At 38.0% G+C, this 279,723-nt stretch overlaps 8 protein-coding genes and 1 non-coding gene across 12 annotated transcripts in view; 5 read left to right on the top strand and 4 right to left on the bottom strand.

The window, feature by feature from the left end:
- Window positions 1-13,893: 13,893 nt before the first annotated feature.
- Window positions 13,894-52,232, top strand: prlra (prolactin receptor a). The gene is made up of 9 exons (XM_017715873.2): window positions 13,894-14,051; window positions 33,316-33,413; window positions 34,426-34,558; window positions 36,358-36,527; window positions 39,938-40,104; window positions 42,688-42,829; window positions 44,659-44,755; window positions 45,892-45,961; window positions 47,214-52,232. The coding sequence occupies exons 2-9, from the start codon at window positions 33,338-33,340 to the stop codon at window positions 48,177-48,179; spliced, it is 1,821 nt and encodes a 606-aa protein (XP_017571362.2). The 5' UTR covers window positions 13,894-14,051; window positions 33,316-33,337; the 3' UTR covers window positions 48,180-52,232.
- Window positions 52,233-53,146: 914 nt separating this feature from the next.
- agxt2 (alanine--glyoxylate aminotransferase 2) lies at window positions 53,147-75,118 on the top strand. The gene is made up of 14 exons (XM_017715885.1): window positions 53,147-53,322; window positions 58,042-58,121; window positions 58,271-58,461; window positions 59,394-59,517; window positions 60,026-60,120; window positions 61,529-61,622; window positions 62,444-62,537; window positions 66,637-66,737; window positions 67,958-68,050; window positions 68,661-68,793; window positions 69,969-70,057; window positions 71,206-71,355; window positions 73,812-73,910; window positions 74,365-75,118. The coding sequence occupies exons 1-14, from the start codon at window positions 53,238-53,240 to the stop codon at window positions 74,464-74,466; spliced, it is 1,530 nt and encodes a 509-aa protein (XP_017571374.1). The 5' UTR covers window positions 53,147-53,237; the 3' UTR covers window positions 74,467-75,118.
- A 1,551-nt stretch (window positions 75,119-76,669) lies between these two features.
- dnajc21 (DnaJ heat shock protein family (Hsp40) member C21) lies at window positions 76,670-98,833 on the bottom strand. Of its 2 annotated transcripts, none has more exons than XM_037545759.1 (12): window positions 98,229-98,833; window positions 95,402-95,495; window positions 95,092-95,215; window positions 92,734-92,862; window positions 88,582-88,886; window positions 87,653-87,813; window positions 80,396-80,483; window positions 79,834-80,013; window positions 78,591-78,639; window positions 77,953-78,104; window positions 77,781-77,865; window positions 76,670-77,251 (listed from the first exon to the last, which is right to left on the bottom strand). In XM_037545759.1, the coding sequence occupies exons 1-12, from the start codon at window positions 98,323-98,325 to the stop codon at window positions 77,096-77,098; spliced, it is 1,620 nt and encodes a 539-aa protein (XP_037401656.1). In that variant the 5' UTR covers window positions 98,326-98,833; the 3' UTR covers window positions 76,670-77,095. The 2 variants fall into 2 exon arrangements, with proteins under 2 accessions (XP_037401656.1, XP_017569151.1); XM_017713662.2 differs by having other exon boundaries at window positions 76,670-77,254.
- Window positions 98,834-100,798: 1,965 nt separating this feature from the next.
- On the top strand, window positions 100,799-120,602 carry LOC108436587 (drebrin). Its single transcript, XM_017713165.1, has 12 exons — window positions 100,799-100,999; window positions 108,978-109,033; window positions 109,950-110,062; window positions 111,814-111,888; window positions 112,307-112,450; window positions 112,834-112,911; window positions 115,574-115,725; window positions 117,715-117,769; window positions 117,898-117,972; window positions 119,108-119,228; window positions 119,342-120,381; window positions 120,525-120,602. Exons 1-12 carry the CDS (start codon window positions 100,905-100,907, stop codon window positions 120,600-120,602), a joined length of 2,082 nt encoding a protein of 693 aa, XP_017568654.1. The 5' UTR covers window positions 100,799-100,904.
- Window positions 101,818-101,889, bottom strand: trnam-cau. The gene has a single exon. It is a non-coding gene; the product is annotated as a tRNA-Met (tRNA).
- Window positions 120,603-120,987: 385 nt separating the features above from the next.
- LOC108438209 (DNA ligase 1-like) lies at window positions 120,988-127,264 on the top strand. Its single transcript, XM_017715898.2, has 2 exons — window positions 120,988-122,554; window positions 124,820-127,264. Exons 1-2 carry the CDS (start codon window positions 120,994-120,996, stop codon window positions 125,098-125,100), a joined length of 1,842 nt encoding a protein of 613 aa, XP_017571387.2. The 5' UTR covers window positions 120,988-120,993; the 3' UTR covers window positions 125,101-127,264.
- Window positions 127,265-127,745: 481 nt separating this feature from the next.
- On the bottom strand, window positions 127,746-136,137 carry aurka (aurora kinase A). The gene is made up of 9 exons (XM_017713684.1): window positions 135,932-136,137; window positions 134,895-134,963; window positions 132,361-132,670; window positions 131,659-131,701; window positions 131,258-131,449; window positions 130,594-130,732; window positions 130,083-130,231; window positions 129,422-129,596; window positions 127,746-128,205 (listed from the first exon to the last, which is right to left on the bottom strand). The coding sequence occupies exons 2-9, from the start codon at window positions 134,958-134,960 to the stop codon at window positions 128,029-128,031; spliced, it is 1,251 nt and encodes a 416-aa protein (XP_017569173.1). The 5' UTR covers window positions 134,961-134,963; window positions 135,932-136,137; the 3' UTR covers window positions 127,746-128,028.
- A 26,614-nt stretch (window positions 136,138-162,751) lies between these two features.
- Window positions 162,752-174,640, top strand: arid6 (AT-rich interaction domain 6). Its single transcript, XM_037545840.1, has 6 exons — window positions 162,752-162,869; window positions 167,297-167,459; window positions 167,639-167,691; window positions 168,922-169,019; window positions 171,683-171,836; window positions 172,021-174,640. The coding sequence occupies exons 2-6, from the start codon at window positions 167,303-167,305 to the stop codon at window positions 173,509-173,511; spliced, it is 1,953 nt and encodes a 650-aa protein (XP_037401737.1). The 5' UTR covers window positions 162,752-162,869; window positions 167,297-167,302; the 3' UTR covers window positions 173,512-174,640.
- Window positions 174,641-189,190: 14,550 nt separating this feature from the next.
- The window catches only part of rtkn2b (rhotekin 2b), a 134,095-nt gene continuing 43,562 nt past the window's right edge, over window positions 189,191-279,723 (bottom strand). Inside the window, exons 6-13 of one of the 3 annotated variants that reach the window (XM_017686602.2) lie at window positions 246,163-246,414; window positions 245,765-245,859; window positions 245,115-245,221; window positions 244,186-244,317; window positions 241,949-242,114; window positions 228,958-229,062; window positions 206,860-206,959; window positions 189,191-191,214 (exon numbers count right to left, since the gene is read on the bottom strand). In XM_017686602.2, coding sequence (XP_017542091.1) covers window positions 191,208-191,214; window positions 206,860-206,959; window positions 228,958-229,062; window positions 241,949-242,114; window positions 244,186-244,317; window positions 245,115-245,221; window positions 245,765-245,859; window positions 246,163-246,414 — 964 coding nt within the window. In that variant the 3' untranslated portion in view covers window positions 189,191-191,207. Of the gene's footprint in view, window positions 191,215-206,859; window positions 206,960-227,255; window positions 228,452-228,957; window positions 229,063-241,604; window positions 241,701-241,948; window positions 242,115-244,185; window positions 244,318-245,114; window positions 245,222-245,764; window positions 245,860-246,162; window positions 246,415-279,723 lie in introns of those variants that run through there. The other 2 variants (XM_017686603.2, XM_037545704.1) reach the window with 2 other exon arrangements.

Below are 279,723 nucleotides of genomic sequence, written 5' to 3' on the forward strand. Positions count from 1 at the left end.
CAGCTTGACAACAGCACCGTAAACAGCGCCACAAACAGAGTTACAGGCTCATTACATTTCATTAGCACTGGGAAGGAATTACATAATTATCCTCATTAAACCGGAACGATCAATAAAGCATCCATTCCAGCATATTATAGACAGAATCTATCTCCCACTCAGGGCCATAAGAATATTATATTATATACGGTATTTTTCTGTACATTACATGTATCACAATATTTAGTTCTTCTGAAGTTTGATAAGTTGAAAAACCACTAATTTCTCATTTAAAAAGTACTCAAAAACTATGAAACCAATAATTTCATTAATATCGTCGCTCGCTGTCACTCAAAAACCTTGTACGTCCATTTTTCATATTTCTTTTATTTTTCCCAAATTTGAAAACTCCACCTTTTGACTTGCGCTAAAATTTCACAATGAACAAACCAACACAAATGGTCCAAAAATTCTTGGAAAAAAGTCTTTTTGTATTAACGTCCATTACAAAATTCTGTACATTTACCATTTTGGAAGTTTTGTTCTTACAGCAATGATATACTGCACTGCAACCAAACAGGACTAATTGTGTACTATTTGAAAATAAAAACATACAGTTATACCCAAAAATACGCTCAGCATATTGTGACATAATTTTGAGCAACAGGCTGAGGCTTATTTGCATGAAATTTATTTTAGACAAAAATGCTGAAGTTGATGCCTATGTGTAAATTTATTTCCAGAACAAATTTGGGGGGGATTTTTAGTTACTTTCAGTTACTTGTTTTGAGAAGCCAGCATGCTCGGATCACATGTGATGCTCCCTAGTACATACAGTATGTTTGAAATTCATTGTCTTTGTGCACTCACAAAAACCAACACATTTACATAAATCCACATATTCAGCCTACAGCAGTTTAGCTCCGCCCATTCATGCCACACGCTAGTTATAAGGATCCTTTGGGATTGGCAGCCAGTCAGAACTGAGCTCATTTACATATGTTAGTCATAAAGGCACCTTAACAGAAACAGCCTGTTGTACTCTAAGGGACAAAGAAAGGCTGGAAAATGGTCATGTAAAATAAATGATGACTGGTTTTGGTACATAAAACCCACACAAACTTTATTCAGAATAAAATGAAAGAAAATTTCAGAAAATGGGCCTTTTGGTCTTTTTGGACACTGTGTGATCCCACCCCCCTCTAATGTCTTCACTACTGTTAAAAAATGTCAGAAAGCAATATAAAAAAAAGAAAAAAACTCAAACCTTTAACTGATACTGTACTGGACCCCTCTATTGACCGTTCAGAGGTTAAAGCAGAGGACAGAGCGTGACCTTCATTGTGTCCAGCAGGTCGATGTCTGAATATGAGGGGGCAGTAGGGTTTCTCAGATCACTGCACAGTCCCCTCAGGATATTAATGAATAGTAATGGATATTAAGTGGTGAGGTAAAGCTGGACAACCGGGGTCATATGAGATCAGTTAGCCGCATGAATAACACAGGAAGGTCAAAGAAAAAAATAAGAAAGTGACTTTCTTTTGTCCTTCAAGTCCTAGGCAAAAGACAGGAATGGGGCCCCCAGGATTTTTTTTAATGAATAGGGCTGCTGAGTAGAGCGTGGCAGAAAATATTATGTCGGTAAGTGAAATATAATCTAATTTAAAATCTAGTTGTCATATCTAACATTACTTATTATGAAATAATATAAAACTATTACAAAATTAAAAGATTTAATTTAAAAGATTCATTTAAAAGACCTTAAATCCTTCATTTTCTTGTCCTTGAGGTCCACTGATGTTTGTGTGGGTAAGTATCAAAACTAGTCAAAATGACGTTTTACATGACTATTTTCCAGCCTCTCTTCATCCCTGAAACAGAGGGTTTATATTACTGTGTCTTTAAGACTGGTCAAAGAAAGGTAAGGGAGCTCTGTTCTGATTGGCTGCCTTGTTTTGTGGCTTGTTCAAAAAACAGTCAGGGCTGAAACTAGAGCCATCGTGCTTATGACATAACCGCCTGATCGCGATTATTAGAGCTAACTGCGATGGTTTGCTGTGACCAAAATCATTTTCTAGTTATTTTATTTCTAACCCAACAAGTCCATCTTAATTACTGTTTCCCCGTTTTTAATTCAAATGTAGCTGATTGGCCAAGACACGGCTGATGTGTGAAGCTTGCTTGTTTAGTTTTAGGGCTAAAACTACGAGGCTAAGGCTCGAAACAAACTTTACATAAGGGCACGAACACAAATGGCAGTGCTTGGCCACCTCAAGTGCTCTGTCCTTCTGTGCAAACTCACAGCGCGTTCTTAAGTTACTGTGGAGGTTAAAACACTCAGTACTGAAGGGGGCGATAGAGTACAGATCAGAGAGGGATCTACTGTTATTCCAGCAGCCTCAATGGCTAAACGTAGACAGAAGAGGACAGTGAGCTGCTTTGCCTCTTCTCTTGGGTTGGAAATGCGATAGTTAATCATATTTTATACCGTCTTTGCATGAGACTTCAGTGGTTGCCTGCTCTGGCAGTTGAGAAAGCACGCTGGCGGTACAAGACCACTTGGTCAGGCTTAGCTATCGTTATAGCGCCCCCTGCTGTAATGCTCACAATGCAGCTCGATGCTTGCGTTGCATTTTGAAATGTGTCACGACACATGACGCAACTACACGTGAAACCCTGTGTGTGTGGCTCAAAGCGTCTGCGTTCGAGTCCTTGCGTGGACTATGTTTCGGGCCTAATGCTACTAGCTAACAAATGGAAGCTTACGCAGCTTTCCGTCATGCAAGCAGCATTCAGAAATCACACTCACTTCGACACGCAAACCTGTCAACAAACTATTTTACATGTTATTTGTGAAAGACTTGTCATAAGCAGCATTTGAAACAAGCATGGATTCAGACTTGCGAAGCCACACACAACATCACCGCTGTGGGCACATTTTGGTTTCGAACCAAATAAAAAAAAAAGATTCCAAAAACTTGGAGGAGGCAATTTGTCTGATTTGCAATATAATGGTGACTGTAAAATGTGCTTATACAACAAACCTGAGAACCCATATGTGATCCACCTCACCAGCCAGTTCTCAGAACTTGGGAAGACAAGTCATTAGACTCTTCCAAGAAGCTGGCTGAACATCAAAGCGACAGTACCAGATGGTGCAAGTTCACCAACAGTGTAACACGGATTATAGCCAAGGAAATGCTACTAACACTGAGACTAAACTGACCCGAGAACGACAGTTGAGACCAAAACTGGCCCCAAAGCAACAGTTGAGACCACAACTGACCTAAGAATAACAGCTGAGAGCAAAACTGACCTGAACCAGCTGATCATCACCTAAATTGCTGAATAAAACCAGACAGAATAGCATAGGTTACTGTGACAGTTACAGACATCCATTCATTAGCTCACAGTCAAACAAATAAAATATAAAACACTATATTCTATAATAAAATAATCACCTGTTGAAAATGGATTAAATTCTGCTTTAATCACTGTTCATCAAATAATGCTTTTGATCAGCATCTCAAACATTGTTTAGTCTGGATAAACTCACGCTGTGCAGTGTTGATATACTGAGATGTTTGCTTCACCTGCTTATTACCAGAACTATGGAAAATTACATAGAACATATACAAATATTTTTTTGCCCAAACAAATCAAACGATCTTTTGACTGTATTTAACTGCACTTTCATGAATCAAATCATGTCTATACCTTGGCTGTGTTCAAAATAGCACACTATGTGCTCTAATGCTGTATACTGCACCAGTATATGCTGTACACTGCATGATATTCTTCACTGAACAGTATATGATAACAGCTGTGTGCTGTCCTACAGCAAAGGGCCTCCAACATCAGTACCTCAGGGACTGAGGCAATCAGACTGATCTCAAGACCTGCCCCCTTTTTCTCAGTCCTTTAATCACTGTGCAGCAGTTGTTATCTTCCTTTCGGCTCTTTTGAGCAGCATGTGTGGATATATTTTGGTCAAGAGATGGACCTGCTCAGTTTTGAAAGATACCATGACAGAATGGAGGGTTTGTTTTCTCCAAAATGCCAGCTTTGGAATCTGTAGTAAACCTGTGGGGTTTTCAGAGACACCTATATATCCCTATGTCTGCTAAAAGCAGTCATTTCATTACATTAATTGGTAATATGAGCTAGTTTGACTGAATAATAAGCAGCGTGACTTCACACGTGAGCCTGAGTAGCCAATGCTGAGTGCATTCTTTGTTTGAGACTAGTAAGTTACTTGATGAAAGACTGAATCTGAAGCTATACAATTGTTCAGAGCAAACCAGATGGTTATGTCAGCAGTTATGCCCTCCTAAAATGATCCTGTTGCCTTTTGGGATACAGTACATCACTAAGATAGCTCTGGCTGCATACTGAATTTGGCCAAAGCAGTGTATCACCCAGATATCTGTAGCGAGAAATGTATCTTCATCACATATTGCATACTGTTTTCTACTTTTAAGCACAGTCAGTATGTGATTAATATGTAGTAAACTGTTTCAAAGATAGGCCCAATACCATTTCACCCCTCACCCCTACCACTCAGCCCTTACCCCTCTGTTTTGCATGTTCACGTCTAGGGGTAGAGTGTCCCAATTTTTGTTGAAAAGGAGGGGTAGGGCGAAGTGTTAGGGCTACTTGTTCCTCCAAGTGGAGGTTTTTCAGAGGCACACTCCAAACAGAGTGTTATGAGAAAAATAAGAAAAAAACGGCAAGATGGCTGAGCAAGCGAACAAAGAGAGCCATAACTGTTCAAATTTCTGCTGCTAAAAATTACAATAACCACTTTATTATCTTAGTTTAACGTTGTATCAATGTATTATGGTCCTTTCCTTCATAACAAGCACACAAATCACTAATGATATGCTAATGTCTCTCTAACTAGCTAATTTTTCACTTCCACCTTAAATAGGCCAGCAGTTCTGATGCCTGAGGCACCAGAATGTAACTGCTGTTCCATTAAAAATGGAAATGAAAAAAAATTGAATAAGAATCTGGCGAATAGCTGACTTCAGCTTTATATGGCCAAAGAATCATGGATGGGTGATAATAAATAACTGCCCCCCGAAGGTATATGATAGCATATATGTAACTGAATGTATATGTAGCTGAACTTTACCCTCCTCTGCTTTCACTGCAGACTGGCAGGGTCACCTACAGAGCAGCGCTAGTAGCTTGTTAATGAAGTAATGTTCTTTTTATTTGAGGGTCCCAATTCATAGGGAAGATTTCAACAACTATCTTTTGTAACTCACTTCCAAGGGGTAAGGAGACACTCGAAAACAAGGGCTAGGGGTAAAAGTAAGAAATAGGATTGGGCCATAGAATCTACGACAAAGCACATTAAATCATATCATATCAGCCACATTTTGCTAAGACACTTGGTTTTTTTATATTATTTGTCACCAATCTGTATGTAATTCTATGTTTTGTTTTGTTATATTGCAAAAAATAAATGATACACAGACATTTTGTAGCTTAGATCAAGTATAATCCCTATGATCCCTTCATATCTACAAGTTTACATCAAAAATAATAATAGTAAAATAAAATAAAAAGTGACAGGTCTAAATCCAAACAGAATGTTTGTGCGACTAGAATAAATTGATTATTAATTGGGGCAATACGGGTGTTGGACAAAGCTGATGTTTCTCAGAAAGTGTGGACAGACAGTGGTCATATCCGGCTTCACTGATGAGTTTATACAGGGAGAATACTAAATCACACATCTAATTAACATACAGTGGAAATAACTGCAGACTGACACCAATCAATATACTTACACAATATAAACACAAGTGCAGGTCATTGGGGACACTCATATGTGTGCTAAAGTAGGGGTCAGTGCTGGGACAGTGAAAACAGGAAACCTTAAATCAACCGAAAAATAAATTTGCATAGTACATTATAGCTCCCTGCAGATTATGTACAGATGTTCAAATTATTAAAAAACTACTTGGTCTTGGGTTGAGGTGAAGCTTAAGGTCAGGGTTAATTTAAAATATATTTAGTAAATGTATTTAGTTATGTAAGTTAAAGGAAAATTAAAGATGCAATGTGTAAGATTTAGCCGAATCTATCAGCACAAATGAAATATAGTGTAACAAACTATGCTTTAATTAGTGTATAATAACCTCTAACTATGAATTATTGTGGTTTCCTTAGCTTAGTATGAGCCTTTCATATCTACATAGGGAGCAGGTCCATCTCCAAGGAGGCTGCCATGTTGCGCCGCCATGCTTACACAGTAACCCTGAAAGGAAAAACCAAACACTGGCTATCTGGAGAGAACGCCTTTCACAGTATTACACTTGGTGGTGCTACAACACAACCAGTGGTTGCTGCTGCTGTTGCTGTTGCTGCTGGCTGACCAATTTGTGTTATGAGAAGTTTGAGAAAACCAAATTTTGGCAAATAGATCATCATACTTATCATTTAGCACAAGGAAAAGCAAGGGAGGGTGAATTCTCATCGTTAAAGAAGTGAAAATATGCTGGCATACCGTAAGCTCTACTGTACACTTGGCGAGAGAGGGGTCAGGGAGTGGAGGTATTCAGTTGGTTGCAATCCACAACCTCACCTCTAGATGCCACTAAATCTTACACACTGCACCTTTAAGTATCTATGAACATCATAAAATGTAATATCCAAATAAAATGTTGATCATTCTTAAATGAAATACATCTTTTTAGTTATTTTTGATGCCCATAATCACTTTAGGCAGCCTATACAGTCTTCAAAAAGGAGGTTATTCAAGGGACCTTTAGTGAAGTCAATGGTTCTACATAGAAGAACAGTTTGCATGCTTACATGGTTCTTTGCAGTTAAATGGCTCATCCTCATGACATGACAGAGAAACCTTTGGAAAAGGTTATTTAAAAACCATTAGAAAAATGGTTCTATATAGCACCAGTTCTTCTATTAGTTATAGATTAATAATATCATGTTATTACATCATGGAACCTTATTTTGGTTCTATATATTGAGCTCTATTTTCTAAGAGAGTACATGTAAGTCAACACATTTCATTTGCCAGTTTTGATTTCATTTTAGTAAACAACAATTTGATTTGACAGTTCCAGTCTACTCGTTCTTCTCTATTACATGAGCCAGGATCTGCTGTGGTCAGGCTATAGATTACTCTGTAAGGTGGTACGTGTAATTTAAGCCCAATTTTCACGAAATATATGAATCCTCCACTTCAGTGACTGTAGTTTATGGTCATTACACACAACATTCTCCAGTTACAATGAATGTGACAAGTGACGGTACACAGCCACATGGCTGTAGTCCATCTGTCCCGTTTGTGTTAGTCATCCTCCATCCGTGGTCAGTTTCTGACCAAAGAGTTGCTCTTAGCTGGATGTTTTTGAATAGTGGTCCACTCACTACTGACCGGTTTTGGTTGGAACAATTTTTTAAACATGCGTCAGGCTCACTGGAGTCGCTCAGCACTGAGACCTATGAGGCCCACATGTTTGAGAAAACAGGACATAAACAGTAAATTGATTCAGCAAAAAACATTTTAGGTGATAATGAGTCACTTTGAAACAGAATACTGTAACACTTGAATCTGTTTTGGGCTCAAAACATGATGATGTGGTTTGGGTCAACAGAATTTTGTCAAGGTATATTCAGGTTCAGACGCTGGTGTGGCAGCTCAGACTTAGACAGACAATTCTCATGCTATATTTGGGTTTGTACCAAAGTTTCAGGCCCCATTTGAGCTTTAGCGTCACAGCTGTGCTGTGAATGGTCCACCGCCTCAGTAAAATTTGAACAACAGCAGTCCTGTGGTCAGAAACTGACAAGTGATGAATGTGGTAGAGGAAGGTTTGTCATTTGTGGAGTAACAATCTGTAATTCTATGTCTGTAAAGTGAACCTATAAGCTAGGTGGAGCTTATAAAGTGGCATTAGTCTGGATGTTTGATAATGACCTTAGATGCAGGCCCGGATTAAGCTTCTCTGAGGACCCCAGGTATTAGAGCTATGGTGCTCCATCCCTAGAAACATAACACTCTCCTAATCACACATGCTGTTTTTCCACTGATCTAATCAGCAAAGCAGTATGAGCCCAAAACCTACAAGAATTACACCATTTCATGTTTATAACTTTGGTCATTTCTTTATTGGCACATTGTGCTCCCCAGTTACTTTTTTATTATTTCAATTTGAGAAAAAGCCCTTTTTCCTTAGTCAAAAGCACAGTAGCAATAAAAATAATGCCACAAAAAAGTTACAAGAGACCATGTATTATAATGATTTACAACAGGTAAGTGTGTTCTTAGGCACAACATGTAATGATAAAATCATTGTAACACACAGCTTCTAGTGGCTTATTGCTTTTATAAAATTGTGACTTCATAACATGATAAAATAGACCATTTTTTGTCAATAAATAATTAAAGTGTTTGTTTATAGTAATCGAGATAAATAATAATTCAACTGAGATATATGGTTCATTTGGAGTATGTTGTTGCTGAGCAGTCATGGACTGCTGAAAGAGGACAAGAATGTTCCTTCTTCTTTGTATTTTGCAGTCATTTTAATAGCTTTGTAAGTTTCTATTATATAATAATTCTTTTAAAAAATCATAATATAGCACTGCTGATGCACTTTGTTTTATAAGTAGTTCTTGGTCCCAAATTACCATTGTTAATTTCTATGTGATTTCCATTTTACTGTTATCACCTTTTTCCTACACTGGGGCTGAATCTCACATAGCTCACGACTACCTAAGTATTGTATTATGTAGGGATTTAAAACCCTAATGCTTGCCTACAAAGCCAAAAATGGACCAGCCCCTACCTACTTGATGGCAATGGTGAAATCTCAAGCTGGACCACGAGCCCTTCGAGCTTTGAGTACAGCTCAGCTTGACCCGCCATCCTTCAAGGAACTCCCACTGGCCGTCCATACAGCAGAGCCTCTCACTGTCTTCAAACGCAGACTGAAGACATGTCTCTTTGCACAGCACTTAAATGAGCATTGAATTAAGTAGTGTTTGCAATATATTGTGCTGCACTTAGATATTATATTTTATTGCATTGCACTGTGTATTGTAGTTTACTTTATTGTTGAATGCAGTGTGTATTGTAGTTTACTTTATTGTTGAATGCAGTGTGTACTGTAGTTTACTGGTATTGTATTGTATTGCATTGTACGGCACAGAGTTCTGTGTTCAACTCTGTTCCTTTTTTCTGAGTATCTACAGTGACTTTTGTTTCTAGCAGTATCTGAGCTCAGGACTGAGCTCTTTCTCTCTAACCTATTGGTAATTCGCAAAGATACTTTCTCTAGATAGACAAAGCACTTCTTGTAATTCACTCTGGATAAGCGTCTGCTAAATGCTGTAAATGTAAATGATTAAAATATTGGTTCCTGCACCCAAACAGGGCTTAATATGTCTAACAAATAGTCTTTTCAGATTCAGCCACTTGTGCACAATTCCATACTGGACAAGCACAAATGATCTGGAAGTAGAAGCCAGAATTTCACAATTTACCTAGCACACTATAAAGGTGGGTGCCATTTGAGATTGAGCCTGGATTTATATAGCCGCCTGTGCACATGTTAAATATTTTACAATGTTTTTGAACGCGGCTCAGCTAATCTTCAACCTGTATTCATTTATTTTAAAAAGGTGTTTTTCAGCATACCTTGGAACATGTAAATGATTAAAATAATATTGTACACACCATGGAACATCCTTCTTAGTGTTTTACATATGTAAACATTGTGGCCCACAAAACTAAAGCATAAACAATAATGACAAATCATATCAAATCATTTATAACAGTTATTGAATAATTCATCTTAATATTAATTAAAAGTGAAAATTTAACTTAGCATTCAAGTTGTTAGAAATTGGCTAAACCTGATCCTACCAGGAAAGCGTGGGGGTGGTTTCAGCTTCTCAGTTCTGAGAAAGTTAAAGAACAGGACAAAACGTGCAGCCTGAAAATGTTCAGAACAGAATGACTGACAACATTAAGCAGAAGGTTTTTTAATCAGGAAACTCTTTTAAGGAAAAACAAGAAAAGGTTAAAAGCTAGAAAAGATCAGTTTCATTATGTAGCCTAAAACTGGGTCATTGTTACTGTTTATTCTTGAGTTTTTCCATGATGGAGCAACGTAATGTTAGTACAATGGGGAAGTGCCAGAGTATCCTAGAGATCCCTCGATTTATAACTAGATGGATGGGAATTGGCTGTACAGAGAACACAATAAAGCAGGTGTTATCTCAGCAGGCTTTGCAGTATTTGAGCAGAGAGAGAGACATGCTGGGTGTTTGAACAGTAAGGACAGGTAGTTTAGGCCATTACTGTGGGGCCATAAATTATGAGTCAGTCATACTCATTTTGGTGTATTGTAGTGTTTTCCCTGGGCTGGTCAGTAGGAATGAAAGCAGAGATGCCTCACGTAGCTCTGATGTTACAAGCAGAGAGTTATGCTGCATTTTGATGTTGCAATCATGTAAACATTGCATACCTCATAGCTGCATGGGCAAGACTGACCAACAGCGAAAACTTTGCTAGTATAACTGTGGTGCTCTTACTCATGTTATCCACTATGCTATCCTAATCAACAAAATATGTCATTTGAATGGGTTGTTAAAACATTTGCATACAACTGTCCCACAATATTAGGATCCGTTTGCAATGAAAAAGGAGAATGTTGGCAAAACACATCAACCTTTTTTTGGGCATTGGAAAACTACACACAGGACATAATTTGTACCTGTATGATCATATGCAAAAGCTCAGTCAAATTATGTTTTGCAAAAATAAGTTAACACATCTTAAATATGAACCTTCTGCACATTTTAATTTACAATTTCAGTTTATTCGCAAGGTTTTACACACTGGAGAAAACAAAGCACACACACACATTATCTGAGGTGCTTATCCTTCTGGGTTGCGGGGGTGCTTGAGCCTTCCCCTGTGGTCTTTGGGTGGAAGACAAGAAACGCGCTGGACAGGTTGCCAGTCCATCACAGGGCAAAAATAAGACATAATATTTTAATATTGGCCACATTTGATGTTTTATTTTTCCCAATGTGTTAAATACAGCAAATAAGCAGTTATTTATTAAAATGTGGAGGACTGTGTTCTCTGTAGAGGATATTTAGGGTTCAAGCACGCAGTCAAGAACCCTATTGTTTTTGTCAAGATTTTTCTTATTATTCTTCTTCTGCCCTGAAACGGAACGCACAGCCCAAACCGTAAGTCCTACAGACTTGAAACTTGGTCAATAGGTAATAGTCCCTCCCGCTACTCAGGCGCAAGAAATCAGCCAGACATGGCCATTTTTTTCTAGGTTCCTTGGGTCCAAACAAACCACTTTTGTATTTGGACCATTTAGCTCCGCTTATATTTTTTGCAATACTGCGAAATATGCGAAACCTACTTTTGCAAACTAGTCCACCAATTTTCACCCCATCCTCATGTATTTGGTCTCAAAAAATTCAGAAGAGCCTGAACTTCAATAATTATCAAAAACATTTTGAGTTTTCCATACAACATGGCTGCCATATGCAAATGAACACATCTGGATAAATTCAAATTAATTCAGAATTAATTGAAAAATCTGTAACTCAAGAATCGTTCAGCCAAAAAATTTCAATCTTCATATATACATTCGGCACAAGATTCTGAGGTAGTCCTTCAATTCTTATGCGCATATGTAATTAGGGGCGGGGTTCATGCTACATAGCTGTTTCTCAGCATCTGTACATGCTATCAAGCTCAAACTTTGCATGCAGCATCTACTCCCCATACTATATGTGATATTTTAAGGACAATTTGATACATTGAAATTTGTGCTCGTCATCAGCCAATCAGAATTAAGCAGGGTTTTGACAGGATTAACATTGACCAATCATCATGAAACTTGAATGGTGTCTACAAGTATCCATTTCCTAACAACCAGTCAAGTTTCAAAAGATTTGACTGGGGGTCACTATTCATAAAAATAAACCTATTATTACACTGTAGTACATCATACCAAACAATTTTCCTAATATATGTTTATTAAAATACTTCACTGTTTTTTAGTAATCATTAACTGTTTGAAAAGCATGCTTTTCAAACTAGTCTCTGGATTTTGATCCAAACTTTTCGAATATGGTCTACAATGATTCGGGAGCCTCTGTAGGTAAATAATTATCAAAAACATGTCGAGTTTTTTACTCAGTGTTGTGTGGATAAATCAATTAATTACTGCGGTCATGGTATTTCTAGCTTGATTTGCTGTAACTCAACAGTCATTGGCCAGATCATCTCAAAATTGAAAGATGTTTACGTACTGAGACTCTTAGGGGCTTTGCCACTTTTGGTCCAGATTGGCCTTTAGGGGGCGCTTTAGCACTCAAAAACACCTCAAAATCAATTAAATTGTTATTACAGTGTTATTACAAGGTAGCTCAATAAACAATTGGTGCCATTTTACTCAGTTCCCTCACCTGAACAACTTTCTAATTGCATGTCATGTCAAAAATTGTACTGCTTGTCTGGTATTTTGCCTTATTTGTTCAAAGATTTCACTATACAAAGGCTTATTATACAAAGGTCAAAAGGTCATTCTGACCAAAACCTGGTGAACGTCGATGGTTTTAGTCCTTGATCAATAATGATATCATATTGAGGCCTTTTGACTGATTCTGACCCAGTTTCACTGAGCTGCTCTAAACCTAAAGGGCCCATTATGACTGCATTAGGCCTCTCTATGGCCTACATCAAGTCAATGGGTTAAATACTGAACCAGTCCACTGTGCAAGTGGTACTGTGTGAGAAATTCTGCCAATGGTCATGTAGTTCTGACATCTATGTTGAAAACCTTTGCTCGGCCTTTGAATAAGATCCAAACAGCTTGAGGCCTTTTTATGCCTGCTTGGCTAAACTGCTGAAGGGCTGGTACTGCTTGTATGTGCTTGAACCTGCTCATCGCCGCTTGCGGCTATATTTTAACTTATTTTTTATTTATTTTACAATGAAATCAACACTGATTTGGCTGCAGTAAATCAGAACAGCTGTGATCTTATTTATTACAGTACATGGTCTTGAATATTTTTATTGCCTTTATATAACCAAGTTACAGAAAAGCAAAAAAAATGTTTATTTGTAAATGTTTACATTTGTTTCTTCGACCACAAAAGTAATGAATTGACCAATGGTATCACGGATAAATACTAATACAGTTCTGGTGAAGTAATGATACAGCTATGGTGAAAAAGAAATCACACTTCGTCGGATGTAAAGGATGCTTTTCATTCAATATCTCATTCATCTCATAATTTTCACTGATGTATTTTACTTAGTGCCTTTGATTTTTCAAGGATTGGAAGTAATAGATGTTTGTGAATTTAACAATTGAAAACACAGTCTGAGATTTCTGGATAGTAAATTTATAGCAAATAGTTATGGTAAACTGATGGTATTAAAAAGTATAATATGCATAATATATCATAATATCTGGAGAGTTCTGAAGCTTATTGAATGTCATTTATTGTGCACAAATCAAACTAAAAATGTGAACTATATCAGTGTTGTTATTAAAAACAGTATAACCATTCATTTATCAGTACAATGTCCTTAATTCTACTGAAGAATGAAATCTGTGAAGATTAAAATGCTTTAAATTATGTAAATACCAAATGTCTCAGACTACATCTATAGTTCAGTTTAATCCAGTTCAGCTGAGTTTTATTTGTATGGTGCTTTTATGACTCACTGTCCCAAAGCAGCCTTTCTACAAACATGTATGTGTGTACAGAGGAGATCTGGACAGATAGGAGGAGTCTCTGAGGGAGGCGGAGCTGATAGATGGTGGGCAGGCAGTGTTGTCATGGCAATGCCCCTCCCTCCTCCAGACTGGTTAGTCTGGACGCAGCCAGTGCTCCAGCAGTATGTGTGTGTTTGTGACTGTGTGAGAAGGAGCTGAGTTCCGGAGCTCTAGTGTGTGTTTTACTTCGACAACATCAGGGCTGATTATACACTCCGCAGGTTTAAATGCAGCGCTTCACCTCCTTAGAGGAGACTAAAGTGGGAGCAGGTAAGAATCTGAAGATTATAATACTTTACTGCTTTATGCTAGTACTCTATACTGTCTTGTAATAATACTCTACAATACTTTCAAATAAAAGTCTATTGTTTTATAATAAAACTCTATACTTCCCATAAATAATTACTGCTTTATAACAATACTCTATACTGCCCATAATAAATACTATACTGCCCATAAATATTACTCTGCTGCCTTATAATAATACTCTACTGCTTTATAATGTTACTCTATACTGCCCATAAATAATACTCTGCTGCCTTATAATAATACTCTACTGATTTATAATGTTACTCTATACTGCCCACAATTAATACCATACTGCCCATAAATAATACACTACTACTTTATAATAATACTCTACTGCTTTGTAATAATACTTTAGAATATCCACAAACAATACTCTACAATGCCTTCAAACGATATTGTATTGCTTTTTAATAATTCTATTTACTGCCTTCAAATAATACTCTACTGCTTTGTAATAATACTACATATGGTCCACAAATAATACTCTATGCCGGCTTTTAATTAAACTCTAATGCTGCATAATAATACTCTGTGCTGTCTTCTGATAATATTATACTTCTTTGTAATAATATTCTTTATTGTTCACAAATAATACTCTACTGCTTTATAATAATACTCTAAATGTAAAAAAAGCAGTAGAGTATTTGTATAGTTATTGTAAGTATATGTATACAGTATATGGCTTTATAATTATACTCTATGCTACTTTGTAATAACCCACTCTACTGTCATACAATCTCTATACTGTATTGTCTTATAATAATACTCCATACCCCCTCATTATATTACTTTGTAGATGTCATTATATTGTCATTTTATGTTACTCCTGTGTACAGAACATTACATGTGGTGTGCTCATTTATCTTTCCTGGGTACATTTAGATAGACACTGACTACAGTAATACTGGCTAAACAACCTTTTTTTGAGTGTCACGTCAGCATCAGCATCAGGGCTTGTGCTGCTGTATTCGTGCAGATGAAAATAGATGAGTGTGTTTACACTTCATGGAAATGTATTATTGCTCAACAGGTGTCTTTAATGGCGTGCTGGGCACCAATCGGGGCCTGATTCTGGTACATTGTTAACATAAGATAATTGAAAAGTGTTGTATTACACTGAACAAACAGCGGTTTGGTGTTTGCTTTAACTTGAATTCAATGTTGGTGTTGCAATGTAATGCAAGAAACCAGACATGTGATGTGAATTTGGGTTCTTTATTATGCAACTGTTTGTGCATTTGAGCATTTGAGTTTGGTTTGTTTGTCTTCACAACAGCTTGCCAATTTGGATACTAATTGCTTTGATATTATTTTAGAGAGAAATAGCAAATGAGTACAACTTTACAACAAGTTTTCTTTGCCAGACTTACACTGTGTTATAGAATAGAACACTGTAGATGGTTGAAGGTGAAAAGAAAACATTTAGGATTTTGGTTCAATACAGTTTAACTCTGTCATTTGTCAAAGACTCAGGTTATCTGGGTTAAACAGACTTTCTTTACCTACTGTTAGTCAGTGGGTTAGATGTATTGCAATACCTTGTAGAAAAATACACAGTCAATGCAAAAGTGTGGTCCAATGACACGTTTTGTTGATTTTGTAAGTGAAAATAAGTGAAAACACATCTTCTACAGAGAACACACTTCTGCACATTTCAATGCAAAATCACTGTTTTTAATTATTTTTATTTATTTATTTATTTATTGCTGAATTAACATACTGGATAACAGAAAAAGATCAAATTTGAACTGTGCAAAAGTTAGGGCATGTAGTCTTTTATGCTATTTGCATAGGGTAAAATAGGAAATAATCTATATTTTGCACTAAAAATAACATAATAAAATAATAAATAATATTTAGGTGTGTATTCTGAAGTGGATTTATTGTGGGATGGCTCATTTTCACTTATTAAAAAGGACAAAATATATAATTTGAGGTTGGGTGTCCAAATGTTTCCATACAGATGTATATCACTGCTGTTGAAAGAAAACCTTGTTTCTCTATTTTTGACACAATGTCTTTTGCTCTTTACGTTGTGCGTAAATTTAATGAAGAATGGACCAAAGCAAATGGCCCAGAATAACTTGGAAAAAGGTCTGGGTCCATTGATTTACATTAAAAGTAAAGTAGGTTTTCCCTTCTCCTGTAAAGCTATTATTTTGGACATATGAGGTTTTCCTCCAACAACAGCAGTATATAACTAAATAAACCAAGACGGGTTTTCTTCACTAGGCCGACCAATAGAAGACACTGTTTAAAGTTAACTTAGAGCTCAAAGGTTTAAAACGAAAGGTTATAGTGTAACTGTAAGGTTTTTAAATGGGGGGTGGTGTTGGGATAATGCAGAGAAGCCCACCAAAGAGGGGCTTTGCTGTCTAATTATAACGGCATGCTGGAAAGTGCTGATATAATGAGAGATTATGTAATGAGCTTTTCCAGGCCTAATCCTGCGTGTGGTTGGGCCTGGATTTGGCTTCAACTACATCGGGTGCTTGGCACAATGAAAATGAGCTACTTACCTTCACTAACCTGCTTCGTCTTACATTCTGTAACAGACGAAATGACAGGTTTCTGATTAAGTATAGAGCAAAGTGTTTAATGAATTGTTTAACAGATTCCCTGTAGAGAAATGCACAGATTTCATTACAGTGGTGATAGGAACCAGGGCTCATAATGATTGCCATGCAAATATAATAATTTTATTTACTGCCTGAAACCACCAGTGAGCCTACATGAGTTTTTATATGTAATGTTGATGATGATAGAATTGTGATTTGTCTGGAAAAACAGTTTTCTTTGGGGACTATTTTGCCTTATAGAACGCAGCATGTATCTCTCCCCCATGAGAGAGGTTTTTATAGACTTTCTACAGTGATTTTATAGATTTTCTGAACAGATTTGAACAGACTTTCCATAAGTTTTTCTATGGATGTTTCAATAGACTTCCAATGAATATTTCTATAGACCTTCTATACTTATTGTGTCACTGTGTGAGTTTTTAGATTTTATGTAAATGTTATCTTTCTCTAAATGTTTTCTATCGACTTTCTACAGAGGTTTCTACAAACTTTGTATATATATTTTTATTGACTTTTTGTAAAGGTTTCTGCAAACTTTCTATAGATGTTCTTGACAGAAACGCTGTAGCAATTTCTCTAGACTGTCTGTAAATGGCTTTCTGTAGAGATTTCTATAGACATTCTACATATGTTACTTTAAGTTTTGACCACGCAGGACAGTTTGACATGATAAACGGCTGTGATGACACTGAGAGCTGTCCAGATATCTCTGTGCTTCATACGGTCATTCACCGCAGGTGGATTTTAAAAATATGTTTTAGGTCAAAACTTTGCCTCAAAACTATCATCTCAGGCATCTGGCAGCGTACTCACAAGCACTTTATGTAATAACTTTCAGAGACATTACATACTTCAGACTTTTGGTTCCTATCAACACCACTGCTAAGAGTTCTGAGTACATTTCTCTAGAATGGAACATTTCACATCTAGCATTTAGCTTTCAATGACGTTGTTTGCATCTGAACCATTTAATTATGTAGAAATCTGGAAAAGTTGGTGGGAAGTGGGAAGATTATTTGATTAGGTCTAATTGCACTGAAACAAATGCATTGCAAAGGCAGCAACTGCTTCCTTTTAGCAATCATTGTATTTATTGTATGTGTTATATATGTGTGGATCAATGCACACAACTGATTTCATTCAATTCAAAGCATTATTATTTTCCAAAGTTCTTGAATGTTCTAATCTGAAAAGGGATGAAAGTTCCCTTTTGAGTTTTGTACCATTCCAGCCAACAGGAGGATCATGAAGCTTTACCTGAGATTATCTGGGCCTAAAACAGTGACCTAAATCACTTCGTCATGCTTTATTTTATAATCTGACAAAGTTTCATTATTGATTTGCTAGCGAGAGACATCTGTGTTTGGGATTAGTATTTTTTTATCACTTTACTGTATTTTAAAGGTCAGTTAGACTTTGAATGGGATGTCCTCAGGAATCTGGCTTCATCTGGCATCATGATTACTTGTTCTAAATGTTTCTTTTTATATAATCCATTGTGTTATACAGAATGCACAGCACCATCCTACATACCATGAAGTACCATATACTTTATCTTTGTCTCCACTCACTATCCACTTTATGAGCTCAATGTATCTTATAGGTTCACTATACAGGAGTAGAGCTACAGACTGTAGCTCATTTATTGCTGCCCAATTTATCTGTTTCCTCTACTGCATCCGTCACTGGTCAGTTTCTGACCGCAGAACTTCTGTTGACCAGATATTATTTGGGTGGTGGATCTTTCTCAGCACTGCAGTGACCCTGACATGGTGTGTGGTGCTGTGTGTAACAAATGAGGGCAAGAATGACATTTTATTCACTTTTTATTCAGTTAACACATTTAAATCAAGTAAATTCAAAGCACAACTTTGAATTCAAGACGTTAATTTATTGGGAGCAAAACTGCATTTTTTAACCTAATTTGATCATAAGCCTTGCTGAACCACTGCTAGCACACACAAAGTCTAATATGTGTAATGATGTCCAGAATGCAGGCGTGTCTACATGTCAACATGCTGGTAAAAATCATTTAGATGCTAAGAAAACAGATAGTCGTGGAAAGAGTGAGTTATCTGTCAACAGACAGGCAGAGACAGATGTTGACACCATAAAACATCAGACAACAAGAGTTTATTATAGATCGTTTACTGGAAACAGAGGTTTCTACAGACTGTCTATCGATGTTGTTATAGATTTTCTGTGGAAGGTTTTATTGGCATTCTATGGAGATTTTTATAAACTTTCAACATTGATTTCATAGACTTTCTGCACAGATTTGAAAGGTTTTTAAAGGTTTTTCTATATAAGTTTCTTTAGACTTTCTATTAAAGTTGCTGTAGATTTTCTCTAGAAGTTTCATTAGCCTTAGCCTACGTAAATGTTTATACAGGCTTTCTACACAGGTTTCTATAGACTTCCCATGAAGGTTTTCCATATAGGTTTCTAAACACTTTCTATAACAGTTTCTATAGATTGTCTGTAAATGTTTCCAGAGGCTTTCTGTACAGATTTCAATAGACTTTCTATTAATGTTTCTATTTACTTTACAGCTTTTTAAATACTTCCTAAGGAGGTTTCTATAGACCTTTTATTGCTTTTCTAAAGAGGTTCCCATAGACTTTCTATAGAGGTTACTTTGCATATATCATTTAATTGACTTTTTTATGACTTTCTATAGATGTTTCCTACAGATATCCTATTGTGGTTGCTCTAGACTTTTTATATATTGCTGCTGTTGGAATAAAACCTTGTCTCTCCATTTTTGTAATTTTTCAGTTTTTGACATTATTTGAAAGTCAGGCAAATTGGACATGCTAAATTGCCCCTAGGTGTGAGTGTGTGAGTGGCTGTCTGCACCTGTCTGTCTGCCCTGAGATGGACTGGCGACCTGTCTAGGGTGTATCCTGCCTTCCGCCCGATTACTGCTGGGATAGGCTCCAGCATCCCCCCGCGACCCTGAGGGAGAAGCAGCTTAGAATATGTGTGTGTGTGTGTGTGTGTGTGTGTGTGTGTGTGTGTGTGTGTGTGTGTGTGTATGTGTGTATGTGTGTCGCCTTTTACATTGTGTGTACATTTCCTGATGAATGGACCAAAAGTAATGTCCCAACATTTCTTGGAAGAAAGTCTGGTTCCATTGACTTACATTAAAAGTAAAGTAGTTTTTCCACTTTGGAGATACAAAGTTTTGTTTAGCAATATGTTTCTATAGGTTTTTATTTTGTAAAACACAGTTTGACATTACAGGTGGCTGTGATGATATTGAGGAATGTCTTAATATCCCTTACAAGTGTGTTTAACTCGGTCTTAGGTCATGAATGCTGTTCTGAAACATGTTTTCAGAAGCCTTAACAGCCACAGCTCAGAGGTTTAGAGCAAGACTGCTCACCAGACTGCTAAGACAGAAAAGCTATGCTAAAATTGTACTTTTTAAAATTTTTTTTTAATTTCAAAAGCTTTAATAACTAAAAGCATTTCCAGGATGTTCCATTGCTTTGCAGTGCTGCACTCAGTCAGCCACTGTTCAGCTCTGTGAGCACTTGGTGTTTCCTCAGTGAGATTTCAATGAGAAGGAGCTGCTCTGTTTGCGCCAGTTAAGCACAGTACCTCTAGAAAAGCCTTTAGCAACCTGCACTCACTGTGCAAAGTCCATTAAAACAGCTTACTTGTAAAGTTATGATGGTTGTAAGCCTACAGTGTGTTAAAGGAATCTTTTCAACTGGTTGCTTATTGGACGGGATAATAAAAACTGCCACTATCTTCATAGCCCATTTTCATTGGTTTCAGTCACCTCAGATGTTGGATGCATCTGAAAGGAGGCCTGTAATGCATGACAGTGAAAGTAAATTTGCACAAAGAGATTTCTTGGAAAATCACGGGATACAAGCATATGTGTGGCTGACACTCCAAGTGATAAAAATGTTCACGTTCTAGAAGATTGTGAAGTCAACAGATTTCGGACAATGGAAGAAATTGCACTTTACTACTGCTAATACTAAAAGGGTGAACAATGATCTTACAATCACTATTCCTTACTTTGGAGCACTATAGAACATTATTATAGGGAACAGAAATGGACTCTAATCAATTTCCTTACATTCGAAAATCAAGACCACTACATCGTTACTGTCATGCAAATTATGACATTCATTATTTTTTTTACAGAACTTGAAAGTTCCAGTTAGACTTTGCATTGTGTTTAAAATTTATGCCAAACAGAAATGGTCCAAAATTTACTTTAAAGAATCATGTTACATTATTATTGCTATCAACAAAAAGTCATGTTACTATGAAAAAGTCCCTAATCGCTATTTGTGGCATGCGCTCCACCCCGTCCACACTCATGGCTCCCTGCCATCCTTGCCAAGGTTCGTCACTGCTGGATGTTCGGTCCCCACCTTCCTGCCAGCTCTGCGGCCATCACCGTCTGGGCCCGCAGGCCAGGCACATGCCACACTATTCCTTACACTGGAAAATCAGGAGCACTACAGAGAAAACTACTGTAGGGATTGAAATAGTCCACATTCTCTGTACCCTATGTTGGAAAACCAGAAGCACCACATATAATATTATAGGGAACGGAAATAGTCCCTATTCATTATATCCTACATTGGAAAACCAGGAGCACTGCATAGAAATATAGCACTACATAGGAACCAAAATTGTTCCCATCCACTCTACCCTACATTGGTAGCACCACATAGAATATTATAGGGAACAGAAATGGTCCCTATTAATTATACTCTACATTGTAAATCCAGGAATGCTATATAGAACACTATTACAGAGAACAGAAATGGTCCCTAATCACTATTCCTTATATTGGAAAACAAGAAGCACTATAGAGAACCCTATTATAGGGAACAGAAATAGTCCCGATTTACTGTTACCTATATTTATAAATCCAGGGGAACTATACAGAACACTGTTATAGAGAACAGAAATGGTTCCGAGTCACTACTCCCTACATTGGAAACCCAAGAGCACTATAATAAACACAATTACAGGGGACGGAAAATGGTCCTAATCATTATTCCCTACTTGGGAAAAACAGGAAAAATAGATCACTGTTATACACTAAACATTTCACACTCAGCGCTTTATCAGCTGTACTGGAACACACTGCAATGACGGTAAACCAGTTAATGAAGTCACAGATAGGATTTATGGCTTGTTTCCTCACTGCCTTTAATCTCTTCACTGCTAGTCTTTCTACTGGACTCACTTGAGCAGACAACGGGCTGCAAGTGTGTTTGAGTGTGCGCCCATGCTGGAAATGGGAAGTGACAGGAAGTTAAACACTTTAGTGCGGCTTTTATGTCACTGTGGACGTCAGCTATTAATCTAGTTTATAGTGTAAGTCATTATAATGATGATACATTACACCATGAAACCAGAATCAACCTACAAGTGAAGTACTAAATGGATGAATAAACAAGAAAGTAGTTTGCTCGTTCTTTAGATAATTGTATAGCAAATTAAACGTATCCCCGCATATGAAACATTATGTAAGCATATTTTGCATTCTTAACTGCTTTATGCAACACAAAATTTTGAAGAAGCTTGTCAGCAGCTACATCTTCCACTCAGTGTTCTTTTATATAAACACACCCATCAAATTCCATCGCCACTTACTCAGCTACTCAGAGCTATTGTGAAACCACTTCATTTTGGCCTCCACCTTTTTCATTACCTGCGGGGCACAGAAAAGGAAGTAGAGCTCCAGATGACTTCTCATTTTTCATCCATCTTCTTCTTAATACATTCATACATTCATTCTCAATACACAAATCTAAAGCTTTCAGTAACACTTTCTGTCAACTTGCAGTCGTAAACTGTTATAAATGTGCTTATAACGCTTTGTAACTTGGAAGCAATGCTTTGTTGTCATACATATAAAGTCCAATAATGCCTTGTGAGCATACATATGTGTATATATAGTATCTAATAATGTACTATTGAAGCACAAGCGTCACTATCCATAACAATGCCTTTTAATCAGATCATGACCTGTACATAATTATAAAGCATCCATAACACTTATTAACAATTATATATAAAAAAACATTATAAACAAATACTATTAGTGAGTGCTTTAGGTACAGTGTTTGATATTGTAGGTTATTCGTATTTGGCTGTTTAATGTAACATGTAGTGTTTATGTGTCTATCAGTGTGCACGCCACAATATTCTGTGTATCTCTTATTACTGCAGTATCAGTTGGGCTTCCTGCCCTGAAAGGTTTAGGTACCATTTTTGTATTTTGGTCATATTTGGACATTATAGAATAAATGTTCAAAATAAATAATTGTGTCTGTGATTTTGAAAACAGTTTGGAATGAAATGTTTCCAAAAATGAGTTAATATTACCTTATAATTATTTATTTATATAAAAAATACCATCAAATATCAATCACTTTGCGTGAAGCGTTCAGTGCTGGCTTCTTAAGTGTTTATAATGTTTTTATAATTGTTTATGCATGATATAGGTGCTTTATAATTATATACAGGCCATTATCCATTTACAGGGATTCATAACAGACAGTGTGACACTTGTGTTACTACATATTCAAGTCATCAAAGTCATATGTTTACAAAGCACTATTACCAAGTTACAAAGAGATAGAAGTGCATTTATGATGGGTTATGAATATGGGCCTAAAGTGTTACCAAACTTTCTTTCACTGGTCAGTACTCCTGACCACATTCAGCTTACTTTTGCTAGATCACTAGCTTAGCAACTAAACTACAGACTGAAACTTTCAAAACTTTCAAAAGTCAGAAACAAAGAACACAACACGACACGTTTACTGATATCTCATTTGACCTGTGAGTAGAGAAAGTGCAAATTCCAAATGTTCTGTTCATACCACATTTGGCTTTCTATGTAGATTTTACAATCTATTATGATAGGAGATATTATTTGAATTAAAATCAACTGTACATTTAGCTCATTATGCAACTTCAAGTAATTATATAACAACGTAACAACATTTAACCCCTCCACATGTGGGTCACATTCAATTCCACACTCTCAGATCTGCGGAATGTACACTTCAGTTTTATAGTAGCTACTGAATAACTGAATAATAAGACTGTGGTTTATGGGGTTAATCCCTTTTGGAAGTCCAATTACTTTTTATTTGTTTTTATGTCAAAAAATGCATCAAATATATAAAGGATGGCTTTTCTCTGTATAAGCAAGACTCCACACACAACAATAACTTCAATAAATTTAAATCAAGACAAAAAGCAAGATATATAATTATAAAACACTGATGGTGTACAATCACGCCATTAGTTTTCAGCACTCCAGGACATCATGCTGTATCTGATATCTGGTCAGCTTCTCTCAGAGCCAGCACACTACACCTTGCCTGTGTGTGAGGTGTGAGTTTGAGGGTAGTGTTGCAATGGGAGGTGATGGAGCTGAAAGCTGATCGGTGTAAACTCACCTGTGCAGGTGCTCTACCTGTGGGAGCTTTAGAGCCGCTACATTGTTGGAGGCCAGGTGGGAGCAGCTTAATTACGAGTCAATTTCTGTAGCAGTCGGACGGCATAGTGTTTGTATCAGGTAGCACAGAGAGCGTGAATTAGTCATGAGCTGAGTTCCTGTAAGCATTTATACAGTTATACAGTTACAGGTTTGAGGTCAGCTAGCTTAATAATACAGGGAGATTCACTTGAAAGAGGCCCCAAATATTCTGTAGTAACTCTCGGTAGGATGAAGCAATCTGAACGAAACAAAGTGCAATGTGGTCCTCGGTGTATGGAGCTTCAAACAAGCCAGGATGCCCCTGCATTGGAGCGATGAGGTAGGTGCCGGACAGCCGTCACAACGTTTAACCTCCATTTGCAACTGCAAGAATATGGAGCGCTGCACCAAAATATCCATCCATCCATCCATCCATTTTCTAAGCCGCTTCTCCATCAGGGTCGTGGGGCACCAAAATATGTCTAGCAGAAAACAGAGATCTCTTCCAGCATTGCATGTAATGCAGTTGATTATGTCAAGGCATGTAACATATTTTTTTGGTTCAGAAGCTTCATCCTAATGGGAGTTACAAGAGAATAATTGGAGCCTCTTTCAAGTGAATCTCTCTGTAGTAATGAGCTCTTTTAATAGTAATAACTTATAAAAATAATATCTTTATCCACAACAGAAAATTGTAAACCTACAACGATTTCTCTGGCATTAAGTGTAAAAAACAGTACATAACTTTAGAATAAACACAAATGAACATGAATTGTGTGGATTTGCTCAATTCCTTCAGGATGGATCGATTAGATAAAGAAGGTATTGGACAGTAGCTGTTGATACTGGACTTGCTCAAGGAGAGTTTTAACACTGGTTAAGCTGACACAATCACACCCATACTAACACAATGGATTGTTTACTTATTTATCTTTTTATTTATTCTAACGTTAATGTAACAAACATTTCCTTCTTATAATTTTTGTTAAATCTCTAATACTTTTGCACAGTACAGTATACGCTACCACTTCTACCACGTCTAATAAAGCAGCTAAATGTTCTACAGTGTGTTTGTAAATAAAACAATAAACAATTGTAAATAACAACATATTATCACTGCTGGAACAAAACCTTGTATTTTACTTTTCGTCAGTTCATCAGAATTTTGCTCTTTATGTTCACTGAAAACAGAATTACGCATGAAAGAATAGAAGTGATCCAAACATAAATTTAAATTAATATGCCTATTTAATAAAAGTACAAAAACAAAAGAAAAGACACTTTTACATTTTTAAATATAAAAAATGTAAACAACTAAAATGATAAAATAAATCCATGATTACACATAAAAATATTTAAAGAGTAATGTAAATAAAAATAAATGTGTTAAAACAATTGCTAAACTGTTTAACCCTTTAAAGTGTTATTACACACTTCTATAACTTAAGAATAACCAGTTTGTATTGAAGTCCCTGTAGTTGCTGAGTAATTAGTCTTAGTATGTAATAAGACTGTGATCTTAAGGGGTTAAACAAGGTTCTCCTAAGATATTTTGAATAAGTGCAATTTCATTGTCGCTTTAAAACAACTTAAAATATTAAATAGAATGCTGTTTTATTGATTTTCAAGATTTTCTAGGAAAAATGCCAAATTCCACCCATTATATCTTGTTGTGATATCAGCACTGATCAGCGCTGTGTGTCTGAAAGCACCTTTAGACTAGTTTCAGTCTGTGCTCTTAACAATAGTTTAGAAAAGCAAACTGTCACACCATGATGGAGGAAAAATCTGATCTTCATACAGAGAAAAAAACAACCTAAGAATAGCTCAGCCAGTTTTCACTAAAGTCCCTGTAATTACTGAATAATAAGCCTTAGTATGTCATAAGTCAACTGGTGCAGCCCTACTTTGCTGATTGTAATTGGTCACTGAATGGTGCTGGTTGACCTAGCGATGCTCTACAGAATCCATTGATACTGCAATTTTTATACATGACTCATATGAAGATTCAAAACAGCGGAAAAACAGCAGAATAAATCCTATCCAAGCAAGTCGTCAGTGATGATCAGTTTGCAATGTACTAACTTTAATGAAAATGCTCTTTACAGTTTTTATTTTATCTAGATGACCAGCCATCTCATTATAGAAAAAATAAAAGTACGATACGAAAAAGATGAAAATGTCAGAAAATTTGGAAAAAAGCATTAGCGAAACTAATTTAAAGACAGTGGTAAACTGGCCTTCCTCTGCTAAACTACCTGTAGTTTGCCGTTGACTGTTTTGGGCTGGGCTGGTCTGCGTTATATAATTCCAGATCTGAACAACAAAAGTCAATGTGGGAAACTGCAGGCTTGAATCATCAACTTGCTTCAAACTTGCTTCTAATAGACACTACAGGCCCATACAGGATTCTCTTGATTCTCCCGACTACCCGCTCCAAGCTTTGCAATTTACACAATCATAATTGGTGTAAATAACCTTCTATTATTTGTTAGCTACATTAGCCTCATAGCTCTACTGAACATGCTTCAATTGATTAACTACATGTGGTGGGAGGGGATAATATGCAAATGTATGTATTTATTTTTTCAAACTATCCTTTAAATATCTACGTTTATTGGAAAAACGTAATATAAAACAGAAAGTTAAGGCCAGATGAGCTGAAAGACTTGCTATTAACACCTAAAACAGCACCTTGACCCTTTCCCTCGAACAGTGTATGAGAAAGAAAGAACTGGTCAGACGAGTCTGCTCCAGTTATGTTTATACTAAACCAACTTCTTGGAAAGTCACCTCCAGAAAGATTGTATCTGGAATAACTTCTGTCATTCCCTTCCAGAATTGTCTTCACAGTCTGTTTATTCCAGGGTAACAAAGTCTGAAAGAGAGATCTAACTTTGTCCACCACATGTTTTTGGCGCTTGAAAGTATAATGAGCAAAATAATAGTTTAAACGCATTAATAATTCAGCAAAAGATCAGTAGGGTTTTGTTTAATATGCTCAAAGAAAGCACCAGCTCCATTTGTCTAAAGGCAAAAGGTTGAACACCCCTAGTCAATTTGCATGTTTTGTTGATATTCTAAGTGAAAATAAGTGAACACACCTTGTATAGAGAATACACTTGAATATGGTAATTTTCTTTAAATTGCAGTGCATAATATCTATTTGCTTGCCAAGCTGAACTTTTAATAAGACTTTAAAAGCAACACTTCGACTTAAGGTTTCAAAGTCGACTGACCTATCTAATGCTCTGACCCACAAATGTGTTCTTTAATGTGTTAAAAATGTGTTAGCAACTGTTCGTAGGTTAGACAAGCCTTACAAAGCATTGGAAAAGTCATATTCAAACAAGAGAACTAAGAATGATCTGAAAATTTACAGTTATTCATTTCAAACAATGTATTTTGCATGTTCATTTTGAACTATTTTTTAGCACATTAATAACAGTAAATTATACAGTTCTAGATTAAATGGGACATATTGCAGTTCCAATAGTGGACAAACATCCAGCCGATTCAGTGATGAAAGGCTAAGTTGTTGAACTGGGCTATTCAAACAGTAGCTTGTCTTTCCTTGATGTCAGTCTGAGAGTTTGCTTAAAATTAATGAGAGCAAACAGGGCCATCAACTCAAGATCAAAGACTCTTTTTTGATACACAGCAATGATGGTGATATATTGGATTTGAAACAGCTGTGTGTGTGTGTTTGTGTGTGTGTGTGTGTGTGTGTGTGTGTGTGTGTGTGTGTGTGTGTGTGTGTGTGTGTGTGAGAGAGAGAGCGAGAGAGAGAGAGAAAGGTAAAGTCTAAGACAAGTGCAAAACAAGGATTGAATTTAAAAATATTGTTGTGTCTCGTTCTGTGTAGAGAAAAAGTACCATCTTGAAATTTTTATAATGTCTAACATTGAAACAAACAGAAAAAGTCAGGCATCAGACTGTAAATGTAAATAGAATCTTATTGTAATTACTACGTAATTAATTAGGCATAAGTATGTAATTACATTAAATAGGGTAGGAACATGACAGCAATAATTCTAGAATTCTAAGAGTTAGACACTATCAGATGTTGTAGTTGTAGAAGCCTAAATATGACTGAGGGTGGGTGAGGGTTGGTGTGGGTGGGTGAGGGATAGTAGGTGGGTTAGGTGGTTAATGGGAAAAAGAAAAAAGGTAATGTAATCAATCTTTGCCCTGTATTGTTTTTCTATCCTGTTAACCCAATAAAGAGAATGATCAAAAAAAAAAATTAAAATTTGCTTAATTTAACATGTTAGGGGAAAAAAATAAAATACGAAAGTTGCCCGTGCAGAGGTTCTGGTATGTTGTATGTTTTATGTTCTTCCCCAATATGTCAAACTCAGCAATGCAATAGAAACTGTGCATAAAAATATTTTTAAAACTACATTTTATAACTGTGCTTAAAAATGTTGAGCTGCCTTGAGTTAAATGTGTGCATAATTGCAATACTAAAGAAATACATATCATCGACAGAATTATTGCTGAAAGTAGGTGAACTGAAAGACAAAACTCTATTGATGTAATATATAGTTCTCATTGTGTTATACAGTTTTAAATCATGTAAATTCATCCCTAATGTTTTTTCAACTCATGCAGACATAACTAATGGAAGAAAACCAACACTGTAAAAATGATTCTGTGTTTTAACTTGAAAGAGTTAGTAACCTAGCTGTCTTAAAATCTTTGTCTAAGCTCAAATAGCTCACACTTTCAGGTAAGCAGCTTACTAACTTTTTTTTATTTGAATATTGAATCATTTTCTCAGTGAAGGAACTCAACTGAAACATCCTGTAGAATGGTACAATCAGAGCCATTGTGCCAAAAAGGAAAGGAAGAGAGAGTAGTCGTGGTATCTCTGGCCGTGTTTGGACTTGTCTGGGAGATTGTGCTTGTTTGCCAGTGTTTGCCCTGCTAAGCGGATTACTCCCCTTGAGGTTATGTAAGATAGCTATATGCAGCAGGAGGCCAATCCTCTAATGCCAATAATCAGATCACTGCGACATTTCTGAAATCAAAGCAGCAAAGGGAGGGATAAAAACATCAGGTTAGAGATGGCATGATCAGGAGAGACTGATAGCCAACAGTTAGCCAGAAACCGCTCTACGGCATGTTTACTTTTACAGTTGAGATTACAGCACTAATACGTCAGATTTGTCACATATGCTGAGCTGATAATGATCTGCACTGTAGGTTCTCATCTGAATAACTGGTGATGTTTCTCCACTCAGTAATCTCAGGTTTACAAAACTGATCTTATTGCATTGATGATGTGCGTTAACAAATCTACCACAAAATACTATGTCGCTGTTCTCGGAACAAAACCATGTATCTCCATTTTTGACATTTTTCAGTTTTTGACATAATTTGAAAAAGCCTGTGGCCCATTACACTGTGTGTAAATTTCATGATAAATGGATCAAAAGAAACAGCCCAAAATGACTTAAAAAAAGTCTGGTTCCTTTGATTTGCATTGAAAGTAAAGCATGTTTTTTCCTTCTCCTGTAAGATGCAAGGTTTCTTCTGACAGCAGCAATATGTTAAAATACACTGTTCAATGAATAATTGCTTCTGTAATTAACCTCTTAAAATTCCAGGCTCATTACATACTAAGGCCTATAATTCATTAACTACAGGGACTTTAGTGCAAACTGGTTCAGCTATTCTTAAGTTATTGAAGTATGTAGTAAAATTTTGTGCCTGTCAGTGGGCCCTGGCAATTTTAGGGTTAATAAAAATCACAATAAACAATTCTTTCTCTAAGCAATTTTGTTGTTTTATTTTGTTTAATTGCATTATTAAGATTGAGTCGTTCAGAGTGGTTTCATGAAAAATTGAGTCAGAACTGTTCACACTGGCGGTGACAGGAACCAGACATCAGAAGTGTTCAATGTTATGTAGTCATGGACTAAATTTCAGGGCCAGTTCATTTTAGTCTGTGCTTAGGCTTAATCTGGGTCGGGTAAAGTTAAAGGCATCAAACCGGGGTGAGTTTACCTAGAAATATCGCAACAGACTGAAAATGGATCGCCATCCAAGATTAGACAATTTGGACCTTTTTCATAAACGCATTATCCCAGCACACAGACATAAATGACACTGTAAGATGACGAATGTCGCCTCTCTGTGATGCTGGAAAGTGTCTGACCTCACCCTCCTGACCGCAGCAGCTCCTAATAGCAGATTTGCTATATTCACTAAGCTGACTGAGAGAGAGAGAGAGAGAGAGAGAGAGAGAGAGAGAGAGAGAGAGAGAGAGATACTGATACAACATCTGTATCATGCCAAAATGCCAGCTGATGTAAATGGGCAGTGCGTCCAGTTTGGCCATTCTGATGACATAATCGCTTATGCAACCAAATACACAGCTGGGCCTTCTTTAGAGTTTTAATCAGTGATTTCTCTCTCTCTCTCTCTCTCTCTCTCTCTCTCTCTCTCTCTCTCTCTCTCTCTCTCTCTCTTTGACTCCCTCTGTCTGTCTATGTGTGTATCACCCTCTTTTTCTATCACTTTCTCTCTCCTTTACTTTCTTTCTCTCTTTCCATGACTCTCACTCTCTCACTCTCTGTCACTCATTCCGTTGTTCTCTCCCTGGTTCTGGTCTCTGGTTCTGTCTATTAGTTTCTATTTCTCTCTATTTTTAGTCAAAGTGTCTGAATCAGCATGAAAAATACCAGATCAGCTGGTCTGCCTGGAAAATAGAGAGGCATGTAAAATATGTTTGGTCTGAAGTGATGAAAGATGATCATTTTTTCTCACACTGAAAGGTGATCAACAGTATTTCTCCAGCAGCAGCTCAGAAGCTGTTCCTATTACACACTGTGTGTAGTTTTCAGACTCCACAGTGAGTCAGATAAGGGTGATGAGGGCAGACTGTAGCAATTAGTTTGCAGTCGAAAACACAGCAGAGTCAGATAAGAGACGGCAAACAACACTTTTACTTTCATGCAGGCTTATGAAGCTCATGGATTATTCTACAGTAAACACAGATATTATTCTACAGGTATAGTCTTCTACAGTAAAGCCAGATATTTTTCTACAGCCACATTTTAATACAGTAAACTCAGATAAAACTCTTTGTCTATTTCTCCATCTATCTATCTGTCAATTTATTCATCTGTTGGTCTGTTAGAGGTCCACTCTTGACTCTGCATGAAGCATTGTCATTTCTCTTATCTGATTCCAGGTACACTACAGTAAAATTTGATTTAAAAAGGGATTTTCCACCAGCATAGTTTATGCTTCCTCCTGTTCTATTTTATGAACTGTAATTTTACTCATAATCTATTATTTTTCATTTTAAATGAAAATCAGCATTGTCTTCACTGGGCCTGAGCTGCTGATGTTATGTAAGTGAGTGAAGGCCACACTCCTAGAGCTGCTAATAAGGGCTTGTAAAGCCAAACCTGGAGCTTGCAGCAGAGCAAAGGTTCATTTGGTTCATTCAGATAAAGTACTTCATTGAAATCCTCATAATAAGCTTGGCCCTGGGCCGCTTGGGAAACCGCCTCACTGCCGCCGACAGAAGTCTGCTCAATGATTAACTAATCACAAGTTCACACTCACTGTACATCAACTTCACACAGATTTAGCAATAAACACAAACACATTACTTCAATTATTTCTAGTTATTTGATGTTAAAATAACATCCATGCTTAGTGTAGCAGTCTGAAGTTTCTTGAAAGGTTGTTCAGTTTTATGTAGGTGACTAAAGATGAGTGTGTCCACAGGCATAGGTGAAATACTGGGGCTCTGGAGAGAGGGTGGCTGGGTCAAGGGGGGTGGAATCATGCTGGGGCTCATTACTCTAGGCAAAAGACAGGAATCAGGGAGTATTGGGATTCGCTATGTTTGTGGGGCTGTAAAAATGAATTAAATGACTCACCATTTCATTCAGATCCCAATTGCAGAGAATTAAAAGCAAAGTTTTCAATCAAAACCCTGAATTATAACATTTTGGATTCCTTCCCATAGCAAATACGTGACTGAGAGAAGCAAACTGATCAAAAGTGATGACAATTGAGAAATAGAAAACAATTGCTTTGATAAATAATCTGACAGATTAATTCACTTGGCCACAGTTCTTGTGTGTAACTTGCTTAAATCCATTCTCTGCATCTCATACAAAATACAGCGGCCTGCATCCTAACAAAGACTAAAAAGAAAGATTATAGCACTCCTGTTTTGAGGGAAATGCACTGGCTACACTCTTAAATAAGATGGTTCTTCAAGGGTTCTTTAGCGAAGGAAATTATTCTTTGTAGAAACATGAACACTCAAAGAACCCTTTCCATGATTAAATAGTTCTTTGAATCTGAAGAGGTTCTTCAGATCGGTGGAGAGTATGCTGTAGATGATTCTATATAGAACCTATCTGAAAAGGGTTCTATGTAGCACCAAAGAGGGTTCATGTATTGTTATGATGTTAAGCCTGTAACAATAGAAGAATCCTTTGTGGTGCTATGTAAAACCCTTTTCAAAAATGTTCTATATAGAAACATTAACATGTAAAGAACCCTTTATATGATTAAAGCCAGCATTCTGCTCAACAGTGGTTTGCTCTCATGAGAAAGCTGCCAATGTTCAGCGTTTTCATGACCAGTGCAGTTAAACTGCCAGATGCTTTACAGACCTGCTTTAAAACCTCTTCAACAGACTGTTTTGTGTTTTTATGAAGTGCAATGAAACTTACCCTACCTGAGTTCCTCCTCTTACAGTGTGGTGTTTGGTAACTCAGCTCTGTTTATCAGACTACTGCTTAGCATCACACTGCTGTTTCAATTTCAGCATTTCATGAATTATTTAAAAAAAAATAATGTTTAAAATCTAAGTTAACATATCAAACAGAAAGATCTTTTAGATTTTAGGTATTTTCTTTTTTTAGTTTGTACAAAAATGCAAACAGAATATGATAGTATATGAGCACATGAGGTCTGAACCTCAGGGACCGTCGCCAAGAGTGACAGTGGCAAGGAACACTCCCTAACCAAAATTGGCCTTGTTGGTCCGCTGACAGCCAAGCTGGTGGCCCACTGGCTTTTTGCTCAGTGTTTTCTGGTTAAGCTGAGTCACCTCAAAAAAGCTGTGGAATAAACTGAATGAAAAACTTGTTTTACATTGTTACTGACCCCCTTCCTCTCTTCTCTGTATCTGCAGGACGTCTTTGAAGGACTCAGGCATGATGTGGATTGACTCTGGAACAATGCCACTACTGACCCTCAGTGTCTTCTTCCTCTTACTGTCACCAGCCACCAGTAAGCAGAAAGAAAGCAGGATTAAATAATAATAATAAAAATAATAATAATCTATCTATCTATCTATCTATCTATCTATCTATCTATCTATCTATCTATCTATCTATCTATCTATCTATCTATCTATCCTTCAAAAGGCTAAAATCAGGATATAACTAGTAATTGTCTACAAATATACCGTATATGGGTTTATATATTTGTTTTTCTGTTTGAATGAAAATATTTACACTATAATCATATATACTATTGTTGCCATTGTGGTGAAACCATGGTTGGTTATACATCGCTGTCAAAACCTGTCATCTCTTTTGTCTCTTATGTTGGTGTTTTATTATTTCTTTATTAATTTTTACACAATTTGAAATTGCCAGAAGCCTTTTACATTGTGTCAAAATCAATTAAACATTGAGGATGTATATTTTGCTCTAACAGCACAGACCTTCTATAGTATTACTACAGTCTCCTCTGCTAGAAACCTTAATCTTGTAATAACTGAACTCACTGATGAAATGATGTTGATATATGAACTAAGCAAATCCACAGGATTGTAGAAAAAAATAAAGAGAATAGAATGAAGCTATTCAATCTATTAATTGACCTTTATTTACACTCGTACAACATAGTTGAGAAGTATACAAAACACAAATACTGAAAAGAGTGCATTTAATGTTAGAAAGTGTGATAAGGCACAAGCATACAATTAGAACAGTACAGAAAACAAAAAAATCATTAGTACAAGCAGAACAAATCAAGCAACTGAATAAGATAAAAAGTTACCTAAAAGATTTTAAAGTCGGACATTCAAGTAAGACATTCCCACCTTCCCTGTCCTTCAGAAATACACTGTGCATCAATGTCATAGATGTGATGTGTGAAAGACATTAGAAGTGTAAGAGCTGTGATGTATGTGATAAGCATGATAGATGTTATAGGTGTGATAGATGTGATGTGTGGGGTCAAAGACTGTGCAGTCCACCCTAAACTGTTCTAAACCGACCCTCCTCCCCTGCAGGTACCAGTGCCCCAGGCCGGCCAAGGGTCACCAGCTGCCGTTCACCTGAGAAGGAAACTTTTACCTGCTGGTGGGAGCCGGGAGATGACGGGGGTCTTCCCACCACCTACGCTCTCTACTACTGCCTTGAGGGGTGAGTAGACCTGCCCGTTTGTATTGTTCTTCACTTCTTCATCTTCACCTTCCAGCTAAATTCAGGGAAAAGTCAAATTTACATAAAGCCCTGCCAACTCCGCTGCCCCAAATGTTTAGTTTTGCACTGGAGATGGGGGTTAATGTAAGATAAAGCAAGTTATTAAAGCTTAAAAATATGTTTGGCCTGAAACAGTGAAGTATAAATATGTACAATAACTTTGATATACTGTAACACTGAACAAGCACAGAAAGACGCTGGCGGATCTTAAAAATGAAAGTTGGTTTAATGAGGACAGAACACTTGGGAGAAAGGACAGAGTCAGGGCAAATCCAAAAACAGAATTCAAAGACAGGCAAAAACTCAAAAATCCAGAAAATACAAAAACACAAGCAACCACAGCAAAAGAGCAAATCCAAAAGAGTAATAGTCGAAAAACAGGCGATGGGTTCAGTACAAGTCATGAAGTCAGAAGAGAAACGTTCAGTAAACCAGTAGAGCGGCAATACCTCGCAATGAGCAGAACAAACCAGGATCCTTTTAAAGTCTGAGACAAACAAACACAGGTGTGTTGCATTAGTAATCGAGTGACTGTGAACAGGGCAGAGGCCTGTGATTGGCGTAAGGGGTGGCATCATGATGACAGGAAAATGGAGTCCTGGAGTGTGTTAGGCAAGGGAGGAGAACCCAGAAGCATGACATATACAAATAAAATGAATGAATAATATATCAAATAATGCAAAATAATAAATATACTTTTATATTATACTTATACTTTTCTGGGGCCCCGGTTGGCTTGAAGGTCCTAATTATCTACGCATAACTAGAAGCAGCTCTGGGTATGTCTATATTTCTAGATAATAGTGTCATAGGGTGTCAGAAACCACATAAGCAAGTCTGTTTGAGATTATTTAACAAACACATGACTTAGACCTGCCATTTGTATGATGCTAATTGGTTTACATGAGTTACCATTACTTGTTTACTACATTAGCGTAATAGTTCCAGTACAAAACTAAAGAAGCACATTTCAGACACCAAACAAAGGCTCGTCTTTTGGGGGTCCACGGTGAAAAAATATGAAGATTTGTTTTAAGATCTAAAGAGAGGGGGCATCTCTATCACTCCACTTTTCTTATTCTTCTCTTTTTCAGGCGTGGCGAATGTCAGATTTCTGTCTTTCTTTTGTAAAATAGACTTTCCTTTTTGTCTCTACCACTTTCCTTAATCTCTCTTTTTCTGTTTTATGTTGACTGTACTGTAATCACCCTATTGCTGTTTGGAATGGGCTACAGCTCTCTTTTCCCCTCCTTAAATCCCCTAATTACTCCGTCATTCAAATCCATGGAAAGGGTTTGTGTGAAGTGAAAAGTCACTGGGGTTGTTACAGTAAACATGTCATGTGAGTCGTTTGTCATTTGTCTGTACGGTTTATTATGTGTGTTCTGTTGAGCTGTCAGTTTTTACACACTTTTTTATTGGTCACTTGGGCTCCAAACAGAGTTTTAACACGTGTCATAAATTTTGCTGCACAGACCACATTTTCTTTTTACTCAATATCTGAAATTCAATATATAAATATATATATTTTAAAAAAAAACTGTCCATATTTCTTATTTCTTGTTACTTATTACTTATTATTACTTATTTCTTTATTATTTTTTTTTTACTTTTCAAGACAAGGTGTGTAGAGTCAATGTAACTTTAACGTATAACTGGTCATCCCTAACTAAAGACTGAATGAGTACCAGAGATGGTCTGACCTCAGCTCACTGAGACCATGTGCGTTGTTCTTGCAGTTCTGAGACGGTGTACGAGTGTCCAGATTATAAAACAGCAGGTAAAAACTCCTGCTTCTTCAGCAAGAACGACACGTCGCTGTGGATCAACTACAACATCTCAGTGGTGGCCACTAACGCCGAGGGCAAGAGTGTTTCAGAGCCAGTGGAGGTTGACGTGGTTTACATAGGTGAGCAGTGCATTCATCCTTTTCATTGTCTTCAGTTAAACGCCTTCAGCAATCTCATAAGTACATACCATACATATTGGTCTCATTTTAGTTACTGAATAATTCATTAACAGTGCATCCACCATGAGCCGCACAACATGAACATTCAAAGTTTACTGGGTTCAACTATATTGAAAACATAAAACATAAACAACTACAAAAAACAGAGACAAAGCTTTGTTCCAATACGCTATTTCATGATATTGCTAAACTTAGATAATTGTAAGGTTCAGTGCAAGATTTCTGTGCTGTGTATTTTCTTGACCTTTTATAATGCCATAATAACCACCCTAAAATTATGAGAAGGGTTTCAGCCTGAGTTTTTGAATGTGGTATAGCACAGAGCAGCCAATCAGAATCCTTTACACATATCAGCCCTAAAGGTGGAGTAACAGCAGCAGCCTGTTTATTTCTAGTAGCCCTGTAAACCTTCATACATGAAATTCCTTACATCTGGAAGGAATTCACTGTGAAGAGAGGCGGAAAGAGTTCCATAAAGCTTGTACCTCTTCACAACAGTAGCCAAGGTGTGTGGAGTAGTTTAAACCCAAATTTCAGCTATGTCATTGAAGTAAAGACCCCAGTCCATGAAGTACAACACATTCACAGCCCTGTCCTATTCCACTCCTTGGCCCTTCCACACTGAGCCCTTTTAGATCCAAACAGATGCAATTAGCAACTGATTGATAATGAAGGAACTGGAATTGAGTAAAAAGAAGTTGAAATATGAGTAGAAGTAAAAAGTGGCATCATTTTAAACAGTCAGGAAAGTACAAATCCATCTAAATCTGGTACACAGAACATCAGCTATTTGTGGGCAGAGCATGGATAGGTTAATTTCCTATTGGGTTTCATGAGATTAAAATTTTTGTTTGACCTGGTAACAGCTGGCATGAAACAATGCATTCAGCAGGGCATGGTTAGGTGAATCGCTTTGAGCTCTATGTCTGTCCCTCATGTCCGTATAATAGGGAAACAATCATTTCCACCCCCATAGACTCGTTTATTTTATAAGCCATCTTCTCCCTTTGTGCTGATGTCTGGTGGATGCTGTCAGCTGTGGCATTGATTAGCGTGGACTGACTGAGTGACTGATGCAGTGATTAAAGCTCTGAGCCACCTGTCTGCTCCCACAGCAGGAGAGGCGATGAATTTGAATGAACTCATTTCCCCTGTTCACAACACAAACACCAGCCAGTGGTATTATCCACCCTGAATCATGCATATCAGTTCTTTCTATGTTCCTAAACTCTGAGGGTTGTAATGAGTTCACACAGTTCCTCACTCTCTTAACTATGTTAGTTTCTTAGAGTTACTGAATAATTCATTGTAGTTCTTGAGCATATATCACTCCACTGATGAACAGCCGGCTCACACTGCTCTCTCTCCTCCTGGATGATTTTTATGTTAAATGAGCTGAGTGTTGACCAATCAGATTGTCAGCGTGCCTCCAGAGCCATCAACTGTTTTTAGGGATATTTGGACATTAGGGACTACTGTTTTTTTTTGTTACGCAGTAACACCAGTGACATGACTCCTGAGGGACACAACTTTCATTATATGTTTTAGAAGATATATCTGCCGTTTCTTTTGTATTTGTCCTTTAAGTAATATATTTCATATTCATGTGTAGATTATTGCAGTTAAAATAGCAGAAAAACGTGTTTTTTACCTCAAAATATGGCTTCACACTTTACGCATAACTGTAGGGACGAGCTCTTCTGCGGTGATTGGAATTCTATATAATTGATTTAAAAATTCTATATCCTATATTCTATATAGGTTCAGTACATTGTGTATAAACGTCATGATGAATGGACCAAAAGAAATGGCCAAAAAGGTTCCCAGGTTACCAAAAAAATATGATAACAATTAAAATGAAGACGAAATTCTGAAACTCTGATTTCTAGATCACTATTGACAAATTACATAATGACACTAATTTATATATGTATTAATTTCAACTTAGAATAAAGATTATGTTCTGAAATGCCCAATATCAAAACCATGCATATGTCTTTTACATTATGTAAACCTTATGTAAGCATTTCATGATTAAAGGACTGATAGAAATGCTCTAAAATATTGTTGAGTTAACTTTTAACTTTTAACTTTAAAATTCAGTAATATTTTTGCTTCTCCTGTAAAATTACTATTTTGGATGAATGTAATTTTGAACTGGATAACGATTTAACAGTTTTTCCCCTGTGTGTGTGTGTGTGTGTGCGTGTGTGTGTGTGTGTGTGTTTGTGTTCGTGTGTGTGTGTGTGTGTGTGTGTGTGTGTGTGTGTGTGTGTGTGTGTTTGTGTGCGTGTGCGTGTGTGTGTTTGTGTGCGTGTGCGTGTGTTAACTGGTCTATCTGGCTCCAGCAACCTCAAACTGCTTATTTATGCAAATTATGTTTTTGGTAAGTCAGTCTTCCAGAGTTTTTCCCAGAAGTTCACATGTTTCTGGAATTTTTAAACAGAAATCAGACAGATGGTCTAGATGTCTGTTTCTTGATTACTTTAAACAGTGTTTTTCTTGCACGTTAGCTCTGCTGTGCACAAACATTCAGCTGTTTCATTTCAGTTCAGGTGTATTGTGTAATTCTAAATAAAACATGTATTTTATCAATGACTTTGCTTGTCAACTATATAATAACTATATTATTGCTACATTATAACTTAAGTTTCTTAGATTAGATTTACTGTCATCACAATCATATCACAATTTTTAAAAAGGTGAGAATACTTTATGGAACATTTATAATCCTACATTTTTTTGCAATAATAATAATAATAACAATAATATATAAAATAGTTAAAACAATACTAATAGATAAATAAATATGAACACAAAAATAAAATAATGGTACAGTATAGCAATATTAGCATAATTTTTAGTTTCCTTAAATAACAAGAACACTGCCATGCCACATCATTATTATGGACATTTGTTCACTTTTATTACATAGGAAACAACATCTTTTATGACCACTCACTGACCACTTTATTATAGAATGCCTACGATGTGCTTCTATGGTGGATCATTCTAAGCACAGCAATGACACTGACATGGTAGTGTATGTACTGTTGTTGTGTTGCTGGGGGTTTCACACACTTCATTGTCAGAGCCAGGTGAAGAGTGGACCAGCATTCAAAAATATCCAGTCAACACCGGCTCTGTGGTCAGAAACTGGCCATGATGAAGACCTAGAGGGTAGCTAACAGAACACATCCACCACCTGATGAGCTACAGGCTCTAACTGTGCACCAGCAAGGTGGAGCTACAAGGGTGGGGTTTCTGATCTACTGGCCACTGGGTGTGCCTATTAATTAATAAGGTAAAGTGGAAAACCCTGTTCACCTTTCTCTCCTCTCGTCCTGCAGTCCAGCCCAAAACTCCAGAGAGTGTGATGGTTTCAGTGCTGGAGGATGATCACGGCCCATACCTGCGTGTCTCCTGGGACAAACCACGGTCAGCAGACACTCGTTCTGGCTGGATCACACTCGTCTACCAGCTACGAGTCAAACAGGTCAAAGAAGAGAACTGGGAGGTGAGTAAACAGAAACAACAGAGAGAGGGGAAAAGAGAGCGAGAACATGCCAAGTTAATCCTATAGACAGTTCTGTCTGTTGAGTCTTGGGTCCTTTCAGTGTTTCATCCTCATGTTAGTACATTTTTTCTTTTATTTATGTATTTGGATTTTCACCCAAATTTTTCCACAATATTTTCACGTTCAATTCCGCCTGAGCGCAAAGTCCCTCCCAATCACACAGCTCTACCATGTTGAGTGGGTGCAGACTAACGCATGCTTTCTGCTAGTCATGAGAAGCTCTTCCACATCTTTTCAAACTGCCACAACATCACTGGACAACTCAATGTGCACTAACTGTCAGCTCTGTTACACACACATTGGCTAACATTGTGCTGATTTATAAGGGGAGATGGAGGGGCTTCATCTTGGTTCCTCTCAGTCCCATGTGTCAAATACAAGGCCTGTGGACCAAGTCAGGCCCATGGCACAGTCTTATTTGGGCTGCAAAATCATTTAAAATTTCTGTTAATATTAGCCCATTTCACAATGTGCCACACTGCAATCCCCAGCATGCACTGCAACGTAATATGCACTCCCCAAACAACAATCTATTGGATGGCGGTTACATCAGAATCCCATCACCAGTCATATCGCCAAACACATTTGCTGTGTTTCATCAGCAGTTTAAGCAACACTCACTTAATGTTAGCTGTGTTAGATTTTTTTGTTTTCTGTACATTAAATATTAAGTAATTTAACAACTGAGAACTGAAAATCAGATCTGAGAATTAATTTTAGCCATTTTTGTAGCATTTTTACCAGACATCATTAAAAAAAACAGCTCTCATTATTCCTGCTGACTCGTTCGTAATGAGCTTGTAATGTTTTTGAACATAAAATCTTTTAATACTGTATGTCCCGTGGTCTGTTTCTTGGTGCAAAGATAAAACTGCCAAAACAAGACCCACCTGCGGCCATGCCAATTATTGACTGACCTCTGCATGGCCAGAGCAGGCAGTCAGGCAGAAGGATGCTGGAGGGGCAGATAGTTGACCTGGCAGTGTCTTTTAGTAAAACAATAACCCTGAATGATGAAAAACAGAACAGAACAGACGTCAGTGTTAGACTGGTGGTGCTACAACTGTTAGCAAGACTTAGGAGTCTTAATTTCTGAAAAAAAAAAATTCACAGCTTCAGTATCATTTGATAAGATCTCATTGGATGCGCTAACTATCTTACGTGGCAAGGAATATAAACAAATAGATTCTCAACCAAATTAAGCCTTTCCTCTCACTTGAAGCCCCAAACTGAAGCTCTTTTTTTTTGGAATTATTCTGAGAAGAACTGCTTCACTGGAAAAGACAATTATGCTTAGAACAGTTGAAAGTAACAGAACAATCAGCTACAAGATGGATGAAGACAATCAGATGAATCATGAATCAGCCATTTAGAAGCCTGAAGTTCCAAACAGAAGAAAACACTACCAGATGGTCACCAAGACCATGTGCATATAAAGTATTCATGTAGAACAAGTCTAAATGAAAGATGAAGGGAAAAAAGCTTGATAGCTAACTGACTGTGAATTAATGGAGTACATTCAGGTGTTTTGGGACACTTTAAAAAGCTGCTTATGCCTAAATGCCTTTCTAAATATGCATAAGAATGTTTTGCCAATTAAATGCAATAATAAAATAGTAGCTTTTATATGTGTCCCGTGTGTGTCCCATATACACTATATAGACAAAAGAATTGGGCCACCCCTCCTAATCATGAGTTCAAGTGTTTCAGCCATATTCTTTGATAACAAGCAGATGAAATTAAGCACATAGCCTTGCAGTTTTGATAGACAAACACTGGCAGTAGAATATCTTGTACTGGTGAGCTCAGTGACTTTAAACATGGCACTGTCATAGGATGCCACCTCTGTCCATGAGTCAGTTTATGACGTTTCTGTCCAACTGGATCTGCTCCTGTCAACTGTAAGTGCTATTATTGTGAAATGGAAGCATCTAGGAACAACAGCTCAGCCATGAAGCGGTAGACCACACAAACTCACAGAGTGAGGCTGGCGAGTGCTGAAGTGCACAGTGACTATCCTCATTAAACAATTCCAAATTGCCTCAGGAAGCAATAACTGTACATTAGGAGCGCAGGAGGTGGGGGTGCACAATGCCACTTGATTCTGGAGCAGTGGAAACATATTCTGTGGAGTAATGACTCACGCTTTTCTATCTGTCAGTCTAATGGACAAGTCTGGATTTGGAGAATGCCAGGAGAACGTTACCTGTCTGACAGCATTGTTCCAACTGTAAAGTTTGGTGGAGGAGGGATAATAATATTGAGCTGTTTTTCAGGGGTTAGCCTAGAACCTTTAGTTCCAGTGAAAGGCAATCTTAATACTTCAACTTACCAAGCCATCTTAGACAATTATGTGCTTCCAACTTTGTGGGAACAGTTTGGGGAAGACCCTTTTCTGTTCCAGCATGATTGAGCCCCAGTGCACAAGTGCAAAAATGTAGTACCTCAAAACCAACAACACATTACACAGCATGATCCTGTTGATGAATTTATCCTGAGATATTGTGCCACGTGTTTGTACAGGAATATGACGCTGGCATGCAGAAGTACTACAACGTCTTCAGCCTTCATTCTGGTAAAGAGTACATGGTGCAGGTTCGATGTAAACCGGACCACGGCTTCTGGAGTGAATGGACCACTCCAGCCTACATCCAAATGCCTGACTGTAAGTTAGATCACACACTCCTGAGTGTCTACCAAAAACTTTCACGTAGGTGACGAACGTCGGTGATTAACATATGAGCAGTGCAGTATAGACCTGATTTACTTGTCCTTTTTCAATGCAAGAGGATTTCTACACAATGAAACAAATCCCCCCCCCCCTCTGTTCCTGGCAGCAGTCCATGTTTCCTATCCATTTTCCTTTATTATATAGCAAGTCTAAATAATTACTGGAAATAATGGCTCCTTTTTCTTGGCATGGTTCGATGTGAAATGCTCCATTCTAGAGAAACTTAAGTCAGAAGTCAGAATTTTTCATAGTGGTGGTGATAGGATTCACACATCTGAAGTGTTTAAAGCCTCTAAAAGTCCCCTCATATAAAATGTCTATGAATACACTGTCTAGTGCTTGAGACACTGTTTAATGATAGTTTTGATGAGATATTGGCCTAAAATATATTTTTAAAATGGATTCATAACAGAGAGGTAGATGCAGTCAGCCATAAGGCAAAACAGTCCCAATGAAGACCTATGTTTTCAGGACTCTTTTACAATTAACAGTGTTATAAATGTATAAACATATATAAAAACAAGGACAAATGTAGGTTCACTGGTGGTTTTGTATGGTTAGCAAAATGCCTAAATTTTCACAGCCCCTTGTTCCATCCACTGCCTCTATAAAGTCAGTAAGCTTCTCTCTCTACAGTGAATTATTTCACTTTGAAACACTGTGACTTTGTTTACCTCTCAATGACTGAATTACGCAGATATTTTGAGAAATTGTTGGAATTCGTCTTTAGGTCAAAATATTGAGAAAATAAGTCATTTTTACAACATACTAGATCAAAATATTGAGAAAATAGGTAATGTTTTTACATATTAGTTCCAAACATTGAGAAAATAGAGAATTACTTGATCATAATAATGAATTATTTTGAAACTATTCACATATAAATTGACACACAGCTGCCAGAAAGTGTGTGTTTTGAGAGGGAGACTTTTCACCAGGTAGAATTTCTTTTATTCAGTTTTTTGGGGATTTTTATATATATATTGCATATAAAAAATGTACATACACTGTTAGAAATAAAGGTACCATGCAGGTACATGATTCGCTCATCAAAGTACAAACAATGTAAACATTCCCTCAAAGGTACAACAGTGGTTTTAAGGTCCAAGTGTGTACCTTAAATAAGTTTTTCCTAGTGGAAAAGTATTTATATCTTTTTATAAACTAATGTTTTAAAACAGAACCATTTAATAAAAAGCCTGGAGGCGGGACAGGGTGTGTGGTGTCAATACAATTTAGAAAATATTATTTCAGTGGAATATAGTACAATTATGTTCCCTGAATAAAGGTACAGAGATGTACCCCTGAGGGTACAACCCCAGTGACAAGAAGGGTACTGCCCCAGTGACAGTGTCGTACCTTTTTTTCTGAGAGTGTATACTATATACAATAATCTTATCATGCCTCCAGCCAGAGCCGTTTGTCCTCTGCCTTTAATAAAAGCGTCAGGCTCCTGTCACCCTGGAGCTTAATGCCAAATGCCACACCCGTGGGAGACCCCCTGACAACGGCACACATACAGTGCAGTGTTAAGGCCTGTTTTCACTGAGAAGGAAAACAAACGTATGGCGTACGGTGTATCATACAGAAAGTGATGGATGGAGAAGGACACATTAGATGAACTGATAACACCACCATCAGCTCCACCGCTGCAAAGCAACCGTCAGCTGTCAACATCAGCATAACCGAAACACCCCATCTAAACTGTCATGCTGTGATATTTTACATCGTCCTTTTGACATGTTCATTGTTCTGTCTTGTAGTCATTCCCAGGGAGCGCTCCATGTGGATCATGGTGGCAGTTTTCTCTGCCTTCATCCTCCTTATCTTCGCCTGGACGATGAACGTTAAGCGGAGCAGGTGTGTCTGTGATGTTTATCTTTTCGATGAATCCTGATCATTCCTCCGTGGGAGTTTCCTAGAAACTTAACTTTCATACCTCTCCACTGTCCTGAGCCAAGTATGCCTCTAGGGCAGACAAAAAACAAACAAGCTTTTCTTGATTTATATGTACACTACAATTGTTTTACATTTCTAAAACAATAATAATGAATATAGTCATGTGCAAAAGTCAGATTATGTGAAAAATACTGTAAATGTATTATCGTTATTATAGAGTAAAATACCAGTTTGTTATTTTACAGGATCATACTGTAAAAGAGTGGTGCAGTAGGTTACAGTACCATGCCAAAAATGTACAACTTCCCATAATTTACTGGCAGCAGAGTTTAAAAAAATACAGTAAATCAATGTAATTATAATTTGCTTCCAAGTTACTGTAAATTTCAAAGTTATGTTTTTTACAGTGTGTGCATATCTTAATGCAAAGATAAAAGTGATGGCACATTTTATATTTATATACATTTTAAGAATATTGTACACTCATAATTGGCAACATTTTATTCCTGTACGTTCTAAGTAGCATCAAGTGACGTCTGGAGTTTTAATGCTTTATGATTAATAAGACTTTAACAAATCACTGATATTTCAAGATGCGTTCCATATTCTAAAGTAGAGTTTCAGACATTGTGAGACCAAATAGAGCTGATCAAAATAAATGTAGATAAACTGAACACTTATCATTAATAGGATTTTATGTGATACAAATTGGCTTTTAATTATAATTTAATTTAGGTTTTACTGAACAAAGAGCAAACGTTTAATAAACCCCATGTGTGTTCATTAAAATAAAATCATACCATCTTACCCTAAATATGTGCTGTACAAATGATTGTATTTTAACTTTAAAAACATAAGTTTCCTGGATGCCTTAAAATTTGGAGTTCATCAGTCTTCTAACAGTAAGTTAGTAAAACAATCATCTATGTTTTACATTCTGTTAATTTATTATTTGAAGTTCAGTGAACTCTAAATTTTCTTCTTACATTTGTGTTACATTTTTAACGTTTTAACACTGATTCATTTATTACAGTGTTGCATATTGTTGTAACAGTTGGAATTCACTATAATTCAGTCTTCTTGTTTTTTATGTTTAGTGTGAAACACTATCTGCTGCCTCCCATTCCTGGACCAAAGATCAGAGGATTTGACCAACAGCTGCTCAAGGTAATACAGATAAATAATCAATGCAGAGCAATGATAATTCTCACACGCATTTTGTCCAACTTCATTAAAAAGTTTAATTGTCTTATTTGATGCATTAGAATGAAGATGTATTTGTATTTGCATTTGAGCCTGTCCCCACCTGTCACTGGGCAGAAGACAGGAAACACCCTGGACAGGTCACCAGCCCATCACAGGGCAGAATAAATATAGTTTTTTGCAAACGTTTAAACACCCATGGTCAAAGTACATGTTTTGTTAGCTTTCTAAGTGAAATATAATATCTCATTCTTTAGAGTGAACCATTTCTGCAAATTGTATTTCTATTTGAAACAAAAAAACTTAAAATAGAAACTCAGAACTTTTGCAGAACAGTATTCAGTATGTGTTTTATTTTTTCCCCAATATGTTAAATTCAGCAAATAATTAAGCGAGGATTAAATAAGTAAGCAAGGATTAAAGTCTGCAGAAGTGTGTTCTCTCTAGAGGATGCGTTCACTTGTTTCCACATTTACTGTTGCCAGTGAAGATGTTTAGTATTTCAGATTATCATTAAATCACAAGTGGACGTGTCCAATCACCTGACTGATTAATAGCCACGTTTACATGCAGCCTGATAATTCGTTAATAATCTGACCAATACTTGAATCAATCAGACTAGAATATGTTCTTGTATACACCTCAAGCAGAATAGACTAATCTGATTGAAGCTATTCGGAGTACAATTCCTATCTGATTGAATGAGATGGATAATCCTGTAAATAATCCATTAAATAGAAGAATAATAGCCCTGTAAACACCTGTATCTGAAATCTGAAACTTTCCCAATCGGAAAGTTTAAGTATATTCTGCACATGTGTTTAAGTCAAAGTGAAAGTTTATAACGTTCAACATGGTGGCAGCAGAAACTGGTTTATGCTCCGATCTTTAAAAGATTGCGGTGGGACCGACGTCCACCTTATGTATCTCAGAACATGATGTCTTCCTCTTGCCCTTCTTTAATAAGGACATATGAAGAACATTTTCCTGAGTCTGACTTCATTTTAAAGTAATTGAAACAGAAGCATACCAGCTGAAAACTCAGGCAAACACACTGCTGCTCATCTCACTCTGACTGAACTCATGTGATGCTCATTGTCATAGTACACTAAGCGATGCTCTAGACAAGCACATCATTTTAGATCACATTAAGATTGACTAATTACTGTTGCTTGTGTTTTTACTATTCGCTAATTACTGTTTACTCTCCTCACAGAGCGGAAAGTCTGAAGAGGTGTTCAATGCATTGGTGATCCAGGGTTTCCCCCCAACCACCAACTACGAGGACCTGCTGGTGGAGTATCTGGAGGTTTATGACGATGTGAAGCAGGAGCTGGTTCTGAATGGGAAGAATCTGCCCGAGGGCTTGCTAAAGTCCAAGACCATGTCTTCAGACAACGACTCTGGTCGGGGCAGCTGCGACAGCCGCACACTGTTGATGGAGAAGTGTGCAGAGGGTGTGGAGGAGAGCGGAATGGAGCAGGAGCTAAGCCAGTTTGGAGAGTCCAGCTGGGCTTCTTCTGACAGTGGTGAGGACAGGGAAAACCCTGCTTCTCCAAGGCAGGAGGACAGGAAGGTCCAGACATGGCCTCCTGTGTTCTCCTCTCCTCAGCCACACCATTTCCAGCAACAGCAGCCAGGAGGCACCAGAGCTTCCTACCACAGTGTACCAGAAATTTCCTGCAGATCTCCACCTGGCCATTCATCTGGTGGTCAGCAGAACCGGTTTAGCAAGCCTGGTTTCTATCAGTACACTCAGATGCACAGCATGGATAGCATAGAGCACAAGCACGTAGCACAGGTGCCCCAGTCTCAATCTGCTGAATATGTAGAGGTACAGACAGTCGACCCAGAGAACATTCTGCTTCTCCGGCCTCTAGCGAATGCCGAAGGGCATGACCCAGAACTGTCCGATTTTGCTGGAGAAGACTACAGCAAGGTCCGAGATGTGACCTCTGATAATATTCTGCTACTGCAGAGGGATTTGAGTGGACCACAGTATGTGAGGGATTATTGCCAGGACCAAAGTGGACAGGTTGACCCCTGCTTTATGCAGCTGCAACAGGTGGAACAAACCTGCAAACCTACAAACGTCCATCTTCATCTTCCTTCTCTCATGCTCCAGGATGGCATGAGGTTGGCTGGGAATGGCTATGTGGATTCAACTATTATGATGTCCTAACAGCTAACAGCTAACAACTGTCAGAATGCTGCTATGGCCCAGGCTTGGTTTTGCCTTGGGGTGCCACTGTCATTTGACATCAACAGCAGTTCAGGAAGGGTTTGCTCACAAGCTGATCACCTGAATCAGGTATGCTAGAACATGTCAGGACAGACGACCCCAAGACCAGGATTGAGGACGATGAAAAAGGGGACAAAATGAAACACTGAAACAGAATCCCAGCCAGATACATTTGTCTGAATGTGATGACCTCCTCTTAAGCTCTTTCAAAGCAGTAGTTCTCCTTCCTCAGTGACTCTAAAGACTCTATTAACAAGAGATTTAAGAATACCTGAATGATACCCACTCCTTTTTTTAGTTCTCCTTTTATTTGCTGTGTTTAGGGGTACACGGAGGAAATGAAGCAGTGAAGCACTACTGAAGGTCCTTTTTATGCTCTGTGTCGCATGCTGTAGTCTTAAATCTACAGAAGGAAGCTGCTGATTGTGAATTAATGACTGGTTCTAACATATTTTTAAGACAGAAGGGAAAAAGTAAAAGCTCTTTTTGGTTTCTCTGCCTTTTCTTTAAGGAAAAATGTCTTCGGTGGCAGGTAGGAACTTGTACGTCCTGTTAAGGTATGGATCTAATCTCTTAACCATAGTCTTAATTTCAAATGTATTGCACAATAAGACTAAGCTGGTGTGGAACTGGAGTGATTATTCATTCTGGGAAAACTCAAGGATTAAAAACACATAGCTCTGAGGCACTTAACTAAGCACTGGATTCAAGCTGAAACATTGTTGTTATAAGGCACTGGATCACTGTCTTGGCATACTAGGGTTCAGAAGGCACTGGATTTTAATGGTTGTGGTTGTAACTGAAAGTGTTTTATTTCCATGGACAGTGAAGAACCATTTAGAATCCATTTGGAGGCAAATTGGAATGTACCCCCAACATTTAGCACCATTTTAACTATGCACTAAAATATTAAGATGAAGGGCATATTAATAGTGCTGGATATTCCCACACACCAGCACTGGCAGATTTCATTCATTGTGATTCTTTAAGTTTGTTTGCACCAGCAAACATGTGAAACCCATTTTATGCCACAGATTCATACTGATCTGAGGCAAGATGAAGTCTACGTCGTGCGCTCACACATGTGAAATTACAGCCTACTGTCTTATGGTCAGTCATTTCATACCTCAAGTCAGATCACTGACAATGCACTATGCGCCATGTTATACGCTTAGAAATGTAATTAGCATCATGGCACGGTTAGAGTTAGTGTAATGATTTTTATGAAGCCAAATACTCGTTATCATTTAGAAGTCAGTGGATGTTTTGTAGTGCTACTGTCCATCCTGATTTTGTGATATGAGAACTTTTGCCAAAATGCCAAATGCACTCAGTGACCCAAAGTACACATTGGGGACGTTGTAAGGACGTTCATCAGGCTCTGTTTCTGACTGTAAGAGAGAGCAATTGTGAATTTCAAATTGTCCATAATCATAATGCAAATTGCACACTGACCACTGCCGATTCCAAAAGAAGGTAAATGTTTTTTTTTTTTCATCGAGTTTAATCGAGCAGTCGTGACCACCCTATGTCCTACTACTGATTTTTTTTTCTTATGTCTTTAGTTTCGTAATACTGCACTAAGGCAAAGTTTTGGACATGTCTAGACAAGCCCAAGACCGCTCTTGAAGGATGCAAATTTTAGATCCAGATAAGTTTGTTGGATATGAGCTGGAGCAAACCTCTTAGACCCAGTTCACATCAGACATTAACATGTGTCTTGGGTGATCTAGTCTTAAGCGGAAAGTAAAAAGTAAGCATAGGTGTAAAAGAGGTCTAATGTGATTAGGGTTGCACTGATACTGTACTTGAACTTAGTCGGATTGTCAGTATTGGTCATAGGGATACCAATAACATGAAGCAATTTTTAATTCTCAAAAGCAGTTTGAGTCAATGTTAGTCCAGGTTCTTACCAAGGGAGCGAACAAAAGGTCTTATTTGTGACTCAAAATGCAACTTTAATCAAAATAAACAAAAAGTGGATATTTATGAATATCAGAACTTGTGAGATAGTTATGTTAGACAGAGTCAGTATCGATATCAGTACTCTGTGTCAGCCAATACTTAATGATCAGGTATTGGTATCTGTATCAGAAAAGTAAGAGGGATGTCGGTGCATCCCTAGACCCAGTTACTCAGTCCACCTTCAGAGGACCACATAACATTTATAACGCTCAAGCGCTTAATTGTGTCCCTGACAACAAACACTTTGCAATGGAGAAACATAAAAATAATTTAGAAAAATTAAGAAAAAAATGTGCTGGTTTTTTTGGTATACTCAGCTTTGGCACTTATGAATAATCTAAATACCATATATACTGATTTCTCAAATCCCAGTGGTTAGTATATAACTGGGACACAGATATTAAATACTGAATAAGTTTTGATGTGAAATATTGTCTAGAGAACATTTGCCTTGAAGACACAAGTCTCAGGTGGACTCGCTTTGAATGTATGTATATACTGTAAATAGCCCTGAGGCAGCACTGATTGTGGGCACTATGAGGAACCAAGTCAAAGAGAAACTTTATAACACTCCTTTTAATATTTTCCGATTTTACTACAGTCCGTCATTCGCCGCCACATTTTGAAAGAACATACTATATATCATCACCGTCATAACAAAACCTTGCTGCCATTTACATTGTGTGAATGTATCATAGTGAATGGACCAATAGAAAAGCTCCAGAATTATTTTTCCTCATAGTAAAGTTATGAATACTTATTTTGCGACTCCTACAAAATTACCTTTTCACAAACACAAGGTTTTGTTACATCAGTGATGAGATGTTTTTCCTGTCTTTTTCTTTGTGAATCAGAAATGTTGCTTGTTTTTCCAGGTCAGCTGGAAAACTGGCCCTGGATTTTACTGCAAGTATGTCAAAATAGCTGTCAGTACTACTGTATGCATCCTTTACCTTGAAAATACAGTTTTTTGCACAGCTTTTGGTTATTCTGAACTGTTCTATATTATTGATGTATTATTAATTTCTCTGACCAGCTATGATATTGCCTTACTGTATGTATAAAGTATCTGAGATTATGCTTAAGGTTTTGTCTAAAAAAGATATTTTTCTAAAAGCATTATTTACTACAGACATGTTTATATTTATGTTTAAAACCATAGCCAACATTAATGACCAGAGCCACCTGTGATGTCTGGTGATTATTTAGAACAGGCCAGATAAATCATATATTATTCAGATGTAAACAAACACTGTGTATACTATATATGCATGTATTATATGCTAATGAATAACACTGATTCATGACATTAATGTAGGTGTAAGCACTCAGTTGAATTTATGATTTATGAAAATTGACTGTTTTATCTCACATTTAATATTTATTATCTCTTCGTGCTTCAGATGTTACGAATGCACAGAGAATAATTTATGTTACTCTCTATTAACAAAGAATGGATTTGTGGATGTAGTTTTAATATATTTGCATAGCCTATGTACATGGAAATCTTTTTAACTCTTGGATCTGCTTAACCCCTTAAAATGCTTATTTCATACTATGGCTCATTATTCAGTAACTACAGGGACTTCAGTGCAAACTGGCTGAGCTATTCTTATGTTATGGAAGTGTGTGATAGAGCTCCGGGCCCTGTGGGTGGGCCCTGGCCACTTAAGGCATTGTCTTGTGTTAAAGAAACGGGCAATGTGGAAAAATTGCGGTAATGGTTCACGACCTCTGAAGCATTTGGACTCACAGGATTTATCCCAACACATGGACTTCTTGGACTAAAATCCAGCCAAATTGTGCAAATTCATTCACTGGCTGTGTTTAGAAAGGACATTTTTTTTTCACCCATCTGGGAATTAAAACTCTCTACATTTGTCTTTTTTCTCCTTTTGGACAAACTGATTTGCTGAGATCAACACTGAAGACACTCGAAATCCACTTCTAATGGATGTTTTGTTGGTTAAACTCTTTCTGTATTGCACTGTACATGATGTAATACATATACTGACTCTTGTCACTTTACTGCCTGTGTAATACGTCCTTATAATTTAATACTCATCCAACATTTATTTTTTGAATGGCATAGTGTGATAAAATAAATATACAAAAAAACAAAAAAAAAAAAACAGGGACAGATGGTGTCATTGATGTGAAGCACCATCCTTATGAAGCACTAAAAGCTAACTGAATGCTGAGAGTGCCCCTCCTTAGCACCTTCAGCATGTTAAATGGATCATACTTTGTTTTGATGGTCCCCTATAGATGGTCTACACATACTTCAGTTATTAAGAAATTTTATGGTGATACTTTTGGTGGGTAAGATTTAATAGAATCTGTCACACACAACTTCAGGTTCAGTTGCATTTACCAGAAATGTAGTTGATTGAAGCATCTACAACATCAGTGAGTCGCAAGCCAAGGCCATGAGATGCTTTGCATCCTTAATTAATGAATTGATTGACTGATTGATTGTTTGACTGATTGATTAGAATTTCAGTGTAATATGAGTGTAGTGCAGGCTAAGGCAATAAATGGGAATATTTTACAAGCACATTCTAGGGATTAGGCCCAAAAGTCACATCTCATTCAAAACTAAGTGTTTTTGTAACATATCTACACTTTCTTAGTCAACAGTATAGACCTACTTAAAGCTCTTATTTAGGTGATCAGCAGTCACAACTCCTTCCCAAATACGGTCCTTAAAGGAGCCAAGCACTATTAAACACATCTAAATAAGAAGAAAGGCAAGGAAACAGATCCGATTTGCCTTGTTTTTCAGCGCCTACTTTCCTGCGTTCTGATTGGCTATTATTAGGAGCTGAGCTGCATCAGCATGAACTATTGAACAGTCCTGGGGCGGGAGGCGGAATCCTTTTAGCCAATCACAGCGAGACTTTCCGCAATATGGGCGGGAAAACTAAACGTACTAGAGCAGCTGTTGAGCCAGACTCGCCGACCAAGCACGGTCAGCGTCAACACGCATTTCTGTCCTGCTGAAAGTTACAAAAACGTGTAGCAACACTGAAAATGCATACAGTCTTTTCACGAACGCACCGTCCACATTTTCTCGGGAAAGCAGTCGACTGTGTGGCCAGAGTCCATGTTCCAAGTGGTGAGTGTTTGAGTGTCCAGTCCCTTCACTGTGATCTGAAATCTCGATCTTATCTAAATAACTTCCTCACGTTTTGCATAGTTCGCTTATCATCGCCGATTTGCATGTGCGGTTAAAACTGAGTGATATACCCAATTAAAGGGCTGTTAGACTGAAGGGAAGCGAGCAGGTCGACGCTGACTTCCAGGAGTTTTTGGTAAAAAACAAGAAAAAAAGATTTAAAGGTCAGACAGTAAACCCCCCAGTGACACATACACTTAATGAATACACCTTGGATTAACACCAACAGCGTTAAATTAACACTTACAGTACTACACTGTTAGATTAACTCCAACAGTACTGGATTAACACCAACAGCGTTAAATTAACACTTACAGTACTACACTGTTAGATTAACTCCAACAGTACTGGATTAACACCAACAGCGTTAAATTAACATTTACACTAATACACTGTTAGATTTACTCCAACAGTACTGGATTAACACCAACAGCGTTAAATTAACACTTACACTAATACACTGTTAGATTAACTCCAACAGTACTGCATTAACACCAACAGCGTGAAAATTAACATTTACACTAATACACTGTTAGATTAACTCCAGCAGTACTGGATTAACACCAACAGCGTGAAAATTAACATTTACACTAATACACTGTTAGATTAACTCCAGCAGTACTGGATTAACACCAACAGCGTGAAAATTAACATTTACACTAATACACTGTTAGATTAACTCCAGCAGTACTGGATTAACACCAACAGCGTGAAAATTAACATTTACACTAATACACTGTTAGATTAACTCCAGCAGTACTGGATTAACACCAACAACGTGAAAATTAACATTTACACTAATACACTGTTAGATTAACTCCAGCAGTACTGGATTAACACCAACAGCGTGAAAATTAACATTTACACTAATACACTGTTAGATTAACTCCAGCAGTACTGGATTAACACCAACAGCGTGAAAATTAACATTTACACTAATACACTGTTAGATTAACTCCAGCAGTACTGGATTAACACCAACAGCGTGAAAATTAACATTTACACTAATACACTGTTAGATTAACTCCAGCAGTACTGGATTAACACCAACAACGTGAAAATTAACATTTACACTAATACACTGTTAGATTAACTCCAGCAGTACTGGATTAACACCAACAGCGTTAAATTAACATTTACACTAATACACTGTTAGATTAAATCCAGCAGTACTGGATTAACACCAACAGCGTGAAAATTAACACTTACACTAATACACTGTTAGATTAACTCCAGCAGTACTGGATTAACACCAACAGCGTGAAAATTAACATTTACACTAATACACTGTTAGATTAACTCCAGCAGTACTGGATTAACACCAACAGCGTGAAAATTAACATTTACACTAATACACTGTTAGATTAACTCCAGCAGTACTGGATTAACACCAACAGCGTGAAAATTAACATTTACACTAATACACTGTTAGATTAACTCCAGCAGTACTGGATTAACACCAACAGCGTGAAAATTAACATTTACACTAATACACTGTTAGATTAACTCCAGCAGTACTGGATTAACACCAACAACGTGAAAATTAACATTTACACTAATACACTGTTAGATTAACTCCAGCAGTACTGGATTAACACCAACAGCGTTAAATTAACATTTACACTAATACACTGTTAGATTAACTCCAGCAGTACTGGATTAACACCAACAGCGTGAAAATTAACACTTACACTAATACACTGTTAGATTAACTCCAGCAGTACTGGATTAACACCAACAGCGTGAAAATTAACATTTACACTAATACACTGTTAGATTAACTCCAGCAGTACTGGATTAACACCAACAGCGTGAAAATTAACATTTACACTAATACACTGTTAGATTAACTCCAGCAGTACTGGATTAACACCAACAGCGTTAAATTAACATTTACACTAATACACTGTTAGATTAACTCCAACAGTACTGGATTAACACCAACAGCGTTAAATTAACACTTACACTAATACACTGTTAGATTAACTCCAACAGTACTGGATTAACACCAACAGCGTGAAAATTAACATTTACACTAATACACTGTTAGATTAACTCCAGCAGTACTGGATTAACACCAACAGCGTTAAATTAACATTTACACTAATACACTGTTAGATTAACTCCAACAGTACTGGATTAACACCAACAGCGTTAAATTAACACTTACACTAATACACTGTTAGATTAACTCCAACAGTACTGGATTAACACCAACAGCGTGAAAATTAACATTTACACTAATACACTGTTAGATTAACTCCAGCAGTACTGGATTAACACCAACAGCGTGAAAATTAACATTTACACTAATACACTGTTAGATTAACTCCAGCAGTACTGGATTAACACCAACAGCGTGAAAATTAACATTTACACTAATACACTGTTAGATTAACTCCAGCAGTACTGGATTAACACCAACAGCGTTAAATTAACACTTACACTAATACACTGTTAGATTAACTCCAGCAGTACTGGATTAACACCAACAGCGTTAAATTAACATTTACACTAATACACTGTTAGATTAACTCCAACAGTACTGGATTAACACCAACAGCGTTAAATTAACACTTACATTAATACACTGTTAGATTAACTCCAACAGTACTGGATTAACACCAACAGCGTGAAAATTAACATTTACACTAATACACTGTTAGATTAACTCCAGCAGTACTGGATTAACACCAACAGCGTTAAATTAACACTTACACTAATACACTGTTAGATTAACTCCAACAGTACTGGATTAACACCAACAGCGTGAAAATTAACATTTACACTAATACACTGTTAGATAAACTCCAACAGTACTGGATTAACACCAACAGCGTGAAAATTAACACTTACACTAATACACTGTTAGATTAACTCCAACAGTACTGGAGTAATGCTAACAGTGTTGAATTAACACTTACACTAATACACTGTTAGATTAACTCCAACAGTATTGGATTAACACCAACAGCGTTAAATTAACACTTACAGTACTACACTGTTAGATTAACTCCAACAGTATTGGATTAACACTAACAGTGTTGAATTAATACTTATACTAATTCACTGCTAGATTAACACCCACAGTATTGGGTTAGTACTAACAGTGTTGAATTAACACTAACACTAATAAGTGCACTGTTAGATTAAGAACTATACTAGTGAATTAACACTCACAGTGTTGAATTAACATTTCACTAATGTGTACACTGTTAGATTAACTCCAACAGTATTGGAGTAACACAGTGTTGAATTAACACTTACACTAATACACTGTTAGACTAACTCCAACAGTGTTGGATTGACAATTACACTAATACGTTTACTGTTAGATTAACTTCAACAGTATTAAACATTAACACTAACACGGTTTTGCACCACCTATAGGAACAGTTTCCTAAATAGAAATTAAGCTTTTTTTCCTACTGAGAATTGGTGGAAAAGCAACACGTCTGACCCTTTTAATTATATTAATTGGATTCGCAGTGAGGGCACGATCTGCTTGTCTGTTTGCTGTTCATGATGCATGTGATACATTTACATGAAGTTATTGATTACAGATGTGCGTATGCAGGTCATTTCAGGTCACTGATTCATTCACATTAATGACAGATTTGTGTCATTTACCTAAATGAGTGTGAACCTTCATGTTAGAGAGATCAAATCTGAGCAAAAAATCTGATTTGACCAATAAAGCTTGTAATGTGAGGTTTTTATTGTTCTGCACCAAACAAGATAGGTATGAAAGCACCCTTAGTGTGGAGGTTTTACAAACATAGAAGATTGTGATATGGTGTTCCACATGGCTCTGTTTTAGGGCCCTTAGTGTTCTTTTTTTTCTGTTTCTAGGTGTCATTCACAAACATTTTTTGAGATTTAGTAACACATAAAGAAGAAAAGAAATATAATAAAGAAAGATTATGTTAAAGACAGTAAAAGATTGTATAAAAGTATGAGTGATCAGGAACATTCTCCTGTTTGGTTAAAATAGGAAACATGAAGATTTCATCCTTGACTAAATGTTTTTTCTGTGCAACCAAAAGCTACAGGCAAGGACCCTGGTGTAATCCTTAATGGTACTTTATCATTTCAGACCCATATCAGTTACATTTTGAAGACTACATTTGTAATATATCCTGAATAAATTGCATGCTAATCCTACAAGGTGCTGAGAACTAGTTCATGTTTTCATGTTTAACTTGTGTATTATACTACTGGTTGCCCATTCTGTCTATCTAAATAGACTCCAACTAGTTCAGTAAAAATGTTCAACTATTCCTTATATTGTACTTAGTGTGTCTATGTGTAACTGCAATTACATAGCAACAAATAAAGACAACTCAGATTACTGAAGACAGTATCTGTCCATAGATCAGAATGTTCTGTCCTGAAGTATTACTACACTGGCTTGGTTTAGTATTTTCTTACTCTAACATGCCTAGTTCATGTCCTCAGCTTATCGTCAGGCAGGATAAACACTGAACTGTACACTGAGAATGAGAAATACAGTCAGAAACCATTTCAGAAGCTTCAGACTTTAAGAGTACAGCATAGCAGATTATCAGGAGTCAGTTTTAGCTGATAATAACAGAACAGTCACAACTGAGCCTGACCATTGCGCTTGGATTAGATAACTGTAAATCTGTCTCTGCTCAGGTACCATGTGTCAGAAGGCAGCAGTGAAACACCCATCATCTCAGATGCCCCCATGTGACTATAAGCCTGATTCATACCAGGTAAGGCAGGAGAGGTGCAGTGGCAGGTGCAGCAGTAGCAGCCACATTACTATCAGTGTAACATGTTATAAACCAATTATATGCCAGGAATATGAGTTTTCATGGGTATAGAAATATAAATAATATTGATCATTTTAATTTTCCTGCAGGGAATGTCTAAGGAGCGTTTGCTGGAGATCAGGAAGCAAAACTGTCACCCCATGACTATGAAGGTGACATACTACAGGCAGCCTGTGTTTATTCATCAGGGCCACATGCAGTGGCTGTGGGATGTGGACGGGAAGCGTTATCTTGACCTGTTCGCTGGGGTGGCTACTGTCAGCGTCGGACACTGCCACCCGTAAGGTTAACTACAGTCAGGTTTAATTAGGAATGGAAGGACTGAGCGGATTACAGATGGGAATCAGTTGATTTTCATTGCAAGGCTTTTTAAAAAAGTTTTTTATTTTATAGATTCAAATATTCTCATAAGTAATGTCCAAGACAATGACTGAATAAAATGGCAGAGTATGATGTAGTACCAAAATATTACAGAAGTAATGACATAAAATAAAAATAACTTAAAGGGAAGCTAATTCTGTACTTTATGATAACTCATTCCATGTGTCTGATGATGAAAGCTTGTTTGTGGTAAAACTAATAGAGAATTTGGCCCTTTGCTTCAGTAACAGCCTCTGGGAAGGCTTTACACTAGATTTGGAACATTGTTGTGAGAATTTGCATTCAGCCACAAGAGAATTAGTGAGGTCAGATCTTATCAGTTCCAACTGCAGCTCATCCCAAAGATATTGGATGGAGCTCCAACACTCCAGAGAACACAGTTCCTCTGCTCCACAGCCCAGTGTTGGTGGGCTTTATATACCCCATGCTGATACTTGACCTTGGGATGGTCACCTTAGGCTGTTTTTGTTTGAAAACAAAAATTACTTGAAATGAGAAATTGTACAGGCCTCAAAAGCATTGACCCATCATGTCTTGCTTACTAAAGGACAAAACAGAATGGGCTTAATGGGCACAGTGTCCTAGAGTTCATTAACCCCCTAAATGGCCAGGTTAATTAAATTAAATCAGATAAAACATATTATAGTTGATCCAGTTGTGGCTTTTGCTCTGGTGCACAGACAATCTGTTTGACAGTCTGTTCATTAAACCCCCCCAACACCACCACCCAACACCCCCCAAGTGGAGGGGACATGTCCCCCTTTGTCCCCCAGTGAATTTTCACCCTGTGTTTGTGTGTAGAGCTCTAGTCTATTTATTGTATGTTTTCAGGAGAGTAAATGAAGCAGCAGTGAAGCAGCTGAAGCATCTGTGGCACACCACGGCCATCTACATCCACCCTCAGATTCAGGAATATGCAGAGAAACTCGTCTCCCTTCTGCCTGAACCACTAAAGGTATAAACAGACTTTACTGCACACTCACGTTAAAGTAATAGTCCTGTGAAAATTGGATTTACACAATTTTCCCCTTTTTAAACAAATGTTATCAAAAAGCCAAGAAATGTTTGATGTCTGAAGTTTACAGCTTTAGATGGATGGATGGATGAATGGATGGATGGAGAGATAGATGAATGAACATGAAGACCAGAGGAATATATCACAGTAAAGAAAATCTAATCAGGATAAAGTGCTGTTGTTGAAAATGATCTTAATCATAGAAATGTACTGTACAACTAGTCTGTCTATGGTTTACATACCTGTGAAGATTACATCTAAAATGTTTCAGGGGCATAGGAAAACAGAGCAGTGAAACTGAACTTAAACTGACAATGAAAATAGTCATCTTGACTGAGCTAATGAAGACGCTGACAGAACATTGGTAATTAGCTATAGGAGCTTTGTGTAGCTGGTCTGTTATTTCTTTTTTGTGTGTAGGCTGTGTTTGTACACTCTCTCTTTCCAGGTAGTTTACCTGACAAACAGTGGCTCGGAGGCTAATGACCTGGCTATGCTCATGGCACGACTGCATACAGGCAACTATGATATCATCACACTAAGGTCAGCACAGCCCACTGTAGAAAGTTGAACAAGTTGATTTGAAGTGTTTTTTGAGGTTTGAATTGATGTGAAATATTGCTTGGGGACATTTGAACTTTTCATATTGCTTTGCTTTGTTTTACACAGTGTAACATCTGCAGTCCGTCACCTATAACTATATTCTAAATACATTTCATTACTTAATTTTCATTTTGAAAAGGAAACCTCTTGTAGTTTCACTTTGCTGGTGTAGTTAGAGTACAGTTTGTTTCAGCTTTTCTCTCGTTTTTCATCACTGATCAGTTTCTGATTACAGAGCCACTCTCTGGGTTGGATATTTTGGGTGGTGGTCCACTCTCAACCTAGCAGTGACGTGCATGTGTGTAACAACCCCAGCATCACCGCTGTATCTAATACACTCATTCCAGCACCTGTCACACTTTATTATGACCAACGTAAAAGTCACTTGTTGTCTGGTGGACCCACCATATTATCGTTTTTTTTTTTAAATTAGTACAGCCATAACAATTTATGTAAAAATACCAGATGTTTAAAATATCACAAGTGGCCAGTGTAGGGTTCTCCTTTAGCAGCTGTAGCCAGTCAGCAGCCTGTCCATGTTATCCATCCTCACGCACACATATACAAACACATACACACACAGACACACACACCAACAACAGGCCATGTAGGAGAGCAGAGTGTAGGACACAGCACTTCCACACTTTTATTCTCTGTGGGATCACCCCAACACCACATGTGTAATATAAATGTTTAGGAGCTGTACAGTGTGAAGACACTGAAAATGTGTTATTTTATATGTTCTTCACAGAAAATGAGCGATGGCCAAGAAATCTGATGTTGAAATAATAAATCACATAATTTTTCTCTTTTAGTAAACATTGGAACATTGACTCAAACATCAAGGGTTGAGATGGTTGCAATAGTCATTGTTTTAAAAATGAATGAATCAGATTAGTACCAAGTACTACCATGTCAGTGACCATGCTGTGCGGAGAAGGATCCACCGCCCAGATAATATTTGGTGAACAACTGTTGTGTTGTCAGAAACTGAGCAGTGATGGATGAGGTAGAGATGGGCTGATGAATTTTGGAGCAGCAGATGATTAAAATGGCAGTTCTATTTTTTATGCAGTGATTTTTAGTCACCCTGTTTCTAAGAATAACAAAATTCAGTGTCAATCTTCTGGAAATGAAAAATTTCGTGTGATTGGGTGAGTCCTAACTAGTGGATGATGGTTGGATTTTAAACAATGACTTAACAGAAGGTAACACAACACAAATTGCTCTGTTAACTTCACAAAAAGTATTTGACATTGAATGAACTTGAAATTTTAAGACAATCAGTGTTATAAGTTGAAATGATTAGTGGTTTTACGGTGTGTTTGTGTTGATGTGTGTCATGTAGAGGCTCCTATCATGGTGGCAGTCCTATGACGATGGGTCTGACGTCAAGGACAGATTACAAATACCCTGTGGCCTCTGGTTTTGGCTGCCATAATGTATGTACAGCTTCAAACTCTCAATAGTGCTGTGAGCTATGTCCTGCTGTAATGTAATATTCCACAGGAGAAAACATGAGTAGTGACTGTTTCTTTGTGGGCAACACAATCACTGTCACATTTCATGTAGTCTGAACATTTGTCGGTGGTATTACATGCTGGTGTCACTGTGTCCGTATAGATGATGAACGATTGTGCCATTTTCTAATCCAGTTATCAATTACACTTGATCAGTGAGTCACGTCTACCAATATATAGCTCTGATTTGCAAAAGCAGATACTGTTAACTTGTGCCTAGTTATTAGTGTTTAACATCATTGTGCTAAGATGAGCTCAGCCCTACAGTGCCTTTTGGTTTCCCATTATGCCTTGTGTTTTTGACAGTTAATAAATGCACCACTGTTATTTCCACACTGAAGAAAAGTGATGCATTATAAACACATAAGAATAAGCTTGAACATTGTGTTGATGTAGACTAACTTTTTCATTTTGGAAATATCTTCTTGATTTTTGAAATTATGAAACTGTTTCCGTGATGGAGGCCTGTGTGTATCTTTAATGTAAGATGATATATTATCAAATCTTTAATGTTTCTAATTATTATTGTAAGATTATTAAATAATCTTGCAGTCTCACAATGAGGGATATTAAATGTATTGTTGACGTGTGAGATGATTACATTTGTTGAGATGTCATTTCTTGCAGTTCAGCTCCTGGACACACTCTTTCTTTCCTGTTATTCATCTTTATTCATTTTGAGAGATTTGCAGAGTTACAAAGACAAATATTTCAAATGACAAGACCTGCATGTATGTATTTAGACCATGTGTCCTGATGTGTTCCGGGGTGTGTGGGGAGGGAGCCACTGCAGAGACTCTCCTGTTCAGACCATCAGAGAGTGCAACTGCTCAGCAGGTACACACACACACACACACACACACACACACAGATAAATGCATAAACACCCAGATAAATGCATCTCTCCTTGTACACAGAGCCAGACACAGAGCCAGACATGGACATTTACACTAATCTCTCATATGTATTATAAATGTAAGTCCCTTTATGTAATAATAATATGCCCCATGTGTATCATATATACACTGACGGGCCATAACATTGAAACCAGCTCTTTGTTTGTGCACATATTGTTCATTTTATCAGCTCCACTTACCATGTAAGTGCATTTTGTAGTTCTGCAATTAGACTGTAATCCATATTTTTCTCTGCATACGTTGTTTGCCCCATTTCATCCTGTTCTTCAGTGGTCGCACAGTACAGTCCCACTACTGACCCTCCACACAGTATTCCTGTACAGCATTCTTGTGTACAGCAGTGTGCGGTACGCACGGCCCCTTCCCGTTCCAGCATGCCTGCGCACCAGTGCACAAAGCAAGGTCCATAAAGACATGGGTGAGCAAGTTTGGTGTGGAAGAACTTGACTGGCCTGCACAGAGTCCTGACCTCAACTCGATAGAACACCTTTTGGATGAATTAGACTAGAGACTGTGAGCCAGGCCTTCTTGTCCAACATCAGTGTCCGACCTCACAAATGCGCTTCTGGAAGAACGGTCAAAAATTCCCATAAACACACTCCTATACCTTGTGGAAAGCCTTCCCAGAAGACTGGAAGCTGTTATAGTTGCAAATGGTGGGCCGACATCATATTAAAAAGATTACGAATGGGATGTCACTCATGTGCATATGCTTGTGAAGGCAAACGAACAAACACTTTTGGCAATGTAGTATATGTACAGTAGGTAGTTACATAATAATTCAGTTTCTTTTTGATTTAGGTGTATATTCTCTATCGAGAGGTTCAAGTTTCCACTTGTTTGTGTTTGTTTTACTAAACTAGCTAAACAGTACTAAACTATAAATTTTAAATATAACACAAACACAAACACAAAATAAACACAAACGTGGAATGAATGAAAAATTTACCATCTGTGGTATCTCCTCCTACCATTTAGACCATAAGAGAAAGCAAGTTTAATATAAGAATTATAATACTAATATTGCAATCATACATTAATATTAATATTTCCTGCATACAATTCTGTGGGGCTACTATACTAGGTTTCAGAAATTAAGGATTAACTCTCAGTAGCCATTAAATGGAGTTTCCACCTGTTTTGGAGCTCCTCAGTTAACCTATGAGGGATTTTTGATCTTCAGTGACATTGATGGAATATGTTTCAGAGGAACGGTATGATTTACAAAAGCAAATTGGATTTTCATTTTTGTAGTTGAGTAAGCAAGTCAACATTTATAAACGTGGATTCATTGTGTTTAAATTATATTGTTTATTGTGTCAGTTGTACAGGATTGTATGATTCTCAGCCCTCCCCTTCCTGTGCAGAGTCTACAGTGTCCTAGTTAATCTGATAAAAGAGCTATGGTGGAAAATATTTTTATTTGATTATATTAATTCATAATAAACGCGCGCACACACACACACACACACACACACACACACACATTTTCTAAGCGGCTTCTCCCTCAGGGTCGTAGGGGGCTGCTGGAGCCTATCCCAGCAGTCATCAGGCGGAAGGCAGGATACACCCTGGACAGGTCGCCAGTCCATCACAGGTTAATTCATAATATTTAAGTTGACTTCCGTTCTGCCAGTGGAATGGTTACTGGCCACAGGTTAAAGACGTGTTCAGAATAATGAACAAGGGCTGGATATTGTTCTAAAATGACTGAAGAAGCTGAGTATCAAGAATGAATTTGAAATAACAGTAATACTTGACAGTTTTGAATGCATCACTATACACTTGATAAGTATTATTTATGCTGAAAAAAAATCTTTTTTTTTCTAGTCTATAATATTTTGTTTTATAGTGTATATAGTATTATTAAATAAAGTGAGAATGATCAATATGAAAAGTGATTCCACAGGTTTGAATGGTAGTGTACTGTAAATTATAGTCCATCAATCCCATAGCATATGACTTTTTTTATGACATAAAACATTAACTGTTTTCTGTGAACCCGTTTCTCTTTTAAACCAGCCGCGTGTCAAGTGGTTGCTGTGCCTGGAATCCCAGCTATGCACAAAACTCTGAACACATCATGGCATTATGAGTATTTACACAACGTTAATAAGTCCACAGTGTTCTTCAGGAGAAGATCACTGTACACACATGGTGCTTTGTGCCCCAGTTGCATAATGTACAGTTCATGGTCAACAGTTTACCAAGAAAGTAGCTGGCAGCTGGCAGCTTGACAGAAAAGGACAGTCCTGCTAATGGGGTAGATGATTATTGCTGCAGCAGAATCAAGACATTGTAATCTCCTTTGTTTGACAATTGCCAGCACTATGTTACCAGGACTTCAGCTTCTTTCTGCAAAACCCCTGGATGTCATGCTGCCAAAGGAAATAAGAATTAACTAGACATTTTTTTAATATAATCAAGCTAAACATTTACCCGGAAGCTCTTATCAGATTAACTATGACACGTTTAACTCTCTTTGTGTGACATCTTGTGACTCTGTGTTCAGCTGCTACTGAGCAATGAGGGGTGAAAGCGTGGGGTGGGGTGGGGGGGGAGAATCGCCTGCTGTGAAAACAATTAACACCTATCTAAAAAGACAGCTGTGCTGAGATAAAATGGCCAACACAACTGCTGCTTTCTTCAGAGCAAACAATCACGCACAGATTGCACAATATAAAATAGTCTTTAAACACAACAAGACGTATCTCCAAAATGGTGTTTGTAGGAGATCACAAAAAATGTTCTTTAATTTCAATGTAATATTATGTGAATACATTCTATTTCAAGCAATATAATCAGACAATATAAAGGACAGTTACCGTTTTCAAACATTCTAATCGTAAGAGCTCACTTTCTGCTTTTGATTACAAGGTTCTATCTGGGAAAACATAAAAAAGAAGCAATGACAAACAGTTTACTCATAATTGTTTTAAAACATAAAATGAAGTGCTGTGTCTACATGAATCAGGAAGTTAAATATAATGTTTTCAATGACGTTTTTATGACATTTAATTTTTTTTTTTATGACCTTTATTTCTTGTTTTAAGACTAATCATCTTTTTTTTTTTTCTTCAAAAATGCCATCACATGTTAAGTAGTAAAGGTCAGTGCTAAATATTTTGTCCAGGCAGAGGTCACTTTTAGGTTTTAGGAGCCATTAGTTTAAGTTAGACAGAGACCTGCTACTGTAATAAACTGTCCCAGCAAGAACTTGTGGCAGGTCAATCTAAAGGCAGTATGAGGTTTTGTTTTATATCAGAAATGTGACTCTAATGCACCAGTATACCTTATTTTGGAGAAGAAGGAAAAAAAATTGTATTTATGATGTAAGAAAGGCCCCATCAATCTTGCTTGGGGGCAAAGTTATCAGAATGAAAAGAAAAAGATGGATCAATGTTTATATACAAATTGTGAACAACTAAGAAAGATTTGACAGATTCTTCTATATTTTTAATGCAGAAAACAAATATGGACTTTCAGGCAATAGGTAATAAGTTCATTCAGGATTCAGTTTAAAAAAGCAAGAATTTATACTCCGCTTTGTATCACAAATACAGGAAACTAAGGTTATGATTGGCAGAATAGTCATAGCCTTGGTGCTAACAAAAGTATTAATGGCAACCATGTAAATAAAAACCATGGTGGGGAGTAATACAACCAAGGGAAACGTAGATAAAAAAAGGGCCCAAGAACCGAGCCCTGTGGCACACAGTTATGAAAAAAGTAGTAATGGGAGATGAGTGTGTTATAGTTTGCAAGGTCAAATCCAGCAAAGAGAGAGGACAAAGATAATGAGGGTGACAGAATCAGTGGAGAGAACATGTAAGAGGGCTGTCTCGGTGCTGTGCTGTGTAAAAAAAAAACAGATGGTTTTGAAAAGACTGTTATTGTAGATATTATAGAAATACATTGTATGTCCTTGAATTCACTTCATCCTCTGAATCTGTCTAATTGTAATTCAGTTGTGTGTTAAACAGATCTACAACTTGTTAATCACTCTCTCCTTGCCACAGGTCACTGCCAGGCCAATGACAGGTACATTGAGCAGCTGAAGGAAATGTTTGACACAACTGTCCCCCATCGCATCGCTGCTTTCTTTGGAGAGCCCATCCAGGTTAGCACAGCTCAGAACCTCACTAGCAAAACATACAGTAAGTGGCCAAAAGCAGCCAAAAAACTAAAGAGCTCATGAAAAATGGATTGGGACTGTTTTTGGTACAAAAGTTTATGTAAACCTCTTAAGACCTCTGGGGAAAACAATAAATGAGACTGTAGTCATGTCCCAATTCAGGGGCTTCATTCTTTGAAGGACGCAGTCTGCAGATGCTTCTCTCTGTCTGCTCTTTGCTGCCTAAAACAAAACAAAACATTAGCATACGTTTTGCTTCAGACCACATCGTGTTTTTAAAACATCTGTATTGCTAGCTTTTCGACTCTGTTTAAAAAAAGTGTCTCTTCAGCCGTCGTTTGCTCCTCTGCTGGTGGCACCATGTTCTCAAACCCTCGGCAGAACGCAAAGAACTGCAGGATACATTCGCTGGCAAAGAATCCACCCATTGGATCCTTCCTTGCCTTTCTCAGCTGCATATGAAGGTGCCTTCGAAATGGGACAGACTAGCTTTGCCACTGTGATGTAGTCAGCCTTCAAGTGCAGCCTCCGAAGGATGCAGCCCCTGAATTGGGACACAGCTTATGTAGAATATGGATCCTTAGAAATTCATTATAATAACACTGTCACAGCCAACATGGACACAAATGCCTGAAGTACAGTGGTTTCATAATCAATGCATCGCCAGGACCAAATATGACATGTCATCAGAAATTAATTTAATTAGAAGTCTATCCATCCATCCATCCATTTTCTAAGCCACTTCTCTGTCAGGGTCGCGGGGGGGAGCTGGAGCCTATCCCAGCAGTCTTCGGGCGGAAGGCAGGATACACCCTGGACAGGTCGCCAGTCTAATTAGAAGTCTAGAGTTATTAAAATAGTTACTTTGCATATTACATACTTCATTATACAAATTACATTTAGATTTTTTCTTTCTTCAAAGTGTTGACAAACAACAATAACCTTCCATCAGATATAAATCAAATATAAATAAAGTTTCTCCTATTTCACTTATAAATTGTGATGAAGATGAAAGTGTAAGATCAGCTCATTTCAAAGAGTTACGAGTATAAAATAACTAAACAAAATGTAAGAAAAGGCATTCAAGGAGGACCTAGGAGGGTTAATAATCTTCTTCATAATTAATGGATAACTGGGGAAGAATAAGTGTGGTGTTCCTCAGTGTTGTTCTGATTAGATGTTTCATCTTCTCTTCATCTTGTCAGGGAGTCGGTGGAGCCGTCCAGTACCCCAAAAACTACCTGAAAGAGACGTACAAGCTTGTGCGGGAAAAAGGTGGAATCTGCATTGCAGATGAGGTATGAACACAGACCTGGTCTCAGAAACATCAAAGCATACTCATCACTGCACTTTGGTCTTTAACATTCCCAGCAACACCAACATCTAGTATAAACCATAGAAGAACCTTAAAAGTCTACTTTAAAATAAGGACATTCAAACGCTATGTACATATGTGCCAGTCTCATTGTTTTTGGCTTTTTATGAGTATAGAACCATGCATTTTGGGGTACTGCTCATAAAGTTGGATGCAAAAGTTTGGGCACCTCTGGTGGCGTTCGATGTTTATTCGTTTTTCTAAGTGAAAAGTTAACACATCGACTTCAGAGAACGCAATTTTGCCCATTTTAATGCACAATTACTGTTTATCTGCAGAATTTAACATATTGAAAAATCATCTTTTATTGTACATTTTTTATTTGTATAACAAATAAAATTTAATAAATAGAGATTGAGCACTCAAATTTGCTGAAAAATGCCATATTTAAGTTTACTGTATGTGAACTTATTTTGTTAACTTATTTTGACTTCGAAAATCAACATACCTTGTAACTTGTCCAGAGTTGTTCAAACTATTGGTTACAACTGTGTTTTTTCTGTTAGAAGTATTCTGTTTTTCATATATTTCAGGTCCAGACTGGCTTTGGGCGCACAGGAAGTCACTTTTGGGGCTTTCAGGGTCATGACATCATTCCAGATATGGTTACTATGGCGAAAGGCATAGCTAACGGATTCCCTATGGGAGCTGTGGTCACTACAGAAGGTAATACAGATAGACCTTTTATGCTGCTAGGCAGAGCTTTTTTAAGTTCAAGACAAAGGCTTTATTGTCATTTCAGCTATATATAGTGAAACGAAACAACATTCCTCTAGGACCATGGTGCAACACAGGAACACAAACAATACAGTATACACAGTGCAGACAATATAGTGCAATAACTATGAAAAACAGAATACAGGCAGCACACTGTACTGAGAATATGTTGAGTTGTGGAAAGGAGAACATTTTAGATGCTTTGTAGATACTTCACTTACTTTCAAGTTACATTCAAATAAATATTACTAACTACTTTAAACCTGCTTTAATTCTAACCAAAACCTTAACCCAAACCCAAAACCTAAACCCAATCCTATTAAATAGTTATCTTTAAGTAATGATCACAATTCTTGGTCTTCTGAATTAATCCTTAACATAATATATTTAACTGCGGTGAACTATGGTCTAAAAAGAAAAAACAAAAAAGTGCTTTAGTTAGTTAAATGAGTTAATCCTAGGTTCAGGTTTTTATTGACTGGTGCATGAAGTCATATATTCAGTCATATCATGTGGACAGGTTTGTGTTTCTGGTCAGAAAATTAAGATGTACTAATTAGTGTGACTAAGGACTTGAAACAAACAAGCTGTTGTCTGTAAAGTGCATTACTGATAAGGTATTTTACTCCTGAATACGCTGATAATTTATTGTGATTATCATCTGACCCATTATCATGCAGCCATACTGCTAGAGCTTCTTTTCAACAGGATGAACCAAATAAGTCCGTTTACCAAGAGCTTCATAAACTCTGTTTATGAGTTCATAGTTTAGTTCCTCAGTTCAAACTACAGAACTTCTGCATTAATTTCATAGTATTTACTGAATAGTAAGACTTAATATCAATAACTGAATAACATGCCTACAGTTTAAGGAGTAAAGCCTCAAGATATTGTGCTAAATTACAGTAACAACACAGTTAAAACCAAATCACAGAGTTTATGTGAATAGCTTCAAATGATAAATGTATTGTTTTTAAAACTGCCATAAAATCAGCCAATGGTATTTCTCTCTAGTAAGATAATCTCGAAGATTTTTTTTTCTGCTGGCATCATATTTCTCTTTTGCACCTGTAAAAATAGGCATTTTAAAGTGTCGATCACTTGTGCAACAATGTGTTTTCCAGAAATCGCCAGACCATTTGGAAAGGGGCTCCACTTCAATACATTCGGTGGAAACCCCGTTGCCTGTGCCATAGCGTCCTCTGTGCTGGATGTAAGTACAGATTAATATTCAGTGGCTCTTTTTCTAAGGACCTATACATTAACAACTATAAAGCTGCACTACATAAGTTTTGGGGATTTAGAGACGGATGTTTTCTTCAAGGATATGAGTGAATTATCTACTGTATCCATCATGTCTTCAGCAGTATAGTGTTGATTTTGCATTTGAGCCAGACCTTCTTTCTGTGCTTGTGATGTTACATAAAGACGTAAAGACTCCCACAAATCTCACCCGATGCCTCGGACTTTTAACTTATTTCAGGCTTTAAAGGCTGACTTGCTGCAGTGGATGTTCATATTTTAGATATTTGTTTTTTTTTTTTTAATCTCCTGAATCAGTAATGCTACCACTTGCAATTTTAACTGAGAAAATATTGCATTGTGTAGCTTTAATGTTATGAAAGTTTTTCCTTTTCCAATAAAGTTGTCATTTCAGAGATAAAAGGTCTTGTTATGATAGCTATACTGGCACTTATTGCAAGTTTTTTCCAAATATATTCTGTACTAATCTAATTTACTACAATTTAAACATATTAGCCACCATTAGTATCCAGGTTATTCACCCCACTTGGCTAAAAAAGCATATGATTATACTGTCCAGTTCAGGCCAGCACATTATTTCTTCCTGGAAAACTATTCATAATGTACACACAGAAAAAAATGATTTCATCATGAAAAGATTACATTCCAGGAACCAGCATTGGAACCTGCTCAGGAACCTGCTCAGCATTCATTATAGAGTTTATAGAGATCATTCTGTTAATCTCAGTTTTAATGATAATAAAAATAATAATACTTCCAGTACTACTAATAAAAATGATAGTAATAGGCCAAACCCCATATTCCATAAAGTTCTATGAATAATCTGAACAGTATTTTATTTATTTATGGGCATAATAGTATGGAAAAGTAATTTCATTAACATTACAGTAATACTCATATGCCTTGCAGTATGTTTAACCACATCAATAATGGATGACAGGCCTGCATTATTTTAAGCAAAACTATTTACTACTGTTGGATTACTTTAACACCTTGATTCATTAGAACACCCACAGAAACACTAATTTGGTGCTGTGATTGGTAAAAACACTGGTTCTTTAGTGGTTCATTTGCATATTACATCCTTGTCTGTTTCAGACAATTGCAGAGGACAGGCTTCAGGAAAACTGTGCTATGGTGGGAACATACCTGCTGACTGAACTAGCCAAGCTGAGGGATAAATACGAGATCATCGGGGATGTCAGAGGAAAAGGCCTGCAGATCGGGGTGGAGATGGTTACAGACAAAGTGAGAGAGAGGAATGCTTTATCTTATCTGTATAAACCTGAACTAGTATGAATACCGATGACCGAATAGGTACAGATTAATGCAGTGGTTATGTGGCCAGTCAGCCAAGACATGTTTCTGAAGCTTTTTAAGTTTGCACTGGAGCTTCAAGGCAAATGCATCTTATCAAGCTTATCAATTACCAATTACCATTATATATAACTACATGCTTAAATTATCACACACGGCTCAAGCTGACAAAATGGAAAAAGTATGGACAGAATTTTTATCGATAATCCAGTTGGATCAGCTTGAGCACCATTCAGCTCCAACTGCTGATGTATTTGGTGTGGATGTGTGGGGGTGTGTGTGCTGTGAGGTAATGCTATTAGTACACAAAACCATCTGGCATTAAGTGTGTGTACATCTGCTCTACTGCTGTATGATGTTACAGTTTTTATGACACATAATGCCGGGATACTGAATTATGAAACAATCACATTCTTAATTTGATTAGATATTGTGAAACAAGATTCATGGAACCTCATTGTGAAATGCATATTTAGACTGACTGATTTTGAGACGTATCTAAAAAGCATGGTTTTATGCTTCTGCTGAGTTCACTGGCTAGAAAGCTCACATTGCCACCACACACCAACAGACACTGGCATACCCCACCAAACACTAACTCCAACACACACTAATAAACACCAGTAAACAGCAATACAGCTCACCAAACCCGAACCCATACCAACACCCAGAGACCACCCCACTGAACACCAACACACACCAACATAAACCAGCACACCCCACCAAACACTAACAAATACCAGAAATCAAAATCTGACTCGATGACATGTGCCATAAATTTCATGTGACTGACCATGTTAGTTAACAGTGCTATTTGCCTGATAGTAGTCATGCCAGTAGTCAGGTTTGGGCATGATAACCATGCTCCACATTTGTGAATGAGCAGCAATGTAAAACACAAGTTTAACTGCTTTTTTAAAACTCTAAATATACAAGAAATAATCACTGGAAAAAAAGAAATACTATAATAAAACAAAGAAATTGAGACTGTGAAAGGCTTGTAGGGCCAGGGTCGGGAGCTAGTAGTGTGGGGTGGTGTAGTGCTGAAAACTCAGCAGTCTGAGAGCACAGCTGAGGCTCAGGTGGTTCTCAGCTGATGACTTTCATCCTTGAACCCTTTGGCAAGGCATGAGCTGTGAAGTTGCTTCAACTGAAGCATCACATAAATGACTAAACACAGCATTCTGAGATTCTGGCTGACTGGGAGGAATGCAAAGAGGTTAGATGATTTTTTTGTGACCTTCTGTCTGAACAGTTAATAATTATGAGTGTAGTGTGTGTTTCATCTCTGAGGCAGAACACTGGCATGCAGCGACTGTGTGTGTGTTTGTGTGTGTGTGTGTGAGTTTAATGAGCACAACCATCCTAAACTATGAAACCTCATTAACGGTTAACCAGATGGCAGCAGAGAAGTGCCTTGTCCTGACATTCCTGTTAGAAAGCCTTGCCATAGCTATAGTTTAAACCTCGCTCAGCCCTCATACCTGTAGATTTTCTGTTACTAATTAAGCAGAATTGGTTGAATAAATGTAGACAAACAAAGCAAAATCACAGACAAAAGCATCACTTTCTCACCTTATTTATTACTATCAGATTAAAGGGCCTGTGACCTATGTATTTACTGTATTTGCTGAGGTCCACTTACAATATTTGTGTACTTTATGCACCAGATTCAGTCATAATAAAATTTTACATGACCATTTTCCACCTCTCTTTATCCCTTTAACAGGCTGTCTATAAGACTGATCTGTGTAAATGATCTTGTTTGCTGCCCTGTTATCATTGAAAATCATCTGAAATCCTCAAATCTTAAACGAGAATGTTCAGCAGATTAGCCACGCCCAAACATATAGATGTTAATACGCTATTTTTTGACCACTTCATGTGTCTTTAATGTTAACAATTTAAGTTAAAGTTCTATTTTAGCATCTTAGTTTCCATATATGGACTGTTACAAGGTGTGATTGGTGTGTTTTTATTGTAACCTCTATTGCTTTAAATGTGAGGAAGTTTCTGCTGTTCCTCTTGTCAAATTACATTTTGTTGATTTTCTTAATAAAAATAATTGAACACATCTTCACAGAGAACACACTGCTGTTCATTTTAAAGCACAGTTAATGTTTATTTTCTGAAATTAACATATTTGGAGAAAAAAATAAAATGTAGCTTTTGGCACATTTTCTATTTTAATATTTTTCAGTATGCTAACCTCAGCAAGTGGAACTTGTGCACTAAAATTTGCAGAAAAAATGCCACATTCAAGCTCCTTGTAGAGAATGTGTTATTTTTCAATTATAAGAAATCAGCAAAACATATAATTTGGCCAGGGCTGTGACTGAAGCTATGATTATAAGTGCAAATATGACCCTGACTGTAAATTTTTCCAGGCGAGTTGTAAACCCCTCTCTCCAGAAGCCATGGCTGAAATTTTTGAAGACACCAAGGACATGGGTGTGCTGATTGGCAAAGGAGGGATTTATGGGCAGGTAAACAATTTATAATCAATCAACTTAAAACTACATTTTACACAAGTCATCAAAAGTTCTAGATTATGTAGATTCTAGTACATAAAATGGAACTGAAACTCATCAGATATAGACACTTTTGAAATATAATGCCCTTGTAAAGTAAGAGAAGTGGTTGAAAGGGTGATCAACTTACAAAGTAAGCGTCAAAGGAACTTTTGACAGCATTAGCTATTTTCGTTACACTGGGCTGAAACATTCCTTTGAACTTCAGTGTGAATTGGCGGCTGTATTTAAACGTATTTGTTTTTGTGACATCACAAATACGATTGAAGACGAGTGAAGGGCTGGGGAACGAACAGTTTAAACTTTCACAATGTTTACATACTACGTCAAAATTATCTCAAAAACACAACCATCCACCCTTGTTAACCCTCCTGTCTTCCATATTTTTGTCTCTGTCCTTTCCTCTCAGACGTTCCGGATAAAGCCGCCCATGTGCATCACGAAAGACGATGCAGACTTCTTCCTGGCCGTGTTTGACCAGGCCCTGCAGAACTACATGGACAGAAGATGAGACCACAGATGAATTTTGGGTCTTATAGAAAATGATAATATAGGGAATCAACTGCTAAGCTATATCTTCTCCCAAAACCGGCAGATCAGCACTGGCCCCAACTGTCTGATTCTGTTTCAGGCAGACATTAGAAACATCTGTAGATAATCTATAGGGGACTATCCAAATAAAGTGAGACCCAAGATTTGAGCAATGACTGATTTTTCTCAGAAATGTTGTATTAAGTTTGTCCTCATTAAATCAACTGAACTGGCTTAACTGAAACCTCAGAATTTCCATCAAATATCCATCTTATAAATTGCACTTAATTCTATGAATGTATAACAGGAAGACTTCAGAAGATGTACACACATTCTTTACCTTCTGTTCTTGCTTTTAATGTACAGGACATAGTGGACTATTAATACCCAGAGAAGAATGTTGCAGAGGAGAGGGAGGGGCCATTCAAATGTCTTTAGATGTCTTTCTTTCAATAACTGTATTTGTTTTTTATTAAGCGAGGTCATTTGTGATATGCAGCTAAGGATTTCAAAATGTTAGAACTGGCTTTGCTATGCTACTGCTAACCTCAGTAATTTGTTCAGTGCAAAACCATGTCCGATTTGAAACAGTACTATTAAAGGAGCTATTAAACCACCGTGAACAAATATGACTCAAAGTTTCATGGCAAATTTCCATGGCAAATTTCCCTTTAGGAACGTGTCCAGTGTAATAAAATTGATTGAACACACCTGATCTGGCTCAGGCAGGTTAGGAAAGAGAGTAGTGAAGCTGTGCAGTGTTGTGGGTTTCCAGGAGCAGGATTCAAAAACATCCGTGTATAATGTAAGAATGGTGTATGATGTATGAAAGGTATAGCAATGGTCCTCCTGGAAAGCCCAGTTGCATCTATCATGATTGCCCCGACCCTTACTTTACACTAATGCTTAAAGGGTTAATTAACGATTAAAGGGTTATTTGCATCATGAATGTGCTGTTCAGATTGATGGAGAATGTACAGTAAAAATGATTCTATATACATTTATGGCATTTGGTAGTCACTCTTATCCAGAGCAACTTACAATGTGATCATTTTACACAGGTAGGCAAAAGTAGTGTTAGGAGTCTTGCCCAAGAACTCTTATTGGCTTAGTTGAATGTCCTTATCCAAGTAGGCATTGAACCCCAATCTACAGCATAGAAGGCTAAGGTGTTACCCACTACACAAACACTCAACCACCAAAAACCTGACTAGATTGTAACAACAAAAGAACCTTTTTTTTAAATCACACACTCTTCACCAATCTGAACAACCCTTTTATGATGCAAAAAACCCTTTAATCATGCAAAGAGTTTTTGAGTATTCATGATTATATACACATTTCCTTTACTAAAGAACCCTTGAAGAACCATCATTTTTAAGTGAGTACTATTTGGACAGGAGTAGTTTTACATGGGGAGGTGGGGTAACCAAGTTCCGACAGGGCATCTGTAATGTTTATGACCAATTAACCTGGATAAGAAATCTCAGTATTGAGAGATGGTGGGAGGCTACTCAATCTACATACTGCCTTTACTCAGAAACAAGCAGAACATGTCAAAACATTTCATTTCACCATTATTCTGTTTACTCTAACCATCTGTCTTGCTGTTTTAAGTGCCTGCTTCATTAGCGAGTTGTACGCTTGAGGTAGGACAGTACATATCAGCTTGATTTTAGCCACAGAGAACACAAGTAAACACTTAAAAAGGCCTCCATATTTGCGAAACTCCTTTTCCACAGAATATGATGAGTTTTTTGCACCGGATTAATATGATCCGAGGTTATTTTTACAACCCATTATTGGAAAGGTAAAAGGCAGTGGAATCTTTACTGACCCAGGAGTGCAAGTGGACAGGCTATAAAAATTACTAATGCAGCGCATTCAGATGGGACTAAAATCACTCAGAAATGCTAGTAAAACTACATCTCCTCATGTAAAACTAATCCTGTCCAAGTACTAACAATGGAGTATAGTGTAAAAACAGTGTATAAAAATGGACAATGGTGTAAGAATATGATGAAGACAGTTGGATGTTGCGTTCCTTGGGTTATCTATAACTTTAAAAAGTACAGTATATATTTGAGACATCAGTGGTGGTAAACATGCAAATTCACACAAATGTTTTTTTTTTTTTGGGGGGGGGGGGGGGGGGGGCAGTTATGTAACTGATTGAATTCCTGTCATATACCAACAGCAGCAGCAAAGACAAATTTATTCTCCATTTCTCCTACAGGAAGAGAAGGATAAAATACATAATGCACTCTACATTCACAACAGAGAGCTCTCACAGAGAGAACGTTTTCAGCCACAAATAGTGCATTTAGTGAAGTTCTGATTGATTTTTTTTCTGGATATGTTTCCCTATTCCTGAAAAACAATTCGTAGTAGCATTAGCATGCTGTGGGCTTCCTAGTGTCCACCGTGAATAAGGAGAAACTGCTAACCTGTATACGCACACACTTGCTCAGATTAACTTCGAATGGTAAAACAGTCCAGAGACAGATGCTTTCACAGCACTGACTAAGCAGGTTCTGTATAAACCCCTCCAGTACTTCAGTCTTTATTAATATTACTAATAGTAATAACTCTGCTGGTCACTGCTGTGGTCATCTGTTTTTCCTCTTCTCCCTCTTGCTCTTCACCGTGTTTGCGGCTGTGCTGGACTGCAGGGCGGTGGCATGGCCTGTGTTCTTCAGGTGGTCGAAGAGTTTATTTCTGGAGCTGAATTCATACTGGCAAGTCACACAGCGCAGGTTTGGCTCCTTCTGCACACAAACAAGGCAGAAAATCAACCCAGTGTCTAGAGAAAGAAACACACCACTACTGACTCAGAACCTTTTCCCCCCAGGTTTCCATTTTTATACGCAGTTTAAAAACACCAGTTTCTTTCTACATATTATGAATGAAAGTACCAAAATACATTAAGCAATAACAGATGAGAAGAATATTTCTCCTTGTCCTCTGTTTCAGAGATTTAGGTGGTTTTTAGGTTTTCTTATGACAATGAAAAGTTGGTAGAAAGAACAGCATATGAAGCCAATAAAAGCCAACACAGTATTAAACCTACTGTTTCTAATTCAAACGATTAGTTGATCGATTAAACAGATTTGCCCAGAGTTGATTAGCCAAGACATGTTTGGTGTCAGAAATTTGTTTCTTTAGCTCTGCACTAGAGCTATGAGGCTAATGAAGCTGACAGGTATTGGAAGCTTATACCAATTAGGATCACACAACTGCAAAATGGAATTTTGTTCATATTCGTGCAAACATGCAAATACACATATTACATACCTCTTGGCTTACTTCCCCACCTCCCTGAGGTTTGTTGTTCTTTTTGGAATCTTTTACACCTTTTTTGACCTTTGGCTTCCCTGAACTGAAAAAGACAGTTAAATGAGAACAATGGACAAAGACTATAGCTAAGCAATGATAAAGTGAACAGTGTGGAATTCACATAGGTAACCTTTTGTTGGGTTCAGGTCCACTGTTTTTCATCTCCTCTGTGGGGTCTTCAGAGGCTGGGACATCCTCATTACTACCCTTTTGGGCTGGTGGACTGACGCCCTCCGTGGAGTCTGGAACTTGACTCTCAGGCTTTGGCTCTTCTGGAACATTCTGTGTAATGCATGTGTTACATTAGCATGGATACAAATCAAGTGTAAAATTGTAAATTTGACTGCAATTCTTGAAGAACTGATTCATTGTATTATGAAAGCTTAAATCACAACCCATTGCAGTTTGATTAATTTGAAATGACTGCAAAAATTTTTTTGAAAATAAACTGATTTGATGTGACTTGTATTATTTACACAGCAGTTGAACATACACAACAAAAAACAATATACACAGCCTTTTTGGATTTTTACCTCTGAGAGCAGCCTGAGAAATTTATTTTGGCCAAAAAATGACTACATATTTAATTATTATTATATTTATTATAAAACAGTACATCATTATGATCAATAATAATCAATTAACATTCCAAAATCAATAAAGTTTACCATATTATCGCCACCTACAGATCGATACATGACATTTTTTTACTGTGGTTCTGAAGAGGTTTGCAGTCAAAAGTGCTGACAAACTGTAAAATGTACTTACATTCATGGTTTTCTGTTGTCGCTTTTTTTTCCTTTGTTTTTTGGACAACCTGCAAAGCACAAGACGACACCAATTAGTTGAATCTTTAATAAAAAACAATTAAAACTGTTTAAAATGTCAGTGATTTAATACTCATGAAAAAAAAATTCATATTTATATAAAAGTGTAAAGAACAGACATCACAGGAAAGCTTTATTAGCAATTTAAAAAGATCAGTGAGTCCCCCATCATTGAGCTGTGTTCAGTTATATCTGACACTATTTCTATACTGCAAAGACTACTGGAAAACTAGTAATTGGTAGGCGAGAAGTGTGTTGAGAAATTTTTTAAGTCTATTAAAAAACATCACAGTTGGACATGTTTCCCTTAAACCTAATCCAGCAGACACTGGCCCTAAACTGAGCAGACACCAAATTTGCAGGTAATTAAATTTAGTTCATGCGCTAAATTAAACTGACTTATTGTCCTCTCAGATCTGAAATATAATTAACTGCAGTTCTGCCAATAATCTGCAATTTGTATGAGAAAGGACACATCTTTGCCAGGATGTCAGAGGTAAAAGGCTGTGAAAATCACAAGTGTGAATGAAATGTAGTGGCTTCATAAATGTATTAACACTTACAGTCTTCCTACCAGAGCTGTGCCCTTAAGCAAATAAAATTTATTCACTGAAACCTGCTGCATAGATGCTACAGCAGTGGCTGACAGTATGCTTGCGATCAGAATCAGTGATGTTCGAAAACGAAGCATTCTAAGGTTCAATGCCATTTAGATTATACAAAGTATACAGAGAGCATCCTGAATTTCAACAGCAGTGTATAGAAAGCATATAAGGAGCATAAGCTATTAGAGAAAACTTTGAAACGTTCCAAATCCTAAGGTACCTAGGACACTTCAAGGTATCTATAAGGTTCAATACCATTCAGTCTGTAGAAAACAAATATAGAGCATACTTCATAAAGAAAACATCCCTGTGTTCAGTAATACGTAGTTTAAAGAAAGCTTAGAGAAAGTATACTAGAGTTTGGTAAAAAAAAATCCGTCTAAAGAAAGCACTTTTATTTTTCAAATTAAGAGGTTGTGAACTAATGATAAATAATTTTGGTCAAAATACCACAAACTAAACTTATATTGAAGAGTTTCCAAAATGTTGCCTATCATAATATTTTAATATTAAATATTTTGATTGTGCAGCCCTACTGTGTAATTATCCTGCTCAACAAGGCCTTGCTGCATAACCCACTTCTGTCTAGGTGCATCGTCCCTCTCCTCCTCTTCTTCTTCATCTTCCTCCTCAGCCTCCCCTTCTTCTCCATCTCTGTCTGCTGTAGTCAGATTCAGAGACTCATCTTCCTCCTGTAGCTGTTGCCGGAGCAACGCCACCATCTCCCTGTGCTTCTTTGACTTCTCGTGGTTCTTCATGCTGAGGAGAGATAAACAAGCCGGATGTTTGTACTGAGGCAGACTAAGGACATTTGACACCCATAAAAGAAACATTCACTACTGTGTTAAACTGTTGAAAATGCAGTTGCAGACACATTACTGATAGAAAATTCTGCACCGGTCAGTTCACCAAACAAGTTTCAATGTTAGACATTATAAAAATTACAAGATGGTACTTTTTCTCTCCACAGAATGAGACACAACAATATTTTTAAATTCAATCCTTGTTTTGCACTTGTCTTAGACTTTACCCTTGTCTCTCTCTCTCTCTCTCTCTCTCTCTCACACACACACACACACGCACGCACGCATACACACACACACACATACATACATACATAGAACACTACAAAGTTACTCACGCTTTGTCAGATTTGAAGGATTTGTCACAGGCAGGACAGTAAAGGTCATCATAAAACTCCTCTATCTCATCAGCACCATCAACAGCATCTGACAAACACAAAGTATCTGTTTAAGCACATTGACATTATGACTCATCCAACACATCCCATTGTTCCATGCAGAGGTTTCACAGACTTAAAGGCAATAAAGCACAGGTACTGCTTTGCAGTTGTTTGTTTTATATTATATTCTTCTAAATATTAATATATATTAAATTAATACCAGCAGGCAAATAAGTAATTTCTGAGGATTTTAAAGGTGTTTTGTTCTTTTACCACTCTTCACAAGAACCAAGTTGGCAGTCACCAACAGCTCACATTCATTCTAACAATACAGGCTGAACTGTTAAAAAAACATGCACCTAAACGTCACTTTATGTACAACCCCAATTCCAATGAAGTTGGGACGTTGTGTAAAACATAAATAAAAACTGAATACAATGATTTATTCATACATTCAATTGAATACACTACAAAGACAAGATGTTTAATGTTCAAACGGATAAACTTTATTGTTTTTTGCAAATATTCACTCATTTTGAATTTTATACCTGCAACGTTCCAAAGAAGTTGGGACAGGGGCGTGTTTACCACTGTGTTACATCACCTTTCCTTTTAACAGCACTAAATAAGCATTTGGGAAATGAGGACACTAATTGGTGAAGCTTTGTAGGTGGAATTCTTTCCCATTCTTGCTTGATGTACAACTTCAGTTGCTCAACAGTCCGGGGTCTCCGTCATCATATTTTGCGCTTCATAATGCGTCACGCATTTTCAATGGGAGACAGGTCTGGACTGCAGGCAGGCCAGTCTAGTACCCACACTCTTTTACTACAAAGCCACGCTGTTGTAACACGTGCAGAATGTGGCTTGGCATTGTCTTGCTGAAATAAGCAGGGACGTTGCTTGGATGGCAGCATATGTTGCTCCAAAACCTGTATGTACCTTTCAGCATTAATGGTGCCTTCACAGATGTGCAAGTTACCCATGCCATGGACACTAACACACCCCCACACAATCAGAGATGCTGGCTTTTGAACTTTGCGCTGATAACAATCCAGACAGTCCTTTTCCTCTTTGGCCCGGAGGACACGACGTCCATAAACAAATATGAAATGTGGACTCGTCAGACCACAGGACACTTTGCCACTTTACGTCAGTCCATCTCAGATGAGCTCAGGCCCAGAGAAGCCGGCGGTGTTTCTGGGTGTTGTTGATATATGGCTTTCACTTTGCATGACAGAGTTTTAACTTGCACTTGTAGATGGAGCGACGAACTGTGTTCACTGACAGTAGTTTTCTGAAGTGTTCCTGAGCCTGTGTGGTAATATCCATTACAGAATGATGTCGGTTTTTAATGCAGTGCCGCCTGAGGGATCGAAGGTCACGGGCATTCAGTGTTGGTTTTCTGCCTTGCGGCTTACTTGCAGAGATTTCTCCAGATTCTCTGAATCTTTTGATGATATTATGGACTGTAGATGATGAATTCCCTGAATTCCTTGCAATTGCACGTTGAGAAATGTTGTTCTTAAACTGTTGGACTATTTGCTCACGCAGTTGTTCACAAAGTGATGAACCTCACCCCATCCTTGCTTGTGAATGACTGAGCCTTTCAGGGATGCTCCCTTTATACCCAATCATGACACTCACCTGTTTCCAATTAAACTGTTCACCTGTGGAAAGTTCCAAACAGGTGTTTTTTGAGCATTCCTCAACTTTCCCAGTTTTTGTTGCCCCGTCCAAATTTTTTTGGAACATGTTGCAGGCATCAAATTCAAAATGAGTGAATATTTGCAAAAAACAATAAAGTTTATCCATTTAACATTAAACTTCATGTCTTTGTAGTGTGTTCAATTGAATATAGGTTGAAAAGGATTTGCAAATCATCATACTCTGTTTGAATTTATGTTTTACACCACGTCCCAACTTCATTGGAATTGGGGTTGTATGAGCACAACGCATCACAACATGAATAAGCCTTTACAATGAAAAGAACTGGTAAAAAAAAAAAAAGTTCAGCTAAAAGCCATCAAACCTCAAAGAGTCCTGGAGAGTACTGCTGCTGTGCTGCAATATTTGTTTGACTAATATTTATATTAGCTTTTATTCATAACACATTATATTATCTATTATAAAACTTGAATTCTCTCTGAGGGTAAGAGATGAATTCAAGGAATGACAATAATATCAGCCACGTAAACACCTTCACTAAAGCTATATTTTTAAATTAAAATTTAGATCTGTGTTTTAGTTCTAGTACTCTAAGAGCTCACACTGACATACCTTACACCATCCCAAAAGCACAGAAAAGTTAGAATGCAGATTTTAGGATGTATATTTAGTGATATTTGGGGCCATACTGTATTCTGCTCTAATTAAGCTTGTAGATTTAAAGTATGTCTCATTTTATCTTTGTCTTGTCATATTCTAAACCGATTACATTACCATAGCTTTCCCACAGCGTGAAGCAGAGCAAAACATTCAGTAATACACAATGTCTTAATTCGAGGATTGTGATTCTTCCTACCAGTATTGTGACAGAGATTTAAATTAAGACTATTTTATATAAATTAGACCAACATATACATTTTGTCCTGGCTTAAGACTTGAACTCTGAACATAATGCACCAGGCCAACTGCCAATTGGTTGTGGTTATGATGTCACGTGTGTCACGTGTGTTTGGGTGCTTCTGACTGGTCAAACTCATCTATGGGCAGTTCACAAGCTCTATGTTACTGAGCTAAATATCCCCTCTTAAAACTTAAATTGTTGTTAATAAGGCTATTATTGCAATTTGAAATGATAAGTACATTTGCATCTGCTGATGAATCTCATCACTGTGAGTGTATTGAAAGAGCATTCAAAGAGAACTCAGTCAAAACATGGTGGATGTGTCTTCTGAGGAAGTGAGTGAATTATCCACTAGTGTCATCATATCTTCATCAGAATAATGTTGATTCTGCACTTGAGACCTAAACATCAGCCAGCCCTTTTTTTATTGAGGTGTGTGTAATTTTCTTACATACTGTTGTATGGTGTGATCGGAAAAACTCTCAATGTGACGCCTGTGACTTTAAATGGTTACTTCAAGCTTTACAGAAGGACTTGCATCAGCACATACCATGCTTTAGCCTGTTTCTGTGTCTTGGCTCAGTAATGCTATTCCTTTCAATCAATCAATCAATCAGTCAATAAGCACCCATTTAAAATTGACTGACCATAATTTAAAATCCATAACTCACACAGGCCTTACAGACGCTGTATAGCGCGAGGCATTAGCACATCAGTTAGAGCCTCAGGCTCCAAAGTTAACATCTGCATGTCAGCCTCGCATACCTTACAGTTGTGCGCAAGTGTGTTTGTTTGGGTGTAGTAACTGCGGGTCTGGTCATTGTTGTGGTGCATGTGTGTTTATGTTTTTACATTTCACACTGACCCCATCTTGCCGTGTCCACCTGCTGTTTGTGTGCCATCTCAACTGGAGCATTTAAATTTCCTAGATTCCACACTGAATTAAATGGATAAGGCTAGTGGCAATTGATTCTAATGCAGCAATCAGACTTGAACTGCACAGAATACCTGTAATACTGGCTTTATCACACAGTCCTATTATAAAAACTCAAAAGCATAAGCACTCAACACTATGAGTATAAAAATGTACCAAAGATGTCTCAATTTAAAGCTGATGATTCAACTACATTGACTTCAGAATGTTAAAATTGATTATCATCAGCTATAACGACAGTGAATGGGGTATGTGCTTGTTTTTCTGGCTCTTTTCAAATGGAAACATCAAAGGATGATTGCTGTATTGTTTTGTCTACATTATAATTTTTTGTAAAGACTTCTTACAATCAAATATTTCTCAATTGTACTAAAATAACGAAATCAAATTGAACTGGTGAAATTGGACATTTTCATCCAATTCAACTCTCCAGCCAACAACAAACTCTACAGCAACCAAATCAGTATCGGACAATAAAAACTATGCAGTTTGTGTGCATCTGTTGGAAACTGATTAGGACCAGAACTCCTGCTAGTTACGTGTTTAACTTTCATTCCCCTCAAGGAAGCTGGCTCAGAGGTCTGATCAAATTAAAAACAAAACACTGCATACATCTGGAAAAACCTGAAAAATAGCCTCCAGACATCCGACAAATACTGCTAGCCCAAGTTTTGTTAAAAACAAAAATAAAATTTACATGCATTGTTTATGTTTTCAGTTTTTTTAGGGGTGTATTTTGTGTTTTTGCCTCTTTCTGTTTTTGTTATTGAAATTTTTGTTTTGATACAAACAGCAGATTTGGACATAGGGGTTAAATTTTTCCCATGAAGCCTCCCCCCTACACCCCCACCACAATTTCGCTTTTATTAACCCGAGGTGTCAAGAGCATGTCAACAAGCATTAGCTTAATGGAGCTCATAATTCAAAACTAAATACAGGCTTGCGCAAAGGTTTGAGTACATGATGGTAATTACATGCTTTGCAACTTAAATATGATTCTGTCCTGCCAATTTCAGTGCACAAATTTATGTTCATGTGCTGGGTTTAGCATTTTGGAAAATACTACAAGAAAAAAAAAGTTATAAAAGTTGCCATTTCAGAGATAAGAGCTACTATACGTGTAACACTTTGTATTCATCTGAAACATTTAACAATTAACATTTAACATTTAAACACAATTTGGCAGTGTTTATTTTCCTTTTTTTATTGATTGATTGTCACGTGAAAACACCAGATGTTCTTTACATGTATGTAAATCTCATGGTCAAAGAATCCACAGAAATGGTCCAAAATTACTTGTTTTTTTTTTTTTTAAAGTTACTAATCTAGGGATACAAGGTTTTGTTCTGACAGAGATGGTACTTTAAGTCCCAAGTTTGAGTTTTCTACTGCTTTCTTACAGTAAAAAAAATAAAAAATATACAGTAATGGATGTAGTCATTAATATACATATCCCCCGTAAATCTGCGTAAACGTATATATGGTGTTAATACAAATATGGTCAGTTTTGTGTTTATATAACTCACACTGACCACATCCTGTCATGACAATCTGTTGTTTGTATATGGTCTCAACAAAGTGTTTTCCATTATTCTATTTTACCAAATTGTTCGTGGAATCTTTGCATATCCTTGGAATTCCTCCTCCCTTAAATATGGCCTCAAAACAATATATTTGTGTTGATACAAACAGTGTAAACGTGTTGTTAAACCTCTCAAACATTTCCTGGAAATGGGCAAAAAATAAATAAACACAATTTTGTGTCAAATGTTCCTTTTTTTTTGTCCATTTCCAGTCATTTCTAAATTCTTGGGAAGAAATTTGGACAAACTGCTTCATAGAATAAGCTGAGACTTTTCACATACCAGCAAATTTTAGAGCCTTTGATATAAAAAAATCTGAGTCAGAGTGTGAATGCAGAGTAGAATAGAATTCCTTATGACTGCTGGTGTATTTGAAGTTTGCAGTAGCAACTAACAATTACTTCTGTAATCGTTTAATCCATGGAATGTTATTTGATAAATTAACTATGCACTCTGGGGTTTCCTTTCTCTTTGTCCTGTTACAGCATCACCATCAAAGTTGCGACAAGTGATTTTTTCTTTAATGGTTACCTAAAACAACTAAAGCCATATTGCCTCTTAACTACCTGTATTTAATCAACAAAATATTATTCAATTAATTATTAATTAATTAATTCCCCACCATTTCCACCATTAAAGTTACATCTGCATGACAAGCATTTTCCTCTTTTAAGGTATAATGAAACAGAAGTCCTATCACCCCTTACAATTTCTGTAGAGTAACTGCAAGCTGTCAGTATGACCATGATTATCATATGAACATTAAAGAGCACTACAGAGCACTATGAGAGGACATCAATGTTTTATATATACACACACACACACACATACATATATATATATATATATATATGTAAAATTCAGTAAAATTCATTATATATATATAATGTTGTCAGCAAACAACCAACTTTGTTAATTGTTGCAGCTCTAATTTTAAGTATTCTCAGTATTTTGATTGATATTTTCAATTATTTTCCTCTTAGCACTTCTGACCTGTCCCAGCAACCTTTTAGCCACATTTTCTATTAATTTGTGGCTTCAAACTACACTCACAGACCTATTGCTGCATCGCCAGGCCATCAGCAGATGTTTCTGTTTCTAAGCAAGTTTCTTGCAATGAAAATATCTTCCAGAGAGTAAGCAAGAAAGTGTCTAGAACTGCAAATAACTGATAAATTATTTTAAATTAGATTGTAACATACATTAACCGATTAAACCGGTTTCTGTAAAGGGTTTGTACAAAGCTAATAAATCTGCCACAAAAGTTTCAATTGGACTTAAAGCGACCAAAAAACAAGTTGCACAATGTTACTTCTTGGTTGATTGACTACATCAACATTAGTCACTCAACCAGGACACATTTGGTATCTGAAGTTTGCTTCTTTAGTTTTGCTGAAGCTCCATATGAAACTAATATGGACACCATATAAGCAAGTCTATTAGAGATTACTTCACAACTTAACATGGTTTGAGGTAAGTGTGTGATAATTTAGGCGAGCATACATGATACTAAATTAGCCACGTAGCTCTAATGCAAACTTCAGGTGCTAAACAGGTCCTGGCTGACTGGCTACACTTAAGAGTAAAGGGGAAGTTGTATAAATTGTATAAACTGCTTTAAAGGGCCTCTGCTAAGCCCCACTGAAAAATGGATATGAGGAGTGGCACTTGGCCAAAAGTCCTGGCCTTAGTTTTTGCAGTGAAAACAGGCCAAGGGTCCATTTTGACTGACCAAATGCAAACAGACATACTTCAGTATTTTACTACGTAAGCAGTGTTTGGAACAATGACTGTATACTGCTTCATATCATAAGCTGCGAACTCTACACAGCCTTTTCCATTTGTAGAGCTTGCTCTGTGGAAAATATGCTCAAACTTTTAATTTACAATATAAGCTTATTTCTATGTATTTACATAATTGTTACAATTACATAATTAATTAATTGTACATATAATTAACATTCTATATCAAAAATTCAGTGATGTGCATTTTCAATAGAATTTCTCCACTTGTTTCAATGAACTGAGTTAGAAATAATTAAACAAATAGATGGGGGTTTCATGGCGTAATGACCATTATCACCCTGGAGCTTTAACTATCTCTCTCGTGTGGGTATGTGTGTACTCACCCTCCCCACCTGCGTCCACTCCGTCCTCCATGTCATCAAGCTCCTCTTCAGTGTCTGAAGCGTCTCCAAACTGCTGTCCATACTGAGCCTCCATCTGCTGCAGCTCCTTCTCCAGTTCAGACATGGCCGCCCAACTCTGCTCCTTATAATTCTCTGCTAGCCTAAGGACCACAACCCCCAGCAAAGATCCATATCAACAGATTAATATAAGTAGCGCCTATTATTTGAGGCCTGGACTAAGTGTATAAGGTATGGCTGTCCAATGGAATCAGAAATCAAATTCAAGTTTACGCCTTGTTCGTTTATCAAATATTCAAAATATATCTACACTTTAAATACATCACTTCGTGGATACACAGCAGAGGGGGCTTTAAATATTCAAAAGGAAAATGTCTACATTAAAATGTTAATTTTTTTATCTGGACTAATTGCCAGTCATTTTTCTTTTCGACAGTGCAACACAACGACAGACAATGGGCAACAACTCATTCTGAAAAAGTTAAACAATCAGGACAAGAAGATCCACAGACTGACTGAGCTGAAGCTCTAGCATGTCCATGTGTGTGGAGGGGTTTGAGGATCTGCTTCAGCTCCAAGCATTAATCTGAGATAACAAACTACAGGGGCAACGCCATTAGTGCTTGTGTTTTCGAAACTTACGTTTTTTTTTTTCTTGATCAGTAAAATTCAGTGTGAAAAGGCTTTACGGTTCTTCATCCCAGATGAAACTACAAACTAGCAGTGGACACCTCTGAATAACGAAAAAAAAAAACTTCTACTCTTAAATAAAGAAGCAAAATATTAGAAAAAAAAACATATTTTAAGACTACAGCCCATGACTGAGGTAAAGTAGGATGTACAACACCAACTGTTATGTGTTTTTGGGGGGCAAAACAGGAGATGACAGAGAGGAAAAGAGAAAAACTCACCGGGCCTGCTCTAGTTTTTGTTTCCTCCTTAACTCCTCCATCTTTTTGGCTTTTTCTGCGTTCTGCTCCTCCACCAGCTTTTTGTGTGCCTGCACACGTTTGTCACGTTTGCGCACAAAGGCCACTAGCTGGCGCACCAGCTCATTGCGCTCTTTTCTGGCCTTTTCCCGGGTCTTTTTGTTTTCCTTTTCCATGGCTCTCTTCTCCCAGCGGTTTGAGGCCTGCCGTGTGTCATACTCTTCCTTCCATGCAAAATTTTTCCTCGTGCAGAAACTCTGCCAACAGCCATAGAACAGGTGCACAACCTAAACCGGGGGAAAACAGACAGACACACAAAATGGAAATAGATTACATTACTTTATTAGAAAGCCCTGCACTGTATTTCCACTCACGGTCTTCTTTATGATCTCCATCTATACTATGCTGAAGTATCCAAACGGCCTTTCTAAAGAGTAAGTTCAGCTACGTTAAGGTGCACCACAGGCTGAGATTTTCAACTGCACACAAACAGTGTACTATCTCCATAGAAAAGCCTTGACAGTGGAACATCTACTGGACAGTGGAACTGGACAGTGGAACATCTACACATGATGGCACCATGTCCAATACCAAGCTTCAGTTAAGGAGGCCTAATGTCCCGCAATGCTTTATAATGAACTCACATATTTCACATTTCACAATTTGATTGGATTATTTTGGTCGATACACCAAGCTCAGAATTTTTCTGTTTGAAAATAGCCAAAGACTGCACCATTGATAATTATTATGATAAATTCTAACTTGCAGTTGAAGAAGTGAATAAGTTGAAGTGCACCATTATGCATATTTACTCCCTGTAAGACACCATATTAAAAATGGCAAAATTGTATCACAATACTTCAAGATATTTTCATGATACACAATATGCATCATGATATTTCATTTTTCTTAAACAATTTGGAACAAACAAAATAGAATCTGTAGGGTCACAAAAAATGTGTGATAGTAAATCGCACTAAATCTAATTAAACAGGCCTAAATATGCTCACTTTGTAATGCAACATGCAGTTGGTCAATGTTTTCTTTAAACTGATGACATTCATGCCATGCTCAGAAAATCATATTGTGACATAATTCATCACAATAATGCTAAAATATCATATTGTGCACCCCTACCATAAACATCTCTTTTGTAAACAGCATCCTGAAAAAACTCACACTGAAGACAAGCAGGAGTGAGAGAACATGGAACAGAACAAGAGAGAGCCATTTTCCAATATACTCTGAAAGTTATGCCTGCACACTTCACAAAGCGTGTGAAACAAAACAACTCAACAAAATCAAACTACCACCAAATACACTGTTGTACATGTACTTAAACTGAACTGTGGATGTCTTGAAACCACTAGAGGCCAGTCAGAGGGAAAGAAAGAAGTTTCAGAAAGAACGACAGTGAATTCAGTGCAGTGCACACAAATACAAACCACCTGTTTTGATCAAGAATATGCTCTTTTGCTTCAAAACTGTTTTTGTTTGAGGTATACTGCTGGACCTAGAGTGTGCTACATTAAAAACAAATAAAAAGACAAAAATCCATGCACCCAATACTAGAACTAATCCTTCCATATTCTTTCACAAACAGGAAGGACAGCTGTCCCAGAAGAGCACCTACAGTTAATTTTAACAGTATATTTACACTGATCAGGCATAACATTGATTACATAATATTATCCTTGTTTCTACACTCAATGTCCATTTTATCAGTTCCACTTACTATATAGGTGCACTTTGTAAATTTACAGGGTGAGTCAAAAGTCACAGGACACAGTTTTATCTTATTTTACTATTCCGCCTGAGAACCATGGTCTCGGATTTAGAGGGACTGCAAACCGATCCAGCGAAAGCTGAAGTTCGCGGCCTGATGTCCCCAATAGGACCACATGATCTGCAAACAGCAGCGATGTGACCCTGAGGTCACCAACCCGGACACCCTCCATCCCTTGACTGCGCCTAGAAATTCTATCCATAAAAATTATGAATAGAATCGGTGACAAAGGGCAGCCCTGACAGAGTCCAACTCTCACTGGGAACGAGTCTGACTTACTGCCGGCTATGCGAACCAAACTCCAGCTTTGTTTGTACAGGGCCTGAATGGCTCGTAGCAAAGAGCCATGTACCCCGTACTCCCGAAGCCCCTCCCACAGAATACCCCGGGGAACACAGTCGAATGCCTTCTCCAGATCCACAAAGCACATGTGGACTGGTTGGGCAAACTCCCATGAACCCTCCAGAATCCTGGAGAGGGTGAAGAGTTGGTCCAGTGTTCCACGACCAGGGCGGAACCCGCACTGTTCCTCCTGGATCCGAGGTTCGACTATAAGCCGGACTCTCTTCTCCAGTACCCCTGCATAGACCTTGCCAGGGAGGCTGAGGAGTGTGATTCCCCTGTAGTTGGAACACACCCTCCGGTCCCCTTTTTTAAAAAGAGGCACCACCACCCCAGTCTGCCAATCCAGTGGCACCGCCCCCGATGTCCACGCAATGTTGAAAAGGCGTGTCAGCCAAGACAGCCCCACAACATCCAGAGCCTCTCATCCACCCCTGGAGCCTTGCCACCAAGGAGCTTCTTAACTACCTTAGCGACTTCGGCCTCAGTAATGGACAAGCCTATTCCCATGTCCCCAGACTCAGCCTCCTCACTGGAGAACGTGTCGGTGGGATTGAGAAGGTCCTCAAAGTATTCCTTCCACGGCCCAATGACGTCTTCAGTCGAAGTCAGCAGCACACCATCTCCACTATATACAGTGCTAGTGGCACACTGCTTTCCCCTTCTGAGTCGCCTGACGGTTTGCCAGAATCTTTTCGGAGCCGACTTAAAGTCACTTTCCAAGGCCTCACCGAACTCCTCCCATACACGGGTTTTTGCCTTGGCGACAACTGAAGCCGCAGATCGCTTGGCCTGTCAATACCTGCCAGCTGCCTCTGGTGTCCCACAGGCCAACCATGCCCGGTAGGACTCCTTCTTCAGCTTGACGGCATCTCTCACCTGGGGTGTCCACCACCGGGTTCGAGGATTACCGCCCCGACAGGCACCAACTACCTTACGGCCACAGCTACAGTCAGCCGCTTCAGCAATGGAGGAACGGAACATGGCCCATTCTGAATCAATGTCCCCCACCTCCCCCGATATCTGGTCAAAGTTCTGACGGAGGTGTGATTTGAAGATCAATCTGACAGGTTCTTCTGCTAGACGTTCCCAGCAAACCCTCACTATACGTTTGGACTTGCCTGGTCTGACCGGCATCTTCCCCCACCACCTGATCCAACTCACCACCAGGTGGTGATCAGTTGACAGCTCAGCTCCTCTCTTTACCCGAGTGTCCAAAACACATGGCCACAAGTCCGATGACACGACGACAAAGTCAATCACTGAACTGCGGCCTAGGGTGTCCTGGTGCCATGTGTACTTATGGACATCCTTGTGTTCAAACATGGTGTTCGTGATGGACAAACTGTGGTTTGCACAGAAGTCCAAAAAACTGAACACCACTCGGGTTCAGATCAGAGAGGCCATTCCTCCCAATCACACCCCTCCAGGTCTCACTGTCATTGCCCACGTGAGCGTTGAAGTCCCCCAGTAGGACAATAGAGTCTCCAGGAGGAGCACTTTCAAGCACCCTTCCCAAGGACTCTAAGAAGGCTGGGTACTCTGAACTGCTGTTCGGTGCATAAGCACAGACAACAGTCAGGACCCGTTCCCCAACCCGAAGGCGTAGGGAAGCTACCCTCTCGTCCACCGGAGAAAACCACAACATACAGGCACCGAGTCGAGGGGCTATGAGAAAGCCCACACCTGCCCGCCGCCTCTCACCATGGGCAACTCCAGAAAAGAATAAAGTGAATAAACTGTGCAGCAGCAGATGAGCTATCGTCTCTGACTTTACATCTACAAGGTGGACTAACAAGGCAGGAGTGTTTAATAGAGTGGACAGTGAGTGGACACAGTGTTTAAAAACTCCAGCAGCCCTGCTGTGTCTGATCCACTCAGACCAGCACAACCCACACTAACACACCATCACCACATCAGTGTTACGGCAGCTCTGAGAACGATCCACCACCCTAATAGTCATAATGTTATGCTTGATCAGTGTATGATGTACTACAAGGCATTACCATATCATAGTCACTCTGAGAGTCTCCGAACGTGGGAAAGTCTTCACACTCTTCATCTTCATCTTTACTATGCTCCAATTCTTCCTTTGCAATGGACTCAAACAAGTTCCTGTACACTGCGTAGAAGCCCTACAGACACAGAGAGAGACATTACACCCAACACATAGGTTAAAGGGCAGTTCATATAAAAGCCAAGACATATTTGGTGTCTGAAGTTTACTTTTGCTTCTACACTGGAGCTAAATTAATAATTAAAAAATAAGTCAATAATTGAAGCTTATAGCACACCAATTAGCATCACGCACGGGAAACCACATAAGCAAGTTTATTAGAGATTACTGAACAACTCAATACAGTTTGAGGCAAGTGTGATGGTTGTGCTGTTTGAATAATGCCAAACTGATAAGTAAAGATCTAATTACTTGTCAGCCTCAGTTTCAGTGCAAAAGTAAAGAAGCAAACATCTGTCTTGGCTGATCATAGAGTAAAAAACTATTCCTTTAAACTTCCTTTTAAAACAAAAGGCACAACTTTAATTAGATGAAGCAGAAAAACTCATGGCTGCCTTGACAATTGAAGATAATAAGCAATCGTGAGCTTCTGCTGACTTCAAGTGGCCAAGAGTGGTACTGCAACTGTTTTAAGCATCATATACTTTAAGCTATAACTTCATTTATTCATTTTTCCATACGTTACACAGCAGAATTGTTTAACAAGGTAAAGCATCTCTGGAATCGGATTCTAATGCGGGGATGTCAAACTCAACCACTAAAGAGGCCATGTTAAAAAGAAAAAATGTTTTTATTTCATTTTTAATGAATGTCATGCAATAACCCAAACTGTTGACACTTGTAGTTGCGCACATTACATTGCAGAGCATGCTGGATGCAGCGCATTGTGAATCGGGCTAATATTAATAGAAAATTTAAAAACTTTTGTAGAATAGATAGATTTGCGGATAGATTTTTCTACTTCTCTGTGTTTGGCAATAATAGGAATAATAGGAATGTATATCTCATAACCACCATCATAGCCAGAACTAGACTGATCAGGATGACAGACTGCTAATGCCTGGTTCACACTACACGACTTTCAGTCATCAGGTTTTTGTGCCGTTCACACTACATGACTGGTTGTGCTGTAATCGCGAGTCTTTCAGTTGTTGTGGCTTTCACACTATATGACTGCGGCGACACGGGCTCACGTATTAAACGACTTTCACCCTGGGGAATCGCCGACTCATCTGGCTGCTGTCCAAAAACACAAGAACACATGAAAACTAAACTCTAGTGAGAACTAGCAATACCACGTAGAAGATAGGTCATTTCCAAAATGGACGTCAAAAAAACAAGCAATCCGAGTTGTCACTGCGCTGATTTGTAGTGAGACTTGTAGTGACTCTTGCCAAAGCTCTATCAACTGTTCCTCCATTTCTTGTGTCCAAGTAGAGCGAGAACCTCTTGTAGCCGTTATTCTGTTTGTGTACTCCTTGACCGGCGCGCAGAGAGATCTTCAACGGTGACGCGGTTCTCTCTCTACGCGTTCCCAGTGGCTGTAGCTAGATGCTGCTGTTGACTCACAGTCGCCCATTGGGCTGGATATCAAACATGCTAGACATTTGCCAGGTGTCTGCGATTAGTCGGCGAACACTCGGCGAGCGTCTTTCAGCTGTTCACACTAAACGACTGAGCGAGCGCCAAGTGATCGCCGATTTGCCTCCGACCACAGGTTTCTGTCGGTGATCTACAAAAAAACAGTCGGCGACTGAAAAACCAGGCTAAAATCGTGTAGTGTGAACTAGGCATAACAGGCTATTAAAACTGCAACAGACAAAGTAAAACTGTCAGTTAACTGTCTTAGAATCTTCAAATGTTTATGTGTTGGTAGGTCTGTCATAATTAATATTAAACCCAGTTTAGGAAAACAAATGAGTGGCACAGTCAGCTTGATTTCACATATTGATATGACTATTGAGGCACTAGCGCAAATTACAAAAAGATACTTATGGCAGTTTCTGCATGTAACACAGCAATATTACGGTACATTCATGATTATATGACAAAAATTTAAACAGTTCATGAAATGACTGCAATATACAATGATGAGAGACTGGAAGTCCTTGTCATCCTTCAGCAATTCATGGTTGCTTGGCAACAACTGTCTACACAGATTACATTTCTCAGTGGAAGAACTGTTTACTGTGAGTCGTACTTGTAAGGACTGGTGTATTTAAATGATTTTCTAATGAATCTGCAAGCAAAGTGGTTTTCAACTATCAATATTTTTGATGCTCAGTGGCATATTCTGCTCAAACCTCATTCTCTCACCACTTTTCCTTATGCTCATTCACTCACTCACCTGCTCGTCATCCCCATAACCCGAGTAACAGGTCACAGTGAAGTACTGCAGAAGATCAATACTATCGTCCTGGTACTCTCCACTGACTCCGCCTTTCAGCAACGCCTCCCGGTGGTTATCGTACCTTAGGAGAGGCCACATTAACTCATGTTTACAGGCCTACAGGCCTACATCACCTTCCCTTTGAAAGAATCTAGTAAATTACACAATTAGTAATGTGATCTATATTAGGTTTAGGAAGAAAGGATGGAGTCGCTCTCACATTCTTCAACAACTTCAGCCAATTAAGAAAAGTTGAAGCAGTGCTTACCAGGCTCTCTCTTGTGGGTCACTAAGTACATCATAAGCTGCTTGAATCAGTTTGAATTGCTCTGCAGCTTCTTCTGCATTCTCCAGGTTCTTATCTGGAAGTAGCAATTCACATATTGATTAGCTTCATAAAAATCACTTTTTTTAACAGATCCCATGGCAATTAGTAGTATTATAGTTTGCACCCCTTTTAAAGAAATATATTTTATACTAAGTGTTGGGACACAGCTGTGATGATTTGATTGCATTCAGCCACAAAAGTATTGGTGAGGTCAGGGACTGATGTTGGAAGATCAGTTCTGGACTCCAACTCATCCCAGAGATACTGGCTGGAGCTCCACCACTCCACGGAATGCAGTTCCACTTTATACCCCTCTGACTGACACTCGGCAATGGGCATGGTGAACGTAGGCTCGTGTGTGGCTGCTCCAGAGCGTTCAATTCTATTGGACATAAAAATCTTGGCACCTGCCACTGATAACTGGTTGGTGGCACCTGCCACACAGAAACGGCACATGCCTCTCAAAAACAGGCACATACCAGCAGCTCCTGTGAGTAAAGCAGAGACTTGGGACAGTGGCTACTTGGCTTGGCTCAGCCAACTAGCAGCACACCATAACACCAACATCGGCCATCAGAACCTGGAAAAGGTCATGGAGGAAGGTTGACCTAAAGACTTTGTACAGATTGTCATTTAGTTGGTTCACTGGTTGTGCTCTTGGGTGGATGATTCTATGAGAAATGAGCTGCTTTAGCCAAAGACTATGCAACAATAGCAGTAATGCTATCTTGATGATACACTCTTTGCGGGCTTTTGTCGTGGCACAGAGAAAGGCACAGGCATGTGCCGTTTAGGAGTGGCAATCAATAAGAGTAGCTGTTTATCACACAGTGGACAAAGTTCCAAGGTTTGAAATTAGTTCTTAATTAGCCTGCATGACACAGGTGTGTAAGCTTGAAAGTTTGATCTCAAACATAAGCAATATTGGTCAATAATTTTTCAGTAATTCTTGTGAATGTGTTCCTGTTACTAATTTCAGAGTACCTGAGCTATCCGGAAGTGGGTTGTTGTGTAACATTTACAGTTACAAAGCTACCTCACCACATTTGTAAGTATTGTCCAGTGTTGCTCTAATGGTGTATGATGTATTGAAAGTTTGTGAATTATGTGAGGAATCTTAAAGCAAATGCAATATATAAAAAAAGGAACTGTACTGGTACAGTTATGATACAATGTAAATTTTACCAGTTGTGTGCCTTAAATATGCTTTTCCCAGGTAAAGGTTATATATTTTGTTCATTTGCATAATCTAACATAATCTTTTAAACCAGAAGAATAAAATAAAAAAGCATGGAGACAAGACTGGGTATGTCCAGTCAATATAGTTGCAATAGATTATGCTCCCCAAATAAAGATCTTTAGAGATGAACATAATTTCAGACTTGAGGATAAATTATAAAAAAAGATTAGAAATTGAAAAACTCAATTATCTACAAAACAAACTTAGCAAACAGTTTGAGCTGTGTTAACTGCAAAATTAAGGCCAGACCACACCTGATTTTTCCAATAAACACTAACATTTTACTACTATTAGTTGGCTTTACACCTTTTAGGAATAAACAATGACAAAGTCAAGTACTGTGAATGGAAGAAAGCATTTTGGAAACACACATAGGTATGGCAAACCAACCTAGTGTTTGGGTTTGTTGTTTTTGTTTTTTTCCCTTAAATAATTCTGGGTCAAAGGGCTCTGAAATGAGTAGGAGTAATACCCCCTCCACATTAACTAGCACTACTGACTTTTAAATCGTATATTAAAAGTTTTGGTGGTTGTATTTTTCTGAACTAAACTACCAATAACCCAATCAGGGAGACATTTTTTTGTTTTAACACAGAAAAAGTTTCCTATTTAACAGATGTAATGCTGAGAGCTCTTGACAGTATGGATGAATGTAGGTCAAGAGGGCAATCAAATGGTCACATTTTGTGATAGCTTCCACGACTCACTCACTTATGAACAGCAGGAGGCGCTATTTTCAAAACTTAGCACTTGGTAACATGTGATGAGCAGAAACGGCTATCGCCTGAGTAAATGGCTAGTGCCACTCCTGAAACATGGTAAATAAAAACAAGAACACGAGGCTGCGTTCCTCTTGTCCTGCTTAATAAATACGCCGATGGTCTATACATCGTTTAGATTTAGCATGAATAACACCACAATGAAGTCAGTAATAGGTGTAGTATGAGCACATCTGTAAGACGAGCTGATTTCTTCAACTCGCTGTGCCACAACAAAAGCCCGCAAAGAGTCTATATTCAAGATAGCATTACTGCTATTGTTTCATAGCCTTTGGCTAAAGCAGCTCATTTCTCATAGAATCGTCCACCCAACAGCACAACCAGTGAACGAACAAAACGACAGACAATCAGTACAAAGTCTTTAGGTCAACATTCCTCCATGACCTTTCCCAGGTTCTGATGGCCCTATGGTGGTGTTATTTTCTGCTGCTAGTTAGCTGAGCAGAGTAGCCGCTGTCCCGAGTGGCTGCTTTACTCGGGAGTGCCACTCGTTACCAGTCATCAGTGGCAGGTGCCACTCGTTACCAGTCATCGGTGGCACATTCCAGTACGGGCTATATCCGGACAGCGGAGTTACCACTTCCTACTGCCAGATGCCACATCGGAACTGACCCTCTCTCTATTTTGTTATCCTAACACCTGCCGCGAGGTTTGGTGTCTAAGGTCTTACGTGACCTCTTGTTCATTTTGTGAGTAACCCTGAGGGCTGAGAAAGACGCTCTGTAAACCCCTCATTATTATGACTTACCTGGGTGCCATTTCAGTGCCAGTTTCCTGTAGGCTTTTTTCAGATCGTCATCCGTCGCGTCCCTCTCGACTCCGAGCACCTCGTAGTGGCACTTCATCCTGGTTGCTAGGCTAGTAATAACAAACGGGGACTAGCCCTAAGTAGCTGTACTACCCAAACAACGTAGCCACCCACCCTACTACAGGGAATCTACCCCTCTATAGATCAACTCCCCCAGTAAAATAACTCGCCCTGCTACAGATAAACTACCCCAGTAAAATAACTTGCCCTGCTACAGATAACATACCCCAGTAAAATAACTTGCCCTGCTACAGATAAGCTACCCCTGTACAGCTGAACAGCTCCTGTACAGGTAAACCGCTTCCTTCTCTCAGAGCAGCAGCTTTACTACGCGACTGATACCGGTTAGCCTTTTAGCATCGGATAACCAGGCTAGTTTAGACTCGGACAGTAATTATAAAGCCCTTTTTAAAATGACTATCAACCGCCTAGCTCCCACACAGTCGAACCGCTGTATTAACTGCACACAATAACTTAGTTTATCTGTCTATTTCTCTTGTCCTCCAGCTACAAGCTAACCGCACGCAACAGCAACGTGGTGTCGCCTAAACATGGCGTCATGCCCAAGCTCTGCTCTGATTGGCTTCTCAGTATTACGTTCTCTCTCTTTTTTTAGTATTAATGTTATTTTTATTTATTATTCACTTATTATTAGTTGTTGTATTCATTCTGTTATTTTATACATGTATTCTATTTTATTTCTTGACCTGTCTACATGAACTAAAATTTTATTTCATTAATTTTATTTTTGTTTTAAATATTTTATTCAATTAATCAATTATAAGTCTAGTTAATTTTTCAGTTTGATGAAAAATGTGTGATTTGTAGTTCGCTTCTCTTATTTTTGTTTGTGTTTGTTTTTAACACGCACGTATAGAATTATAACTCACTAGAATTTTAAAACCATTTGTCACTGTGTGTTTGCACACTGTGAAATTAGACCTCTGCATTTAACCCGCCTGTGCAGTGAAACACCCACATACATGCACACTAGTGAACACACATGCTAGGAGAGCAAGTACTCAGAAACTGTTTTTGTTATTTTTTTGATAAAACTTTTCTTCTGTTTAGTATGCTTCCACTTCACATTACACAAATCATGTCTTTTGACTTTGTATGTATAAATATGGACAAAACTGTGACACTTCATGAGCATGAACAAACAAATGGCTAAAAACAAAATTGATAGGGTAAAAAAAAGTATTCACACCCCCTACTAACTAATATTATTAGTACTTTATTGCAAAGCCATTGTTGACAATTACAGCTTCAAGATGTCTAAGACAGGAGGTAATTCGTTTTTTTATGATTGTGGCCCGTTTCTCTTGACAAAACTGTCTTCAGTTCCCCAAACGTTACAGTGGTCCTTCTGATGGACAGTTTCAAATGTGAGACTGACTAGGCCATGGAAGCACTTTCACCTTCAACCTTCATAAGCTGTCCCATACTATGATGCTCCACCTTCAGCTCACTATGAGTGTGGTGTTCTTGAGATCATATGTGCAACATCTTTCTCCAAATATCATGAGCTGAATTATTGTCAAAAAAATGTTATTTTTGCTTTGTCTGACAAAATACATTGTTCCAAAGGAAGTTCTGATTTGTCTAAATGCTTTATATTTACATACTTTTTGCTCATATTCATAAGTATCAACTGGAAAAACAACATGTCTGGAGTCCTGTCTCATTATAAGTGTCATTACTCTTATTGTGTTCATTCTATACAAACTTGTTCAGTGAAATCACGGCAGCTGAGTTGATGCATGACAGTGACCCACAAGAGGATTAATATGGAAAATGATTATTGAATTCAGTATAAATAAACCATATTGAGTCATTCATAAATAAACAAACAAACACTGGCCCAGGGTTAGGATGTAAACAAAAAATTCAGCCAGGGTCAGGAAGAGTATGGGACACTGGAGCCTCCAGCTTTCACACGCTACTGCATAACTGAGCATTTGGTAACTGATACACATTACAGTCTCAGTCGCAACACTTCTACAAACCCCTTCACTGTGCATTTTTAATCCCCATTTTTACCTCATGAAGGGCTTTAATGGACTAATGAGTTTTGCTCAAGGGCGTTAGAGAAGGGAAAAACAAGCTAAATTACTCCAGGAGACGGACTGGGATTATAGAGTTTGTGCTTCCTAGGAAGTTTTAAAATTGGGATAAAGTATCACTTATTACCTCATTCTACCCAACAAGTGAGAAAAGTGAGAACTTCCTTCTCACATTATAATATTTCAGTTCAACTACTGACCCTGTGTTTCATCTTAGGCTACAATCAGTAGCTAAAAGCAGATCAGAAATGCAAAATATTCACAAAAAGAAGAAAGAGGAGGGATCAGAGGCTGACCTTTTAAAACTCCAGAGTGCAATTTTTATCTCAAATCAGTGGGAGTGGCTTCATAAGCCTCTCAACTTCCTGAGAGTTTGGATACAATTCACAAATGCCTGCTATTTTAGGCACAGGAAACGTGGAGCTTTGCTTTATTCAGGTCTGAGTGCATGTCTTTACATGTTTAATGGTCACTCAAGTAGCCTAAACTGGGCTGGGATAAAACTTGCTATTCTTCTTAATTTTCAAACAGCAGACAGTTCAGCATCACCATGAAGTCAAGTAAGGATATTAATCTGGACACCTACAATTTATCTCTGATAACGGCTAAAGAAGATGTGCTGAACCCACGAACATCCACAAACTGGTATGAGAAACTGGTACTCTTTTGGCAATTTTGTGTGTTTATAAGCCAGAAAATAATTATTTAAAGAGAAAATTGAGTTTTGGGGTATTTTTAAATGCATATTTAGTACAATTGTTGTAAATTATTATTATACTCATGTTTCTGAATTTAAACACTATGGCTTCTCTCCATACACATAAAAAACTTTCATATTCAGATTATAGTTTAATTCATGACAAATATCAAATATTAGCCACATACACATACATTGATTGTATATATATATATATATATATATATATATATATATATATATATATAGTCATGGGTGGGTGAACACATATATACCCAATATATGGATCGTATATATGCTGTCTGTCTGATTCATGACTGAAAGATTTTTTAAAGCAAAAAATCTAAATTAAATACACCAGCAACATGTATACAAAAAACCTTTAGCTAGCATACATATGTAAAACCACCCATATAGCAATAATGTTTTCTATTATTTATTGTTAGATATATGTTGCACTTATATGCTTATAGGTATATTGATACATGGCTGAAGTTCATGTTCCATATTTGAAAATTACTAATTTTAAATAAATTGGATTAAGGGGCATCGGGTTAACAGACATCAACAGAGTACACCCATTACTGAAAGATTGCCATGTTCCTGGACGTTGGCTTATACTTATACATATTAAATACAATTATAGCAGTTATTATGTATTAAAACAACATCTTAAAGCTTAATTAAAAGAGAGGTTATGTCTTTTAATATAGGTAAGGTCAGAGGAGTTACTCTGAAGTGTCCAGCATAGAAAAATTAAAAACGTTAGCAGAGGATGGTTTCGATCCATCGACCTCTGGGTTATGGGCCCAGCACGCTTCCGCTGCGCCACTCTGCTACACACAATAAATACGCGGACAATATGGTAGTTAATGTTGTAGTATCTGTACACGCGTAGTTCTTAATTTCTGTCTATGGATTATTTTTTACTGAGTATTATGATTATACTCTGGTAGTTATACAGCTGTATAAGCCAGTATTCATTCTAAAATAGCTCTGTTTTCGGTGAGTTAACGCTAACTAGATGTTAGCTAACTAATCCAGAAATTTGTGAAATACTCTGAAGAGAAGCCACTTAGCCAACTGTGGTGGACCTAACAGTGAGGTATTTTTGGACGAAGCTGAAATTAGCGTCTTATTCGCCAGGTTCTTGTTCGGATTTTCCCGTTCCACCTTAACTAAATGGTGCGGCAGTTACATTCTGGCGCAGAGGCAGAAACGTTTGAACAAGAAGCTGGCGAAGATGGAGCTAACTTCAGCCTCGTTGTTACTGGTAGCTGCTATCACCACCGAATAACACGCTAAACCAATCTTCTTTAATGAAGCTTTAAAGACGTTTTGCCTCGCTTTTCTCACTTTCAACAATTCCAGTTCCATCACAGTGTGTCTGCTTCTAGTATTGAGTATAAACTTTTAGTTTTTGGCTTAGTCATCCAGTCTGACTGACTTCAAATACTGGAAATGCTTAACTGGTTCTTTGCATGGTGAAGTGCTTATTCAGACTGATGAACTGTGTTGTTTGTGGTTCTATACAGAACCGTTTTGAAAATGGCTCTCTATAGCACCAAAAATAGTTCTCTTGTTACAAGCTTGACATTGTAACAACTGAAGAACCCTTTTGGCACTAGAACCATATACAACACAATTTCCATCAATCTGAAGAACCATCATGTAAACATGAAATGGTTCTTTGTAGAACTCATGGTTCAAATAGAACCTTTCCCTTCACTAAATAACCTTTGAAGAACCATGTTTTTCAAAGTGTAGGTTTAGCACCTTTTCTTTTGGCTGGTCTTTCATTAAGGGATGTTTGGCTTGCACATTGCAACATTTCTGTATAATTAACTGGCTTCGATTTAAACAGAGCCACTCAGAGTAGTTTGATGTGAAATGGTCTGTTCTAGAGAAATTTATCGAGTCAGAAATGCTCACAGTGGTGGTGATAGGAACCAGACATGCAGTGTTTGTCTCTGAAAGCTCTCTAGCAGAAAGTTATTACAATGAATACACTGCCTGATACCTGAGACATTAGTGTTGCAGTATGATTAAGACCTGAAACACATTTTTAAAAGCCATTAAGGGCAGACAGATACATGCAAAGTTGTAACTGTTTCATGTAGTAACTTTCTGTGATGGTGTTTTTAGAGGCCCTTAGACTTCTGGGTCCTATCACCTTCACTGTGAACAATTCTGACTTGAGACGTTTCGAGAACAGCATGTTGACCATCAAACCACTTTGAATTCCTTTGTTTACATTTGAACAAAGTAATCATGCAGAGATTAAAAAAACGGTGGAATTCCCCTTTAAACAAGAGCCGTGACTAAAGTGGACAGACTGAGCGCTTCCTGTTTGTACTACAGCGCATTGTTGATTGTTGGAGAAAACATATTGAAAAGAGAGAATGCTACAAACGGAAGCGCATTTTAAAAGAAAGAATGTCGTTGCATGTCAACAAAACTCCCTGTATGCGTGTGTGTGTGTGTGTATGTGGGTGTGTGGGTGTGTGTGAGAGGGCACTTGTTTCCTTCTTGGGTCAGTGTGTAGGGAATGGACAGGAAATGGTCCTAAGTGGTGTAATTTGTCCCCACCTCAAACATTTGTGTCTGTTTCTAACAAACTGTACTGATGCTCTGCTGTTTCTTCTCCTGTTGTAAATTACCACTGCATTAGCTCTCCTGAAAACCTCTACTTTAGGCACCAGAGAAAATTAGATTTAAAAAACTACTGTCACTGCTGTTAGACTAAAACCTCATATCTCAATTTTGTTGTTTTTCAGTTTTTGACATAATTTGTAAATAACTTCTGTCCTTCGTAGTGTGTGAAAATTTCAAGATGAATGGACCAAAAGACACGGCCCAGAATTACTTGGAAAAAAGTCTGGTTCCATTGAACTGCATTAAAAGTAAACTATGTTATTTCCTGTAAAGTGACAATTTAGGAGATACAAGATTCTGGTCCAACAGCAGCAAAATATATCTTAGCAAGGGAAAACATCCATAAATGTTGTAAAGATATCTAATATTTTTCAGTTTAACACTATATTTTCGCTTGTTTTTTCTCCTGACTCTTTCAATTTTAACAAAAAACGTACATAGTGCAGCTTTTAATAACATAGTATTCTTAAACACTGTTATCGTGAGAAATGTTAGACGTACAAACTACATTCAAGATGTTTTCACTTAAGATATTATTTTTTACAGTGTATCTGGTCAGTAAGCATTTGCTCAAAAAACACTAATATTAGGGTAAATATAATTAAGCATTTTTTGCGTAAGCAGTAGAGGAGATATTTTGTATCTGCTTTGAATATGGTGTAAATGTACTGTTTTATGTACAGACTGTACTTACTGTAAAGAAAGAAAAAAACATGATTTACATTTTTGCCATGATTTTGTCATCACTTTGACACCAGAATAAACAGTAAACAGACTCAAACCTGTCAATACAGAACAGAAATTAAATGTAAATGTAATTTATTATGTATAATGTGATGATGTCATTACATTTAAATAGTATAATGACAAAAATGACAATAATAATCTAGATTTCTAAGGGTTAAACATTAGTACTTCAGTCCAGAATAAGTAAAGCACTATGTTTTAGAGCTACTTGAACATTGTTCCAGAGTTTTGCATTGACAATAGTTTTGAGAATAATAACAGTAATCAGAAACACTGTAAACGGTTGGTGGTCTTTAGGGACAGAGCTGTATTCACTGCGCTTATCAAAGGCTGGCAGTAAACAGTGCAGTTCGGTGGGAGCAGACTACAATCAGCTCTCATTCCCCAATCTTCCTGTCTTTTTGTCTTCCGCCACCACTCCCTCTCTTTCTGCATCTCCAGAGTGAGTGTCTTTGTTCTCATCTGTTCAGTTTCAGACTGTTACAAAGGTACAAATATTATCTGTGTTTCAGCCTCAACAGCTTTAAAGAGAAAGTGAAGATTTAAATGGCCCCCTACCCCCCTTACCCCAGATGTAGTTGTTTAGTCAAGACATGTTTGGTGTCTGAAGTTTCCTTTTTGGGTTTTGCACTTGAGCTATGAGGCTAATGTAGCTCACAAGTAATGGAAGCTTATAGCCAGCAATTAGCGTCATAAAACCTGCATGCCTTAATCAACACACATTAACTTTAAGGCAGTGCTGGGTGACTGTGATAAATATTTGTCTGAATCATTCACAGCATTACAGTATCAGGTTGTACTAAAAACGTAGCTTTACAGGTGAAGGAAAAGCATACTTTACATTTAATGTAAGTCAGTGGAACCAGACGTTTTCCAAGTAAATGTTGGCCATTTCATTTGACCCACAGAACAGGAAATTTATGCACAGTGTAAAGGCCTTGATACTTTGAAATTATGTCAAAAACTGAAAAATTACAAAATGTTTTTTATTTTGTATTATTATTTTTAATCTATATATGGGCTGCAGTTTTGCACTAAATCCAGTTAAACTTGGCTAGTTTTGCTCTCTTTATAATGAAATATGCAGTTAGTCAGTGTTCTACTAGTATGATGAGATCATGTTCAGAATAGTTACTGTATTGTTTTGGGACATAATTTATCACGATAATGCCCAGATGGTTTCACACTGCCTTGTGTCTACTCCTCTGTCCTGAGTGATGTGCTGCTGTTTTGTGTTGTTCCATGAGGCCTGAAGAATGACATTTCCTTCCAATGCATACAAGCTATGTTGAGGAATGACAATAAAGACCACTTAACTTGAGACTTGACTCGAGCTTGGACAGTTTTCTTCAGATTTTTTTTTTCTTCTTAAAATTATGCTCAAAAGAATCTTATACAATAATGTAATGGTAGCCAGAAAGAAAGCATATTTACAGAAATAAAACTAATTTAATTTGTATATATTTTAAACATTTCAAATCAATCTGGAGCAATAAATAAACTAATAAATGAGATATATATATATATATATATATATATATATATTGCAATTGTACTCATGTATACCATGAGTGAATAACACAGAGAATTGAAAAACAAACTGCTTGGCAAGATCACTATTTCTTTGCTATTATATTAGAATGTCCAGCAAGTATCATTTACTGACATATCATTAAAGCTGGAAAGGAGTATCCATCCATCCATCCATCCATCCATCCATCCATCCATCCATCCATCCATCCATCCATCCATCCATCCATCCATTCATCCATCCATCCATTTTCTAAGCCACTTCTTCCTCAGGGTTGCAGGGGGGGTGCTGGAGCCTATCCCAGCGGTCATCAGGCGGAAGGCGAAAAAAGTAACACAGTATGTTAATATCACAGTGTAGTATAGACAAAATATCACCCAGGACTACGTCAAACCTCACTGAGTAGAGATAGACTTGTTAATGCAGTATCTGGTGCTGTATGACACCCTGTTATCTATAAACAGGGGCTAAAACACATAAACAAGTCTATTTGAGGTTATTTATCGGAGCTGTTTGAGAACAGTTTACAATGATTTAAGCATGCAGCTAGCACAATGCCAACTGGTATGGCATTCTCTTCCATTACTTCTTAGCTATGTTAGCCTCGTAGCTTCAGATACATGTCTTGGCTGAACCACTACGTTTGGAAAAAAGAGTAAATTAGATTTTCACTTTAAGTGCTGCAAGGGATTAAAGGCCTGTGTGACTATTCTGCTCTTTCTTGACTGATTATGAGAACACACGGACATATTTGAACTAATCCACTGAGCATGTTCCTGAGGTTATGTCAGCTAAACGTCTGGTGGGCTTTTGTAATCTTGATGAACTTTCTAGAGGGTTCATTCTTACTACTGAATAGGTTGAAGTAGTGTACAGAATGGCTTCTTTGTTTTGGGTGTGAGCAGATTACAGAATACCCAGAGGAGTAGAGCAGCGCAATACGTGTTTTCACACACACACACACACACACACACACACATTTTACGCATTGTCAGTGTTATATATCATATGTATTACAATTTTTGCAAGTATATGTAATAATAGTAAGGCTCTTTTGTACGGTGACCGAAAAGATCCAGCGTACATTGGAAAACCTGCTGTAAACACATAAATGTGATGTAAATTCACAAAACACTTCAATCAAATTAGCTACACCTAATCTCCATTTCACAAACTTGCTGCAAAAACAGAAAACACATGTACGTAATAACACAGGAGAAAGGGTTCTGGAAGACTCTCAAAGGGAATGAAACACCTGTGATAGGAAATCACTGAGAGAAGTTGGTACACTGTAAGGAATAAAGGTTCTGTGCCGATACCTTTTTTTTGGTTATTAATGTACAAACAATGTAAATTGACCCTCAATCTGGTTTTAAGGTCCAGTTGTACACCTTAACCAAGTTTTTCCAGGTTAAAAGTACATATTTGTACCTTTTCATATCCTAATGTTTTATAACAGAACAGTAAAATAAAAAGCCTGGAGACGAGGCGGGGTGTGTGGAGTCAATACAACTTAGAAAATATGATTTCAGTGGATTATGGTTCAGTTATGGTCCCTGACTAAAGGTACTGAGATGTACCCTTGAGGGTACCACCCCAGTCACAAGAGGGATACAGCCCCAGTGACAGTTACGTACCTTTTTGTCGGAGAATGTAAGATCACGAAGACTTATGTCCTAGTAAGTTCAAGATTAACCTTACTGGCTGGTTAGCTATCTGACATTTCATATGTATACTACTGTAGTTTCAGTAGTGATATCTAGTAGTGACATTGCTGTTTGAACTTTTATAATTACACTCTACAGCTAATTCTCATTACAATACGGTGATATTAGTCATCTTTTCAAATTAAAGGCTGCATAGATTGTGGTTGGTACAATATAGTGCCTAGGTGTCCAAAGTCTGGCCCCAAGGCCAAATGCAGCCTGTAGTTTTTAACTGCCCATGGTTTTTGTTTTACAGTGTGTTATAAGCAGTCTGCCAGCCAGTACACTGCAGTTCTTCCTTTCACCTGATAGTGGCAGCAGCACTGTAAAATCACAAAGTAATGCACAGCAACAAAGTAAGATAAAGTTTAAGAGCCTTTCTTCTCTGAACAGACCTGCAGCTACATTTACTGAACCACATTTAGTCAAGACTGCAGCCATGTAGCATATACCTAACATTTTTATTGAGATCCAAAGCAAATGCAAGTGTGTCATATTTCAAATGAATTCAATATTAATAGACATGACACAAAGCATGAGCATTCCACTAAATATTCAGGAGAGAAACTAAAGCAGCTGCAGCTACCCAAGTCTCACAGCACCAACGTCTAATCGGAGTTAGCTTACAGTTCCTATTCTATAAGCTGTTATTTGGATCATTTTGAATCATTTGTGAATAATATTTCAGCCCTCAGATATTTTTACTCCTATGATCTGGTCCTCTTTGAAAAAAAATTGAACACCCCTGGTATAGTGGGTAATATCTTTGCCCTCAGTGCCGCAGATGGGGGTTTAATAACCCCAGACAAGAACCCTATGCTATACCAATGGGAGCACTCAGACAGCCCCAGACTCCCAGCAATCATATTTTATGTTGCATTGAAAAGTGTATCTTACAATTTGACCAGTGTGTCCACCAAATACTGTAACTATAAAACATGTGTATTGTTAGAATGTTCTAATCCTAATTTTAACCTATGAAAACTGATTTTGCTCTTTCAGTTTTACAAAATGTAGCTTTTGTAGAATATACAATTAATTAAATAAACATTCATTAAAAATAATACCTAATGTTCAAAGCCAGCACCCTTTCTTAAAAGTCCTGTTAGCTAAAGTTTCTGAAGTACTGTAATAAATGAGCAGTCTTTAAGTTGATGTTCCAGTACGGCAGAGTTCAGTCTTGATCCTGAAGTGCAGAACTGCATTTTTGCACAGAAAGAACTGCCCGTTAAATACAGAGTTTACAGCTGCTGTTAATGTTTTGCCTCTCTGTGTTTCTGTTAACAGGGCACTGTTTGCTTACGATGGTGTGACAAACCGGCTCAAACTGGCAGACTCTGGAGGTAAGAAAATACACATGAGCACAAAAAGTGTTTGTAAGTGTGCGCTTATCAGTGCTGTATATATATGCACTATGGCCAAAAGTATGTGGACACCCCTTCTAATTAATGAGTTCGGGAGTTCCAGCCAGACCCATTGCTAACAGGTGTATAAAATCAACCACATAGCCATGCAGTCTGGCAACACTGGCAGTACAATGAGTCATACTGAACAGCTCAGAGACTTGAAACGTGGCACTGATATAGAATACCACAAGTTTCCACAAGTAAGTTTATGAAATTCTGGCCCTGCTAGATCTGCCCCGGTCAACTGTAAGTGGCACTACTGTGAAATGAGCATACAAGAGCAAAAACAGCTCATGGTTTTGCAATGGGATATACACATGTGATGGTCAGGTGTACACATACTTTTGGCCACATTCTGTAAGTTTAATCCTCTAAAGAACACATTCCACACATTTTTATGCACAATTACTGTTAATTTGCAAATGGTGGCCTGTGCAAAAGTTATGGCACATTTAAGTTTTATCTGTAGTTTTCTCCCAATACTTTTAATGCACAAAATGAACAGAATATAGCATATTTTTGTTGGTTTTCTGTAGTGTTGACTTGTTTTCACTTAGAAAATCAACATAATTTGACCATGGGTGTTCAAACACTTGCATATGGTTGTATTTATATTAATGTTATATAAAGTGTTTACTGACCAAAACACATTTACAGACGAGATAAATGGTTTGATACAGTTGGCTTAGGTGCCTAAGATTTTTGGGCAGTAGCCAGTGGTAACCAAAACACATAGCTTAGTTGTTTGTATGTGCCATATCTTGACCAACCATACTGGGTAGCAAGTATCCGTTCATTTAACTGTGTTCAAATATATCCTCTCTGTCCACACAATAAGTTTTGCTTTTTTCAGTGGGTGGTGTATCTGAACTGGTCAATAAGCTCCACCCTAGACGACCCCTCTACGGGCTCTGCAGAGTGGACCGGCCAAACACTGCCCAGACCCATATCGTCATGATTATCTGGGTAATTTACACAATCTGTCTGTACATTTATCTATTGAACTGTGCCCAATGTTCATTATTTCATCTCTTCACGTATTGATTACTGTAATTTCTCTTCATCTGGGACTTTGTCAGTCAACCTCTGTCCTGCAGCTGATCCGAAATGCATTATCTTGTCCCCTTAGACATGTGGAACTCATCTCTTTCATACATGAAAATGACACACACCCCACATTTATTTTAAATGTATAATATCAAAATCCTATTAGATGTCAAATGCAGACAGAACCTTCTAATCCCAAGCATTTACTTTCTGCTTGGAATTATAAGGTTCTATCTGACAAAATGTGAAAAGAAGATTTTTATGGAACAGTTTACTCACAATTTGTGTTAAAACATAAAATTTGTATTCTAACAGAGTGTCTACACATATGAGAAAGTTCAATTTAATGCTTACTATGACATTTGTGTGACATTTATTTTAGTATTTTTTTATAACATGTATGCATTGTTTCAGAACTGATCATATTATTCTTATTCAAAGAAACATTGACTGATAGGATAAGTACAAAAAGTCAGTGCTAAAATTTTGTCCAGTGCAGAGGTCAGTTTTAGGTAGGAGCCATTAGTTTAAGTTTGCTTTTGGTTAGATAGCAACCAGCTACTATAATAAACTATCCCAGCAAGTCTAGCAGGTCAGTCTGAAGGCAGTATGAGGTCAGAAATGTGACTCTAATGAGCCAAAATTTCTTATTTTGAGAGAAAGAAGAAAACAAAAGATGGATGAATGAATGAAATTAATGTTTATTTTGTAATTAAGACCCCATCAATTCAAATGATTACAATTTAATTAGCTTTAAGGCATAATATTTATAAATTTAAGGCAGTAAGAGTTTTTAAAGAACTGCAGGAAGACAAGTAGAGTTTCAGCACATTGTTTTCTCGTTTCGTAAAATTTTATAAACTTTTCCTGCAGTTACTGAGCAGAGCTGTGACATGTCATAGAAGCAGAACCTGATTGGCCCATTAGTGTGTATTCAAAGTGCTGATTGGCTCAAAGGTATAACCTTATAGAACTAAGTTAGAGTTTGACTTTGGAGATAGAACTTTTGTTTTCTAAAGAGTCCAAAATGCACACAGCTCAAAAAAGACCTCACATAATGTTAAGAAGTTGTCACAGAATAAGAATAATGTAAATAACTAAATTTTTTCACCTTGTAATTCCAAACGGAAAATCTAAGCTTCTGAATGGTACCAGAAAAGGGCAAAGTATCTCTCTTGTCTTGGTCTCCCACCACTGGTTCCTGTCCAGTATGAAATACAACCTATAGTTTTATTATTTGTATTGAAAGCTCTCCATTGTGAGGCTCCACATTATATTACTGATCTCATTTGTCGATTTTGTACTTCAAGAGTTTTAAAATCATCAAATCAGTTGCTTCAACAAAATGTTCCATGGTCTTGGTTGAAGGAGTTTGAGGTTTCTCTGAGGCAGCCCCCAATTTATGGACACCCTTTTTTTATAAGATCATCTCCCACACAAAACACTTTCAAATCAAATTTAAGTTAACTTTTTCCCAGGCGTCTGAGCTTTCTTAAGCCCTACAGGGCTGTGTTTTGTTACTCTGCTATGTCTTGACTTGACAATTTTGGCAACTTTCTGTTGCTGCCACAACAAGAAGTCCCCAAAACACAGCAAGATAAACACAATGTTAATAATTCTGATACTGTATACAGTGTTTCACCCCCATTCTCTTTGTGTTTGTGTTTCAGGTGGGAAAAGATGTGGATGACTATCGTAGAGCTCAGTGTGCCGTTCATGTTCCTGCTATCAAAGCCTTTTTTAAGGTCAAACACACAAAAGGCATTGTGTAAACATTGTTAAAGCTCACTGCCCAGTCCATATATTTAAAGCCAAGCTGCAAAAGGAGCCCATTTTGAATTCATCACAATTATGTGGTTACAACCACAAACATATTTCCTTATGATCACTCATTCAGCCTGCAGCAGATTAGCTCCATCCCATTGCCATTGATGTGAAATGGACTGTTGTTACTGCAGATGGTCTGAAGCAGAGTTATTGGAGTGGAAGGTGTGGAGAAATTATTGAACATTGTGCTGTTCCTGGCTGTCAGGAAATAAATACATCCCTGCAGGCTTCCAAATGATCCACACATATGAAAGGAGTGGTTAAAGTGGTCCTTTCCCCCCACAACATACAAAGTCTCTCTCTCTCTCTCTCTCTCTCTCTCTCTGTCTCTTGCAGGAGGTGCATTTCTTTCTCCCTGCTTCTTCTGTGGAGGACGTTACAGAGGAGAGGATTTTTTCAGTGGCCTCTAAGGTCGCAGAGGTGATGGAAAGAGAGAGAGTGAGACGAGGTTTACGACAGGAGGACAGAGAGGAGACTGTAGTGAGAGAACTGTGATTCTGATCTTATGAAGTCAATTAATTGAATTAATGCTAATCAGTTGATTAGTTAAAGCAGTATCTCCAATTGTAGTGAGTGTTACTAATGTAATGTAATGAATTTCCATCTTTAGTTTTGCAATGGAGATGCTAATGTAGCTAACAAGTAATGGAAGCTTACGTTCACTAATTAGTATCATGCAAACTGCAGGCCTAAATCATCACACTTGTGTGGAGTAGTTTCTAATAGATGTTCTTATGTGGATTATCCACTGATAAGCATTGATAAAAGTATTTTGAACATAACAAACAGCAGTAGGCAGTCATCTTGAAGCATGAGTTTGTGTGTATTTTTATCTTGTTTACTACATCCTCCTCTTTTGACAGGGAACTAATTATAAGAGGACCATAGCAGCAGCAGAAATACGCAAAACGCACCGAGAGAACTTCTGGGCTCAAGCTGAGGTGAATATCCAGTCATTTACATTAATACTGAATAACACTGAAATCAGTTGGTATGGTTGTCTCACTATTACTGATACGCACGCACGCACGCGCACGCACGCGCACACACACGCGCACACGCGCGCACGCACACGCACACGCACACGCACACGCACACGCACACACACACACACACACACACACCCCATCATCTAAACTGCTTATCTTTGTGGGTCGCGGTGGGGTGCTGGAGCCTATCCCAGCTGTCATTGGGTGGAAAGCACGATACACCCTGGACAGGTCGCCAGTCCATTGCAGGGCAAGTAGAAATACAGTACCAGTTAAAAGTTTGGACCCTCCTGATTGTATGTATGTATGTAATCTGAAAGACATTCTGAATATAGGGCTTATGTTTACAGTAAATGCTTGAAATTTCCTTCTTTGACAAATAATTTGTGTTTAAGTTTTCTGAAATGTTCCACCAACACATTTCTCAGATAGTATTTAGTATTATATATAAATGTTATGCTTTATATACACTATATCACCAAAAGTATTCACTCATCCATCCAAGTAATTGAATTCAGACTGCTTCTACAAACATTTGTGAAAGAATGGGTTGGTCTCAGGAGCTCAGTGAATTCCAGTGTAGTACCATGAAAGTATGCCACCTCTGCAACAAGTCCAGTCGTGAAATCTCCTCGCTACTAAATATTCCACAGTTAACTGACAGTGCTATTATAACAAAGGAGGCCACATAAAATGACAGCGAGGTCAGTAGATGCTGAGGCCCATAGTGTGCAGAGGTTGGCAATTTTCTGCAAAGTCCGTCGCTACAGACCTCCAAACTTCATGTGGCCTTCAGATTAGTTCAAGAACAGCATAGAGAGCTTCATGGAATGGGTTTCCATGATGGAGCAGCTGCATCCAAGCCTTAGATCACCAAGAGCAATGAAAAGCGTCGAATGCAGTGGTGCAAAGCGCTGCCGCTGGACTGGAGCAGTGGAGATGTGTTCTCTGAAGTGATGAATCACGCTTCTCCGTCTGGCAATCTGATGGATGAGTCTGGGATTTTATAGAAATAAAACTTGGATATAATTTAAAGTAGTCAGTGTACAGCTTGTATAGCTGTATAGATTTACTGTCCTCTGAAAATAACTCCACACACAGCCATTAATGTCTAAATAGCTGGCAACACAAGTGAGTCCACCTCACAGTGAACTTTAAGTTATATCCAAGTTTTATTTCTCTAGTGTTGTCCCATGAAAATATATAATTAAATATTTACAAAATTGTGAAGGGTGTAGTCACTTTTGTGATATCACAAAAGTGACTACACCCTTCCCTTTTCTGCAAATATATATATAAAATATATATAAAATATAAATAAATATTTTAAACAAGCTCTACTATGGAGTGGTCCAGCTCCCTGCGACCCAGATGTATAAGCATCTTAAAAGACCTCTGTGTGTGTATTTTAAGCAATATTGACAGTATAATAACAATTAAATAAATAAGAATTAATATAAAACTTGTGACATTTATACTGCCTCCAAAACAACATACTACCCTATTGATTAGTATGTCAAAACTAGTGTGCCACCATTAGAAGGCCATTCATTAATTTAGCATATATAGTATATATATGCACCGCGGCACGGTGGCGTGGTGGGTAGCGCTGTCGCCTCACAGTGAGGAGGGCCTGGGTTCGATTCCCCGGCTGGGCGACCGGGGTCCTCTCTGTGTGGAGTTTGCATGTTCTCCCCGTGTCTGCGTGGGTTTCCTCCGGGTTCTCCGGTTTCCTCCCACAGTCCAAAGACATGCAGTCAGGCCAATTGGACATGCTAAATTGCCCCTAGGTGTGAGTGTGTGAGTGACTGTCTGTGTCTGTCTGTCTGCCCTGCGATGGACTGGCGACCTGTCCAGGGTGTATCCTGCCTTCTGCCAATGACCGCTGGGATAGGCTCCAGCACCCCCCCGCGACCCTGACAGAGAAGCGGCTTAGAAAATGGATGGATGGATGGATGGAGTATAGTACTTTGCATTATTAGCAGCCTTAGAGCTGTAAAATATTAAAGCCCAGTAATTATAATCCTAATTACTCTGTAAAACGTCAGAATGTATCAAAATATTTGTCCTTGTTAATGTGTTTGAGCCAGTTGTTTGGCAGTGGGCTAATATTTCTAACTCCAGTAATTCCATATATGGTATTAAAAAGCTTTAATGTCTGTTTTTCTAAGAGATGGAAAACAGTTAAATTAAAGAAAGACCCTTCTATAAGTAGGTGTGTTGGATAGTGTAAATAAGTTTATCTAATTTTTATCTAATATCTCTTTATCTAATTATTACTTTTTTGAAAAAAAAAGACATTCTGAACATAAACATTTTTTTATTAAAAGCAATGGCTATGAATCATTGCTGTTGGAAAAAGAACCTCTAGATTCAAGATAATATTCTAGGAAATTCTTCATGAAATTCCCACACTTTGTAAAGAGTAGCTGAAATTTTCAAATTCCGTAAAAAAGTTTAAAAAAAAAAAAGAAGAAGAAGAAGAAGAAGGTTTTGTATATGATTGTATATAAAGCCATTTTACCTCAGATTGAGAGTTTTGGATTATCATCCACTGTCAAAGGTGATTCTGGAAATCCTTTGTAGTTCCAGGAATTGTGTGTGTTTCTCACAGAGAGAGGAAGAGGAGCGTAAAGAGGAAGAGCGCCGGAGGGCGGCAGAAGACAGGAGACGGAGGGAGCGAGAGAGAGTGCAGCAGGAAAAAAGGGAGGCGGAGGAGAGGGAGAGAAGAATGAATGAGAAACTGAAGAAGATACAAGAGCAAAGGTTCAGCACAAATCACTTTACCATAAACACATTGGCTTTAGACTGGAGACAAAAAACATGCTAAAATATGGTGTTTGTGTGCTGCTGTGACTCAAACAGTAAAGCCTGAAATCCTGTGAAACCTAAAAAGTTCAGGTAATTTCTACAGGAATTTTTCATACCACATTATACATTGTTATGTATAAATGTCACATGCACAGGCTCAGAAAGAAGGTCCGACTCGATGTTTACTACCCAAATGTAAAATCAACATTACACTGTTGAAGATATGACAGTAGTAAGTTAAGATTAAGTGATACTTTTTTGATCCCACAACCGGGGAAATTCCACCTCTGCATTTAACCACCACATACACACTAGTGAACACACACACTAGGGGGCAGTGAGCACACTTGCCTGGAGTGGTGGGCAGCCCTATCCACAGCGCCCGGGGAGCAGTTGGGGGTTAGGTGTCTTGCTCAAGGACACCTCAGTCATGGACTGTTGGCCCTGGGGATCGAACCGGCAACCTTCCGGTCACAAGGCCAGCTCCCTAACCTCCAGCCTTTTTACTTCTCAGTACTTCTCATATCCCACGACTGCCGCATAGCAGTAGATCATTTACTCACATCCTTCACCAAGTTAGACTGAGTTCTCTTTGAATATTTATTCAGCGCACCCTCAAACATCAGCTTCATCCACTCAGGGAAGGAGGTGGAAGCACAACCTACGTTTTAAAGTGTTCTTCCTCAGGTTTTGTGCCTTTACACATTTCCCCTAATGAGGGCTCCATATCTCCAAAATTTATATAGTGTAGCTTTAAACCATTAAAACCCTTAAAGTCTTTAAAACCCCAAACCTGAAATGTCAGATTAAAATCACTTAAAATTATTTTATTAAAATGTTTATGCCTTTTTACGTCTCAGTTCTTGTCATATCTCTCAAAATCAACCTCATGTAATTCACTGTGACACTACAAAAAAATATCCTAAAAAGAGATAAAATGATGAATACAGTATTTCACTGTGAAAATGTGTGCTAAATCCTGGCAACAATTAGCAGTGCAGACGGAACCAAATTCAAAACCAGTATTTCTACAAAGAAGATGTTCTTTTTTCTCCTTTTAGCCTCCGAGTTAAACAGTGGTAACAATTTACACCAAGAGTAAATTAATTAACCGTACTTTAGAGAGAAATAAGCATTACTAAATGTAAAATGTAAAATATGATCATCAACTGACAATTGCAGTGGTAACCAGCACATTTTTTTGAGATATTATTAAACAGTTTATTATTGTGTTACAGTATATCATATCTCTTTCATAAAGTATAGACTGGTTGTGTAATGTTTATTGAACAATGCATTGAAGAAGTGGTTCTTATGAAATATGTGCCAAATAACATTAAATAATTATTAATAATGACAAAGTAACACCTTCAACAAGAATTGTGTATGTAATATGATATATAATATTTAAACCAATATGTTAGAATGGTAGAGCAAGTATTGCACTGAAAACTCTCTCTGCCAGTTTAGATAATCTTAAGATTTGTTTGGGAAACTGGGCACTTATTACTAGGAACAGTGATAACACCTGAAGATGCGGGGCTATTTGATGGTTTAACTCTAATGCTTGTCCTAATATCTTTTAGTGTTTAAGGTATAAAGGAATTATTACTTTATCACATTTATTAGATATTATCATATATAGACTTCAATAAATTGTTTATTAGTGCTCAGTTCTTTCGGTCCCGATTGTTGGGTCACATTAAGGAACACATTAATAAGCTACTTAATAAAATCTAAAACTACATGCTCGCTATCATTACTGTCACTAATTGATTCGTTGAGATATTACTTAACCATTTAGTAATGTTTATAAACTACTTAATAAAATGTGAAATAATGTATCATTAGTTAATGACTAGTTGAGACATTAGTAATGCTTATTAATCTCTTATGTACTTATGTTTCAACAACAGTCTAACTGCAGGTGTCTTCTGATTTCAGGCAGTTACAGGCTCAAGCAGAAGCAGAGAAACACAAACAGGAGCATCTCAAATGGGTAACTGTGTTTACTTTAAACTTGAAAGAGCAAATTCAGCACTTGAAAGCAGCACTGAATAAATAAATGTTGGTGAGTATTTGTTTATGCTGTGTTTCCTTGTATATTTTTGTATATGTGTGTGGCAGGCTCAGCAGCAGCAGCAGTTTGAGGAGGACATGAGGTGTCGAATCTCACACTCCGAATCAGTGGAGAAAGCAGCCGTGAGTTTTATCTGAAATACAGTACTGTGTGAAAGTCAGAGACCCCCTTCATTTATTTAATTCCTAGACAATATGACCATTAAGTATAAGCTACTTATTTTTCAGGAGATAATTCTTAGATTAGATGTAACATAATCCATGTGCATAAGGGAGAAGAACACCCAAAGGAAATATGTAAACAAAAGATGAGTTTCCAAAACTGGAGATAAAAATCATTAAAAACTCCAGAGAAATTGGCCTCCTAACAATCACCTAAAAGACCTGGTAGACACAAAAACTGTCCCCATCAGATAAACAGCGCTTAAAGCTTTCATCTTTGAGAAACAGGAGAAAATCAAGCTGCTTCAGATCTGAAAACATCCACAGGTGTTTCTGTGCATCCTTCCACTGTGAGAAGACAACTCAGCGCTATGGGTCTGAAAGGATGTGTAGCTGTCAACAAGAGCTCACTGAGAAAAGGAGACAGACACATCAAACAAACAAGCTGAACAATGGACCGACCACCAGTCCACCAGTCCTGAGTCCAGACCTCAACATCACTGAATGTGTTGGCATTACTTGAATTGTGAGAAAAGGAAAAACTTCTAAGACTGAATTTTGGAGGTGTGGAAAAATATCCCTGCAGATTTCTGGAAGCAGGTCTCCTGAAATTAATGGATGCTGTAATAAAGGCCCAATGACCGCTGGGATAGGCTCCAGCACCCCTCAGCGACCCTGAGGGAGAAGCGGCTTAGAAAATGTCTGTGTGTGTGTGTGTAATAAAGGCAAAAAGTGGACACACTAAAAACTGAAAAAAGTGTTATATTTAGTTGTTAAAGCTTCTGTGTAATGTTTTCTCTGTGTAATGAGAAACTTAACAGATACATGAATAGTCTGTAATAGTCTACTAGGGTCAATTATGGCTTTTTTGGCAGGAGATGAGATCGATCTATGGATGGTCTCTGACTTATACATAGTTTAGTACATAATATTGAATTCTTTTTGAAAATCACTAATCAGTCTTACCTGATATGTACATATGAAAATGAAATATTATAAGATATTAAGTCAGAATTATGAGAAATGTCCTCATAATTGACATTAAAACTAAATAACTTCCATTCTGAGGTGCTGTAATGCTGATTTTGTCCTGCAGGAGGCAGCTGCTCTGGTGTCTCAGCGCAAAGGCAATCCGAGAGAGTTTTTCAGACAGCTCTCGCTGTCCTCATCTTCATCCTCCAACACCCAACAAATCCCACCCGACTCACCACGTACAGGTGGGTGAGAGAGAGAGAGAGAGAGAAACAGAAAGAGAAAGGAGGAGAAAAAGAAAGTTTTGACTTCTGATTTAGACTTACTAAATGCAGACTTTGATCATTCTTTTTTTCAGTGAGGAGTTCTAATTGGAAGGTCCATCGCAGTTTGACTGACGCCTTTATCTTCGTTAAATCGTCTTCCTCCTCCCCCTCTTCTCCCTGTAGCCCTAATCCACTCTCTCCTATCTTTCCTTCAACTCCAACACCGCAGAGCCCCACAGCACTCGCTCACAACACACACATCCAACCCCAGCACACACACTCTCCAACGGCAGTCTCTCCCTCCATATCTCCATTTACCTCAACCCAGAGTCCAACTATGGTCTCCTTACCATCTCCTGTTGGCCAGGCAATGGTCTCTCCATCACCCCCTAATGGACAAACAGTGGAATCTCAATTGCCCCCTAGTGGTCAAATAGTAGTAGAGATTCCTGAATCAGTCATCATTCTTCAGCCGTCTTCACCAATAAACACACAAATGTCATTGACTGAAATAGTTCAAAGCTTGGATTTTTACCCTCGTCCACCCCCACCCACCGCAGACTTTGAAGCTCAAAGTCTGGACCAATCAGAAAGCGATATTTTGGTACACCCTCAGCCCCATTCATCTAACTCCATCGCCCAGAATTCTGCTTGTAATGCAGATCAGTCGGACACCCAGATCACAGCTCAAGTCCAGGCTGGTATCAGTTCCACTCAGCCCCCTTCACGACCTTTACCTGCACTGCCAACACAAGAGTTCAGCAGCCAGGAACCCATAGCTTCCACAGAAGCAGAGGGAGAAAGAGAGAAAGATGATGGAGAGAAGGAACAGAGTGAGGTAATGGATGCAGAGGAGGATGAGGAAAGAACAAGAGGCAGGAGGAGAGGAGAAAATGAGGAGAAAGAAAAAGTCCTGGAGACTTGGGTGACTGCTCAGGCATCTATGATATCCATCCCTGAGGAAGAGGGGGATGATGGAGAAATGAGAGAGGAGGAAGAAGAGAAAAATGTGAAAGAAAGACATGAAGGAGCGATAAGAGAGGATGAGGAAGAGGAAAAAGTGGGAGAGGGGATGGATGGAGAGATGAGAGAGGAGGAAGAAAATGAAAAAGTGGGCGAGAGGAAGGATGGAGTGATGAGAGAGGAGGAAAAAGAAGATGAAAAAGTGAAAGAGAGGAAGAGTGGAGAGACAGAGGTGGAAGAAAGGGAAAAGGTGAGAGAGAGGAAGGATGGAGACATAAGAGAGGAGGAAAAAGAAGAAAACATGAGAGAAAGACATGGAGAGATGAGAGAGGAGGAACAAGAGGAAACAGCGAGAGAGAGGAAGGATGGAGAGATAAGAGAGGAGAATAGAGAGGAAAAAGTGCGAGAGAGGAATAAAGCAGAGATGAGAGAGGTGGAGGAAGAGGAAAAAGCGAGAGAGGAGAAAGATGGAGAGATAAGACAGGAGAACGGAGAGGAAAAAGTACAAGAGAGGAATGTAGCAGAGATGAGAGAGGTGGAGGAAGAGGAAAAAGCGAGAGAGGAGAAAGATGGAGAGATGAGAGAGGTGGAGAAAGAGGAAAAAGCTAGAGAGAAGAAGGATGGAGAGATGAGAGAGGAGGAAGAAGAGGAAACAGCGAGAGAGACGAAGGATGGAGAGATAAGAGAGGAGAATGGAGAGGAAAAAGTGCAAGAGAGGAATGAAGCAGAGATGAGAGAGGTGGAGGAAGAGGAAAAAGTGAGAGAGGAGAAAGATGGAGAGATGAGAGAGGAGGAAGAAGAGGAAACAACGAGAGAGAGGAAGGATGGAGAGATGGGAGAGGAGGAAGAAGAGGAAACAGTGAGAGAGAGGAAGGACAGAGATGTAATTGAAGAGGAAAACAAAGCCGAGAAGGTTGAGACCCAAATGGTAGGAGTGAGGGATGGAAGGGAAAAGGAAGAAGAAAAACTGGAGGAAAAAGAAAAAGACCTTGAGCCTCAAACTGCCTCTCAGCCTTCTATGATGTCTGTTGATGGGGTTGATGGACACAATGCAAGACACGAGAATAAAGAAGAAAAGGAGAGTGATGTGGGAGAGGGGAAGGGTAGAGCGAGAAAAGAGACAGAAGATAAAGCAGCGGAGGAGAAGAGAAAAGATGAGATGAATGAAGGGAAGGAAAGAGAAGAAGGACAAGAAGAGGCACCTAGTGTGAATGAAACAACAGATGGAGAGATGAGAGAAGGTGTGAGGGATGAGAGAGAGAAACAGGATGGAGAACAAGTGCAGATCATGGGGGAGGAGATATCAGCAAGGACAGAAGGAAATAAAGATGTAGACGAAGAGAGGGAGCGCAAAGAAGAAAGCCAAGGAAAGATGAAGAAAGAGGGAGTGACAGAACTTGAGAAAAGTGCTGAAAGAGAGGCTGCAAATGATGAAGTGAAGAACAAGGTGAACAACAAAGCAAAGAACATAGAGCTCAATGAGGATGAAAGAGAGACAATAGTGGATGCAGACAGGCAGATGGAGGAAGAGAAAGAGGCAGAAAGGAAGAAGGGGGAAGAGCAGTTAGACTGTACAGAGATTGAGAAAAGTGTTGAAAGAGAGGATGCAACAATAGAGGAGAAGAACAAGATGAAGAACACTGAGCAGAGAGACGAGAGAGAAATGGATGAAGACAAACAGGTGGAGGAAGTTAAGGCAGCAGGTGGAAAGGAGGAAAAACAAGAGGGAGATGCAATAGAAGAAAGTAAACCTAGAAAGCAAAACGAGAAATTGAAACAAACTGAGGAAGAGAGGAAAGAAGAGATCAACACCTGTGGCCACTCCCACGCCATCCAAGACACTGTCCCAGGCACTTCTGGTGGTGAGTTTTCTGAAGAAACGAATACTAAAGATACCAATGAGGATTTTGCCTCAGCTGGAAATTCTATCCAAAATGAAGATGCAGAAGGTTTGACCACTGAGGCTGAACTATATCCAACTGTTTCCGACCACCTGACCACAGCTTTTGTGGAAAACATGGTTGTAAACATTGTGGAATCCCTTGCTACTTCCATTGACCCATCAATTACCGTTTCTGGTGACAAATATCCAGACTCTGAAGACCTTCTATGCAGCTCCTCTGTGGACTCGGTCCATGAGATGGTTGCAGAAACTGAAGAGGCATGTGAAGAAGTGAAAGAGGAGGAAGAAGGCGAATCAGCAGAGGAAGAAAATGAAATGGATGAGATGGATTGTGGATCACCAGAATGGCACACTGCTGAACTCAAAACCCGTCCCATTTATGCAGATATGATTGAACAGCTGGACCACGAAGATGTCAGTGGTGAACCTGAGAACACAGGTAATGTTACTGAATTTGACTGATTTACATTTACTGTCTACTTTATGAGGTCCGCCTACATTATGGGTCAACTAAACTATATAGGTGTGCAGTTGCAGACTGTAGCCCATCTGTTATCATGGAAGATCTATCAGCTGCCCTCTACCTTATGAAAAAGATCTATAGTCATTTTTACATGATACATATTAATATCTTACTGACAGGAATTACAGTAATTACCATACCATACCAGGATTAAACATTATTATAAAACAGACAGTTCCGGTACTAAAATCTGATTGGCCGTGCAGCATTCATAACTTTTGTAAAATACATGATATAAATGCAGAGCCGGTTTATGAGGAGCTGGCCTCTTCTTGTTTCCCCCATTATATCAAAAACGTGACTGTAGAATGTCAGAGGTTGCCCACGAGTGAGTCCTCAATGAATGGGATTTAATGTAAAAGGATAAAAATGAAAAATTTCCAAACACTCGCCCAGAATTTCCAAAAAAAATCAGACAAACAAAGAAAACGTACCTCTACATTTCCTTATTTTTACAGCAAACTGGTTTGGGCAGCAGAATGCTGGCTTTACTGCTACTGAGTGCTGATTGGTTGGTGAGCAGAGCAGCTCATTGGCTGTTTGCACTCCCTGACATCATGAGTGTACATGAGGCACTGTTTTAAACTTAGTTATATAACTCAAAGTTAAAAGCTCTTGAAAAAATAACAGCTGTGTTAAACTGTTTTATGCTGTTGTGTTGTTAGGTAGTGATTGTATTCTTTTACAGTAAAAACATTTAAGCGTTTATAAACTATGATTTTGCTCAAATGCTCCATATTAATCTCTGTTCACCTCTTCAGTCGAACACGTCAGAACCCGTCAGACAGTCTCAGTTCAGTTAAAAAGAAAACGAGAGAACGAATTTGAAAAAACGTACCCACGAAGAAAACGTTCGCACGATTAAAACAAAACGAGGCAACGATTAAAAAAATCGTGACCACGAATAAGAGAAAACGTGTGTACGACCTGCAAAACGTTCACTCGAATATATATAATTTATCATTATACATATATTTACCTCCGTCCCCTCCGGGGCTCTGTACTCGTATATTCATTGTTACATGAAAAAAGTGAAAGGGTTCATGAAATGACCACAGTATACACTGATAGGTGACCAAACTTTTTTTTGTCCTAATTTAGCAGTCCATGGTTGCTTTGCAATGATTCCATACTCTAAAGAAACTACATTTCTTTGCAGAGTACTTGTTTTTGTCGATTATTATAAATAATAAATTATTTTCAAAAAATGTGCTTTATCACGTTTTTATGTTGCCTGCCATTTTATAAAAGCAATAAGACTGTGTGTCTCTATGACTTTATCACTCAGCATCACATCGTGTCTAACAGCATCCTTCCCTGTGATAAAATTGCAGCAACACACAACCTATAAAATGGTACTACAGGAACATTATACTGATGTGAAAATATTAGATTATGATAAAAATAATTAAAATCTTAGTTTCTTATATTATTGCTATAAATCTTTTTTGTAAAGGTCCATTTCTGCCCAATGAACCTTTGTACAGTGCACTGACATAGTAGTGTGTGTGGTACTGGTACGTGTGGACTGCTACCCAAAAATATCCAGTCATGAGCGGCTCTGCGGTCAGAAATTGACCACCAATGAAGGGCTTGAGGGTGGCTAACACAAACTGTACATAATCAGATGGGCTACAGTCTCTGTACAGCAGCCAGCTGGAGCTACAAGTGAGGGGTTTCTGTTAAGGTGTACATTTAAAAATGGTAAGAGTGGCTCACAGTCAGACTTGAAACTGTAAAAAACAGCTTGGGCTACAATAGCAGGTCACCAGCAAAGCCAGCAAATGTTGTGCTTTGGATGTTTGACCATGCTAGGTGACCAGCGTAAAACCAGCACTCTTAAAAAAGGTAGGTCTTCAAGGGTTCTTTAATAAAGACAATGGTTAAGCATCCAAAGCACAACATCTGCACATCTGCTACTGTGAGAATGTCAAGCTTGTAACAATAGATGAAAAGCTATATGCAAAACATTCTCCATCTGTCTGAAGAACCATTTCATGATGCAAAGAACCTTTTAAGCAAACGGTTGTATTCATGGTTGAACCATTGTCTTGACTAAAGAACCTTTGAGGAACCATCTGTTTTAAGAGTGCAGTTTAGACCAGCACAGACTTTTTTAGCAGGGTTTATAATGGGTATTTAAGCATTAAACAATGGTGTAATGTTGTTTTTTTACCCCAGATTTGATCACAAGCTCCGATTCGAACCAGCTGACAGTTCAAGATGTGAGTGATGTTGAGGACGGACAAGAAGGTTTTTCACTGTCAGCTGAAGATCAAGCCAGTTATGAAGAGGCCCGGGAACCTGAGTTTGACTCAGACAGTGTTGAAGAAGCAACAGAACAAGCATTTCTTCCAGCCAATGATATTAACACTAAAGTGATGAACACAGTAACTATCACAGATACAGCCAATAAAGACAAAGCCAAAGAGGCACTGGTTCATATAGGCTTAGACCAATGAAGACCGAAATGAGCTACATACTGTATATGACATGGACTGGTTTAGGGTTAATGATATAATGAATAACATATTTTAAAAGAGTTCAGCAAAACGTTAAATATACACAGGTTTTTCTTTTTCCAGAAGTTGCTGGTCAAGCAACTTTTACATGTTCGTTTTATACACATGCTATGGGGCAAATGTAGACCTGGCAAACAAGCAGAGGTGGGTAGTGTAGTGTATTCAGAACTCAAGTAAAAGTATTTATACTTGGGTAAAACATGGCAGAAGTAAAACTACCTTCCCAGAAAACAAGTACAAAAGTATCAGGTGAAATCGTAACTTCTACAAGTGGAGTGGAACTTCCTAGTAAATCCAGCACGACAGGTTTGTACAGCTCAATTCTACTGTTTCTGATTCATACGGCCTAAAAATGCTGAAGCTGCAAAGTCAGAGCTGTGACAAATCACAAGCAGTACAGATGCCATTACCAATCAAATATAATGAAATTAAACCAAAAACGTAACTAGTAGATGCATATAAATGGCAGAAATGTAGAAAAGTAGATTCCTTCACTCACTGATATGCTAGAGTACAAGTGTTATGACTTGAAGATATTCTAGTACAAATCCATTAGTACGACTAAGTGTACACACTTAAAGATGGTTCTTTAATAAAGAAAATGGTTCTACATAGAACCAGGTACACTTAAAATACCCTTTGCATGATTCATTGGGTCTTTGCATTGGGAAAGATTCCTTCAGATTGATTCTATATAGCATTTAAAAGGGTTCTTCTTTTGTCAAGCTCATAACAAGAATCCTTTGTTGCTATAACCCTTTTCTAAATGTTTCTATATAGAACCATCTACAGCACATTCTCCATCAATCTGAAGAATGCCTTCATGATCTAAATCTTTTAGTCATGCAAAGGGTTCTTTGAGTATTCATGGTTCTACATAGAACCATTTTCTTTACTAAAGAACCCTAGATTAACCATCTTTTATCAAGAGTGTACTTGGTTACTATTCACCTCTACTAACAAACAAGTAGCTACAAATAATTATCACAACAAAAACTGCTTTTACAAGGTCTTGAACAGACTTGCTTTTGTGGTTTCTGACACTGTTTAAAGAAACGGGCCGAAGTGTCACAGCTAAATGCAATGCAGTAAGACCATCAGAAATAACCACAGTCAAGCCCAAACCTTTGCCATCTGACTGGTCTTGGCTGACAAACTACTTCAGAGTAAAGGGAACAATTGTAGAAATTAGATTTTTGCCAAGCAATTCTTTTAACACTTGGGTAGACAGGCTTTTTCGTTACTGGTTTTCATTAACCCTAGTGTGGTGTTCAGGTCTGTGGGACCCATTTCCAATGTTCACCAAAAGAAAAAGAAAGTGATTTGTTATTTCAGTCTCAGATTCCTTGGCCTTTGTTAAATTTCTGTGAACATAAAATAACATTTTCAGTGACTTCACACTATTCACCCCAACACGTATATATTACCCATATGGTTTTCCTCAAACATAGCCTGTTGTGTGTGTTTGAGGGTGGACAACATGGACAGGCTGCTGACTGGCTACAGCTGCTAAAGGAGAACCCTACACTGGCCATGATCTTTTAAACATCTGGTATATGAATTATGGCTGTATTGGTTTAAAAAAAAAAAAAAAAAATCATGTTTTGGGTCCAGCAGACCATGGAGTAATAAAAAAAAAAACAAAACAAAAAAAAAAAAACAAACCGAACACCATACAAGGGTTAATGTGACCTGTGCCACATGGTATATGAAAGCAAACTTGAACTTGACAGCATTACTTGGGTTACACAGTGACTAGAGACTTAGAAGGCAGAGTGTAGATACTGTTGTCGGAACACAACCTTGTATGGCCAAAATGGTAACTTTACAGAAGGAAAAACCTTCTTTGCTATTAATGCAAGTTGATGGAACCAGACTCTCACCATGTCATTTTTGGCCATCATGAAATTTACAAGTGTTAAAAGCACAGGCATTTTCAAATGACGTCAAACTGAAAAATGACAAATTGAAATACGAAGTTTTGTCCCATCAGCAGCAACATTAAAGTTGTGCACTAAAACACTCATGCTTTATCTGGTGACAATACAGTGAACATTATAAAGGCACATTTTCATGCAAAATAAAGTATCACTCAGGACCGAAACCCTTCCATGTCTTCACTACAAACTAACTGCTGGTACTGCTAAGCAAAAATAGGGTACAAATCTTTCACAAATCAAAAAAAGTAGATAAAGTGAATGAACAGCATAAATTTTCAGAAATGCAACAGAGAAACATTGAGGATACTTGCAAAGCATTTTATTTTATTTATATTAAGAGTGGCAATAAAGTTTGAATCATAAAGCCAAAAAAAAAAAAAAAAAAAAAAAAAAAAAAAAAAAAAAAAAAAAACACACAAACAAAAAACAAAAACAAAACCCCCCCCCCCCCCCCCCAAAAGCACTGCCCAAGCAGACCACATTCACATATTGCACTTATCTGGGGGAAAGAACACTGAATATTTGGAAAGGCTCCACAATGCCATCCATTTCCTTTACAATAAAGTTAGCAGAGATTTAACTGTGCAAAACACAGTAAGACATGTAGCCAAGTGTTGAAATGATCTCACTGATTGTAGTCAATGATCAACATACAAAAAAGTTTATTGCTTCAAGTAATAACAGGTAAAATATTACATTTACATTTCATAATTGTGAACAGTTACATATTTACAAAATGAGAGGGGAAACACTAAAACAAGACTGGCACAAGGAGGAAGAAAACGCAGATGATATTCCCAAAAGCACGTAAGGGGAGGAGAAAAGGCAGCCAGGCTCAGGATTCCTGCCGAAGGTCAACATTCACCCACAGTTTCAGTTTTCGCTCAGCAGCTGCAATCTCAAGCAGCAAACAACGCCACCCACCTCACTATTCAGTCGTAAGAGCTGGTGTAAAAGTAGTTGGCATTTTGGTGGAATATTCCACAACCCAGTAGTGACTCAGTACTCCCTGGATGGGAAGCCTGTGCATGGGGTTGTGTTTCAGTAGCTTATTGATCAAATCTCTGCTCCCTTCACTCACATGGGCTGGATAGGTGAACTCAACCTGTACAGGCACAGAAAGAGAGACTGCTGAGCATTCTTTCAAAACTCAGAAAGCAATGAAAGATTTGGAAAGGAGCATTAAAATGTTGAGCAGTGGATCTCAAAAGGGGGAAGCAATGAACGAAAGTGCAGAATTGTGGGATTTTTTTTATGGGTTCTGGGGTTTCCATACCAAAAATTAAACAGATACAACATTTATTGTAATCTGTTTAGCACTTTACTCCATGTTTTTAGAACATGACTGTTAGAGGTTTAGTACTGCATTATTCATTTTACAAAAAAAAAAAAAAAAAAAAAAAAAAAAAAAAAAAAAAAAAAAAAAAAAAAAAAAAACCTACAAACCCAGCTACAAAAAGTCCACAAACCCAGCTACAAAAAAGTTGGGACAGTGATGTTATATTAGCATTTCATATAGTAAATTCTCTGACTTGTGTTACATTAAACAATATTTAATGCTTTATATTACAGCTTCATTGCTTTGTCAATAAACATTCATTTTAAATATGAAGCCTATAACCTTCCAAAAATGTTGGGACAAGAGGATGTTTACCACTTTTTTTTTTTTAATAACACTTCATCTTTTGGGGACAAGACATTGATCCAATTTTAAATTCTTCTATTAGTCTTCGGCTGTGCAACCATACAGAGCTTTTGCTCTTGTATACTGAGCTGAAGAAAAACAGACGACTCTGGACTGCAGGCAGGCCAGTCAAGCACCAGTGTTCTCCGATTACACAGCCAAACCGTTTTAATACATGCAAAAGGTTTCCTGATATCGTCTTGTAAGATTTAGGTTTACCATGAGTCAGTACAACTTCACTTTCCCCAATCAGCATTTCTACAAGTTTAAATTTAGGAGGTAGGGTTTGGAAAAGCCACATCCCAATATAAGTGCCCTAAAATGACTGTATAAATAACTACTCAATTTAAGAAGATTTTAATCCTCACAAACAAGCAAGGTCTGAATACTTTTTACTGTGGGAACACAGCTTGAACATAATTTGCTAGAATGGTCCCTATAGAAACTACACTGCAAAAACCATTCTGAATTCATTATTGTGAAGTCATGTAAACCAGCACATCTTACATATATCCACCCACTGCACTTACAGGAGTTTACCTTTGCCCATTCCAATAAACATCAAAAAAAAAAAAAAAAAAAAAAAAAAAGTGGTGTAATGTAAGCTAGAAAGCTTTACAGTCTCTGACACACTTACCCTAGAGATCTTTCGATAGGTTTCTTCATGGCTCTTTGTTTCAAAGGGTGGACGTCCAACCAGAAACTCATAGCAGAGCACTCCTAAACTCCAGAGATCTACCCTCTCATCATGGGTTTTCCCCTCTATCATCTCTGGAGGAAGGTAGTCCAGGGTGCCGCACAGCGTCGACCTCCTAGAAAATTAAACCACCAAAACATTAACTTTTCAGTTTGGTCTCCCCCCCCCCCCCCAAAAAAAATAAAAAATAAAAAAAAAAGCAGCAAAAGGCAGCACAGAGGAACTACAGGACCTACAGCACCAGGGAACCACTGCTTCATTTAATTCCAATTCTGCCAAATTATTGCAACAGGCAGAGGCAGCCACAAATACGACAAGTTCTACCCGTAACACAGTAAGGATGAGTTTCAAGCATGCCTGCAATCTAAATCCCATTCAAATGAATCATTGTCCCTCTTGTCCCGGTGTTTATCATTCATGATATTGAGCAATTATGAGATCTGTGGCTAGTTACAGAATGTCTGATGACTCAGAGGAAAGACAACCCTACTAACCATCCTCTTGTGCACACATTGATCTAAATGCTGAAATAGTCTACTTGCTGGTAATTGAACTATAGAGAGTCTTAAGCTTATCTTTATGTAATGCAAATTAGGTATACCTGGAGGAGGGTGTGTGGACAGACCACCCAAAGTCAGCAATCTTCAGCTCACCATTGGCACCCAGCAATAGATTCTCAGGTTTAATGTCTCTGTGGATCACTTTCTTTGAGTGGCAATAGTTCAAGGCATCAGCCAGCTCCATTATGTACTGCACCAAAAAAAAAAAGTTTAGATTAAAATATTAAAAGGAAAATAAACTAAGTTAATATGAAAGACTGTTGAGCATCATCTATGAGGAACACAGCAAGGCAACACTAATGGCGTGCCATGTCTTGAAAAGGAAAATCTAATCAACATGTTTCACTTTCACTGTTGAGTATTTAATTTTTAAATATCTGCCCATATTGAATTTGATGCCAATAACATTCCAAAAAAAGGTGGTGGTGTTTAATCACCTCTTCATTTAACACGAAGTGTTTAGGAACCACATGCTGTAGTTTTGAAAGTGAAATGAAAAAAATCATTTTGCAGTCTGATGAGAGAGAGAGAGAGTAATGAAAACTAGCTCACAGTGGCGCTGCGTGGGTCATCAAATGTCCCGCAGCGCTGCAGTTCTCCGTACAGTTCCCCTTTGGGGGCAAACTCCAGGATGAGATACACCCGTGCTGAGTCGTGGAAGTAGCCATACAAACGCAGGATGTTAGGATGCCTGCTTGGGCCAACAGCATGAAGGAAATGTTGGGAGAAAAGGAAGACAAAAATCAAGTTTCCTTTGGTACAAGTCACTACAGACACGAGTCTTACTTCCTGTTACATATCCAGCCTAAAAGGTCTTTTATTCAGAGCACTCTCTGCCAGATCTTAAGGCTAACATTTACAAAAGAATAAAGAGGTCATACGACATCCATCATGTAATACTTACCAGATTACTGATTAAAAGCAAAATTTTATGTATTGCATTTTCTGATCGATTTAACAGAGGGCTCAGAATCTTGGCAGAATTCTGCCACTGCCTGGCCAGAACTGTTTTTAAATCTTTATTGACCCTTTACCTGTAATGTCTGCAAATTTTGCATGGCAATCATACAAAACGAAGCAAAATAAAATTAAATAAAACCTACCCTACAGTTAAGGCAAATACAATTTACAAGTTTGCATGAGTCAACATAGACCTAACTAAACATTGATACTCCTGCACGATATGTTATTTAATGCACATGTCTAAGCAGCAGACCTGAGATGAGACTGTATCTCCACCTCTCGCCGGAGCTGGTGCTCCACACCAGCTTTCTCCAACTGCTTTTTAAACAGTACTTTCAGGGCCAGGATAAACTTAGTCTGTCGCTCCCTGGCAAGGTACACACTGCCAAACTTGCCCTTGCCCAGTGCCCGGCCGATATCAAAGTTCTCCAAACTCCAAGGCTTCCTGAAGCAAAATGAACAAAGTTTAAACGAGGATAAGAAGATCAGACAAATGCTTTCAAATCAAGCCATTCCAGCAAGTTCAACATTTGAGATGTTAAACAAGGACGTGACGTTTAATGTCGCAATTCTACCCCTCAGTACTACAGATTCATGTGTTAGCTGTGACTTTTCCCTATAACAAACAATGCATTCGTATTCAGAACTACTTACTTTCCAGCACTGGATGCAACAGTGATTCCACTGGCAGGTTTTTCTAAGACAGTTAAAACACACAAACATTAAAAACATAAAATGACCAATTCAAGTTACATAAACAGAAACCAAGAATCCTAAAACTGCAGCATTACACCATCAAAGGGTTATAAAGTGCATATACATTAAAGTCAATATAAACAGGGAATCACAGTGCATTTTTGTTCTTGCACAATAATGAAATTTGACAGGTTTGAGATAACTGAAGATTTTTGCTTGATAATAGGTGGTACAGTGGCAGATGAAACTACCAATATTTGTCCCTTCCATACTGGTGCATGGTGAAAAACTGGATCAATTGACTTTAAAACAGAATTTACAAGATAAACAAGCAATTACAGCTTAAATGAAAGGTTAAATGTGCTTAAACAGATTTACATTACCTAATCCCTTGTCTTTAATGGGACTTAATGTTCAAATATCCATTATACAAATCTGTTCTATTCAAGCTAAAATAAACCAGGACACTAATGCAACTACTGAAATAGATAAACTACATTAATCCATTATGGATGGCACACCTTTGATCACCCAAAACAGCATGCAATGGATGAGAATCAAAAGTGGCAGCAAGCTATGTGTTATACTATAAAGTATACAGTAATGCATGAACGAGGCATGTCTCTGCAAATTAGGCTGTGCATGTTAAGAGATGCTTACGGTTTGGCTTCTCCTGTGTGCTGGGTTCAGCAGCTTTGACTGGCTCACTGGTAGCACAGGGTTTTGGCTGGCTCTGTGGCTGAGCCTGAGCTGGAGTTGTAGGCTGAGCCTGAGCTGGGCTGATATTCTGATTTCCACTAGAAGCATTTTTCATAGGAGGCCCGTTGACCACTGGCTTATGCTGACTCCGCGGCCGCTGCACACGCTGTGGCCCTTGTGATGCAGTGAGAACGTGCGTGTGACTTGGCGTAGGCACTGGCTTGTGGCAAACCTGTGCCACAGGAACCCTTTTTGGTCCCTCACTTAAAACCTTTACAAGGAAAGGGAAAGAGACTTCTCTTTAGAAACATACACAATCATGCAAGTTAACAGGCAGAGATTCAGATATTCAGGGTAAACAATTCTTTTAATACCACCTAGAAGTTTACTGATGGTTACTTCCTTAACAGCCCTTAGTCATAATCTAAAAATTTCAGACACACACTGATCAGGCATAACATTATGACCACCTCCTTGTTTCTATGCTCTGTCCATTTCATCAGCTCCACTTACTATATAGGCTCACTTTGCAGTTCAGCAATTACACACAGTCAGGATCCCCATGGACCCTCACTGAGCAGGTACTATTTGGGTGGTGGATTATTTTCAGCACTGCAGCATCCTGTGACCACCAATAAATGACTAAAGAATGATTAGCTAATACTGTACAGCAAGAGATGAGCCATCATCTCTAGCTTTACATGTACCGGGTGGACCAACAACGCAAGTGCATATAACAGAGTGGACAGTGTTTAAAAACTCCAGCAGCACTGCTGTGTCTGATCCATTCATACCAGCACAACACACACGAACACACCACCACATCAGTGTCACTGCAGTGCTGAGAATGACCCACCACCTAAATTGCAACCGCTCTGTGAGGGTTTATGGGGGTCTTGACCACTGAAGAACAGGGTAAAAAGGGGGCTAACAAAGTATGCAGAGAAAGAGATGGACTACGGTCTGTAACTGTAGAACTACAAAGTGCACCTATTTAGTAAATTGAGCTGATAAAATAGACAATGAGTGTAAAAACAAGGAAAGTGGTCATAAAATGATGCCTGATCGGCAAGTTCTACTACAGGAACACTCGACAAAAAGACAAAACATAACTAATACTACATCTACGGTAAACATGCCTGTTCACTTCTTGCAGCAAAAACCATTTTCCAAAATAAGACTTCCTGGTTTAAAGAAGGCCTGGGCGATACCTAAAAATAATAAGCACGATATTACCTAGCTAAAAATCCCAATCGACAAAAGCCTGAACCCACACACTTCAACACAAGCCCCAGGCTCTCAATGTTTTGCAAGGCGCTTATGGGTAAATTAGTCCTCTAATCTTAGTTTTCTTTGAGATTAGTTTTTCTGTGATTACGGCCTTTTACACATCGCCATCAGGTTACTTTCCGTTACATCGCCTAGGCCCAATTTAAAGATTAGGAAGCCATATGATTGTGCATCAAAGCATATTTTGTAAACTGCCAAGTGTTTTAGGGTGGATATTTAGTTGTGGGCTGTTATATACATTATATTAATTTAATTGACCTGAATTACTCCTACAAAAGCCTGATTTTGAATCCATTTTTAAACTGGACCTCAACCAGTTCACCCGGAAGTGCTGTCACACTGTTACACAAATGGCCACTTGTGGCAGAAGAGGTAGAGGGCTCAGTGAGAAGTGGATTATTCAAACAGAACACAATCACCCTCTGCAGATTAGCCTCAGCAAACTAATTAGTCAGCCATGCAAACATTACACCACAAAACTTTTGATGTTTGAGTATAATGCATGAGCATTTGCTTTGTCTGGCTATAGTACACCAATGAGACAGCTAGGAGAGAAAAATCAAACACGGTTTTAAAAATGTTAAGCATTTTAAAGTAGTTTATTGCTATAGCTTGTACAGCTTTGATCTCCATCATTCTGGGGTTTGAAGAGAGAAATGCATTTGATCGCAGTGATCACTGGTCAAGTTCTACTCCTGATGTACACACTGGTGTCCATCCCTCAGAGGGCTCTTCTAACAGCCTTTTACTTCAGCTTATAAAGTAATGGAACCCTTAAGACGGCACTGGGGATTACCGCAAGAGGAAATGTAGAGGCTTCGTTAAAACCAGTAATGAAACTGGGGAACAGCAAAAGTTTAACAAAATGAGGTTTGTGCTTAGATCACTTATGTTAGCAACCACCACAGATGTGTTTATTTTGACCTAGGTAAGCAGCTAGCAATCAAGATTTGTTGACCATCAAAGCTTATCTCTAGTGTTTATGTAATGCAGCAAGAACACACAATGAAAAACACAAAAGCGACACAAATGTAAATTCTGTCCAGCCAATTGGGCTGAGGGGTGCAATACGGCACCACAGAACACTGCATTTAAAAAATAAATGCTAGTAGGTCATAATGCCCCTTTAAGCCCATTTGATGTCAACTACCGACACATTTCATGAAGTATTGTAATGCTGGACTACACTTTACTGCAGCATTTACCTTTTCAGTGTCTGCTTTCCAAATGATCTGGTCTTTAAAGGATCTGATTTTAGAAGCAGCGTCCATATCCTAAAAGAGAACAAGCATAAAAGGCGTGTTATAAAACGCTTCATTAAAAATCGAATTAAGGTCACTAAAATGAGTTTAACCCACACTGAACTCCATTAACTAGTTAACTCACCTAACACTACCTAAACGTATCTTGTGTACCGAGATATTGCATACCCAGAGTTATATAACATACATTTTAACAAAAAAGGTTCTTCAAGGGTCAATAGATCTATTTAGAAACATTAAGCTACATGCTTAAATAGTTAACCGCATGGCAAAGCAGTTCTTCAGATTGATGGAGAGTGTGCTGTATATGGTTCTTTAAAAGGACCAAAACGGACTCTTCTATTTCTACAATACCAACCTTTTGCTTCTATACAGAACCATATACAACACATTCTCCATCAGTCTGAAAGAACCACTCATCTTTAAGTGTGCTGTTAGCTACATTACTAAAGCTAGATAAATCAACATTAACCATTATTTATAGCTAAGCTATCGCTAGATATCCAAGATCAACCTTACGTCTAGATCGTAACTGTATTTGTAACCATGTATTTGGAGGTAGAAGGCCAACTTCTGTCGCCTTTATCCCTCAACAGCTAACTTTAGACAACAGTCAGCCTATAAAGATCTTATTTAAAGCCAGATTCAACTTTAGTCTATATTTAGAACTAAACAGGGCCTTATACGAGTCTACAAGTACATATTTACCGGGAATATCGACCATTTTCACGCTCTTACTGCTCTGTTAGCTAGCTAGCTTTAGCTAAAAAGAAAAGCGAGCATGTTAGCCGGAAAGCTAACCTCGCTTTAGCCATAATAATGTTAGCGTTTTTATCCATTGACTGCTAAACGAACATAGCTAATAATCTGAAAAGACAAATTTAAATGAACAAGAAACATAACAGTACTTTTCGTAGAGAATATCATTGAATAAAGCAGAAACCCAGCTAGTTTATCCTCAAGAGCGTCAAATCACTCACTAAGCTCCACCGCAGTGTGTCTCCGCTACCGCAGAAGCGGCTAATCCTCGATCCAGAAATTAAAATAAACTGAAACAAAAGGCCCAGACTGCCTTCCAGCAGAGATAAGTTCTATTTAAAAACCAGTTACTTGGCGTAAGAGCGGACTAACGTAAGAGAACCGAGTTTATAATGCTGCTAAGCAAACCTTCCACGTCTCTCTACCACCAAACTCACTCAGTAAAGCTGTTTAGTTTCAAATATCCCCCTTTTAAATGCATTTAACGCATCGCCGTGTCTGATTGGTCGGTTCGACTCCAGTCGTTGCCTCCGATTGGCTGTGCGCTATTCCCTGGCATGACGAAAACGCGTTTAATACCTCGTTGCATTTGATTGGTCGAACGACATCCTGGCAAGACGAGAAAAAAGAAAAGTGTCCAGATAATTTTAAAAAATATTTACCACAATAATACTAAAACTCTGAAAAATACGGAGATGTAAATTGAAAAACCGAAAGCTGAAAATTCTGAAAAATGTAAAAGTGTTAAAAACTGTGAAACTACTCAAGATCACGTGACACAAGCAACCGTTGCTGGAAACAGCACGACAAAATAAAAGCCAGCGAGGCGGCCCAATTCAAATTAAAAGACAACGAACTCATCGATGTTGAAAGTTCTGGGTGAGTCGCTGGATTTGTAGGTTTTTGTTTGTTATTTAAAATCGTACTTTTGTCTGATAATCTGATAATTGTATAATTAGGGTGGATAATCTGCCAATTATAAGTTATGAGTTTCAAAAATTTACATCGCTAATCTTGCTTTTTTTTAAAAAATTTGCAGCATAAGTTGTTTTTAGTGGAGAGCATGTGAGCTTATTTATTGTTCATTACATCATTTTTATTTATGTGTATTTCTCCAAATGTCTTCTCGTTCTTCTTCTGTGTTAGTTTGTCTTTTTATCAATTAAAATGGATTCCCATTTGAGCTGAAGTCCTAGCCAGGTGCTGACCATCTATAAAAAGGAATTCTTTTATTCACACGGCACGGTCCATTATTGGTCCACGTGTGTATAAGCAAGACTGGACATTGTGTGTAATGTGGATTTGTGGAACCAAATAACGATCAAATAATGCCCACCGAGTAAACTAAGTTTTTACAATACATGTGGTTTTTTTCTTCGCTAAGTGGATCGGTCCTCCAGTCACAGTCTGTTAGGCTGCAGCAGTGATTTATTGTCCTGTAGCGCCATCTGGTGTCAAACTTTGGGAAGACAAATGAATGTGTTTCTGTCATTCATCTGGGCCTCAATAAACGTGGCTGTGCACCCGTACGGAAGAAAAATACATGGACATGTTTTTTTTTTTTCTATTTGAAATCTATTCTGGAATACGTTCCCAGCACTAAAATGCCCTTTCAGAATATATTACCATATCAACCAAATATATTTTAAACTGCATTTGTTATGAAAATTACACATGGAAATGCACCATATAAAAATAAATATATTTATCAAATACATTTAAAATGCATGAAAATAGCTAAAATACTGTCTACTGCACTGTACTGTTTGGATGCCTTTTTAAATGAATTTGAATTCCAGTATTTTACTTTTAAAAACCAGCAAATGAACCGTTAACATGGCAAAGCAAGTGCTGTAAGTATTGCTACTCTGTTATAAATGCAGTTATGATTTGATATCTTGTTTATTTGGTGCATGATTTTACTATGAGAAGTGCTGTTCGCTAAACACTACGGCAGAAAGGCGCATACAAAACCTGGATCTTGAGGGGAGGTCGCCAGTAGTCACAGGCTTTACCCTAACGGTGACTATAACCCACAACACCAAACATCCAGATACAATAAACCACCTTTAAAACATCTCTACACTAACAAACAACGTTTAACCAGCATTAAAGTTAAATAAATAAAATTGGTTAAACTCAGAAAAGAAACAGAATTTGTGCTTTAAACTGCAGGAAATGCAGTATTTGAGTGTAATTCATATACTTCGACTGGGGGTCCTCAAACTTTTGCATTTCACTTTACTTACTTCTGCACTAGCTTTAAAAGTTCTTTGTCAATACACACAAACACTTCGGGCTGATTAAATGGTAATCACCACTTACTCTGTTTTTCTTTCTCATGTAAAACAAAAGGTAAACATGTTTGAGGGGGAAAAACCTTCCCTTGAAATTAAAGAGGACTTAGTTGATGTCAGTGTTTGTCTATTTGATTGCATTTCCGTTGGTCCAGAGATTTTTTTGTCTGTTTAAAATGCTCTCTGTGTTGTGCTGAAGCAGACTGTAAACACAGTCAAATGCTTTTATCCCTCAGTACAAACGGATTCTCTGCAGGAAAGCGTTTAAGAGTTTGAGCTGAACCTGTGGTCTAAATTTACATCATCATTACTGATTATTTAGCAGTGATAGTAGCTAGATACATGGACGGACTGTTGTTGATAAACATGTTAAATATGTGGGTTTCAACCACTGATGAATTAGTAATTTATAGTGATGCAAAATTACTTATTTTATTGATCTTGTTGAATTATTGCTGCACTATAATATGCAATTACTTTATATGTTTATATGGTGAATTTAACATGCTGGAAAAATCTGTAAATTATAGCCTTTGCAACAGTTGTGGAAATTTTTTTTCCAAATTGAAAAAAAACAAACAAAAAACAACTGAGCTTTAAAATGTCTAGAAAAATATCATATTTAAGTGCGTTCTCTGAAGAGGACGTGTTAACATTTTTACTTAGAAGAACAACAAAACATGTCTTCTGACCAGTTCTGCATACAACGGTAAACACTGGTAAATACTCTTTTCACATTATGTTTGTGCGAGATTTACCCTGAAAGTATGACTAGCAGTGTTTTCACATTTAGTTCGTTTTAAAAGAACCGAACCGAGTTCAAATGACCTCAGTTCTTTAAGTGAACTATAAAGAGGATTCAGTTTTCTTTCTGGTCCTTTAAGTTCTCAGACCACTTGTTGTTCTGACCACAGCTCCATTAGAACTCGGACCCCTTTCACAGCACTCGCCAAGTGGGCCGCATTCTCTGATAAATCCGACCTCGCAGGTGACGAGAAGAACCACCAGACCATGGTGGGCTCCCTTTTCGGCTGTGCTCCTCACTGAAGCTCCACCCGGCGAAGTTTCATTCATTCAGCGTTCAGTGTGAAAGCAGCTGAAAATTGCATTGCGTGCTTTTTGACTTAAAAGCTGGCAAGAAGACACATCTGCAAGTAAGTCTAATAGCCTAGCCTTTCTCCAAAATACAATTCCTTGTTTTATTCATTATTATTATTGTTATTATTATTACTATTATTATTATTATTATTATTATTATTATTATTATTATTATTTAATAAGATCATTATTATTAAATGATTGTGTTTTTTAAAATAGAACATTTTTACTTCTTCTCCTGCCTGTTGTTTTCTAATGCTTGTTTTCTTTTTCTTTGAGGCGTAACGTATTAAAGGTGCTTTACCTATTTAAAATGTGTACACACATTTTATTATTTAGCATTTTTAATCAGATAGTTATATGCAAAGGTTTATGCATCCTGTGTTGAACTTGGCCTTTGCTAAAGTTAAGGCACATTTTATATTTATTTCTTCACTCATTCATTTATTTATTAATTTATAAAATATGTCAACACTGAAAATATACAGAAGTTGTACATAAAATTTACAGTAAATGCCATATTTTTGTGATCCATGTAATTCAACCAGGGGTGATCAAACTTTTGCAGTTGACATTATGTACTGCTGCATTGGCTGTAACAGTTTAAGTGTCACTGTCTATAAACACTGAAGACGGATTAAATGGTTCAGTTGGGTGTTTGTTGCATATTCCTCAGCCTGTTTTCATCATGTGTGCTCCATTACCAACACTTCTTATGAAATTAAAGACAAGTTACCGTCAGGGTTGGTGTGTTTTATTTGCATTTCTGAATGTGTTAGCTGGTGAGAGGAAGCTGCAGGTGTCGAGCAGGTTAGAGAAGGGTGCTGTGAAAACAGAGCAGCTTTCACACCAGACACACCTCTGTCTGCTATGTCTGGAAAGATTGTTGTGGTCCACACACAAGCATAGACACACAGTGAGAAGTGGAACATTTTCATTAGTTTCCTGACAGGTGAGTGCAGCGATGGTTTCTGCCACACCTACATCCTGATGCTCATTTGTGTGGGCTGCAACCATGACAACGGAGCTCTGAATGGTCAGCCTCATATTTTAATGTATCCATACAATGCTGAAAATCAAACAGCCTCTGATTTTAGAAACGTACGTAGTGTTGCAGTCTGTCAGTTCCGGACTTCATGTAAAAGACAGCATTGATATACGTGCATTTTTCCCCATAAGAATCAGACTCTGTAGGCCAGACTGAATTTACAGTGACTCTTTCAGTAAAGGGCCCTGCTGTAGATCTGATGGGGCCTCATCTGACTGAAACGCATTGTGTGAATGAAGTGTCTAGAACTTCCAAATGGCCTAGGGCCCATGTGTAAAACACAAGAACTGTGAGCCAGATCAGGCCCACGGCACAATCCAATATGGCCCTCGAAATTATTTTCTATTAATATCAGCCCATATTACAATGAGCTGCACTACAGTTAGCACCATGCACTGCAATGTAATGTGTGCTCTCACCCCATTCCCAACAACGATCTATGGGACAGTGCCACAAAAACAAACAAAAAAAAGATGGCAGGTGTCTGGTTCAAGTGAATGGACAGTTAAAAAAAAAACTACTGTACACTGGGGACAAGAGGTTTAACAGTTCTACAATACTTACTACAATACTTGTTTAAATACAGACAAGACAACTGAACTATAAATGAACGAAAAAATACAGACATTTATTTATAAATTGTAATTTTACACAAATCATTAGGCCTAGAAAGAACTGATTAATTATTATGAATAGCAAGTGTACTACCACAGCTGTTTCTTGATGTAAGTGGTAAGTGGTTACTTGGGGCCCCCACGCCACTAGGGAGCACCGCATGGGTATGTAAGATTTATCTATTTTATCCTATTTAATACTAATTTAATGAATCATTTATCATTTAGCGCAATGTTTCTCATGATTAAAGTTAAAGTTCTTAATCTTACTATGACCAGGCAGGTAGGGGTCATTCAAATGATGCTGCTTCGGGCCTCCACAGGTTCAGAAACATCCCTGGCTAATACTGCAGCCACTGGCACAAATTCGGGCGGGCATTGGGGGGACGTGTCCCTTTCACTTTTTGAAATTGTGTGACAGAAATTTTGTGGAGTAGCAGGATGATTGTCAAAAAAGGTACACAGTTTATATTATTGGTAATATTTTCCACTATATGTTATAATACTGACACATGAATCATTAGATAACAAGAGAATATGGTAACTCTGTGTACTTTGTTTTCCTATTTTACTGTTTGAAATCCACAAATCTTATGTGGTGTGATTAGAGATGGCATATCAGCAATAATGGGTATCAATACGGGGCCATTATCAATGGAAAATGTTGTAGAAATTGCAGCTGGGTAGTTCATCCTGTGGGGTAACAGTGTTTTTGAGTAGTTTCAGCATCATAGACTACTTATGAAGTGCTTTAATGAAAAATAGATCATTTTAAAGATTAGTATTTTTTAACTCCATAAATGGTCAGAGTTGATCAAAGTGACACACTTCTACAGCATAAGAATAGCTCAGTCAGTATGCACTAAGTCCTTGTAGTTACTGAAAATTAGGCCTTTGTATGTAGTAATCCTGGGATTTAAGGGGTTAACTAGCATCTTGATGTTGCCTCCCTGCCCCCAACTTGTCAGACCACATTTGCACCTGTGACTACAACCATGCAAACCCATACAGCGCCTACAAGTAGTATTCAACCCCCTGCAGATTTTTCAGGTTTACACATTTGGAGTTAACTTAGCATTGTGAAATTTGGACTGCAGATAGGCCTGGACAAGTGAAATGCAGTGCATCAAAAAGGAATGTCATGCCTTTTTGGAGGGAGCTCCGGAAGGATCTCATGGTGGTGGGTTTGGTTTCAATAAATACCATAAGTAAAGTAACTTACTCCACCGCAATGGTCTCCATTCCAGGTGAGCCCCGTAAGGTATGTTTACTTTCAAAGTGTCATGTCAAGGCCCATCTGAAGTTTGCTCATGAACACTTGGAGGATTCTGAGGCAGACTGGTTCGAGGTTCTCTGGTCTGATGAAACCAAGATCAAGGTCTTTGGTGCCAACTACACCAAGGGTGCATATGACCCCAAGAATACCATCCCTACAGTCAAGCATGGTGGTGGCAGCGTCAGGCTGTGGCTCTGCTTCTCAGCCAAGGGGCCTGGCCGTCTGGTCCGCATCCAAGAGAAGATGGATAGCACAGCCTACCTGGAGATTTTGGCCAAAAACCTCCACTCCTCCATCAAGGATCTTAGGATGGGTCATCATTTCATCTTCCAACAGGACAACGACCCCAAGCACACAGCCAAGAAATCCAAGGCCTGGTTTAAGAGGGAAAAGATAAAGGTTTGGCAGTGGCCTAGTCAATCTCCTGACCTTAACCTAATTGAAAACTTGTGGAAGGAGCTCAAGATCAAAGTCCATAAGAGATGCCTAAAGAACCTAGACAACTTGGAGAAGATCTGCATAGAGAAGTGGGCCAAGATTACGCCAGAGACCTGTGCCGGCCTGATCAGGTCTTATGAAAAACGATTAATAGCTGTAATTACATGCAAGGGTTATTCCACAAAATATTAAACCTAGGGGCTGAATAATAATTGATCCTAATTTTATGTTAAAATATATTATAATTTAAATGAGTATTTTTTTTTGTTTTATTTTTATAATATTTAGGCATCTGTTAATAAATGCTACTCTTGTTCAGAGTTTGAAGGCTATAACGTATTTGCAACTTGTTGAATTGGCAAAATCTGCAAGGGGTTGAATACTACGGGGAGGCACTGTATATGGATGCATGAATGACTCAAGAGGCCACACAGAGAGACTGAAGCACTCACACTCAGCAGCCTCGCTCTCCACTTTTATCACTGTATTTCCACCTCACTGAGTTTTTCTGATGTTATTATTTTATATTCTTTTATATTTATACTCAGTTCTGCCTCTTACACTCCCACACTCCATATCCTTCCATGCATCTTTGAGCCTATCTGTCTATCCTTGAGCTGCTGTGCCAAGTGATAAATCAACACTGTGGAAATCGCTGGCACAAAGTCACACTACAGACAGGTCTATGATATTCAATGCAATTCCACATAAACGTGTACTGGCTTTATTGGAAACCCTTGTAGTTCCAGTTTGCTGGTGTACAGTTGAGGCCAGAGTACAGCAATGGGACAAACACAAATGTTTGGATGGGTGTGCCATACTCACGTCTGATTATTGATCTTCCGATTTAATCAAGCTCATTTTACTTTGTACATGCTAAGGACAACTGCAAACGTGTTCATGTTTGTTCATTTTTGTCCTGTCAGTTTACTTTGGCTATTTACTATAAACTGTGGCTTACCTGTTAATGCATAGTTTGTGTTTGCCATCCACTGCATGTTCATCAATGGTCAGTTTCTGACCACAGACTCACTCTTGCCAGAATATTTTAGGGTGGGTGGATGGTCCTTGCACAACCTAGCAGTGGCACTGATGTGTGTAAAGACTCCAGAAACATTGCTGTGTCTGATACGCTCATGCCAGCACCACACACACTACCACATCAGTGTCCCTGCAATGCTGAGAATGATCCACCACTCAAATAATATGACGACAGCAGTCCTGTGGTCAGAAACTGGTGTAGGGGAGGCTGATAAACTGTGCAGCAGCAAAAGTACAGTCTGCAACTGTACATGGGCTTGTAAGGTAGGTGTTTCTAATAAGGTGGCCAGAGAATGGAAGTACAATGTACACTATACTGCCAAAAGTATTTAGTCATCCATGCAAATCATTGAATTCAGGTGTTCCAATCACTTTCATGGCCATAGGTGTATAAAACCAAGCCCCTAGGCCTGCAGACTGCTTCTACAGACATTTGTGAAAGAATGGGTCACTCTCAGGAGCTCAGTGAATTCCAGTGTGGTACCGTGATAGGATGCTACCTGTGCAATAAGTCCAGTTGTGAAATTTCCACAATCCACAGTCAGTGGTATCATAACAAAGTGGAAGCGAATGGGAACAACAGCAACTCAAGTCATTAAGTGGTCGGCCACATAAAATGATAGAGCGGGATCAGCGGATGCTGAGGCGCATAGGGCGCAGTAGCGCTGCTACTGGACTCTAGAGCAGTGGAGACATTTTCTCTGGAGTAATGATTCATGCTTCTCCTGTTGGCAATCCGATGGATGAGTCTGGGTTTGGTGGTTGTCAGGAAAACAGACTGACTGCATTGTGTCAAGTGGGCTTAGCCTCTTAGTTCCAGCGAAAGGAACTCTTAATGCTTCAGCAGACCAAGAGATTTTGGACAATTTCATGCTCCCAACTTTGTGGGAACAGTTTGGGGATGGCCCCTTCCTTTTCCAACCTGACTGCACACCAGTGCACAAAGCACGGTCCATAAAGACATGGATGAGTGAGTTTTGTTTGAAAGAACTTGCCTGGCCTGCACAGAATCTTGACCTCAACCTGATAAAACACCTTTGGGATGAATTAGAGCAGAGACTGTGAGCCAGGCCTTCTTGTCCCACATCAGTGTCTGACCTCACAAATGCGCTTCTGGAAGAATGATCAAACATTCCCATAAATAAACTCCTAACCCTTGTGGAAAGCCTCCCCAGAAGAGTTGAAGCTGTTATAGCTGCAAAGGGTGGGCCAACATCATATGAAACCCTATAGATTAAGAATGGGATGTCACTCAAGTTCATATGCATGTGAAGGAAGACGAGTGAATACTTTTGTAAATATGGTGTACGTGCTTCTAATAAACTAGCCAGTGAATGGAAGTACAAGGTAAGTGTTTCTAATAAAGTGACCAGTGAGTGAAAAGTTTTCTAATAAAGGCAGGTGTTTCTAATAAATTGGCCAGTGACTGGAAGCACAAGGTGTTACTAATGAAGTGGCAAGTGACTGAAAGGTTTTCTGATAGGTAAGTGTTTCTAATAAACTGGCCAGTGAAACAAAAATCTTAAAAATCCATATCTTATCTATAGAAATGTACAAAAGTATGTTGCATAGCTCTAAACAGCAGTAGCCATCATCCGGAAGCTCTACATGTGTCTGTACATTTGTCTGTTTTCACAGGTAACAGTATGTCATACAGTTTCAGAAACCAAGACAACATACAACACTTGAGATTAACAGTGATTAACAACCTGACACAGCGAGTGTGTGATGACCAAGTTGGTACAATTGGTGCAGCATGCAGTACTTACAACACTTGTTAGCTATATTAGCCTCATAGCTCCAATACAAAGCTAAAGCAAACTTCAGAAACCAATTATTTCTTGTCTGATTGACAACATTTGAGATAAAGAGGAAACTGCATACATAGTTTTTACTGAGCTTAAACAGAATAAAGCCAGACAGCTTAGGGGCATTAATGAGAATTTTATTCTCTTCTTTCTCTCAATACAAATCCAGTGAAGAATGGCACAGAAGCACGTCTTTTACAATGAATATTGACACCTATTTGTTAATGATGCTTATCTCAATTCCAATGTGAATGATGGTTATTCTGCAGAACTTCTTGCGTAATGCAGCTAATAAATTCGTGCCTGTCAGTCTGTCCGTGATCTTGACAAATTCTATCTCATTTATCTGAAATCGTTGTTCAGTTTGATTAGTTTTAATGCCGCTTTCAAAGGAAGCAAAGCCATCGACATGCACCACTTCACATGAGTCACCTCAGGATATCAGAATGAATGACTTTGATGACATACGGAATTATGTGTGCCTTGTTGTGTGTGGCTCTGTGGGCAGGTGTGTCTGAACAGAGCATGACTGAACATGTTTTGGAAATGTACGATGTTATTTCAGCAGATGGATGTTTAAAGAAACTGTAAGAGAATGTTACAATGTGTCATCATAAGTAGATGGAGAAAAATGAATGTGATAAACTGCTGAAATGATTTCCTCTTTAGAGATTCTCACTTTCTCACTCTTTGTTCTATTAAAAGAACATACCTGGACTGGTTAGTGTACATTGTATCATTGTGTTTATATGTATTAATCAGTTTTATTTTCACCTGTCATTGATGTAGATAATGGTTTGTGTAAGACTGGATAAATATGCATTTGACAAAGGTGGTACCATTTTTGTGTATCTTAAATTGTGAACCTGAATGAAGGATTTATATGTCCAAAAGTTTGTAGACACCTGCTCATCCAGCGTTTCTTCTGAATTGAAAGGTTTTAATAGGGAGTTTGTGCTTCTTTGCTGCAGTAGTTTGTGCTCCTTTGCTCTTCTCTTCTGGGAATGCTTTATACTAGAGGCTAGAACATTGCTGTGAGGATTTGATTGAGCATTCGTGAGGTCAGGTGCTGATGTTGGATGATCAGTTCTGGATCACTCCAACGCATACCAAAGGTACTGGATGGAGCTTCACCACTCCAGAGACTACAGACCCCATTTCAATTCTATTTAAGACCTCACCACTTGGAAGTGTGTCACACCTGCGTTACACAGGTGACTGCTCCAAGCACAAGAGGACAAAGAGACAGTGAGGAGCTGCCTTTTCAATAGAAATGCACCTGCCCTCAACTAGGCTAGCCTTAGTGCATTGATTAGCCAGTAAAACAAACTTTTAGGTAATCAAACAGCAACAACAAAAAATAAAGACAACTCCTCGATGGTTTAAAACACAAAGGTGTTGTATTTAATATTGCTACCTTTGCCCTTGCCCTCAACACTTACCCTCAGATCGGCTGGCCTCAGAGAACTAATTAGTTAGCTAAGTAAACTTTGTAATGTAAACCATTTTTGAGAAGTCAGATTGTAGAACACATACTTTTGATACATGAAAAATTCCAATCTGGATTCAGGCCACATCACACCACTGAGGCAGCTCTAGTTAAGATAACTAAAGATCTTCTTCTTGCCTCTGACCAAGACTATGTATCCCTGTTAGTGCTATTCGACACAATAGACCACAATATTCTCCTAGAAAGGTTAGAAAACACACAGGGACAGGGACGGCCCTATCATGGTTCAAATCTTACCTAACAGAACATTATCAGTTCGTCAGTGTAAACAATTTATCTTCCAATTATTCAAAAGTAAGATTTGGAATTCCACAGGGCTCTATTTTAGGACCATTATTATTTACACTATACATGTTACCGTTAGGCACAGTTATAAGTAACCATGGCATTAACTTTCATTGTTACACATATGACACGCAACTGTACATATCAGCCAAGCCTGATGACAAATACAGATTAAAGAAAATAGAGGACTGTGTAAAAGACATGAAAAGCTGGATGTTACATAATTTCCTCCTACTAAACAATAACAAAACTGAGGTTCTCCTTCTGGGTCCAAAATTGGCAAGAAATAAATTACCAGGTTTAATTTTAAATCTCGCTGACTTTCCAGTTACACCTGTCTCAGCAGCAAAAAATCTTGGCGTCAACATTGATTCAGATATCATTTGATCAACACATAGGCAGCATCACTAGGACAGCTTTTCTATATCTTTGCAACTTGCCAAGTTAAGAAATGCCCTATCCCTGCGTGATGCAGAAACACTAGTACATGCCTTTATTACTTCTAGGCTAGACTATTGTAATGCACTACTATCAGGATTTACTAGCAGGAATCTAAGCACACTTCAACTAGTCCAAAACACTGCAGCCAGGGTTCCCACTAAAACTAGAAAATTTGATCATATCAGTCTAGTGCTATCATCACTTTATTGGCTGCCTATTAAATTCCATAGTGATTATAAAATTCTTTTATTGACATATAAAGCCCTACATGAGCTCGCTCCTGAGTACCTGCGAGACCTTATTTCCTATTACAAGCCATCACAACTACTCAGATCTCAGAGTGCTTGCTTATTAATAGTTCCTAGAATTCATAAGGCTGCAGCTGGGGGAAGAGCCTTTTCTTATAAAGCCCCCAAACTGTGGAATGATCTTCCAGAAAATATTCGGGACTCTGACACAGTCTCAATCTTTAAAACTAGGCTGAAAACTCACTTATTCAGTTTAGCTTTTGGTAGATAATGTTCCCCCCTAGATAAAGGCAGCAGATCCAGGGGTCCATGGACACAGGGAATTATAGTAAACTGAGATGCTGGTGCTGTCTTCCCGCTGCTCGCACTCAGGTTTGTGGACGGTGGAGCGGAGGGATGCCAAACTGTTTCAGAGTGCTGCCGTGTCTGTGTGTCCTTCTGGTTCTCTCCTTTTAGTTAAGCTGTCATAGTCAGATCTGAGAGTCAGTAGCCACACTCTGGAAATGTTCACATTCCCTGTTTTATGTACAAACAGACAGAATAAAACTATTTCCATCTCCCTGCCTTTTTTCAGAGTATACATCCACCCAGATGTCTGGCCGGACACTGAATGATGACTGACTGTCAAGCCATCCTGCTACCCATTTCAGACCAGCTGCCCACGCCCCAGCTACCGCCACTTGCCTTGGACTAGCTGCCTGGAAAACTACATTGATGTTTTCATAGAATCCTAGCTATTACTACTACTAATACTACTGCTATTAATATTAGTATTATAGTCATTTGTAGGTAGTTTGACTAGAGGAGGATGGGTCCCCCCCTGGTGAGCCTGGTTCCTCCCAAGGTTTCTTCCTCAGCTCTGAGGGAGTTTTTCCTTGCCACTGCCACTGTAGTTGCTTGGTAGGGTGGCACGGTGGCGTGGTGGGTAGCGCTGTCGCCTCACAGCGAGGAGGGCCTGGGTTCGATTGGGCCGGGTGATCAGGGTCCTCTCTGTGTGGAGTTCTGCCCATGTCTGCGTGGGTTTCCTCCGGTTTCCTCCCACAGTCCAAAGACATGCAGTCAGGCCAATTGGACATGCTAAATTAAGTGACTGTCTGTGTCTGTCTGTCTGCCCTGTGATGGACTGGCGACCTGTCCAGGGTGTATCCTTCCTTCCGCCCGAAGACTGCTGGGATAGGCTCCAGCACCCCCCGCGACCCTGACGGAGAAGCGGCTTAGAAAATGGATGGATGGATAGTTGCTTGGTATAAGTGTGGTGCATTTTATTATACTTTTTTTTGGTTATTGCTAGTTGTGTATCCTTTAGCTACTAGCAAGTGAGCAGATCGAATTAACAAACATTAGTAAGAACGTATAATACACAGAGCAATTTTATACATTTAGCCCTGTTTGAAAGCAGAAAATAAATATCAAACACTAAGTAAAAGATGGAGGAAATGTTGTATCAGATTGCAAAGATTTGGAAACTTTCCTGAAGTTTTAAAAACATGATTGAGGCAGGCTGGGGCTGAGAACACAGAGACTTTCCCAGCAACGTTATCTTATGGTACTGTGTCAACCTATTGTTTTGGTGCCTGCAACATTGCTACAGTGTTGAAATATTAATTCCTCAGAAAGTGGTGACATCATTATCTGACATTGTGAAAACAAAGTGGCAATGTTGTCACAACCTTACATTTACAGCATTTAGCAGACACTCTTATCTTATTTTTACACAGGCAGGCGAAGGTAGTGTTAGGAGTCTTGCCCAAAGACTCTTGTTGGTATAGCATAGGATGTTTGCCCAGGCTGGGATTAATAAGTAGTCACAACAGCCTTGTTCAGAAAACCTTTTTGACAACACAACAAGCAATGTTGACAACAGCCACGTTTACATGCAGCCTAAAAATATGTTAATAATACAACTAATAGATCAATAGGAATGGAATACATCCACGTAAACATCTCAATCAGAATAGGCTAGTCTGATTGAGCCAATTCGGAATACAGTTTCTATCTGATTGAACGAGGTGGGTAATCCTGTAAACAATTCATTAAATAGAAGAATAATAACCATGTAAATGCCTGTATCTGATTACATTCCCAATCAGAAAGTTTAAGTACATTCTGCACATGTGCGTCAAGGTTATAACGTTTAACATGGCGAAATGGAAACTGGTCTGCAGAGGAGATGAAGGATATGCTCCGACCTTTAAAAGAACGGTAGGAACAAGCTGTCTTCCTCTCGCCCTTCTTTAATGAGTACATGTGAAGTACATTTTCCTGCGTGTAAGTTTAGATCTGAATACTTGAAGTGTGCATGAAAATGGAGATTTCCATTAGATTTTTGAGTAGAGTGAGCATAAAAACACCACAGTCTTAATCTATAATTGGAGTTAATTCAATCGAATTGGCAAACATCTTTGCATGGAAGCATAGCCAATGTTATGTGTTTGCTGGGTAGGAATATAGAACATATATGGATATAGGAGTGATCCCCTTTGGGATGAGTTGGGATGACATTTCTGATCCGCAACTAATAATTATTGCAGTAAAGTAATGAAGTTGTATCAGCAGGTCTGTATAACAAATGGAGTAGTTTCGCACCTAAAACCCAGTCTGAACACAAGTAATTTATTGCCATGGCTTAACAGTTTTTTGTGTGTTTGAAAAGAAAGGCGCATCAGGCTGTGATGATTTATGCAGTCAAAGTTGACACTTGTTTTCACGTTCTCTCTCCACTCTGAGGGCTCATCTAATTAACTTTGGTTATAAAGTAAAATGGGCCTTAGGATGGTGTCAGGTGTTCCTTTGAGGCGAAATGGTGAGATCAGCTGACAGGTAAAACTGGCACTGAATAGGGATGTGCCTTCCAATTAATTTTGATACTCAAGCATCTGTGTGAGTTCGTAAATAAATAACTGTTTAACTGCAGAGAAGGAAAAACAATGGCAAAAACGTTTTTAATGAAAAAAATGTACAGCTTATCTTTTAATGTAACCACACTGGTGTTTCTCAAAAGTATAGCAGTATGCTGAGGAATACACTTTAAAAAAGGCCTTGTTTTCTGAGTTGTATGAGGAAGTGAACAGCATTAAAGTGAATATGTATTGAATGTTGTGTTTCTGTCTGTCACTCACTCAGACCTGCCAGAGGCTCCTCACACCCAACAGGAGGAAGCGCTGCTCGCAGAGAAGATATCTTAAGCATGTTTGGCATAAAACGTGGTTTGTTACTTAATTACTAAAGAAATTATAATTGATGTGGTCACAAGAAATGTAACCAGTTTGACTCAACTCAAAACCAATGGGTGAAACAATGCAAAGCAACATTAATAGATTAAAAAGACAATGTTTTACATCAATCCAACCTTAATAAAAAATAGTTCAAATCAACTTTTGCCCTGTTCCACTACACACAGAACATTTTCCTGGCAACCTTGTTGTGGCAAATGTCCAAGAAGTATTTGGACATTTGAGCTTTTCTCCATTGTGTTAGGAAACAGAAAGTCAAACCAAATGGCATTAATATCATTTACAGCATTTGGCTGACGCTTTCATCCACAGCAACTTACAATTTGATCATTTTACACAGGGAGGTGAAGGTAGTGTTAGGAGTCTTGCCCAAGGACTCTTATTGGTATAGTGTAGGGCACTTAACCAGGTGGGGATTGAACCCCAGTCTACAGCGTCGAAGGCAGAGGTTACACTACACTACCCAACCACAACCACAATATCACATACATTACATAACTATCTTTTAGGTAAAGTATTCTTTTATATTTAACTGGTGTGTTTTAGATTCTTATCGTTCGAGCATTTTCTATGTAGGTTTGCAAACAAAATGTCTTTGATCCTTTCTGGGTTTATGATTCCATCATTAAAGAAAAGCTCACCAACACTATTTTGCAGTACACGGTACTTGTCTGACTGCATTGTGTCAAGTGTAAATTTTGGTGGAGGGTGTATTATGGTGTGGGGTTATTTTTCAGGAATTGGGCTCAGCCCCTTAGTTCCAGTGAAAGGATCTATTATTGCTTCAGCAGACCAAGAGATTTTGGACAATTTCATTCTCCCAACTTTGTGGGAACAGTTTGGGGACGGCCCCTTCCTCTTCTAACGTGACTGCGCACCAGTACACAAAGCAAGGTCCATAAATCCACCTGGATGAGCAAGTTTAGTGTGAAAGAATTTGACTGGCCTGCACAGAGTCCTGACCTCAACCCAATAGAACACCTTTGGGATGAATTAGAACGGAAACTTTTATTTATATTTAATTTATTTATAAAGTTAGTTAAAGTTAAAAAAAAAAGTTAAAGTTAGTATTTATATAGTTTATATATAAATAAAGGGGTGGTGTCTGACTTTTACACTTTCATATTGGCAATTAGACCATAACAAGCAAATAAATACACATATTTTACACACATTTTTGCATACATGTAAGGCAAACTCCAACCAAACTTCAAACAACACATATTAAACCCAGATGCAAGTGTTAAAGTCATTTTCCTGTTGAATCTGTTACATCTAGTTTTTATACACATATTAGAAGAACCGCAGCACTGAACACTTTACAAGATTTAAATAAAAAGTAATTGTTGCTTCATTCTCTTGTTTTTCAATAAGGAAACAGGTTCTTCAAGGAAGAAACTTGATAGCATCTATATGGCACCTGCGGGGCGACGAAGCGTTCAGGCCTTCAGCTTAAAACCCTGTGAGTGATTCTGCAGTACTGGGACATTTCACAATCAGTACTGCTTGAGCATGTTGTTACAATACGATGCAAGAGCCAATCTTACTAAAACAAATTCACATATTACAGGTATTTTCTCATGAAAGTTATCCTGCAAGTGGCTGATCACACATAAACGGCTTAGATCGATAAACTGAACGGCCATGTGAAGTTGATAGGGTGGTAGTGAATAGTTTATGAACCCTCACCAGAAAAGTGAAATATTTCAAATTCAAGCTTAAGGTCGTGTGCTTTACTATGCCCTGAGGGAAACGTGAAGGCAGTCATTAAAAAGCAGACATGCAAAAATACTACACAGTAAAAACACAGTTGCTCCTGAAACAGCATGCAAGTTTAGCACATATTGCAAAAGATAACAAGTGCAATGTGATTGGCTGAGACACTTTCTGTGAGTGCCAATATCTCCAGAACAAATCGCTCCAAGTCACTCCAACTTATTCGCATGTAACACAGAAACAGCAAACAGCCGTTAAAAACAATAACAACCACAGCTTACAAACAACGAGCCTGCCAAAAGGAACTATAACAGCAGAAAGCAATGCTTTAAACCAGCCGCCTGTCGACAAAACACGCTTAAACAAGCCAAAATCCATGGCCTATTTCCACCATTAAAACAAATATATATATATATATATATATATATATATATATATATATATATATATATATATATATAAGAATGACTTCATGGCTCATAATGAGAACATTTCTCAAAATAGCAACTTAGCATCTCATGACTGTGATTTGGTATCTCATAATAATAATTAGTGTCTCGTAATAAAGCTAGTATCTTATAATAACGACATACTGTGTCATAATAATGAGAAAACAGCTCATGATAAGAAGACAATGTTCTTATAAGATGCTAAGTCATTATGAGACATTTAGCCATATTTCTGAGGTAATAAGTCGCATTTATGGGATATTATACCACAGCTGATTGGCGGAGAAGCGTTCTAACCGCGCTGATATCTCGCCATAACATCACGGGTTTTTCACGAACACCGGGTCACTCCGCTGAGACGCCATCGCTAAGCAACGAGTTTGACGAGTTTGTACTTCTTTCTTTGCGCACTAACCGAAAACTGATACTTTTAAGAACACATTTGACCGACAGCCGGTTTGGTCAGACTCTGAAAATGAGACTACACTAAATTCCTAAGCTGTCGTCACCGCTGAGCAGCTTTTCAGTCGGCAGCTGTGACAGAAGAACACTGACCAAATCGGACTGAGCCATAAAACTGCTGCACTGAAAACAAAGCGGCCGCTCAGCGGCGACGACGGCTTGGGAATTTAGCGCAAGGCGCTGGAGAGTGAACCGCTGGCGGAGCTGCTTGTTAAGGAACTAGTTATTTATTTAACTGTTGTATAAAAGCAATACAACACTCTAGGTCGTGTCTTATCGCGAATAACATCACGGCTGTTATGTGGTCGCAGGCCGTAGATAATTACAGCGGTGGTGTTATAGCAATAACACACGACTTCGAGTGTTCTGTTGCTTTTATATCACAGTGAAATATATAAAGTAAGAAATAAATACATTGGGCCGTGAACGGTAACGGCGTCTCAGCGGAGTGATACAGAGTTTATATCAGCGCGGTTAGAACGCTTCTCCACCAATCAGCTTGCGTGCCCGGGAATAACTGCGGTATAATTCGCAATGACACCCTCCCTCTTGTGCTCTAAGTAAGTCTAACTAAAGTTAACTTGCTTAACTAAATCATAATTATGAGATAGAATTTCATTATTATGAACTACTATGTCACAATTGCGATCATATTATTATTATTAATAATAATTAATAATTAATAATAATAATAATAATAATAATAATAATAATGATAATAATAATAATAATAATAATTATTATTATTATTATAATCTTCTTCTTTTTCTTTCGGCTGCTCACTTTAGGGGTCGCCACAGCGGATCTTCTGTCTCCTATCTCATCTATCTTGCCCTATCCACTGCCTCCTCTACCTTTACACCAACCATGTCCACCTTCACTACATCCATAAACCTTCTCTGAGGTCTATAATAATAATAATAATGATAATGATAATAATAATAATAATAATAATAATAATAATAATAATAATAATAATAATTATTATTATTATAATTATGACAAACGTTCATTGTTATGAGACAATAAGTCATTGTTATAACTCTACAGCAAGTCATAGTTATGAGACACTAAGTCACAATTATGGGAAACGTTCTCATTATTATGACGGACTAAACGGTTATGCAATTCTTTCCAGTGGAGGAAACAGGCTTCCATAAAAACCCTATGAGGAGAAGGGGGGAATAAGTGAGCTGTATGACCCTTCCTCTAATTTTTTATGAGTAGATTGCGAGCCTGCTAGAAGTTTCCACTAGCATTACTGCAGTTTTAATCTGCAGGGAACTACTGCTATTCATTTAAAATGTGCTACACACATTTAAACTCCACCTCCTCCTTCTACAACTATTACTACTACTACTACTAGTAGTACAACTACTCCTTCTACTACTACTACTACTCCATCTCCTCCTTCTACTACTATTAGTACTACTACTACTACTACTACAACTACTCCTACTACTATTAGTACTACTACTACTACTACTACAACTACTCCTTCTACTACTACTACTTCTCCATCTCCTCCTTCTACTACTATTACTACTACTACACCTCCTCTTTCTAAACTATTACTACTACTACCACAACTACTCCTTCTACTACTATTACTACTACTACTACTACTACTACTACACCTCCTTCTACAACTATTACTACTAATACTACACCTCCTGATTCTACAACTATTACTACTACTACTCCACCTCCTCCTACTACTATTAGTACTACTACTACTACTACTACTACAACTACTCCTTCTACTACTACTCCACCTCCTCCTTCTACTACTATTATTACTATTCTAGCATTCTAGTGTCAGGGCTAGCTAAAGTTACATTGAAAAAGTGACAGTTCTAAAAATAGTGATCAACACATTGAAAGACTATGCTAATTTGTACTGTGGTGCACATAGTCATCATGCAGTAGTATTTTATGATGTCATCCTCACGAATGAGGATGAGCCCTACATTTGGAGTTTACAGGCAATGTAGCTTTATCTAATCAAGTGTATGCTGTTTGCCTCCGGAGCCTCTCAACAGTGTGTATCTATCAGTCAGTGAGTCAGACAGTCAGACAGTGACTCTTTACGGTAGAACACAAAATGGACCAGGAAAAACAGAATCATTATTAAATAGAGAATGATAGGAATCACAGCTATGTGAAGTCCTGGTACTAAACAAAGGCCAGAGCCTTAGCACACTCTTGGTTTAAAGTATTGTTTTATGCACACAGAATAATCAATAAAATAATATTTAGTTTAAATGCAACCTCAATTATTAATATAACATTAATACATTTATTATATCAAAGCCTTAATGTTTACTTTTCATGATAGGGTCTTTGAAGGAATGAGCACTTTGTTCATTGAGTGTGTTTACATGTACTCAATAATTTAATCATAATCGGATTTCTGCAGTTATCTGATTATTCAAATGGTAATATAAATAGCATACTCTCATTTCTTAGATCAGGTTTTTCAAGTGATTTGAATTCAAATACGGTTCTTTGTTTACCACTGACGTTAATGTTATGCTCTTGTTGCACGGAGTGTCCTAGCGCACAAATTTACATTTACATTTACAGCATTTAGCAGACGCTCTTATCCAGAGCGACCTACAAGAAGTGCTTTGTCAATCTAGAGATAGCTTAGAGAAAAAGACAGTCCTGAGCTCAGATCCTGCTAGAAACAAATATGTCACTGCAGACACCAAGAGAAAAAGAAACAGAGTTGAACGCAGAACTCGGTGCCATTCAATGCAATACAATAACAATAAGATACAATACAATAAATAAAATAAGTGCAGCTCATAGTTCAATGCTCATTTAAGTGCTGTGTAAAGAGATGAGTCTTCAGTCTGTCATCAGAGATGAGTCTTCAGTCACACTGTCATCACCGTGATTATATATGTAATTATTGTATAACCTGCACTCTGAACTGTGTTTATTTTAAATGCAGTGTGATGAATGTTAGCCTATTGTATTAGTTTTAAAAGCAGAATTCTAGATGTTGGGTGAGATTGTATTACTTTTATATGCAATGTGCTGAATGCTAAGCTACAGCTTATTGTTCTTTATATTATTTATATTTCTATTTGTTTAAACACTGTATGATGACTATTATGTGACATTGTATTTGCACACTATACTGTACCAATAAGAGTCATTGGAAAAGAGTCCTAACACTATCCTACCTGTGAAAAAATTATCAATTTTGATGAACTCTGGATAAGAGTGTCTGCGAAATACTGTAAATATTTGAAATGCAGTGTGCTGAACGTTAAGCTGTATAATATTAGTTTTAAATGCAGTGTGCTGAACGTTAGGCTGTATAATATTAGTTTTAAATGCAGTGTGCTGAATGTTAGGCTGTATAATATTAGTTTTAAATGCAGTGTGCTGAATGTTAGGCTGTATAATATTAGTTTTAAATGCAGTGTGCTGAATGTTAGGCTGTATAATATTAGTTTTAAATGCAGTGTGCTGAATGTGAGGCTGTATAATATTAGTTTTAAATGCAGTGTGCTGAATGTTAGGCTGTATAATATTAGTTTTAAATGCAGTGTGCAGAATGTGAGGCTGTATAATATCAGTTTTAAATGCAGTGTGCTGAATGTGAGGCTGTATAATATTAGTTTTAAATGCAGTGTGCTGAATGTGAGGCTGTATAATATTAGTTTTAAATGCAGTGTGCTGAATGTTAGGCTGTATAATATTAGATTTAAATGCAGTGTGCTGAATGTTAGGCTGTATAATATTAGTTTCAAATGCAGTGTGCTGATTGTGAGGCTGTATAATATTAGATTTAAATGCAGTGTGCTGAATGTTAGGCCGTATAATATTAGTTTCAAATGCAGTGTGCTGAATGTGAGGCCGTATAATATTAGTTTTAAATGCAGTGTGCTGAATGTTAGGCCGTATAATATTAGTTTTAAATGCAGTGTGCTGAATGTGAGGCTGTATAATATTAGTTTTAAATGCAGTGTGCTGAATGTGAGGCTGTATAATATTAGTTTTAAATGCAGTGTGCTGAATGTTAGGCTGTATAATATTAGTTTTAAATGCAGTGTGCTGAATGTGAGGCTGTATAATATTAGTTTTAAATGCAGTGTGCTGAATGTTAGGCTGTATAATATTAGTTTCAAATGCAGTGTGCTGAATGTTAGGCTGTATAATATTAGTTTTAAATGCAGTGTGCTGATTGTGAGGCTGTATAATATTAGTTTCAAATGCAGTGTGCTGAATGTTAGGCTGTATAATATTAGTTTTAAATGCAGTGTGCTGAATGTTAGGCTGTATAATATTAGTTTTAAATGCAGTGTGCTGAATGTGAGGCTGTATAATATTAGTTTTAAATGCAGTGTGCTGAATGTTAGGCTGTATAATATTAGTTTTAAATGCAGTGTGCTGAATGTTAGGCTGTATAATATTAGTTTTAAATGCAGTGTGCTGAATGTTAGGCTGTATAATATTAGTTTTAAATGCAGTGTGCTGAATGTTAGGCTGTATAATATTAGTTTCAAATGCAGTGTGCTGAATGTTAGGCTGTATAATATTAGTTTTAAATGCAGTGTGCTGAATGTTAGGCTGTATAATATTAGTTTCAAATGCAGTGTGCTGAATGTTAGGCTGTATAATATTAGTTTTAAATGCAGTGTGCTGATTGTGAGGGTGTATAATATTAGTTTCAAATGCAGTGTGCTGAATGTGAGGCTGTATAATATTAGTTTTAAATGCAGTGTGCTGATTGTGAGGCTGCATAATATTAGTTTTGAATGTGAGGCTGTATAAAATTAGTTTTAAATGCACTGTGCTGAATGTGAGGCTGTATAATACTAGTTTTAAAAGCAGTGTGCTGAATGTGAGGCTGTATAATATTAGTTTCAAATGCAGTGTGCTGAATGTGAGGCTGTATAATATTAGTTTTAAATGCAGTGTGCAGAATGTGAGGCTGTATAATATTAGTTTTAAATGCAGTGAGCAGAATGTGAGGCTGTATAATATTAGTTTTAAATGCAGTGTGCTGAATGTGAGGCTGTATAATATTAGTTTTAAATGCAGTGTGCTGAATGTTAGGCTGTATAATATTAGTTTCAAATGCAGTGTGCTGAATGTGAGGCTGTATAATATTAGTTTCAAATGCAGTGTGCTGAATGTTAGGCTGTATAATATTAGTTTTAAATGCAGTGTGCTGAATGTTAGGCTGTATAATATTAGTTTCAAATGCAGTGTGCTGAATGTTAGGCTGTATAATATTAGTTTTAAATGCAGTGTGCTGAATGTTAGGCTGTATAATATTAGTTTTAAATGCAGTGTGCTGAACGTTAGGCTGTATAATATTAGTTTTAAATGCAGTGTGCTGAATGTGAGGCTGTATAATATTAGTTTTAAATGCAGTGTGCTGAATGTTAGGCTGTATAATATTAGTTTTAAATGCAGTGTGCTGAATGTGAGGCTGTATAATATTAGTTTTAAATGCAGTGTGCTGAATGTTAGGCTGTATAATATTAGTTTTAAATGCAGTGTGCAGAATGTGAGGCTGTATAATATTAGTTTTAAATGCAGTGAGCAGAATGTGAGGCTGTATAATATTAGTTTTAAATGCAGTGTGCTGAATGTGAGGCTGTATAATATTAGTTTTAAATGCAGTGTGCTGAATGTTAGGCTGTATAATATTAGTTTTAAATGCAGTGTGCTGAATGTGAGGCTGTATAATATTAGTTTTAAATGCAGTGTGCTGAATGTTAGGCTGTATAATATTAGATTTAAATGCAGTGTGCTGAATGTTAGGCTGTATAATATTAGTTTCAAATGCAGTGTGCTGATTGTGAGGCTGTATAATATTAGATTTAAATGCAGTGTGCTGAATGTTAGGCTGTATAATATTAGTTTCAAATGCAGTGTGCTGAATGTGAGGCTGTATAATATTAGTTTTAAATGCAGTGTGCTGAATGTTAGGCTGTATAATATTAGTTTTAAATGCAGTGTGCTGAATGTGAGGCTGTATAATATTAGTTTTAAATGCAGTGTGCTGAATGTGAGGCTGTATAATATTAGTTTTAAATGCAGTGTGCTGAATGTTAGGCTGTATAATATTAGTTTTAAATGCAGTGTGCTGAATGTGAGGCTGTATAATATTAGTTTTAAATGCAGTGTGCTGAATGTTAGGCTGTATAATATTAGTTTCAAATGCAGTGTGCTGAATGTTAGGCTGTATAATATTAGTTTTAAATGCAGTGTGCTGATTGTGAGGCTGTATAATATTAGTTTCAAATGCAGTGTGCTGAATGTTAGGCTGTATAATATTAGTTTTAAATGCAGTGTGCTGAATGTGAGGCTGTATAATATTAGTTTTAAATGCAGTGTGCTGAATGTGAGGCTGTATAATATTAGTTTTAAATGCAGTGTGCTGAATGTTAGGCTGTATAATATTAGTTTTAAATGCAGTGTGCTGAATGTTAGGCTGTATAATATTAGTTTTAAATGCAGTGTGCTGAATGTTAGGCTGTATAATATTAGTTTTAAATGCAGTGTGCTGAATGTTAGGCTGTATAATATTAGTTTCAAATGCAGTGTGCTGAATGTTAGGCTGTATAATATTAGTTTTAAATGCAGTGTGCTGAATGTTAGGCTGTATAATATTAGTTTCAAATGCAGTGTGCTGAATGTTAGGCTGTATAATATTAGTTTTAAATGCAGTGTGCTGATTGTGAGGCTGTATAATATTAGTTTCAAATGCAGTGTGCTGAATGTGAGGCTGTATAATATTACTTTCAAATGCAGTGTGCTGAATGTTAGGCTGTATAATATTAGTTTTAAATGCAGTGTGCTGAATGTTAGGCTGTATAATATTAGTTTTAAATGCAGTGTGCAGAATGTGAGGCTGTATAATATCAGTTTTAAATGCAGTGTGCTGAATGTTAGGCTGTATAATATTAGTTTCAAATGCAGTGTGCTGAATGTTAGGCTGCATAATATTAGATTTAAATGCAGTGTGCTGATTGTGAGGCTGTATAATATTAGTTTCAAATGCAGTGTGCTGAATGTGAGGCTGTATAATATTAGTTTTAAATCCAGTGTGCTGATTGTGAGGCTGTATAATATTAGTTTTGAATGTGAGGCTGTATAAAATTAGTTTTAAATGCACTGTGCTGAATGTGAGGCTGTATAATACTAGTTTTAAAAGCAGTGTGCTGAATGTGAGGCTGTATAATATTAGTTTCAAATGCAGTGTGCTGAATGTGAGGCTGTATAATATTACTTTCAAATGCAGTGTGCTGAATGTTAGGCTGTATAATATTAGTTTCAAATGCAGTGTGCTGAATGTGAGGCTGTATAATATTACTTTCAAATGCAGTGTGCTGAATGTGAGGCTGTATAATATTAGTTTCAAATGCAGTGTGCTGAATGTGAGGCTGTATAACATTAGTTTTAAATGCAGTGTGCTGAATGTGAGGCTGTATAATATTACTTTCAAATGCAGTGTGCTGAATGTGAGGCTGTATAATATTAGTTTCAAATGCAGTGTGCTGAATGTGAGGCTGTATGATATTAGTTTTAAATGCAGTGTGCAGAATGTGAGGCTGTATAATATTAGTTTTAAAAGCAATGTACTGAATGTTAGGCTGTATATAATTTGTTTTAAATGCAGTGTGATGACAATTAGGCTATGTTGTATCTCTATTAAACGCAGCGTAATGAATGTTAAGCTATATTTTAGTTTCAAATGCAATGTGATAAATCTTAGACTGTATTGTATTTGCTTTAAATGCACTGCATTGAATGCTAATTTATATTTTATTTGTTTAAACACAGTGTAATGAATGTTTGGGTATACTGCATTGTTTTAAATGCAGCATGATGACTGTTGGGCTATTTTGTTTGGTTTTAAAGCGGTGTGATGGATGGTAGGCTATATTGTATTAGTTTTATATGCAGTGTGATAACTTAGGCTACATTGTATTAATGTCAAATGTAGTGTGATGAATGTTGTGTGTCCTCATCTCACTGGTAATCTATCATTATGTAATAGCAGCATGATTAAATAATTCAGTTAAGCTGTAATGCTTTTAAAAGTTTTTCTGCATTTAATCCAATAATCACTGGGTGTTCAGATGATAACTGTCACCTACAGTTTGCAGGTTTACATAACATGTTCAGTAGTCCGCTTTTAGACTATAACTTTAATTATAATTATAATTGGATTTTTTTTCCTTTCACTGAGCACCTGTTCAGTTAAATGTTCAAAAATACAATGAACAATGAACAATAAGCTGCATCACCTTGAAAATCTTCATTCTCCAGTTTCTCTCAAGCATCAGGGAGTACATCAAGGCACAAGATAACATTTGAGATGAAAAAGATGAACACTATTGACTAAAGTATGCTTAACCCCTTAAAATCCCAGATTTACTATACACTAAAGCACATCATTTAGTAATTACTTACATTATATTTATGGCACTTGGCAGATGCTCTTATCCAGAGCGACTTACAATTTAAATACATTTTCACAGGTAGGCAAAGGTAGTGTTAGGAGTCTTGCCCAAGGTCTTTTAATGGTATAGTGTAGGGTCTTTGCCCAGGCTTGGATTGAACCCCAACAATGTTGCCTACTACAAAATACCAACCATTATACTCAATTTACTCGCTTAAAAATGACGGTTCTTTAAGGGTTCTTTAGTAAAGGTAATGGTTCTATTTTGAGCTATAAACTCTACATAGAACAATTTCATGCTTAAGTGGTTCCTTGCATGGTATAATTGGTATAACATATGGTTCTTTACAGCACTAAAAAGGGTTCTTCTATTATTATGATGTCAAGCTTGTAACAATAGAACCCTTTTGTGAGCTATAGAGGATTAAAAGGCTGATTGTTTTCAATTATCTATAATATTATTTAAGTGTAATATCAAGTTTAGGGCTTTTGTCAAGTTTATGGAACCAGATGAACCGGTCTGGCTCCACATTCCTGACAGAAAGTCTGTTGGAAACACCTCCAATAGGTTGTGATGTCACTCAGCTGTTCTTATAAGTCTGGCACCTTTTCTGTATGTGACAGTTGTGATCCCGCCAGATACTCGAGCGAGAGTGCAGCCGACAGATTGAGTTACTCTGAAGAGACACTCTGCACACATACTGGATTAAACAGATCCTTACTTCCCATCCAACTGATATAAAGCTATAAGAAATAAGGTAAGACCAGATCCATGTTGGATGAGGGGTTATAATCAGACTCGGATTAGGTTTATTATTGTACATTATTGCTGAGAGAAGGTAGTTGGGATTGAGGATGCTCAAATTCACACTCAGCCGACAGCCTGAATAAAACAACATGAAATAATAGCAAAAACAAAAATAATAATAAGAAACCAATAATAATAATAATAATAAATAATATCTATTTGCATCTTTCATACACAGAAATGCAGTTCAATGTGAAAAAATCGATTTAATTATAACCACTAATCCACTATGAGTGCCATTCGGGTTCTTTATGACCAATATGCAGTTGCATGCAAAAGTTTGGCCACCTAGTTAAATGGCATACATTTTGTTGTTTTTAGAGGTCAAAATAAGTTAAATGCTAAATATCTGCAAAGCATATAAACTAACCAGACTTTTCAGACTTTTCACATAACTATAGATATAGAGCCCCATGCTGGGTGGGGGTCTTAAGCAGATCTAGTCATATATTGCATAGATCGTTAACAGTGTTCAAACGGTGCTACACCGCAGTCAAGAGGAATGAAACTCAGGGGTTTGAGATGGACGGTACAGGCAGGAATACCTATCTCTGATTTATTCTGCCAGTCAGATTGAGTGTGTTTTGCAATATGGCTAAAGCTGGTGCATCATAAGATGGTATTTGCATATGCAGTATCAGTTATTTTTGTCTGTCATGAGGAAACTGAGGAACCTGTTAAAAGCTTGTGAAATGCCTACTGACTTTCAGTGTTTTTTAATGGAACATTTACATCCAGTTTTATTTTAATCTGTGGATGAGAGAGGAAACAAGGCCTTGCTAAGTAAGGCACCTAAAATTGAGAAACTAAATGAAAGGAAATATCTCATCATAGCCAGAGATGAGACATCAGGCCACACAACATCTTGTCCCTGAGCTTGAACTTGCAGAATTAATTGTAATTACAGGAAATGAGAGCGCAGTGAAACAAGAGACAAGCATTTTTCTGAGCGGAATTGTGCGCTCACAATGCTCTGACTGAGACCTTGTATTAGGGTATAGCTGCCCGGCTTTGTGGTATGTTGTTGGTCATTGTTGGGTGTGTGAGTGAACGGCAACTATCTGGAAGTATCAGTATCAAGATATCAACCATATACCAGTTAGACGAGGCACACGAAGAACCTGAGGTATTTACAGAACATATGCACCTTTGTGTGACATACTCAATCTAGCATGATAAAAGACTCTGTCTGCTTACTGCACTTGAACAGTAAGTGTCTTTTGTAAGTATCTGAGGTCACTCAACATATTGGCGCTAGAATGGCGAGTGATGTAAGAAGTCAATGAGTGCATTAACCGTACAATTGTTGTCAGATAATATTGTCAAAAAACTTTGACAATAAAAATTGTCGTTATATATATATAATATATATATATACGTTTGTGTGTGTGTTTGTGTGCGTGTGTGGGAAAGTGATAGATTTTCTATTATAGTAATTAGATATTATTATATTTTATATATTTATATTATAATTTTATTTTCTACAATTAATTAATTAACAACTTATACATTTTTCAGTAGATATTTCTAAGCTGATTTTTGAGGCACACAAACAACTTGCATAAGGAAAGGAAGTAAGTCAGTGGAAAATAAGTGAAAAAAATCTGAGTTTCAAAAACTGGAGTATAAAAAGTAAGTACATAACCACTGTGCTCTTGGTGAGAGAGGAGAAAATCAAACTGCGTCAGATCTGAAAAGATCCACAGATGTTTCTGTCCATCTTTCCACTGTGAGAAGATGACTCAGTGGCAGAAGAAAATTGCTCTAGAAGACCAAAACTGGGTACCTAAAATGTGGAGTAAGGAGATTATGGAGTGATGAGTGAAAATTTGTAATTGGGATTACTCAGATTGTGAGGTGTACGGCTGCTATCAGAACAAATACGGAACCCTCGTATCTCCAAAACAGTAACTTTACAAGAGAAGCAAATAACAAACTTTACTTTTAATGTAAGTCAATGGAACCAGACATTTTATTTACCAAACAAGTCATTTTGGGCTGTTTCTTTTTATCCATTTATTTTACACGTACTATAAAGTGCAATGGACAGTTTTAAATGATGTCAAAATCTGAAAAATGACAAAAATAGAGATATAAGGTATTTGACAGCAGCAATATATATATATATATATATATATATATATATGTATATATATATATATATATATATATATATATATAAAATGGCAAACAATATCTGGTCAACAGCAGAAACTGACAAATGAGGACTGATGGATTGTGTAGCAACAGGTGAACTACAGTCTGTAACTGTAGGAAAAGCTCATAAAGAGGGCAGTGAGTGGAAGTGCAAGGTAGGAGTTGCTAACAAATGTCTTCTTTGGCATCTTCAAACAACATGACTAGCCTTTTATCTTGTGTCGTAAACACAAACACTCTACCTGTCAATGTTAAAAACGTCTGTGAATCACACTCTTTTTCGTTCCTCTGCTGCCCCTGTGCCACAGTGCACCCTTGTTTCAAACCAATTCAGCCTGTCGGACCACTAGATGAGAAAAGCATTCATCTGGATGTGATTCAGTCAAACGGACATGGGAATTCAAGAGAATGTTTGTCCACTTTAGCATTCGCAGGGTTCAGCACATTTGAACAAGATGTTGCCCATTTTGCCCTCACTGATCAAATACAGCTGACTCAGAGACCAAACACAGCTCAGCTTTAGACCCTCTGTAGCAGCTGAACCTGTTCGGCTGGGCTGTTGGACAACATGCCCAAAATTGACCTGAAAGCTGATGCTTTGAGTAATAATGCTGTATAATAATCTGTGTGCTATCAGTGTCCCTGGATTCCACTTGAAATTTCCAAATAAACCAAACCGCGTATTGTACATTGATTATGATCAAATAACAAGATTATACAAACCCCTTTAACCCTAGGCTTATTATTCGGTTACTACATGTCAACATAAATAGACTCTAACTGGTCATTTAGAGTGGTTTAGTGTGACTTAGCGAGTTGCAGTTGCTTGCAGTGGAGAGCACACAAATAAAGTGACAAACACATTGTTTTGAGATTTTTGCTTTACAAATAAAAACTCATATAATTCATATTCATATACATTCACTGCTGGTTTTGATTTTTAAATAAAATGGTTATATTTGTGTTGATATCATTGTGACCCCTGGTCTGTAAGTTTCTCTACAATGAATCATTTCACACCAAATCACTCTGAATGACTTTGTTTCCATCTCAGTGACTGAACTGTGCTGAAATGTAACAAAACAAAAAAACTCTTTAAGGTATTTTATTCACTAACTACCAAGACACGTATACACTGAAAAATGCAATGCATTGTATTGACTTGATATATATGTGTACCTGATCTCCACATGATCTCCACCTTGCACCAAGACAGTTGCTGTTGAAGTTAAGTAAATTAGAAGACAAAACTCTGATAAAATTGTGTAATAGTTTGACGCCTCTTTCCTAGCACCCACATCCATTATCTGTCTTCTTTGTTTTCTTTGTTTCTGTGTGTTTGATTTGCATATTTGGTTCTTAGTTTCCTTGTTTCATATCACACATTTTTTTTTGTCACTATGTGATTAAATCTCTTGTTTTCTTGTTCGGCTCAGCAACTACATGACATTTCTGCCTCCTGCTTATTTGTTATTCTTTCTGCATTGGCAGAATTCTGAGTATTGATAGTGTCACCTGATTGTAAAGAGTGTTTGGCCCTGAAAACAGCACTATATTATATGTTGAAACATCTATAAACATATATATATATATATATATATATATGTGTGTCAAACACAGAATACAGAATTGAGGGCATGCGACAGGAGCGGAGAGTGAATGAGCGATTTGAATGAGTGAATTGACTGCATGTAAAATAAAAACAGTACCGTTTAGTGTGAGTTACGCTGAAACCTGAAACAACTTTACACTGCTTTAAACACGACGAGCAGCTAATCTGTCGAAGCATGTAATCATAGAGCGAACATGAAGCTCATGCTTAAAGATCCTTATTGACATTCCCCAATGTCACCCACAGCCCAGACTTATTTTTTTATTTATGTGACAAATGGCGTAAGTGTAATGTGATAGTCAATTAGCACTGCTGATCCACTCAAACCATCTCTGTAAACTTTACAGCATCTCATTCATAAAAGCTCTATTTCAGGGCAGATTTACTGATTAGGTTTCTATAGGCTATAAAAGAACTACAGGCCAATACACCATTTGACTAAAGCATAACCTGATAACCTTTAGTTATGCTCTGTTCGGAGCAGAGACAGGAATATCAGCACAGCTTTTTTTTCCTAAATACAGAACTGAAGACCACATTTTCCAAATGCCAGATTTGTAATTGATTTTCAGAACAGAGACACTGAGTTTGTGTGTTTGTGTCCTCAGGTTGGCATGATGGAGCTGGAGGAACAGACAGAGAAGAAGAATGGAGAAAAGGGAGAGGAGAGAGAGGACGCAACGGAGGAGAGTTTCCTCAAAGACCTTTACTTCTTCATGAAGCAGAGAGACACTCCGATAGAGAGAATCCCTCACCTGGGCTTCAAACAGAGTGAGTACAGAGAGAGAGAGGGAGAAAGGGAAAGAGCAAGAGAGAGAGAGAGAGAGACAGAGAGAAAATCGAGAGAGAAAGAAAGAAAGAAGAGTGAGAGAAGAGAAAGATGGGGAAAGAGAGCGAAGGAAGAGAGAAAGAGAGATTCTAACATACCTTTCTGTTCTCTCTGTTTCTAGTTGATCTGTTTTTGATGTTTAAGACGGTGAAGGACTTGGGAGGATATCACCAGGTAAAGACTCACTCATTTAACATCTTTAATAACAATAATTATTATTAATTAATAAATAAAAGTGATGTGGGGTTAAATGTGAATGTAACAAAGGTGCTCTATGTATGTTAAAAAAATCCCAAAAATAATCATCTGCACAGACTAAAAGTAAAGAAGCCTCTTTATAAATAAACAGCCTTTCATAAGCCTTTAGTTTGTAAAGCACTGTCTGTACCGGGTGGTAAACTTGCTGCACATTCATTATGATCTGAGTTCAGTATATTTTTAGTTTTAGTTCACCAAAGCAACAGAATACTAACAAACGTTTATAACATGAAAAAGTCTCAGTTTCAATAAAGCAGTAGTTTTAAATGATCAAATAATTGAGAATGGCAGTTCAGAGTGGACACGAAATGAAAGAAGGAAAAAAAAAATACTGCTACTAAGCTGTCCACCCTTACGGCTGAGCTGGATTTTTTAAAGGGGAATTCAACTGAATTGTCAAATTTTCTGCATAATTAAATGATTAGAATAGAAACAATGTCATTCAGAGTGGTATGACGTGAAATGCACAGCTCTATTTTCTCATCAGAATTATTCACAGTGGTGGTGATGGGAACTAGACGTCAGAACAGTTTCATGCCTTTAAAAGCTCCTTCACTCAGACCTATTGGTTATGACTATGCTGCCTCAGGTCACTGCTGTTCAATAATTCTGATATACTTTTTGGTCTAAAACATACTTTTTAAAACACATTCATGGTGGAATGATACATGCAGATTGTTCTCAGGCAAAATCCTGAAGAAACCTTTTTTTTTTCAGATGTTCCACTATGTTACCATCATTGACATTACATACAAAACTAGGAAGGTGTGAAGGCTCACTGGTGGTTTTAAATTGTAAATAAAATGGCTATATTTATGCGGCCCCTGGTTCCTATCACCACCACTATAAAGAAATCTGATTCACTTTCTCTACACTCTACTAGCATTTCACATCAATGACTGAATTATAGAGAAATTTTGACAAATTGGAGGAATTCTCCTTTAAATACATATTAAACACTGCATGGTGGCTGTAGAAGGCTGGATATCTGACTGTGCTTGTTTTTGCTCATACTGCTGATGAACATTAATCATGATCAATCATCCTGATCAGTTATTTGAACACAATTCAACTTTCTACAGGGCCATGGATTAGCAAACACAACTGTCAGCTGTGAGTGATGTGTGTGTGTGTGTGTATGTGCAGGTGACCACTCAGCAGCTGTGGAAGAAAGTGTATAACATTCTGGGAGGAAACCCACGAAGCACCAGCGCAGCCACATGCACCCGCAGACACTACGAAAAGTAAGTGAGAGAGAGAGAGAGAGAGAGAGAGAGAGAGAGAGAGAGAAGGGGGCGGACATAGAGAGTGTGTTTAGCTCTTTGTGGTATGTGACGAACTGTTAAAAATAAGGGTTCAAAAAAGGGTTCTTTGTGTGATGCTATAGAAAAACCACCTTCGGTTTCCTAAAGAATCTTTCTGCAAATGAGATGTGTGAGAGCAAAGAAACTTTTAAAGATATGAGAAAAAAAAACAATGCACAATGCATTAAGGTCTCAGGAAGAGGCTTTAAACAGGAATTCCACTAATATTTTAGGATTTCTGCATAATGAAGGGCTTATGATGTAAATGAAGTCATTTGAAGCAGTTTGTGAAATGTTCCATTCCAGAGAAACTTTGTGACTCATTCACTGTTCGTAGTGGTGCTGACAGAACCTGATTTTTAATGCCTCTGAAAACTTGTTCATGGAAATGTCCCATATTTGCTATTAGTTCTGAGATTTTTTTCATTTTATAAATTATAAATTAAAATGATATTTTTAAAATAAATTTCTCTACAATAAATGATTTTACATCACACCACTCTGAATGACTTTCTTTACATCTTGATGTCTGGTTCTCTTAGGGTTCTTTTATGGCATTGCTTAAAAATATATATTTGTGGTACCTTTTACTTCGAAGTGTGGATGGTCAAAATGTATACCTTGTGTTGTTGTGGGCTTGCTGTCCGTAAGGAAAAATGTCTTTCTCCCAAAATATACTGCAGCTACTACATTTATTAGAAGTATAAAAAGAAGCTATGTGAAGTACAGCAGCATTTCCCTGCTGTCTTGCATCTCTCTTGTAAACCTTGTATCTCCAAAATGGTAACTTTTCAGGAGAAGGAAAAAACACATTTAACTCAAGTCAGAGGAACCAGACATTTTCTAAGCAATTTTGGGCCATTTATTTTGGTCCACTCATGTCAAAATTTCCACACAACATAAAGGACGGTAGGAATTTTCAATTTATGTTAAAAACTGAAAAACAACAAAAATGGAGATACAAGGTTTTGGTCCAGCAGCTAATTACACACAGTCACACAAAAAACAGAATAACACACACACACCAATACACATTTGTGTGTGTGTGTGTGTGTTTGTATGTGTGTGTGTGTGTGCTTGTGTGTGTGTGTGTGTATATGTGCGTGTGTGTGTATTTGTATGTGTGTCTGTATGTGCGTGTTTGTGTGTGTGTGTGTGTGTGTGTGTGTGTGTGTGTTTGTGTGTGTGTTTGTGTGTGTGTGGGTGTGTGTGTGTATGTGTGTGTATGCGTGTTTGTGCATAGCAAGAAAAGAAGTAAAACACGTTGGTGTTTACAACATGCTCATAAGAGCCAAGCCCAAAGAGAGAAGCCGCAGCTAAATCAACAACACAGCTTAAAGTGAACGCAAAAGAAATAAACTGCATTAACGGCTCAAAACCTTTACTGTTTATTCTGTCTTAACTCTGTTAGCTATCTCACCTTCAAACTCACCCCAAACATCAAAGCACTATTTCCTGAAAAAACATACATTTATTTAGCTGCGCTTTCTTTGGCATGGGAACACTCAATGACTAATGGGTTGAGGAAATGGTCATGGTTGGTATACTGTAGTGGTTAACACCTCTACCTTCTACGCTGTAGACTGAGGTTCAATCCCTGCCTGGGTGAGCACCCTACACTATACCAATAAGAGTCCATGGGCAAGATTCCTAATACTGCCTTCACCTACCTGTGTAAAATGATCAAACTGTAAGTTTCTCTGGATAAGAGCGTCTGCCAAATGCTATAAATGTAAATGGTCCAAAATGAGCTATTAATGACAAATAAATCTTTTAAATAAAATCAAACAAAGATTTTACCCTGAACCTAGCCCTAAATTTAATGTTAACTTCCTCCCAAAACCTAATCCTAATCTAATATATATATTAGATTAGGATTAGGTATATATATATATATAATTTATATTTATATTTATATTATAGCTGTCACTCCTATAATGGTTTAATAAACACTATAATAAACACTACATTCATATATATATATATATATATATATATATATATGTATGTATACACACACACACATGTATATATACCTGATGTCAGAAGAAAACCTTGTATCTCAGTTGCTGACATAATTTGAAAATGCCTGTTACCCTTTACACTGCATATAAATAAAAAAATGACCTTCCATTGGTTCCATTGACTTACATAAAAAATAAAGTAGGTTTTGTCCTTCTCCTGTAAAGTTACCATTTTGGAGATACAAGGTTTTCTTCCGACAACAGCAATATATATATATATATATATATATATATATATATATATATATATATATATATATATATATATATATATATTTGGAGTTAGGCAAACTGGACACACTGAATTGCCCCTAGTTGTGAACACAAGTGTGTTTATCTGCCTTGTGAGGGACTGGTGACCTGGGGTGTTTCTTAGCTTCCGTCCGGTGACGGCTGCAATAGGCTCCAGCATCCCCCACAATTCAGAAAGATTATAGGATTAGATAATGTGAGTGTGTGTGATTTAATAAGCTATTTATCTGGTCAGTGAGCATTTAATGAGGTCAAAGCAATCTCAACATGAGGAGTAAAAAAAATCTTTGTTTGTATTTGAAATTAATACTGTTTTTCTGCCTACAGGCTGCTGTTGCCGTATGAATATCACCTGGCTGGGTATGGGGATGATATCCCTATCACTCCTCCTCGAAAACACAAGCTTCCACTCAGCTTGGATGACCAGTACCTGCTGAATCCCAAACGTGCACTCATCAGACATGCAGTCTCATTTAACCAGGTGCAGACACTCTCCACACTCTAGGCCCCAAAACAGTTCTATTACTTCAGCATGGGTGGTTCAGTACAACAAATCTACACTGCTCCATATTGAACATAAATTGTCCAATTACTTAATGCTTTCATTATTATTAGTAGTAGTAATAATAGTATTACCAACGTGTAACTCTCCTCTATTTCTTCAGCCTACTCCACATGATTTTATGACCAATGGACGTGTACGGATCATTTCAATGTCTGATGGTGTTCCACACCCTTCCTACATCCATCCTGGACCCACATCTCTACCCAGCCTCTTCTCTGTGCCACAGCCTATGGCCCCCATTCCTAACATCAGGACACCATTCAACACACGAAATCCAGTATCCAACCTTCCTCCATCGTCCTTTGAGACTGAAAGCTTGAAACAACCTCTGAAATTTCTGCGTCACCTGGCCATGGAGTATAAATCATCATCTGGCTGGGTAGAGCCTCTAAATCTCAGCAAAAAGACAGGCAAGATGGAGATGTCAAGCAACACCCCATCGTCTTTTTCTCCACCAGCCCCTAAAAAACTGCCAAAGTTCCTAAACGAGGCTTTGCCATTGTATCTAAACAGAGGTGATCAACCAGGAATAGCTGCTGGATCATCAAAGGTTGATGGCCCTGCCCAAGCGGTTGGGAACCCAATGAGCATGGATGAGTCACATGCCATCAATCTCACCTCCTCTTCCAGAAGCAGTCCAACTACAAAAAAGACTCCAAGTCCTACTCCACTCCTTGTCCACAGTTACCCCAGCACATTCACTGTCAAGCAACCAGAGAAAAGCCTCCATGTTCCCTCTGCCAAAGCAGGGCCTTCTGACATGCACCGTTCTAGCCCCAGCCAAGCCCCCAGCCAAGCCCCTAGCCATGCATCCTTAGACCCATACGGCGGAATGGAGATCCAGATACCTCTGTCTTTGCTGCAAAACTGGATCAAGGAAGGTCTGATTTCTACTCGCCAAAATCCTTCAGGTCCTTCTCAGGAGCCCAAGAAAACTTCCTCACCTGAGTCTCTCGGCCAGGGAAGAACAAGCCCAGAAGCTTCAGTTGGACTTGTTTCCCAAGATCCCAACAAAACTCCATCATCACTTGCTTCTCTAAGCTGGAGAAGAACAAGCTCTGAGTCTTCAGATGGTCCCTCAAGTGATCTCCCAGCAGACCTGAGCCTGAGGAGCCATGCAAGAGACCCAGCTAATCCTGACAAGCCTGACAGTAGGTCCATTGCTATGACTGCAATGACTGGTAACAAAAGCCAGCTACCCACCATCAACCAGTATGTAAAGCCCTTCATCATGCCACCATTTCCAAAGATACCATTCAGCAGAGACCCCTACCATTGTGTTTCCCACATCAAAACTACTCAAGAGCAGGCAAAACTGCTCAAACAGGCTAACTCTACCAACACAAGAATCAACAACAGTACAGGACCCAAACCTCCAGGCTATGATGCAGACTTTGGCCACAGCTTAGTTGCAAGGCTTGGGAAGACAGCGGAGAAGGCTCCTACATTTAAGCTGAGCTCTGCCTCCTCGCCCCTCATCCACATCACTCCAGAGCACCTAAAACTTCTCCTTGCAAGTTCACCTTTTAGACAGGAGAGGGAAAAGGAGAGGGTCTCCACACAAAGGGGATCAACTACTGGGTGCAGCTAAACCCATCAAAAGTTTGGGGACAACAACCCCCTTTCTTTTGCAATTTAGTGAGAAATATTTGTCACTGTTATGTTTCAGTTACCTGAAAATGTTTCATTAGCATAAAGCAGCTCTGTGCTAATCCTTTGGGTAATTTAACTTCAACATTAAGCTTCACGTCCATCAAGTTTTTGCCAAAATGATTATAGTAATTTATTATAACACTTTTCCAACTGTAAAAAAAGCATATATTGAAACTCTTTTGGCCCAAATGTGGTTAAAACAGATGAAAGTTTGAATGATGATAAAGGCATCACAATAATGAGCCTTATTCCCACAGTAGGGCTTTTCTCAATAGATTTTCAGTTTTATGCAAAAAGACAAGTAACAAGATCTAAGCTGTTTTCTATTCAGTTAGATAAGTTCTATTTAATTAATGAAGTTATTGAAAACTGACTAAACAAAGTAAAGCAACAAGTCCCCAAACATTTGATGGACAGTGTATGTTTTTTTCAGATCTAATACCTTTTTTTGAAGAATTATGAAAATCTGCAATAAGTTGGAATAAGCTGTAATAACACCTTACTAATTAATACCACATTACTAATCATTAATAGTCAGTTACAGTTTGTAAGACAAACTCTAAACTCAGGCACTGTGGATGTACACTGATAAAAGATGTCTGTGAATGGATATATGAAAGCAAATAATGTTATTTGTTGTATAATATTTTTTTGTAGTGTATTTTTTTAATATCTCAGGATTTGACACAAAGTCTCAGCTACACAGTCTTATAAACTCTTTTTTATAATTTTTTATATTTTTTATCTATTAACACAAATACATGAAGTTTATTCACTATTCTAAGTCTGACAAGTTCTAATCTTAAAGACTTGAGAAACATACAAATACCAGATCACGTTTTGTGCCTTTGCATTATTGTTTTTATTTTTCAAGATTTGGTAATTTTTTTAGATATACCTGTAGCAAGCCTTCAATGCAATGCCTGCATATTTGCTTCAAAATTGTTTTGTACTGTCATGTTATGTTTCTGTAGCATATAATATTATTGAATAATTTACAGTGCAGTAGTACAGGGCCTTTTGTAAATACTTTTTTCACACTTAAATAAAAGAAAATTCTTTTAAGATGAAATCTCTCACTTGCATTTTTTTTGTTTACTTTGATTTTTGTGTTTTTATTTTATGCCCATATTCTACATTTTTCTGTTTTAATTTTCCCCAGAGGTCCAATTATAATTCTTGTCATAATTAAATTTTACATTTTCCAGCCTCTCTTTATCCCTTAGAATTAAACAGCCTTTTTTTTATCATACCTTTAACACTTATACATGCAAATGACCTCTGTTCTGATTGTCTGCCCTGTAACCTGCAAAAAGTGGTTCAGGTTGAAACACTCCTTATAACTTCAGCATGAATGGGTGGAGCTAAACTGCTGTAGGCTGAATAAGTGGATGTATGTCAATGTCTTGATATTTGTGACATCATAGAATTTAAACCAGGCTATTTTTGTAGCCTACACATCTGGAATGGTTGGTGTAGTGTAGTGGGTAACACCTCTGCCTTCTATGCTGTAGACTGGGGTTCAATCCCCCACCAGGGCAAGCACACTATACGAATAAGAGTCCTTGGGCAAGATTCCTAACACTGCCTTCGCCTTCTTCTTTCGGCTGCTCCCTTTAGGGGTCGCAAACAGCGGATCATCTGCCTCCATCTTGCCCTATCCATTGCCTCCTCTACTTTCACACCAACCATCTCCATTCTTTGCCCAATATATCCACTAGTCCTCCTCAACACATGTCCAAACCATCTCAACCTGGCCTCTCTGGCTTTATCTCCAAACTGCTCCACCTTCACTGTCCCTCTGATCTGCTCATTTCTAATCTTGTCCATCCTTGTCCCTCCCAACGAAAATCTCAGCATCTTCATCTCTGCCACCTCCAGCTCAGCCTCCTGTCTTTTAAACAGAGCCACAGTCTCCAAACCATACATCATAGCAGGAAGCACTACTGTCTTGTAAACCTTCCCTTTCACTCTTGCTGCTATCCTTCTGTCACACATCAGCCCTGACATCCATCTCCACCCACTCCATCCTGCCTGCACCCTCTTCTTCACCTCTTTTCTACATTGTCCATTGCCCTGGGTGGTTGACCCAAGATATTTGAAGTCATCCACCTTTACGGCCTCTACTCCTTGCATCTTCACCTTTCCACCTGCCTCCCTCTCATTCACACACATGTATTCCGTCTTGTCTCTACTGACCTTCATTCCTCTCCTCTCCAATGCAAACCTCCACCTCTCCAGATTCTCTTCCACCAGCTCTCTACTCTCACCACAGATTACAATGTCATCTGCAAACATCATGGTCCATGGAACCTCCTGCCTGACCTCATCTGTCAACCTGTCCATCACCATTGCAAACAAGAAGGGGCTCAAAGCTGATCCCTGATGTAACCCTACCTTCACCTTGAAACCATTTGTCACTCCAACTGCACACCTCACCACTGTCTCACTATCCTCATACATGTCCTGCACCACCCTAACATACTTTTCAGCTACACCTGACTTCCTCATACAGTACCACAGTTCCTCTCTTGGCACCCTATCATATGCCTTTTCTAGATCCACAAAGACACAATGTAGCTCCTTCTGACCTTCTCTGTACTTCTCTACCAACACTCTCAATGCAAAAATTGCATCTGTGGTACTCTTTCTGGGCATGAAACCAAACTGCTGCTCACTGATCTGAACCTCTCACCATAGCCTTGCTTCAACAACTCTTTCCCATACCTTCATGGTGTGGCTCATCAACTTATCAACCTCTGTAGTTACTGCAGCTCTGCACATCACCCTTGTTCTTAAAAATGGGGACCAGTACACTGCTTCTCCACTCATCAGGCATCCTCTCACTCTCCAGGATTTTGTTAAACAACCTGGTTAAAAAGTCCACTGCCTTCTCTCCTAAACATCTCCATACCTCCACAGGTATGTCATCTGGACCAACTGCCTTTCCATTCTTCATCCTTTTTAAAGCTGCCCTCACTTCCACCTTACTAATTCTCTGCACTTCCTGATCCACTATCTCTCCCCCCATTGTCCTCCTCTCTCTCTCGTTTTCCTCATTCATTAGTTCATCAAAGTAGTCCTTCCATCTACTCAACACTCTCTGTTCACTCATTAGTACATTTCCCTTCCTTTATCAGCCTAACCTGCTGTACATCCTTTCCAGCTCTATCTCTCTGTTTAGCCAAACGATACAAGTCCTTTACTCCTTCTTTACTGTCCAGCCTCTCATACAGCTCATCATAGGCCTGAGCCTTTGCCTTTGCCACCATTCTTTTTGCTATGCGACTAGCCTCACAGTACTCCTGCCTACTTCCTTCATCTCTCTGGTTATCCCACTTTTTCTAAGCTGCCTTCTTCTTCTGAATACTCTCGTGGTCTTCCTCATTCCACCACCAACTTTCCTTGTCTTCTTTCCTCTGACCAGACGAAACACCCAACACATTCTTGCCAGTTTCTCTTACCACCTTAGCTGTAGTTTCCCAGTCCTCAGGTAGCTCCTCACTGCCCCCAAGGGCCTGTTGCAATTTTTCCCTGAACTGCCTGCAACCATCCTCCTCCTTCAGCTTCCACCATCTAATCTTTGGCTCTGTCTTCACTCTCTTCCTCTTCTTTGTTTCTAATCTCATTCTACAGACAACCTCCCTATGCTGCCTTGCTACTCTTTCCCCTGGCACCACTTTACAATCTCCAATCTCCTTTAGGTGGCATCTCCTGCTAAAGATATAATCCACCTGTGTGCACCTCCCTCCACTCTTGTATGTCACCCTGTGTTCTTCCCTCTTCTGAAAATACGTGTTCACCACAGCCATTTCCATTCTCTTTGCAAAAACTACATCCATCTGACCTTCTGCATTTCTGTCTTTCACACCATACATACCCAGCACCTCTTCATCCCCTCTGTTCCCTTCACCAACATGTCCATTGAAGTCTGCACCAATCACCAATCTCTCCTCTCTAGGGACACCATCTACCACTTCATCCATCTTACACCAAAATTCCTCTTTCTCCTCTAACTGACAACCAACCTGTGATGCATATGAACTGACCACATTCAAAATCACACCATCAACCTCCAACTTCAGGCTCATGATCCTGTCTGACACTCTCTTTACATCCAGAACACTTTTCCCAAGGTGTTCCTTTAGGATTATCCCTACTCCATTTCTCTACACCATGATAGAACAGTTTGAATCCACCTCCAATGTTCCTGGCCTTGCTTCCTTTCCATCTGGTCTCCTGGACACACAGAATATCTACCTTCCTTCTCTCCATCATGTCTGCAAGCTCTCTGCCTTTACCAGTCATTGTCCCTATGATCAGAGTCCCTACTCTAACCTCCACACTCCTGCCTTTCCTTCTCTCTCGCTGCCTTCTAACCCGCCTTCCTCCTCTCCTCTTTGATGGTCTTCGACCTACAGTAGTCCAATTTCCACCGGCACCCTGCTGGTCAACAGCACTGGAGGCGGTCGTTATTAACCCGGGCCTCGACCGATCCGGTATGGCAATCATATTTGTGATCCGCATGATAGTTTTGGCACAAGTTTTACGCCAGATGCCCTTCCTGACGCAACCCTCACCATTTACCATAAGTACACGAAGTACACCCCTAATGGCTGGTTTCCTAACACTGTCTTCGCCTACCTGTGTAAAATGATCAAACTGTAAGTCGCTCTGGATAAGAGCATCAGCCAAATGCCGTAAATGTAAATGTAAATGGAATGTATGGACTTGGTAGTAAAGGGCATATTTTCTAACTTTAACAATGTTACATACTACATCAAAAAAAGTTTTTGGATATTTTTTTTCCATGACACGGGTCCTTAAAATATGTATAACCAAAGAGCCCAGGACACGTATGAGCTAATGGTTAAATACATTTATATATGACATATATACGTAAGATAACTAATAATAATAATAATAATAATAGTAGTAGTAGTAATAATAATAATAATAATAATAACAATACATTAAAATAATAATTACATGAAAATAGGGAAGTAAGTAAAAGAGAAAAAGGGAAAATGTAAATAAAGAAAATGAGAAAATCTTCTGCACTGAAAAAGGTATTAATAATTTATTTCTGTAAAATACATGTCTCTCTAAAATAATTTAAACATTGACCCCACACCTCCTAGAAAAGATGAGGTTTCTTCTACCACCAATGTGAATAAGTCTGAGTATTTCATACCATTAACAACAAACAACAAAGAAACAAGAAAACAAAACACATAATAATAAACACTCAGACAACAAAATTATCCAGACAAATTAACAGGTTTTTGTCTTTCCTAAGAGCCAAAGTCGGCTGATATGAGGAACTGGTTTTGTTAAACCTGTAATTCTAGAGGAACAGTGACGCTCTGACCTGTCAGAAATGTACAGTCATAGCTTAAATCTTCTCCATGATGTAAGCAAAAAATAAGGGCCAACATTCAACATTCATAAAAAAAGAACAATGAGATGCATTCAGATGCTGATTACAGCTGCATCTGGTTTCATATTAACCAATCTAGGCTTGTCTCTGTCTGAGGCCATGTTCAGCACAATGATGCAATCCAATGCAGATTCTTTTCACAGCAGTTCTGATACCAACACTGTTAGATATAAAGGTTCTGTGTAGGTACATCCAGGTTTTTCGTTCATCAAGGGACAAACAATGTAAATGTTCCCTCTTCCAAGTGGAAAAGCACGTATTTGTATCTTTTCATAATCTATTGTTTTAATTAAGCCTGGAGACAAGATGGGGTGTATGGAGTCATATACAACTTATTAAACATAATTTCAATGGATTATGATACATTTATGTTCCCTGACTAAAGGCACTGAGATGCACCCTTGAGGGTACCACCCCAGTGACAAGAGGGGTCCTGCCTCTGCCCAGTTTGTACCGTTTTTTTGAGTGTATGAATGGAGTGTGCATATTGCTAAAAAACAGACCTTTCCATTATTTCTCTCAACTTTCTGTCTAAAGTAGTAAACTGTGACATGTTTTTGTCCTATGACAGCCATGTTCTCTAAAAAGTATCAGTTCAAAATCTTTCAGTTTAACTTTATTTACATCATTACATCAGTTTTTTACAGAACTCTGTAATGAACTATTCTTTAATAGTTGATTGAGAAAGTGTCAGTAATGCATATGTTCACCTTTATTAATAATCACACAGGAAACACACTCAGGTACATCTTTGGAAGACTAGATCAAATGTACCTGATCAAAACAGCAGGAAAGCAGAAGCTGAAGGATAGACTGATACTTATGACTTTCTTTAAGAATGTCCTTCAGCCACAATAAGGCTGAGAGGCAACTACACTTCAAAAAGATAAAGAAATGAGGAATGTGTCCAGGAAATGTTGTGAATGAGGGGCTTTTCTTAGGGACTCTGAGGCAGTTTCCTGGTTGGTATATCTGACTGTCACAAAGTCTTACAAGTGTGACCCACTCCTTATAAAAACACTTAATTTTTTATGAGGTGTAAGAGTCACACTGTTTTGCCACTGTGCTTTACATAATTTTTAAAACTGCACCTCAACTCGAGTTCAATTTTTGACTTAAAATTTGCAACATTACTCACCTACATTACTCACCTCATTACACACCTACAACCTAGTTTAACATCCATATTCAAGTGTGACTTCCAAGAAAAACCTGTACTTTGACTTATATTGAAAGGAAATCAATGCAAAGAAAAGACATTTGGTGCCTTACCAACATTGTTTTCTTGTAAATATACGCTCATTCTGAAATTGATGCCTAATATATAGTCCAAAAAAGGTGAGACAGGGGCAATTTTAGACTAGGAATGGAGTGAAATCTTCAAAAAGTGATTAAACAGGTGATGCAATCCTGCTTGGGTATCCAGGAAAGGCTTAATTCTTCATAAGCAAAGATGGGCAAGGCTTACCACAAAGCTTATGAACAATGTTCCTCAATGAGGAACTGCAAGGATTTTAGGTACTTTATCCTCACAATATCATCAAAAGATCTGGGGAATTCTTTGGGTAACAACTATGCTTCTGTGATGGATATAACCATGTGAGCTCAGGAATACTTTAACAAATCATTGTCCATAAACATAGTGTCGACATCGTCCAGAAACACTGCAGATTTCTCTAGAATTGAAATATAGTGGAAACGTATTCCAGTCGACGAGCAAGCCTCACAGATTAGTTATGAAAATAATAGATGTCGTGTACACCAGGCCGAATGCTGAAAGACATATAGAGCATATGCTGACTTATAGATAGATAGTATCTCTTTCAGGGACATCACTGCTTATTCCAACATTATGTCACATTTTATACATGCTTTAACAGGTTACATAATCAGATTCAGACTGCAGTCCAGACTCATTTTCCAATTAGCAAAATATCATTGCTTTCTGTTGTATTAGCATTCTGCATAATGCCCCAGCTGACTTGAGGTTTATCATTATTGTGTTTTGAGAGTATTTACATGCAGCCAGAAAGGATTTTAGTATATGCTAGAATTTGTCACACGCTGCTCTGGAACTGTAGAAGAGGTCAAAAAGTCAACTGACAAACTCTTCAACAAAATTGGAGTAACTTTTCACTTTGCTATTCTTGGCTCAGTAAGGTAAATTATGAGGACAAAAAATATTTATGACTGTAGATTTCCAGCATTCATTCCAACCTTAATCTTTCCACATGCCATGCCCTGTGGGCCTCTCTCTTATCTCTCCTCTTTTGTTCATCAGTTGCTTTCATGTGTTTGTGTAAAACAAGGATGTGCCACAACGTATGTAAATGTTTATCTGTGGTGAGAACCTGTACCAATAAAATTATTTAATCATAGACAAAGAAACCACATTTTATTAACTCTTAGGACTCTTCCAAGGTGAACTTGCCTCAAAATAGTTCTTCATACATCTATTTACTTGTAGGCTGTAGAAACAAGTGGATGAATTCTGTCGAAAGAACAAATTTTAAATCCCTCATTTGTTTGTGCATAGGAAATATATTTTATATATTTTTAATTTAATAAACATTAAACAGTAAGTCAACACAATTTAAGATGGAGATTTTTTGGGGGGAATTTATTATCAGAAGTACAATTTAACTTTTTAAAGTTAAAACAGCGACTTATTAGACCATGTGTGACTTTCCAGGCTCCAGATGAGTTGCTTAGAATAACCTGCATAGCAAAATGGGACTAATACTTGAATTCTAATGGTAAAAAAATATATAGCAGTGAAGTTTGGATACCAAATACACAGCAAAATCCCCAGAGTCAAATAAATATCTACATGTTCACAGAAATTCATCTGGGTGTACTAATTTACAGTTGCACTAAACTTCAATAAATTTACTGTTGTACTAAAACCAGGGTTGAATTATTAAATGTAAGTAAATAACATCTACTGTGTTGGACCAACACGTAGAGTTGTGGATTTACTCTTAGAGTTATATATAATGTGCATATAATGTAAGATAAACACCTACAGTGCTGAACTAATACCTTCAGCATCAGCATATTCAGGGTTGGTTCGACACCTACAGTATTAAAAGTGGATTATTGCCATTTACAATGTTGAATAAAGACCTAAAGCATTGAATAAACCCCCAGAGTGCTGAATCAACACCTACAATGTTGAAATAACAACTACCATATTAGATCATCACCTTCAGTAGTGGATTAAGTTATGGATTAACACCTATAATGTTAAATTAACACCTAAAGTGTTGGTTTAGCACCTTACATTTTTGATTATCATCATATTCAGTGTTGGATTGCCAACTACTGTATTAAATCATCACATTCAGAATTGAATTAACACCTAAAGTATTGGATTAAGACCTACAGTGTTGGATTGACAAATTCAGCATTGGTTTATTGGCATATTCAATGTTGGATTAGTACCTATAGTATTGAATTATTACCTACAGTGTTGAATTAACACCTACATTGTTCTGTACTGGATTAACACCTGCATTATTGGAATATTTACTCTCATTATTGGAGTTTCTCTTTGTCCAGTGTTGACATGTAGAGAGATGCTAATTCAATACTGAAGGTGTTTTACAGCACTGTAAAAGTTAATCTCACAATGTAGGAGTTATTCCAGGAGTTAATACAACACTGAATCTGTTCAACTAACAGTCATTTCAGTGAATTTAATCTTAAAATGATCATTTATGTACTGGTGAATTAATTCATTCTTTCATCGATTTATTGATTCAGTAATTTTTCACTTCATCTGGCTAAATTTAGACAACAGTAATGATTCCCAGGTGTTCATTGTCCAGACATTCATTTAGACTTCACTAAATGCATTCTCAGGTTGCCTTTTCAAGGCACTAAACCCGATGCACTAAATCTGATGACCTGGACTCTAGTTACAAAAAAAATGTCATCAAGCCCTGGCAGAGATACAAAGACTGTTTTACTGGTTACACAAGCAAAAAGCAAAGCTGCATATCAGCACGTTAGTGTCTCCTCTACACTGCAGCCTCATGTGTTACAAAGGCGGATTCTTCATATGAGCATACGCCAAGATGGAGAGATGCAAGCTGATAGATCTCTGACATGAACTGAACACAAACAAGGAGACATGCATACACACAGCCATCCGACCACAAACTCATAGACCCAAAGGGACTTTTAACTTTTCTTATTTCCTTCACTAATATGTACTTTGCAAATGTGTAAGGCCAAAGAGGAAATCAGTAGTACTTCATATCATTCAACTGCAAAATCTACAAATATTTTCCTTCTACTTAAAAAAACCCCTTATCTGCTGTCGTTTCATCTGTTTGTTCAAAGATCCGGATTCAGTTCTCAAAACAAACTTTCTCAGCATGTCCAAATAAAATGATACAGCATATCCCATTGTTTTATTTTAAGATTCAGATTAAGAGACCTTTATTAGTCCCACAACGGGGAAATTTCACCTCTGAGCGAGGTGACCGAGACGCTTCTGTACAGAACACAATTGTAGAAAGCAGAAATGGTCCTTTAATCACTATTACTTACATTAGAAAATCAGAAACACTATATAAAACACTATTATTGTGAACAGAACGTGGGACTTAAGTAAAAAAATTGCATAGGCTAATATATGTTTTCTGCAACCACAGTCATACTGTTGTACATTTTTGGCATTCCATATCTCATAGGGTTCATTGTTTGCACATCACTTACTGCAGTGCACTGTGGGACTGTAACAGTGCACTGTGTCACGATTGGCCCCTCCCAGTCCTGTCCATGTGTTCGTGTTGTGTTTTGGTTTAGCCCATGTGTTTTTGTTTTGGTTTTCAGTCCAGCCCCTTGTTTTATTACTCCACCTCTGACTGTCTGCACCTGTGTTTCCACCTATCCCTCATTTACCCTTATGTATTTAAGCCCTGTGTTTTCCCCTGTCTGGTGGCTGGTCTTGGGTTGTTTGATTCATTTTGTCTGCCCCACGATCAATCCATGTTGGCTCGATGACCCTGGACCATCTAGACCCTGATTTTGGATTTGCGCATAATAAAAGTTGCTTATCTAGAGAAGGCATATGATAGGGTGCCAAGAGAGGAACTGTGGTACTGTATGAGGAAGTCAGGTGTAGCTGAAAAAGTATGTTAGGGTGGTGCAGGACATGTATGAGGATAGTGAGACAGTGGTGAGGTGTGCAGTTGGAGTGACAAATGGTTTCAAGGTGAAGGTAGGGTACATCAGAAAGGTTGGAAAGGTTGACAGATGAGGTCAGGCAGGAGGTTCCATGGACTATGATGTTTGCAGATGACATTGTAATCTGTGGTGAGAGAAGAGAGCAGGTGGAAGAGAATCTGGAGAGGTGGAGGTTTGCATTGGAGAGGAGAGGAATGAAGGTCAGTAGAGACAAGACGGAATACATGTGTGTGAATGAGAGGGAGGCAGGTGGAAAGGTGAAGATGCAAGAAGTAGAGGTCGTAAAGGTGGATGACTTCAAATATCTTGGGTCAACCATCCAGAGCAATGGACAGTGTAGAAAAGAGGTGAAGAAGAGGGTGCAGGCAGGATGGAGTGGGTGAAGATGGATGTCAGGGCTGATGTGTGACAGAAGGATAGCAGCAAGAGTGAAAGGGAAGGTTTACAAGGCAGTAGTGCGTCCTGCTATGATGTATGGTTTGGAGACTGTGGCTCTGTCTAAAAGACAGGAGGCTGAGCTGGAGGTGGTGGAGATGAAGATGCTGAGATTTTCGTTGGGAGTGACAAGGCTGGACAAGATTAGAAATGAGCAGATCAGAGGGACAGTGAAGGTGGAGCAGTTTGGAGATAAAGCCAGAGAGGCCAGGTTGAGATGGTTTGGACATGTGTTGAGGAGGAATAGTGGATATATTGGTCAAAGAATGTTGGAGATGGAGCTGCCAGGTAGAAGGAGAAGAGGTAGACCCCAGAGAAGGTTTATGGATGTAGTGAAGGTGGACATGGAGATGGTTGGTGTAAAAGTAGAGGAGGTAGTGGATAGGGCAAGATGGAGGCAGATGATCCGCTGTGGCGACCCCTAAAGGGAGCAGACGGAAGACGAAGACGAAAAGTCGCTTATCTCAGCGTACGCGTTTGCCTTATTGCTCCCCACTGTTACACACTGGCTATTCTCCACTAGGTTGTTTGACCCTACAAAATAGTAGATACCCGCTATATTGTGATTAGGGACCATTTCTGTACCCTATAATAGTGTTCTATATAGTGATTTAATGTATAGTGAATAGGAGCCATATCTATACCCTCTCATAGTGTTCTATACAGTGTTTGTGATTTCCAATATAGTGAAAAATAATTTGAAATCATTTCTATTCCTTATGATTATGTTCCATATAGTGCTTGGTTTTCCAGTGTAGGGAATACTAAATAGGACCATTTCTTCTTTCTGTAATAGTGCACTATATAGTGCTCTGGTGTATAAAAGTGATTAGTCATCATTTTTGTTCCCTATGGTGTTCCAGTCTATATGAATATTTATATAAATAATATACTGATGGATTTGTGCTCTGCTGAGTATTTTCAAATCATTATACTTTTACCACTCAAGTATACTGGAGAGTAAAGGAATCTACTTTTAACATTTCAGCCATTCATATTTAGTTATTAATTCATATTTTTGGTTTAATTTAATTATGTTTTGATGATGACCATAGCTGTACCTCTCTCTATGTAGCACTCCTAGATAGTGATTGGGGGCCATTTCTGTTCTCTATAACAGTGTTCGATATAGCGCTCCAGTGTAGGGAATAGGGCATTTCTCTTTATTTTAGTGTTTTAAACAGTGTTAGTATTCCACTGCAGGCAATAGTAATTAGAGATAATTTCCAACGCAGTAAAAACCTTGTTGACCTATAATACAGGGCCTTGAGCTTTGACACCACTGTGATCTCAGGCCCAACCATTTGGCCTAAGGCCTCTGACGGCTCCAAATTTTTTTGCAACAAAGAAGATGCACGCAAATGGCATGTGAGAAAATCACAAAATGGCTCAATAGGACTGACCTCTGCATGAATCAGCATAATTATTATTATCTGCCAGATACAGAAAGTGAAGAAAGTAAAGCAAATGATTCTCATTCTTAGCATAGTGCATGTGCATTGTGCATGATAGTGCTGATTAGTCTAAGCCTGCTGGTAGGGAAAGGGTAGGATACACCCATCCAACTCCACTATGCACAAACACTACACATTCTTTAACGCAGACCCAAAGGCTTGTTTTGCCCCTAAATATGTGCAAAAGTACTGCATGCAATTCAAGTTTTATTACTTTTCACATGCCTTGTGAGCTTCCATGTCATCTCTCTTCCCCTTTTCTTCAAGTACTCTCACGTGTTCATGTGAAACAAGGATGTACCAGCTACAGTAAATGTTTATCTGTGATAAGGATCTGTTCTACCAAATTATTTAGCTATACAGACAAAGCAAAGGAAATCTATAAATACTTTTTCCAGTAAACAAATAACATGCTGTTTCATGTGTTTCAGAGATCCGGATAGTCTTCAAAATAAACACATTTCCAGCATATCCAAATAAGATGATCCAGTGTAAGCCATTGCTTTATTTGATTAAGTGTTATTTTTAAATGAGCTCCAGTGATGAATTTAAACAAGGAAAGTTGTTTGAAAATAAATTTCTTAAGAAGAGCTGTGGTGAATGAATTATTCATGGAGGTCATGACCAGAACATTACAGCCACCGCGAGGCATCCTGATACGGACTAAGAGACCTCAGGAATTTTCATGTGTTTCACAACTCGGGCTGAAAATTCAGCGATCACGCTGTGATAACAACAAAAAACAAAAATCAGGTTTAGTACAGTCTTTCAAGCATATTATACGCTTATGACACTGAATGAAAGCTAGTAAAGTCTGAGTGTATTACACCACATCATCACACGGGCCTTGTTAAACTACGCTAAACTACAGTATAAGCAGTGATTTCTGTTAATCTTCAAAAATAATTCACAATTCCACTGATTTTTCTAAACGGTTAAATTGTAAACAAAGTCATTCAAGTCAGTTTGATGTGAAATTCTCTACGAGCTACCTTTTAAGGATGTTTTCTTTACAGTTGTGGTGATGGGAACCAGACGTCCAAAGCATTACATTATCTCATGCCTTAGAAATTGTTTTATGATAGTTTTGGCCTAAAATGTATTTTCTTAAATTGCAGAGGGGTACATGCAAGGTATTAAAAACATTTCTCTAATTTTGCTACTATTTTGCCTTGCAGCACCCTGCATGTGACCCTCCGCCATGAATGTATATTAAAAAAATACTTCTTAGTCCAAAATTATATCTCAATCATAATAACTTTCTGTGATGCTGTGAGTTTTAGAGAAACTGAACTCTTTAGACATCTGGTTGTTCCACTGTTGCTCCATAATTTTGAAGTTTCCCTAGAATTAAGCATTTCACATTAAACCCCTCTGAATTAATTCACATCTTAATCAATGAATTATGCATACATTCTAAAAATGGTGGAAATCCCATTTTAATGTTAATTTTACACATATTTTTACAAAATTGGTGGACTATGCTTTAAGTGAATCAACTATGCTTTAAGTGAATTGGCTAGGAACCAACATGATTAGAGTTACAGTTGAATCAGCAGTAGCTAAACTCATTATCACTCACTGAACACATTAATGCTGCACAAAAACTCTTTAATTCAGAGTTTAAACACACTACTGTCAGTTATCTCCCAAACAAAACATGAAAAATATAGATTTTTGCTAAATACTTGCTTTCAAACCCCTGGCTTATAGCCTGTGACACAAAAAACTACCGGCTCATGTCACAGCAAATGTGCATGCAAACGGCACATGACAAGGCAGGAGGCTGCAGGATGGCACTGAACTCGGCACTAATCAGCAGAATTCTGTAAGAATTTCCAGGAGCTAAAAAGTGAAGGAAATGACTCTCATTCTTAGCATAGCTCTGGGACAGTGCATAGCTGCACTGATCAATCTAGTCCTGCTGGTAGCTAAGAATAAGGGTAGATTACAGCACGTAGCAACTCTGTACCATTTTCTATCTGTCAATCACTGTAACCGTTCTCTGACAGCCTGCTGGTGTCATGTTGTTGCTTCTTCTTTTATTTTTTTTTATTATTTTCTTCTTTTATTTATTTTTTGGACAAAATCTAGCACCCATAGCAGTCATAAACTGTACCAAAACTGAGAAGTCACTTGCTGCTTTTATGAGACATGTCAGAATATGTATAACATCATACAGAATATATAACACTGGGTCAACTTTTTAAGGTAAACTTCTGCACAATTCTTTTTTTACATTATTCAGTCTAGATTACCAAGAGTTCCTGAAACTCAGCTAGGACAGGATGTTCACACATTGTAGTCAGAGAGTCCAACACCAGATTAAAAATAAAAACAAGGGTAATGTCACAAAGTGACATTTGTTTGTAGTTCATTGTTATTGTGTGATTGTTTGCTATTTACAATATATAATATTAAATAATAAAGGTTTTATTAGCAAAAGCTGGAGAGACACGTTTGGCCTGTCTGACTATCCATGATGGTGAGGCTATTCTCTGTCCTTTCTTTTCAAAAATTTCTGAGCCCACATTATCCTGAGACTGACCTCGTCCAAATGATATAGAGATCAACACCTGATTCAACACAATATACACAATATTCATACATAATATACTACTAGACAAGTTCCATTTATGTTTATGATGAACTCTATTATGCTAGTCTCCTTCAAGCATTGCAGTTAGTTTGGGTGGATGATGAGTCATCATTCATTGGCATGGCAGTTTGTTGCAATACTGTATTTGTATATACAGACATCAGTGCTTACTTTGTATCACAACACTTTATTGCATCAAAACATTTTTTCATAACAGTATTTTAAAAATGAAATGATTACAGAAGATCATTTTTATTGTTTCTTTTATTCTTTAAAAAAATCAAACTAGTTTACAGGTTATAGCTGCTAACAGTATATTCAGACCCTTTCAGATAATCTTTTATCTGCAGTGCACACAATAAAAACATTTCATATTTATTTAATGTATTTCAATATTTTCATAATAGTACATTATTACTTTTAATCACTTGATACAAATTACTTTATATATATATATATATATATATATATATATATATATAGTACAATCACATGCAAAATGCTAAAATTATGGTTTATTTAGATTTATAGCCATATTGCAATATACAGTTGTGTGCAAATGTTTGTGCATGCCTGGTCAAATGATATTTGGTTGATTTTTTAAGTATAAATAAGTTACGCATCCTCTACAGAGACACACTTATGCATATTTTAATGCACAATTACTGTTTATTTACTGAATATTAGTGGGGTTAATGTAGCTTGTGAAAAAGCTTTAGCACATTTTATGTTTTATGTTTCATGTTATACCCAACGCATAAACAAAAATTGTACACTAAAATGGAAGTTTGTAGAGGATTAATTGTTAACTTATTTTAAATTTAAAAAAGTAGAAACATTCAACACGACTGTATATTCTAATTTCACATGGGACGACTCATTAAAGGGAACCACTATTAGTTACAATTATTACTGTATCATTTTACAATCATATCATAGGACAATCTTTAATAAAGAATGAATAGAAGAGAATTAGTCTGTCACTAGAGCAACCTGTCATATATGAAATATGAAAAGTCAGGTACTTAAAACAGAAAAATTAATTTGTGAATTTTCAAAGAAAGGCAGGGTAGTAAATCATCTACACAATCAGAATACGTCTGTTCAAAACGCAGTGGTGTTGAACCTGTTGTTCAAGGCATCAGCTGTCAAGAAAGTGTGTGTGCGTGTGTGTGTGTGCATATCTCCTCTTTATCACAGTGCTATCAATGCATTTCCTTATTCTAACAAAGCCTATGATTCACTAATGCTAAAATGTGCAAGTTAGAAATCCCCTATTCAAATGACGTGTTTAGAGAAAATACTTATGCAAATTTACTGTTTACATACAGGAATAAGGAACAAGAAATAAAACTGTAAATATAAAATTTCACATCACTTTGGCACAGGCCACATTACGTTTCACTTTTTTTCTAGTGTGTTAAATTTTGTAAAAAATGTAAACACTAATTGTGCATTAAAATATGCAGAAGTGTGTTCTCTGTTAAAGATGTTTTAACCCATTTTCACTTAGGAAATCAACAAAACGTCATCTGATCTTTTGCATAAGACTGTAATTAACAACAGGAATGTGCATTAAGGAAAACAAAACTAAGTGAATGGGTGTTGCAAAAATTGCAACAAAGTCTAAGACAAAAAATGATTCTAATAAATATGTAATATTAAAATGCTTAAAGTTAATATGAACCAAACATTACAAAACATTTTCTTCTGTGCTGGGACATATTTGTGAGTGAAATGCAGTATCAGGGTGGTCTCTGAGCTAGCTGAGCGATAATAGGAAGGGGTGGTGATATTACTGGTTAATATTGTTTGAGCTAATAAAGTTACAAAAATGTCATTTTTAATTTCAGGCTGCAGGAAGCTCATATGTGCTACATTAACTTTTAAAAATCTGCAGGATATCACATATTAACCGTTATCATTTTTACCAAATGCCCCCTGTAGACATCTCCTTAGCTTGAACATGCAATCCTGAATTGCACTGGGGGAAAAAAAATTTAGAGATGCATTTTTTTAAATGCAATAGGACAAAACTATGTCTGCCCCCACCCTCTAAATTATTCTCTATATAACCCTCAAAACCCTAAATGCACTTTTCTGATTTTCTGTAACTCTATATAGTACACAGTAAACTGTATACTGTCGCTGCTGGAACAAAATCTTGTACGTCTATTGTTCATATTTTTGACATGCTTTGAAAATATCAGCTGTGTGCAAAAATCTATTTGCAAACAAACATGGTATAAAATTATTTGAAATAAAGTCCATTTTCAGCTAAAGATGTTTTTCCTTCGGCATAAGATTACCATTGTAGAGGGAGGTATGAGATTTTGTTCTGACAGCAACAATATAATAATTGCTCTAGTTTGTGTTTGAGGCCAGTACATAAACAACACCTGCACCGCGATTTCTCAGCGACAACTACAGCACTGAGCTGGTTCTGCAGTTGTGCAGTTGAGCTCAATTACACCACCAGGCTTCACCTGCAAGGCAGTCCCACAGCACCTTCAGTACCTGAGAGGAAAAGAATAAAAGAGAGATATAGAGAGAGTAAGACACAAGCAACTTCCATATATTAAGATAGTTAACAACCATGCAAAAGCAGATGCAGGTGTGCATACATCACGTGCACAGTATGGTGATATTATCTTTACATGCAAAATAGTTCAACATTAAAACATTCCAGCGGCAATTCTCCTTGTTCTGCTTGGCATTGAAACTAATTTATGCAGCATCTAAAACTGGAAATGTGAACTGTGGCATTTTTTGTGACTGATGCATCTCAGTCATCAGTCCTTCCACAGAAGAAGAGGGCTGGTACAGAATGACCACAATCATAATTACATTCCCTGCATCTCAATGTGGTCAAGTTGGCATTGAGGAAACTGCATGAAAAACATTTACCACAAACTGTGTTGAGTTGTTAAGTACATATGATACATGAGAAATACAGCAGGTGTGAGGTTTTAGTGCAAAGGCAAAAAAAAATGTACCCCAGTTTTCCCTGTTACGCCCAAAAATGGCAAAACATATTTGGTGTCTGAAGTTTGCTTATTCTGCTTTGCATTGTGAAAGCTTTTGACAACCAACTCCTCATATGTTCACCTTAAGTGTGAAGCTCAAATAGACTTGCTCATGTGTTTTCGGACACCCACAGTATACTGGAATCTATAAACATGCACATAAGCACACTGCATAGCTCAAAACAATAGTAGCAGCCATAATGAAGGCTGAATTTTTTTCTGTGTCTGTTATGTTTTAATTCTCTTGAACCTTTATTTAACTGACAAAAGTACAGAGAAAAGATTTTGGTCACACTTTATTTGGAGTGGTCCTTTGTAGATGATTAATAAACTCAACAGATTATCAGTAACACAAAAAGAGTATATCAGTGCAGTAGTAGTAGTGAAGCATCTGAATGCATCTTGTATTCAATATCTTGTAGATGTTCTGTTGATACAGTACGTACATTAAGTAGATGTGCTGTTAATATATTACTTCCATTATGCGAAACCTAACCTTAAGCCTGGGCCTAATTCTAAACCTAACCTTAAATTCAACCCAAAACCTAATTCTAATTCTAACCCTGGCCCTAACCTTAACCTCAACCCAAAACCTAATTCTAATCCTAACCCTGGCTCTAACCTCAACCTCAACCCAAAACCTAATCCTGACCCTCCTGTTTTTTACACAAAGCGTCCGTTGAGGGTTTGCTTCATTTAAAAAGGACCACTCAAAATAAAGTAGCACTGAGATTTCCAATGCTTTCACTGACCAACTGAGTTGTATTTTGTAAATAAAAACAAATTTAGAATTTGATCTCTGCAACACACTTTAAAAAAGGGACAAAGGCATGTTTACCACTGTGTTACATGACCATTATTTTTAATTCATATTCTTGATATTTGGTAAATGAGGACACTAATCGCTGCAGTTTTGCACATAGAATTTTTACCCAGTCTTGCTTATATAAAACTTCAGCTGCTCAATAATCTGTAGACCACATAAACTCACAGACTGGGGCTGGCAAGTGCTGAGGCACACAGTGCCTCTCCTCTGTTGAATCACTCACTACCAAGTTCCAAATTGCCTCTGGAAGCAAAATCAGCAGAAGAACTACATATTAGGGAGGGGGAGTGGTGCAAAGCACACCTTCATTGGACATCGGAGTAGTGGAAATGTATTTTGTGGAGTGCTGATTCACGCTTCTCCATCTGGCAGTCTTATGAATGAATGTGGGTTTGGTGAATGCCAAGAGAACATTATCTGATTGACTGCATTGAGCCAACTGTAAAGTTTGGCGGAGCACTGATAATTTTTCAGGGGTTGGGCTTAGACCCCTTAGTTCCAGTGAAGGGAAATCTTATCATGTAGAAGAATCTTGTACAAGGTTTCCCAGAAGAGTGGAAGCTGTTATAGCTGCAAAGAGGGAAGAACTCAATATTAATGCCTATAGATTTAGAATGTGATGTCATAAAAGCTCTTGTGGGTGTAATGTGTAGGTGTTCTAATACTTTTGTCTATATAGTGTATATATTGTGGAAGGATATACAACCCATATTCCAATGAAGTTGGGACGTTGTGTAAAACATAAATAAAAACAGAATACGATGATTTGCAAATCCTTTTCAATCTATATTCAATTGAATACACTACAAACACAAGATATTTAATGTTCAAACGGATAAACTTTACTATTTTTTGCAAATATTCACTCATTTTGAATTTGATGACTGCAACACGTTCCAAAGAAGTTGGGACAGGGGCAACAAAAGACTGGGAAAGTTGAGGAATGCTCAAAAAAACATCTGGTTGGAACATTCTACAGGTGAGAAGGTTGATTGGAAACAGGTGATTGTCATGATTGGGTATAAAAGGAGCATCCCTGAAAGGCTCATATGTTCAAAGGCAAGGATGGGGTGAGGATCACCATCAAGATCACTTCGATCCCTCAGGCGGCACTGCATTAAGAAGCGACATCATTCTGTAACGGATATTACCACATGGGCTCAGGAACACTTCAGAAAACCATTGTCAGTGAACACAGTTCGTCGCTCCATCTACACGTGCAAGTTAAAACTGCAAAGCGAAAGCCACACATCAACAACACCCAGAAACGCCGCCGGCTTCTCTGGGCCCGAGCTCATCTGAGATGGACTGACACAAAGTGGAAAAGTGTCCTGTGGTCTGACGAGTCCACATTTCAAATTGTTTTTGGAAATCATGGACATTGTGTCTTCCGGGCCAAAGAGGAAAAGGACTGTCCGGATTGTTTTCAGCGCAAAGTTCAAAAGCCAGCATCTCTGATTGTGTGGGGGTGTGTTAGTGCCCATGGCATGGGTAACTTGCACATCCGTGAAGGCACCATTAATGCTGAAAGGTACATACAGGTTTTAGAGCAACATATGCTGCCATCCAAGCAACGTCTTTTTCAGGGATGTCCCTGCTTATTTCAGCAAGACAATGCCAAGCCACATTCTGCACGTGTTACAACAGCATGGCTGCGTAGTAAAAGAGTGCGGCTACTAGACTGGCCTGCCTGCAGTCCAGACCTGTCTCCCATTGAAAATGTGTGGCGAATTATGAAGTGCAAAATACGACAATGAAGACTGTTGATCAACTGAAGTTGTACATCAAGCAAGAATGGGAAAGAATTCCACCTACAAAGCTTCAACAATTAGTGTCCTCAGTTCCCAAACGCTTATTGAGTGTTGTTAAAAGGAAAGGTGATGTAACACAATGGTAAACACGCCCCTGTCCCAACTTCTTTGGAACTTGTTGCAGGCATCAAATTCAAAATGAGTGAATATTTGCAAAAAACAATAAAGTTTATCCGTTTGAACATTAAATATCTTGTCTTTGTAGTGTGTTCAATTAAATACAGGTTGAAAAGGATTTGCAAATCATCGTATTCTGTTTTTATTTATATTTTACACAATGTCCCAACTTCATTAGAATTGGGGTTGTATATACACCGATCAGGACATATATGACATTATGACCTATATGACATATGACATTGTCCATGTCCATATATGACATTATCACACAGGTACACTCACAGACTGTAGTCCATCTGTTTCTCTGCATACTTTGTTAGCCACCTTTTACCCTGTTCTTCAGTGGTCAGGACCCTCAAAGAGCATGTACTATTTGGGTGGTGGATTACTCTCAGCACTGCAGTAACACTGATGTGGTGTGGTAGGGTGTGTTGTGCTGGTCTGAGTGGATCAGATACATCTGTGCTGCTGGAGTTTTTAAACACCTCAGTGTCACTGCTGGACTGAGAATAGTCCATCAAAAAAAAAAAAAAAATATATATATATATATTTATATATATACAGCCAACAGCATCTTGTGACCACTGAGGAAGGACTGAAGGATGACCAACACAAACTGTGCAGCAGCAGATGAGCTATTGTTTACATTACTTTACATATACACTGTGGACTGACAAGGTAGGAGTGTCTAATAGAGTGGACAGTGAGTGGGCATGGTGTTTAAAAACTTCTCCACATCTTAATGCACAATTGCTGAATTTAACATATTAGAAAAAACATAAAATCTGTGCACAAGTTATGGCACATTTTAACATTTTATATTTTATGTTTTTATTATTTTAGGTTACATTATTATGTACCACGTTTAACTCGGCAAACAAGTTTTGCTGTGTTGGTGGTGGAGGTTTTCGCGTCTCTGTGGAGCTAGTTTAGTGAAATAGCAGATGGGGCGGATCTCTCCAGCCCTGCAAGAAGGAAGCTGGCAGCATTTAAAAATATACAGTATTGTGCAAAAGCAGGGAACACCTTTTCATCTGTTTAATTTCAGTGAAAATGCCACTGAATGAAATTTACTATGCAAATAATATATAAACGTATTAGCATGATTAAACATTGGAAGAAAATGAGACAGATGGTGTAGAGTTCCAGCCTGAACAGCTGGACATCCAGGAAACGAACAACATGCTCTGGGAAGGATGTAAGCATAACTCTGAGGCTAGAAATCATGTTTTAACCTGATCTAATCTGATCATTTTGTCAGCTAATGAGTGGACATTTAAGTAAGAAAGGTTGTGTGAATCCCCATCAACTCCATCAGATGAAAGACCAGATTCTTCTGCTCAAATTCCTCTTAAGGGAACACTGACCAACCTGTTTCATTCTTGATTGCTTGACAATCTGATACAGAGTAAACCAAAAACACTGAGTACCTGCCAGGTGAAACTGCAACCTTCTTTATATTCTTGAGCTGCAGACGTGTGAAAACCGCATAGCAATTGAAAAGACAGCACAAGCTAACAAAAAAGTGCAAGGTTACACAAGCAGCAAAACACAGTACGGTTTCTACCTCATGTCACAGATGCCAGGATTGTGCACGCGGCACATGATAATGTTGAAAGACGTGCTAAAGAACAGCTATCAAAAAGGTATTATTAAACACTACCTCACATCTCAAGCAACATATAAAATATATAATAATATGCATTTCAATAAAATGCATTTATTTGACTATTTAGTTGTTGTTGTGCTGGGTGGCAAATGACTCAATATATGCACAAACATGTTCTCATTTAAAGCTTAAACCTCACCCCATACCTGGTACTAAACCTGCTCTGACGGTCACACACCAGGAAGCTAGGCATGTATTCAGAATTTTGGGAATTTCTGGTCACATGACATGTTTCGTTGATTGAATAGGTGAAATAAGTTAACATAATCGCCAACAGAGGACACACTTTTGCCCATTTTAATGTTCAGCTACTGTTTATTTGCTGAATTTAACATAAAAATAAAACATAAAATGTGGCCTGTGTAAAAACAATGGCATATTTGATATTTTATTTATTATTTTCCAACATGTTAAAACCAGTAAATAAATTCTGCATTAAAATTTGCATATTTAAAGTGTGTAGAGGAGTGTTCACATATTGTCACTTAGAAGACCAACAAAATGTCATTTGATTAGAAGGTGTACAGACTGTTGCATTTGACTTTATGTCCTCAGCAGAAGAGATGATGTGACAAGCTGTTAATACTTCTGGTAACACTTTTGAAAGTAAACCTCTGATTCCCTGACTGGTTCACACATATATTTATGGTAACAGCCAAATGAATTCTTTGAAACTGACTCAGGTAGGGTGAGTCCTGCACGGCCCACAACAAACAACTTCATTTATGCAAATTACTGGTTATGGTTACGCCTGAAACACATAGTCATAAGAAAGCGCCCCAGGTCAAGATAGTGAACATAATAAGGGAACAAACAAAATTTGTTTTCAAATTCAAGTATAATTTTAGAGCATTTTTATATATGTGTGTGTGTATATATATATATATATATATATATATATATATATATATATATATACACACACACACACACACACACACACACACACACACACACACACACACACACAGTATATCACAAAAATTAGTACACCCCTCACATTTCTGCAAATATTTTATTATATCCTTTTATTAGACAATGCTATATAAATGAAACATGGCTACCAAAATACCAAATTTAACAGCTCTGCTCCCCATTCACACCTGGAACCTTGTAACTCTAACAAGTCACATGACACCAGGGAGGGACAACGACACAACTGGGCACAATTTGGACATGTTCACTGTGAGGTGTGAATCACTTGTGTTGCCAGCTATTTAGACATTAATGGCTGTGTGTTGAGTTATTTTCAGAGGACAGTAAATCTTTACTGCTATACAAGCTGTACACTGACTACTTTAAGTTATATCCAAGTTTCATTTCTATAGTATTGTCCCATGAAAAGTGAGGAAATGTTAGGGGTGTACTTTTGTGAGATATTGTGTGTATATATATACAATTTATATATATTCCCTTAAGAAAATCTTCATTTCCTTAAGATTTTCTTAAGAACATTTCCATGGTTTTCTATGTATGCTACATTACATTTTACTACTATATGTACCAAATATTACCCAAAATACAATTTGAATGTGTAATTCTTGTTCTTATTGTAATAATTATTTAGTTTATTCCACTTAGAGGAGCAAAATGGAGGAAAAGCATTTAAAAACTTAGCAAACACAAACTAGAAGTGACTGTGAAGGAAAAAGAAAAAAAATCCTCACTGAAAAATATAATTGCGGGATGATGGACGAGGATGAGGAGCAGCAGAAGCAGCGTCTATGATAAATTTAGATGGTGACCTTGTCAACTCTTACAGCCAAAGACAAGTTTGAGACTGTTGTAAGGTTAAGAAAACATTTAAGAACACAATATTTTCAACAATCACCCTTGTTCCTCAGAAAATAACTAAGAAAAACAAAGATATTTTTATGAACTTCTTATGAATAACCATTTCTCATTACTTTTTTTTTCTTAAGCATGAAGTTAAGAAAACACACATTTAAGAAGATTTTCTTTCTTAAGACACTTTCGTGAATCCGGCCCCCGATGGAGAAAATAAATATTCCTAACTAAAATACTATATGCTCCACAGAAATTCATGCTGCGATGCACCAGGTACAGAAAAACCCAGATTTCTATGACAACTTAAAAGTTCATAGTGTGAGAAGAGACTGTAGGTCTGGCTGTAAAGCATAGTGGCTAACACCTTCGCCGACTGCGAATGGAAATGCGCTGGGATTCTGGGCAGCTTTTTCTGGAGAAGGCTGGACCCTTGTCCTGATGACTAACAGAGATAAGACTGAGATATGCAGAAGAAACTGAAGGCAGGCATATATATTTATGAGGTGTTAGAGTGGAAGTGGGAGGAACTTCTGGCATGGTCGTCCTCCTTTCCTTCAGTTATTTCGTAACTCATGTGTAGCCACAATTCGATTACCAGACGTCACTCTCACCCCTGGAGTTACCCCTGGTACCACTTTTACATCCAACCAATCAGACAAGTCTCTCTTGATTCCACAACTGCATTAAAATATTTTCCCTCCTCTTCTTGTCAAGTTTAGCCAATGTGCAAAGTCACACCCCCTGCTCTTCATCAAAAACCCACAAACACCCACACACGTGCATGTGTATACACACATGCACTGACATGACTACAATCCTTAGCAGCTCAGAAGTGCCAAACATTAGAAGCAAATGGAAACTATGCATACGTAGTGTGTGATAGCCCCAGGCTGACCCTTGAGGAATGCTCAGAGATGTAATCAAAAGTAAATATAAAATAGTCAAAAAACATAATTCCAGTAGGTATAAGTGTAGCAACAGTGATGTAAAATGATAACACACACATTGTAAGGTCCAGTACAGAACCAGGGCTGCACAATGAGGAAACCAGGCTGTCATTACATTACACTGACATATTGAAGAAATGATCAAGAGAAAAATACAAGAAGCATCTCAATTCAACTCAACTTTGTTTCACTCACTCACTTTTTTTCTGTATTAGTCTACTAATAACTTCAGCTTCAAACATCAGTGACCAAAAGGTGATCACAAAGACAATGGGGCAGAGAGAGCGCTAGAGATGAGAACATTACCAGAAATGTGAAAACACGTGAGAAGAAGGATGAGGACAGCTCTGAGGAAACAGAATACAAAATGGGAGGCAGGAGGATGGGAGGCATAAAGGGATCAAAAGATCTGTTACCTCAAATATCTGTCCAGTAGAAACACTCAAAATTTGTTTTCAATGAAACAGATTTGTCTGCTGTTTTTGTACACAAGGCACTTCATGTTTTATGCAACGTCTTTTTTTCTGCCCAGCGTTAACAAATCTAAGTAGTCAACTAGCTTAAAGGACAGTGTACCTTGCATATTTAGCCTCCAGAAAAAAAACCAAAAAATGTTATTCTATCCTTTTTTACCACCCTTTTCTTAATATAGCTTACTGCCTGTATTTGTAACTTTGTCAAAGTATGGACTAGAAATTGGAAAACATTTGCATTATTATGAACGGCTTTTTAAACATTTTTCAGTTTTAAGCCAAAAACCTTTTCCAATAAAACAAACGTGTTTACATGCAAAGATTTTTGCCATTCTGATTATATATTAAGACAGATGTGTGTATATGCTCATTCTACTCAACAGTCTAATGGAAATATATGGCGTCAGATTAATGTCAAAACTAGGGGGCGCAAAAATAGAAATCTCAGTTTACTTGCTCACTACAAGTAATCCAGTCCAAAATTATGTGCATGCATACAGTAGCACTCAGTGTAGATGTTACCTTGACGACCAGCATCGTGTCAGTCCAGTTAGTGTGAAACAAGCAGTGGTGTTTTTGCCTGAGTTTTCAGTTGGAGTGCTTGTGTTTTTAATTACTTTAGAATTTTGTCAGACTCAGGAAAATGTACTTCACATGTCCTTAATAAAGAAGGCCGAGAGGAAGACAACGTGTTGTGAGACACATGAGGCGTCCATCCCACCTCCGTCTTTTAAAGATCAGAGCACATACTTTGTCTCCTCTGCAGACCAGTTTCAGCTCCACCATGTTGATTGCACATGCGCAGAACGTACTTAAACTTTCTGATTGGAAATGTAATCAGGCGTTTACATTGATATTATTCTTCTACTTAATGGATTATTTACAGGATTATCCACCTCGTTCAATCAGATAGAAACTATACTCTGAATAACCTCAATCTGATTGATAATATCAATCTGATTAATGTGTTTACATGGACACATTCTATTCCGATTGAGCTATTAGTCAGATTATTAACAGATTATCAGGCTGCATGTAAAATGTCTCAGAGATCAGGCAGTATATTCATCAATGTAAACTTTCTGGTGAGGTAGCTTTTAGAAGAACTAAATGTAAATGCAAACTGAGTAAATTCCAACGACTGATCAGGTGATGCATGTCACAAAACATGACAGCAGGCAGCAGGTTTCAGATACTGGACTACTGAAGATATATGTTATTAAAGCCAGTGATTTCACAAGATCAGAGGACAAGAAAATAAAAACAGAGGATGGATTACTGGATTACTAAAGTTTCACCGTGTAAACCCATTCTAAGAGCATGAGAAAGAACACGTGGAAGACATGCAGAAGATCTATTGACTGTGTGCTCCATTTACAGAATGGTGGGGAAGACGGTCAATAGGAGTGTAAGGCTGGACTGCAACATCCATGTCTACTGATTCCTGGATTGTTTGTAAAGCTCAAGAACTTGAAGCCTCAAACAGCACACAAGTGATTGGGCTCACACGGTCTTTCTAGTTTTTCTACATTTCTACACACAGGGCTGCTCAGCTAGCCATTATAATGTGAGAATATAAAGCTATAGATCTACAAGTATTCAGCCTGTTTATTATATTGACACTGGCAGATCTGTGTTGCAGTTTTAGAAGATAAAAAACACAGTTTATGCCCCCAAAACAGCCTGATTTTGACATGACCATTTTCCAACACTTTTTTTATCCCTTACAAATAAATTCCTTTTTTTCCTGTGTTTTCAATACTGATATATGTAAATTAGCTCTGTTCTGATTGGCTGCCCTTTATTGTGCCTCATTCAAAAAGCAATCTAGATTGTCCTTATAACTTTGTGAATGGACTGCTGTAGGCTGAACACTTTTCTATTACAAAAGTGAGGAAATATTAAATAGGCAAATTATATATATGTGTATGTAATTAGCCTCTACTAATAGGGCTATAAAGAAATCTGAATTGGTCACGGAAACAATCTATAGTTTTCTACATGGCTCTAATTATGCCACCAACCTTCGTGTGCAATCTCATAAGTGAAAGTGGTATTGCATTGTTTCATGGGTGTGTATAGCCCAGAGGAGGAATAACAAATAATACTGCAGTTAGCCTGATTTACAACTTTGGCAACATTCCATAATACCTCCCATTCCTCTCTCCCTCTGTCTCTCTCTTTGTTGTTCACTCTTTCCACAAAGATCCACTGTAAAGAACTGTCCATCATTCAGTTTCAGCTACATTCCATCATTTCTGCTGTTCTTCTCTCTTTCTAATACAGCGTTCGCAGTCTGTTCTTCTACTGAGGCAACAGGTTTCTGATGATGTGCATGGCTGTACTGCTGTCATAGCACTCATCCTTATTTAACTGCATGAAGTTTTGTCCCATTCAGTAGCCGATGAAGGCAAAGCACTTCCAAAGTGAGTGAAGGACCATAGTTGTTTGGGAAGACAACCAAATAAATCTGAGTATCATCTGTGTAGCTGTAGCTGCTTCCACAGTCTTGTAGGATTTGGCCAAGATAAATCAAGTATTAATTTAAAAATAGCAGCCCAAGAATCAAACCCTGATGCACTCCACAGGTCGCTGGCACACTCTCAGAAACATTACATTCTATATTGACAGAGCAGTTCCTTCCTTGCAGGTAAGAGTAGAATCGTTTTATGTCCAAACCCAGTTCTTAAGTCTATTGATGAGAATTGTATGGTCATTGGTATCAAATTGACTATGTTTGGGAATACTTGGGACATGAGAAACAGAAAATCTAGGGCAAATAAATAAGAATACCACTAAGTTCTTTAAAAGGGATGGTTTAGCTCAGTTTAGCTCCCATAAATTTGTTTTCAAATTTTTTCCTTTACCTAATTTAATAAATGAATGGTGGTCTCTGACTTTGGTACAGTGCTATAAGTTCAGATTATTTCTACCGGTCCATTCATAATATAAAAAAAGGCCTAAAAATTTCTGGGAACTAAATCTATTTCTGTACTTTAATTTAGTAGTCATCATGCTTGTTGTATTTACCCCATGTATTTTAGTAATGCTTTTATTGCTCTTAATATGTTCAGCTTGTAAACAAAAGAGTTAAGTTCTTGAGCAATATCTAGGTATCTAGGTAGATACAGCCAAGCAAGTTCTCCCAGTGGTTACAGGCTGCACTAAAAGCCTTATGCTGCCTTCACGGAAATTTTGTATTTACGACATAAGCGCACATGAATGCCGCCATAATGCCATATATACTAGTGGTAAACTCAGACATTCCAGTGAGCCCCAAGTTCCCATGTTTTAACAAAAAATGCAGTCCAAAATCATCCATACACAAAAATACAAACACACTGTTTGTAATAATTCTAACTGAACAAAAACATTACTGATCTCGTAAGCATCTTCGGCTCTTCACTTTGTTGCAGTAATACAAAATAAACAGACTCTCTTTAATGACAGAAAAGCAAAAGTAAACTGAATACATTCCAGTACATCGATCCTGTTTCTTATCTAAACCACTTGAACACAAATCAAGTTGTACTGGTGTACTACAAGCTTTAGATAAAACATGGAATGCATTTTACAAGCTCTAAATATTAATCTAGAATGGCCATGTGCACTGCCATTAGTTCAGTCCTAATGTCATACTAGTATCCCTTATGGCTTCCCCACATCATTTTCCCCCTTGACTTTTGAGATTTTGATGGCCCCTAACTCAAACAGTCAGGGCACACCACTAAATACTGGCACTAAAGACAGAAACTTTTGACAAGGCTTAAGGCATTTGTTTGGATTTCCCCCTCACATGTTTCAGATTTCTAAATATGAGCCTATCAGCATCACACACACAGGTACAGAAACATCCAGAAACAAAAACACCAGCATGAAGACTCGCACAGCGCTGAACAACTGAAACTCACAAACTAGTCTATCAATGTAATTCCCAAACCACAACCCTCTAACCACATCAACCTTACATACATACGTACAACAATGACTCATGCACCAGCATTTTCTCTTTAGTCTAATAGAGGTTAATTATTACAGGTTGTAATTTTGTATGACTTATTTCTCATTTAAACTGAAACAACAGGGGAGTTTTAAAAGTGCAGATTCTGATATTTGATACCACATTACTGTGTATAAATGGAAGAGTACATTATTATGATTTTGAAATGATGAATTTAATGAAAAATAATTGTTGTGTTTACAGAACTGGATTGTAGAAAGGCCAAATATACTTTACATTTTTGCCATACTTTTGTTGTTTTGTTTACATCAAAACAACCAGAAGGAAGTAGGAACTGTAGAACCTGAAAATACAGAATGCTAATCGAAAGCATAATTTAGATACCTTGTCATGTAAGGTTACATTATTATTACATCATTTTATCATTTTAATGCCCAATCCCATTTCTTGTTTTCATCCCTGCCCCTTGTTTCCGAGTGGTTGAAAACTTCCCCATGAAATGGGGCCCCAAATTAAAGGACATTACTTCATTACCAGGCTACTAGCGGTGCTCTGTAGGTGACCCTGCCAGTCTGCAGTGATCACAATGGAGGTTAAAGTTCAGCTCCTCACTGCTGGGCTTTAGTTACATTTAGGGAATCATATTCTTTCAAAGAGGGGGGATGCAATATAGGACATGAAGCTGAAGTCAGCTATTCGCCAGCTTCTTATTAGAATTTTCCTATTCAACCTTAAATAGTGCTGCACTTCTAAAGCCTGAGGCACCAGAATATAATTGCTACACCACTGAAGGTTGAATGGGAATTTTAGCTAGCTACCAAGACATCTGCAAACTACTTGATTTTTTTTGCTTATTATGAAGAAAAGGACCATAATACATTGAAACATTATTAAACTAAGATAATACAGTGGTCATCATATTTTCTACAGAGAAAATACTCAATACACTGGACGCTTGTACAAGCATCTTGCAGGATTTTCTTTTTTCCTCATAACACTCCGTTTGGAGAGTTCCTCTGAAAAACCTCTGTTTGGAGGGCCATTTAGCTACCCCTCTATCTCTACTAAAATTGGGACACTCTACCCCTCTGCATGAACGTTGGGGTAAGGGGTAGGGGTGAGGGGAAGTCAGAATGACTGCCCAACATTCACAGAACAGCAACATGGATTACTGTCAGATCAGTCAGACTGGTCTGTTGACTGTGCCATTCATCAGCATGTGGACATAAATCTGTGAGCATTCATGTCACTCACATCGCATTTCTTCTCAGAAGGCATGACAGAATTCCGGGTCAGGTGTTGCACTGAAAAACTGAAAAAAATGGATGTAGGTCCAACGTGTGTGAGTGAGTGCAAGCAAGACAACTTATACTGACTAAAACAAATCCCCTTGTTAACTTTACCCAATGTCTCACCCATATCCTGCAAAACTGAATATTCCTCACTTATGAAAATAAATAATTGATGCAGAACACAGCTCATTTACATATCACTGTTGTCGGAACAAAACCTTGTGTCTCCATTTTTGTTGTTTTTCAGTTTGACATAATATGAAAATGCCTGTTGCTCTTTACATTGTGTGTAAATTTCATGATGAATGGACCAAAAGAAATGCCCCAAATTTGGAGATATGTGGTTTTGATCTGACAGCAGCGAAATATCAGTCTTAAAGGCATAAAGAGAGGTTGGAAAACAGGCATGTACCTTTAGTACATAAAACCACGTTTCTTATAAGTGATAAACCAGAAGGAAGATGAAGGACATCTGCCCCACAAAACAGTTGGTGAGCATACCAACATTAGTCATAGTAAAATAGATCAGCATATATCCATAATTGGAGCTTTCTGGGTGCTACTGTGTTTCCTATCACTATATAAAAGAAGCTCCACGCTGCCTATATTGTTGGAATAAGCTTTCAGAACACAATTCATATTGCTATGGAAATGATTACAAATGATTTCATCAGAGTAATAAAAAGGCCACTTTTTGTGAAGAATACTGATATACTTGTGTTTACTTGCTGTAAAAAAGGTAGTCTGTGACACAAACAAAATAAAAATTGTTATATTTGTTTTAGATCTGTTAGACAGGTTCTTTCCCGAAAAAAAGAATGCACCTTCACACTGAGATATCACATTTTTGAAGGAGAGGAGTAGATTAAACAGCAGAAATAGTCGTTATTTTACATCAATATTAGGCAGCGCCAAACACTACTACAGAGGAACATCTCAGAATAGGCAGTTTTGCTCTGAACACATAATGTGCTATCTGATAATTTATTCATTTGATTTGGGCAGATTTGTGCTGCATTGTTATGCCATAATTAACATGAGTCAGGATAAAAGCACTCACATTGTACTTCAAAGCTGCTACCACACCAGAAAGTTGCATCCAGTTAGTATTACTTTCAATTGTAGCACTTTATTTGAATAGGCCAGTTTCGTCTATTAAAGAGCTAATAATGTTATTTATATTACAAAAGCTCCAGTCCTGGTGGGCCAAAACACTACAGATTCGAGAACGCTACCTCATTAAACAGAAGTGATTCCGCTCTTCAGCTAAGTAGCAAGGCCTTAACCTCTTATTCTCCAGGGTATATTTTATATTTTCCATTTGAATTTACTTGCCCAGATTGTACAGCAAATTATTCAGTAACTGTATGAAATGAATGCAAGTTTTTATTTTATTTATTTATTTATTTTTGGGTAAAAGCTCCCCTCAAATTCACAGAAAATGTGTTTTATGATCATATATCAATATGTGTATGATCATACACATATTGATATATGCTTACAATTCACTGCTGAAAGCCAAGACGCTCTTTGTATTTCTTTATAAAAATAATTTTTACAGAGCAGATCACTGAAGAGACGTCATCTAGTTTACAGCCCAGATTTGTGGAAAATGGGTCGACTTTCAGTAGAAAACAAATTGTGAGTTCAGCTTCTTTTATAATAAGGGTTTAAAATTTAAAATTACACCGGAAGTCCTAAGGAGTTAACTGGAGATGAGTCTAGCTCAGCTGACTAAATAGGTATAATGCAAGCGTACACAGAATAGGTATTTTACACTGTATATCCTTCTGAAATTAAGGGTAGTAATAGCCTGAGTTTGTCCTCCTTGGCTGCAGTAGTAGCCTCTCCTCTTCGGGAAAGGCTTTACATTAGATGGTGAACAGTGCTGTGAGGATTTGACTGAGCAAAAGTAGGGCTGTCTGAGTTCTTTTCAACATATAGTGTATTTGAGGGCCTTATTATACATGCAATGTGGTACAAGATATATTTATACATTGACATGCATCTATATTTGTATATATAGTTCCAAATTCTTCATCCTCTGATGAAAGTATGTTCAAATTCAGAGAAGTCATAAACTGTCACTGAGAAAATGAGCATGACTCACTCTAGAAAAATGCCAGTAACACTCTTCTTTCCAGGAAAGTTAGGCATACTGGGCATATTGACATTTCTGCTGGGAATTGTACTAGGAAATAATTTTAAAAATTCCTTCTTACTGTGATAAGTGTGTGAGAGATCGTTACCTGTCATTATAATATGATGACAGCAATGTTTGAATCTCTGCAGACACAGGTGAACTCTGGGGTAGCGCGCTGTCCTTGGAGTGCGTGCCAGAGGGAGGAACTGGGAGGGAGAGAGAAGGAGACAGGGAGACAGAGAGAGAGAGAGAGAGAGAGAGAGAGAGAGAGAGAGAGAGAGAGAAAATTCAAATTAAAAATAGAGTTGAAATTATCATTTGATGAATCAACTGTGATGTATTTGTTGATCCTTAAATGTATCCTTCTGGGTGCTCTTAACTCATGACCTCACTTCTGCCCCTGGACCTCACCCAAGAAGCAAAATATGAAATGCATCAAAATATGCTCTATCAGAGATGATACAGATGTGACATCAGGTATTGGGCTGATATCAGCAGAAAATGCTGGATCATCAGATAGGAAAAAAGATGAATGTGATTCAGTCCTGTATAAAATACCTCCTGAAACAGACACGATCAGTTTAACATTGGTATCGGACAATACTCAAAGTTTAATATCGGTATCAGTAGCAGGAAAATAACAGCATGAGCCATCTCTGATTTTATTTCATTATTCTGTCATTGCCATTAAAATGTTTTGGCAGCTTCACACCATCAATTTGGGTTAGATATAAGTGCTGGTGTGTCAACAGGGCTCGCAATAACATGGTATAAAGTAACATGTAACTCTAATTACTTTTTCCTTAGCAAAGAATTGCAATGCATTACAGTTAAATTCATATAATTACATCACAGTTACTAACTTACTAAGAACGATGTTACTTGCGTTCCTCATATCGCTGCAAAAATACAAACCCAATTCCCAAAAAAAGTTGCGACAGCAGATAAATCCACTTTAGTGTGTATTCAAATAAAAAAAAGTAAAAAGACTAGATGTGTAATGTTTTATTTCATCAACTTCACTGTCAAAGTTTCAAGTCAAGTCAAAGTTTATTTATATAGCGGTTTTTTACAATATTGTCATAAAGCAAAATTCTAGGTCTCAGCCCCCATGAGCAAGCCAGTGGCAAGGAAAAACTCCATAAAAGCAAGAGGATGAAGCCTTGAGAGGAACCCATCCTCCTCTGGTCGACACCAGATAGCAAAACAGTAACACAAGAGCAATAATATACACCCACACATTATCTAAGCCACTTATCCTTCTGGGTTGTGGGGGTGCCGGAGCCTATCCCAGTCTTCACTGGGGCAGGAAACACCCTGGACAGGTTGCCAGTCCATCACAGGCAGACACACAGACATACAGACACACCCACCCACCCACCCACCCACCCACAAAAACCCACCCACCCACAAAAACCCACCCACTCACCCACAAAAACCCACCCACTCAATCAGACTAGCAGTGAAAATCAGATCTATCTGAGTAAGTCAGTGTTACCACCAGTAACAACCAGTAACTACTCTTAGACTCTCAGAAAACAAGGTAGTAATCTGTAACTGGAGCAGTGCCCTCTTGTCAGTGGGCACTGCTCCAGTTACAGATGGAGATACAGATTGTCAAAGCAAATACATACTTTTCACCTGGAAAAACATATTTAAGGTACTCAATGGGACCTTAAACCCACTGTTGTACCTTTGAGGGAACATTAACATTGTGTGTACCTTAATGAATGAAAAACATACCTGCACAGTACCTTTATTTCTAACAGTGTAGCAGGGAATCACAATCACGCTAATATGAATATGAGAAGCGCTCAGGACATTAATGCTGAAATTGATGCCTGCAACATGTTCCAAAAAACATTCAGTGTCTTCTGAAATAGATTAGACATCTTAAACAGGCAATGTCACTATGCTTAGATATGAGAGGAGCATCCTGGAAAGGCTTGTCTTTTAAGCACAAAATATGGTGATAACTAAGCTGTTAAAAGGAAATGTAACACAGGGGTAAACATGCTCCTGTCCTAATCTCATCGAGTAATCCAAAGCATCTAATTGACAGCATGCTAATACAAAAGCTGTGATGACAGAGTGCTTCGACCTCACTGGCACAGGCCTGACTCCGTTTCTGTTCTTTAGATCATTTTATCTAGTAAGATCTCATTTTGAGGCAACTGCTTTTGAATGGTTTCTCCTCAGTGGTTTCTGGGTTTTCAAAAAGACATTTATAATTTTAGCAGCACGACAAGCATAACAGGTTGTGTCTTGTTCAGAGCAAAGGACGCAGATAGTGACGTGCCTTGAAAGTGATGTTTACTGTGATTGGCTACTTCTTTCTAAAGTACTGCAAGGATGAATGGATTTCCCCATTCTTAGAAAGTAACTCAGAATGAAAGTAATAAGTAGTGAAATTAGTTTTCTCAGGAGGTAATTAGTAAAGTAATCCCATTTCAGTGTGAGAGAGGCAATTATTCATATAATAAAAATGCTATTCTTTAATAACCCGTAGTTATGTGAACCGCTAGAGGAACGCCCATGTATTTAAGGCTTAACAAATCCATCTAAATTTTACCTGCTAAAGAATCTGTATGCTTAGTCTGAACGAACAATGTACAGACTTTCAAACCAGGCACTGATGCTTATCAGTGTGGTTGACGTTAGTATTTGCTGTGGCTTCCAAATATACAAAATCACATGACCAAGCAAACCACTATTATGCAGCTATGCTATCAGTACCGTGAAGAAGGGGAGAGTGCAATTATGTTCTTTTACAGAATCAGATAAGCACAGCAAAGCATTTACCGCCCTTTTTTTGTACACAGTGCATGCCAAATACATTCACAGTGCCTTGGAATTAAGTCTAAACAACATTATTATTTAGCAGTATAACCCCCCCCCCCCCCCCCGAAAGAATGTACATTAATAAATATCAACAGTAATTTCCTTTTAGCTAATATTATGTTCACGTGAGATAAAGAAAAGGGGATAATCCACACAGCACAACACAAGGCAACAATTTTAAGAATTTTAATAAACCTCAGATTATTTATTTTCATATTTCTGTTGTGTATTTTGTAACAATCACACAAGTATTAGCTACATATTCTTTTGACTATACAAAGCTGGCACTTGCTACCTCTAATGCTGGTGTTGTGTTCAATGTCCTCAATATATATAGAAAGTAATAAGAAGGTAGCAGCTCCATAGAAACCAGTCAGATGAGAAGCTTTATGCCAGTTCAAACAGGAAAAATTCAGTAATGAACACAGGCAAGGAGAGTTAGAGAAAGACACTGAAGGAGACTGACAGAGCTGAAGAAGCAGGTCTGATAAAGGTTAGTGATCAAGAAGAAAGTGAGTGAGAGTTGTTTAAGCTTTCAGTTTAAAATGAATAATCTGTATTATAAATGCTGGTAAAACATTATTCCCTTAATATACCCTTATTATATCCTATATTATAATATTATACTGCAAGACTAAATAAAAACTGAGAATTTTTGAAATGAATGTATCTGTGTAGGTGGACAGATGAAGTGCTGTAAGAGATCTATGGATGACAGATTATGAAGAGACAGATCTACTGTGCGTCAACTTGACCAAAAAAACATTTTTAGAGAATTTTTTCTTTATTGCTACTCTGAACGTTCATGATTAACAGACATTTTAAGGCTATTAAAAATACCCTCCTGGACAGGGATGCGAGATGTGATCTGATTTCAGGGTTTACAACTCCATCCATCCATTTTCTAAGCCGCTTCTCCGTCAGGGTCGCGGGGGGTGCTGGAGTCTATCCCAGCGGTCATCGGGTGGAAGGCAGGATACACCCTTGACAGGTCGCCAGTCCAGTGTAGGGCAGACAGACAGACACTCACACACTCACACCTAGGGGCAATTTAGCATGTCCAATTGGCCTGACTGCATGTCTTTGGACTGTGGGAGGAAACCGGAGAACCTAGAGGAAACCCACACAGACACGGGGAGAACATGCAAACTCCACACATAGAGGACCCCGGTCACCCGGCCGGGGAATCGAACCCCAGCCCTCCTCGCTGTGAGGCGACAGCCCTACCCACCACACCACCGTGCCGCCATTAGATCACTAATTTCTGAATTGTTTCTCTTAAATCCCCCTCAGGAGAAAAGAACAGTTTAACATCAGCATTTTGCTGTCTGAAATTCAGGTGATGAAGGAGAAAAGCTGTTTTCTATAAGAAAACAATGAGATCTCACACTCTTAAGGAAATATTATTCAGCTTAGCCTAAGTCAGACACTAGAGTGATAATCCATGTGTGACAACATTGTGGTCAAAGTGAGAAAATCTGAATCCCAAAGCAGTGTAGTATTGTTTTTTAAACTTAAAAAAAAAGACTATGGTAAAAATAACATCTGTAACATCTTTATATCTACATTTCCCTCGCCCTGTGAAACTGGCTATTTAAAATGACAATTTACTAATTTAAATGCTTCTCTAAGCTCCAATTTGAATTTCTCAGCATTATAAAACAAACATCAACTGTAACAGACAAGTCTATGAGGTCCAACAGGTTTTCAGGCTTTGTTAAGTAACCTGGTGCTGACTCTCTAGCTATCGTCTTGCAAGCAATTCAAAAGTGCACTATTTAAAATATAAATCCACCAATGACTGACAGGAGATGCCATTCGACTAATGACCTAATGACATCCAGACAGGAGCTGTCCAACACTAATCCAAGTGCTGACAGAAGAGGAGCATAACCAGGTCAAAAATGCGACAACAGCTATGTAGACTTAATTTCAAGAACATTCTGTCTATGACATTCCTACCAAAACACGCTGTTATTATGTTTTACAAAACCCGAAAACAAAACATGCTCGAAAGAATCAGCAGCCTATTATAACTTAGTAGAAAGACGTTGCAAACATTCATATAATTTGCCTTACCAGTAAAATTATGCTCAAGATCTTTCAATGCAGATTAGAGCCGAAAGAAAACTGACAGACGTGCATGCCAGTTTCTGCGAAGGCACAGGCACCAGAGATATAACTGCTGATGTACGCTGGATAAATAAAAAAGCCAAAGAATTCAAGATGAAAGTCAGTATGTGCTTCATGAACTACAGAAAAACCTCATAAAATTATGGAATGTCCTCAGGAAAATGTACATCTCAGAGTACATCACTGTCCTAAAGAAGAACTTCTACACTGAAACGAAGGCATAGACACTACAGAAAATGGACAGACGGGTTACAGACCGAAATGATTCATCAGAAAAAAAAAACAGTTGAAGGTATAAGCAGAAGAACATGGCCAGCAACAAGATGGATGGATACAATCAGAGGAATCATGAACCCAGGGGTGGCGCTACACCTCAAAAGTGGTGGGGGAAAAACTTAGTGTGTCCACAATAATATATACTATGTATGTGTGTGTGTATGCGTGTATATACACACACACACACACACACACACACACACACACACTTTATTACACATGTTCAATTGCTTGTTAACACAAATAGCTAATCAACCAATCACATGGCCGCAACTCAGTGCATTTACGGTGGTGCCAGACGGGCTGGTCTGAGTATTTCAGAAACTGCTGATCTACTGGGATTTTCACACACAACCATCTCTAGGGTTTACAGAGAATGGTCTGAGAAAATATCCAGTGAGCGGTCAGTTGTGTGGACGAAAAATGCCTTGTTGATGTGAGAGGTCAGAGGAGAATGGGCAGACTGGTTTGAGATGATAGGCAACGCAAATAACCAACCAGAATCTCTGAGGAATGTTTCCAACACCTTGTTGAAAGTTTGCCACGAAGAATTAAGGCAGTTCTGAAGGCAAAAGGGAGTCCAACCTTTTACTAGCTGTACCTGTACTGTACCTAATAAAGTGGCCGGTGAATATATATATGTATATGTGTGTGTGTGTGTGTGTGTGTGTGTAGGCTGGGAGGAGTGAGCCTATCCCAGCTGTCATCGGGCGGAAGGCAGGATACACCCTTGACAGGTTGCCAGTCCACCGCAGGGCAGACAGACAGACACATTCACACACACACACACACTCACACCTAGGGGCAATTTAGCATGTCCAATTGGCCTGGCTGCATATCCTTGGACTGTGGGAGGAAACCGGAGAACCCAGAGGAAACCCATGCAGACACGGGGAGAACATGCAAACTCCACACAGAAAGCACCCTGGTCACCCGGCAGGGGAATCAAACCCAGGCCCTTTTTGCTGTGGGGAGACAGCGCTACCCACCGTGCCGCCCTTAGAAGAAAGTCATTGCGATGATAATATATTATGATAATAATTACGACATTACAGTGGGATATTACCAGAAACGGTATGCAGTATTGTGGTCAAAGGCTTTGCTAAGGGAAAGCAGCACCTCGTGTTAAATGAGGGGCGTTGAGTTGGTGGAGTTATACTTTCATATCGATAACGGACTCGGAGGAAACTGTCTGTTTACACGGCTATCAGGGCTACATCTTCGTGCCATTCAAAGAGGGCATGAAGCTTCACAGACAGTGAAAATGATAATCAAAATGACTGATCCACAAAGAAGAGTGTGAGGAAATCCGTTGCGCTCGGCGTCTTCACTGTTGCCAGTACAGCAACTGAGACCCCATGGCAGCCCCCCCTACAGTTAGCACTTAATCCTCCAAATACTGCAATTTTACTCTCATAATTTCAATCTCATAACGAATTGAATTTCTAAATATTATGACCTTATTCTCAAAGTCTACTAATTTTATTTTTATCAACAATGGACCTAAAACGCTGTCATAGTTCAGCAACATTACTGTGGCTTTTACTCCAAAGCCCACTTGCCCCTGACATCACATGAAGGGCATTCCTGCATCACATAAACGCCCTCAAAAGGTGCTGCAATTTGACCCTCCTCTGGTGAACACAGGAGAGCAAATACATACAGGTTTCTGTTCTCCGTGTACGTTTGGCTCCACTCACTAACAGTTTAGGAGGCATTTCTCCATGAACACTGTAAACACAGTGGGAAGAAAGGTTACCGTTGAAATGAAGCGTTTACACAAAATCATCAACATTTAACTGTTTAAAGTGAAGTTTGCCACAAACAAGCTAAATTTAAAAGCTAATAGCTACATGAAAGTTATTTGGTAATGTAGTGATTCATAATCCAAATAATCGATTATTCGTTTCAGTAATCAATCAATTATTCAACTATCAAATTAGTCGTTTGTTGCAGCCCTAATGCAAAGGAAGGAGCTTTTCAGCCTGCATACCAAAATTCAAGTGCATGTTCGAGGGGACTTTTCAGTCTTTTCTTGTCTTATCTGGCTTATCACTCTGTCTCTCTGGGCTCTGCTGAGAAAAGAAGTAGAAGTAGGCCGGCAGAAACAAGGCACAGGTGAATCTTATCAGCTAGTCAGCCCTTTCGTTCGGCACGACTGGCTCCCTGCATGTAACACTCAGCCACACCCCATTCTCAGCCCACCCCCCTTCCCCACCCCCACGCTAATACACCTGTTCAATTGCTTGTTAACACAAATAGCTAATCAGCCAATCACATGGCCACAACTCAATGCATTTAGGCATGTAGAGGTGGTCAACGCAACTTGCTGAGGTGCAGACTGAGCGTCAGAATGGGGAAGAAAGGTGACTTTGAACGTGGCGTGGTTGGTGGTGCCAGACGGGCTGGTCTGAGTATTTCAGAAACTGCTGATCTACTGGGATTTTCACACAGTCATCTCTAGGGTTTACAGAGAACGGTCCGAGAAAGAGAAAATATCCAGTGAGTAGCAGTTGTGTGGACGAAAATGCCTTGTTGATGTGAGAGGTCAGAGGAGAATGGGCAGACTGGTTTGAGATGATAGAAAGGCAGCAGTAACTCAAATAACCACTTGTTAAACCAAAGAATGCAGAATACTATCTCTGAAAACACGTCGGAACCTTGAAGAAGATGGGCTACAGCAGCAAAAGACCACACCGGGTGCCACTCCTGTTAGCTAAGAACAGGAAACTGAGACTACAATTCGCACTGGCTCACCGAAATTGGACAATAGATAATTGGAAAAATGTTGCCTGGTCTGAAGAGTCTCAATTTCAGATGCGACATTCAGATGGTAGGGTCAAAATTTGGCGTAAACAACATGAAACCATGGATCCATCCTGCGTTGTATCAATGGTTCAGACTGGTGGTGGTGGTGTAAAGGTGTGGGGGATATTTTCTTGGCACACTTTGGGCCCCTTAGTGCCGCAGCCTACTGGAGTATTGTTGCTGACCATGTCTGTCCCTTTATGACCGTAGTGTACCCATCTTCTGATGGCTACTTCCAGCGGGATACTGCATCACAAAGCTCATATCATCCCAAACTGGTTTCTTGAACATGACAATGAGTTCACTGTACTCCAATGGCCTCCACAGTCACCAGATCTCAATCCAATAAAGCACCTTTGGAATGTGGTGGAACGGGAGATTAACATCATAGATGTGTAGCTAACAAAGCTGCAGCAACTGCGTGATGCTGTCATGTCAATATGGACCAAAATCTCTGAGGAATGTTTCCAATACCTTGCTGAAAGTATGCCACAGAGAATTAAGGCAGTTTTGAAGGCAAAAGGGGGTCCAACTAGCTAGTTAGTCCAACTAACTTTATTAGTACCTAATAAAGCGGCCGCTGAGTGTATGTGTCTGTATATATATATATATATATATATATATATATATATATATATATATATTGTGTGTGTGTGTGTGTGTGCATATATATGTACACTATATTTATAAAGGTATTCACTCAACCATCCAAACATTAAATTCAGGTTTTCCAATCACTTCCATGGCCACAGGTGTATAAAATCAAGCACCTAGACTGCTTCTACAAACATTTGTGAAACAGTGTGTGGAGAGCATCATGGAATGGGTGGGCTGACATCATATTAACCTCTGAGGGCAGACCAGCGAATACTTTTGGCAATATAGTGTATGTGCAGCTGGGTGAGCAGCAATTCAGCACCATGACAATAGAAAAACAGAAAATAGGGATGCTTGTTGTCAGTGTGATTATCAATCAAGGCGATGATGATAAACCTTACTTGATACCTGCTTCTTTATGGCTGATTTACCAATTAGAATTTAAATCAATCAGGTCGCTGATTCTTGGCCAAAAATATGTTCATCTGCTATTACTATCAGCAGCTTGCTCTGCAGGAATGTTCAGCATTCGTGAAGAGTAAAATATTAAAACATGTTGGTGCTGTATTTTTAGTTAAGTTACCCAGAACACGTTTCAGTGCTACATGGTGCTATAATCTGTCCCTGGCAGATGAACATGGTAATAAACACGCATTTATTGTGTTCTATGAGCCTGTAAAATTCCCAATAATATAATAATATATTACATATGATCAACCTGATGATGAGCATTTTTATAGAGTAAAATGTTAAATCAGGCAGGATAGCTCTGAAGTGCTGAGGACAGCAGGCTCTGTTGAATTCTCTTTTTTGAATGTTGATTGTTGAATTCTCTTGTTTGGTATGGACCTTCATAAGAATGTGTTTCTGCAAGCAGGAACATGAAACAGGGTTCACTTAGAAGCAGCACAAGACCTGGGATTTTTGCTGGATCACCATTCATTTGTTTGGTGCGGACTGAATAGGGTGGAGTGTTCACACATCAATATGTATTGAACTAAAGTTTATGTCTATATGTCAGAGTTCTGTGGAGTTTAGAGAGAGCAGAGATTTTCTTCTTGATCTAAGTGTCCCAAACTCAGTTAGAAAGTGGTGGGTGGTCACCCCACTACTTTAAAAAGTGGTAGGTTCGAGGCCCGCTTGCCCCCCATGGTTCCGGCAGCCCAGCATGAACCAGCCATTCAGATGCCCAAACAGAAGACAAAACATTCTGGAGAAACATTATCTATACAGTCAGCAGGAGTTAGAACCGGCTTGACAGCACTTAATTCTTTGATAATGATTAGTTAGTGAGTCTGCAGCAGAAGCCAGCGCCTTAAAGAGTATTTCAGTCCCATTAGAATCTTTCTGTTCTGCTTGAGCACCATGTCACATCAAATCAAATAATATACTGATACACATTATGCCTAGGGCTGCAAATATTACTAATATTACTAGTAATAAAGAACAATGAAAAACAAATGATGTAATAATAAATACAACCCCAATTCCAATGAAGTTGGGACGTTGTGTAAAACATAAATGAAAACAGAATATGATGATTTGCAAATCCTTTTCAACCTATATTGAAATGAATACACTACAAAGACACAATATTTAATGTTCAAACAGATAAACTTTATTGTTTTTTGCAAATATTCAGTCATTTTGAATTTGATGCCTGCAACACATTCCAAAGAAGTTGGGACAGGAGCAACAAAAGACTGGGAAAGTTGAGGAATGCTCAAAAAACACCTGTTTGGAACATTCCACAGGTGAACAGGTTAATTGGAAACAGGTGAGTGTCAGGATTGGGGATAAATGGAGCATCCCTGAAAGGCTCAGTCCTTCACAAGCAAGGATGGGGCGAATTTCACCACTTTGTGAACAACTGTGTGAGCAAATAGTCCAACAGTTTAAGAACAACGCTTCTCAATGTGCAATTGCAAGGAGTTTAAGGATTTCATCATCTACAGTCCATAATATCATCAAAAGATTCAGAGAATCTGGAGAAATCTCTGCAAGTAAGCAGCAAGGCAGAAAACCAACATTGAATGCCCGTGACCTTCGATCCTTCAGGCGGCACTGCATTGAAAACCGACATCATTCTGTAACGGATATTAACCACATGGCCTCAGGAACACTTCAGAAAACCACTGTCAGTGAACACAGTTCGGTGCTCCATCTACAAGTGCAAGTTAAGACTCTGCCATGCAAAGTGAAAGCCACACATCAACAACACCCAGAAACACCACCGGCTTCTCTGGGCCTGAGCTCATCTGAGATGGACTGACGCAAAGTGGAAAAGTGTCCTGTGGTCTGACGAGTCCACATTACAAATTGTTTTTGGAAATCATGGACGTCGTGTCTTCCGGGCCAATTAGGAAAAGGACTGTCCGGATTGTTATCAGCGCAAAGTTCAAAAACCAGGATCTCTGATGGTGTGGGGGTGTGTTAGTGCCCATGGCATGGGTAACTTGCACATCTGTGAAGGCACCATTAATGCTGAAAGGTACATACAGGTTTTGGAGCAACATATTCTGCCATCCAAGCAACGTCTTTTTCAGGGACGTCCTGCTTATTTCAGCAAGACAATGCCAAACCACATTCTGCACGTGTTACAACAGCGTGGCTTTGTAGTAAAAGAGTGTGGGTACTAGACTGGCCTGCCTGCAGTCCAGACCTGTCTCCCATTGAAAATGTGTGGCGCATTATGCAGGGCAAAATACGATAATGGAGACCCCGGACTGTTGAGCTACTGATGTTGTACATCAAGCAAGAAAGGGAAAGAATTCCACCTACAAAGCTTCAACAATTAGTGTCCTCAGTTCCCAAACGCTTATTGAGTGTTGTTAAGAGGAAAGGTGATGTAACACAGTAGTAAACACGCCCCTGTCCCAACTTCTTTGGAATGTGTTGTAGGCATCAAATTCAAAATGAGTTTATAAAATGAGTTATCCGTTTGAACATTAAATATCTTGTGTTTGTAGTGTATTCAATTGAATATAGATTGAAAAGGATTTGCAAATCATCGTATTCTGTTTTTATTTATGTTTTACACAACGTCCCAACTTCATTGGAACTGGGGTTGTATGTAGATCGCTGTTTTAGCCAGTTTAACATCATAAAGTGCAAGTGGATGAGCTGTGTGGACAGCTTTCCAGGATGAACTGAGGAGAAAACTATGTTCTACTATTCACACAACAATACACAACAACAGCTCAACCAGTTTGCACTGAAGTCTTTCAAACTCTTGTATCATCATAAGCTTAAAAAAACAGACTACTGAAAAGCTCTTTACTTTTCCCAGACTAACAGGTTTGCAACCAATCTGCAAATGTAATGATATTTCACCTATTTGTCAAAGATATAATGTACCCATCTACAAAATATTCAAGCTCTACTTTTTGCATATTACTGCTATAGTCCCATGCACATGAGCTTTAAGCAATGCTGATGTGCTTCATGCCAGCTTTTCAGCCAGGAAACATTTCAGACAGGAAACATTTCAGACATTTAAAATTTTATTGATATCACTTTTAGGTTAAAAAGTAGGATTTTGAGATAAGGTGACCGTAAAGATGTCTTAATTGATCAATTAGATGCTAGAGCCCTGTACTGAGTTACTTGACATGCAGCAATATTAACATTTAGCCAGCAACTTTTCTTGGCAGTGGTGTGAGTGGTGAATCCATCAAGGACAAGTTCAGCAGCTCTGTACACTAAAAAAGTGATCTATTGATCCATTAACTGATTCATAGGTAGCAAGCCTGTCACCATATACCCAGAACATGGTTCAGTGCTACATAGTGCTATAATTATTATTTACAGTGAATATTTAAGTGAAAAATTGTATTACATTTCTCGGGTAATGATGTTATTGGGAAATTATTACAATATTGGGTTCTGCACACAAACCTGGACAAATCAGATGCACTGTTGACTTTTCTAAATGAAAAATGTTAAACTATTAAATGTGCCAGCCCTTTTGCACAGGTCATGTTTTTTCAATATGTTAAATATAGCAACTAAACACCATTCAAAAACAAACAAATAAATAGATAAATAAACAAATAGAAGACATGTACATCATTTCACTTAGAAAAGCAAAATGTGATCTCACAGTTAGATACAAAGGCATATCTGTTTCATGCTGAGGTTGAGTATTTTAGGCATCATAGCACACTGTTCAGGTATGCAGCCAGTGACATACAGGATTTGGCATCTATGAGCATGTTTTAAGGCATGTATATTCTTTTGTCATCATCAGTATAACAATACCATTGTTTTGATGTAATGCTTGTTCACAACAAAACCATTTTAATTCAAAGTAACTGTCAATGGAAGTTATTATTACTTTCTGGCATCAATTTACAAATATAATTTCAGCCATGAAAATGTATGTAAAGTGAAAAAGTGAAAGTTTTACCACAACTTGTGCACTTTCACAAATGTAATTTAGATTTAGTATTTATTTCTGAATTAAAACACAAACACAAAATGTGGCCTGTACATTAATTAAGGCACATATAAACTTCCCTGTAAACACAGCAAAGAAATAGAAACTGTGCACTACAATTAACAGACAAATGCCATATTTAAACATATTTTCTGCAGACGATGTATTAACTTATTTTCACTCAGGAACTCAACAAAAGACGTCATTTGGCCAGAGCATTTAAACCACTGCATACGACTGTAGCTCGCTTGAGAGACCTTTGGGATACAGCTTGTAATATCTTTATCTTGTTATTTTTCTCCAACCATCGAATTTCTATAATAATTTCCCAAACAGTTGCTATGTGGAGGCAGATGTGATTATTATGGATTCCTCACAACTGGTTTTGCATACACTGAGCCATGTAAAGTTCAGCAGGATTCCCATGAAGTGTTCTGACATGTCAGGTAGGTGTTGGTTTTATGGAAGGAAAGATGGCTGATATTCCTCTGCTGTTTGCATTCAAAACATACAGTTTTATGCAAATTTTTGGGCACCTGAGCTAAATTACATGTTGACATTCTACACCACAGCCTCTACAGAGAAAACACATCTGCACATTTTAATGCACAATCATTGTTTATTTGCCGAATTGAACATACTGGTGAAAACAAGTTAAGGCACTTTACTTGTTTCACTTTTTTTGTTTGTTTTTTAAAGAAATTAACAATGATGCACTAAATTTGTAGAAAATGCCATATTTAAGTGTGTTCTCCATAGAGGATGTGTTAACTTATTTTTATTTAGACAATCAACAAAACTTAATTCGACCAGAGGTATTCTTGGTAAATGACTGGATGTTAAAAATAAACTGGAATGCTGTGTCACCCCCATATTCAGTTATATATAATGCTACACTCCAACTTATTAACTGTCAGTCAAAGACTAAAATATTTTTTATGACCATTTCTCCAAAACTGGAAACAAGGTCTGTCACACATCCCCTAAACCGGCACAGGCACAAGCCATAAATTGTGTGTTTCAGTTGTGTTTTAAATCTACCACAAAAAGTATGTTTCAGTCACACCCATTGCTAACATGTGCATAAAATCAAGCACAAATTAAAATTTCAATTGACAAACATTGGCAGTAGCCCAGCTAGATCTGCCTAGGGCTATAATTGTGAAATGGAAGCATCCTGGAGCAATGACAGGTCAGCAATGAAGCAGAGCAGGGCTGCTGAAAGCTAAAGTGCATAGCACTGATGCATTACTCATTGCAGAGTTCTGAACTGGAAGCAACATCTGGAAGCAACATCAGCACATAAAATGTGCATTGGGAGCTTCATGAAATGCATTTCAGTGGCTGAGAAGCTGCGCACAAGCCTAAAATCACTAATGCCAAGTGTCAGCTAGAGTGATGTAAAACACACTGCCACTGGACTCTGGAGCAGTGGAAACACATTCTCTGGACTGATGAATCATGCTTTAAAGCATAGTGCCAACAGTAAAGTTGGGAGGGAGAGGGATAATTGTCCGGGGCTCCTTTTCAGGATCTGGTATTCTTAGTTCCAGTGAAGGGTGATATTAATGCTACAGCATATAAAGACATTTTAGACAATTATATGCTTCCGACTTTGTGGCAGCAGTTTGCCCTCTCGTCCAACTTCAGTGTCTCAACACCTAATGCTCTTTTGACTGAATGGGCACAAATTCCCACAGACACACACCAAAATCTTGTAGAAAGCCTTCCCAGAAGAGTGGAGGCTGTGATAGCCACAAAGGCAGGCAAACTTCATTTTAACAACCATGGTTTTGGAATGCGATATCCAACAAGTTTATAGAGGTGTGATGGTCAGATGTCCACATACTTTTGGCCACTCACTGTAGCCACTGTGCTTGTATTATCACAAAATCACTGTTTTACAAAAGTTTTCTATGCATTGTAATCCATTTAAATCTGCTGAGCACAATCAGCAGGTGCCATAGATCTTGGTTTTACAGGAAAAGTGAATTTCTCACCTCACTGCACCACATAAACACCCTTCAAAAACAGATGACAGACTCAGGTGCATGAAAGCATTTTCGATGCAATACAAATTGGTGGAGTTTTTATCATGGCCAAAGGAAAGTACTTTAACTTTTAAGGTACTTTAAGGAAAATACTTTAACACAGTCCAAATATAATAAGTGGAAAAATAAATCGGTAACATTAACCCATTGAATGCTTAATACTACATTTTCTTATCTGATACTGAAACCTTACTTATTCTTTAAAAGCTACTTAGCTTTAAAATAAGGTATTTTAATCGAAACACTTAATTTGAAGAGGAATTACATAGATTTTTCTCAAAATCTCAAAATCTCAGCATAATTAAATAATTTATATGCGTATAGTTTTAAACTCATGCATGCCAAAGCAGTACATGCAAGGTGTTATGAGGCAAAACAGTCCACAAAAACCATCATCATTCCATATCAAAACAGAAGGTGTATAGGTTCACTGGTGGTTTTGGATAGCATACAAAATGGCTAAATTTGCACTGCTCTATCACAACCCCTGGTTCCTACGACCACCACTATGAACAATTCTGTTTCTGCAAGTATCTACAATGAGCCATGAAACTACTCTGAATCACTCTATTTAGATCAGAATGACTGATTTATGCAGAAATTTTGAAAAAATGCCCCCTTTAAAAAAAAGTACCCTTTAAGATGATTGTCTAAAAGTGTGCTAAATGCTGAAACAACCTAACCACGCTACTACTCCACTAAAAGAGCTACACAGCTATAAACATCATATCACGCAGTGTGAGTGAGGGCTGTTTCAGGACGGATTTCTTACAGTATTCGTTTCTTTCTACTGTGATATCCCATTTTCTACAGATATCAGCCCGATGGCGATACCTGGTATCGGATCTGTGCCACCTCTACCCACACCATTTTACAATGATGTTTTCTCCTTACAGCACACATAAACCACATGAATGCAAGCAAGTTGGATGAACCAGTTCCTCTTTAGAAGAAAACGTCTGATCTGCACTTTCAAACAGTATTCGTTGTTTTTGTGGTTTAAAGTTAGTTGTGCTCACCCTTTTCTTTCCTCCTTGGATCTGACAGTTTGCAGTAAGACTGGTCTGTCTGCTTCTGGTCTCAAACTTTCCATCATCCCTCTCAGTCAAATTTATCTTCAGGTAGATTCCCGTCTTTCACACAACCACACAATGTAGGCAAATACTGCGTTTTATATGTGTAGTTACATGGTGTCTCAATATATGGCCGCTATGATATCAAAAGTTTGGAACTCTATTTTTTCCATTTGTAATTTTACTTTTTACACCATTTGCAAGCATCAGCTTCTCTTAACATTGTGTATAATTCACATGGCAAATTAATTCCTTCTACTCTATAAAGTCCCAAAAATATCCCAGAGTTAAAGAGGAATTCCACTGAAAAAAACATATGCATGCATAATAAATTTTTTCAGATGTAAACACAGTCATTCAGAATGGTTTGGTGTGAAATGCTTACTTCTGGAGAAACTTACTGAGCCAGATGTTTTTCCATTTGTGGTGATAGGAGCCAGATATCTAAAGAGCTGAATGCCTCTAAAGGCTCACTCACAGAAAGTTATTATCTGACATGGTTCTGAATATGCTGCCTGATGCCTGAGATATGATATACAATACATGGCAGAGTGTCCCCAAAATAGTCGCTAAATTCGCTAAAATCCTATTTTCTAGGATTTACCGCTATTTTACCATCGTCAGTGTTACAGAAGACACGTATAGGTTCACTGGTGCTTTTGCATAATAAATAAAATCGCTATCTTTGTGTTCTAGGCATTGTGACCCCCTGTCTAGATCATCACCACTGTAAAGAAATCTGAGATAGCATGTTTCTCTACATGAACCATCTCATTCATTGAATTATGCATGCCTGTTATGTAGTTCATGGCTAGGGTCCAAATTATATGAGAAGTTTGTCACTGATACCAACACAAAGAATGTTGTGTATAAAATTTCAATATTGTGTAATATAATTTTATAAGTTATGCCAATTTATTACAAAGAACTCAAATTGGGGGTTTATTACAAACTTGTTCTTTAGTACACAGCTAGAGATATTTTGTGTGAAACTCACTATTAATTAGATTGTAAGTTGAAATAATTCACAATAAAAACTTTTTAAGACAAGTTTATGCAAATTATTAAGGATGTATTATCATATAAAGTCACATCCTCTTAATGTATTATTTGATTCCTTGGTTGTGAGTAGTGTCATGTGACAGCTGGTGTTTTTTGCTTTATTTTGCTAATAAGAGTTATATGTTACCTCCTTTTTCTATAGTAGTTTCAGCCATCACTACTTAGAGGCTTCTACTATTCTAGTGCTCATTGGGAGGAAGGTAGGAAACACACAAGACAGGTCTCCAGTTCATCAAAGGGCAGACACAGAAACACACACCTAGGGGTAATTTAGTACCTCCAAGTGGCTTGACTGCATGTCTTTGGACTGTGGGAATACAGACCCAGCAAACTCCACAAAGAGGGGACCGTGGTCACCTGGCCAGGAATTGAACCCAGGCACTTCATGCTGTGAGGCACCAGCCATTAATTTAGCTCTAAAATAATAAGGTGACATAAAAGCAACAATCCTGACACAAATATGATGTGAATTTAGATGATAATCTATACTCAGCAATTTGTAAAACAATGCCTTAACAATGTTCATCACAACCAATAATGCGATTAGTAGTGATTTTCCTCTCCAAATACAGGTCACAATGAATAACACTTAATACATGCTATATAAACTATTCAGAAGGGTCTAATTGGGACACGTGCTGTCAGCTGGAAACTACTTATGTCTGACTCGAAACTGACCTAAGTGCTTTTCTCACGTCGGTTTGATACCAGACTTCATGTTACTAGAACCTGTTCACCTAGACCAGAAATAATGAGACAGTGATGTCACATAAGATACTGTTTAGTGCCTTTCTCAAGTTACAAGCTCTCTGTCTGTACAGCTCTCTCGGTGGAATGGGCCTCAGGGACACCGAGATAGGATGGTTTGCACTACATAATGCCTGAGGTTCAAAATTAAAATAATTTCAAACCATTTCACAGGAAAATAGTTGATGCAGGTGAGGAAAACAAAACAGCGTGTGATTACAATGTGTGATTATTTCAGTTACATGTCTTCTAAATATAGAACAAGGGGAATCTAACAGCCAACAGCTTTTCTTGAACAGCTTGGCAGAAAAATAAAATGTAGCTACCATCTACCCCCCGTGGATCAACTGTGAAATGTCTGATAAAGTTTTCTTTACTTTGGCTACTGTTGCAAAAAGTAATGTAAGGTTGCACCCAACCAATTTGCATTGTGTAAACCTGGCAGAGGGACTACCTTTGGGGCAAGTTTTACACAATTACTTGTTTAATAAGAGTAGTAGCATTAATTAAGTTTCCACAGAACAGGAATGCCTGTAGATATTGACCTTTGTTTTGTATAAATACCATTTCAAAGCACTTCAAATAGTGTTTATTCTTTCCAGTTGACTTCCTAACAAAGAGTCACTGTTTTACACCCATTTTCTGTTTGTCATGGATGCAAGTGGTAGCTTTTTCCACTGTTATAATCACACTTTTATAATCACAAGCAACAAGCATACTGCTAAGTGCTCTACTTGATGAAATTTGAGACAAAACCAGTGGTGTAGTTAGATGTATATGCATGTTCAGGCCATTTGCTGGCTATTTATCCAGTCTGTTTTAGTATAATGACTTCTACAGATGTGCTTGTGTGTATACCCAATAATATTGTTCATTCCAATATGCCTCTCAAGTCAAAGAGAAGGAAAAATCACATACAAATTCCCCAGAATGTGCAGTTAGTTACAGACATGCCAATAAGAAAAAAGACTGTTACTGAAAATTACCGTGAAAGTTAAATAAAGCCCAAATATTCAGAAACATTCAGGAACGTGATGGCTGTCACTGATGTCAGGACACAAAATGAGCTCATGAACAATCATCAAGTGTAACCATTCTGTATGATTATTAACCCTTGTGTGGCATTCAGGTCTGTCGGACCCATTTTCAAGGTTTACCAAAAAAAAAAGAAAAAGAAAAAAAAGATGCAATTATTATTTATTATTTCAACCTCAGATTCATTGTCTTTTGCTCATTTTCTGTGAAGAACATATAAAATAACACATTTTCAGTGACTTCACACTATTCACCCCCTACGCATTTATATTACACATGTGGTGTTGGGTGAACCTGCAGGGAATAAAAGTGTGTAGGTGTTGTGTCCTTCACTCTGTTCTCCTCCTACATGGCCTGCTGTTAGTGTGTGTCTGTGTGAGTGCATGTGTTTGTATATGTGTGCGTGTGTGTGAGGGTGGACAACATGGACAGGCTGCTGACTGGCTACAGCTGCTAAAGGAGAACCCTACGCTGGCCACAAACATCTGGTATTTTTTACATAAATTGTTATGGCTGCATTGGTTTAAAAAAACAATAATGTGGTGGGTCCACCAGAACACTGAGTAACAAACACATCAACACCACACAAGGGTTAAGCTGTATGCACCCAAAAATGGATGGAAGAGAGATGGAAGAATATATGTTCATGGATCTCTGATTCACTTTCACTGCAAACCCAAACTTCACCAGTGGTGTACAGTAAACTGAATGTACAACAAACAAGCGACTGTTTCAGTATTTCAATTTTGATTCAGAAAAACACAAAATTATATTATATAATTTATATATAAAATGTAGGGCTGATTTATACCCACATTCTTCTTTGCACTAGAGCCCAGTTTTCTAAATAGTGTCCTCAGGTTAGTATCTAAACCATCACAACTCCAGACTCAGACGTCTATAGCCTGTTGCTCATTTCTACAACCCCAATTTTCACAATTTTGAAATGTTAAAATGTCCCCCAGCTAGTAAGGCTTGCAGAATTCAATGTGGGATACATACTATAAACTTTTAAAAATTTCTTGTTAAAATCACAGAGAACATTTTATTTACTGTAAAAATCAACAACTTTTTTCAAGAGTCACCATTACTTTAGATGTGGAATGTATGTTGGGTGGGTGACGTCAAATGGTTGCACTGGAGGCAAAGGCAGTTTCATGGCCAGCAGATGGGGCTCAAAATAGGAAAAAATATTATGCACTGCTATATTGATTATATACATTACTCTAAACAGTTGTCTCCTCGTAAATATCGGTGTAAAGCCAGCAATGGATTTTAATTAGCTTTTAAACACAGCAATGGATTTTAATTAGCTTTTAAACACAGCAATGGATTTTAATTAGAGATGGGCGATATCAGTAATTTTCTCTTTAATCTGATACCATGTAACACCAAGTCTAATATCCTGATACCAATACTGGTCCTTTTAAAAAGGGGAGATTGTTTGTGATTTGATGAGTAAAAAGTGGGCAGTAAAAAAGGTTTTGCATTAGAATGAAATAAACCACCACATAAACTGTCTATTTAGAGAAATAATTCAGAATGATCTGCCATTATAGAGCATTCAGTGTGTCTCAGATATGTCAGCGTGGGTCAGTAGCAGAGTGAAGGAAAGGCAGGTCCTATCCTACACATTTATTTGCTCTTTGCATTTTTTTCTTTTTCACCATCTGTTTAATGATAGCAATGTGTATTTATTTTAATATTTAAAAAAAACATCTAGTATCGATGCTGACATTCTCAAGCAGTATCAGTATTTCAACTTTAATCCGCCCAACCCTAATTTAACACTTTCGGTTACCAAGTATAATTACATTCATAATTGCATTAAAAATTCCATCTATAACGTGTGGGTTCATGCATCAAAAATAGTCACAATTCATTTTTATATGACAAATTTCTTTCTGTGAATTAAACAGGCTGTTTGTCACTGTGCCTTTCAGACTGATATATGTAAATGAGCTCTATTCTGACAGGTTGCCCTGTATTGTACCTTACTCAAAAAACAGTCTGGGCTGAAACACTAATTATAACTTCATCCCAGATGTGCAAGGATTAAATGTGCTAATTAGAAGGAGCTGGTTTTAGTGACACAAAAACAATTCTTTAAAAACAGTCTGTAGCATAAACAGTTTTTGGAGCTTATCTTCCATATATAGGCTGCAGGGACTGTGGAGTGAACTTTTTTTTTCTTCTTTTGTTTTAACTACATCAAACTCGTTTTCAAGAAAGAGGAGGTGAGGAAACTCCATGAAATTGTTTTCCATGAAATTGGCCCTTTAGTATTGTGACATGCACCCATCTCTTGAGGCCCAATGACAGCTGCAAGAGCTGGTGGGAAGGTGGGGCCCGATTTCTGAACACTGCCGAGAAATACGACTGGCGGTGGGAGGAGGACGTCAGCCGCTAGAGACAAGACGACGATGACGGACGCGAGAGGCAGGGAGTGGGATGCGAGTCCTGAACTCTGCTGCCCCGCCTCCTGTTCCACAGTGACGCCCTTCACTACACCTCATGTTCGGCAGCTGAGCTATGGAGCAGGGGTGGTGGCGGGAGGGCAGAGTTTTTTTTTCCCTCTCGACTCAGATGCCTTTAATGAGAGCCAGCTGAGGCTGACGTGGCTGGCACCATGAGCACCTTTAAAAAAGAGCAAAGAGGGAACAGAGAGGGAGAGAGGAGGGCGAGCAGTAGTAGCAGAGTCAAAACGAAAAGCTGAAAAGATTGAGTGAGAAAAGGACTGAAAAAAGTAGTTTGAAGCCACTGAAAAGTGGGCTGCATAAGCTTTGGTTGCTTGGTTTGTTCGGTCTTTGTTTCGTGTGAAAATTAAAGTTACATGGCTAGTGCAATCCTGAACCCTGCCTCTAGCACCCTTCATGAGGCCATGGTAGCACAGGGTGTGCTACAAATATATCATTATTATCATTATTATTATTATTATTATTATTATTAAGGACTTATTAACCTCTGAGTTGAGTCATATTTATTAAGGAGCACTTTAAATGTGACTCTCCAGGACTGAGCTGAACTACACCTGCTCACGTTCTCGTCTTATCTTCTTGCTTCTCCCATTGCACAAAACTTACGACAGTTTATTTACGCATTTACTGCACATAAATAGTCAAGTATGCACTGATTTCTCTTACCATTGTCATGATACAGGGAGCTTTGTTTTAATGGCAGGGACATTGGTTTCCGTGGAGATGGCACCTCAATCTTCATGAGCTTGTCACAGCACTGTTTCCACTGGCCTGAGCAAAGAAAACAACCTGTCAATTCTTGGCTCAGTCTACTTTCAATGCCTGGGTACACTTCTACGAGGAATTCCTCTAGATTTTCCAAATTTCATTCAGAGTGGTTTAGTGTGAAATGCTCCATTCCAAAGAAACGAATGAAGTGGGTCTGAATACTGCCTGATGTCAAACACATTTTTACGATACTTTTGAGGCAAAGTTCTGGCATAAAAGAGGTACACACATTCCCCAAAGAAAATGCATTTTTTTAGATTCACACTTTTACTGTCATCAACATTACATACAAAAGAAGACACAAGTAGGTTGAGTAGAGGTTCAGGATTTGTGCTTTAGACAATGTGATCACTCCTTCCTATCATTGCCACTGTAAGCTTCTCTACAATGAACCACTTCACATCAAACCTCTCTGAATGACTTTGTTTACATCTAACCACTGAATAATGCAGAAATCTTCATGAATTCCCCCTTTAACAAAAAGATTTCTAAGAAAAAAAAACAACTGCAAGAGAACCTTTACATAATGTGAAGGTTCTTTAAACTCTGAAAAGGTTCTTCACACTTCCTCTTCTTATTTACAAAAAAGGCTCCTTATAGCACCCTCCAATAACAGGTTCTTTGGGGAACCAATAGTGGTTCACATTTAAGTACCTTTATTTTGAAGGGTGTGAACTGTGGATATGCTGGAGCTGCAGCATACTGTTTGAATGAAAAAAAAAAGTTTGCACAGTCAGATGCAAAAGTTTGGTCACCACTGGTCCCATTTTAATACACAGTTAATGTTTATATGCTAAATGTAACATATTGTGAAACTCTAAAAACAACAAATGTGGCTTTTTTTCAATAAATAAACAAATTCTGCTCTAGAATCACTTAGAAGCTCAACAAAACATGTAATCTGCCTGGGAGGTGTGCAAACGTCAGTGCATGACTATATATTTAACTGAGAGGAAGTAATGCATGTGTCACATGCAACATAAAACACTCAAAACCTGACACCTATCATTGGGCATCACTCCAGGCCTGATCTGCACTGCAATAAATGTTTGACAAGGAGACTGTAAATCACAGCCTTAGACAGAACACATTTCTGAGAGACTGTGTACTGTGTGTTTGTCTTATATGTGAAAGAAAGAAATGTAGTGTATTTAAAACCTCCTCTGAATGTCTGAAGAACAGACTGGCTAATATTTAACAACTAGTCTCAATTACTTGATGTTGCAGCAGGTTTTTCAACCTTCCCTCCACAAAGCATACCAGACATACATCACAATGACAAACAAGATCCAGAAGAGAACACAGCATAAAATAAAAACAGTCTAGCTGAGGGGATAACTGAGACAGCCGGTTACTATAAAAGCACAATGACCTATTGTTCTGCAGCACCCAGCAAAATTCCAAAGTGTTATGAAATAACATAAGTGGTATTAATAGCTGGATGCAATGGTGCAATTGTGTGTTTGACTTATGTAAAATGAATAAATAGGCAATTAGTTTAGCTAAATTAGGCTTGCAGTTATACAGTCCACTGTGCCCAGTTTTGCTCTCCAATAACTGCAGCGTTAGAGTGTGGCTCACTTACAGACACAACTTTAGGTAATGAATATTTACAAGCTGAATAGAAAAAATTAAAGATGTATGCTACTACTCAAAAGTGTGGAACCAACATTCAAAGTTTTATTCCACTACAAATCCAGTAATTTGTATGAAGCTTTAAAAAACAAATGAAGAAATGTTAGATTCATACACAAATGAACAGAGCTGTAGATGACTCTAAAATTAAAGAAAAAGCTGTAAATAAAGTTATTATATCAGCATTATTTTAATTTTCTATTCTTATTAACCTGTTTCACCTTGAGATGCACTACAGTCCCCAGCATGCACTGCAACATGGCGTGTGTTCTGACCAAATTACCCCAATAAAAATGTATTGTGTTGTGTAATGATTTCTGAATAAGTATTTCATGTCTATTTTACTGTTGCTGTTTTGGTGTATTTTGAACAAACAATGGCCCATTCAGGTACTGGCAAAATGTAAAGTAAAAATGAAATAAAACACAGCTGGCCCACTGATTTGCTGAGATTTTTTAATACAGCCCTTTTAGTGGTTGAGTTTGACACCCCTGCCTTATAACATCATGAGTGGGTGGGGCTAAACTGCTGTAGCCTGAATAGAAAGACATACGTAAACTATTGCTAAATGACATGACATTCAAAATAAGCTTCTGCAGCTTAGCTTCCACACTATGGACTGTATGGACTGGGGAGTGAACAGTGTTTTGAAACATGCCACATCAAACCATTTTGTTGGGGCCTATAAGAAGTTTAAAAAAGCTCAAAAATATAAGATAACAACTTAAAATACCTTCTGGTGCCTAATTTATAGCATTTAAATTGACAAAGTACATGTTACTACTGAATAACATAACAACCACTAATAAGACAAGTGATTCCAAACTGAATTTTAGTGTATGAAGGAGAATGCAGCATACACATATATGGCTACAGGCAGAACATTCTTTTTTCACAAAAGCAAAAGAATTGGTCTCCTCCCTAGTCTGTCAACTTCCTTCAGGTCAGAACAATGTATGTATTGTATCCTCTGGGGATGTTTCAGAAGGTGTGGTGAATGTGTGTATATATGTATATACATATAGTGTTGTGAAGTATGAGTCATTCTGGGTGCGTATTTATGTGAAGTATAACTTACGTACCACACAGGTGCATTTTTTACTTCCATAGCCACAGACTGTAGTGCATTTGTTTCTCTGCACACTTTGTTAACCCCCTTTCACCCTGTTCTTCAATGCCCAATACTACCACAGAGCAGGTATTATTTGTGTGGTGGATCATTCTCAGCAGTGCAGTGACACTGATTTGGTGGTGGTGTGTTAGTGTGCGTTGCGCTGGTATGAGTGGATCAGACACAGAAAGTGTTACTATACACTTTATATATCTATAACATAAGAATAACTCCACCAGTTAGCAATGACGTCCTTGCAGTTACTGAATAATAAGCCTTAGTATGTAATTTTAAGGCATCTCAGTGTCACTGCTGGGCCTGTGACGTCCTTTGACCACTGATAAAGGACTAGAGAATGACTAACACAAACTGCAGCAGCAGAAGAGCTACCGATTCTGACTTTACATCTACAATTTCGATTGACAAGGTAGAAGTGTTTAATAGAGGGGACATTGAGTGTTCTCATCTACTTGTACCAGCACAACACACACTAACACACAACCACCACATCAGTGTTACTTCAGTGCTGTGAATGATCTACCACCCAAATAGTACCTGCTCTGTGGTGGTGCTGACCACTGAAAAACAGGGTAAAAGGGGGTAAACAATGTATGAGAAACAGACGGACTACAGTCTGTAATTGTACAACTACAAAGTGCACCTATATAGTAAGTGGAGCTGATAAAATGGACATTGAGTGTAGAAAGGAGGTGGTCATAATGAAGTGCTAAATGGGAGATATGCAAATCTGCATACACAGCAGTAGCTTTTGTATTTGAGAAAAAAACTGTGATGCTAAATGTTTTGCTTTATATTCTGTATGTGGGTCATTCTGTATATTAAAGTGGTAAACGGGGTATGAATGCTGTAATGAAATATAATTCAAGTGTAAAGCATAATCTGCTATAACAACATAAGGAAAGTTGAAAGTCCTGAAATATGAGCTTTTCTAAAGTACAGTCCACTTGCAATTTAATTTCAACATCTCATTGTAACATTGAAAATTACAATTATTACACCAATATTTTATTTCAATATCAAAATCACATTACTGACAATCTTTTGTGACACATGACGCTGTATTTTAGCTAAATTAATCAGAAAAATATAGAGATATAGGGGGGCAGTCGTGGGCTGGAGGTTAGGGAGCTGGCCCTGTGACCGGAAGGTTGCCGGTTTGATCCCCAGGGCCGACAGTCCATGACTGAGGTGTCCTTGAGCAAGACGCCTAACCCCGAACTGCTCCCCGGGCGCCGTGGATAGGGCTGCCCACCGCTCCGGGCAAGTGTGCTCACTGCCCCCTAGTGTGTGTGTGTGTTCACTAGTGTGTATGTGGTGTTTCACTTCATGGATGGGTTAAATGCGGAGGTGGAATTTCCCCGTTTGTGGGATCAAAAAAGTATCACTTATATCCATACAAAAACAATTCAAAAAGGCCTTACTGTTTTTAAAATAATATTTTATGTTCCTGTAACGTACTTAATATACTTAAATTAACACATAAGAGACAATAATTGCATTATATTTTTACAATGTAAAAAACAAGCACCAAATTGTTGCATAAAAACAACATTTCAGCATCTACAAAGACAGATAATCGTTTTTGTTTTTTAATTTAGGCACAGAGCAATATACTGCTTTGACATTCTGTGGTTTGTTCTTGCTTCAAGCTCATTTTCATGGCTTCACAATGGAAGAATGACACATATCAGGTATACGCAATGATAATATATATAACCCTTTAAACTATTAGGCCACAATTAACTGTCACATGTACACATTAAAAACGGCACTTTGCAAAAGTCACTATGCTGAAGTAACTATATTTCAGTGAAAGCATGTGTAGTCTAAGCATTTTGTTATTCTTTATTTTGAAATATTCATAAAACAGCTTTAAGTAATTCCTTGACATTGCTAGATAGTCTTTATGGTGTTCTAGGTAGTTGCAATGGTAGTTCACTTGGTTGCTAGGTGGTTACTATGGTGTGCCAGTTGGCTGCTAGGGTGCTGCTAAAAGACATGATATTAATTAGATTAAGATTAAGTGACACTTATTAGTCCCACAACAGCGAAATTTCTCCTCCGCATTTAACCCATCCGTGAAGCAAAACACCACATACATACACACTAGTGAGCACACACACACTAGGGAGCAGTGAGACTGACACCTCAACGTAAATAAACGTAACTTATTATTATTATTATGGTGACTGCTGACCTAACCTGGCTTTAATGCAGAGGGAGCCAGTTTCTCGCTCATCCAGTTGTGTTTTGTCATGTGCTGCTACTGACTGACTGGGCGCTGCACTTACCCATTTCCAAGTTCCGCCCTTCACGTTCCGCCAACATTACATTATAAATTAAAATTTTGAAAATTGATTTTTTACATTTGTGAATTGATTCAGAATCGTTCACGTCTGCATCACAATGTATCCAAGAATCATTTTCTCCTGCACCCCTAGTGTACATAGTTCCAGCATCTATTTCTGTGTATTCAGAAGCATCAATATATAACATATAGTCCAAAAGCAATGTAAATGACGTAGTTCAAAATAATGCAGACTCATCTTGAACCAGGTCACATTATTCATGATTCACCAATACTGCTAGCTTTATTACAGTATGTAATATAATCACAATACTAGCCTGACTGGACTGCCTTGGCCTTAGTTAAAGTTATAAACCTTATAGTCTTGAGTTTTTTAAATCCCTGACTTTCTAACTGAAGATTATTAATTGCTGTAATAAAGAATATGATGGAGAAAGGAAGTCATGAGAATGAGCTTCCCACAGCACCCCATATGGTGTGGACACTGTGGGCTTTCAGCGAAACATCCTCATAACCCAAAACTGGAAAATGCAGCCCAGCACAGGCTGTGCACAAGATATCTGAATTTCTTACCACCCATCAGAATTTCTTCCATAAGCTGTCATACCTTCACCTCAACATACTGTAAGCAAAGTTTCCTATAAGGCAATGCATTGCTGGAGGACAAATGTATGCATATTTTGTGTACACTAACAAAAATTGTTTGTCAGTTCATATTTAAAAAAAATGACAATGTGGTATCAGGAAATTTAATTCAGTTTACACGAACAAAAGCAATATTTTATGCCAATTCAAACTTCAACAAAACTTCAAAGCAACTGTCCCACTTACTACAGTGTACTAGGCTTGTAATACAACAACGTAACAAAGGTAACAAAATTGTACTGATTTTGGACAGGGATGAGAATTTAACAACCCTGTTCCCCCTAAAACTACAGATAAAACATATAACAAGTCATAAATATCTTACTCCTCCATACCCAGTCAAACCCAACCCAAACAGAAGACAGATAAAAAAGTAGAATAATAAGTAGATCATTGAAAACTAAGCAAACAAACAAACAAATAAAAAAAACTGTACATCAGATGAGGTTATAAATAAAGTTTGGCTGCCTCCAGGGATATTTATTTATGAACTTAATGGGGACAAAGGAATGTCTAAGATGGCACTCATCTAATTGGAAGCAGAAGTGGTGTCAACATGCAAGTTGTTGGGTTGAAGTATTTGAGTGAGTGAGTCAGTCAGTCAGTCACTCACTCACTCACATTTAACAAGACTGTCCACAAGGGGAGCTACAGGCCTTCTAGTAACTAGAGTGAAAACCTTGTTTCAGCTGAAATGGCTGAGTCTACTGAGCACTGTGGACACAAAAGACAATTTCCAAACTATAGTTATGTGGCATGCGCCTGTCCTCCGATGACGGCTGTGAGAGCTGGCAGATAGGGGCCCAAACCTTCCACCTGGGGAGAGGAGAACTTTGAGTGAATGGGGGACAGCGTGCGAGTCCCAGGCCCTGCCTCCTGGGCTCTGCCTCCAGCTCAGCAGCTCAGCCGCTGGGGTTAAATGTAAGGCAAACCAAAATATCTTCGCTTTGGGACTGGAGACAGTGCCCAAGAAGTGGTGCTTGGGGCTTGTGCGTTGTCCACCACTTACTTGCAGTTCTCCTCTCCCTGCAAGGACAGTTCATGCCCTGCGTTCCTGCTGTCTCTTGTGGTCATCATCAGGGCCCGAGGGGCGGGTGCATGCCATAAGCTACTAAACCCGTATCCCTTTAGCAAAACATTACATGTGTATGTGCATTTTAGGAGCTGCTATCTAAAAGAAACAGACAGAGGTCACATAAAGCAATTCTTTACATCTCATTCAACAACAAGGTCCCAGGGTCAATATGTCAGTTTTGCAAATTCCATGAAACCTAGAAAAATTTAAGCTAGGTAGATTTTAGGTATGCGACTGATGGTATTTGCCATTTAAACCATTAATAATGAAATATGTGCTACCTGTCTGCTCACATTTTCTCAGCTAACGTGTCTATTGGAGTTCCAAGGACAACAGGGTATCTCTATAAGGTTAACGTGCTAACTGACTGAAAGCCGGGCAGACGACTGAAATACTGAATAAAAGTACACCTTCCATTAAGTTGATTACCAAGAAAATGTATAATTTAAAGCAAAATACGTTTACATAAACAAGCACTTTCCTGCAGCTTCTTACAAATACCTCATATGCTCCTCCCCACAACCTGTAGAGAATATATAATGAAACTAAACATTCTTAAAAATTTCTAAATAGAGAGGATATAATCAGACTGTGATAAGATGCATGATGCATTATTTCTAAGGAAACATTGTCAAAAATTTTGTCACAAATTTGTATGACAGATATCTTCTAAAATCTTTTTAGAAAGATTTTCACATCTTTAATATGTTAAAATACTGCAAAACCATGTTCAATTGTACTATTCTTTCAAAAAACTAGATATTATAATTTTCACAGGCAATGTATGAACTGAGTCCTACTAGAGATGGATTAATTTTTCCCAGATTAGGTTGTGTAATGTACTTTGATGGGGCTTGACTGGCTACTTGGTTTAAGTTTAAGTATCTGTGAAATTTCCACAAATTTCCAGATACTGTCAGACTATAAAAAGTACACACACTGCAGATTCCTACTGGATTAAAATCACTCCACAATTATTACTGTCAGACGTGGGGGGACCATGTGGGCCCACCACCCACAAGGTCCAGCATGGGGGAGTGGTGCAGTGCTGCACAGGCAGTGGGAGATTGCAGGGGGGCCCTTGGCAGCCTAGGCCCTTCCGGCAGAAACTGGCTCTTGGCACGTGGAATGTAACCTCACTAGGGGGAAGGAGCCGGAGCTTGTGCGGGTGGTTGGTAGGGGTTGGTCCCTCTCTTACTCAGGGGTTGCACAGGGTGAGAGGCGCCGGGCATGAGTGGGGATACTCATGAGTCCCCAGCTGGCGGCTGTGCAGTTGGAGTTTGTCCGAGGAGGAGTTTGTGGACGAGAGGGTCGCCTCAATGCGAATTAAAATCGCAGAGAGGAAAGCCCTGACTGTTGTGTGTGCTTATGCCCAAACAACAGGTCCGAGTATTCTGCTTTCTTGGAGCAAGTGGGCGGGATTCTGGAAAGGGTCCCGCCTACAGACTCCATAGTCTTACTGGGGGACTTCAATGCTCATGTTGACAATGACTGGGAGACCTGGAGAGGTGTGATTGGGAAGAACGGTCTGCCCAATCTAAACCCAAATGGTAAATTTTTATTGGACTTCTGTGCCAGGCATGGACTGTCCATAACAAACACCAAGTTTGAAACACAAGGATGTTCATAAGTGTACATGGTACCAGAGCTCCTTGGGTCAGAGGTCAATGATCGACTTTGTTGTCATTTCATCTGAATTGGAACCATATGTTCTGGACACTTGGGTAAAGAGAGGTGCTGAGCTGTCAACTGATCACCATCTGGTGGTGAGCTGGATCAGATGGCAAGGAAAACTGATGGTCAGACCCGGTAGGCCCAAGCGAATAGTGAGGGTGTGCTGGGAACAACTGTCGGAGGCCCCTGTTCAGAATGATTTCAACTCCCCCCTCCAGGAAAGCTTTTCTCATGTCCCGGGGGAGGTAGGGGACATGGAGTCTGAATGGACCCTGTTCAAAACCTCCATTGTGGAAGCTACCAGGCATAGCTGTGGCCAAAAGCTTGTGGGTGCCCGACGGGGTGGTAACCCAAGAACCCACTGTTGGACACCAGTGGTGAGGGAGGCTGTCAAGCTGAAGAAAGAGGCCTTTAGGGACTGGATGGCCCAAAGGACTCCCGACTCAGCAGAGAGGTACCTCCAGGCAAAAAAGGTGACAGCTGCAATGGTGGCAGAAGCAAAATCCAGGGCGTGGGAGGAGTTTGGCGAAACCATGGAAAAAGACTTTCAGTTGGCTTCAAGGAGGTTCTGTCCAAACTCTGACTTCAAATGAGGATATTGTCAGTCGGTAGAAGGAGCACTTTATCACAGGAGTCAGGACCGGAGGCCTCTGGCATGTCAAGCTCCATTTCCCTGGTGGAGGTCACTGAGGTAGGTGGCAAGCTCTACAGTGGCAAGGCACCGGGGGTGGATGAGATTCGTCCGGAGATGCTTAAGGCTCTGGATATTGTGGGGTTGTCATGGCTGACGTGCCTCTGCAATATTGCATGGACCTCAGGAACAGTACCCTTGGACTGGCACACTGGGGTGGTGGTCCCCATTTTTAAAAAAGCGGGACCGGATGGTGTGTGCCAACTATTGCGGTATCACACTGCTCAGCCTCCCTGGGAAAGTCTATGCCAAGGTGCTGGAAAGGAGACTCCGACTGATAGTTGAACCTCAGATTGAGGAGGAACAGTGTGGATTCCATCCTGGCCGTAGAACAATGGACCAGCTTTTCACCATCTCGCGGATTGAAAGGGCATGGGAGTTTGCCAACCCAGTCTATATGTGCTTTGTGGATTTGGAGAAGGCTTACACCCGGGTTCCCTGAGATATCTTGTGGGAGGTCCTCTGGGAGTATGGGGTACCGGGGCTACTATTCCGGGCCATTTGATCTCTGTACTCCCAGAGTGAGAGCTGTGTTTGTATACTCAGCATTAAGTCGCACCCTTTCAGTATTAGCGTTGGGCTCCGGTTGTGCCCTGTCTCCACTCCTGTTCATGATATTCATGGACAGGGTGTCAAGGCGTAGCCAAGGTCAGGAGGGTATTATGTGTGGAGGCCGGAGGGTGGTGTTTCTGCTATTTGCAGACAATGCTGTTCTTTTGGCTGAATCACATGGATGCCTCCGGTGCTCACTGGAGCAGTTTGCAGCTGAGTGTGAAGCGGTTTGTATGCGGATCAGCACCTCCAAATCTGAGTCTATGGTCTTAGCCCGGAAAAGGATGGCATGCCTACTCCAGGTAAGGGGAAAGGACTTGACCCAGGTGGAGGAGTTTAAGTATCTCGGGGTCTTGTTCACGAGTGACGGGAAGAGGGATTGTGAGATCGACAGCAGCCTGGGACAGGCCGCAGCAGTAATGTGGTCACTGTACCGGACTGTAGTGGTGAAGAGGGAGCTGAGCCATAAGGCAAAGCTCTCTGTTTACCAGTTGGTCTACATCCTGACCCTCACCTACGGTCATGAGCTGTGGGTAATGACTAAAAGAATGAGATCGCAAATACAAGCAGCGGAAATGAGCTTTCTTTGCAGGGTGGCGGGCTACACTCTATTTGATAGGGTGAGGAGCTTGGGAAGGAGCTGAAAGAAGTTGCGGGGGATTCTCTGCTCTCCCAACTGCTACTGCGACCCTATCTGGATTAAGCGATTAACGACTAACGATAATGATGATGATGATAATGATGATGATGACTGCAAAAACTACACACGCTGCAGATTCATACTGGATTAAAATCTCTCCACAATTATTACTGTCAGACTGTAAAACTACACACGCTGCAGATTCATACTGGATTAAAATCACTCCACAATTATTACCGTCAGACTGTAAAACTACACACACTGCAGATTCATACTGGATTAAAATCTCTCTACAATTATTCCTGTCAGACTGTAAAACTACACAAGCTGCAGATTCATACTGGATTAAAATCTCTCTACAATTATTACCATCAGACTGTAAAACTACACCAGCTGCAGATTCATACTGGATTAAAATCTCTCTACAATTATTACCGTCAGACTGTAAAACTACACCAGCTGCAGATTCATACTGGATTAAAATCTCTCTACAATTATTCCCGTCAGACTGTAAAACTACACAAGCTGCAGATTCATACTGGATTAAAATCTCTCTACAATTATTCCCGTCAGACTGTAAAACTACACAAGCTGCAGATTCATACTGGATTAAAATCTCTCTACAATTATTCCCGTCAGACTGTAAAACTACACAAGCTGCAGATTCATACTGGATTAAAATCTCTCTACAATTATTACCATCAGACTGTAAAACTACACCAGCTGCAGATTCATACTGGATTAAAATCTCTCTACAATTATTCCCGTCAGACTGTAAAACTACACAAGCTGCAGATTCATACTGGATTAAAATCTCTCTACAATTATTCCCGTCAGACTGTAAAACTACACAAGCTGCAGATTCATACTGGATTAAAATCTCTCTACAATTATTCCCGTCAGACTGTAAAACTACACCAGCTGCAGATTCATACTGGATTAAAATCTCTCTACAATTATTACCGTCAGACTGTAAAACTACACACACACTGCAGATTCATACTGGATTAAAATCTCTCTACAATTATTACTGTCAGACTGTAAAACTACACACACTGCAGATTCATACTGGATTAAAATCTCTCCACAATTATTACTGTCAGACTGTAAAACTACACAAGCTGCAGATTCATACTGGATTAAAATCTCTCTACAATTATTCCCGTCAGACTGTAAAACTACACACACTGCAGATTCATACTGGATTAAAATCTCTCTACAATTATTCCTGTCAGACTGTAAAACTACACAAGCTGCAGATTCATACTGGATTAAAATCTCTCTACAATTATTACCGTCAGACTGTAAAACTACACCAGCTGCAGATTCATACTGGATTAAAATCTCTCTACAATTATTACCGTCAGACTGTAAAACTACACACACACTGCAGATTCATACTGGATTAAAATCTCTCTACAATTATTCCTGTCAGACTGTAAAACTACACAAGCTGCAGATTCATACTGGATTAAAATCTCTCTACAATTATTCCCGTCAGACTGTAAAACTACACAAGCTGCAGATTCATACTGGATTAAAATCTCTCCACAATTATTACTGTCAGACTGTAAAACTATACACGTTGCAGATTCATACTGGATTAAAATCTCTCCACAATTATTACCGTCAGACTGTAAAACTACACACACTGCAGATTCATATTGGATTAAAATCTCTCCACAATTATTACCGTCAGACTGTAAAACTACACAAGATGCAGATTCATACTGGATTAAAATCTCTCTACAATTATTCCCGTCAGACTGTAAAACTACACCAGCTGCAGATTCATACTGGATTAAAATCTCTCCACAATTATTACTGTCAGACTGTAAAACTATACACGTTGCAGATTCATACTGGATTAAAATCTCTCCACAATTATTACCGTCAGACTGTAAAACTACACAAGCTGCAGATTCATACTGGATTAAAATCTCTCTACAATTATTACCGTCAGACTGTAAAACTACACACACTGCAGATTCATACTGGATTAAAATCTCTCTACAATTATTACCGTCAGACTGTAAAACTACACTAGATGCAGATTCATATTTAAAAAAAAAAACGGAGGAAAAAAAACATTTAACTGCGTGAAGAACCATTAAAATATTCAAGTGTTTCTTTGAGCTGTCATGGTTCTATATTCAATCACTGCCCTTTACTAAAGAATCCTTGAACATCTTGTATAAGGATATAGGACTTTATTATATCATAAACACGTGCAAACATTTCTGGGTGAAGACGTGAAGAGGTCTGCACGTTGCTGGGTTGTCCAGAGAACTGTGATAGAGCAGATAAGATGACATTGATGAATATGCTGATGGGATCTGCTGACCGTAGACAGATGACGTCATTACATTCCAGCTGACAACTGACACAGACTGAGCACAACAAGACAGGCTTTACAAGAACTCTGCCATATCTATGTGCATTTGTATGTGTCCTCACTTGTGATGTTGCCAGGAAGTCTCATTTCGGGTGGGTGTGTCATGGTGGGTGTTTGCGTGGTTGTATGTGTATGTACTTACTCATGTCATAAAAATGCTGCCAGAAGGCTTCCATCCAGCTGTGTGTATCCTGATGTGTGTGAGTGACCAGCATGTGTGTTGACTCTCCATGCGCCCACTGGTTGGTTATCAAGATACTTTGTGTGTTTAAGACTGGGTCTTTTTCCGTTGCACGTATCCGGGTTTCCTAAAGAACACACATAAACACACTTACAGCACTGTGCAAAAGTCAGACACTTTCATTTACCTTTCATTTACTGAATTTCCAGTCACAAAGCTCCATTAAGCTCCATTAAGAGATATTTCTGAAGAGATTAGATATAAGATAATCCACATGCGTGAGGAAGGAGAAAGAAGGTGAGAAGCAGGTGTTTTTTAAAACTGGAGTTAAAAAAAAAAAACATTATTAGCTACAGAGAAAATGGGACTCCTAACAACCTCCTGGTAGACACCAAAACTGCTGCCATCAGATAAACGGCACTTAAAGCTTTCATCTTTGAGAAAGAGGAGAAAATCTAGCTGCTTCACATCTGAAAACATCCACAGGTGTTTCTGTCCATCCTTCCACTGTGAGAAGACTACTCAGCACTATGGCTCTGAAAGGATGTGTAGAGCTCACTGAGAAAAAGAGACAGACACTGGAATGGAAGCTGTAAATAAGATAAATAAAGTATACTGAAATGATATATATTATTTTTAGTTGCTGAGGCTTCTGTGTAATTTTCTGTTAAATATGTTTTCTGTTTTTTTGCCTCTGAAAAATGAATAACCTGTACTTCATTGCCATTTTGCCTGGTTAATTAAACAAATGAAGGGTGGTCTTAGACTTCTGCGCTGTACTGATAAGTGACAGTCGTTACATTATGAATAAGTTTGTAGGACAGGTAGCAACAATAAACAATCCGAAGGGTTACATTCACTAACAGAATCCTGCATTTTAATCGCTGCTTCATATAGGTTTTAACAATATTGTTGTGACTATTGTTTTCTGTATTATGACAATAAATATCTACACGCAGCCAAAGGTCTGCGTAAGTTCCCATATCTTACGAAATCGATTTTTCCTCTTTTATTACAAAAAAGAGTTTTATGCAGTATGTGGACATTATTATAGTTTAAAAAGTACCCCTCACTTTCCAATCCACACTGTTCATACACGGAAACAAAACTGCAAAGTCAGCCTGTTCTGAGTTCATTGTTTTTGTACTGTCACAAAAACATTATTTACACATTTCATACATAATTCTGCCTGCAGTAGTAAAGTTCTGCCCATTCACACCAAAGTTATGATGAGTGTGTCAGCCCATAGAGCAGCCAATCAAAACACAGATCATTTACATATATCAGTCTTCATATCATATTACATAAGTTGGATATGATTATGTAAAAATTTACCATGATTGTTTTTGATGACATAAAACCACATCCTCACAAAAAGTAGTCTCCAATCAGTCCAATGTTCATATTTATAAATGTTTATCATGTTTTACAGGGCTGATTTTGGTTGTGTCACCAAATTTCTCATCAAATCCACTGATAATCAAATATCTTTTGAGGACAGCATGTCCTGTTCTGTATGTGGCGGGTGGAGCACTTCATGGACCTTAAACAGGAAATGAGGGCACTCATTCATCATTGTCACTCCCCATAAAAATGCTAATTCCAAATCCGCCCCCAAAATGAGGCCAGATTGTGGTGTGATAAATGACTACAAGCATTCAGTACAATATGAATAACTACAATATGTATCAGAGACAGAGTGACCTCTAGTGGCTCAAGTCTTCAACCACACACTAAGGCAAACAGCGGCAGGCCAAGAAAGCAATTTCAAACATTTTTCTCCACCATCGCTGCTGTTAGAATAAAACCTGTTATGGCTAAAATGATAACTTTACAGGAGAAAGAAAAAACAATTTTCTTTGAATGTAAGTCAATGGAACCAGTGCTTTTGGTCCATTTCTGTTGGTCCATATATCATAAAAATTTACACACAATGTGAAGAGCAACAGGCATTTTCAAATTATGCCAAACACTGAAAAATGACAAAAAATGGAGATAAGGGACCAAGACTCAAAAAGTGGAACTCATCCTCCTCTGGATGACACCAGACTGTATACAGTAATAAAAGAGCAAAATGAATAGAGAATAAGATTTTACAATTTATATAAAATATTGAACATAAAGAAAAGAAAGCAGGCTGCCATTTGAAAGAGGTATTTAGATTAACCAGTGATAACTGATGACCACATGAGCTTCACCTTGTTTATGGGGATGGTGAATGCTGGCTCTTCTGAAGTTTCCACATCTTCTTGCCGATGGTAGCAGATTAGTCCTGTCCCTTTTAGGACACCGTAGACTTCTGACCAGCTCTCAGGACAATCTTCTGGTTGCTGCAGGGACAGAGACGGTCAATAACATCAGTAAGCTCAAATGAACAATGACTGAGACAGATATTATTAGGTACTGATCAGGTGTGTAACTGTCTGACGATCATTGCTCTTTATGAAAGGATTTAACGTATCAAGAATTCTCACATGTCACAGTGATTTGATTCAATCTGTTTTTTTTTGCAATTTGATTAGCACCGCTTCAAGAAGCAGTGGAGTAGCAATGGTATATCAAAGCGGTCAATTCTGATTATAACAATATCATTATGTCAATTGATTGACATAATTAATTATGTCAATTCTGACACAATTCTAATCATTCTGTATTAGCACAGACCTTAAAGGGCCCATGTTGAAAAAAAAAAAAAAGACTAGACTACGACTACAACTAAAAGACTACCGCTAAAATTTTCAGAAACACTTCATATAGAGAAATTACACTGCAAAATCGGCTTATTCTGAATTCACTGTTTTTAGCTATCATAAATTCCAACAGTTACATACACAGTGACACATTCTCTAAATTAAAAAAGGCATTTGTCTACCAATTTTCTGCACAATGTCTATTTATTTACAAAAAATCATTAATACAATATAAATGCACTACACCTTTTGCAGAGGTGACACTTTATTTTTTTCACAATGTTAAATTCAGTAATTGAACAGTAATTGCAGTTCTCTCTGTTATTTTCACTTTGAAAATCTAAGTGGCTTTTTAAAAGAGCAAATCAGAACACTTCTCACTATAATATAATTTTATTTTTTTAAACAAAGAATTAACAAATCACTTGAACACTCACCTGGACCTTTAGCTTGCCGCTCATTACTGGCAGAGTCATACAGTTTGGCTGAGCCACCAGACGGCAACATACACTACCATAGAGTGGCAACCAGAATGAGCTGTCCTCTAACACACACACACACACACACACACACACAGTGACAATGATTATAATAAATAAATAATAAAAAAAAATAACAATAATAATAATAATAACATTTTTTCACATTTTTCATAACCCTTTTATGGAGCATCATTTAAGCAAATTTTAAATATGGAATTTTTACACAAAAAAAAAAAAACAAAAGTAACAAAGCCAAGAAAACTGACTGTACAGTAAAAGACAAAACAATGTGTAGCAAAATATAAAATATAAAGTGATAACCTTAATATAAAAGACAACAAAATATATATACTGCTTTGATTAAACCCAATTGCCCGTTTTAGTGGCCATTTTGCCAGGGGAGGGGAAATCAACTTGTCTGCTATTTTTTAATATAATCAAATAAAATAGTATAATTCAAAATCTGATTCAATTTTAATTCAAATATTTTAAAAAATGTATTTGATTAAAAATATTAAAATTCAAGGCTGAACTGTAGGACCTCCAATATAGGCATGCTGGCTGTGAAAAGGAGTTAGAAGTGCTAAGAGGGCCAGTCTTCTCACCTGTGCCAGAGATGGTCAGATCATGAGTTCTGAATGAATTCTGGACATGAGACAGGGTCAGACAGGTGTGGGCAAGCAAGTGATATTTCGGTCCCCTGTGGACAGAACCATACGACATTACCACATACACGTATGTGTACACATGTAATTCTGGGAACATGCAGGGATAAGACAGCATATGCAAACAAACATGTACTTTTGTACTTATTAATAGTCAGTAGTATTTATATACCCTGGAACAGGATTAATAATTTTGGCTTATTGATAACTGCACTGACTCTTAGTGTATTAGGTCTAATGTATATCTTACTGTGTAAAGTACTTTGAGATTTTGTATCTACAGTGCAAAGTATTATGCAAATGAAAATTTGTATTATTTTTGTTATTAATGTCATTACAGTGCTGGTGCATGTACTGGAGATCCTCCAGGTGATCCTGCTCTGTCTGTGTCTGACTCTCTGTCTGTGCTGCCGTTCAGTCCGCAGGCTGTGGCTGACTCCAGAGCTGCACGGAGCCTTTTACCGGAAGAACGACCCAGTGAGCCACTGAGACGGGCCAGCCGCCGCGGAGCCTGAGCCAGACTGAACTCCTCATCCACGTAACAGCTATAGAGCTCCAACCGCAACTCGAAACCTGAAGACACATCCGCACTGTACAGAGAGAAAGAGAGAGAGAGAGAAAGAGAGAGTTTTAGGGAAATTAGACCTACAAAAATGTTTGTCTCATCCATCCTGCCACACCCTTTGTTCATGATCATAGAAAAGAATGTGTATTCCCTTGGCAGCTTTAGCAGGAAATTCATCAAAACATGGCATGTGAACACCATGCAGATTGATCTCTCTTGGTCTACACATTTAGGACCAAACCCATTTCACCTCTTGCCCCTACCACTTAGCCCTTACCCCTTAGTTTTGTGTATGCACGTCTAGGGGTAGGATGTCCCGATTTTAGTTGAAATAGAGGGGTAGTGTGAAGTGTTAGGGCTACATGGCCCTCCAAACTGAGGTTTTTTAGAACGACACTCCAAACAGTGTGTTATCTTGTACTTACTGATTACGCACATTTTGTCTTGTCTTTTACTGTCTTTTGTCTTTGCACTGTTTGCTATTTATCTTTTATTACTGCACTGGAGAAGTAGGCTGATACTGTTTTGTTATACTGTACTACCTTGTATTGTATAATGACAACAAAGTTGAATTGAATTGAATTATGAGAAAAAAAGAAAAACCAGCAAGGTGGCTGCACAAGCGACCAAAGAAACCTGCAAATGTGAGTTTCTCCTATTGTAAAAATTACAATAACTATTGTATTATCTTAGTTTGATGTTGTTTCAATATTCAGTATTATCATCCTTTTCTTCATAACAAGCATAAAAAACCACTAGCAGTTTGCTGATGTCTTGGTAGCTAGCTAGCTAAATTCCCCGTTTCACCTTAAATGATGCAGCAGTTACATTTGTGACAATGTGGACTCAGAAACTGAAGAAGGATCCATTTGCAGAACTAATAGTAGAAGGGGCAATCCAAAACTCGTGGTCAAAAAGGTATAGCAAAAAGGACAAAACAAGTAAATCCATCCGAAAACCAAGCATCCAATACAAAGGGGCAAAAGGCAAAGGCAAAAATCCAAAAGTCCAGGCAGAGAGTCAAAATCATAAGACAAGCAGATCTTCCAACATGCTTAGTATGCAGACACAAGTGAACCGGCTATACTTTGCACTGCCTGGCTGAAAGGAAGGGGTATTTAAGCAGTGGCTGATTACTGAAATAAGGTGCAGGTGGTTTGGTTGGAAGTAGGCTAGTACTCTGGGGAGTGAGACCTCTGGTGGCCATAGAGCGAATCGCTGACAACATTCTAGTGCCTCGGGCATCAGACCTGCTGTACCTATATAAGGCAGAATGAGAAAATTCAAACAAGAAGCTGGCAAATATCTGACTGCAGCTTCATATCACTGAAGAATTAGGGGTGGGTGATAACAAATAATCCTCTCTTCTTTGAAGGCATATGATGACCTAATTGCAACTAAAGCCCAGTAGTGAGAAGCTGAAATTTACCCTCCTCTGCTCTCCGCAGACTGGCAGGGTCGCCTACAGAGGAGCGCTAGTAGCTTGTTAATTAAGTTGGCTTGAAAAAGCCAACTTACTGTTCTTCGTAATCTTCTTATTATTATTATTATTAAGTTGGCTTGAAAAAGCCAACTTACTGTTCTTCGTAATCTTCTTCTTATTATTATTATTATTATTATTAAGTTGGCTTGAAAAAGCCAACTTACTGTTCTTCGTAATCTTCTTATTATTAAGTTGGCTTGAAAAAGCCAACTTACTGTTCTTCGTAATCTTCTTATTATTATTATTATTATTATTATTCTACACTCAAAATTTAAACAGTTTCTCGTCCCACAGTTTTCGAGCTAGAGCCACGAAATTTTACAGGATCGTAGGGCCTATACCCGATTAGGTTGCTTGTGCTTTTCTAAGCGATCCGACGTACGGTTTCCGGAATATTAACGTTCAAAGTGGAATTTTTTCCCCATAGGGAATGAATGGGGAGGCTGTTGGCAGACTGCCAGACATGATGTCACAATGCATCGTTGTCTCACACAACAGGTCCAAACCACGCACGGAGCTCAATGTCTCACCAGTTCCCAGCCTTATTCTCAGCAGCTCTGTTAAGGGTTAACTGCTTTTAAGGTGGAATTGCACCAAGACAGCACAGAATTTTAAGGTGGAACTTCAATTTAAGGTGGACCTAACAATAGCATAACAATAAATTTAAGGTGGAACTTCAGTTAAGGTAGCGCTATGTTAAAGGTGGAACGGCTATTAACTTGTCACTAACTTTAAGGTGAGACCACAATTAATATAGCAAAAAAATTAAGGTGGAACTGCTATTAACATAGCACTAAACATGGCACAGTGTTTAAGGTGGAACGTTAATTAACATAGAAACAAAATTAAGGTGGCACACAACTTAAGGTGGAACTTCTTTTAAGGTGACACAGACTTTAAGGTGGAACTGCAATTAACCTAGCACTAAATTTAAGGTGGAACTTCAGTTAACATGGCACAAAATTAAAGGAGGCACAGAATTTAAGGCGGAACTTTAATCAACATAGCAATGAAATTAACATGGCACAGAGCTTACAGTGGAACTTGAAATGACATTGCACTAAATTTAAAGTGGAACAGACTTTAAGGTGGAACTGCAAATAACCTAGCACTAAATTTAAGGTGGCACAGAATTTTATGATGGAACTCTTCTTAAGGTAGCACCAAATTTAAAGTGGAACTTAGTTTAAGGTAGCACTAAAATTAACATCTTAGCACCTAGCAACAAATTACCATCGATCACGAGTACTACAGCTTCTGCTTTACAACTTTTTCACAACATTTCAACAACTATCAACAGTTTTCATCCATTTTATCATTTTAACAACTGTCAACCGGTTTCAACCAATTTAACATTTTAACTATATTAACAGGCTTTGGAACATTAATTAACATAGAAACAAAATTACGGTGGCACACAACTTAAGGTGGAACTTCTTTTAAGGTGGAATAGACTTTAAGGTGGAACTGCAATTAACCTAGCACTAAATTTAAGGTGGAACTTCAGTTAAGGTAGCGCTATGTTAAAGGTGGAACGGCTATTAACTTGTCACTAACTTTAAGGTGAGACCACAATTAATATAGCAAAAAAATTAAGGTGGAACTGCTATTAACATAGCACTAAATATGGCACAGTGTTTAAGGTGGAACGTTAATTAACATAGAAACAAAATGAAGGTGGCACACAACTTAAGGTGGAACTTCTTTTAAGGTGACACAGACTTTAAGGTGGAACTGCAATTAACCTAGCACTAAATTTAAGGTGGAACTTCAGTTAACAAGGCACAAAATTAAAGGAGGCACAGAATTTAAGGCGGAACTTTAATCAACATAGCAATGAAATTAACATGGCACAGAGCTTACAGTGGAACAAGAAATGACATTGCACTAAATTTAAGGTGGCACACTGTTTAAGGTGGAACCTTTTTAAGGAGGCACAGAACTTAAGGTTGAACTGCAAATAACCTAGCACTAAATTTAAGGTGGAACTTCAGTTAGCAAGGCACAAAATTAAAGGAGGCATAGAATTTAAGGCGGAACTTTAATCAACATAGCAATGAAATTAAGATGGCACAGACCTTACAGTGGAACCCTAACCCTAACATTGCACTAAATTTAAGGTGGCACAGAATTTAAGGTGGAACCTTTTTAAGGAGGCACAGAACTTAAGGTCGAACTGCAAATAACCTAGCACTGAATTTAAGGTGGCACAGAATTTAGGGTTGAACTCTCTTTAAGGTAGCACCAAATGTAAAGTGGAACTTAGTTTAAAGTAGCTCTAAAATTGACACATTAGCACATGGCAACAAATTACCATCAATCACGGATACTACAGCTTCTGCTTTGCAACTTTTTCGCAACATGTCAACAACTATCAACAGTTTTCAACCATTTAAACATTTCAACAGCTATCAACCGTTTTTAACCGTTTTATCATTTTAACAACTACCAACCGGTTTCAACCAATTTAACATTTCAACAACCGTCAACCGGTTTCAACCATTTTAACATTTCAACAACCGTCAACCGGTTTCAACCAGTTGAACATTTCAACAACCGTCAACCGGTTTCAACCAGTTGAACATTTAAACAACTATCAACCGGTTTCAACCAATTTAACGTTTTAACTTACTTAACAGGCTTTTTCAAGCCAACTTAAAGTTCGTTCACGAACTTTCCCCTTCTAGTTATTAAGTTGGCTTGAAAAAGCCAACTTACTGTTCTTCGTAATCTTCTTATTATTATTATTATTATTATTATTATTATTCTACGCTCAAAAATTTAAAATGTTTCTCGTCCCACAGTTTTCGAGCTAGAGCCACGAAATTTTACAGGATCGTAGGGCCTATACCCGATTAGGTTGCTTGTGCTTTTCTAAGCGATCCGACGTACGGTTTCCGGAATATTAACGTTCAAAGTGGAATTTTTTCCCCATAGGGAATGAATGGGGAGGCTGTTGGCAGACTGCCAGACATGATGTCACAATGCATCGTTGTCTCACACAACAGGTCCAAACCACGCACGGAGCTCAATGTCTCACCAGTTCCCAGCCTTATTCTCAGCAGCTCTGTTAAGGGTTAACTGCTTTTAAGGTGGAATTGCACCAAGACAGCACAGAATTTTAAGGTGGAACTTCAATTTAAGGTGGACCTAACAATAGCATAACAATAAATTTAAGGTGGAACTTCAGTTAAGGTAGCGCTATGTTAAAGGTGGAACGGCTATTAACTTGTCACTAACTTTAAGGTGAGACCACAATTAATATAGTAAAAAAATTAAGGTGGAACTGCTATTAACATAGCACTAAATATGGCACAGTGTTTAAGGTGGAACGTTAATTAACATAGAAACAAAATTAAGGTGGCACACAACTTAAGGTGGAACTTCTTTTAAGGTGACACAGACTTTAAGGTGGAACTGCAATTAACCTAGCACTAAATTTAAGGTGGAACTTCAGTTAACATGGCACAAAATTAAAGGAGGCACAGAATTTAAGGCGGAACTTTAATCAACATAGCAATGAAATTAACATGGCACAGAGCTTACAGTGGAACTTGAAATTACATTGCACTAAATTTAAAGTGGAACAGACTTTAAGGTGGAACTGCAAATAACCTAGCACTAAATTTAAGGTGGAACTTCAGTTAAGGTAGCGCTATGTTAGAGGTGGAACGGCTATTAACTTGTCACTAACTTTAAGGTGAGACCTCAATTAATATAGCAAAAAAATTAAGGTGGAACTGCTATTAACATAGCACTAAATATGGCACAGTGTTTAAGGTGGAACGTTAATTAACATAGAAACAAAATTAAGGTGGCACACAACTTAAGGTGGAACTTCTTTTAAGGTGACACAGACTTTAAGGTGGAACTGCAATTAACCTAGCACTAAATTTAAGGTGGAACTTCAGATAACAAGGCACAAAATTAAAGGAGGCACAGAATTTAAGATGGAACTTTAATCAACATAGCAATGAAATTAACATGGCACAGAGCTTACAGTGGAACATGAAATGACATTGCACTAAATTTAAGGTGGCACACTGTTTAAGGTGGAACCTTTTTAAGGAGGCACAGAACTTAAGGTCGAACTGCAAATAACCTAGCACTAAATTTAAGGTGGAACTTCAGTTAGCAAGGCACAAAATTAAAGGAGGCATAGAATTTAAGGCGGAACTTTAATCAACATAGCAATGAAATTAAGATGGCACAGACCTTACAGTGGAACCCTAACCCTAACATTGCACTAAATTTAAGGTGGCACAGAATTTAAGGTGGAACCTTTTTAAGGAGGCACAGAACTTAAGGTCGAACTGCAAATAAACTAGCACTGAATTTAAGGTGGCACAGAATTTAGGGTTGAACTCTCTTTAAGGTAGCACCAAATGTAAAGTGGAACTTAGTTTAAAGTAGCTCTAAAATTGACACATTAGCACATGGCAACAAATTACCATCAATCACGGATACTACAGCTTCTGCTTTACAACTTTTTCGCAACATGTCAACAACTATCAACAGTTTTCAACCATTTAAACATTTCAACAGCTATCAACCGTTTTTAACCGTTTTATCATTTTAACAACTACCAACCGGTTTCAACCAATTTAACATTTCAACAACCGTCAACCGGTTTCAACCATTTTAACATTTCAACAACCGTCAACCGGTTTCAACCATTTTAACATTTCAACAACCGTCAACCGGTTTCAACCATTTTAACATTTCAACAACCGTCAACCGGTTTCAACCATTTTAACATTTCAACAACTGTCAACCGGTTTCAACCAGTTGAACATTTCAACAACCGTCAACCGGTTTCAACCAATTTAACGTTTTAACTTACTTAACAGGCTTTTTCAAGCCAACTTAAAGTTCGTTCACGAACTTTCCCCTTCTAGTTATTATTATTATTCTACACTCAAAATTTAAACAGTTTCTCGTCCCACAGTTTTCGAGCTAGAGCCACGAAATTTTACAGGATCGTAGGGCCTATACCCGATTAGGTTGCTTGTGCTTTTCTAAGCGATCCGACGTACGGTTTCCGGAATATTAACGTTCAAAGTGGAATTTTTTCCCCATAGGGAATGAATGGGGAGGCTGTTGGCAGACTGCCAGACATGATGTCACAATGCATCGTTGTCTCACACAACAGGTCCAAACCACGCACGGAGCTCAATGTCTCACCAGTTCCCAGCCTTATTCTCAGCAGCTCTGTTAAGGGTTAACTGCTTTTAAGGTGGAATTGCACCAAGACAGCACAGAATTTTAAGGTGGAACTTCAATTTAAGGTGGACCTAACAATAGCATAACAATAAATTTAAGGTGGAACTTCAGTTAAGGTAGCGCTATGTTAAAGGTGGAACGGCTATTAACTTGTCACTAACTTTAAGGTGAGACCACAATTAATATAGCAAAAAAATGAAGGTGGAACTGCTATTAACATAGCACTAAATATGGCACAGTGTTTAAGGTGGAACGTTAATTAACATAGAAACAAAATTAAGGTGGCACACAACTTAAGGTGGAACTTCTTTTAAGGTGACACAGACTTTAAGGTGGAACTGCAATTAACCTAGCACTAAATTTAAGGTGGAACTTCAGTTAACATGGCACAAAATTAAAGGAGGCACAGAATTTAAGGCGGAACTTTAATCAACATAGCAATGAAATTAACATGGCACAGAGCTTACAGTGGAACTTGAAATGACATTGCACTAAATTTAAAGTGGAACAGACTTTAAGGTGGAACTGCAAATAACCTAGCACTAAATTTAAGGTGGCACAGAATTTTATGATGGAACTCTTCTTAAGGTAGCACCAAATTTAAAGTGGAACTTAGTTTAAGGTAGCACTAAAATTAACATCTTAGCACCTAGCAACAAATTACCATCGATCACGAGTACTACAGCTTCTGCTTTACAACTTTTTCACAACATTTCAACAACTATCAAGAGTTTTCAACCATTTTATCATTTTAACAACTGTCAACCGGTTTCAACCAATTTAACATTTTAACTATATTAACAGGCTTTGGAACATTAATTAACATAGAAACAAAATTACGGTGGCACACAACTTAAGGTGGAACTTCTTTTAAGGTGGCACAGACTTTAAGGTGGAACTGCAATTAACCTAGCACTAAATTTAAGGTGGAACTTCAGTTAAGGTAGCGCTATGTTAAAGGTGGAACGGCTATTAACTTGTCACTAACTTTAAGGTGAGACCTCAATTAATATAGCAAAAAAATTAAGGTGGAACTGCTATTAACATAGCACTAAATATGGCACAGTGTTTAAGGTGGAACGTTAATTAACATAGAAACAAAATGAAGGTGGCACACAACTTAAGGTGGAACTTCTTTTAAGGTGACACAGACTTTAAGGTGGAACTGCAATTAACCTAGCACTAAATTTAAGGTGGAACTTCAGTTAACAAGGCACAAAATTAAAGGAGGCACAGAATTTAAGATGGAACTTTAATCAACATAGCAATGAAATTAACATGGCACAGAGCTTACAGTGGAACATGAAATGACATTGCACTAAATTTAAGGTGGCACACTGTTTAAGGTGGAACCTTTTTAAGGAGGCACAGAACTTAAGGTTGAACTGCAAATAACCTAGCACTAAATTTAAGGTGGAACTTCAGTTAGCAAGGCACAAAATTAAAGGAGGCATAGAATTTAAGGCGGAACTTTAATCAACATAGCAATGAAATTAAGATGGCACAGACCTTACAGTGGAACCCTAACCCTAACATTGCACTAAATTTAAGGTGGCACAGAATTTAAGGTGGAACCTTTTTAAGGAGGCACAGAACTTAAGGTCGAACTGCAAATAAACTAGCACTGAATTTAAGGTGGCACAGAATTTAGGGTTGAACTCTCTTTAAGGTAGCACCAAATGTAAAGTGGAACTTAGTTTAAAGTAGCTCTAAAATTGACACATTAGCACATGGCAACAAATTACCATCAATCACGGATACTACAGCTTCTGCTTTACAACTTTTTCGCAACATGTCAACAACTATCAACAGTTTTCAACCATTTAAACATTTCAACAGCTATCAACCGTTTTTAACCGTTTTATCATTTTAACAACTACCAACCGGTTTCAACCAATTTAACATTTCAACAACCGTCAACCGGTTTCAACCATTTTAACATTTCAACAACCGTCAACCGGTTTCAACCATTTTAACATTTCAACAACCGTCAACCGGTTTCAACCAGTTGAACATTTCAACAACCGTCAACCGGTTTCAACCAGTTGAACATTTAAACAACTATCAACCGGTTTCAACCAATTTAGCGTTTTAACTTACTTAACAGGCTTTTTCAAGCCAACTTAAAGTTCGTTCACGAACTTTCCCCTTCTAGTTAAGTTGGCTTGAAAAAGCCAACTTACTGTTCTTCGTAATCTTCTTCTTATTATTATTATTATTATTCTACACTCAAAATTTAAACAGTTTCTCGTCCCACAGTTTTCGAGCTAGAGCCACGAAATTTTACAGGATCGTAGGGCCTATACCCGATTAGGTTGCTTGTGCTTTTCTAAGCGATCCGACTTACGGTTTCCGGAATATTAACGTTCAAAGTGGAATTTTTTCCCCATAGGGAATGAATGGGGAGGCTGTTGGCAGACTGCCAGACATGATGTCACAATGCATCGTTGTCTCACACAACAGGTCCAAACCACGCACGGAGCTCAATGTCTCACCAGCTCACAGCCTTATTCTCAGCAGCTCTGCTAAGGGTTAACTGCGTTTAAGGTGGAATTGCACCAAGACAGCACAGAATTTTAAGGTGGAACTTCAATTTAAGGTGGACCTAACAATAGCATAACAATAAATTTAAGGTGGAACTTCAGTTAAGGTAGCGCTATGTTAAAGGTGGAACGGCTATTAACTTGTCACTAACTTTAAGGTGAGACCTCAATTAATATAGCAAAAAAATTAAGGTGGAACTGCTATTAACATAGCACTAAATATGGCACAGTGTTTAAGGTGGAACGTTAATTAACATAGAAACAAAATTAAGGTGGCACACAACTTAAGGTGGAACTTCTTTTAAGGTGACACAGACTTTAAGGTGGAACTGCAATTAACCTAGCACTAAATTTAAGGTGGAACTTCAGTTAACATGGCACAAAATTAAAGGAGGCACAGAATTTAAGGCGGAACTTTAATCAACATAGCAATGAAATTAACATGGCACAGAGCTTACAGTGGAACTTGAAATGACATTGTACTAAATTTAAAGTGGAACAGACTTTAAGGTGGAACTGCAATTAACCTAGCACTAAATTTAAGGTGGCACAGAATTTTATGATGGAACTCTCCTTAAGGTAGCACCAAATTTAAAGTGGAACTTAGTTTAAAGTAGCTCTAAAATTGACACATTAGCACATGGCAACAAATTACCATCAATCACGGATACTACAGCTTCTGCTTTGCAACTTTTTCGCAACATGTCAACAACTATCAACAGTTTTCAACCATTTAAACATTTCAACAGCTATCAACCGTTTTTAACCGTTTTATCATTTTAACAACTACCAACCGGTTTCAACCAATTTAACATTTCAACAACCGTCAACCGGTTTCAACCATTTTAACATTTCAACAACCGTCAACCGGTTTCAACCATTTTAACATTTCAACAACCGTCAACCGGTTTCAACCATTTTAACATTTCAACAACTGTCAACCGGTTTCAACCAGTTGAACATTTCAACAACCGTCAACCGGTTTCAACCAGTTGAACATTTAAACAACTATCAACCGGTTTCAACCAATTTAACGTTTTAACTTACTTAACAGGCTTTTTCAAGCCAACTTAAAGTTCGTTCACGAACTTTCCTCTTCTAGTTAAGTTGGCTTGAAAAAGCCAACTTACTGTTCTTCGTAATCTTATTATTAAGTTGGCTTGAAAAAGCCAACTTACTGTTCTTCGTAATCTTCTTATTATTATTATTATTATTATTATTCTACACTCAAAATTTAAACAGTTTCTCGTCCCACAGTTTTCGAGCTAGAGCCACGAAATTTTACAGGATCGTAGGGCCTATAACCGATTAGGTTGCTTGTGCTTTTCTAAGCGATCCGACGTACGGTTTCCGGAATATTAACGTTCAAAGTGGAATTTTTTCCCCATAGGGAATGAATGGGGAGGCTGTTGGCAGACTGCCAGACATGATGTCACAATGCATCGTTGTCTCACACAACAGGTCCAAACCACGCACGGAGCTCAATGTCTCACCAGTTCCCAGCCTTATTCTCAGCAGCTCTGTTAAGGGTTAACTGCTTTTAAGGTGGAATTGCACCAAGACAGCACAGAATTTTAAGGTGGACCTAACAATAGAATTTTAAGGTGGAACTTCAATTTAAGGTGGACCTAACAATAGCATAACAATAAATTTAAGGTGGAACTTCAGTTAAGGTAGCGCTATGTTAAAGGTGGAACGGCTATTAACTTGTCACTAACTTTAAGGTGAGACCACAATTAATATAGCAAAAAAATTAAGGTGGAACTGCTATTAACATAGCACTAAATATGGCACAGTGTTTAAGGTGGAACGTTAATTAACATAGAAACAAAATTAAGGTGGCACACAACTTAAGGTGGAACTTCTTTAAGGTGACACAGACTTTAAGGTGGAACTGCAATTAACCTAGCACTAAATTTAAGGTGGAACTTCAGTTAACATGGCACAAAATTAAAGGAGGCACAGAATTTAAGGCGGAACTTTAATCAACATAGCAATGAAATTAACATGGCACAGAGCTTACAGTGGAACTTGAAATGACATTGCACTAAATTTAAAGTGGAACAGACTTTAAGGTGGAACTGCAAATAACCTAGCACTAAATTTAAGGTGGAACTTCAGTTAACATGGCACAAAATTAAAGGAGGCACAGAATTTAAGGCGGAACTTTAATCAACATAGCAATGAAATTAACATGGCACAGACCTTACAGTGGAACCCTAACCCTAACATTGCACTAAATTTAAGGTGGCACTGAATTTAAGGTGGAACCTTTTTAAGGAGGCACAGAACTTAAGGTCGAACTTCAAATAACCTAGCACTGAATTTAAGGTGGCACAGAATTTAGGGTTGAACTCTCTTTAAGGTAGCACCAAACGTAAAGTGGAACTTAGTTTAAGGTAGCTCTAAAATTGACACATTAGCACATAGCAACAAATTACCATCAATCACCGATACTACAGCTTCTGCTTTACAACTTTTTCACAACATGTCAACAACTATCAACAGTTTTCAATGATTTAAACATTTCAACAGCTATCAACCGTTTTTAACCGTTTTATCATTTTAACAACTACCAACCGGTTTCAACCAATTTAACATTTCAACAACCGTCAACCGGTTTCAACCATTTTAACATTTCAACAACTACCAACCAGTTTCAACCATTTTAACATTTCAACAACCGTCAACCGGTTTCAACCATTTTAACATTTCAACAACCGTCAAACGGTTTCAACCATTTTAACATTTCGACAACCGTCAACCGGTTTCAACCATTTGAACATTTCAACAACCGTCAACCGGTTTCAACCATTTGAACATTTCAACAACCGTCAACCGGTTTCAACCAGTTGAACATTTAAACAACTATCAACCGGTTTCAACCATTTTAACATTTCAACAACTGTCAACCGGTTTCAACCAGTTGAACATTTCAACAACCGTCAACCGGTTTCAACCAGTTGAACATTTAAACAACTATCAACCGGTTTCAACCAATTTAACGTTTTAACTTACTTAACAGGCTTTTTCAAGCCAACTTAAAGTTCGTTCACGAACTTTCCCCTTCTAGTTATTATTATTATTATTCTACACTCAAAATTTAAAATGTTTCTCGTCCCACAGTTTTCGAGCTAGAGCCACGAAATTTTACAGGATCGTAGGGCCTATACCCGATTAGGTTGCTTGTGCTTTTCTAAGCGATCCGACGTACGGTTTCCGGAATATTAACGTTCAAAGTGGAATTTTTTCCCCATAGGGAATGAATGGGGAGGCTGTTGGCAGACTGCCAGCCATGATGTCACAATGCATCGTTCTCTCACACAACAGGTCCAAACCACGCACGGAGCTCAATGTCTCACCAGTTCCCAGCCTTATTCTCAGCAGCTCTGTTAAGGGTTAACTGCTTTTAAGGTGGAATTGCACCAAGACAGCACAGAATTTTAAGGTGGAACTTCAATTTAAGGTGGACCTAACAATAGCATAACAATAAATTTAAGGTGGAACTTCAGTTAAGGTAGCGCTATGTTAAAGGTGGAACGGCTATTAACTTGTCACTAACTTTAAGGTGAGACCACAATTAATATAGCAAAAAAATTAAGGTGGAACTGCTATTAACATAGCACTAAATATGGCACAGTGTTTAAGGTGGAACGTTAATTAACATAGAAACAAAATTAAGGTGGCACACAACTTAAGGTGGAACTTCTTTTAAGGTGACACAGACTTTAAGGTGGAACTGCAATTAACCTAGCACTAAATTTAAGGTGGAACTTCAGTTAACATGGCACAAAATTAAAGGAGGCACAGAATTTAAGGCGGAACTTTAATCAACATAGCAATGAAATTAACATGGCACAGAGCTTACAGTGGAACTTGAAATGACATTGCACTAAATTTAAAGTGGAACAGACTTTAAGGTGGAACTGCAAATAACCTAGCACTAAATTTAAGGTGGCACAGAATTTTATGATGGAACTCTTCTTAAGGTAGCACCAAATTTAAAGTGGAACTTAGTTTAAGGTAGCACTAAAATTAACATCTTAGCACCTAGCAACAAATTACCATCGATCACGAGTACTACAGCTTCTGCTTTACAACTTTTTCACAACATTTCAACAACTATCAAGAGTTTTCAACCATTTTATCATTTTAACAACTGTCAACCGGTTTCAACCAATTTAACATTTTAACTATATTAACAGGCTTTGGAACATTAATTAACATAGAAACAAAATTACGGTGGCACACAACTTAAGGTGGAACTTCTTTTAAGGTGGAATAGACTTTAAGGTGGAACTGCAATTAACCTAGCACTAAATTTAAGGTGGGACTTCAGTTAAGGTAGCGCTATGTTAAAGGTGGAACGGCTATTAACTTGTCACTAACTTTAAGGTGAGACCTCAATTAATATAGCAAAAAAATTAAGGTGGAACTGCTATTAACATAGCACTAAATATGGCACAGTGTTTAAGGTGGAACGTAAATTAACATAGAAACAAAATGAAGGTGGCACACAACTTAAGGTGGAACTTCTTTTAAGGTGACACAGACTTTAAGGTGGAACTGCAATTAACCTAGCACTAAATTTAAGGTGGAACTTCAGTTAACAAGGCACAAAATTAAAGGAGGCACAGAATTTAAGATGGAACTTTAATCAACATAGCAATGAAATTAACATGGCACAGAGCTTACAGTGGAACATGAAATGACATTGCACTAAATTTAAGGTGGCACACTGTTTAAGGTGGAACCTTTTTAAGGAGGCACAGAACTTAAGGTTGAACTGCAAATAACCTAGCACTAAATTTAAGGTGGAACTTCAGTTAGCAAGGCACAAAATTAAAGGAGGCATAGAATTTAAGGCGGAACTTTAATCAACATAGCAATGAAATTAAGATGGCACAGACCTTACAGTGGAACCCTAACCCTAACATTGCACTAAATTTAAGGTGGCACAGAATTTAAGGTGGAACCTTTTTAAGGAGGCACAGAACTTAAGGTCGAACTGCAAATAAACTAGCACTGAATTTAAGATGGCACAGAATTTAGGGTTGAACTCTCTTTAAGGTAGCACCAAATGTAAAGTGGAACTTAGTTTAAAGTAGCTCTAAAATTGACACATTAGCACATGGCAACAAATTACCATCAATCACGGATACTACAGCTTCTGCTTTACAACTTTTTCGCAACATGTCAACAACTATCAACAGTTTTCAACCATTTAAACATTTCAACAGCTATCAACCGTTTTTAACCGTTTTATCATTTTAACAACTACCAACCGGTTTCAACCAATTTAACATTTCAACAACCGTCAACCGGTTTCAACCATTTTAACATTTCAACAACCGTCAACCGGTTTCAACCATTTTAACATTTCAACAACCGTCAACCGGTTTCAACCATTTTAACATTTCAACAACCGTCAACCGGTTTCAACCAATTTAACATTTCAACAACCGTCAACCAGCTTCAACCAATTTAACATTTCAACAACCATACAACCGTCAACCGGTTTCAACCATTTTAACATTTCAACAACCGTCAACCGGTTTCAACCATTTTAACATTTCAACAACCGTCAACCGGTTTCAACCATTTTAACATTTCAACAACCGTCAACCGGTTTCAACCAATTTAACATTTCAACAACCGTCAACCGGCTTCAACCAATTTAACATTTCAACAACCGTCAACACTTTTAAACCAGTTGAACATTTAAACAACTATCAACCGGTTTCAACCAATTTAACGTTTTAACTTACTTAACAGGCTTTTTCAAGCCAACTTAAAGTTCGTTCACGAACTTTCCCCTTCTAGTTAAGTTGGCTTGAAAAAGCCAACTTACTGTTCTTCGTAATCTTCTTATTATTATTATTAAGTTGGCTTGAAAAAGCCAACTTACTGTTCTTCGTAATCTTATTATTATTATTATTATTCTACGCTCAAAATTTAAAATGTTTCTCGTCCCACAGTTTTCGAGCTAGAGCCACGAAATTTTACAGGATCGTAGGGCCTATACCCGATTAGGTTGCTTGTGCTTTTCTAAGCGATCCGACGTACGGTTTCCGGAATATTAACGTTCAAAGTGGAATTTTTTCCCCATAGGGAATGAATGGGGAGGCTGTTGGCAGACTGCCAGCCATGATGTCACAATGCATCGTTCTCTCACACAACAGGTCCAAACCACGCACGGAGCTCAATGTCTCACCAGTTCCCAGCCTTATTCTCAGCAGCTCTGTTAAGGGTTAACTGCTTTTAAGGTGGAATTGCACCAAGACAGCACAGAATTTTAAGGTGGAACTTCAATTTAAGGTGGACCTAACAATAGCATAACAATAAATTTAAGGTGGAACTTCAGTTAAGGTAGCGCTATGTTAAAGGTGGAACGGCTATTAACTTGTCACTAACTTTAAGGTGAGACCACAATTAATATAGCAAAAAAATTAAGGTGGAACTGCTATTAACATAGCACTAAATATGGCACAGTGTTTAAGGTGGAACGTTAATTAACATAGAAACAAAATTAAGGTGGCACACAACTTAAGGTGGAACTTCTTTTAAGGTGACACAGACTTTAAGGTGGAACTGCAATTAACCTAGCACTAAATTTAAGGTGGAACTTCAGTTAACATGGCACAAAATTAAAGGAGGCACAGAATTTAAGGCGGAACTTTAATCAACATAGCAATGAAATTAACATGGCACAGAGCTTACAGTGGAACTTGAAATGACATTGCACTAAATTTAAAGTGGAACAGACTTTAAGGTGGAACTGCAAATAACCTAGCACTAAATTTAAGGTGGCACAGAATTTATGATGGAACTCTTCTTAAGGTAGCACCAAATTTAAAGTGGAACTTAGTTTAAGGTAGCACTAAAATGAACATCTTAGCACCTAGCAACAAATTACCATCGATCACGAGTACTACAGCTTCTGCTTTACAACTTTTTCACAACATTTCAACAACTATCAAGAGTTTTCAACCATTTTATCATTTTAACAACTGTCAACCGGTTTCAACCAATTTAACATTTTAACTATATTAACAGGCTTTGGAACATTAATTAACATAGAAACAAAATTACGGTGGCACACAACTTAAGGTGGAACTTCTTTTAAGGTGGAATAGACTTTAAGGTGGAACTGCAATTAACCTAGCACTAAATTTAAGGTGGAACTTCAGTTAAGGTAGCGCTATGTTAAAGGTGGAACGGCTATTAACTTGTCACTAACTTTAAGGTGAGACCTCAATTAATATAGCAAAAAAATTAAGGTGGAACTGCTATTAACATAGCACTAAATATGGCACAGTGTTTAAGGTGGAACGTTAATTAACATAGAAACAAAATGAAGGTGGCACACAACTTAAGGTGGAACTTCTTTTAAGGTGACACAGACTTTAAGGTGGAACTGCAATTAACCTAGCACTAAATTTAAGGTGGAACTTCAGTTAACAAGGCACAAAATTAAAGGAGGCACAGAATTTAAGATGGAACTTTAATCAACATAGCAATGAAATTAACATGGCACAGAGCTTACAGTGGAACATGAAATGACATTGCACTAAATTTAAGGTGGCACACTGTTTAAGGTGGAACCTTTTTAAGGAGGAACAGAAGTTAAGGTTGAACTGCAAATAACCTAGCACTAAATTTAAGGTGGAACTTCAGTTAGCAAGGCACAAAATTAAAGGAGGCATAGAATTTAAGGCGGAACTTTAATCAACATAGCAATGAAATTAAGATGGCACAGACCTTACAGTGGAACCCTAACCCTAACATTGCACTAAATTTAAGGTGGCACAGAATTTAAGGTGGAACCTTTTTAAGGAGGCACAGAACTTAAGGTCGAACTGCAAATAAACTAGCACTGAATTTAAGGTGGCACAGAATTTAGGGTTGAACTCTCTTTAAGGTAGCACCAAATGTAAAGTGGAACTTAGTTTTAAAGTAGCTCTAAATTGACACATTAGCACATGGCAACAAATTACCATCAATCACGGATACTACAGCTTCTGCTTTACAACTTTTTCGCAACATGTCAACAACTATCAACAGTTTTCAACCATTTAAACATTTCAACAGCTATCAACCGTTTTTAACCGTTTTATCATTTTAACAACTACCAACCGGTTTCAACCAATTTAACATTCAACAACCGTCAACCGGTTTCAACCAATTTAACATTTCAACAACCGTCAACCGGTTTCAACCATTTTAACATTTCAACAACCGTCAACCGGTTTCAACCATTTTAACATTTCAACAACCGTCAACCGGTTTTCAACCATTTTAACATTTCAACAACCGTCAACCGGTTTCAACCATTTTAACATTTCAACAACTGTCAACCGGTTTCAACCAGTTGAACATTTCAACAACCGTCAACCGGTTTCAACCAGTTGAACATTTCAACAACCGTCAACCGGTTTCAACCATTTTAACATTTCAACAACTGTCAACCGGTTTCAACCAGTTGAACATTTCAACAACCGTCAACCGGTTTCAACCAGTTGAACATTTAAACAACTATCAACCGGTTTCAACCAATTTAACGTTTTAACTTACTTAACAGGCTTTTTCAAGCAACTTAAAGTTCGTTCACGAACTTTCCCCTTCTAGTTATTATTATTATTCTACACTCAAATTTAAACAGTTTCTCGTCCCACAGTTTTCGAGCTAGAGCCACGAAATTTTACAGGATCGTAGGGCCTATACCCGATTAGGTTGCTTGTGCTTTCTAAGCGATCCGACGTACGGTTTCCGGAATATTAACGTTCAAAGTGGAATTTTTTCCCCATAGGGAATGAATGGGAGGCTGTTGGCAGACTGCCAGACATGATGTCACAATGCATCGTTGTCTCACACAACAGGTCCAAACCACGCACGGAGCTCAATGTCTCACCAGTTCCCAGCCTTATTCTCAGCAGCTCTGTTAAGGGTTAACTGCTTTTAAGGTGGAATTGCACCAAGACAGCACAGAATTTTAAGGTGGAACTTCAATTTAAGGTGGACCTAACAATAGCATAACAATAAATTTAAGGTGGAACTTCAGTTAAGGTAGCGCTATGTTAAAGGTGGAACGGCTATTAACTTGTCACTAACTTTAAGGTGAGACCACAATTAATATAGCAAAAAAATTAAGGTGGAACTGCTATTAACATAGCATCTAAACATGGCACAGTGTTTAAGGTGGAACGTTAATTAACATAGAAACAAAATTAAGGAGGCACAGAACTTAAGGTGGAACTTCTGTTAAGGTGACACAGACTTTAAGGTGGAACTGCAATTAACCTAGCACTAAATTTAAGGTGGAACTTCAGTTAACATGGCACAAAATTAAAGGAGGCACAGAATTTAAGGCGGAACTTTAATCAACATAGCAATGAAATTAACATGGCACAGAGCTTACAGTGGAACTTGAAATGACATTGCACTAAATTTAAAGTGGAACAGACTTTAAGGTGGAACTGCAAATAACCTAGCACTAAATTTAAGGTGGCACAGAATTTTATGATGGAACTCTTCTTAAGGTAGCACCAAATTTAAAGTGGAACTTAGTTTAAGGTAGCACTAAAATGAACATCTTAGCACCTAGCAACAAATTACCATCGATCACGAGTACTACAGCTTCTACTTTACAACTTCTTCAAAACATTTCAACAACTATCAACAGTTTTCAACCATTTTATCATTTTAACAACTGTCAACCGGTTTCAACCAATTTAACGTTTTAACTATATTAACAGGCTTTGGAACATTAATTAACATAGAAACAAAATTACGGTGGCACACCACTTAAGGTGGAACTTCTTTTAAGGTGGCACAGACTTTAAGGTGGAACTGCAATTAACCTAGCACTAAATTTAAGGTGGAACTTCAGTTAACATGGCACAAAATTAAAGGAGGCATAGAATTTAAGGCGGAACTTTAATCAACATAGCAATGAAATTAAGATGGCACAGACCTTACAGTGGAACCCTAACCCTAACATTGCACTAAATTTAAGGTGGCACTGAATTTAAGGTGGAACCTTTTTAAGGAGGCACAGAACTTAAGGTCGAACTGCAAATGACCTAGCAGTGAATTTAAGGTGGCACAGAATTTAGGGTTGAACTCTCTTTAAGGTAGCACCAAATGTAAAGTGGAACTTAGTTTAAGGTAGCTCTAAAATTGACACATTAGCACATAGCAACAAATTACCATCAATCACGGATACTACAGCTTCTGCTTTACAACTTTTTCGCAACATGTCAACAACTATCAACAGTTTTCAACCATTTAAACATTTCAACAGCTATCAACCGTTTTTAACCGTTTTATCATTTTAACAACTACCAACCGGTTTCAACCAATTTAACATTTCAAAAACTGTCAACCGGTTTCAACCATTTTAACATTTCAACAACCGTCAACCGGTTTCAACCATTTTAACATTTCAACAACTACCAACCGGTTTCAACCATTTTAACATTTCAACAACCGTCAACCGGTTTCAACTGTTTTATCATTTTAACAACTACCAACCGGTTTCAACCAATTTAACATTTCAACAACCGTCAACCGGTTTCAACCATTTTAACATTTCAACAACCGTCAACCGGTTTCAACCATTTTAACATTTCAACAACCGTCAACCGGTTTCAACCATTTTAACATTTCAACAACCGTCAACACTTTTAAACCAGTTGAACATTTAAACAACTATCAACCGGTTTCAACCAATTTAACGTTTTAACTTACTTAACAGGCTTTTTCAAGCCAACTTAAAGTTCGTTCACGAACTTTCCCCTTCTAGTTATTATTATTATTCTACGCTCAAAATTTAAACAGTTTCTCGTCCCACAGTTTTCGAGCTAGAGCCACGAAATTTTACAGGATCGTAGGGCCTATACCCGATTAGGTTGCTTGTGCTTTTCTAAGCGATCCGACGTACGGTTTCCGGAATATTAACGTTCAAAGTGGAATTTTTTCCCCATAGGGAATGAATGGGGAGGCTGTTGGCAGACTGCCAGACATGATGTCACAATGCATCGTTGTCTCACACAACAGGTCCAAACCACGCACGGAGCTCAATGTCTCACCAGTTCCCAGCCTTATTCTCAGCAGCTCTGTTAAGGGTTAACTGCTTTTAAGGTGGAATTGCACCAAGACAGCACAGAATTTTAAGGTGGAACTTCAATTTAAGGTGGACCTAACAATAGCATAACAATAAATTTAAGGTGGAACTTCAGTTAAGGTAGCGCTATGTTAAAGGTGGAACGGCTATTAACTTGTCACTAACTTTAAGGTGAGACCACAATTAATATAGCAAAAAAATTAAGGTGGAACTGCTATTAACATAGCACTAAATATGGCACAGTGTTTAAGGTGGAACGTTAATTAACATAGAAACAAAATTAAGGTGGCACACAACTTAAGGTGGAACTTCTTTTAAGGTGACACAGACTTTAAGGTGGAACTGCAATTAACCTAGCACTAAATTTAAGGTGGAACTTCAGTTAACATGGCACAAAATTAAAGGAGGCACAGAATTTAAGGCGGAACTTTAATCAACATAGCAATGAAATTAACATGGCACAGAGCTTACAGTGGAACTTGAAATGACATTGCACTAAATTTAAAGTGGAACAGACTTTAAGGTGGAACTGCAAATAACCTAGCACTAAATTTAAGGTGGCACAGAATTTTATGATGGAACTCTTCTTAAGGTAGCACCAAATTTAAAGTGGAACTTAGATTAAGGTAGCACTAAAATTAACATCTTAGCACCTAGCAACAAATTACCATCGATCACGAGTACTACAGCTTCTGCTTTACAACTTTTTCACAACATTTCAACAACTATCAAGAGTTTTCAACCATTTTATCATTTTAACAACTGTCAACCGGTTTCAACCAATTTAACATTTTAACTATATTAACAGGCTTTGGAACATTAATTAACATAGAAACAAAATTACGGTGGCACACAACTTAAGGTGGAACTTCTTTTAAGGTGGAATAGACTTTAAGGTGGAACTGCAATTAACCTAGCACTAAATTTAAGGTGGAACTTCAGTTAAGGTAGCGCTATGTTAAAGGTGGAACGGCTATTAACTTGTCACTAACTTTAAGGTGAGACCTCAATTAATATAGCAAAAAAATTAAGGTGGAACTGCTATTAACATAGCACTAAATATGGCACAGTGTTTAAGGTGGAACGTTAATTAACATAGAAACAAAATGAAGGTGGCACACAACTTAAGGTGGAACTTCTTTTAAGGTGACACAGACTTTAAGGTGGAACTGCAATTAACCTAGCACTAAATTTAAGGTGGAACTTTAGTTAACAAGGCACAAAATTAAAGGAGGCACAGAATTTAAGATGGAACTTTAATCAACATAGCAATGAAATTAACATGGCACAGAGCTTACAGTGGAACATGAAATGACATTGCACTAAATTTAAGGTGGCACACTGTTTAAGGTGGAACCTTTTTAAGGAGGCACAGAACTTAAGGTTGAACTGCAAATAACCTAGCACTAAATTTAAGGTGGAACTTCAGTTAGCAAGGCACAAAATTAAAGGAGGCATAGAATTTAAGGCGGAACTTTAATCAACATAGCAATGAAATTAAGATGGCACAGACCTTACAGTGGAACCCTAACCCTAACATTGCACTAAATTTAAGGTGGCACAGAATTTAAGGTGGAACCTTTTTAAGGAGGCACAGAACTTAAGGTCGAACTGCAAATAAACTAGCACTGAATTTAAGGTGGCACAGAATTTAGGGTTGAACTCTCTTTAAGGTAGCACCAAATGTAAAGTGGAACTTAGTTTAAGGTAGCTCTAAAATTGACACATTAGCACATGGCAACAAATTACCATCAATCACGGATACTACAGCTTCTGCTTTGCAACTTTTTCGCAACATGTCAACAACTATCAACAGTTTTCAACCATTTAAACATTTCAACAGCTATCAACCGTTTTTAACCGTTTTATCATTTTAACAACTACCAACCGGTTTCAACCATTTTAACATTTCAACAACCGTCAACCGGTTTCAACCATTTTAACATTTCAACAACCGTCAACCGGTTTCAACCATTTTAACATTTCAACAACCGTCAACCGGTTTCAACCATTTTAACATTTCAACAACTGTCAACCGGTTTCAACCATTTTAACATTTCAACAACCGTCAACCGGTTTCAACCAGTTGAACATTTAAACAACTATCAACCGGTTTCAACCAATTTAACGTTTTAACTTACTTAACAGGCTTTTTCAAGCCAACTTAAAGTTCGTTCACGAACTTTCCCCTTCTAGTTTATTCTGAAGCTTGAAATTTGAAGTGAGGTATATATGTTTAGGGTGTGTATTTTCAAATTTTAGGGGTGTTTACAAGACAGTAGTGCGTCCTGCTATGATGTATGGTTTGGAGATTGTGGCTCTGTCTAAAAGAGGCTGAGCTGGAGGTGGCGGAGATGAAGATGCTGAGATTTTCGTTGGGAGTGACAAGGATGGACAAGATTAGAAATGAGCAGATCAGAGGGACAGTGAAGGTGGAGCAGTTTGGAGATAAAGCCAGAGAGGCCAGGTTGAGATGGTTTGGACATGTGTTGAGGAGGAATAGTGGATTTATTGGTCAAAGAATGTTGGAGATGGAGCTGCCGGGTAGAAGGAGAAGAGGTAGACCTCAGAGAAGGTTTATGGATGTAGTGAAGGTGGACATGGAGATGGTTGGTATGAAAGTAGAGGAGGCAATGGATAGGGCAAGATGGAGGCAGATGATCCACTGTGGATCCACTCCTAAAGGGAGCAGCCGAAAGAAGAAGATTGAGTGCTGTGGTTTTGTGTATACGGGGCAGTGTGCTGTTGTTGCCCTTGATATATTTTAATAGCATAATAGGAGGCAGAAATTTTAAAGTATATATTTGACATTTTTTAAAGGGGATATTTATACATATAAATGTACAAGTGATTTCTTTTATGTGACCTTTCTTTAAGAAAACTGTGGAATTAAGCCATCAGTTGTGTGATCTGTGTATGTTTAAATGAACCTGTGCTGGGGAAAAGTAATGCTAAATAGGGTTCTCTCGCCCTTCGTAATTAGGGAGTGGTGTAGCCTATATTTTACTTGGTAGTAGAGGCCTATTTAATATATAACTATTTTAATAATTTATTTTATATTTTCAAAATATTTTTAATATAATATATTTTAATATATTTAATCTAAATATTTTAATACATAAATATATATGATTTTGTGTTAAAAAATCAGGATGAATGGACTAAAGGAAAGGCTTCAAAATTTCAGAAGTTTAAAGTGATCAAGGCAATTAAATCAAATGTGCATTTTCATCCATCCTTCACATTATTTTTCACATCTTATAGAGGACATTTACTCACAGAGCCTAGCTCACCACTTATAGATTATAGCTGCTGATGCTTTTGGCCTTTTCACATGATCATTCAACAGGAATTGCAGGTGATACAAATGTTTGTTGAGCTTTAGGGTAGAAATCCTCTTTGACCCACTCTTATTTAAATGTGTCAGGTTAGACTCTTGGCATAACCTAAAGGTCTGTGTTTGCTGGCTCTTGTCAAAGGGCAGTGAACTTTAAATGCAAATCAACCACTTTTAGATAAAACACAAAGCCAGTGTAATTTTTAATGCACTTGGGTCAGTCTGCGATGCTGAGGTCTACAAGCATGAGTCATAAGGGTATAATTAGCTTACATTCTGTGTTGCATGAAGAGATGAACCCCATGCAAAAGACTATTACAGTTTTTATGACTTTCAAAGGCATTATGGCTAATGTGATTTTATTTCCATGGTCTATTTGTAGAAGAAAATGAGAGATCTATTTCTATAGCTAATTAAGCCTCAAAATGAGAGAGCCATTTCAAGCACCATGATGTCGTATGAAGAGGAACATGAGACTTAAATGTTTACAGAGCAAAAATAAAACCAGAGATTATTTTAGGTCATGCTAGTTAAATCCCCTCGGTTTAAATTTACGTTTCTTTTCTGTCAAACCAGAAACCAGAAATTGTAATGAGTACAGCTTAGAAGTACGAGCCCTTAGCCAGGAAACAAACAAACAAAAAAAAACACAGTATAGCACCAACAAAAGAGGTCATACACAGTACCAACAGGTTTCATGATGTATAACAATAGAATACACTTTACCTATATATGTGCAAAAAAAAAAAAAAAAAAAAAAAAATATATATATATATATATATATATATATATATATATATATTCTTAATCCATAGGGTTTAATATGATGTCGGCCCACCCTTTGCAGCTATAACAGCTTCAACTTTTCTGGGAAGGCTTTCCACAAGGGCTAGAAGTGTTTTTATGGGAATTTTTGCCCATTCCGCCAGAAGCACATTTGTGAGGTCAGACACTGATGTTGGACGAGAAGGCCTGGCTAACAGGCATTCTATCGGGTTGAGGTTGGGACTCTGTGCAGGCCAATCAAGTTCTTTCACACCAAACTTGCTCATCCATGTCATTATGAACTTCACTTTGTGTACTGGTGCGCAGTCATGTTGGAACGGGATGGGGCCATCCCCAAACTGTTCCCATAAAGTTGGGAGCATGAAATGGTTGAAAACCTTGGTCTGCTGAAGCATAAAAAGTTCCTTTCACTGGAACTAAGGGGCCATGCCCAACTCCTGAAAAACAACCCCACACCATAATCTGCCCTCCACCAAACTTTACACTTGGCACAATGCAGGCAGGCAGGTACCGTTCTCCTGGCAACTGCCAAACCCAGAGTCATCCATTGGATTTGTCAGATGGAGAAGCGTGATTCATCACTCCAGAGAACACGTCTCCACTGCGTCCAGTGGTGGCGCTTTACACCACTGCATTTGACGTTTTGCATTGTGCTCGGTGATGTAAGGCTTGGATGCAGTTGCTCAGCCATGGTAACCCATTCCATGAAGCTCTCTATGCTGTACTTGAGCTAATCTGGAGACCACATTAAGATTGGAGACCTGTAGCGATTGACTCTGCAGAAAGTTGGCAACCTCTGCGCACTATGTGCCTCAGCATCCACTAAACCCACATTGTAATTTTATGTGGCCTGCCACTTCGTGGCTGAGCTGCTGTCATTCCCAATCACTTCCACTTTGTTATAATACCACTGACAATGGACTGTATAATATTTAGTAGCGAGGAAATTTCATGACTGGACTTGTTGCACAGGTGACATCCTATCACAGTACCATGCTGGAATTCACTGACCTCCTGAGAGCGACCCATTCTTTCACTAATGTGTGTAGAATCACTCTGCATGCCTATAATGCATAAATGGTTCTTTGCATTGTGATATAGTTTATAAGATTGATAATGTGTTGTATATAGTTCTATATACAACCTTTTTGAAAATTGTTCTATATAACACCAAAAAGGGTTCTGCTATTGATACAATGTTGATGTACATTTTTGAATGGCAAGCCTGTCACAATAGAAAGAATCTTTTAAGCATGGAAAGGGTTCTATATGGAGCTCATGGTTCTAAATAAAACATTGCCTTTACTAAATAACCCTTGAAGAATCTTCCTTTTTAATGTGTAGGACCTTTTTTGGTGCTATATAGAACTATTTTTAAACAGTTCGTTAAAGGACTACATAAGTTCTTCATGGAAAACGTCATGTTTTCTTTACAGTTTGGTTCAAATTGAATTGACTTTTTTGAAACTACATGTATTTAGATATATTTAGTCATATATTTCTTGTTGACTACTTCATAAAATTGTGCTTGAATGAATATTTGCTAATCTCCTACAAACCAGACAAAAACATGAAATCCGTGTTTATCTAAAGTGGGGTAAAATGATCTGTCAACAATGACTGTGGTACTATAACAAGCAACTGTTCTAGATGTGGCAAACGCAAATTTATTAACACATCCACTAAACTCACTGGCCCTAAAGGGTCCAATGTTACCACCAATCATGCATCACTGCAAGAGTTGTTTATTGTATCTTCTGTGGGAGATGCAATCAACTGTACACTAGGGAAAGTCAGTTTCAGTGGCGAAACAGCAGCTTTAATGACATTTCTGTTAGTATTGCAAGCTGTTGCTATGGTAGCAGTAAAGTCTGGAAACTTAAGGAGAACGGAAAGATCAGGACTCTCTAACTTTTGGTACCCTTTGGAATGAATGCTATGCTTTCATAATCTGCTGTTTCACTTCCTACAGCTGCAGAAGCACTTTGATTGCACCGCTAATGACCATTTTCCAAATGTTCTGCAGCTTTTCCCTAGAATTTTCTTAACAGATACATACAGAACTGTTTAAAAGCACAGTAAAGCCCATTAAACCCATTTATCTTGGCAATAAGTGTGTTGATGCTTGTGAAAACATGCATACATGCAAATAAATATGAATACAACAAAAGCAAGAACAATTTCTTGTCAAAAAAGGAGTTGACATCTTGTGGAGCAAAGTTTGGTTCCAGATTTGTCCGATTCCATCACCAGCATAACTGATTCAACATAATAAACCACTCACTAGCAAAACAGAGTATGAAATGATAGCCGCAGTTAATACTGGGCTGCAATTATGAGAGGATTGGAAATGGTTAAACGAGCATATTGTAGACTGTATACCAAAACCTTATCATAACTGTGGCATTTAGGGTGTTTTGCAGTGCAGAAGACAGAGAAGAATGCTCTGGAGCACCATTAGGTCCCATTGTTACCAGTCTATAACAGGTACAAAAAAAAGACGACAAAAAAAAACGAACCCTTTATTTCCAATAGTCAGTGGAAAAAGTCCCAGTTTCCTGGTGCCAAAGGGATTTAGAAGTTATATTCCGTAATAATCTGAACTTTCTTCTGATAGACTCCTAAAGATCTTATTTGAACAATTACCTGACCCGATTCCATTCGTTGCCATGCTAATCTCCAGTTGCAGACTAGTTTTCTATCGGAGGTTTGTGGTCTGTTATACTACTTGGTCTTGGTCTACTCTTATATTACTTTAATGTACATATTGACAAGGCCTCGTCTTTGATTTTATGTCAGCTCGACTGCTTTGGATTCATACAGCATGTAAACTGTCCCACACATGAGCTTGGTCATACTCTGGACTTAATCTGTACAAATGGACTTGATAATATTGCTGTTTGGGGCACCCATATTGGTACATCTGACCATTTTACTGAATTCAGCTTTAATTTTCATTTCCGTAGGTGCTCTAAGAAAACCATTTTGACTTACAGAAATCTGAAATCTCTTGATCCTTTAACATTTTCTGCTTCGCTTCATACTTCACAGCTCTCTGGCATCTCTTCCCTGTGCTGTCCTGATGAGATTCTCTCTGTATGTAGTGATTCCATCTTGCACACTCTAGATGCTACTGCACCCCTTAAACAAAGGATTTTGCCGTCCTCCCGCTCTTCACCGTGGTTTACCATTGAGCTTGGGGCTATGAGAGCCACTGGCAGATGTCTTGAGCGGCTTTATAGGAAAACTGGCTTTACTGTATGTTCTTTGGTCTATGCAGACCATATGTCTAGATACAGAGCTGCTTTAAATAGAGCATGTTCCTCTTATCTATCTTTGGGGATCCGCCATAGCTGCCTCTGGACCCTTTTCAACATTATTGACAAACTACTGCAGCCCCTTGTAGTAGCTTCTTGTGGTTCAGTTAAATTCTGCTATAAATTTGTTCATTTTTAAAACAAAATTGACTCAATCTACCATCTCCTTCTGACCATCAGCACAACCTGGATTTCTTCTCCCCCGATATTGCCCAGCCACTCTCATGTTTCATTCCTGTCACATCTGTTTCTGTAGTAGAGCTGATTAAAAAATCCAATCCAACTCATTGTCAGTTAGATCCTGCTCCAACCTCCTTTATTAAAGAATGTGTGACAGAGATAGCCTCCCTATCTCACACCTTATTAACAGATGTTTTGCAACCTGTTGTGTCCCTACTGATCTCAAAACCACTGTCCTGAAAAAGTCAGATGTAGACTCTAATGGCTTAAATAATTACCGACCGATTACTAATCTCCCATTCACTGTTGGAAACTGTTGGAAAGAGTAGTTACTACACAGTTGCAGTCAATCTGGTTTCCTTGCATAGTACAGAGAGTTATTAATGGTCTTCTGTGTGTACCTGCTTCAGGAGCTCTTATTATGTTGATACTTCTTGATCTTAGCTCCACCTTTGATATCATATCTCATGATCTATTACTCTCTCATATGTGCAGCATTGGTATTACTGGATCCTCCCTTTCCTGGTTTTGCTCATATCTCAGTGACAGATGTCAATATGTAGCTGTTCAGAATGTTAAATCCTCTATGTTACCGTTAACCCTGTTTAGACCACCTGCCCTATCTGACTGTATCCATGACGTTGCTTTTAACTGGCTCTAAGTCACTGATATCTCGCTCATCTCTCCATGGCATCAGTATCGATGGGATACTGCTAACACCTTCTCCCCACATCCGCAGCCTCTGAGTTATTTTTGACCCTACACTCTCTTTTGACATCCACATCAATTCCGTTGTTAAGACAGCATTTTTCCATTTTCTCAATATTTCTCACCTCCAACAATTTCGCAGTCAAGCCGATGTAGAAACACTTAGACTACTGCAATGTTCTGTTTTCTGGCCTCCCTGTCAAAACCATCACTAAGTTACAGTATGTTCAAAATGCCACTGCCACATCATCCCTGTTCTTCAGAGTCTTCACTGGTTGCCCATTACATTCCGTATTCAGTACAAAGTTCTCCTTATAACACAAAAAAGCTCTGCGCAGTTTGGCTCCTCAATACTTGGCAGAGCTTCTTCATCTATATATCCAATGCCATGCTTCAAGATCACAAAATCTAGGCCTTCTTCATGTTCCTAGATTTAAATTGACTTCTACGAATGGTCGATCATTTAATTTAGCAGCACCCAAGTTATGGAATACTTTCCCACAGTCTATTCAGGGAGCAACCTCTCTGTCTTGATTTAAATCGCCGTTAAAGACGTACTTGTTTTCACTGTGTTATTGTTGTTCTGTTTATACTTGAATGTTTACCTGTATTGTCCTTTTGTTTAATGTTTTGATTTCTTTGAAAACATCCTTGAGCATGGGAAAGGCGCTATATAAATAAAAGTGGTGAAGATGATGATGATGACCATTTTTGTTGTTCTATAGCAATGTGTTATTATTTCAAAAGCACTGCAGCACTGTTCAACAATAAATTCAGGTTGCTTAGTAATTCAGTCGAGATGCTGTGTTGTTTGTTGACAGGCTGTGTGATTTCACTGAGTTTATAAAGATCTCACAAATGAAAGAAAAATGATCCAGGTCTTTCTACTTTAAAATGGAGGTGCAGTGTGCTTTTATCACTGCTGTATGCTGCTGACGATTAAAGCTTTATCTAGGGGACAGAAAATGGCCTCCACTTATGGAACAACAAAGATGACAGGAGCGATGCTTTTAACAAGACCAGCATGATAAATCAAGAAAGTGATTCATGGTCAGGATCATCACCCTGAAATCTCATATTCAAGTTTGGCCTTAATGACAGAGGAGTAAATGTACCATTTTATTTCACAAGCCAAGCTGAGTGCATTTGCATAAAAGGGTTTGTATTTGCAGTAATGCTGAGGTGGCCGGATATATTCATAAAAGGCCCAGAACACTTCACAATCAACGCACATGGACCACGATGCCATTAATCTCTATTGTATAGCTGAAAGTAGTAAAGCATCTAAGCTTAGATAGAGTGTTTGCATAAGTAGGATTCTTAAATAGCCTGTCTGGCTTTTTGCAGCAAGTTGAAGAGGTTTCTAAGTGATTAGGGCTTGATCATTCAATTACCAGATCCACTTCACCACACGACACATGACAAAGTCTATTTTTAAGTTGAGGGACTAAAAGTGGAGCAAGAAATCTGGTATCATTTTACTGTTGGGTAGTGTTCATAAGGCTACATGACTCTTACATAGGCTCCTCATACAACAGCCATACACACTGCTCACAGGTATATTAAATCAAGCACATAGTCATACAATCTCTATAGACAAACACTATAGAGTAGAATGGGTCATAATGAAGAGCTCACTGACGTTAAATGTTGTATTGCCATAAGATGCCACCTTTGTCAGTTTTTGTCATATTTCTGTCCTGCTAGATCTGCTCTGGTCAAATATAAGTGCTACTATTGTGAACTTGAAGCGTCTAGGGTGCAACAACCAGTGGTAGACCACACTAACTCACAGAACTGTGCTGAAGTGTGTATCATATAAAACTTGACTGTCCTCTGTTGCATCACTTAGAGTCCCAAACTGCCTCTGGAAGCAATATCAGCACAAGAACTGTCTATCAGGAGCTTCATGAAATGGGTTTCCATTATGTGCAGTGCCACGCTTTGGCTGTTTGGTGTAAAGCACACCGCCACTGGACTCTCTGGAGAGATAAATCACGCTTCATTATCTGGCAGTCAATAATGGATGGGTTAACAGTAAAGTTTATTGGAGTAGGGATATGATATGCAACTGTTTTGGGCTTGTCCCTTTAGTTCCAGTGAAGGGTATGATAATGCTACAGCATGCAAAGATGTTTTAGGCAATTGTATGCTTCAAGCTTTGTGGCAACAGTTTTTGTTGATAGACTTTCCCATCACCTTTGGGATGTACTGGAATGCTGATTGTGAGCGAGGACTTCCTGTCCAACATCACTGTCTGACCTCATGAATACTCTCTTGAATGAATGGGCACAAATTCCCACAAACACACTCCAAAATCTTGAGTAAAGTCTTTTGAGAAAAGTGGAGGCTGTTGTAGCCACACAGAGGGGCAAACCACATATTTGATGGCAAAATGAAACTCACTTTACCTAAGACCCACATAAAATGCCTGTCTTGGCAAGCTGTGCCATATCATCAGCATTATTCACTGTGGCATTCACTGAACTTCAACATCTATGTCATTTTATCCCAACCTAACAGCTAACTATCAGAAAAAGAAATCGCCATCACTTCACACAGGAGTAGTCTCAAAGCTGGCAAGTGCAACCACTGCGAGAAATAACAGTTATTTATGAGAACAGTTGTTTATAAAAGTTTTTGTAAGTTTATATATCCTTACGAACATTGGCCTACAGTAAAGTGTTACTGAAAGTCCCATCAATATCCTTGAGTCAGAAAGGCCTAAACAGCATTATCTGACAAGCTATACATTTTGTTCAGAGCTTTCAGTTTTATGAACACATGAAAGCTTCTATCTATCTGCTTTTTCCAGTAGATATTCATCAGCGACGTGCAGCCGTTAATGCACACCCACCCAGGCCTTGTGACTCAAGAGAGCACTCTGTCAAAAAATGGAGATGGCAGTATGAAGAACGATGAACTGCATATTTGCCAAGCGCAATATTACAGAAATGTTTCGGCCCATAAACAAAATGACATAACGAGCAGCTTTGGGTCCCAAACAACAGCATTAAAGGGGAGTTATGGCACTCACTTGCATTTAAAGGTGCCACTTTAAACTCAGAGCCCATAACTCTGGCTCCGTTAACAGAGACTGTGACTTTCAAGAGCTCCTGTCACCCTGAGCCCAGACTTGTGACGTCACCATTCGAGATGCCTTTGTGATTTATTAGGGCGTGTGACTGTGGTAATGCAGCCCTTGAGCCGTTTCACAATTGGAGTCTTTACTGACATTGGCAATGTCAACAGCACAGATGAATTATTCAGTCAGAATTAATCAAACTCCGTTAATGGCTCCAATGGCTCCCGAAGTCTTAAGAATGGGGAAGCATTTGAATGAGAACGTTTTTTTTCTCATACAAAATTGTGTAAAGGTTTTAGACACAAAGCAATTCTAGGAAAACTGGTTCATATGCTTCCCTTAGAATAGGCACCAGACAAAATAGCGATCCAGGAAGAAAGATTCCCTCTTTCTTCAGTTCCATCTGATATGCCTTCATGGTAGACAAACCTTTGTTCTGCTATTCTGTGATTTGTACAAAAAAAAAAATCTTCGAGAAGTGCGTAGCTCTAATGACCCACAGCTGTGCAACTATTAATTTCCAGCAGTTATCCTTCAGCTAGAGTACATCAGGGCAGCATTACAGTATACGTGTTAAAGTGCATGTGATGGCTTTAAGACACAGAATCAGATGCCAAATGGAGAATCAATAATATTGTTCTCAATTACAGGATCCCTGAAAGCCCCATCTAGAGCACATAAGAGTTATTTAGGTCATATACACACATCTGAGAGGAGCGGAAGGGGAGATAAAGAGAAATATGGATGAGGCAGACAGTTACAGTACTAGAGAACAATTACTGAACACGTAAGCATGGATGGAATAGAAAATTACAGTAGAATTGATCCATCCGTGCTCTGCATGCAGGTGTACGTTCTTGCAGCTGCTGTTGAAATGCTTTATGGAATGCTGACAAAAAAGTCAAAATATGTGCATATACAGTGTGTTATTAGTTAATTAATAAATGATATTTATTTTAAGTCACACTATTAGGACAGATCAGAACTGATTTAGCTTTCATGTAATCAGCAATCTGGTAACACTTTACTTGAGCTCTGCTACATAATGTTGATGTAATTATGCCATAAACAACCATGCAACACCTGATACACCACCAAAACTGTCACCATCAGATAAACAGTACTTACAGCTTTCATATTTGAGAAGGAGAGGAGAAAAATTAAGCTGCGCTCTTGATTCAGATATGAAAATATCTAAAGGTGTTTCTGTCCATCCTTCCACCCTGAGAAGACAACAGCTTATGAAGCAGCTACTGAGAAAAGAAAATAGACAAAATAGAAAAAAAAAATCAACAGAGAAGCTGCTGACGTTCTCAAATCAACCTCAACATCGCTGAAGGTATTTGGGATTACTTGGATTGTAAAAAGCAGAAAATGAACTTTTAAGACCTTTGAAGGTGTGGGAAAATATTCCGGTCCAGTTCTTTGAAAAACTGAAAGCAGGGTTTGAGTAATTGTGCGTTAATTAGTTGCTGTTATTTTTGGTTAATATACATTTTTTCCCGACACTGTAAAATGATTAACTCGTTCTTGCCCACTTTGACTGG

This window comes from Pygocentrus nattereri, chromosome 16 (genome assembly GCF_015220715.1).
Source record: "Pygocentrus nattereri isolate fPygNat1 chromosome 16, fPygNat1.pri, whole genome shotgun sequence".
Lineage (NCBI taxonomy): Eukaryota > Metazoa > Chordata > Actinopteri > Characiformes > Serrasalmidae > Pygocentrus > Pygocentrus nattereri.

What these genes read in the sequence shown, in the direction of transcription:
- prlra (XM_017715873.2), top strand. Translation starts at nt 33,338, where the DNA reads ATGATGTGGATTGACTCTGGAACAATGCCACTACTGACCCTCAGTGTC. An exon ending in CTTACTGTCACCAGCCACCA is followed by an intron (nt 33,414 to 34,425) that starts GTAAGCAGAAAG and finishes CCTCCCCTGCAG; the next exon opens with GTACCAGTGCCCCAGGCCGG. An exon ending in TCAAAGAAGAGAACTGGGAG is followed by an intron (nt 40,105 to 42,687) that starts GTGAGTAAACAG and finishes GTGTTTGTACAG; the next exon opens with GAATATGACGCTGGCATGCA.
- agxt2 (XM_017715885.1), top strand. Translation starts at nt 53,238, where the DNA reads ATGCATACAGTCTTTTCACGAACGCACCGTCCACATTTTCTCGGGAAA. An exon ending in CTGGTTTTGGCTGCCATAAT is followed by an intron (nt 61,623 to 62,443) that starts GTATGTACAGCT and finishes GTATGTATTTAG; the next exon opens with ACCATGTGTCCTGATGTGTT. An exon ending in AGCTGTGGTCACTACAGAAG is followed by an intron (nt 68,794 to 69,968) that starts GTAATACAGATA and finishes TGTGTTTTCCAG; the next exon opens with AAATCGCCAGACCATTTGGA.
- dnajc21 (XM_017713662.2), bottom strand. Translation starts at nt 98,325, where the DNA reads ATGAAGTGCCACTACGAGGTGCTCGGAGTCGAGAGGGACGCGACGGAT. An exon ending in GTTATGGGGATGACGAGCAG is followed by an intron (nt 92,863 to 95,091) that starts GTGAGTGAGTGA and finishes CTGTGTCTGTAG; the next exon opens with GGCTTCTACGCAGTGTACAG. An exon ending in AGTGGACGCAGGTGGGGAGG is followed by an intron (nt 80,484 to 87,652) that starts GTGAGTACACAC and finishes TGTGTTTGTCAG; the next exon opens with ATGCTGTTGATGGTGCTGAT.
- aurka (XM_017713684.1), bottom strand. Translation starts at nt 134,960, where the DNA reads ATGGACGCTGCTTCTAAAATCAGATCCTTTAAAGACCAGATCATTTGG. An exon ending in CACACAGGAGAAGCCAAACC is followed by an intron (nt 131,702 to 132,360) that starts GTAAGCATCTCT and finishes TAACTGTCTTAG; the next exon opens with AAAAACCTGCCAGTGGAATC. An exon ending in GAGATACAGTCTCATCTCAG is followed by an intron (nt 130,733 to 131,257) that starts GTCTGCTGCTTA and finishes TGGCCCAAGCAG; the next exon opens with GCATCCTAACATCCTGCGTT.
- LOC108438209 (XM_017715898.2), top strand. Translation starts at nt 120,994, where the DNA reads ATGAGAGAGGAGGAAGAAGAGGAAACAACGAGAGAGAGGAAGGATGGA. An exon ending in TGGTGAACCTGAGAACACAG is followed by an intron (nt 122,555 to 124,819) that starts GTAATGTTACTG and finishes TTTTTACCCCAG; the next exon opens with ATTTGATCACAAGCTCCGAT.
- LOC108436587 (XM_017713165.1), top strand. Translation starts at nt 100,905, where the DNA reads ATGAAGTCAAGTAAGGATATTAATCTGGACACCTACAATTTATCTCTG. An exon ending in AATCAGTGGAGAAAGCAGCC is followed by an intron (nt 117,973 to 119,107) that starts GTGAGTTTTATC and finishes TTTGTCCTGCAG; the next exon opens with GAGGCAGCTGCTCTGGTGTC. An exon ending in TGGGCGAGAGGAAGGATGGA is followed by an intron (nt 120,382 to 120,524) that starts GTGATGAGAGAG and finishes CATGAGAGAAAG; the next exon opens with ACATGGAGAGATGAGAGAGG.
- arid6 (XM_037545840.1), top strand. Translation starts at nt 167,303, where the DNA reads ATGATGGAGCTGGAGGAACAGACAGAGAAGAAGAATGGAGAAAAGGGA. An exon ending in ACTTGGGAGGATATCACCAG is followed by an intron (nt 167,692 to 168,921) that starts GTAAAGACTCAC and finishes GTGTATGTGCAG; the next exon opens with GTGACCACTCAGCAGCTGTG. An exon ending in ACCCGCAGACACTACGAAAA is followed by an intron (nt 169,020 to 171,682) that starts GTAAGTGAGAGA and finishes TTCTGCCTACAG; the next exon opens with GCTGCTGTTGCCGTATGAAT.